At 33.2% G+C, this 288358-nt stretch overlaps 1 long non-coding RNA gene across 3 annotated transcripts; it reads left to right on the top strand.

The window, feature by feature from the left end:
- The first annotated feature begins 8905 nt into the window (after positions 1 to 8905).
- LOC116419819 lies at positions 8906 to 236563 on the top strand. Of its 3 annotated transcripts, none has more exons than XR_004230131.1 (6): positions 8906 to 9061; positions 36678 to 36770; positions 105487 to 105608; positions 206810 to 206939; positions 213261 to 213463; positions 235901 to 236563. It is a non-coding gene; the product is annotated as an uncharacterized LOC116419819 (long non-coding RNA). The 3 variants fall into 3 exon arrangements; XR_004230130.1 differs by lacking the exon at positions 213261 to 213463 and adding an exon at positions 207223 to 207256 and having other exon boundaries at positions 235901 to 236484; XR_004230129.1 differs by lacking the exon at positions 213261 to 213463 and having other exon boundaries at positions 235901 to 236483.
- The last annotated feature ends 51795 nt before the right edge of the window (positions 236564 to 288358 follow it).

Genomic DNA, 288358 nt, shown 5'->3' on the forward strand with positions numbered 1-288358 from the left:
CCTGGGCTTTTTAGGCCTGTACACACAGTGGTCTTTTGGTTGGCCAGCTGTACAGGCAGGACAGGCTGCTTGTGGTCCAGGGAGGGCATTGGCCACCACATCTGGGCTTATGCTCTTCTGGGTAGCTGAACAGCACAGACAAGTTGATATGGCATTCATGGGACACAGCCATATGAGCTTCTAGGTTCTAAATTTTTCCATACTTTGTAGGTACAGACTACCCTGGACTGATACATTGTGTAGAGTGCTCAGTCTATCCTTCATTCGAGTGTGCTAAGATCTTCCAGCCCTTCTCATGGGATCACTGGGGTAAGAAGGCCGCCTTCCCTTAGCAGCTTTTGATTCTCCTCAACATCCCTTTTTTAATTTTAAATTTTGAGTTCCAAATTCTCCCCCTTCCCTCTTCTTCCTTTTCAGTGAGAAGGCAAGCAATGTTCAGTCATACAAAACATTTCCATATCAGTCATGTTGTGAAAAAAAATGTAAATCAAAAAAAAAAAAGTAAAAAGAAAAGTATGCATCTAAGAAGAGTAGTTTTAAGTATTATCACCCACCTCCTTTATCCTCCCCTCCAATATAAGAATTATTTTGTTCCCCTTTTTCATGAGAAAGTTTACTTTGTTCTTCTCTCCCCTCCCCTGTCTCCCAATATATTCCTCTTTCTCATCCTTTTTTTTTTTTTAAGAGAGCTTCTCATCTTATTCAACTCACATACATGCCCTCTGTCTTTTTATTCTTCTTCTAACTGCCTTTGAATCTTATAAAATTTGAAAGTCAAATTTTCTATCTAGCTATATTCTTTTTATCAGGATTGGTTGAAAATGCTCTGTTTCACTGAATGCCTATTTTGTCTCTCCTGAAAATTATGCTCAGTTTTTTTGGGTAGGTGATGCTTGTTTATAATCCTAGCTCCTTTGCCCTCTGGAATATCATATTCCGTACTTTCTGGTCTTTTAAAGTAGGAGCTGTTAAATCTTGTGTTATCCTTGACTATGGTTCAGTGATATTTAAATTGTTTCTTTCTGCCTGCTGGTAAGATTTTCTCCTTGACCTGGAAGCTCTGAAATTTGGTGATAATATTCCTGGGAGTTTTCATTTTGTAATCCATTTCAGGAGGTGATCAGTGGATTCTTTCCATTTCTACTTTACCTTCTGGCTCTAGAATATTGGAATAATTTCCCTTGATAATTTCTTGAAAGATGATAGTTAGACTTTTATTGTGATCACAGCTTTCATGTAGCCCACCAATTCTTCAGTTATCTCTCTTGAGTTTATTTACCAGGTCAGTTGTTTTTCCAACGAGTATTTCACATTGTCTTCTTTTTTAAAAAAATCTTTTGATTTTGTCTTATTGTTTCTTGATGTCTCATGTAGCTTCCTCTTGTTCTGTTCTAAATTTTTAATATTTTTTCTTCAGTGCATATTCATGCCTTTTCCCCCCATTTGGCCAATTCTGCTTTTAAAGGCATTTTCCTCTTTGTTAAATTTTTGTGCCTCTTTTCCCATTTTGTCCTATTCAATTTTATATGGTGTTACTTTTTTCAGTATATTTTGGGGTCTCATTTACCCAGCTGTTGACACTTTTTCATAATTTATCTTGTATCACTGTTATTGCTTTTCTCATTTTTTCCTCTCTCTCTCTTAATTGATTTTTGCAAATCTTTTTGAGCTCTTTCAGGAATATTTTTTAGACCTAAAACCCATTCAACATTTCTTTGAGGCTTTGTAGTATCAGTTTTCATTTTGTTTTTTTCTGAGTTTGTGTTTTATCTTCTCTGTTGCTACAGTATCTTTTGTTGTTTTCTTTATTTTCCAACCACTTTTCTCCCTTAACTTTTAAAGCTTTTGGGTTTTGCTCTTGGATCAGTGAGGTTACTGTCCCAAGCTTCAGATTTTTTGGCAGATCTTTTTGGAGCTAATTCTGGGTATTTGCAAGCTTCTAGATCTTCTGAGGTAGAATGATCTAAGAGAAATATGTTTTCTATTCTCGTGGTCTGTGCTCTGATCTGTGAATAATCACAATAATTCTTTTTAATCCTGGAACTATGATCAAGATCCCTACTCTTCTGTGGCCACCAGTTCTGTTGTGTTATTTCTCCCCCTTATCTTACAACTATGACTTAGGAAGGTGACCTGAATCCACTTATGGGCACCACCATAGTGTTTATATCCAGGACCAGCAAAGGGATGCCTAAAATCACCTTTGGATTAATTGTCCAGACCTTTTACAATCTGTGGGCTAATAGTTCTGGAACCAGCATTTGCCTTTTCTGATTTGGTTGCTCCCAAGTTCATCTGTTGGTTTACTGTGGGAAAGTTTATACTGGTGAGTCAGTCACTCTCACTCTCATGTAATCGATCTTTTCTAAGAATCTTCTAAGTTGTCTTGGCCTGGAATATTGTGTTACTTCATTCTTTTGTGGGTTTTGCCACTCCATTATGTCTTTTGAGGTATTATTTAAAATTATTTGGATATGGATTTTGGAGAGCTCAGATAAGTCTGTGTCTTTTCTCTTCTGTCTTTCAGATATTTCTAAAATATACACCCAGGGTACTTTTTTTGGGTTGCTGGATTTAAAAGTAGAAAAAGAACACAACTTTGTTAACTAAAATTGTGGAAAGAGGGCCGAATTTGAAATCCAAAGATCTGTGTTTACATTTACACCCTGCCTCTTTTTATAGCCTAGATTTGTTACTTAATCCCTCTAGGCCTCAGTTTCCTTGTCTAGAAAATAAATAAGAACAAGATGATAACCTTTTATATTTTAAATATATTTTCAAGTGGATTTTTTGAGGCACTTTAGCCATAGGATTCTGTGAGATTTGGAGAAAGCTGTATACTTCCAGAAGAGGGATTCTTACATTAGGATCAATGGAAGAGTTTCAAGGATAGCTATTTGGAAATCTGTAAAATTGGACTGAAAAAAAGTTACTTCTTTATTTCAATAAAATTGTTTTCTTTTTTAATTCAATGTTTATTTAATTTTAATTTTATGCATTTCAAAACATCATTCTAAGAACTCAACATACTACCAAAGGGATACATGATACAAAAAAAGGTTATAATCTAGCATAAACATTTGATCAGAAGGTCTTTTGCATGGGAATTCTTGGGAAATTTCCCAAAATTCTTGGGAATTTTGGGAACATGGAGCACTTGTTTCATGTAGAACTGAGAAAAAGAAATACTGATCCCTGTAACTGATAAACCCCTTATGCTCTTTCAATTATTTCATTATGGTCAGGGATTTAAAAAAAATACTTTTAGTCTCTAGTACCAAATAGGGGAATATAGAGGTAAGACCTTATTTTCCATGTATAGCTATAGAAGTTTGTTCAAATCTCAGGCTAACAGCAGGCTAGAGCTCCACTTTTGAGTACCATCTGTTCTTTTGATTTGGGAAATGATTTAAGGGATTTGAAATGTTCAGTTTTTATTGTGAGTAAAAAGCAAAATTGATGGTTCATTTTTTTTTTTTTTAACCTATGGGCAATATGTTCCTAGAAGACATGTAGCTTCAGCTTAAACTCATAACAGTAAGACTTAAAGAACAAATTCAACTCTGGCAGGAAAAGGAATCATATTTTTAAGACATAAATACATTTACCAATGCAGAGTTTTTCTAATATTTTATTTTTATTTTCACTGAATATGTCTGCATTCAGTAAGAAAGAATGTTAAAAAAATTCTTCCCAAGAATTGATTTAAATTTTTATTACCCACAACAAGAAGAAAGATGTTACTTTCATAGCACATATTTAACATGAAAATTTCTCTTTGAGAAATCTCTTTTGTGAAATCTATGAGTTTTGGCTCAGGATGAAAGATAAATAAAAGTATCTTTCTCTATTTCTCAGAGACATAAGGACCTGGAGATTCTGAATGTTTTATTTATTTAAGAGGCATTTTTTTTTTTTTACTCTTGTCAATGGTTTTGCTTAACAGTTAATATTTATTTCAAAGAAAGGTGCAGTGGGATTATAGGTGAAGTATATGTGCAAATGGTTGTACTGAAGGTTTAAAAGACCCGAGATTTAGAAGTGGAAAGGACTTTTATTTCAACCTATTAATTTTGCATGTAAGGCAACTGATGCCTATACAAGTTAAATGACTTGTCATGAAAAGAAAAGTATCAATAAGACCCAAAGTTAAAAAGAAATGTATAGTGTATCTTATGCTACATTCTTTCTATCAAAAGTAAGTCTGATCTGCACAGAATAATTTTAGTCATTTTAGGTAATTTCTAAAAAAGTACAGAAAGAAATGGAATATGAGAAATTAACAATGAATTTAAATAATTAATGCTAAAATCTTCTTTCTCCCTCATGTTGCCTGCTCCCTCCCCAATTATTTGGATAGTTCTTACAATGTCTCTTTTTACAATATTCAAAAAATAACCTCTAAACAGACTTGACATTATTTGCCAATCGCCCAGAAAAAAAAAGAATACTGGAGACAGATAATTTAAATTAGTAATGCAAAAAAAAAAAATTCTTCTTAAGTTCTGGTAAAGTTATTATAGTCTTTTTAATCCTAAATTTAATGAAAAATTAAAAAAAGTTTTATTATTATAAATATCAAGTAGAACTTTTATGACTTAAATTGGAAGTTTCATAGCAACTTTTATGACTTAAATCTGAGTTTTGGCCCAAATAAGTAATATCTAATTTTAAAAATTACTTTTCTTGCTTGCATAGTGGAAGAAGTAATCTACAAATGTATTACAAATTATATTTTCTAAATACAAAATTACTCTAAGTAGTTAATCTATAGAGGGATAGGTGACGTTTATTTTTCCAAAGAGTTACAAAATGAAATATTGTGAATATCATGTTTAAAGTCACTGACTAAACAACTTTCTAAATACTCATTCCTTCCAAATTGCACATTTTAGTTAAAAATACTAAAGTTTGATCTTTTCATATTTATTACAATTAAATAAGTAGAGTCCTATTCATCCCATAAAAAAAAAATGCCTTTTCAAGAAAGATTATTCTCATTCTATACATGGTCTTTTTGTTCCCTTGTGGGTATTTAAAAAATTTGATTGTTATTTTTTGCTTCTTTTAAAAGCTCTATCAATGGTCATCTATTATATAAATAAGCAAAAGTTTATGGATGAAGACTAGTGTAAATGTAATGCACTGCAGAAATAGGAAATTACAGAGAGGATTGCTACCTTGGCTTATATGGCTATAAATATAAACAAATATAAAGATTTCTTCTTCATATCCTTATACTTGTATTTTAATTATCTTAAGGGAAAATCCATTGTAGTCCAGTGGATATATGTACTAATTCTGAATATAAAAGAACAGGGCTAATCATATTTTCTGCCAAATCACTTTGCAATTTTCCCAGCAACTTTTGTCTTGCCTCCAAAGGTCAGATCTTGGGTTTTATAAAAGACTAAATTACCTTGGTCCTTTACTACTGTGCATTGCTTATTTAACCTAGTTTACTGATCCACCACTTTATTTTTTAACCTGTATTGGATTGTTTTGATGATTGGTGCTTTGTAATATAGCTTGAAATCTGGTATAGCTAGGCTGTTTTTATTTACCTTTTTTTCATTGATTCCCTTGATATTCTTGATCTTTTGTTTTTCCCAATTAGTTAACTTTTTTTCTAGCTTTATAAAATAATCCTTTTGTAGTTTGTTTGAAATGATGCTGAATAAGTAAATTAACAGGAAAATGTATTATATTGGCTTAGCTTACCCATGAGCAATTAATATTTATCCAATTAGTTAGATGTCTTTGTGTGAAAAATGTTTTGTTTTGTCTTTTAAATTGTGCTCATCAGGGTCCTTGGGTGTGTCTTGTCAGGTAGAAAGATGATTTTTTAAATTGCATTTTGTTTATTTCTCCTTTGATTTTTAGGATCCCCATGTTGGTGTTTATTTGAAATTTTAAAAATTATTTTTCTAAGTGTTTTTTTTTCTCTATATACACACACATATGTTTTAGTTATTTTTGGTTATATATGATTATGTATATTTTGAATATATATGGTTATATGGTTTTAGATCATTGATCTGCTCTTTCTCTTTTGTGCTGATACATGTATTTAAAGATATAAATAGTCTTCTTAGTACTGCTTTGATTGCATCCCACAAATTTTGGTATGTTGTCTCATTGTTATTCTCTTTAATTAAATTATTGATTGCTTCTATGATTTGTTCTTTGAGCCCTTCATTCTTTAGGATTAGGTTATTTAGTTCCCAATTAGTTATCTCTCTTCAGGCTTTTTTCCAGATCAGTTATTTTTCTGATGAAATATTTTACATTTTCTTTTTTTTTTTTTCATTCTTTTGGCTTTGTTTTATTGTCACTCCATGTCTCATGGAGTAATCAACTTTCAAATGTTCAATTCTAATTTTTAAGGAAGGATTTTTTTTCAGTGACTTTTTGTATCTGTCTTTCCATTGGACTATTTTTGCTTAAGGAGTTATTTTCTCAATGTACTTTTGTGTCTCTTTTATCACTTAGTCAGTTCTGTTTTTAAGATTATTTTGTTAAGAATTTTTTTATTTTTGGTGTTTCTCTTTTACCAAACTGTTGTCTTTTCAAAATTTTCTTCCCATTTTTCTCATTTACTTTACCATTCTGTTTTTGAAAATCAATTTTTTGCTCTTTCAGCATTCTTATTAGGCTTAAGTGTAATTCATACTTCCCTACCTTTGAGGTTTTTTTTTTTTTTAACATTATTGTCTTCTTCTAAGTTAGAATTTTGATATTCTCTGTCATCATAGAAATTTTTATGGTCAAATTCTTTTTTTGTTGTTGTTTGCTCATTTTTTTCAGCCATTTCATTAATTTGACTGTTTCATATGTGTGTGTGTGTGTGTGTGTGTGTGTGTATACTATGGTCACTATCCCAAGCTTCAGTATATTTTGCAAAAGCAATAGGGAAGTTAGGAAGAAGGGAAGGTCTGGAGAATGGGGGTAGGCATATTAAATTTAAGATGTCTAGGAGATATCCAGTTTCAAATGTTTGCTAGTACAAGATAGTAAAAGAGGTTGAGTTTTAGGGATAGATAAATAGCTCTCAGAATAATTTTCATCCATAGTCATGGTAATTAAATGCATGGGGGCTTTTGAGATAACTAAATGGAAAATTATAGAAGGAGAAGAGAAGGGGGACTAGGAGAGAACCTTGAGGGTTACCCACTGTTGTCAGCACAATTAGTAAATTTAGAAAAGAAGAAAAAGGGGTGATTAGATATGTAGAAGAATCAGATAACAATGCCACAAAAAACTATACAAAAAGAGATTATTCAAGAAAAACAAGTGATTGACAATGTCAAAGTCTACAGAGAGGTTAAGCCGGGTGAGAAATGAGAAAAGGATATTAGATTTGACATTTAAAAATATGGCTAATATTGGAAAAAGCATTTTCAGTTGAAAAATGTGCTCAGAAAATATAAAGAGTTACAAAGAATGAAAGGAAAGAAAGTTGAGGCACTGATTATAGACAGCCTTGTCAAGGTCCAAAAAGGATGACAGCTATTAGGGATGATAAAATCATGTGAAGATTTTCATTTTATTAATTTTTTATCTTTTTAGGAAAGAGGAGAAATGGGTAAGTTTGTTGCCAGTAAGAAAGCAGTCAGCAAATAGGAAGATAAAGAAGGTCAGTGAGAGTGGAAATGATGAAGGGGTAATGAGCTAGTGTAAGCAAGATGGAATGGCATCATTTGTGTACATAGTAGGTTTTGTTTTGGCAAGAAGAAAGGTCACCATTTCATGATATATTTGAAGGAGATTTCAGCAAAACATCTAACTGATATATCATGAGGAGAAGGGGAGAAAAAGGAGCTTTTAGTGAATGGTCTCAATTTTTTCAGTGAAATATGAGACAGTTCTTAGCTGAGAAGGTAGGAAGAGGAACATTTATGGGATGCTTGAGGAAGGATGAGAAAGTTTGTGATACAGCAATGGGGATTAACATACTGAATTCATTAATGGAGTTTAAAAGGATTCCCTTGCACCATTGAGGCTTAGTAGAAATTATGTAATATAAATTTGGACATACACGAAAAAAAGAATGTAGCATGGTTTCATGATTTTCTAAAGTGTAATTTATGAACACAAGGATAGGAGTAAAGGAAATGGGAAGAGTTATCCAACTCTGAGGCTTGACAGAGAAAGATCTTGGGGAAGGCACAGGCATAGACAAGATGGCAGAGTAAGGATAGGAACTTATCAAACTCTTCCCCAAACCTCTCCAAATTCCTTTACATAATTATTCTAATAAAATTATAGAGCATCAGAACACACAAAAAGATGGAGTGGAAGGTTTTTCAGCTGAAGACAACTTAGAAGTTCGGCAGGAAAGGTCTGTGGTACCAGTGAGACCAAAGGAAATTTGTGCTCTATAGATCAGGGATTCCAGTCCTGGCCTTGAAATTGCGTCTGAATCAGCGGCAGTATGGTGATTTCTAAACCTCTCAGTCCAGAGACACCGAAAACAACTTGGAACATCAGCAGGACAGTTTTATCAGTAGGATGAGAAGGCCTTGGGAAACCAATGAACCTGGAGTGGGCATGGATGATGGCAATGGAAGTGGCACCTTTTGGAGGCTCAACTCACAGGAAGTCTCTTCACTAGCATTAAGGAAGGATCTTGTTTTAACACACCAGATCTTACCAGCTACAGTGGGGCGGGAATATTTTTTCATAATTCCTGGGCAGAAAATAGGGCTTATGGTCAGGACCCTAAGAAGAATCTCTGAAAACGGCTGCACAAAATCCCTGAAGCTAGCAAGAGTGCAACCTCCACCCAGGAAACAAGGGTCCTACAAAGACTTCAAAGACTAGGAAAAGACTGGGAAAGTGAGCAAACAATAGAAAAAGATTCTGATCATAAAAAGTTACTATGGTAACAAGGAAGCTAAAAGCACACACTCAGAAGATGACAACAAAGTCAAAGCTCCTACTTCCAAAGCCTCCAAGAAAAAAAGAGTTGGTCTCAGGCCATGGAAGAGCTCAACAAGGACTTTGAAAAGAGATAGAAGGAAAATTGGGAACAGAGAAAGATCTTTGATGGACTACAGGGGTAAGGACTTGAGAGAAAGGGGACAGTATGTAGTTAAATTGGATAATTAAGGAATTGGAATGGGAAAGGGAGGAGAATTAGAAAATATAGGAGTAATGGTCTAGAAAAGTATTGAGGGAAGGAAGAATTGGATATTGCAATGGTGATAAAGAATAGATTGGATTTACAAGGCAGACAAAGAGATCAAATGACATCAGTTTGGGGTCAGATAAAAGAATTTCAGAATTCATGAATATAGAGGTGAGAAACTTGTGGATGATAACAAGATCAAGGTAATGATTATCTCATTATGAAGTTGATGTTGACAAGGGGAGGAGTAGATCATGGGAAATTAGTAAATAGAAGAAGTTAAGATATTTGTGGGAGTATTGATATGTTTTAGTCCCCTAGAAAGCTGCAGAAGTTGAATAGGAGGGAAACAGCAATCCAGACATTGAAATAATTGAGAGTGTTCTGGAATCATGAGGACAACAACTCCCACCATAATCTTGATTGGGGAATAAATAAGGACTGAATAAACCTTAGAAGAGAAGAGGATACTTGGTGATAATGATAGGAGATCCTGCAAGTGGCAAAAGGGAGCAATGAATAGTCTAATTACCTTATCAAATCTGATAAAACAAAAGGATGAATAAAAATAAAATCAATGCTTGATAGGGGGATTGAGAAAGGTATTAGGAGAGATCTAGGTCTGAATAAGAAGAAAATGGAGAAAATAAAAAAGGAAAAGGTTTAAGATGAAAGACAATTTGTTATCTATGGATCAAACATTCCAGAAAACACAGTAGAAGGGATGGGTAGTTTTAAAATGGGTGAGATTAAACAGTACTCAAGAAAAATTAAGGATAAGTAAGAATTTAAAAAAAATAGCTATTTATTGATGTATTGAGTTACTATTATATGCAAAATATTATTGAAGGTGTCAAGATGTATAAAATGTGACCCTTTCTCTTAAGTACTATAGAGACTAATTGATAACGAATGACACCTTCTGAAAAACCCCACAATATAACATTTCAATAATAGTTGAACTAAATAGAAGAGATATGAAACACATGATTAATCTAAAAAAAAAATCAATTCATGGAATATAATGGAATCCATTAATCTTTTTTTAATCAAAGGTAAATTACTTTCATTTATACTTTCCCTCATTGCTTGAAATTATTAGTTTACTTGGTGATCTCTTTGCCTCTAATTCCTGTACAGTTTATTAAAGGGCCCAGAAACAAAAGGCAATAGTATCTCAAGAAATTTTCTTGTTTAGGCAGCGCTTCAGTCATTACTTAGCTTTAGAAGCTCACCATCATTATCTGAGATACATATTTATTTGATAAAGAATTGAAAATTCTTTATCAGATCAGAACAACAAATAAAATGTACCTTTATTCATCAGTATATTGCTAAAATTGTACTTTAATATGTCTTAATTTCCTCACTTAGTGTGGTAAAGTAAGAGTTAGCAGGGATAGGAATTAAGAGATATACACAAATATAATAATAGTGATCAGGAGTAGAGTTTATTAGGAAAAAAAGTAGGGGGAGTAATCACTGATATTAGACAAAAGCAAATTTTAAAAAGATTCAATTAATAGAAATCTTCATTATATCGCAATATTAATATTGTTTTAGATATATGTATGTGTACATGTGTATATACATACAAGTATATGTGTATGTCTGTATCTATATGTATGTGTGTATTTGTATGTATATACATATACACATAAATATATACTTGCTTAGTTATAGCTTGCTTGGGGGAGGTGGGAAGGAAAAGAAGAGAAAAAAAGGATAAAGTAGAAAATGTACAGCAGACCACAAAAAAACCTACAAGGAAGCAAAGAAAAGATGGACAGTTATATAATGTCTTCTATTATTTATACATTCTTGAAATGGAAATTTATTGTTACATATTTTGAATCCTCCAAGATTTTCTACTGGACACATGACTATTTTTTTCCCTTTTCCTGTTCTTTTCTCTTTTCTTTTTTCTTATTTTGCATTTAAGTTTCAAATAAATAAATAATTTTCAGAGTTATTTGAAGGAGAATTTGGGAGGACTCAGTTGAGTTTCTGCCTTTTCTCTGCCATGTCTGGATGATTATCTTCACTTCCCATCTTATTGCTCTCCCATCATCTCATCCATATTTCTCACTTGTGAATGAAGTTTTTTCTTCTTCTAATATTACCAAGTTTTTCTGTTCTATTAAGAATAAGCTACTTTTTTTTTTCTTAACAAAAACAGTTATTTGTTGAAGGGATTCTATTTGTCATGAGAGATTCAAATGTATTCTTTTAGGGCTTTATTATGTCTGGACTCAGTATATCAAATAAGAAATGGGAGGAAATCCTCTAGAATGTTGATGATCAGTCATTTCTAATTCTTTGTGAACCCATTTGGGGTTTTCTTGTCAAATGTACAAAACCAATTTGCCATTTTCTTCTCTAGCTCATTTTATAGATGAGAAAACTGAGACAAACAGAGTTATGTGACTTCTCCAGGGTCACATAGCAAAGTGTCACTTTGAACCCATAAAGATGAGTCTTTCTGACTTCAGGACAAACACTCTATCCATTATACCATCTAGCTCCTCCAGATTACTGGATAACTAATTATTCTTATAGAGACCAAGTATAGTCATTAAAGTATAGTCATTAACTTATTGCTCTAATAGCAATAATAGCTCTAATAGCATAAATTCATATTTAATTATTATCAAGTCATATTTGCAAAGAAAGAAATATTCTTTCCATTTGATGCTACATTATATTGAATTTACTTTTGTTCAAACGACACAAATCACTTTAATGGAACCAACAATCAGGAGACTATTTATTCTTATGACTTTAACCATAATACCATGAATGTTGGAATAAAATATGGTCTTCCTCTTAAATCACTTCCAACCCTTGGGATATCATCAGGCAGTGAATTGTGAATTCATTTTGCATAGCCAAGAGGACTAAAAACTGTGTGAAGGTGTCTGCCATCTGGAAAATGCTGCATATCATTAAGAAGAATTAGAGTTTCCATTTATTTCTACACAAATATCAAAAGGTTGTTTTGTTTCTTGCTACTAATGTTTGCCAAAATTTTTATTAAATATAGTTGTAGTTGTCAAAACAATTGTATACTTGCTTTTAAGAAGTATAGGAGAAATAATTGTAAACTGAAGTCACAAAATTTTTTCATCGTGTCTCAGAGACCTAGTAAGTTGTGTGGCCAAGTGATTTAATGTTTTTAAGTCTCAGTTTTCTTTTCTGTAGAACGGACATCATCATATCCTTACAGATGCTTACCTTACAGAGATGCCATAAGTTATAAATGAGATAATGTATGCAGCATATTTGAAAAATTTTATAAAAGTATTTGTTAGCTGTTATTTGAAACTTGTAAGTCTTTTCCAAGAATAAGGGCATCAAGCAAAAGGAAATTACAACCCTTGATGAGGTGCTCCCATGAGAAGATACCCTCCTACTTTAACTTTGAGGGAGGAACTCTGAGAATATGGTTCCAGAATGATGGTGCTGGTCATCAAGGCACATGATTTCTATATCAAATAGGCAGAGATTGTACTTTTGATCCTTAGGTAAAGAAATTGAACTTTGTCATAAGGGTAAAGTTAGCCTTAAAAATCGGTATAACTTTTGTCTCAGTAAGTAAACAAGGACATAGTGGTGGGTTTTGGGTGAGATCTGACTTGATGGAACCATCAAGATCTCCATGGATTTTAAAAGCATAGACTGTGCACAGGATAGATGAAGATCATAAGAAAAATCTGTGGATATTAAAGAATCAAGTATATATAGGTACCATCTGGAGAAAACACTAAGCATCAAGACCTAGAAATAAACTTTAAAGCACCTATCATCTAGATGTGTCTCTAGGAAGCATCATTAGAAAATCATGAATCTATATTCATATACTGGGGAAGAGTTAATTTTTGAATGACATTCTGGCTGGACACTAAAAAAATTCCACTTTTAATGAAATTTAATTCATATTTAGTTTTATAAGAAATTAGTCCCCACTTTATGGCTCTCAAAATCTATAGTAAATGATGTGTAACAGATAACTCATATGTATACATATTAAAATATATATAGACTTGAGAAATCTGATCAAATATGTCCAGCAAATTTTAAGATTAAAGGAGTAAGTGAAAAATAAAGAAAAAAAATTATAAAGCTTTATTGACGTGTAAAAAACCCCTAGAAAATGACTTTTAAATATTTTGAAATGGAAAGTGTACTGAATTTGGAGTCTAAAGAACTGAGTTCAAATGTCAACTCTGATGTGTTAATGCCTATATAATCATGGAAAAAAATCTTTAACCTTTTTGGTTAAATGACCTTTTGGTTTGGATGTTTTTAGATGTTATCTAGGGAAGCTGGGTTTCATAATAGATAGATCACAGGACTCAGAGTCAGAGAGAGAAATCTGAATTCTTTCCTAATCTGGAAAGTCATCATTTAACTGCTCTGTCTTAATTTCCTCATCTATAAGATGGAGAAAATAGTAATATTTTCCTTACATTATAGGCTTGCTATGAAATTACACATACCCAGACACATTTATATTGATACACTCATTTATGTACACAAGTATATCTATCTTCCTCCCTTCCCTTCCCTTTCCCTTTCCCTTTCCTTTTCTCCTTCCTTTTTCCCTTTCCCTTTCCTTTTCCCTTTCCTTCCCTTCCCTTTCCTTTCCTTTCCTTTCCTTTTCCTTTCCTTTCTTTTCCTTTTTCTTTCTTTATCATTTACCTATCTATTTATCTATCCAAACCTCAAGTTGTTATAAAAAGGCGATTGTTGTTATCTTCTGTAAAAGAATCAGTATAGTGTAGTGGATAAAGAGTCATCTTTGGAACCAGGTAGACCTACATTCCACTTTTGTCTTAGCAAAATACTGGGTATGCGATCCTGGGCAAGTCATTAAACGATATATGATTCTAAACAACTATCTAACACTAAGCTGCAGAGAAGGTGCCCATCTGCCCTGGTAGAGGGAGTTCCTTTTTAGTAATGAAGTTCCAGGTTCAGCTCCCATCCCTGAATGAAGGGATTTCTGAGGTTTCTTCAAGTTCTAAGTCATATGAAATAGAATAGTTAAAATCATTCTATGTTCAAGATAAATTTCTTAGTTTATCCTGATGGTTCTTAGTTAATTATGCCTGAATGTAGAAGTGGACCCATCTGATAGACAAACCACCTTGTGGTGCTTTATTTTGCAATGAAACATTTAACCAAGCCTAACTGGCTATTTCATTTAATAAGAAAAAAGGCTCCATTGGGAAGCAATCTCTCTGTGAGCACAAGTGCTGAGCATAAACTTTATTTGCTTGTTGTTTTAATTGCTTTATGTATCACCTTGTCAAGTACTCAAGGGACCCGGCTGCTAAAATGTTCTATGTGGTATTTAATCCATTGTTGGTAGTTGGTGGTTAACTTTTCTTTCCAGGTCTCTTTAAACTTTACTGATCGTTATGGCAATCTGAGGTAAGGTGATATTTTACATTCAAAAGTCTCTCTTTTAAGGTATCTACCCTAAACTCGTTTTAGGTCTTTGAGGAACAAAATGATGATCAAATCTTCCAGAGTGAATTTTTTATGACTTAGAGATAGAGTTTAATATAATTATTCTTTCATTCAGAAGCCTATTTTAAAACCAGCTTAAGAAACAAACACCATTATTTGTCTGGGTACATTTTGCAGTTATTCTTTTTCATTATAAATGTCTTCTCATCTTATGTTTCCATTAAAAGTTTTGAAATATAAATTATTTTGCCCCGGGTTCATTTTCAATCTTTTCTTTGCATAGATGAGTGTATTTTTTTCTGTTTCTCATTTACTAGAGATCTAAATTTTATGGAAATATTTTGCATAGTTTTCTGCTTTGTTTAATCATTATAGTTGATGATACAAACAGCTGAAAATTTTATAGATTGTGGAGATAAAATAAGATTAAAAAGTGACTGAGCATCAAAGTTTTCTATTACTTAAAATAAAAGGATAACACGAATGTGAATGAAACATTATGAAAAATCTATTTATCCTTCAGTAGATATTGCTCTATAAATCTGATTTTGGGTTTATTTGAAGGGAAAATTGTTTTGTTAGTAGTTTCATTTATGAAATAAATTGGTGGATAAAATTTAGGAGATACTGGATTTCAGGTATTTTTTGGCAATCACATTTGTATAAATTCTTTATGTCTGGTTACTGAGAAAGCTTCTTAGAACAAAGTATTCAGTCTCAGAAAACATTATTCTAAATAATTGTCTTAAAAATTAGTCCTAAATTTAACTGTTCTTTCTAGTCCAGCCAGGTGGTCAAAACATCTTGGATTCTTTTCTCTTTTTCATCAAAATGAACACTTAAGCTATGAGAGATTCCTTGAAATACAGGGAACTTCAGCTTGTTTCAGAGATTATCTTTAGTGTCCTATTCCTTTTCTTTTCTGTTATGATTACTATACTTCATGGAAAAAGAGAGGGTAATTCTCTCTCCTCCAGAGAAATGGTTTGGTTGGTTGACTGCCTATCATTCTAAGTAAAGCTGAAAAGTAGAAGGCCCATATGATGGACAATTGGATACTCAGTTTTCTTATCTATAAACCCGTTCTGAGATGATCTCTCCCAGCACAAAGGATCAAGTGATTTGAAAATGTTGGGGTTCAAAAAGGGATCCCAGAAGTCTGGGGTCCCAGACCAGTGTCTTGAGGTGTCTCAAAAGAATTTGCAGGCATGAACCTATCTCAAAATCAAGGGCCAAAGTTTATTGTAATTGTAATGGCAATTGAGATGGGCTAAGTTCCAAAAGCATTTAGCAAAAAAACAGGAGCGAGAAGACAAATTTATAGGAAAAGATAGAGAAATCTAGTTCTTCACGTCACTGTATATTAATTTTATAGGGCAGAGGTAGGACTGAGGAGTGGTTTGGTATGTACCTCACCATTTGTCTCAGAAACCCTTTTTACATTGACCAACAGATTATGTGGTCAACAAAATTTCTAGGACTATATACTATAGTTTTCCTAAAACCAGGAGACCTTAGGATCATTGACAGATTGTTAGAACAACAGCACTCTTAAGGTCAGGGGACCTCAGGATTACTGCTATATTTCTCCTAGAAGCTGTACTCCCTTCAAGAAGATTTTTATTTCTCCAATTCATTTTCCCTATACAAAAGATCTTGAAAATTCTAATCTATTTCTCTCCTCTTTCCCTGTCTCTATTTTTGTCTCTGTGTCTCTGTCTCTATCTGTCCATCTGCTTCTGTCTTTCTCCGTTTCTCTTTCTTTTTCTCTCTCCCTCTCTTTGTCTCTGTCTTGCTGTATCTTTCTTTCTTTCTCTGTCTCTTTCTCTATCTCTCAGCCACTATCCTCTTCTAAGTACATACCCATACTTATGGCTCATAACACGAACAACTTTATTTCCAAGTTAAAGAAAACAGAACTCAGAGCCCTCATCAGAGGGTGACAGTAAACAGGGAGCAGCCCTCTGCCAGCTGTCTCTATCATTTTGGTGATTTGATTTGCAGTGATGCCTTGATTACAACTCCAGCAAGAGGCAGGTAAGGTCTGCTCCTTTGTATCTGTGTGTTCCCTTAGGCAACCCTTTCCTTTAATTGCACAGTTTTTGCCTCTAGCTGGTGTCAGCAAGCGTCCCTGGGTACCTCTCCCCGTTGTAATCCTCTGCATCAAGTATTCTCCTCAAGTCCCAGCAGGTGACTGCCATTTCTTGTAGATCCCCTTCTTTTTGTCCTCCACAGTTATTTTTCGTAATGTTGCCCCCAGCCACCAACAGATGATGTACAATTGCTTTCCAAGGGAATCATCCTGTTAGTAAGTAGTAAAATTCTTAGAATCTCTGAGTCAGCTGAGTATACAGAGAGCTTTAAAAAATTGCATCTTTTGTCCAGATTGTCACCATTTTTGTTTTTGTGTTTTATCTTGCGTAGGATGCTGTTTTAACATGTAAGAGGTTGCCCCAGGGCCTGGAAGAACCACTATCCATGGTTTTTTTAAACTTAGGTTCCTTTTCCAAATTTCTTGTACATTCAGTGTTGAAATACATTGAATTCTTTCCTTCTAATATCCAGAATGTGTCTCATCCACTTATGGTAGCTCTTCCTACAGGGTTCATGTGGAAAAGGAGATCTACCTCACTTTCTCCAGTTGGCTCTCTGTTCTTGGGGCATCCTCTTGCTATCTGGATGAGGTTGTTCAAATCACTTAGGACCACTTCCCAAATCATCTTCAGAGGGAGGGAGAGAAAACTTTATAAATCATTTTTATAATTATAATCACACTGTTTGGTAACAGAAAAAGTACCATGTCTCTTCTAATAGACTATTAAGATTCCAAGTATACTAAGTTCTCATTAATTTATTTGTTCATTCTACAAACATTTATTTAAGCATTCAATGTGTCATCCTGGGCTAGGAGTGATATTTGCAACAATGAGTCTATCATCTGGTAGGAGAGGTTATAACATAGGTAAGAACAATTATACAGCATAGCTTATGATAAACTCTTAAATGAGATGCATACCAGTTGCAGATAATATAGAAAAGGAAATAAGCATCTACTATGTGCCAGGTACTATGCTAAATATTTCACAAACATCTCATTCGACCCTTACAACACTCCCTGACAGGTGAATGCTATTATGATTCCCATTTTATAGTTAAAGAAAACTGAAATAATCAGGGTTAAGTGACTTGCCTAGTAAGTTTAGTAAGCATCTGAAGCCAGATTTGAACCCAGGAAGTTGAGTCTCCCTAACTCCAGATCTGGCACTCTATTCAACATGCCACTTTTATGCCATTGCTAATAATAACATTTAGTACTGGATTCTGAAGATTCAAGAAAAGCTTCATAGAAGAGAAAGCATTTAGCTTAGATCTTGAAGAACAGAGCTTACTATAGTTTCCCCAAACTCATTCCTCTTTTGAAATTTTATAATATTGCCAAGGGCAACACTATCCTTCTAGTAACCAAGGTCTGGGACTTTTGACATTATCCTCAGCTTTTCACACTTCCTCATTGCCTATATTTATTCCATTGCCAAATGTTGCTGTTATTATTATTATATATTTGTTCAATTTCATCACCTCTCCATCAACAAAACCAACACAGGAGATCAGAAACTTAGTACTTTTTACCTAGGCTGTTGTCCTAGATATGCAATGACTTTTCTTGCCACTAAACTATATGATATTAAACTATACTATACTATGGTATACTATAGTGTGATATACTACAGTATTTTACAGTATACTAAACTATACTATATTATGGTATTCTATATTGTAGCATACTACAGTATACCATATTATATTAAACTATAAGTATTCTATACTATACTATATTATACTAAACTATACTGTACTATAGTATACTATATTATACTAAATTGTACTATACTATAAGTATGGTATACTATAGTATTCTAAACAATACTATACTATACTATACCATACTAAACTAAATTATACTATACTATACTAATATGCTGTGTCAAGACAGTAGTATCTCTCCTAAATTTGTTCCCAACAATTTAGTTCTCCTCCTACTCCTGTGGCTCCATTTTCCCATAGTCAGTTCTTACAGGAATCTTTATTTTGAGTTTGATCCTAGACTAGCAGTCCTCTGGACTTCACCACTATGGTACCACATGGATCCCTTCCCCTCTTATTCCCCCTTTTGAGCTCCATTTTTTATAGTTTTTCCCCATTAGAAGGTAAGCTCTTTTGAGGACAGTTTCTGTCTATTTTGCTTGTATTTGTTTGCCTAGCTCTTAGCATGGTACCTGAAGTAAATGCTTAATAAATGCTTATTGACTTGTCTTGAGTATTTTAGAAGTGTTCTCCACCCTGAGGGAATATCTATTTAACTGCAAAAATAGTATTAGGGAAGGAATTGTAAGTTCATAAAGCAGTGAGGTTTGAGAGACTGTTACAATATTCTATCCATACATAACCATTTAGGAAAAAATAAACCTTTTTTCATATATGATTGTATTAAGAAGTTTTTGCCTAAAACATTTGGTTACCGTCACTGACTTTAATAGTTGTCATCTTCCATGTCTTAGTGAGCAGCCAACAGCCCCCTCTGGGACTCTCTGAGAGACCACTGCTCTTAATTGTTTTCTGAGTCAAATCTTAGTTGTAAAAACTTTTAATTCTTTCACCAGAAAAATGGTTGATTTTATTCTGATGTTTCAGAAGTGTCTCATTGAGGGTGACACATTTCTTGCCCAGTTTTTAATTAACTCTAGCCTAAACCTTTTTTCTAATTTTCTTTTTATGGGTCATTGATGTTGATGATCTGGAACATTCTAGCTTCTCCCTGCTAGAAAGATCATTTTTCCTCTACATCTCTTAATGTTTTACCATTGGTTAAGTAATTGATTTTACACAGGTAGCTAGAAAAAGTAGCTACAACAAGAATTGATGTTTTGCTAGAATGCAGAGTGCATGAAAGAGAGAAACATGAGTTTAGAAAGTTAGGTAGCTGGCAGATTTTACACAACTTGAAATGCTAGTCTAAGCAATTTGAATTTTTTTTTTTTTTGCTAGTGACAAAATAGGATGGTACTAATGATTTTTCATACATTTTTCTTTTAAAAAATCTATTAAAAATCCATAAACTTGAGAAATATCAACAACCATGAACACTTTCATATACCAAGAACACATAGAGGATTGTAAATGAAGCCATGTTTCTCTTTCATATAGCTTGCGGGGACATTTGAGCAATGCATTTGTGTGTTTGACATGATCCAGGTGAAGCATGATTACTTCTGAGGGTTAAGCATTAATATGATTTTAAAAGTACTTTTTGAGCCACTTTTTGGGCAGAGAGATAGGGCACAGAGATAGCTAACTTTTTGTTTATGTACAATGAAGATATTGTTTTGTCTATAAGCGGCATAAATTCCATGAGTTTCAAATAACTTACATTTATTTAGAGCTTCTGGGGTTTTACATTTTCTTTCTTTACAGCACCTATAATGGGTAGGCGATACCAATATAATCTCTCTTATGATAATTATGAAAACAATAATAGATAATACTCACATAGTTGGTTAAGGACTTTCTATCTCTTATCTCATATGTTTTATTTTATGGATGTGACAATTGAGTCTCCCCATAGAACTAGATGTACAACGAAAAAGAAATGGAAATGAGATCAAACTTTTGACTCTAAGTTCAATGCCTGAACCACCACTGTACAATGACTCCAACATTTATTGATGAATGGCTATGAATACTTATGTATGCTCTTATGTTTTAAGTATATAATTTATGCTCTAAAGGATAAATGAAAAGTGATTAAAGAGTAAACAGGCAGACTATTGATAATTACTCCACTTGGTTTTGAACTAGTGATAAAGAGAGAATTGGAATCTGTATTAGAGTCCAGTTATGTCTGATCTTTGGTATGATGGTTCATTCTTTTATTTGATGATTTCAGATTAAAATAAAAGAACTAATGAGCAGAGCAGATTAAATGAATTAATTATAGTAGAAAAGTCATACCTTTCTAAATGAAATTAGCATAAATCACTTTCAAAGAAATGAAGAAAAATCTACATAAAAGTGCCTGCTCAAAAATCTTTAAATTGGCCTTTGTCTAAAAAGATAGGAAAGTATGTCAAAGAGGCCACTAAAATTGAAATTAGGATGATTAGAGTTAAATCTCAACTAAGACATTAGGTGAGTCATTTAACTCCTCTCAGATGCAATTTTAAAATCTACAAAATGGGGACAAAAACAACAACCTTCTTGAGGTGTTGTGAAGATCAAATGATATAGTAATATATGTATTTTCAAATGTTAAAGTTCAATATAAAAATCAGCTCTTATTATTAGAAGATAAAATTCAATTGCTTAGCCTGGCCTTCAACATCATCTCTCTAAGGTTACCCATCATTGTTCATTTATTTGTATTCTCTGAAACAACTAGTCTGTTTTACTCATTCCTTCCCCACTCCACCCTGGCCCCAAATGTTTTTCATGGGTATTCCTGCTTTCATGTCTTTGTTGATCCTATTCTACCTGCCTTCTCTCCTTTTTCTTAATCTTCAAGTCTCAGTTTCTTTCCTGAACCTTTCTTTCTCTTGCTCTAGACATTATTAATCTCTTCCCCTTTTGAACACATAATGGGCATTATCTGAATTATCTACTTTCCAATTCATTGCATTTTGTGCTTTAAACTCCTTTGTCTATCTTTGCTGAACTATGGACTCCTTCTCAATCAATCTATTAACATTTATTAAGCATCTGTATATGACAAGTACTATGCTAAAGTCTGAGGAGGAAAAATACAGTTCCTGCCCTCAAGGAGTTGACAGTCTAAAGGGGGAAGACAACAAATAAGAAAATATATTAAAACAAAATATATACAAAAAGGTAAATAGAAAATAATCAACTGAGGGAAGACACTCAAATTAAGAGGGGTTGGGCATGGGATTTTAGATGGGACTTGTTTGCCTTTCATTTTTGAAGAAGACTTGGGCGTGAATTATATTTAAGTGAGGCAGAGTTGTACAGTGTTGTCACCTTCACTCTCTCTTCCAAAGTCCCCAAAGTCCAATGGCAAGACAAAAGTCAAGGTGATTGGTGATGGTCCCAGTTACAGTAGATGACCTTGAAATCTGATATCTGTCCAAGGTGGAAGGGTTCCACAATGTCTATTTTTACCCACCCATTCTATTAGAGTAGTTTTCACATAATAATCCCTAATTCACCAAAGGGTTTGAGTCCTGTCAATTACTCACAACCTGGTTTAGCCCATCTGCCCAGCTTTATTGAGCTATAAGAGAGAGTGGGGTAACTGGTTGGACATCAAAGGTAGATGAAAATGACTTGGCAAGTCCTCCCACCAGAGATGTTAGTTCTCCCTTTACTCCCATACAGATGGGACTTGAAGGAAGCCAGAGAACCCAATAGACAAAGACAAGGGATTTTTCTGATGTGGGAGATATAGAAAATGCCCTGAGCTGAAAAATGGATTGTTTTGTTCAAGGAAGCTAGTGTGCAGGGGAGTAATGTAGTAGAAGGCAGAGAGCTAGAAAGGGTTTTGATCAGCAAAAAGGACATTTTTTCATTGTTCATTCATTTCATTGTTTCATTAAAAGGACTCATTTAATTCATTGTTTTTTTTTCATTTTTTCATAATAGGGAGCCACTGGAGTTTAATGAGCAGAGAATTGTGATTTAATCAGACATATTTTAGAAAAATCACTTTGGCAACTGAATGGAAGATGGCTTGGAATACTTGGAGACTTGAGACTAGCCGACCCACTAGCAGATTACTGAAATCATATAGATGTGAAGTGATGAAGATCTATATCATGGGGATGGCAATGTCAAAGGACAAAGGGGGGTGCATTTGAGAGATGTTTCAAAGGTGAAATCAAAAAGCCTTGGAAACAGATCAGATATAAATGATAGGAGACAATAAATTGAGGATGGCAGCTAGGTTATGAGCCCAAGAGAATGGGAGGATTATAGGATCTCTTAATAGGAGGAAAAGTAGGAGACAGGAAATTTTTAGGGGGAAAGATAAGTTTCATTTTGGACTTGTTGAACTTAAGATATATATTGGCCATCCAGCTTGAGTTTTCTGAAAAGTACTTGGAGACATGAGATTGGAAATCAGGAGAGGAATTGGGGCCAAATAGATAGATTTCAGAATTATCAGCCTGGAGATGATAATTAAATCCACAGGAACTGATAAGATCACCAAGTGAAGTAACAGAGAAGGAAGGGAAGAGGAACTTCCCTCTGAGGAACATTTAAGGCTAGAGTATATGATCTGGATGTACATACAGCAAAGGAGACACAGAATAATGTTTTAAAATGCATAAAACAAAATATGTAGAATTACAAAGGAAACCAATTGTACTGAAAATATACGTAGTATATTTTCTATATAGTATATATATATACGATATAGTAGTATATATATTCTATATAGTAGTAAATACGTAGAATATTTACAATAAAACAAATTTGGCATCCCAGGTTAAGAATCCTTGACTTTAATGATACCTTTCATTGCTATCTTAAATCAATAAATTAAACTTTTCATATGTAGAGATAGTAATTCTTCAACTAAACTATAAGCTATTTGAGTATATGGCTCAAGGTACTAGTTGTTGGGGATTTTGAATGGCATATTCTCAATTAGGTTTATATGGTTTCTGAGGTACCTTCCAACCCAGAGATTGAATAGCTCTTTTAAAGTATCTTTAAAGAAGTATCTTCTTTATATCCACTCAGATTGCCTAGAACAGTGTTATATATAATATAGGGTTTAATAAAAACTTGTTTAATGAATCAATGAAAGTTGAGCAGCACTTTTTCCTAAACTTATAATGGTCTTTATTTCATTAGCTTTTACTGATGATGAAAGGACCTTTGGGTCAGCTTAGTTCTACTAAATAGTTATAAAATCATTTATATGTTAATTCAATTTTTTGGACTTTATCTGGCCTTTGAGTGAAGGAATGGATGGATAAAAGAGCAGGGTTAAAAATGACTGAAATGGAAATACTTTAAAAATGCAAACAAGCATTTGATTTTCACTGTTAATCTGTTCTGGCTATGAATGTACAATTTCCTGGGAAGTACTTTATTCCTAATTTATGTGCATGAGCAGAGACAGGCAGTCAAAGTCTCCAGAAAGCCATAGGCTACTTACTAGATGTTCTTTGTTGAGTCTTACAGTTATGGGGACTTTGATCATTATTTTTATTGAATTTTTATTTTTGGTACTTCCCTGACCACCCACTGCTTTATTTGCTAAATTCTAATCTTGATTGAATATCATGTATTAAAACATATCGCTGAAACTCAATGGAATTAAAACAGGGAAAGAATAGGAAAAAAAGGAATGAAAGAATTCAAGGCATCTTAATTTGATTTCATATTTAACTTTAAAAATTTATTTGCTACTTGTTTGCCACCAAAAAAAAACCATTACCTACAGCCAAGTAGGGATAATCTTTTACTTTTAAAAATGAATAAAAACAGGTCAAAATTTAAAAGTTAAAATCTCTCAGGACTGCTAAACTGTAAGTTTTGGATTTGCCAGACCTTTGCTAGATTTTCATCTTGACAGAATATCCTCCCATAACCACTTTTTGAGTTTCTACACATAGTAGAAAATGAATGACTATAGATTTACTAGATATATACACTTACATAAAGGAAGGATGGCCTAGTGGATAGGCCCTGGAGTAGGGAAGAACTGGTTTCAAATGCTGTCTCATTTATTTATTAATTGTATGACTTTGGATATTTTACTTAGCTTCCAGGGCTTTCATTTTCTTCATCTGCAAAATGGGAGGGTTGGATTCTTTGGCTTCTAAAGTCTCTCAGTTCCAAATCTCTGTTCTCAGACTTTCTCAGTTTTTTCAGCTTTCAGGAAGAAATGAGGGATTTTTTCTCTTTCATATCACTTAATTTTGATCAGGTTGCTATTGTTAGTAGCTAAACTTTGACCATCAGAAGATTTGACAAGATGAATTGTAACAACAAGAACACCTATTACTGGAAGGCTGGTTTTTAAGGATTTTAATGTAATTTTGGCCATTGGATCATTTGAATTCTATGTTGGTTTATTATTGCTCTTGCTCTTTGCAGGCAGAGTGTCACAGTATGGTCTCAGGTTCAGAAAAGTACCATATTTCAACACTAGTCAGAATGGAGAGCCAATATTTTGGGGGGCTCTTTTTATGGAGTTTGAATTCATTGTTATATTCCATTTGAAGCAGTCCTTTAAGTTTCTCTTTTGCTGTGTCATTTGAAAAAGGTCAAATAGAAATAAGAGTATAGATGGAAGATTTGAATCAATAGATATTTATTGACTACTCTATGACCCCTAAGGTAGGGGGGCATATAATGGGTAGAAATCTATCCCCAAAGTCACAGAAACCTAGATTCAGATTCTTTCTATGACTCATATAGGCATTAGGTAAATAACTCTATTCTTAATGCTCTGTACAATTCACGATAAGACTTTTAAGTTGAAGAAAACGTGCTAACCTGCATTAGTAGAAGTTGCCTGGGAATTCCATATACTAAAGAAACACAGGTATCATCCCTAGCCTCTGTATTCCGAATTAAACTAAAACAGGGATTAAAAAAAGAAAGTTTAAAACAGAATATACTCTGTTCCAAAGAGCTACTAATCCAATTTTTTATGCTCAAAGTTCTATTTGGAAAGATTTTTTTTTCTTTTTTTGAAAAGAATGAAAATATCCAGGTTTTGAGTATCTCTACACAAAAAAAATCAGGGTCAAATGTTATATGAGCAAGCTACCCGTATGCTTTAGTTGAAGTTGAAGGAATCTTTTCTCTGGCCAACTGAAAGTGTAATCTTATCACTATGACATGGTTATGAATGCCCTTAAGTTCTGATTAATCACTATGCCTCTTTTTGAAGGAGACTCCTGGGGCTGATAGCCATTCAGCTTGCCAGAAGGTAAATGATGCTCCACTTGGAGCAGTTGCCAGGCCTGAGAGTTGTCAGAGCAACATCACAGTAGAGTCCCACCCATGTCTTGTTTCTGTGATGAAATATCTGTGAAAAGGTCATGCAGGAAATTAGGTCTTCAGTTATGGGACCCAAAAGGATTCTATCATTCTTTGTTATTTCTCCAATTGAACTGTCATCCCCAGCATCTCATTTCCCTTCTCTCACTTTAAGAATTCTATGTAGTCTTAATATTTAATACTAAGTCATAATTTACTAACTGAAATTTTCTATTATAGTTATGTGGGTGAATCACCATTCACTTACATTTTAAAGTCATCGTATTTTCTGTGTTTTAAAAAGTTCAGAAGGAGGAAAAGGCAGAGCCCTTTCAGAGACTTTGAAGGACCTGGGATTTGCTTAAGTAAATTAAAGGGTTATCTTTAGTATTTGGTGCAAAGTCATTTTTATATGCATGATGAGCTTCAAAGGAAAGTAAAAAAGAATAATATAGAAGCATGGTTGCTAGGGGAACTCTCTCCAGATTGGAACAACAAGAAAAAGGACAGTCCTGGAGATTGAATATGTATGGGTACATATGATATAGCCTCCTCGTGATTTTTTTTCTTTTGAGCTTAAAAGGTAAAGAAAGAAAAAATGGAGAATATAGTCAATTTTCTCCCTTGAGGTATAAGGTAGATATAGTAAGACTGAGCAGAGAAGCTAAGGAAGTAAACTTCTGCTTCCTTTGACTATAAATATAAACAAATAATAGGTTTTGTGCCAGAGCTACCTTTAAGTGCCAGAGTGATGGAAACAGTCAGAAGCAATGAGCCATGGACATAAGCTGGGTTGAGGCATTTTGATGCTTGAAGCTTAGGGGAAAGCTAATGTTTCCTTATTAAAATAAAAAAGGAAAGTCTATATTAAATATGTATTGATGAATAGGAGTTGAAATTATGTGTGAAAATAGACTCTCATGAAAAACAGCAAGTATTTATATAGTAGTTTAAGATTTACCAAGGTATTCCATCTATAATGTTATCATCTGATCTCCACAATAACCCTGTGGGGAAGCAGCTATTATTAATTCTCTCCTTATAAAGGAGAAAAGTGACAGAGGTTTAGTGATTTACTCAGGATGCTAGAGATGGTAAATGTCTGAACTAGGATTTTTAACTCAAATTTTAACTCAGCCTGCCTCCAGCCTCAGCATTTTATCCACAGTACTACCTAACTGCCTATTCCATTGGCTAGATATTTTATTCTTTGTTCTTATTTTATTCATATTATTTAGCAGTTGGAAATTAAACTTTTTAATAAAGAATTTTTATGTTTTCAGAAGAAAAAAGAGAAAAGACTGAATTGTATGATTCAATTTTTTTTTCTCTTCCCCTTTCTGTTGAGTGTGTTTGAGATGAGGCTTATCATTTGTTCTCTGTACCTAACCAGTTGTAGATGGCAGGCCATAAAACAGCAGAATTGAAAGGGACCTCAGTGACTATCGAATTTGAATAATCCCTGACAAAAGTAGCCCCTCTATGACGCACAAGTGTTCCATCAGCTTTTGCTTGAAAATTTCCAAAGGGGATCCTTTATCTTGCAAGGCAGTCTATTGCTACATGGTGGTTCTAATTGCTCAGATATTTTCCTTTGAATCAATCTTGAACTTGTTTCTTTGAGACTTCCACATAATATTCCAACTTCTGTCTTCTGGGCTCAAAGAGAACAAATCTAATTCATCTTCTGCATGACAGCCTTTCAAATCCCTGAGGACAACTTTAATTTCCTCCCCCTTTCCTATAAAGCCGTTTCTTCTTCAGGCTAAAAGTCTTCAGTTCTTTCAAAAGGTTACAGGTGAGGACTTTTACCTCCTCTGAACCCCCTCCAGTTTATCAATATTCTTTCTAAAAAGTGGTTCCCAGACCTATATATATATCACTCTGGATGAGATCTGATTCTAGTACAATACTACCATTATTTCTTTAGTTCTGGAAGCAATCAATTCTTTCTTATGCAGCCCAAAATTAAATTACCTTTTTTGGGGGGTGGGAAGGGAGGAAGAAGCTGCTATAGCATACTCAATTATCATTCTGAATTTTCAGTTCACTAAATTAGCCTTTAATTCTATGACAGGGGAAAAGAAAACCATCCCCAAAACTTGCTTTTTAGCTATGTCGCCTCAATCTTGTCCTTGTGAAACTGATCTTTTAAATGCAAGTATAAGACTAAGTTCATCCTTATATAAAGCCATCATATCAGATATAGCCCGATGTTCTGAACTGAACTGAAAGAGCTGAGTAGTACTGAAAGAGCTTTAGATCATGATTCTAAAATTTAGTGTATTAGTCATCTTTTAGCTTTCTATCACCATTTATTCCTTTAACCTGTTTCAATCACTCTTGTGCTCTGGATGTTCTCAATCCTTAGGGACTCAAATTGCACAATTTTAATTTGTATTAGTTGATATATAGCTATAGTTATACCTCTGTGAATGTACCCTTTAGTCAAAATGTTTGTGTACTATATCTTTCTACCTTCTTTCTACTAGGAGGTAGAGAGATACACAATGGCTATAGATACACAAATGCAAAATGTATTCCTGATAAGTACAAAGTGATTTTGGAGTAGAGTGGATTGGAAGAAGGAGTTGATAACCAAGAAAACTAAGAAAGATAATGTAAAAATATTGGCATCTAAGTAGAGTCTGGAAGTAAGTTAGGGTTCTAAAAAGAAGAGTTAAAAAAAAAAGAACATTGTGGACTGCAGGAAAATCATGGAGATGAGTGATGAAATGTCCTTTATGGGAATCAGCAGTAGGCCGGCTTAACTTGATTACAGAGTTTTGTAAGGGGAAAGTACAACATGGAAATAATTCTGGATGGTAAAGGGAATGGGCATTTTTACTGGAGAAGATAAAGAGAACTCAGGTAGATTCTTGAGGAGGGGAGTGACATGATCGAACCTGTGTTTTGGGAAATTTATTTTGGTAGCTCTAGAATCTGTAATTAGAGGGATTAGAAGCAAAGAAACCATTTAGAAGCCTCTTGCACATAGCTCAGGTGAGATGCTCATGTGCATAGATATTTATAAAATTCAGTCCTGTTTTTTATTGTAACTGAAGAAGGGACCCCGAAACTCTAAAAGTCCTTGAAGGAGAAAACCTTCAACTCTGCCTCAATGAGAGACCCCACCCGAGGGAAACAAGACACACAGTTTCATTCTGTAATCTAGGTGGGGCTGATTCAGTCCTGAGCTAAAAGAATTCCAACCCTATTCAATTAAAGGAATTCATTCAATTCTACTCAAATTCCAGCTCAAGCTAAAACCCAGTTTGTAGATAGAGCTAACCTGGGACTCCACCCACTAGCCCCCTTCAGTTTATAGCCAAAGCTCCTATCATAAAAGAGCCAATCTAAAATCCTCTCTTTACAGAGGTTCTAAACATGCCATGCTATGCCATGCTAGGCTATGCCAAGGAAGCCTCTGCCCACTGGAATAATATTTTTTTCCAGTGTCACCCTCTCTTTAACCCTCACCTATTTCCCTAACAAGACTTTATGCCTCTCTGTCAGGATTTCTAACCATACTTTCCAATCCCCATAATAAACCTCTTTTATCAATCTAGGTTTTTGGGTTTGTAAATTCCTTTACAGGGAATCTCTGCACCACCAGAAGTGGGGTTCCCCAATATTCCCTACCCTTGTGCAGAATCCCAAGAGGATGCAGGGGAGCAAAACCTCTCCATTTGGTTCCCTGAACCCCTACCTGCCACTAGACCTTAACATTTAACTCCCTGACCACCAGAAACCTAATCTCATTTTGGTTCTCTAAATCTAGACCTTATCATTTGATTCCCTATGAAAGGGAACCCCCAAACATAAACTTCATCATGTTGTGGTTCCCTGACAGGGAATCCCAAAACTAGATCACCTCCTCATATTTTTGGTTCCCATACTGGGAACCCCCAACACTAGACTTTACCTCATCATAACTACAGGGTGGTAGAGAAGAGGAAGTCTAAGAATAATCTGATATATACTCCAGATTTGGAGAGAACAGATTTCAAAGACTCAGAGAAAGGATAGGTAGCATCTCCTAGAGTAAAGTTCTACAGGACTTTTGAAAGTCTTAAAAATAAAATTCTTCAACATATTTTTAAAAACTTAGAAAGAGGCTTTTAGTTCATTGGGTAGATTCTCTATGGAAGATTTGTAAAAACAAATCACAGATAAGATTCACGTAGCATTAGAAGACATCAGTGATTTGTAATCTTTCCTAGGGAAAAGAGTATCTCTTCCAAAGAAATCACACATTCATTAAAATACCTTTTTATATTATAATACCTTTTGAGAAAAAGACAATATTTATAAAAAAGTTCTCACAAAAACATTCTCATTAAAACACAATTAAAATTATTATTATTTTGATTTTTATACAAGTGTGAATATCATTTCATAGAATAAGGGATATATAAGGCATCCTTTTTTAGGAGTTTAAAATAAAAAGTTGTGTACATGGATTAAGAAGCCACTTTGAGTTTTTTAATGTAGACATTTGAATCTCTCTTTATCAGCCATTCAGTTTGTCATTTTACTAGTTTAAACAATGACAACAATCCTTTGGCATCTAGTCTTCAACCAGTGACTATTGCATCACCCAGTGGACTTAATTGCATCCTTTTCTCTAGTATGCATATGCATGAACTATAATTGTATTAGCATATTGAGTCATCAGTAATTTCATCCTTAATCCTATCTCCCCACTGTGTTATGAGAATCATTTTGTCATTGAAAAGTTTTCTTGTCATTTAATTCTTAATCTCTTTTAAAAGAAGTTTGTAGGTTTGTTCTCTTCTGTCCCCTCAAATAATTGTGAGGGAGTGAATGAAGGAAGAGGAAGAAGAGAAAAAGAAACACACAGAGAGAACGAGCTAAATCCTGGTGCTATGTAGTAGGCTCTATTCCAAGGATTCAGGATCCCAATACAAAAAATACAAAGAGTCACAATACCTAACCTTGAGAAACTTTTTAGTGGAAGTAAAAAACAAGCACACATAATATATGTATCTACATGTATATGCATATACATGTATAGAGAATAAATAAAAATACAGATTAGTTAAATACAAGGAAGTTCAGAAGAGGGCATCAGTAGTTGGGACCAGGAAATGCTTCAGGAGGAAGGTAGGGCTTATGAAATAGTAATAAGAAAGGGATGCAATCTAATCACAGGAAGTGGTCGATGTAAAGACATGAAAATTGGAGATTGAATCCTAGGTTTCCCGAATTATTCCGTTCTAAAATTAAAATACTGATGGGGTATAAATGACAATTCAAAAGATTTTGACTGATTTGTTGATGGTTTCTTAGAAATAAAACCTAGATCATCTCTTCACAAAGAAATGGACTGATCTTCCAAAATACCATACAAATATAGGAAAAGTATTATATTAGACTATATATTAGTCTCTCAAATAGTGAAATTTTGCATACCTCTAATATAGCGATTTCATCTTATTGCTTGGGTATACATAAAACTGTTATGTCACTGGGAATCCTGATGTTTGAGTCATATCAGATATTTGGTACCATAATTTGATCCCTTGCATATCCCCTCAACTATGCCTTTTTGTTCAGTGTGACTCCCATTCTTGCCATTTCAGTAAATCTTTAAAAGAGGTGTTTCCCATGTCCTGAGGGCCTTTGTCTAGTTCTCTGGATATAAATAAATGGAGGATGTGAGTGATCCATTGATTGTTCTCCACTCTTAATACATAACCAGTCTAACATTTTCTCCCAATTCATCTCTTCTTTTATAGTTCCTCTTTTATACATTTCAAAACTGAAAAAGATCTTAGTGTTATTTCTTCACTGTGTATACTTCCTTCACTGTTACACATCATCTCTCCATATCTCTGTAGATTCTTTTTATGAGTTACTGAAGCAACGATAATCTTTCATGTTGTTTAGCCTCCAGTAAGAAGCTTCTTTATACTTAGTTAGAATGGCCGCTATAAAGCACTCATTGTCCATTGCTAAGCCACCATTGGGAGATTTCATTTGACCAAAGATCACACTCTACTGGTATTGCTTTCAAGAGTCAGGTATCACCTCCATACCAAAATCTGACATCACGACATGCCTTTACATACTATCTGTTTACATATTATGCATATATGTAAATGCAAACACATTTAAACATGTCTTATGGACAATATTTATAATTATTACTAATAATTTCTGAAAGCACAGTCTTATTGTATCATGGATGTTATACTTGGTTTTCAAAGGCTGTAATGGTAAAACATAAATTCAGGTAGGATTGTTCTAGTAGATTTGCTCTCTGAAGACCTGATTTTTTTGCTGTAAGCTTGGTTTTCGAAGGTTAGCTACCAAGAGATGTCCATAGTAATCTTTGAAGCCATAGAAAGTTTGGGATTCATCCACAGCAATGAAATTACACAGGTTTTTGCTTGTTTTTTTTTAAATATATATTTTAGTGAATCATTGTAAATAGCAAACTGCTGGTCCCTAATTTAATCATAATAGCCAACCTATGAAGGTTTGCTAAGGACATTATTTTTATTATTTCATTCAATTATTCTGAGGTAGATACCATAGATATTATTATCCCCATTAAGAAATAGAGAGGATACATGGTATGGCCAGTGAGTATCAGAGCTTGAATTCAAACTGAAATTCTGAAAAACTTCAAATACCAAACTTCTTCCACCATATAATACTACTGTGAATCACTTTATAATCTTTAAACTCTTAACTTTCATAATAACCCCATGATGTAGGTAATGGAAATACTTTTGCCAATTTACAGATGAAGATATTGAATCTGAGACAGTTTTCTCACATTGCATAGCTAGTTAGTGGCAGATTTGAGAGTGAAATCTAGCTCTCCTCAATTCATTATTTCTCAAAAGAAACTTCACAATTCATCCTTCTTTCAGTATATTATGAAAAGAATATAATTTTCATATAATATTGCCTCTACATTTTAAAATTCCTCTTCTTGGAAATAACAACTTCTGTAGTCACTGATAATTTCTCTAAACAAAATGAAAGAGGAGAAAAAGAGTTTTTTTAGGAGACACGAGATTAAGAGAAAAGCATATTCTTCTATCTTCTTTCCTAACCCTAACCCTTACTATCTTCCAAACCAAAAAACCAAACCAAACCAAACCAAAAACAAAAACCTTGGTTTTTGCCTCGATCACAGGTTTTTTCCTATTATTCCTTGACTAGACTATTGCAATAGCCTTCAAATTGACTGCCCTGTCTTTTGTGTTTCCCTACTCTAATCCATCTTTCTCTAACCTGGAAAAAAATGATTTCCATATATAAAGTCCTTTGGCAGTTATAAATCTTCATAACTTGGTCCCTTTCTCCCTTCTAATTCTCTTCCCTTCTGGGCATACCATCATCTGGTCATGTTGTTCCTTGGACAAAGATACCCATTTCCCAAATCTGAGCCTTTGTATTGACTTCCCCATGCCTAGAATCTTATTCCTTCCAATGTTAGTTTCTTACAAGCCCTATATTGCTTTAACACTCAATTTGAGTGTGACCTCCTCCATAAGGCCTTTCTTGGTGCCAGCCCCTCTGAGCTATATTTATCTTGTATGCTATGATTTATTTATGTTGCCTCCCTCAAGGAAAGTAAGCTTTATCAATGCAAGAACTGCTTTTTCTTTTTTCTTTTCAACTCAATCATTTTGCATAGTGCTTGACATAAAGTAATTGCTTATTGATCAATTGATCAATGATTTGTTACTCATCATACCTCTAATCACTGGGGATACTTGAGTAAGTAAGTTTCAGCAACAACCGTAAACTTGATCTTTTTTCCTTTCAAGAAAAGAGTTCCAGCTCAAATCTGACACAATGATATTAATAGCTCACATTTACATAACTTTACATAGAATTTCTTCATAATAATGATGTGTGGCTGATAATATAAGTATTTTGCCAAAGTTAATTCAGCTAGTAAGTGGTAGAGTGGGCACTTGTACATAAATATTCTGGGTCTGATTGAGACCAATCCTCTGATAGTTCATGTATGACATTGATATGAAATGAGGAACCTATAGCTTAGTCAACAGTCAGCAAAAGGAGAGTCACTTATCCAAAGAAAGAGAAGGATATTCAGCGTAAAAACACATCCAGGATACCTAATCTGAGCAAAACTCCTCTGTCTCTAAGTTACTCATCAGGATTCAACAGTCAAGCATTAGAGAATAGTGACTAATCCAATTAAATATTGAGGATAACTTTAATACCTATTTAAAAATTAGTCCAATTTTCATGATAATGAAGGATTAGGATACTGTCTGTCAAAATCATGCCCAATATGTTTTTGACATGTAAAAGGAAAAAAATAAATTGGTTATTGGATTTAAGACCATCTTTGCATCAGTATAGGGAATTTTGGATATAGCTCTAGGTGGTACAGTAGATAAAATGCTAAGACTGGAGTCAGGAAAACCTCTGTTCCGGAATTCAAATCTGGTATCATACTCTTACTAGCTCTGTGATTCTGGGCATGTCACTCAGTCCAATTTGCCTTAGTTTCCCTATCTGTATAATAAGCTGGAAAAGGAAATGGCAAAATACTTCAGTATCTTTGCCAAGAAAACTCCAAATGGAGTCACAAAGAATTGTATATGACTGAAATAAATGAAACATAACAAAAAATAGGGAATTATTAGGCTAGAAATAATTTCCATTCGCACACACACATATACAAATTGGTAAGTGAAGGTGTTAAACAGTTGACTATGACCTGAGAGATTGTCATATGCTTATTGCAGCCTCTATTTGTTGCAAGCTGGTCTTTTTTTGGTGTAAGGGGAGCTATATCTCTGCTTCTCTAAATAAAAATGTCACTTTTCACTTGTAAGTTACATGCCTATCCTTACCTCTCTCTTTTCCTCCTTTTGAATTTTTTAAAACCAGTAAGTAATTTCTGAGATGGAAGACATTTTAACAGATAGATATCAGTTACTGAAATCACCTTTATACAATGATATTGTGATGTTTTGGTGAGTAAGACAATTAATTGATTAATTAGAAGATTAATAAGATTAGTTAATTAATTAATAAGAAAGAACAATTTTTTATAGACTACTGAAGGTGAATATAGATCATTGTTGAAAGAGCCAAGATGATCAAATAATTCTTCTATAGCTTTACATAGCAACAAAAAAGGAGGAAATTATCTGTCAATATACTGGTCATCTCAACAAATATTGCATTTACACATTGTCAAAGGAAGTAATTTGAGAAAGAATATTTTGTAGTTTATTTGCAGGCCCACAAACTCATTTGATAGTTGTATTTTTCACTGGAGTGACCATGGTTTGGACTGGGATGATTGATTTGCCTAATTGTTTTGTTTTTATGCAGATATAGCCAAAAGGAAATGAATAGCAATTTTCACTTATTTTGTTCATTATTTGATTTTCCTCTTGAGACTCAGGTGATAGGAAATATGATTAAAATTCTTTTTCGTTGCAATAATGGCATTAAATAAATCAACTTTATGTGACGTAATCTATAAGAAATTTTAAAGATTGTTAAATACAGATATATTCCTTTATAAAATATTATTATTGTTCATTTGTGTTTGACTTTATGTGACTAGATGGAGGTCAGATTTGAATTCAGATCTTCCCGATTTCGGGCCCAGCATTCTATCCCATGCAACCTCTAGCTGCCTCCTATAAAATAAACATTGCATTAAAATTTTGTTTCAAAATAAGCTTAAAACATTAAAGAATAATGATAATAGAGGTTTTTCCTTAACCTATTGCCCAAGAAAGTTTATTTTGAAGAGAAAGTGAAGACCATTGCTGTTGCTCACTTGTTTTTCAGTCTGGCCTGAGTCTTTATGAGCATATTTGGGATTTTCTTGGCCAAGATACAGGCTTAAGAATAAATATTATTCCTTCTCCAGCTAGCTTTATAGAGAAGGAAATTAAATGACTTGGCTAAAGTCACACAGATGGTAAATGTCAGAGGTCAGATTTAAAATCATGAAAATGATTCTTTGTGATTCCAGGCTCTGTACTATGAAAGCTGTGGCACTGAAAGAGAATCTGGGTCAGGAAAACACTGTCCTATCATAGAGGGACTTATGAATTACTCACTTCTCTTTTCTCTTTCCTTTTAAAAGAAATGATAATTATTTATTTTTTCTGTTTTTGGCATAATAATTTCTGAATATTATCCCTATTACTTTTTTCTTATAACAAAGAAAAATTGTTATACAAAAATGAATATTTCAAAGACTATACCTGACAAATAAATGTATGTAGCATTCTGCTTCTGGGATTTCCATCTCTACTGAGAGGCAGAAGTGGATTTCATTATTTGTTCTCTGGTTGTTAAAATTACTTGGAACTCATCTTCCTAATATTATTTATTCTGTATGCATTATGCATTATTGAAATCATTATGCTTATTGTTTCTCTGGCTCTTCTCATTTTCCTGATCATAGAAGTCTTCCAATATTTTTCATGTTACATATATATATATATATTTTTTTTTTGCATAATAATATTCCATTGTATATACTTATACATGTATATGTTTGTGTACACATGCCTACGAACATCACATTTTCTTCAGCTATTTCCCGAAAGATTTTATTTTTTCTATTTCTATTTCTGTTTCTGTGCTGCTATAAAGTGCCACAATTAATATTTTGACACACATTAGACCTTTGTGCTTTTGATCTGCTTAAAGTAGAACAAAAACCTCAGTAGAGGTTTCTGGGTCAAAGGGTGTGATCATTTGAGTCACCTGTTCTCATTGTTTTCCAGAATGGTTGGGCCAGTTCTCAGCTCCACCAACAGGGCTTTTCCTCTTTTCCCCAAAGTTGTTCTTTAATATTAGTGCAGACATAATTGTAAAGATAGTTGACATAGGAAGGTCAAATTTTCTCTTACTTTTATTATTTGAGTTTCATTACCTTATCACGATTATAACAGGGTTTTAATTTCCTTTTCTGTCTTACAATAAAGCAAGGAAGGAAGGGAAGCCAAGAGTCAGACAAGGAGCAGAAGCTATCTTTCATCTCCTCTATTTAATCCTTTCTTTTCAGTTTCCATTGGAGAGGGTCTCATTATGCACAGCTACACTGGGAAGGGGCTCAAACTTCGAATGCACCCTGCTGCACTTTGCTAACAAGGAAAAGGTAAGCCAGACCCATGACACTGTGTAATCGACTGTAATGTCTACAGAATATAGTATGAAACTGTGGTGATTAGAGGGCTAATAAATTCATTTTGTAGGATAGAAAAAAAGGATACCTTGTTTGAGCAAACATGAATCTCTGACACGATATATTGATAAAATCATATTCGAGGGATCTATCATTGATTATTTTGATAATCAAGCCATATACCAAAGTCAAATAATAAAGGTTCATTGAATGCTTTTTCTTTAGTTAACTAAGACAGAGTAGATTCAGACATGACCCTTAGAATAATGTTTAAATAGGCTTAGTTTAACTAGCACATAGAAAGTCTCAGTGTCCTCCCAGTGCCTTTTATCTCTAATAATGTTACTCTTCTCAGGCTTCTCCATTTCCCCTATTTCATCACACCATCAGAATATATTTATTTCATATTCCATTCCCTAAAGATCCTGCTCTTTGTTTTTTACAGGATAACACCTATACTGATTAAATAATCCATGTTTCTCTATTGTAACAGTGACTTGCTAATGGCTTAGGTGTTATTTTTCCTAAAATATAACTAATTTTCTGCTAAACATAGATCTTTGGAGTTACAATTCCTTAGTTCAAAAGAACTGAAAAAGGGGCTTTTCAGGAACAAGGATAGAACTATGAAGATAATTATTTGAGTCGACAATGCTGTTGAGAGAGAAATTTTAGGTGTTTTTCAAATAACATTAATTATTACAATAGCTACACATAGAGTTAGCTTTTGGACACTTTGTCTAGCTACTGTTTTACAAATAGTAAAACCATAAAATTTTTCAAATAATTTCTCTTTTTAATAGATTTTCTTTTAATACTGTCAAGCTATACAGCAGATTTCACTATATTTCTAAATGGAGGACAATTAACAATTGCATTAATTAGAATCACATATTCACAGGTATATATATTTAATATGAAATATATATCAGAATTAGGAGATATCCTATATAACTTAATTACAAGTATCACTTTGTTAAATATTGACTGTGGCTGGTTCTCTGACATAAAATGCAAGATATGGAAAATAACTAATTAAAATAGAAGATCTTAATATAAATCTACATGCTATAGAATTGACAATGTGGTTGAAAATAGGAATTAAAAATGAATTTGCTAATTTTCTTTTGCACTCCTGACAGTCCCTATTAAGTGTTTAATTTCTTTGATACATATAACAGTTCATTTCAATAGAATGCTGTTGTGTTAGAAAAAATTATGGTATGCGAAAGCCAATCTTGATAGAATAGATCAAAGTTCAGTAAACATGCAGAGAAGCAGAGCAGCTTTGAAAAGAACATGTTGAATTTATTATATACATAGAAAGAAAGTGAGCTGTTAATAATACAGATTAGTGGCTTCATGTGAAATTCTCTTTCTATTTTTACGTTGACTATGACCATGCTTAAGCTATCTGGTGTTTATTAAATTCAGATAAAAAAAAGACATTGTTCAGAGATTTTGAATTTTTATTAAGAATTCTAGCCTTTGGTTAAAGCATGAATCATAGAAAAGGTACACACAGTTTTCTGACTAAAGTCTGACTCGATAAAGACACTGACAAGGCAAAGAATGTGGATCTCCATTGTTACCTAATTTAGTGTGGTAGGTCTCACAGTGGATAGAGTACTGGACTTGAATTTGAATTTGACCTCAGACACTACCTGTGTGATGTTTGGCAAGTCACTTTAACCTGGATTTGTCTCAGTTTCTTCAACTTCAAAGTCGGGAAAATGATGGCACTTCCTTCACATCGCTTTTTGTTAGGAGAAAATAGGACAATATTTGTTAAGAACTTTGAAAACCTTAAAGGACTAGATAAATGTTAATTATTATTATTGATGATGATGATGATGCAAAAAAAGTACCATAATGATGATTGGATCTATCAGGAACTGATTTGAAGGGAATACAGTTCTGTCCATTTAGCCAACATCTATCCACATTTGTAGATGAAACAGATACCTTAAACTAAGAGAGTACATGTATAAGATTTTAGGACTTGCTATTGATTGAGCCTACAAATTTAGTGTTAATGATTGCTTTAATTGGAACACAGTTCCATTTTAACTTTGAAGTTTTATGAGCCCATGTTTAAATGATTGATCTTGGGTTTATATTTTATCTCCTGAGCTTCAAATTTTGTGACTATTCTAAGGCTTTTTTACTCACTCTCATAAAAAATGTGCTTCTTTAACAGAATATTTATGCCAAAATGTGGAGGATGGAAAGTTCTGGCTTTTGTAAGCCATCATTATTTGTTACTATAGGATGTGGAATGCTTTGGAGACAATGGGAGGATGTGTGTCAGGACCTCATTTTCTTACCTTTTGGCTCTGGTTAGATATAAGAGGGTAGATATGGATATGTGTCAGCTTAACAAAAAGAGATTAAAGATGAAAAAATTACTTAACAATGTCTAGCTTTTCAGTAGTGTCTGTCTACATCTTCTTTTCAGCTTGAAATTTTCCTTGAATATTCTGCTGTGGTCAAATAGGTTTGTGTTGGGCTTCCATTTGTGCTTGCTCACTTGAATCTGATATTTTGACTCTGTTTATTCAATCACCTCAAATCTAATTTCCTCCAGGGACTCTAGGTGCCCCAGACTCAGATACTTTCCTGGCTAAACAATGTTTTGGATCGAAAACTCAAATAATGATCCCCATTAACTCTAAACAATAAAGGGAATCTCCAAATGTCTATGTCTGGCAATCTACTGATAGTCAACATCTAGGTATGAGAGTGTAGGTAGAAAACAATTGCTTGATCAGTAATTCTTTTCACAGTTATTGGTATAGTCCACTATTCTATCCCACAGATTTAGGATATGCTCTCTAGCTATATTTGAAAAAAAGTTATTCACTTCCTATTTCTACTTAACAATTTTTATGTTTATCTTTGTAGTTTCCCAGAGTTCCAGTTATAGCAAAGAACAGTTTAGTATGATATGAAAGTATTTACTTATCTCTGTCCCAATGGTTGGCTGGAATTCCTGCTGTAACCATTCATGCTATATTTCTTTCATTCAATAAAATCATAAAATACAGGCTTTTAACGTTTATATTCTAGGCTTTGTTGCCATTCAATGTTAAATATGGTTTGTAGACATTACTGTTAGCCTATTCAAAAAAGTAGGGGCGGATACACAAATGACTTTTGAAGTAAACAACAATAATAACACCATCTGTACAGAAGGCTGTTTTACAGAGTACTTTGGTTTGTATTGTTTCATTTGATTTTTCCAATGAAAATATGATATAGGACAAATTATATTATTATCCTTTACATGAGGAGGAAACTGAGTCCTGAAGAGGTTAAGTGACTTGTCTAACTCACTAAATTAGGGAGTATCAGAGGCAGTACTGAAACTGATATCATTTTATTTTTATTCTGAATTTAAACACTATAAATATTAGTATTTCCTTATATACAGTAGAACATAAAAATAACACTGCATTTGAAACCCAGAATGTCTATGTCACACAAATAATTAATACATATATACCCACAATTATATCTATATCTAAATATATATCCATAAGAATATATGCATATATATAGACCTTCTGAAACTTTTTATACTCACAACTATTTTTTACTCAAGAAATGTTTACATGATCACAGATATACAGGGATATAAAATAGGTATACAGATACAATAATAAATCATAATTTCATGACCCTCACATATGGTTACCAGACCCCTTGTGTGACACACAATTGAAGAAGTTGGACTATACACATAGGGTAGTCCCCAAAATATTAAGATAGCTATAAGCTTTAATAGCTTAAAATTGCACTAAGTATATTTCTATATGCATTCATGTATGTTCATACTCACACACATCTCCATACGAATATGCATGCACATATAATGTTGTGATGCAGACATATTACAATTATGTTGAAACATGTACATATGCATACATATTCCATGTGCTACTTTCAAAACCATCTTGCTTGTTTGTCCTTTCTGTTCTCTTTTATATATTCAAAAATGTTTTGATGATTGATTCCTTTTGTAACTATTCCCTCCTTCTCTATTTCATCTGTAACCTCATCTATTTCCCTGTGTATTTTTTTTAACCAATTTTTTCTTGTGTCCAACTCTCATTTATCCATTTTAGGTAAGAGTGAGGTTCACAAGGTGCAAATTATCCTCATTTTTTTCTCCTCCTCTCTTCTTTCACTCACTAATTATAAGAAATAACAAATTCCAGTCTCTTTCTACTTCCTTTTTACACTATTGTATTCCTGTATTTATTGATTACTTTTTTAACTACTTGGGTACCCTTTGAAGAAATTGAGATGCTAGAGGGACACTTGTTTCTTCCCCCCTCATGTAAATATTATCAATTGTTTAAATACATTTATATTTATAAAGTTCTCGACTCTTGTGTCTGCATTTTAAAATTCCTACTAGGTCTATTTTTTTCATCAGAAATTCTTAAAAGCCTTGTTATCCATTGGTATCAAACTTGGGCCTTATGGGCAGGAACAAGATTAAAATGTAATTGGGAAATATTCAATAAAGTACATTACAGGGGAAAAATTGGAACAAAAGGTTTGACAATTGTCAATGCTGTAAAATTACCCATGCATATAACTTCTAAATAAAAAGCTATTAAAATAAAAAAAATTTAAAAAATACAATACAACATAGATAATGCTAATTTATGATGTTCTAAATCAACATTTAACTGGTTGTTTTTTAAATTTGACAACACTTAAAAAGATTAACCGCCCCACCCCCTCCTTTTAAGATTATACTAAGTTTTGAATGGTAAATTTTTCAGATTGTAAAGATGTATCTCTTGTCTTTCGAATATTCCAAGATCTCCATTCTTTTATAGGAAAAGCTGTGAGGTCTTATGTAATGTTAACTGTTGCTCCCTTGGTACTACTTCTTGACTGATAATTTCTGTTTGCATGTAGCATTTTTTTTTTTTTTTTTTTTTTTTGGTGTAGGAATTCTGGACTTTGTGATATTCCCAGAATTTTTTCTTTTGGGTTCTTTTAGTATATGCATGGTAGATTTTCTGTATAATTCTTTTTCCTCTAGCTCTACTATATCTAGGCAATTTTCATTTCTAATTTCATGGAATATAGTGACCGGAATTTTTTTAAAAAAATCACAGTTTTTAGGAAATTTAATTATTTTTAAATTATCTCTCCATCTGTCTTCCACATCAGTTGAAAAAAATACTGGGTATTCCATCTATTATCTTTTCTTTTCTTCTTTTGTCAATTTTCTGAAATTTTTAAAAATATATTTCTTATCATTTATTTCTGTTTGTTTCATTCTAGTTTTCCTGGGATCAGTTTCTTGGGTAAGGTTTACCACTTTGCTTTTGAAGCTATTTCTTCTTTCAGATTTATTTTACCCCTTCTGCCATATAAAATATACATGACTGCTTATATATGCATATTCATACATATATGTGTGTATATATATATATTTTTTTTTTTTCTTCATGGTCAGTTATTTACATGTAGTCTCTCTAATTAGGACATAATGACCACTTGGGGATTTAGGGGAGGGATACCTTTTTTTTCTATCCTCATTGCTTAGTTCAGTATCTGTCTTATAGCAAATGCTTAATGTTTGTTGATTGACTATCTTCCTAGTTTTTTCTCTAAATGTTTTCTTTCATCATTTATTTATTTATTTATTAAACATACTTATAAAACATACTTAGAAAAAGATAAACTTTCTGTATATTAACTCCTACTACAATCTATGATAAAAGAGCAATATCCACAAATAATGTTGGGGTACATTTGTGCGTGAATGCATGTGTGTGTGTGTGTATGTGTGTGTGTGTGCATGTGTGTGTGTGAGTGTGTAGAATTATGTTTAAATAGCTATAAGTGTAAACACTTTATTTAAGTTGCCTCCACTTGATGGCAGCATAATACCAGGCAGGAGATTTTAAGCCTCATTTGGTGTATTATTGACAATTTTGTAAGTTCTATTTTTTTTAAAACCCTTCTGTAAATTGTTAATTACATTTATAGGATGTGCTTTAGATTTTTAGGGTCTCTGGGGCCATTTACAAAGACTTTAGAATACATACGCACATATAAAGTAGTGGTTATACCGGTTTATGAACCAAAATAGTTTTTAAAGACATCTTCATATCATTTTGATCTAAGTAATTCTAAAAATCATATCTTCATATTTTTCTAAAAGGAAAAAAAGTTCTCTTTGACCCAAGTAGGTAAATACTTTCTGTAATTGTGAGCAAGATATTAATTCACAGTTTAGTGTTTTTAATCAACCATTGAATGAGTTTGTATTACTTATTAAATTTCAAGGCTATAATGAAAGTTATAAATACTAAATTCTTGCAATCATAGAACCAGATTCTCCCTAATACCCCAAATTAGTTGTTCCTAATCATTAGGGTGCTTATGCTATTATTACATGAACATTTCATTTCATACTCCTGGGGTCCCATTTTATTCAAGGCAATAGTGATTTCTGGAATCCTCCATCACTGATTTGAAATGGTGGTGAGTAAAACACTTCCATTGACCATATCTAACCGAATGCTAAATAACTGAAAGACTGGAGAGACTAGACGTTGTGATGTATTAGCCCTGGAAAGGTGGTCTGTCTCTCATTTCTTCTTATCAAGTACCACAATATTTGACCAATTGAAACAGAAATAGAAAATTATTTTTAAATTATAAAAAATTTCCTGTCAAACACAAATATCCATGAAAATCTAGCCCCCAAACCCCCCAAAACAATCAATGCTCTTTTCATATTTCTTTTAGTCTCACAGCCTAGTTTCCTTGAGGTTGATCCTTATTTCTTTTGGCCACTTGCTAAGGGTTAGTTCATATCAATAATAACATTTACTTCCTTATTTTTTTGTGGGAACAATCTACTCCTTATCTAGGGGCCTGGGAATTAATTTTATCTTTCATTTGATTATGATTACCATAATTATTATTAGCTACTAAGATAATCAAGGCATTCCAAAAGCACAAAGGATAATTCAGGGAAGAAAGTGAAGATTTAAAAATAGCCAGTCTCAGTGGAATACAAAGACTCTGAATTCCATTTTTCTTCTGTGGACTTCAGCTATATTTACTGAAGCTCTTCCATTTTCACTGTCAGGTAAAAACCAATACTAGTTGAACAAATTCATCTTCACTGTAATAAGAAAGCTATCAGGAGACTTCCAGGGATGCCTTCAGCTTTGACTTGTGAATAGATAGCTTTATATAATATCCTAAATTTTAGAGAATGTTTATTTTAGATGTATAAAATATTTATAGATTAGAGTCTTACAGTTCCCTAAAAACTATATGGAGAACCTTTATAACATTAGCATCAAACACATTAAAACCACAAATGGTTAAGATGACTCAGTGGGGGAGATGATTGTTAAGATGGAGAAAAATTTGAGAAGAATTTAAGAGCAAATATTATAGATAGACCTTGATTCATACAAATAATGAATTTTATGAAATTGTTTTTGATGATATAAATAACTATATGTAAAATACAGCAATTGGTTTCCAACTCATTGAAACTATGTAATAAAATTATAATAATATAACTGTGTCAAGGTTATAGCCATTTTTATGTTCTTAAGTCATAGTTAATATAATTGGGATGTAGTTGTAGCTAGCATTGATTAGTATGTATATATATATGTATATATATATATATATATATATAATGTGTGTGTGTGCACAAATATATACATATATATATATTATATATATATATATATCACTTTAATATTTTCAAAGTACTTTACATAGTCTGTCTCATTTGATTGTCATAGCAACCCTGTGAGGTAAGTGCTATTATTATTATTAATATTACCATCTCCATTTTATAGAGGAGACTGAGGTACAGGGAGTTTAAGTACATTGTCTAGGAACACACAGCTATTAAGCATCTGAGGTGGAATTTGAATTCTGGCTTTCCTGATCCCATGTATTATACTCTACCCATTATGTCAACTAGCTGTCTCATAGGAAAAACAAAAATGACATCTTCCTTTAAGGTCCTATAGGACAACTTTAGAACTTTGTTTTCTAAGTCTAGGGAGGCAATATGGTATTATAGAAAGTAGAGCTGAATCTAGAAACAGCAGGTTTCAGTTTGCCTTTGCAAATTATTTCATTTCTAATTTCTCTAGGTCTTTACCTCCATACTTTCCTCTTCTGTAGAATAAATCTGGACTAGGTGATTTTAAAGGTTCCTTCTGATTCTCAATCCTATAATCTTAGGTGAAGATTTATTTTTCTATTTAAGAAAGAATGTCTACCAACTCTGACTCCAATATACCATTGAGTTATGGAAGTGTTCATTTAATTTCATTGGCAATACCATCAGAGAGCAAGATCTGAAGGTTATGGTTAAGAAAGCCCTGAGGACAGAGCAGATGATGATTGCTCTCTAAAGTCCAGCCGGGTTCAGCAATAGAGAAACTCATCACCTTTGTGCACTTGAAGACAAATTATTTGGTAGTGGCAACCCATGAAACAAAAATACAGAATTGCTGTCAGTCTCCCCATTCTTCTCCTTTTTCAGGGAGAGTAAGAAAATGGTAGAAGGAGCAGATGGATTACACGGTTTTTAAATCTTTTAAAAATATTGGCTCAGTTGTTAGTATTCTAAATGTGAAACCCTTACCTAGTGATCAACAAACAAAGCTAAATATTGTAGCAGAGAGATTAATGGACTGGGAAACAGAAAGATTTGGATTTGAATCCCTCACAATAAGTATGTGACTGGTGTTAGGGTTGGATGAATTACACTGCTTCTGGTTAGCTTAAATTCCATGTTGAAAACAAATGAAGCATTTAGAAGTCATCCATTAGTCAACAAAGAGAGGTCTTTACTTATTCAGAGAACAGAAAGGATACCCTTTCTGTTCAATGCTAGTATTTTAGAATTAGGCTTGGATAGAGATGTGGCTCCCTTAGTCTGCAAACATATCTGTATGTCTGCCAAGTCTTAAGAGCCTGGAATCCAACTGGATAGCCACTTTTATGTCCTTAGGAGGATCGGGAAGTCATGGTCAGTATAGATGGAAGCTACCAGAAAGTTGTCAAAGAAGATACAGCTTGAACCTTAATTCCTTGGGCCAATAAAATCCTGTAGAAAGTCTTTTAGACTTTCAAGGAAAAGCTAACCCAACTTGTATGGAGAAAAGGGTTAATACCTTATATCTGAACATTTCATTTAACTTCTGAGTCTCAGTTTCCTCATCTTTAAAATGGGAGTGGTATCCCTACCCACAGAGTTGTAATGAAGATCAAGAAAGATAATATAAGCAGATCATTCAATGAACCTAAATGTGAGCCACTACTCTCCCAAGAGGAATTGAATCACAACAATTTTTGCTATTCTTACTAGAAAGAAATTGTAAGATGAAGGAACATTGTAGTCAAATGGAAAGATGGTTGACAGATGTACCCTGGTGAGGGAAATAAAGAGGTTAGCAGAGTTGGTTTTATTATGCATCCAAGAGCAACAAGAAATATCATTTCCCAGAATATATTGTTAGTGCTCATCCATTTTCAAAATGACCATCATGAAAATAACCATGACCTATGAAGCAACATTTATTATAGAAGATGATGAGGTAAGTATGCTTGTGGAAGTATTACTTAAAATAAAAGTAATACTATGCAGTGAATTTAATAAAAAAAAAGGACATTGAGAACATATGGTTTTAAAACTACTGGAAAACTCAGGATCATTAGGAATGAGAAGCCAAAGGCCTTTAGATTTTATAAAACCTATGATTCTAATATTTTCTTTGTCATTAGAGTCTGGCAGTGCTGGATATGACAAGTACTAACTGATCTATCCACCATGTTACTGAGCTTTCTCTAGTAATAGCAATCGGCAAACACTTGATCTCCTTACCTCTAAGAGCAAAGATATGGCAACATGGGATTACAGGTTTAAAGTGGAAATATATTTATACAGTCTTATAAAGGAAAAAAATGGAAAAATTATTATTAGTGGTATGTTATAAAATAGGAGAAGTAGAAGGGAAAACCAAAAGAGAAAGCTTGTTGAGAGACTTGAGTAAAATTATTCTAAGGATAAAGCTAGAAGGATGAAAATGAATTTACAAAAAAGGGAACGTTTAATGAATCTATTATAAACTGTTTTATTTACCATTGGCAGTGCAAGTATAACATTTAGAACCTAACATCATCATTTCTTATAACCCTGACAAACAACTAGAAATGACATTAAAGGAAGCAATTGTGAATAAAGGAAATAGAATAAGTAATGTATACAGAAAAGTTTGTATAGAAGGTAACAGTTTTGATGATGTTAAGGAATCAGGTCTCCAGCTAAGGGAAATAGAACTATACTTAGAAAGAGTGGTGGACATTATGCTTGTTAAAAAATGACAGAAAAATATAAGAAATTAAAGAATTTTATGACTATTTTTACAAATCTTCATATTAATGCTTGATAAAAGTTTGTAAAGGCTTGCTTAAAGGCTATTCTATAGTAAACTATATTTTTTCAATCACTAAATTGACTGAAAAGTTTAAAGGATACAATGGGAACATGGAATGCTCCCATTTTGCTTATTGGATTATTAAAAGGCATTTGACTTGGTAGAGTAAAATGCTTCCTTGCTTTCTCTCTTCCAACAAGGCATCTCTTATACACACACAGGTCAATAATTGTAGAAGATTGTTTAAAAACTGTAACTTTTGTTATTGTATTTAAGATAGTTCTGTTTATTAATTTTAAGGCAAGATGAAGCAGGGAAATTCATTCTCACCAAAGGTATTTACCAATGTCATAAATTATGTATAGTGCAAAGTACATAGAAAGAGGGATTCTCTATAGGTATTGAGGTCCGTTAGATAAGATTATCCTGTGTGCAGATTTCATTGTACTGATTGTATCAAATCTTGGAATATGGAAGCAATTCCTTAACAAGAAATAGAAAACATTTCATAAAGCATCAGAGTATGTTTGAACAAATTCTAAGTATGAAATCAAAACACAAGTTCAAATCCATTTTTTCTGCTTCTTATTACTCATAAACCTTGGACAAAGTACTTACTCTCTGTATCTGAGTCTATTCATTTATAAAATGGAGTTGGGATATATGATTTCTAAATATAAGTTTGTTTTATCCACACAAAGAAAAATAAAAAGACATATGATTATCATGTATTCCATGGATTCTTTACTTGTGGCCCATGACCTTCCATAGGATCCATGAATATATTTCACAGGTCTGAAAACTTGGATAGGAAAATTTGCATTTTTATTTCAATATAACATTTTTCCTTTTTTAATCCCATGTATTTTTATTTTATGTTCTTAAAAACATCATGCCAAGAAAAGGTCTATAGGCTTTGCCAGGCTGCTAAAAGCATCCACAACACAAAAAAAGTGCTAACAACTCTTGATTTAGGCTATTTTAGTTGGACAAACCATCCAAGTGATTTGGCAGTGCATGTTCCTTGGAAAAATAATATGTATTGACCATGGCTTACCATTAAGTAGGAGGAGAGAGAGGGATTTTGACGAACCCCAGCTTCTACCTGAAACAAAGAATGAACTTTTAAAATTCCATTATTCTTTCCACAGTGTTTATATGTATATACACATATATATATATGTATATGTATATATATATATATATATATATATATATGAATAATGCAATTTCATGGCTTTCAAAGAGACATTAAGTTGCAGTTGTAGTTCATTCAAAGTTAAGTGGAATCTTGGGCATAAACAGAATATGGCATATTACCAAGGAATAGTTGTATAGCAGAAGCTACTGAAGCTACAGAAAGGCTGTTATCAGAGATATATGACACACACGGTTAGAGTGAGGGATACCCAATGGGCAGTTTTTGTGTTCCACTGGTGTTCATACAATGTACAATGTATAGGAAAGCATCCCTTTCATGAGTTTTTGAGAAGATGTGAACAAGACAAATTAATTGAGAATTTGTGATTTGCAAGATTGCAGAAAATATAAACATTAATGAACTCCTAAATCTATCAAAATTTTGAAATGATAAAAAAGTAGGTTACTATATCCTTGGAGTACTGAACCAAAATGCTATGACTTATGCCTTCTTACTGTTTTAAGTAGCATATTTGACAGAGATAAAATAACTCCATAATAGATGCACAAGAATAACCATGGAATTGAGAAAAAAATAACAACAAAGATCAAGTGGCAATCAGTTTGCTTCACTACTCATTCCAATACTAATGGATTATTTTAGTTAAAAAAGGTTGCATTTATCTATCCCTCGAAAACTGTTAAAGGCAGATACTTGCCGGGCAGTCCATGATCAAGTCAACTGTCAAATGAACCTCTCTAAAGCATAAATCTGATTATTTCTTTCCTCACTCCCATTTTCTAAACTCCAGTGACTCCTTATGACATTCAGGAATGAATATAACATTCTCTGATGGTACTTAATAGTTTTCACAAGCAAGTCCCCTCCCACCTTTTCAGTCTTCTTATACCCTTCTCTTACCATATATTCTGTTATCCAATGACATTATTATTTTCTGTTCTTCATAGAAGATACACAATCTCTAGATTCCAGACATTTTGATCCAGAGTTTGACTGTTCACTATTCCTGGAATATACTCCTCAGTTCTCCCTATCTTTCCTAGCTTTCTTCAAATTCTAGTTCAAATCTCATTTACTAGGAGAAGCCTTTCCTGATCACTCAGATTTTGCTCCAAGTGAAAAAAAATTGCTAGTCATGCTTTTACTGAAATGCCCAACTGCACAGAGTGGGAGGTTAGTAGGTGTTCTGGAATGAGCGATGCAATGTTTGTTTCAGAGCTAATATTGAAGTGTCAGCACCAGGCTAACACTGTTTTAGGCCAAGCAACATTTGGATAACTTTAAGTAAAGATTAACCTTAAGCAATGCCCAATCTTTGCCAGATCAACCCTTTTACTTGTACTTTCACCTTCTCAAATCCTACTCTCTGTTTTCACATACCACTCTTGTTTCTTACAAATAAACCCTAGAAAAAGAGCTTTTTCTTTTGCTTTGAAGTAATGGCAGAGCTAAGAAAAAATGCTTGAACTTGCTATCAAGATACTGTGTTTGATAGTAATAATAATAGGTAATATTAATATAATAATATATAATTTATATAAATTTATATATTAATATAATAATATAAGAACTTTACAAATATCTCATTTGACCTTTATGACAAATCTGCAAGATTGATGCTATTATTATCCTTATGTTACAGCTAAGAAAACTGAAGCAATCACAGCTTAAGTGACTTGCCCAGGATCACATAGTGTCTGAGGTCATATTTGAATTCAGATCTTACTGATTGCACACTTAGCATTCTTATCTTCTGTGCCTCCTAATATGCCTAGATGGTGTTACAAGGAGAAAAGTAGTTAGGGGTAGGGTGTAGAATCCTTAGCTAAGGAAGAAGAAAGCAACCAAATCTTAGCAATCAGAAATGGCAAAAGTTGTGTATTCTTTGAGCTAGCCTTTAGAGTCAATAAATTTTCATAGACAATTGGTAAAGTTTGAAGCCCAGACATACATGGCACATAATTGATTTCATACTATCTATTCCATCCTATTGTGAGCTCCTTGAGAAAAAGGACTTTCTTTTGTCCTCCTTTTCATCACCAGTGCGATAAATACTGAATGTTTATTCACTGATTCATTATTCCTCTAGAGCAAACTAATGTACAGTTAAATGAGGTCAGCATTGTGTCTCTTTGTTTTAGAAGATTTTATTCTTATTTTCATTATAACTTCTTTCTATGATATCATCTTTGAAATCCCCAAGTTCCTAGTGACTGATGCTATTTTTGAAATACCTCATCCGAGCACTGTAGAAACTGTATCTTTCCCTCATATACCAATATTATATGTCATGAAAGAAATTTGCTTGTAGTTTTATTTCTAAATATCATTACCTGGCTATGTTTAATTAATCAACATTTCCTTCTGTAGCTGCTCAGCAGATGCATTGACATAGCATGATAGTCATTGCTAGCTAGTTTGGATAAGAGTGTTTAAAAAGTCCCTAGTAAACAACCCTGAATGCACACCTCCTTGTGAAGAGTCTGTAGATTCGGATCCCATTAATAAAGGATTCTCTCTGACTGATGATGAAATAACTTTTTTGGAAAGAAAATTTCTAAATGTGGAGACAGGAAGAGCTATGAATGCTGAATGTTGGTTCAGACTAACTGTGGGACTTCAGAAAATAATTCATATTACTTCTTTATTCTCAATGAAATTCCTTAAGATAAATATTTGAGGAGCTAATCTGCTTTGATAGAGTTTCTTCACTGAAAGTTTCCCTTGTCAATAAAATATATGACATGGGGGCAATAGCTCTAGAATCATGTCATTTTTTTTTCTGGGATATTTCTTGCTTCTTCTTACCATTGTAGTGGACATTAGTTTTCACATGCATTATCTCATGACTCCCACAGAAACCTCAAAGGAAAGATGTTATACTCTATTTTAATTAGATCTATAATAGGTAGGTAATTTATCTGAGATCTTATAGCTTGATATTGATAGAAAGGCAGGGGTATTTGGGGAAATGTTTAACAACTTGTTTTCCAAGCATGCAGCACACTCTTTTGAGTTTAATTTATATTATCAACCCTTTCTCCATCATTTTCTTAAGTTTAAACAATCAAAAAACCCAATAAAATAAAGGCCTGATTTGAGTGAGTTTGATTTCTGAAGTGGAAATACTCACAAACTGAAAATTTCATTACTGACTCTTTTGAGCCTGTTCCAGCTGACAACAACATGCTTCCACAGAGGAAATTAAAACCCAAATCCAGATTCCTAGACTAGTGCTTCTTACCCTATTCCATATTTCTTCAAAACTTATCCTTATCTCAGCAATTATTCTCATTACAAAGGAATGATACTAATAAGTGATGAGCATGATGAAAACAGAGAAACATGGAAAGACTAAAATGAACTGATACACAGTGAAGTAAGCAGAGCCAAGGAAACAATATACACAACAATAATACAATATGTCAAAGAAAGAACAAAAACTACGAAATTAAAAAAAAAGAGAATGCTGTGAAATTATAAAGAACAAATTTGTTCCCAAACAGGATATGCAAGAAGACATGACTCTTCTTTCCCCTGCTCCTTTGCAGAGACGAGGATGTATGTGAAATGCATGTGTACTGGGGAAAGTGAGTAGGGACATATTCTAGTTTGAATTCTTTTGTTTATCCTGGTTTCTTGACCTGAGACAGGCAATATAATTAAAATACATATTATGCTTAGGAGTAAGTCTAGAAATTTTCAAAAATGTATATTGAAAAATATTAGTGTAATATTAAGATGGATTACATACATTTAGTTATATATATATATAACATATAGTTATATATGCTTTCTTTTTCAGAGGTAGCAATTTAAAATAATCTACTAGAGTTTACATTAATAATAAATATGATAAATTTATTAAATAAGTTTTGATCATGTGTTCAGTAGTACAAAATATTTTTTAAAATGGGACTGGTGTCATAGTTATAAGACCAATTAAAACTTTCCTGTTTTCCTTCTCATTGTTATTAAATTACTAAATTAAATTATTAAAATTTTCCTAATTTCTCATTTATATTTACCTTTTCATGCTTCTCTTGATTTTTGTATTTGAAAGTCAGATTTTCTACTTAGTTCTGGTCTTTCCATCAATGATGTTTAAAAGTGCTTTCTTTTGTTAAATGCACAACCTCTTGAAAGGTTGCATACAGTTTTTCTGAGTGGATTTGTCTTAGCTGTTTCTTGAAGTTTTATTTCCTTGACCTAAGAACTCTGGAATTTGGCTATAATATTTCTGAGGGCTTTTATTAAGGGATTAGTTTCAGGAGATGATGGGTTCCTACTTTGTCCTCCACATATAAAATATCTGGGTAGTTTCTCTTGATAGTTTCTTCAAATATGTCTAGGCTCTTTTCTGATGAGTTTCCATGTAAACCAAAACTTCCTAAACTATATCCCCTCAACCTATTTTTTATATTAGTTCTTTTTACTATGATATATTTCAAGTTTTCTTCTATTTTTGGTCTTTTGACTTTGTTTTATTGTTTCTTGATGTCTCGTGGACTTGACCAATTCTAATTTTAATGAGTCATTTTCTTCAGTATATACCTGTGTGTGCGTGTGTATGTGTGTGTGTGTGTGTGTCTTTTACCAAGCTGGTAAACATATTTTCTTAATTGCTTTTCTTTTCCCAATTTTCATCTTCTTTGATGTTTAAAATAACCTTTTTGCTCTTTTTATTCCTTTCTTTAGCTCTTCTAAGAATTCTCCTCATAAAGGTAATATTTTTGCTTCCCCCCAACCACAACTTCTCCTTTCCATCTTGGAACTCTGACCTGGAACTGGGTAACAGAATTTGCCAGAATTGGGAAATGGAACTTGATTCTTTAGTCAGTCCTAGCATAAGAGTTCCTCCAAATCTTATCCTGACTAGGTTTTTAGTTCCCTTATGGATCCTCTGTACTTATTGTTGCTTTCATTGTTGCTATGGCTTTTGTGGCCCACAGCAAGTGCTGCTTTCATCAGGGTTACTCCTAACCAGCTCCTAACCCAGCATCTGTATACCTTTCTTTCTCTTTGCCTAAACTGCCTTCGGTTGGAAAAAAAAAAGTATTGAATATGACTTTTAGTTAGTTATAAACCTCTAAATTTTATTTCATGTGCTTCTAAAAGTCATTTTGAAAGTTGTGTTGGGAGAGTTCAGCCAGGAAAAAATATGCTCACTTCACCCTGTCATTTTGGTTCAACCTCTAGTAATTAGTTTTTTAAATGAGAAATGAGCAACAGAAAAGACATTGAAACCAACTATAGCAATTTTTATTCACTTTAGCCAATGGAAATGAAATTAATTGCCTTAACATAAAAGAAATCAAAATCAGTTATAATAATTTTATTCAATTTAGCCAATAGAAATAAAATTAATTGCCTCAATCTGAAGAACAAAAAAGCCCATAAAGCACCATAGTTCCTGTTTAACTTAGTTGCTAATGCAGGACTGTGGTTGATAAATAAAACAATGGGTTAGATTATAAACTTCCTTATGAAACCTTAAAAAGAAGTACAATAAACAATTAGGAATAGTTACATTTCATAAAACAGAGAGAATCAATGAAGGGAAAATCTGGTCTAAAGGAAGCTTGTTAAAATATCCAAGTAACAAAATGATCACAAGAGCTTTCATGTAGGAAGCAAGTAAGTTTACAAACAGAGAAAAATAATAGAAAAGTTTTATGATAGCTATTTAAATGAAAAAAAAATTATATCATGATAGTGTATCCATCATACTTGGCGCCTAACATTACAGTTCTTTCTATGCTTCTAAGGGAAGTAAAATGGCACTAAATAGTAGATGGAATATGTGTACATAAAGGAGATATATACATGAGATCATACAATTGCCAGGGCACTAAGTTCCTGATACACAAACTCTTTGAAGGTAAGACCAAAAACATGAGAAAAAATATCCCAGGCTATATTAGAACAAAAAAGAATGACAAAAGAAATATTAGTAGTAATCCATATACCAAGTCTACTATCTGTACAAAAAGCTTATAAAGTTATCTACATACAAATTAAGAACATTCTCAATAAAGTTTTTTTTTTTTATGGAACTAGCAGCTTTTCTCAATAGAATAGCAATAGTCCAGGTCTTTATTATTTCCTAACTAAAAATATATATAGAATTTGAGAAAGCATTCTGCTTTTTATTTGTTGATTTACAAATTATATATATATATATTTGATTCAGGAAAATATTGCCTTTTACATATCAAAAAAATAACTTTTCCCAATGATCCTCTGATAGTCAACATCAGGAGAAACATAGAACATGGAGATGTAGGCTTGAAAAAGGTATTTGCTACTGTGGAAAAAGAGATTCAACAAGTCCACTTTAAAGCAGATTAGTGAGGTCTTCCACGTTCCCTTTTCCATTGATTACATTGTGCCCAATTACATTAATCTTCAAACATTGTAGGAATTCCTGGAAAAGATTTGTAATAATTCAAAGTTTGGTTTGTCCATCCACACAAGAAAAGTCAAGTGGTTGAAAAACATGTTTCGTTCAAATTGCAACAAAAATTTGAATGAACACTGTAAAACTCAACCAGCAGATGTGTATATGGAACAAACTGAGCAGAAGGACAAAGAGCTGGTTCAGAGTTGAACATTATGAGAACAGGAAAGTTTGCTTTTGAGAAATTGCAAAGTTCCTTCATTGAGTTTAAAATTCTCAAGAAAGTAAAAGCCAATTTTTAAAATACTAATATTCTCCTTTTGCTGTAAGGCAGTCAAGCACAGAATAAAACGGTATCAGAGTAATCACAAGTATCTATCACATAGAAGGCAACAGAGAGACACATATTGGGTGTGAAGAAGACACATCATATAACCAACAAGGAGTCAAAGAACAAGAACAGAATAAGACACACTGAATTGTGTGATAGGAATATAAAATCTCCTAGTTACAGGGCAAGAATGAGGGATTGTACATAAATAGTCATTGTTCCACTGGTACCGTCACCCTGTCAAGAGAAGGCAATGAAAGCTTCCAGAATATTGGGCAGATCTAGATCTCCATGATAAAATTTTGCAAGGATATATATGCATATATATGTATATATATATTTATTTAAGAATTGCATAGAATTGGTGGACAAGGATTGATGGGATCCTAGATCCATTTGAGCATTCCTTTGCACTTAGCAAGATTCTTGACATATAACAGGTTGTTATTAACTGTTGGTTGGTTGGCTGATTAGTTACTATGTTTTTGACACTTTCATAGGTAATATTTATAAAAATGATCATATTTTAGTCCATTATCATGCTGCTTGGATAAACTACTAGTATTTGCCGATATTATAAGAGCAGTGAATAATCAGACTGTCAGAATAAACCAACCTGACAATTTCTCCATGTCATTGTGTCTATTTGGAAAATTTCTGAAATGAATTATTCAGAACTTTATTTATTCTTGTATTGAGTTTTCCACAATAGTATAAAAAATTGCCAATGCTGATAATGTTGAGTTTGTAGTATCTCTGCAATTCTTTGTTTTCTACCAGAATCAGTAATATCCAAAAAAGAACTTCACTTTATCTGCATAGAAAAGACCTATATCACAGACTACAGAACTTTAGTGCAGAATTTATTGTCATGTTGTCTTTTGTTTCTAAACAGAATATTTAATTCATCATATGTATATATATCTATTTCTAGCCCAGAATAAATTACTTCTAAGTTTTGTTTGTTTGTTTTGGTTAAGCAAAGTGACTTGCCCAGGGTCTTATAGCTAATAAAAATTAAGAGGTTGTATTTGAGCTCAGGGCCTCCTGATTCCAGGGCTAGTGGTCTATCTACTGCACCATTTAGCTGTTCCAATTATTAGTTCTTCTGAGGTGGCTTTGCAGCTTACTTTCAAATAACCAAATATCTAGGTATGGAGCAACACATATTTCAAATTAAAAGTTATAATGATATTAATTAAACTGCAGAAATTGTTATGTTGGCATCCATCTTGAGTTCTACATTTTTGGTTAAAGAATTTAATTTTATTGAACTCTGTAATTAATTTCACTTGTACAAGTAGAAGATTAAATAGAATTTTATTGCTAGGAGATACTCCTACCTTCTGGCTTGTGTGTAGGAAGTGGTTATAGCATTCTTATGAGAACATGCTGAAAAGCACAACAGTCTTGTCTCAGCATCGGTATTTTTCTATTCTGCATTTCTCCCCTACCAGAAGCAGAGAGCACGCTGGACAGGATATGTAGAGATGGGATTAAATATATGCCTTAGGAAGATGAATGAATGGAAATGCATTTAAAATGTGTAAAGCACTGGGCATACAAATATAAAACCAACATCGTTCTGACTTTCAGGAGCCCGTATTCTAATTTGGGGAAGCAATCTGTAAGAGATTTTAGCTAGAAATGAGATGGATGGACTCCATGGTGATTAGGATTCAGTGGTAAAGCAGATTCAAGTAAAGGATCTTTGATGTACTTCCACTGATAGACAAAATCACTTCAATATATGAAGAACCATTTGTAAATGCCAAGAACTTTGGAAGCAGGAATTTTGTTTTCTTCTTCCTCAGTAACTATATATATGTAATATATAAACATATATATAATAATATATATATAACATATATAATATAAACATGTATTATATATAAAACACATATCATTATATTATAAGTAAAACAAAGTTTATATTCCCACAGACATTGATTACTTGAATGATGATTTTGGGGTCTGATTGAAAGCAGGTCTAGTGATCAAGAAAGTACTGCTATTCCTGGAGTTGGGTTATCTTCCTTGGGACTGAAGAGAGGTGTTGATCAGAGGTTTGGTGGTATAATTTGTCTTCTACATACCATTGACTTTCTCTGCCTCAAGGTTACTTGCTACTTTAGAGCAAGGATAAACAACATGATTTAGGTGGTATAAAGATAAATAGAAATAATGGAGTAGATATGAGCTATGTCATCAAAGCAGAAGGGATAGAATTTGCTGTCTCCTTGAATGAGTTGCAAGAAAAAGAAGTAAAAATTACTGATATTTAAAGCTTTAGTGAATGGACAGATAGTGATACTATTTTCAAAAATTTCTGAAGTCAGGAGAAAGAACAGGGTTTCTTGGAAAGATAAACTGAAATTTTGATGTATTGAATTTCAGAAATCCCTTTGAAATTTGGTACATTTGGAAATGACCACCTGGAGTTTGGGAGCTAATCCCAAACTGTTGGAGTTAGAAATTTTGGAGTTTTGAATGTAGAGGTGATAATTAATATCATGAAAATAAATGAGATTTCCAAGAAAAAATAATCTAGGGAAAGAAAAGAAGGTCTAGAGAAAGAAAAGAAGGTCTAGGAAAGAACCTATTTATCTTTATTGATATTTAGTGACATTTATCTTTAGAGAGCAAAAGCAGGAAAATGAATTGGGAAAGAGAATAGAGAAAATGTAGATGGACAGGTAGAAAAACCAAGAGAATATGTGCTCCTGCAACTAAAAAAAATAGGCTACTAGGTGGTATAATGAATAGAATCTGGGCTTGGAGTCAGGAGGGCTTGTCTCAGATAATTCTTGCTATATGACCCTGGACAAGTTACTTAACCCCTCTTTTACTCAGTTTCTTCATATGTAACAAGAGGGGATCACACTCCAAAGTTTCTTAGGTCCCTTCTAGATCTAAATTGATGATCTTATGGTCCTATAAAACATGAACAAGTGGGCAGAAAAGATAATCAGCAATGATAGATGATGCAGAACATAAAAGCAAGATGAAAATGTGGCATAACCTATTGACTGTGATGATTAGGAGGTCAACCTTGAGGAGGCAGTTTTAGAAAAAGAGAAATCAGCTTGCAAGGGATTATGAGTAAAGAAGGGAGATGATTCAGAGAGTCGATTCTTTCTGGAAATTAAACAGTGAAAAAGAAGGATGGAGATAGAATAATAGCTTGAGACATTTCCCATGACTTGAAGAGAATGTGATATTTGAAATCAACTGAAATTAGTACTTGGTCTCAGTTTACCATCGAACAACTATGTGATTTTTGAACAGATCACTTAGCATCCTTGCACATCTCAGTTTCCTCATTTGTCAAATTGCGAGGAAGAGGTAGATTATTTCAGTAATCCCTTCAAATTGTAAAATGCTAGGTAGTAGAATGGAGGAAAAAACTTCCAGTTGAAGTCATCCAATATTTATCGAACATTAGTGATTTTTAAGTAAGACATAGTGTAGTGCTAGGCTTTGAATATTGAGTAGGAGATATAGACAGAGAGAGAAAGGAGAGAAAAAGAAGAGAGAGAGAGAGAGAGAGAGAGAGAGAGAGAGAGGGGAGAGAGAAGAGAGAAGAAAAAGGAGTAGTAGAAAGGGAAGAGAGTAAAAAAGTTAAGAAATAAATACATATATATGTGTATGTATATATATGTTTATATGCTATAAGTGTAAATGTGTGTATGTATATTATGTGCATATGTATATAGATATATAACAACAAAGTTGATACAAAATAATGAAGAAAGGAACGGAAGGCCTGGAAGAAAGGAGGGAAGGGAGATTATGTTTCCTTCAATACTTACTGTGTGGGTGGATCTTATTAAGTAAAGGCTGATCCTTTCTGAAGCAGTTTTCTGGCTCAAACAAGGAACAAAATCTATATTCCCTTCAGTTCAGTGCAAAGTATTTGGGACTTAACTGTCCAAATATTCACTTCCTCTTTAAAATTGTTATACCTGTGTCTGCAGACTAAGTATGGGCAATCAGCAGATGATTCCAATAATAATTCTCCAGAGCAGCTTTCTGCACTGAGAACCAGATAGCTGCTGAATGCACTATTTCATTGCCTTCAATATGCAGCCTAAAATCATATGTGTTACTTTGTCTTTAATAATTATGGATAGCATTCTGAAGATGACCAGCATTTTCCTGGTTTTCATTATCAGTGAGTCTCTCTCTATATATTTTTAGTGTGTCAAGAGGAGTTGGGAAAGTTTCTTTCTTTAGGATATGGGATATGGGGAATGATCACCCTAAGATACATGCCAAAGAAAGACCATAAAATGAGTGAAATAAAGAGAAAGGTAAGGAGAAGGTGTATGAGAAGGGGAAGAGAAAAGGAAAGGAAAGGGAAGCAGAAGGAGGAGAAGCAGAAGCAGAAGCTATAGAAGAACAAACAACAACAACAAGAAAAAGAAGACTACAAATAGTGTGCTGTGCTTGGAATTGAGAAGAGATGAATTCAAATCTTGCTGCTTCCATTTGTCATATGTATCAGTTTATCAATAGCATTTATTAAGTATTTACTGTGTGTCACCACTGTGTTAGGTGCTAGGAAAAATAAAGACAAAGAAGGAAACAATTCCTACTGTCAAGGAGCTTACATTCTATTGAGAAAGACAAACATATATGTAGAAATACATTTGTTGTACTACAACAACATTAGTTAATGATAAGAATAATTTACACAATGCTTACTATGTGTCAGGCATTTTGCAAAATTATCTGATTTGATTCTCATCATAAACTTGTGAGGTAGGTACTACCATTATATATATTCTGCATTCAAGGGAACTGGAAGCAAATAAAGGTTAAATTATTTGCACAGCTTTATATAACTAGTGAATATCTGAGCTCACATTTGAACACAGATCTGTCTTCCTGATTCCAGACCCAGTACCAGACAAGACTGTTTTGTCTATAGTAGGAAACTTCCCCTTCCTCTTCCCTTCCCCTTCTCATACACCTTCTCCTTACCTTTCCTCTTATTTCACTCACAGCTAGACCTTATTTTATGGTCTATTTTAGGCATGAATCCTGGAGTGATCATTCCCCATATCCCATACAATAAAGGCAGAAACTGTGCCAACTCCTTTTGGCACACTAAAAAAAAGATATTTAAGAAGGGAGGGCATTAGAAGTTGGGTAGATCAGAAGACAAAAAGTGGTATCTGAGCCTCATTCTGAAGGAAAAGAGAAAGTCTGTGAGGGTGATGAGGGAGTGAGTGCATTTCAGGCATAGCCAGAACAAAGGTCTGAAGCTGAGAGATGGATAGATCTGAATGAGAAAGACCCTCAACAAGATGATCACCAGTTTGGGGCTCAAGTTACTTCCTAGACTTTATGGACTAAGTTGCAGAAGGTTTGTTGGGTAAAATTCTGCTCATGTTAAAATGACAACCCCTTTGCTTCTTCTCCTTTCTGAGTATTTTAAGTCATTGGAGTCTACGTACAGAATTATTTCAGTCTTAGTGGAAAAGAATGATGTTTTCTCTCACATTTCTTTGATGTAATTTTCATGTATTAATTATTATTTGTGCATATCTCTTCTCCATCTCCTCAACCAAAAGATCAAAGTATGTGCTTTATCTGAGCTTCATATCTTTTTTTATTAGGCAGCTGGGTAGCATAACTGATAGAATGTTGATCTTGGAGTCAGGAAGATCTGAGTTGGAATCCTTAGACTTAGATACTTACTGGCTGTGACCCAGGCAAATAAATTAATCTGTTTCAGTTTCTTCATTTATAAAGTGAATTCAGTAATAACATGTATCTCCCAGGGTTGTTGAGGGACATTCTCTCCTACTCAGGTTATGCCCAATTCAATACCAATTTCATCTATACAAATATGGCTTTGAACTGATTTTGGATATATACTCTAATGACTTAATATAGAAAGGGGAACACACAAGGATTTCTCATTTCAACAGTGTGCAGATAATGTATGTAAAGTGCTTCATACTCCTTAAATAACTATCAGTTCTCACTGTTATTATCATAATTTTGGTGACTGTTGAATCAATGAATTAAAACTTGCCTTATTAATTTTATTTTCTGAAATTTGCTATAATTAATGTTAGTTGTGTCGAATGGAGCTGTCAAACGACATAAATAGATTTGAAAATTACAAATATCTCCCCAAATATAAAGTTGTTAAGTGAACTTTAAGTGGTAGTTGAAATAAAGCATTTAAAATCTGATCAATGAAAATTGTTTGGGCTTGGCCCAGATGTTCTGATCATTTTAGAGATTGTGCCACTAATTAAATTTATAGTCTGGTGCCAATTTGAAGAAACTTTGTTTTATTACAGAAAGCTCAATTATATAGTCAGAAAGAATGTTCATGCTCTAGTGGAACTGAAAGGCATGAGGAGAAAATGTTCTGCTCTCAACTGAGACTCCTCACTAAAATATGGTTACTACAGCATATTAGAGGCACACAGTTTTGTTCCTGTTAATATTGAAGAAATGTAAATAATCATGGAGACAAGTAAGAGGCCTTGCTAATCAAATGCTTTCTTTGGAAACTGGATGGATTGAATTTATTACACAATTCTCAACTAAATCTATCATCCCATGAAATGAATTACTTCAGTAATGTTAGCCCATGCTTGGTGAAAACAAAGCATGAGATTATAAAATGCATTATGTATTTTTTTCTCTAGAGATTAACTGGAAACTCCAAATCTAATTTTGAAAATATGTGTGTGCATGTGTGTCACTCCCTGCTGGGTTAATAAAAGAAGACCCTTCTTGAATTTATACTTTTAGTAGCACAGCAAGTCTCATCACTTGTATTTTAACCATTTGCTCTTATAAATCAAATAGCCTAGGGCTCATGGGAAGGATCAAACAGACTGAAGAGCAAGAATCATTTTTATTACTTTGATCTAGGAATAATACTCTGAATAGACAGAGAAAATTAGAATATTTATTTGAAGTAATGAGAACAAAACAGTTGAACACACTGTCTATTATTCCATTATCAATGATGTCTGTCAAATTCATTAAATCCAACTACCTATCTGGTTAGGCCCAAGGATGTGAAAAGTAAAACCCTACGATTAAAGTCTCAAATTCTTCCCAAGGATGGAGATTAAGAAATGTAGGAATTACTTCTGTCACTCAAATGAATTTAATTGAAGAGCTGCTAATGCCTTGTCAATGGTAAGCTGTGACTTCAGATACCTAATCTTTTCTACAATAATTTTATTAATTTATTTTATATATGAAATATAACATATTTGTTATATGATACATAATAATGTATATTATACATTATAAACTATAATATTTATTCCCATTCAATTACAAAAATAAAAAAATATTTATTTTTCATATGAAAAAACATATGCCCCTCCCATAAAAAATCACAAACAAATCAACAAATCTAAATACATAATTTACTTAACAAATATTTTAAAGGAATGATAGTATAGAAAGATCCATGTATTCTATGGCTTTCTAACTCGTTTTTAGGAGGATATAGTAGAAAAATCAAATCAGAATTGTTAGGGTATAACACTTGAGACATGTCTGCATCTAAGAAAGTCAGAAAAGAAAATTAATAGAGTAGGAAGCTTTGATTGATTTCAGCTGGACATTTTCAATATCTGTACATGTGTGTGTTCTAATTTCTAATTTAACATTTTTTTCTATTTCTTAAATGAAGTCTAAATTTGGGGAAAATTGTAGGAAAAGATAAATAAATGAAAAAGTTTAAATCTTGGCAGGAAAAATCTTTAGTTGTCTCTATACCCTCCCCCTCCCCAGTTTCCTGTTTTGCCACAATTCTACGGGTTCATCTAGAGTTCTGAAATGATCTGGCTATTCACTAGGGGATTACTGGTCCCTTATCTCTATTGGCTTAGATGTAGAAATACTTCTTCCCCTTGAGAGATACTAAAATTGCTTAAGGGTGCAAGAGAATAATTTTTACCAAGAAACATAATAAAAAACAAATGCCAAAAGACTTACTTGTAAAAGATACAATTTTGTAGAACCATCAAACCACAGAGTTGTGATGGACCTTTTCCATCTGTGCTTTGGAATATATATATTTTTCCCTCCCAATTTTTATCAGTATCTTTCATTTTTGCAAGTTAATGAAATACTCTAGAAGTTAACCAAATTCAGATGTGCCCAGAGAAATGGACTCTCTTGTAGGGGGCAAATTTGAGCGCGATCACTTATTAGAGAATGGTCCAAAAAGACATGTTTCTAAGATTGAATCTGTTTGGTCTTTCAAGCACACTGGTTTAGGAGCTTAATTTAACACCCAACTGAGATAAATGTTTTTGAAGTAAATTTGGAAGCCTCAGAGTTTAGGAGACTTCCAATAGTTAATAGGATTGGCTGTTGTTTAATGTTCCGGTGGTTCTAGAAATATTAGCCAGGCTTAATACAGTGAACAAATACCATATTCTCTTCAAAGGGGCTACTAAATGCCTTAAAATCTCTAGAATCTTTTAACAATATGGTTCTAGATTAGTCAAATCTTAAAACGGAGATACACACTATTTATTGGCTTGATCCTCCTGAGTTCCTTTGAATTTTAGTCCTTTTCGTTGATTATTTTTTTCCTCTGCTTCTTTTTAGATTTTCTTTTCTTTTTTTTTTAACACTTCATTTTTGCTACCTTCCTTTTTGCTCTCTTTTTTCTTACTCTTTCCTTTCAGACTTTTTTTGATTTGGTGAGAATGTTTATGAAATAAGTATTCGACTTACCTCATTTTAGTTTTTGTTTAATTGATACTACTTCACTTTTTCAATGTACTACCTAAATTATCTGTCTTTACAATTTGGTATCAGCATATTACCTTAATGTCTACTTCAGATTAAGCCTATATTATTCTTGAATAAGCAACTGAAAATTATTTTATAATTTGTATTTGCTGCAAAGAATACAGGTTTGTTTTTTTAAAGTGCTGGTAGAAAGCTGTCCACTGTCTTTAGTAGATGTCCTCAGAGTATTTAATAGTTGAAAATGGCTGTGATTAAAAGACACCTCAAATAATTAGCTAATTGACCTGCATTGTTTGAGTCAGATTAATATTTGGCTAAGACTTTAATCTTAAATAAGAAGATGTAAATCCACTGAGAGAAGGGGTTTATACTGATATTTAAGGTCATTGAGACTCTTGTCTCTGTCTTCTTAAAAAGAGTGGGAGAGTAGTTTTTCTGTCAATATAAAATTTATATTTTCTGATTTAAAATTTATATAAATATATATATAGATCTATGTATTTATATTTGTTTATATACATGGATATCTCTTCTATACAGATACATGTATATATTTTTGTGTATTGTATATTTGTATGATGTGCATAATACACAGATCTATATACACATGCATATATACACGTATATACATACTATATATATATACGCATGCATACATAAATATATCTACACATATATACAGATACATACACACATAAATGAATATATATTCATATATAATGTATATATGTTTTTTTCTAATCCTGACAAAAATAATTCTTTCACACTTTATTGAAGAGGAAAAGACTACATAGTAGTTAATGAGAAGTACTTGACTGAGGTAAAAATAGCTTCTGATGGGCTTCAAAGAGAACCTACCGGTGACAAAGCAGAATTACCTACTGGCTTATAATTAAGAAGGATTCTGTAAACTAACTTCCAATTTTCTTCGAAGATCCTATGTCAATGCAAAGCAGTTTTATTATAATTATTAAGCAATGGTCCTTGACTTAAATGGAAAAGCTGGAAGCAGTCACCTATCATACCAATGTTGGAATAACATTATCATGATTTATGCCAACTCCTAATTAATTGGTCTACAGAGAAATTTGTAGGTGGTTATCATTAATTAAGCTTAAAGACAAAGAATAGAGGCAGCCTATGGCTATTTTAAATGGGTGGATATGAATGAAGCACACTTGATAAACCCTGTTTTTAGTCATACCCATTTCTTTGCCTATTCTTTAATTACTTTGCACATTTTGGAAGGACCTATGATCATGTGAACAAGAGGATAGAAGGGGAAAAGGCTGGACAGGTCATTTGCTGTCAGATTTGAAATACCAAGCTAAGGTACATGGAATTTTCCCCCTCAATGAGGGGGAAATCCCCTGGAATGAGATCCATTAAAGATTTTGAATGCAGAACTATAACAATAACATTCATATAGTGATTACTCCATGGCAGACACTGTGCTAAATGCTTTACAATTATTATCTCCTGTGAGATTCACAGATAGGCAGGTGCTATTATTAGTCCTATCTTACAAATGAGATAACACAAACACAAGTTACATGACTTGCCTAGGGTCACACAGTGACTATCTTGAACTGGATTTGAACTTAAATCTTCTTGACTCCATTCCAGGTGCTCTATCCAATCCATAATCTAACTACCCCTAAGGATAACAAAACAAAACTATGTTTTCCAAAGAATATTTGGGCAGAAGAACATGGATATATTTCTGGGGAAGAAACAGAGTAAGAAGACTGTGTAGGAAGTTATTTCAGTGACAGAAATAATAACATGAATAGCTACCATTGAACATTAATAGCTACCATTCATATAGCACTTTAAAGTTTGTAAAGCACTTTGTATATATTATCTCATTTGATCTAAACAGATCTAACATAGAAGGTCAATTTCTATCTAATTGCAATGTATTTTTGCCAAATATATCTCAAGTTATGAAATACCCTAAAGACAACAATCAAAGATAAAGGACAACTTTCTATTAATATGGGTTTTAAAAATTCACCTATGTCCCTTTTGTAGTAATTGCAAAGGTGAGTAAATTAAAGTAAGGGTGGTAGGAATGGAAAGCACCAGGATTGTTGAAGAGCAATAAATAACATGAGGTAACTAGGAGACAAATTTAAGGGTGAAAGCAATGATGATGTGGAAATTTCAAGCCTCAGTATCTAATGCTGGTGTGATAGCATCAAATGAAGACAGGAATGAGGGCTGAAATTTGAAGAAAGGACATAATATATGTTTTAGACACACTGCGTACAAGACATCAGCAACGGAAATGTCTAGGGGACAACTGGACATAGGTAAGGACTGGAATTGTAGATTGGGGAGATCACTCACACCCAAGTGTTAGTGGAAGCTATGGGAATAGATGAGTTCTCTGGAAGAAAATATGTATAGAAAGAGCAGAGTTACAGACAATTTTAAGGAATAACCACATTTAGGAACCAGTGATCAGGAGAAGAGCTGCTGAAGGATAGAGAAAAGGAACCATTATCTCAAGTTAAAAAGCATTAATTAAGCACTTACTAAATAAAAGGAAAAGCATCATAGAAAAAAAAGAAATAGTGTTATAAGAAGGAAATAGTTATGAATGTCAACTGCTGAAAAAAATGGAAAATAAATAAGAAATAAGGAAAGATTATTTGCCACATAAAATGGACATATTAACATTTTTTTCATAAATTTTTTGCCAAGATGAAAAAGTAAAGCTAGGGGTTTTTATCAGCTGAAACTACACTGGGGAAGATGCACCATTTGTGACTTACTTCCCTACACATTGCTTAAAAACATAGCTCTGCATTGTCATTTAGCTTGTGGATACAAAGATATCATAAGACTCTTGACAATTGCACAGAATAACTTCCAGTGAATCTCATTTGGATTTTGTGTAAGGTTTTACCTTAGACTGTTAGTCTCCTCCTGCTATATTGATTTTCTCTAGTTTATCCTGTTTTCATCTTTCCCCATTAAACTGTGAACTTCTTGAAAAAGGGACTTTCTTTTGACTTTTTTTTTTTTTATTTTCCCATCAGTCAGGGCATGGGTAAGTGCTTTATAAATTCTTATTAACTGACTGCATAGTATGAATATGTATTTATCACAGTATCTTTTATTTAGAGAGGATTTTGTAGCCAAAAGCAGGAATTAAGCATGAAGGATTAATTCATTTTCATGATTAATTATTTTCATTTTAAGAAAAATCCTAGCAACTCAAAGAAATACAACAGCACTAATTTATCTAATAGAGATGTAGGTACAATAGCTTTAGCATCTTGCCTAGAAAAATATCATTATGATTTCTTTTGGTTGACACCAAATTTTCCTTTAATTGACTGAGATCAAGTAGGTATTGTACTTTTAACTAATTCTTTCGATCTAAATACCTAAACACTAAGAGATGTATTCCAAGTATCAGTAGAAGTATACAGTGACAAATTTTAATGAAGTTAACAAAAGTGTTACTAAAGACATAACACATTTTGCACAGCCTTCTAAAATTAAACATGTATAATTAAAAGGGCATAGTTTTTGTACATGTATGTGTATATATATGTGTTTTTGCACTACCTATAACTGATTAGTGAAAAATTGAGAGTTTTAAAATAGTTGTGACAATTTCTAAATTGTCAGAATAATCCAGCCTGAATGGAGATATCCTTTCCTTTCAATTCCCAGCAAAGAATTACACATATGAACATGTATCAGTTCTTTGAACTATTGCCATAGCCAGAAGTTATGAGTGTGAATATAAATAAGCATCTCTGTTGCCTCAATACTGGGCAAATCTGAAGCGATATTCCCTGAAGGATATAATATTACTATCTTATCACAGTAGATAAGATAAGATATTTAAGAAATAAAAGGCAGCTGAAGTGTAGACAGGGCAGTACCCTCTTCTCCAACAAATTCCACCACAAACTCTTAGTCTTTGTTGCCCCAGTTATATCATTACTTGAAAAACCAGTTCATATCCTGCTGGATGTATAGATAACTGAAATGCTACATATTTACTGAGAGGCAACAATCACTTTAATGAAGGCTACTTCACTTAATTCACAAATCTTGTTTGGCTTTGTAGTACATATAGTCTTTAGAACTACTTTCCCAATCCATTCACATTGATATATTGAATCCTCAGAACTTGTCTCCTGTTCCCCTTAAGATTTTAGCAGTATCCTTGAAGAATAGGAGGGTCTCTAATATTATCTCTCATAAATTTTCTGTCTCTCTTTCTCTTTTTAATAGCCTTTTATTTATAGGTTATATGTATGGGTAACTTTACAGCATTGACAATTGCCAAACCTCTTGTTCCAATTTTTCCCCTCCTTCCCTCCACCCCCTCCCCGAGATGGCAGGATGACCAGTAGATGTTAAATATATTAAAATATAAATTAGATACACAATAAGTATGCATGACCAAACCATTATTTTGTTGTACAAAAAGAATTAGACTCTGAAATATTGTACAATTAGCCTGTGAAGGAAATCCAAAATGCAGGTGGGCAAAAACATAGGGATTGGGAATTCAATGTAATGGTTTTTAGTCATCTCCTAGAATTCTTTCGCTGGGCGTAGCTGGTTCAGTTCATTACTGCTTTATTGGAACTGATTTGGTCCATCAGAATTGGTCATCATATAGTATTGTTGAAGTATGTAATGATCTCTTGGCCCTGCTCGTTTCACTCGGCATCAGTTCGTGTAAGTCTCTCTAGGCCTTTCTGAAATCATCCTGTTGGTCATTTCTTACAAAACAATAATATTCCATAATATTCATATACCACAATTTATTCAGCCATTCTCCAATTGATGGGCATCCACTCAGTTTCCAGTATGAACTCTCATTCAATATATTTCTTCCAATATCACCAGTTAATATTGTTCCAATCATCTACCCAGTGATGATTGCCTCAATATCAACTTATCAGTTATTGTCTCTAAACTTACATTTATTAGCTTTTATAAAGGGATACTAAAAAGCAACAGCAAGATCTGAGCACAAAAGCCTCAAAAAACTGAGAGCACATTCTCTTCTACTGTCTTCACCTCCATATAATGACCAAATTGTATTGAGCTCTGGAATATTATCAAACTTCCTCAGTAAAAACCATAGTAATTTGGAAAAGATCATTTTCACCATCACATTGTATGACCAACACATAAGGTAAGAAAATACTTTTTGCCAACTGCAGTAATACATGAATATACTTATCTTGAATAGGCATCAAAGATGATAATGAGCTGAATCCAAAACTGAGTCATAGGAATAAATTTGATTCAGTAAAATTTGAGACATTGAACAGAAATTTCAATGACCCCCAATTGTTAACTGCCACAAAAGACCACTGCTATTCCCTTGGTGATGTTATATGGCTGTGAATCATGGAGCAGGATGGTCCTAAAATACTGAAGTCAAGAATAATTCAAATGATAATAGAAATATGGCATTAGTAGTTTGATATGACAGGTATTCATAGTTCACAGTAATTTATCAGTGATGATTTGAATGTTAGAAATAGAAAAAGTTAGGCTATTCAGTTAGATACAATCAATCTGAGTATAATGTGGTTGAAACAATTCAATACAATAGATGTTCAGTCATTTTTAGTCAACTCTTCATGGGCCTATTTTTTTTTTCTTGGCAAATTTCCTTCTTCAGTTCACTTTACAAACTGAGGAAAACATGGTTAAGTGACTTGCCTTGGCTAACACAGCTCATATGAGGCTACATTTGAACGTAGGATGATGTTGTCCCATTTCTAGGATCAGCTTGTTGTCCACTGAGCTACCAGTAGGTACTCATCAACAGGTATAGGTATATTTTATCCTTTCTTTATCTCTATCTATCTATATTTCCCTGTGTATTTTGATATTTCTGTATTATCTCCATCTCAAGTTCTATTATATATATATCTTTATTGTTATATTTCTTTTACTTTTAATTTATGGAATAAAATGAGCATTTTTATTAATAAAAAAGATGATTATACATGAAATTGCAAATCTATTATATGACTTGCTACTCCTTTTAAATATATAATAGTTAAAATGTAAATTTCTTTTTTTTTTCTTTATTTTTTTTCTCCTCCCCACTGAGTATATTGGCTACCACAAGAGAAAAATATACATGTGTGTACATGTATGTAACATCATTTTATACATCTTCTATTTATCAGGTTTTTTCCCCCTCTGCATACAGATAGTGTCCTTCTTCATATGTTCTTTATAGTATTTTGGGTATTAGTGAAAATGAGGTAGTTACTCAAAGTTGTTCTTGGAGCAGTATTATTGTTTCTACATACAGTATTGTCTTGATTCTGCTTATTTTGCTCTTCATTATTTTGTGTAAGTCTATCCATGTATTTCAAAGATTATTGAGCTTATCATTTCTTATAGTCTATTAGTATTCCATTATAATCACATAGTAAGTTGCTCAGCTATTCTACAATCGACAGATATCTCCCAAATTTCCACTTCTTTGCCACCACAGAAAAAATCATTATGAATGTTTTAGAATATATAGATTCTTTTCCTTTCCCTCAATTTTCTGTGGAAATAGACCTAGTACTTGTCACCAAGTACTAACAGAAATGATGAAAATAATAACCTCTCTTAATAGTGTCCCATATGACTTTTTGAGTGATAGCTTCTTTGTTTTGTTTGGTTAATTTCTCCTGTTTGTTGTTTGTCCTTCATTCTTGAAGAGGACCATGACATCAGGAGGTGATGCCATGACATGCAAATGAATTTTATTTAAGTGAAGGAAGGTTGTCCAAGGTCATCTCACTTTCCCTCCAAAGTCATCTGGGTCCAGTGCAATGATATAGATCAAAACAACTGGAGATGTCCTGGATGTGGTGGGAGACCTTAGCTTTTTAAAAATTCTTCAATTGGTCTCAGTTTGACTGAGGCTACACCCATTCAGTGATTAAGGCTTGGTAGGTTCCTTCAAACCTTCCCAGCATGTTTGCCCTTTCCCAGCTCTTTCTTCACCTGCAAATGAAGTCTTACTGTTTAAATATTACTTTAACTCTACTTTGCTCCTTACTAATGGTAGCAGCTTCTTTGTTGTTGACCTCAAGTTCAAGTTCCGTTGTTCTTTCTTAGCCTTTAGAGCAATCTGCCAGACTATGGCCATTTACTTTTTTCCTTTACCCTTTCTCTTCAGTTTCTGACACACAATTGAACATGCAATTGTATAGAATCTTCCATCTTAATGTCTAAAAAAATCTCCGTCCTTTCTTTCTCTCACATTGAAGACACATGATAGCTTGATGTTTGACCCAACAATTCCCTTTAAAAGTTAGTGGGTTACAGTAGAAAGAGGATTAAATTTAGAACCTAGTTTAGAATTTTGGTTCTTCTACTTTCTACTCATGTGACCTCTGGATAGACATTTAATCTCTCTAGGACTTAGTTTCCTCATCTTTTAAATGAAGGGAGGGTGGACTAGATGGCCTATAATAACATTTTCTTTTCTAAATCTTGTATTATCTTTTTGACTTTCGGTAAATTTTCTAGCAATTTACTTTTTTTTCTTTTTAAAGGGGATAGTCATTGTTTTGGTATATTGTTTACCTCTACATAATCAAATATACATTGAGGAAATTCATGCTTATTTCCCCCTTCTCAAATAGTAAAAAACCATTTCACATTTGCCCTTTTCCTATATACTTTATTTCTTTTTCCATTCTCAATGTCTTAAGTGTTTGGTCCTTTCCATAGCTATTGCAGTTACCCTGGAATCTGTGAGTCCCTAATCATATATGATCTCTAAAAAAGCTGAAATTCTTAATCCTTCACTAAACATTTTTCTCCCCTAGTACCCCAAACTCAACAAATTCCATTATTGTATTTTGTACTTGATCATTAGTCTATTCCTTTCTACATTGCTTCTCTCCTTTTCAACCAATATGTCACAAAAGAAGAATTGGTTTCAAAGAGTACATGAAGCAAATGTTAACAAAATGATTGGAATATTTCAGAGAGGGGATACAATGTAATTTACAGGTAATTTTTATTACATATATTATTATTCATTATATTAATATATAATATTGCAAATTCCATGATAAAACAGGTTAGAATTGTCTGACAACACTGCTCATTTCCAAAGCTAAGGGTAAGTAGGAAGAGAGGACAATCAACTGTTTGTGAAGGTTTATTTTTGTTCCTGTGAATGTTAGATGGAACACTTTCTAGATTTGCAGAAGCTGTGTTCTCACCCCGAATGTGTAAAGTTATGTCAGTATCAATGGCAAGTACATGAAGAAACACAGAAGGGAAGATGAGAGGAAGAGCACATGCAGAAATACAAACTTGTTAATTCCTCCCCCTCCTTCCAAATGTGGTTCAAATAGTAATATGATAATCATTTCTTAACACCCAAACTTAAGCATTTGTTGTTTTAGATGCATGTTAACATTAGTCCACTAGTACTCACATCCTCCCATTTCTTGTCACTTCCTTAACCCAAGCTTTCTGAGTTGAAAGTCTCTGATGAACTGGGCACGCACAGGGGGAAGAATCTCATCCCACTGAAGTTGTCTGCCTTGGAAATCTGAAAGATTTACTAATGTTCCTGGTCATGGTGTTGACAGTATCTTTCACTTAAATTCTATTTCTTTTTTTTTCCCTTGGGGAGAACAATTGGGACTTTTTTGGATAATGAAACATCTGAATCAAGGAGAAGACATGTATGTTTTCACCTAATTCCCCTATAAGGTCCTTGGTTCACACTTCTTCAAGTCAATCAGAGAAAAGCATTATCTTTGTCACTATACAATATCTCTTCTATCTTTAATTACTTCTTGATATTATCTAAATAAAGGTATGATACTCATTCTGTCAATCATGGGAATTCAGGATAGGACATGAACTTGGGGAATGAAACAGGGTATCTTGGGTTAATTGTCCAATATGTAATAATCCTAGCTCACAGACTATAGGATTTAGAGCTGGGAATGATCCTTGAGGCTGATGTGTTCACATCTCCCCTCCCCATTTTCCATCTTAGAAGCATGAAGTACCCAATTTAAGGTCAAAGAAATAGTATATGATAGAGCCTGAGTTTAAATCTAGACCTTTTATTCTAATTCCATTACTTTCTGTATTTCCCCATCCTTCTAGGGGACACTGTGGGTAGAACACTGACTCGGATTCAGGACTCAGAAATTAGCTGTATGGTCGTGGGAAGTCATTTAACTTCTTCACCTCATTTTCCTCATTTGTAAACTGAGCATAATGGCACTCACTTTCCAGGGATACTGTGATGACCAAATGAAATATTTGGAAAGTATTTTAGAAATCTTAAAATGTTTTATAAATGCTAGCTATTATGATGATTATTGATGATGATGAAGATGATGATGATGATGATGACTGTTAAGTTACAAGAACTCTCTGTGATTTCAATAATGTGCTATACTCTTGATGTGGGAATTCTTTTCAATGATCACTTGCAACCCATCTTTTTAATCCCTTTTTTAAGATAAGAGGATACTGATCTACAATTTCAGCATAACAATAGAGCTTTACTTAATACAACTTATTTAATTGTTATTTATGTATTGTTTATGTTATTATATTATTTACCTAATTATAATTTATAATTCACTTGATAAAACAAGAATTATGATATCCAAGGATGACATCAGTGGAAAAAATCTACCAAAATTTTGTGGCAAAAGCAAGACGCCTTGTCTCTTCCCAAACCCCTATGGAAGAAAAGTTATGAGTGGGGTTTCCCCTTGCTTGTTAACCCGGTCTTAACCCATGAGTCATCTGAAAGAAGTTGCAGTTGTCTAGATTACAATTTGTCTATTGACTCAGAAAACTTATAGTTTAGGAATTCTTTTCTTGAGTAAAAATTCTCTTCTACTCAGTGTCTAGAAGAGGGCAAAGCTCCAGGCAACAGGTGAAGGAGCATTTGAGTCATCCATACTACCAAGTCCAATCTCTGCAAGAGAAGGCATATACGTGTTGAAAAGTTAGCCTTTCATCCCCAACCCTTTTTTATTTACCAAGTATTATTTTCAATAATAGCATTTTAATTGATTCACCTGTTTTATCAGGCCCTAAGTATCTCAGTAGAAAAGGGCAAATGGAGTTGTATAAAGTAGGGCAGTTTCTCTCCCACTAATTTTAATGATTTGAGAAACCCAGTACAGAAAGCTCTGTATGGTATATTCTGCCCAGCTCTCTATTATATTTCTTTGCTTCTCTATAAAAAGTTATCATCATGATTATATTTGTATAGTTGGAGATGTCACTTTACCGAAGTCTGCAAATTTTTGTGTGTTCTTTTCTTTATTTCTTATGGTATAATAATGGTATAATAATAATTTTAGTTTTCATAGGCTATGATTTGTTTAGTCAATTGTTGACTTTGAAGTCACTTCTAGAAATTTGCCATTGTAAGTGATAATTCTGTATTTTTGTACATATAGATAATATTTTTCTTTAAACAATATCCTTCTATTCATAAAACATAATATGTTCAATCAATTCCCAATCATCAAGTATATTTTCTATTTGTAATATTTTGCCAATACAAAAAAAAACTATTTTGAATGTCTTTTTGGGTATAGATTGATCTATTCCTCTCCTTCTTGTATTGATATTGCATACTAGGTATGAATATTTTTGTAGATTTCATTTTATATTGTCACGTTGTTCTCCAAAAATCATAGCAATTCATAGCTCTACTAGGACTTTTTTTCTACAGCCCTTCTAAGAACTTGTCATTTATAAATATTTGTCAATTTAATGGATATAAAGTGGTGGTAGATTAGTTATTGTAAATTTATTTCTCTGATACCAGAATTTGACTAATTCTCAATTTTAGACGGCAAATTTTTGTAAGAAATATTTATTCTAAAAGCATTTTTTACTAAGCTTTTCCCCCTTTTTATTTTATATACATGACATGTGAAAAATAGAGAATAACATTTTTATAGAATGAAATTAATTTTATCTCTTGAAATTTGTTTTTTAAATAGATTAAAATTATCTTTTCTATACTTGTGATATATTTATCTTTTTATTTTCTTCTTTTTCATGAAGTAATTTTAAAAAAATTTAAATTTAAAAAAGCATGGCTTACAAGATTCTGAGATACAATCACCATAGTCATGATATTATCTGAAACCCCAAACCAACTCACTGTCATGTCTGCTACCCTTAACTACCTGTCTACTTCTTATTCCATGCCTGATATTTCAAGACGGAAGCTTTTAATTTGCTCTAGCTCTCCAATCTGGAATGGAGTCAGGTTCTTCCACTATCATGATTCCCATTTGTACAAACTTTCTATGTCTCCTATGGAGCATTCTTTAGTTAGCTAAAATCTTTTTATTCAATTATTACTTGGTCCTCCTCTACTTCCCAGTCATTTCAATTTGCTCATGTGTTGGACAATTCACTTTTTCCTTCTCCATTCCTGGACTTTACCTTTCCTCTAGTCCAGAAATACCTTATTTAGGTCACCTTTGTTTCTAAAGACATCAACCCCTTGTTATTAATGTTATTAATGATAATGATGTTATTAATCATAACTGGTTAATTATTATCTATACTGTTGGGCTTAATAGTAAAGGATACTTCAAGAGAAACAAAAATAAGTTGCTCCAAATACTCCTGAAATCTTCAATACTGCAGACTACTATTTGTTCCCAGGTACATACATTCAAGTGTTTTTTCCTAAATAATTCCTTTAATATTTCCTTGATCCAAATATACCATGCTTCATTTTATCGGCAGTTAAAGGGCAGATGTTTAGGAACCATTTGCCCTCCTTTTTTTTTTTTTGCTTAGGATTTCTCAAGAAAACCTTATCTCCACAGACTTGCCTAAAACTTAAAGCCCATTCTCCAACCAATGGAGGGGCATCAGACATTAAAGTGTCATATAAAATATTCCTAAGTATTTCCACTAACTTGTCTTTTTCTGTCCCAGAAGCATTCAACTGTCCAAAATATATTCATACAGGCAACTGGCAACTTGCTGTTTGGTTTAATTCATAACTTCATGATTTATAAATCATTTTCCCTATGGGTAAGGGTTCTTAACTTGGCTTTTGTGAACTTTTTAAATCTTTTGATAACTATATTTCAATATAACTGGTTTCCTTTATAACCCAATGGGTTTTATTTTATATATTTAAAACATTAATCAGAGAAGGGAACCATAGGCTTCACCAGGCTGCCAAATACCTTTCCTCCTTCCCTTCCTCTTCCCTCTCTCTGTCTCTCTGCCTCTCTGTGTCTCTGTCTCTCTGTATTTCTGTTTGTCTGTCTCTGTCTGTGTGTTTCTCTCTCTCTGTATTTCTATCTCTTTCTGTGTGTGTGTGTCTCTCTCCCCTGTCTCTGTTTCTGTGACACACACACACACACACACACACACACACACACACACACATATTGCCATGGGAGTACCTGAACACTGTTAAGAAGATGACTTTAAAGTAGCTTATCTCAATAGGAGGCTCACTTTTCCCACAAGAATAACTATCCTATTGAGAGCATCTTCTGATTTTCCTAGCTCAAAACCCTGCTCTTTGGGGAGTGCTTGAAGCTGTTCTAACTACAATTTCACTTTGCCCAAGAGAAACCGGTGTTTCCTCCTGCTGCTACTTGGATATATATGGTGATGCAGAACAGCCTTAAGAAGAGTGGAGAAGCCTATAACTACCTGTAGTACCAGAGCCAGGGTGCCCCAGTTGGACCATTCTTTTTACGCAGCCTTGAGGTAATCACCCATGGTGTATACAGGTGTTCCACAGTCTTATGTAAAAATCTTTTCAGATCTCTAGTTAGGGTAACAAAAAGGACCAACAGTGCTCTTGTATCTGAGGCTTTGAAGTATGACTTAATGTATATAGAGGCACCTATTTTCAGGCACCTATTATATTAAAGATTTAGCCCTGTGTCTGTTATCTTGGATTCTCTAATTGTGGATGGCTCACTCCCCAACCAAGAGAAAGCATCAAAGAGAAACCTCAACATTCAAAACAACCAGAGGGAGGAAAAACATTCATAGAACCATGGCTCTGCAGAACTCCTTTATAAGAGAGACAGATCCACATCATAGAAATCTTGTGGAAAGGTATGATGTGGCCACATCCTTTTTCAACTGTTAGAGTCTCTCTGGATTTCTCTGTAAGCCACTACAAATTCAGCAATGACTGATATCTCTCTTTCTTCCTCTTTCAATCCTTAGATGCATATTGTTCCCAACACATAAACTTCTATGGATTTACAAACTTCTCAGCTTTTAGTGGCTTGGCACTATCTTTGGCTATAGTTCTGACATCCCATTTCTCTCAACCTCATCAATAACCCTCACCATGTTGCTTGCTTGGACATATGTATGAAAATCTATATGATGCTTTTGAATCCATTTCCAGCTGAAAGATGTCCTCACAGGCTATTCCCACACAAAGTAACCCCCACACTCCCCAATATTTTCTTCTTCCTTATTCTATTCCATTACACACACACACACACACACACACACACACACACACACACACCATAATGAGCTTCTACTGAACACAGGATTCTGAGGGAGATGTTGAAAGTTCAAACTGATGTGGATTCTTGCCCCAGAGTATGCAACCTGGTTGTGCAAACATAGCAATAAATAAATAATCAAAGGCAACCTGGCCCCTCCCTTCCCCCCAGAAAAACGACAATGGTGATAGTCTCTGTGCAATGTGCCAAGTGAGTGGTGGTATGAATTGGACCAGAGGCAGGGAGCTCTCATTGAGAGTAATGATTAGGAAATGAATGCTTCATTCTTCCCAAACTCTTGATTTTTTGCTGACCTTGATTTTTACTTTATCTCCTCACAGTATCCATTGCATTTTTCTTTGAATTGCTACATCTATTTACATATTTTTTGCCTGTTTAGCATAGAAATCTCTTCTACCATCACCACCTCCTCGATGTTTTATATTCAAATTTATCTTTTAGTTAAGTATAATAAATAACATAAAGTAGACTCTTGAGAGATACAAAAATATTGGCCCAGGAGTTGAAAAGTCTAACGGCATAATAAGAAAAAATATTAATGGCTGAAGATCTGTGCTTGAAAAGTGGTTACAGAGAATGTGATAACTATCTGTTTATATAGCAAATGTTGATAAATTTCTGAAAATCAGGCAGCTTAGTAAGTGTACTGATGGTAACCTGGGAGAGGGAACCAAAAAAGTGATATTCTGCATGATAATCCCTGGACCAATGTTGTTTAAAAATTTTAATCAGTGATTTGATTGTATGCATAGAAAGCATGCTCATTAAATCTGCAGCTGATATCAAGCTAGATTTGAGATGGGGTTTTGACAGTAAGAAGGGGAGACAGTATATGAAAGATAGGTTTGGAATACAAAATAAGCAGAATAAATTGGAAAGAAATGAGGAGTAAAGAGAAAAAAGTGAGACTTGACAGTTTTGCAGGAAAATTATCTTGAGGTTAGGATTGTTAATTTACCATAAGCCAATCATGTAGCCATAGCAAAATATCAAATTCATAAGTGAAAATTTAGAATATTCTCAGACAAACCATCTATACTATGGTTCTACTACTGGGTAATTGTGAGCTTCAAAATTCAAAAGTGAAATTTAGAACCTGAGTTTAGAAAATGAACTTTAAGATTATTAAAGGTCTAGAATCTAAACCATGAATAAACATCAAGGATCTGAGTTATCAGACTGGAAGAAGGGAACATGAAAAGCAAATGACACGCCAATTGGATGAAAGGCTTTTTCTAACAATACAGCTAAGGGAAAATAAGAGGAAAGTGGGCTTAAACCAAATCAAGTGGAAGAAATGTAGTTAAAAATATGAATCCAATTCCTTCTCTCCTGTAAAGGGCTGAAATTCTGAATAGGTGCACTGAAATCAGCAACTGAACACTTAAGTCTAATTACCTATTGGACAATAACTCTATTAACATATGCTTGGAAAAATGGCCCTTCTCACTATTCCGTGCTGGTTTGATTTTTTTTGGTGTATACAGATAATCATAGGAGGGATTAGGGGGTGGAATGAGACAAGTCAGAGTCACTTTGGAGGAGGATGAGGAGAAGGGAGGTTGGTGGAGAGCTTGTGGCAGTTTTGTCCATCCCCTTCACTTCTCCTTCTAAAGACCAAAGACTTTTGCTTATCCTGACTCAGGCTGATTCTGAGGCCTCCAGGGAGCTAACCTGGACTTCACACTCTCCCCTCATTTTTGCTATGCTCTCTATCCATTTTTTTCTTGTATTATTCCTTTTCTTTCAGTCTCCAATTTTTATACATTCTTTTTTTTTCATCTTTGGCTTATAGGCTGCTGTGGTATAGATCAGGGATAGGGCATGGGGAGAAGAAACTATCTTGTGTAGACCAAATGCATGTATGTATGTGTAATTACTGTTGAATTTTTTCCCCCAACCATGACAAGACAGTCCTGCTGGCTAATAAAATGTTTCATTTGCATGCTGAAAAAAGGCAGTCTATTTTCTATTTGGTTTTGCAAAGGATCCTGCTGCTTTCATCTTATACAAAAATAGAAGCAGTTGAATGTACTAGCTGCTAAAGCCAATAGATAACTGCATTTTTCTTATTTATGTTATCTATTTCTCATATAATCCTACTGTTCCAGCTTTTGATCTGGAAACCATTAATATTTACTTGGAAAGTTTGAAAATTTGTCCTTAAAAAGAGAAATTGTTTTTACAAAATCCTATGAGTAGTTATAGAAAAGCATTGCTGAAATTTAACTTGAGGTTTTTTTAAAAAATATTTTACCACACGTATGAGCATGTATGTGTATGTGCACATACACATACACATTTTTGTAACTGACTTTATGTAACCTTGGTAAATTACTTAGTCCCTCTATCTCATTTTCCTGTCTGAAAATCAAAAACCTCATATTACATGCATTGTAAACTCCCTTCCAGCCTGACATTCTATGATTCTAGTCCTGTGATTTTACTGCATTTTTTTTCTCTTCTGTTTTTCAAGAAACCAGTCACACACTTTTCCTTGTTTCTTTTTGCATCTATGAATGAAAACCCTACTTCTCTTTCTCAGTCACAAATTTTTGGATTTTAAGTAATTTCTCTTTCCATCAGCAGCAAGAATACATTGATACATGGTTATGTTTCTCTCTACTGTTACTTAATTTCAATTATAATTTAATTTTGGAAAGTTAACAGGTGCTTCTGAACTAGAAATTTTTTACTAAAAGTAAGGTAGATCGTATCATAGGAAATTTCATATATTTGTTTCGATTCTTTAATTTTGTAGCATTTCATATTTTATTAATATGAATAGTTCTGTTACTAGAAAAGGATTCCCAAACTATCAAATATAGTTTTAACCACTTGGTGCTGAATTAGTAATTGTTGCAAAAGGGCTGGCTATAAATTTTCTATTTAAATACAATGACTTGGAGCATAAAGTCATAAACTGTCTATCTGAATGTCTGTGCCTTTCATTGTAAGAGTTTAAATGAGAAAGTACTAAAGCCTAGCAGAAAGAGCAGTGTGTATGAAATTAAATAATCTGTGCTTACGTCTCAATTCTGTTATCTACTTAGTATGTAACTTTGAGAAAATCACTCTGACCTTCATCTTCCTCATCTGTGAAATAGAAATGAAAAAGAATACATGGTTGATCTAATTAGCAAATTTTCTTTAAGATTCCAATGAGGTGAATGTGAAAACATTATGTGACTAATTACTAGACACTCTGAATGTGTGTGCTGTGTATCAAATTGTCATCATCCACCTAATGTATGCAAAGTATATTGGGATTTATGTGACTCCTGGTCCCTTCCCACATGGATCCTACAGTTTGATAGGGGATTAAGATAGAAACTCTCAGTGTAATAAGAACACTAGAGTTGTAAATGTTATACCAGCTTCAAGAAAAAGACCAAGATCCAGTGGGGTGTTATTTTTAGATTGCAGAGACAGATGTGATTAGAGATCTAGTTTCAAATCTTCTATGTTCTAAGAAGTAGGACCAAGGACAAGTTGTGTTTTCTGTTTTCTCATTAGGCAAATAGGGATGGTAATAATAGTCTGTAGTAGCCCTCTCACAGTGTTGTTGTAGGACTCAAGTGAGATAATGTATCTAAAACACCTGGCAACCTTAAAGGACTATATAATGAATAAACAAATGAAAAACATCAAGAGCTTATTATGTACCAGTCATTGTACTAAGTATTAAGAATACACATAACAAACTGATATAGTCCTTACTCTCAAGTGGGGTATCCCAAGTGGGGGAGAGAACAAGTAGGGACAATGAAAGCCTGGTGAGAGTACTTTGGTCAGCAAAGTCAGAAGCACAAAGAGTATAGAAAGTTGGTGGTAAATTTACTGTTTTAAGAAACAATGAAGTATTGATTTGATTAATGTTTCCAGAGCAAGATGTGGAAAATAAGCCAGAATGCCAAGTGGGTAGCAGGTAGCAAGAAGATGCTGAGGTGAAGCATGATGGAGAATCTGAGACTAGTTAGGTGGAGTCAACTCTCACCAATTGGTAAAGAACTGCTCCAGGAAAAGAGGTACTAATTACTATTTTTCATCAAAAATAAGTCAAAATTTATTATATATCTTAGATTCAGCTACAAAGAAAACAATCCAGAAGGGTAAATCTATCATTAAAAAGTGGAATGTCTTGTGTCAGGCAGGATTTAAGACCTGTCTGGAATAGATGAGAAATTTGAATCAGATGGGACAGGTGGAATAGTCCTAGATAGGCTCATTTTTTTTTTTTGACAAAGGCTTTAACCATATGTTAGAAATACATTCTTGACACTGAATATCAGAAATCAAGGGATATTTATTAAAGAAGAATCTTAAGGAACTATCTTAACGTTTCTCATCAGAAATTCCACTCATCTTCGGGAAGAAGGAGCACTGAACCCAGAAGTGGGAACAGCTTTATAGTTGTTAGCTTGGAGCTTCAAAGCTTCCCTTCAAAGAATGGGTTGGTCTGTTTCTTCCAGGTTACAATCTTTCTGATGCTCCCGCTATATGTTTTCCCTTAAGTATGTATAATCATGTTCCCTCCTCCCGCATTTTACACTTCATGTTCAAAAATGGTGGAAAACTTCTCCTATGCAGTGGTTTTTTAATATTCAGTTAGCTTATTAAGTAGGTGTAATGGTGATTTGGTCAAGTCAGCTCATTGACCCCAACTAGTTTGGGTTGGATTGGCTATTATCTTAAGTTAGTGAGTTTTCTCAAAAACACGATTATTTCTCATCGACTGAATCCACCTTGGCCTTCTTAACTCCCCAGTTCCTTGTTTGCTCAAGGTTTCTATTGGCCATTTAATTGTTCTCTTGAATCTTAACCTTCCTTAACCTCTCACATTCGGAAATCTTTTGGTCAGTGGTACCCACTATCCTAAACTACCTCGAAGCTTGCAACACTCTGTGGAAACCCAACTTTTCAGCATTTCTCATTCCTCATCCTTCTCCTTTTAGTGCATCAGCCTCTACATTCATTTCTTCTTGGTTATCATGGTGAAAATAGATTTTTATTATTATTACTGGGAATAATTATTGGAGTCAAGGAAGGCTTCACAAAGAAAATAAAATTTGAATTTGACTTTAAAGAGAGGGACTTATTTCATCAGGGAAAAAGGAAGAGGGAGGTTTTTTCATTAGAAGAACAATGTGATTCAAGGTCTTTATACAAGAGATCACAAACTGTCTTTTTTTAAGCATTAGGGCCACTTAAAAATACATATACTATTAATTTATGAAATAAAAAGTATTTTCATAACATAGTATAGTAAAAAAGATGATTGCATATGAAGCTGTAAATCTGCTATGTACAACTTGCTATTTCTTTTTTTCTAGTTGTATTAAAAAATTTATTAATATCTTTATGTCATCCACATTTGTTAATGTATACCTTTCTACTCCCACTCCCAGAAAGTCCTCCTCAATAAAAAGGGGAAAGGATGGGAAAAACCCATTTTTTGTTTTTTTCTTTCAAATCATATATTTAAGAATAGAGGACAGTCCAGTTTGGATGGAGCAAAGTAAACAGAGGGGAATAGAATGAGAATTCTGAACAGCTGAATTTCTCATAGCACTAGACTGTCAAGGGTGTGGAATTCTAGGCAAAGGAGTTTGAGCACTTTATTATAAACATAAAATATGAGGCATTATATTTTAAGAGGCCCTTGTGTGGTATAGATAGGAAGTGATTATATATGGGTTAAGATCTGAGCTGTCTGATCAATCTCATATAGTATAATTGGACTAATCTTCCTAAGCATTTAGTCATAGTTATAGATTTCAGGTGGGAGGAAAATCAGAGGGAATATAGGCTACTCCCCTCATTTTATAGGTGAGAAAGTGAGGCTTTTAAGGTTAAATGATTTGTAGAAGTAAAGTAGTAAAGTAGTAAAGCTGAAATTTTAACTCAGATTGGTTTTTATCAAATCCAGCATTTCAAACAATGTAATCAATTTATTAAAAAAGAAGATTTGGCATCTGCAACAGTCACTTAAAAGTTTATACCTGGTTTAGTGTTGGTTGGAATGACTAGGTAGGTAGTGCCCTGGTAAGTGCTGAATTTTAAGTATATAGCCTCAGATACTTACTAATTATGTGATTCTGGGTCACCTACTTAATCTTAGTTTGCCTCAGTTTTCTCTTTCATAAAATGAGGATGTTAATAGTCAATATGTCACAGGATTGATGTGAGGATCAAATGAAACAATAATTGTAAAGCACTTAGTCCAGGATCTGGCACATAGTAAGCAATATAATAAATGTTGGCTATTATTATATGATTTATTTAATAATATCAGAAAGCCTGTATAAATCAATGGAATATTTGTGGATTCTCTTCTGGAAGAAATTCTATGTCTTTGAACTTTTACCACAAAGTATACGCCACCCACAGTGTCATAGTGGATTTATGCCAGCTCCTTTCACTTTCAAGTTTTTTTCTTTGTCTCAAATCAGCACACTTAATCATCACTTTCTTCTCAAATAACCATCACCATCAATACACTATCTTCTGAATAATCTAATCTCTTGTCTAGGTCTGAAGTTCTTTTACAATTTATAACCTACCCTATATTTCCAAGCATTATTTCCCATCATCTATACGCTTAAGCGTGAACCCCATGCTCCAACTAAATAGAATTAATTTCAATTATCCAATTATTCTTTGTGTTTATGGTTACTTATGCTGTTCCCTCTGTCTTGAATACCAAAATCTTCACTCATATTCATACTCTTTGTTAGAGACTATCAGATACTGTGGTGGATAGAATGGTAGAACAAGTCAAGAAGATTTGAGTTTAAATCTATCCACAAATACTCAATAGCTGTGTGCCCAAGCAAGCCACCTAATATCTATCTGCTGCAGATTCTTCAATTATAATAATAAGACTCACCTCACAGGATTGTGATAAGGATCAAATTAAATATTTGTAAAATGCTTAGCACAGTGTGTGGCATATAGTCGGTCCTTAATAAATGTTTGTCCCTTTTCTTCTTCTTTATTGAATCCTTATTATCCTAAGACACTCAGCTCAAGGACACCCTTTTTTGAAGCCTTTCTTAATCACCAGAGACAAAACTGATCTTGTCCTCATGTGAGCTCCTGTAGTATTTTACTGGTACCACTGCTTTTTATTACCTTTATATATATTTTCTTTGCTAAGCTCTTTGAGAGCCCTAACAGTATATATTCTGTCTTTGAATTACTTTAAGCTCTGAGCACAAAGTCATATATTGTAGGTGCTTAATAAATATTTGCTAAGTGGCTGGATGAATGAATGACTCCAAAGTGGACCACAAGAATATCAGGGCATTGTTCCCAGAAAGTATTAGTCTGATGTGCCTCTATGATTTGTATTTTTGTACCAATAATGAGAATGCAATATGCCATTCTGATCACTGCAGCTCAAAAATAGAGGTAATGAAGTTGGACATTATACAGAGAAAAACAATATAATCACAGAGACAGAGAGGTTTTAATACGAGGCCAGACTAAAAACATTAGGACTCTTTGGTCTGAGAAGATAAAAATTAAAAGGAGGAGAAATGAAGAAATTCTATCAGTTATTGGAGGATATGGATAATGCCTTCATGGACTTATTTTCCAAATTCATTAAATTTCAGTATAATAGAACTGAGCCAAAATTCTAGAAGTTTTGGGGACGTATTACTGGAAGCAGTGTTGTAGAATGGAGATAGAAAGACCTAACAACAAAGTCCCTAGGTGACTAAATTATAAACTCCTTGGAGACAGCTGCATTTTCACAGTCTTTTTATCTTCTATAGTCTTTTATGCGGTAGATATTGAAGAAATGCATATTGAATGAATAAATGAATACATTTCTTTCATCTTTGAAGCTCCTCAACACCATATAGTGGAAAGCATGTTAAAATTTTAGAATCAGTAGATCTGAGTTCATATTCTATCTTTGAAGATTGCTAGATTGCAGACAAATTATTCACATTGTCTCAGTTTTCTCGTCAGAAATGGGAGTAACACTATTATCTGAAATGGTAGTAACAGTTACAATGTTATAGAATGCTTGTTAAGATCAAGTAAGGCAATCTATATAAAGTACAAATCCCAAATTGTCATATCAACTTGAACTATTATTATTTCTCTTTCCTAAATATAGAATGGATCATTATTATTGAAACAATATTACGACCAAGCATGGTCATTTGGGCTGGACCAGATTTATATTTGATCCACTATGGAAAGCCTTATGTTCTTACTACTCTGTGTAGGAGAAATCAGGATTGTGGATCTCTTTTTAAAGAGGAATGATAAGAAAATATGATCTTATCTTCTATTAGCTCCATGCTCTTTCCGCATCCCTCTGCTATTATAAAAAATAACTCCTGGTTATCTCCTTACTCCTTCTCCCATTGGACAATTGATCTGTCCAAAAATAGATGATTCTGCTGGAGCTGTTGCTAAATTTGAGGTCTTTTCCTTCACCTGAAGGGAAATGACTTCCCTGGAGTGTATTTCTAAGAAGATTTAAACAAGATGTTCTCAGCCTGAGAATCTCATGTCCAATATCATTGACTATTTCTGGCTGAAATCAATGACTTAAAAATTATGGCTGCTGCTTACTAGCCTTTTTGACAAAGCAGTAAAAAACAGTCTGAAGTAATCTTAGCCATCAACAACAACCCAAAGAATTTGGTTCATTCATATAATATATTCTGTATTTTCTATTGGTTTCGGGGGAAAATGCATTGGTTTCATGAATTATTTATTGAGAAGTCATAAAATTATGAAACTGAGATGCTATGAGCTTTTGAGAGCTTAATATAAGAATTATAATAAAATCTTACCTAATCATTTTCCTTAGATGTAACCCCCCCCCATTTCCATCACTGTATATCCCTGAATTCATTAACAGTTGGTGTTGCCATTACAACTTACCAATAGATGAAGCAATATTTTTAATAAATTGATTTAGTGTAAAAGGAGTTTTTTTAAAAAACATCATTATACTTTGGTAATTCCTGAACCATTTCAGCAGCCAGCAACCCTATAGAATCAAGATCATTAGCAGTAACCAAACTTTCATTTCCCTTAATACCTTTTGCTCTTTGTGACCTTAGACCTCCCCTGGACTGAAAGAACTACAACCTTGGTCCTTTCATTAAAAGGATGAAAAATCTATTTTTTAACTGTCATATTCTAACAGATGACTAAAATATTGCTCTAATACGTGGATAGTTTTAAAGTTTATGGTATGTAACCTTTTCCTGTGTTTGGCCAGCTTCTTTAAATGAAATAAATTAATGATTAAAAAATAGCTTTTATGCCTTCTGAGATCCTAAAGATTTCTAGTTTTTTTTTCCTATAAAACTACTGAGCACATTTATAGATGCTAAAAAGTTAATCTTTTTTTCTTGTATAATTTCATTTTATGTTGTATCCATTTTACATAAATAATTATCCTTTTTGCTTATTTTTTTTTTGTGCTTGCTTCTGGGTTTAATAGTACAGAAACTGAAATACTGATGCTAAGATTTCTTCAATAATTTAAGAATCCATTATTTTTCCCAATATGATATTCTAAGAATAACAATGGATTGGATATTAGTTAATTCGCAGTTGAATTTTGATTCTGACATTTCCTTGTTGTACCAACTTTGGAAAGTCATTTATTTTTTGCAGACCTCAGGGTTCCCATGTATAAAATAAGGGGATCGAACTAGATCCCCTTCTAGTTCTAAATCCATGATTCTCTGAACCAGTGACTCTTCTGATGGTAAAGATCAGAATCCTTCCATGCCTTGGGAGACTTTTCTGAATTGGTATGTTTCCCCAAATTTTTGGTGGTGAGCCTTTTTATACTTAATTAGGATAATTTTGAATTAAAAGACACATAGTAATTTTTAGGTTCATACTCAAAATGCTTGTCTGGAGAGAAACATCTACAGTATTATATTGGAAGAGGTTTTGAGATCTAAGATAATCTCTAAGTTATTTTATAAATATACATATGCACACATATAGACATACATATTATAATTTATACCGCTTAATAGTTTATGAATCAGTTTTCTCATGTGAATATAGTGGGATAAGAGGGATAAGTATTATTATCATACTTTACCAATAAGGAAGCTAATGTCCACTGAGGAGAACGTGTAAGGCCATAGAGCCATCAAGCTTTGAGGACCTGACTACAGCCTGGATCTCCAGTGTGCTTTCCACTGTACCAAAGATGTCTAATAAACTGTCTATGATAATTTCTAGAGCACCCACAGACCAGATTAAAATATCATTGGAAAATATTTAACAAAATAAATATATACAATAGGATAGAGATAATATTATGTGATTTTCTAAGTTGATATGCAGCCCAGAGTCATCCTTATGCAGGAGGCAGTAGCCTTTGAGCTTGACACTACTACATTATACCATATATCATAATATATACCATATATCATATTGTGTAATACATTAGTATTAGAATAGTAGAACAGTAACCTTGCTTTTGGCTTTAAGTTTACCATGCCAGGAGCTTCCTTCTTTGCAAACCTTAAAAAAACATATTTGTCAACCTACATATTGTTGCCTTATATCTTCTTGGGATGGTGTGTGTGTGTGTGTGTGTGTGTTGTGCCTGTAATTCAACCTTTCATACTTAGTCCTTAAGAAAATGAATCAAAATGAGTCAAAAGAATCCTGCTACAATGCATGCAACAAGTCTGTATTCAGCCCTTTCTTGAAGGCACTATCTTTTGCGGTACTCCAATCCATTTTTAGATGCTCTAGTTTTTTGAAATTTCTCTTGACATTAAATCTAACATTTGTTTCTTTCCAATTTCCTATAATTGCTCTTAGTTGTGGACAAATAGAAGTGATTCCTTCCATCTTCTCCAAACCAATTGAAGACAACAATCATGTCCACTGGAATCTTTGCATTTCCAGACTAAAAATTCCCAGTTTCTTCAAATAATCCTCATATGTTTGGAAGCTCTTCACCATTTCTATTTGCCTTCTTTAAATACCTCTTATATAAATATGATGCTCAGAACTGAATATATTATGCTAGATGTGCTATGGCTAATCCCGGAGAACATTGCCTTTCTTTTCTTAAGAGTTGTACTTCTCTAACATAGCTTGAGTTTGCATTAGCCTTTTTGGTTTTCATATCATACTAATGATCCATATTGAGTATGCTAAAAAGGCCAGATTTAAAAAAAAAATTACTGTTTTCCCTATATTTATGAGGATGATTAAATGGTCTTAAGAGTAAGATTTTCCAGTTATAACATTTAAATTTTACCCAAATTCTAGCTTGTCCATAACATTTTAGATCCTGAATCAGCTTAACCATGTGTTGTTAGCTGTTCTTCTTTTCTCTGTGCCATCTGAAAATATGATAGATGTTTTTTGTTGTTAATGAAGCTGCACTTGTTTCTAGATTCATTATCTATTACCACTTTTCATGTTCTTCAAATTCCAGCCAATCTGACCTTTTATCTCTTGCCCAGAGTTGACCTTTGAGTTCTCATTCTGATGCTTTTGCATAGGTTGTCTTACATGCACTTCTTTCTAACCTTTATCAAAATCTTTTGCTTCCTTATCTTTCTTTGGAAACGTTTCCCTGTTAATGCTTTTGTATCCCTCCAATTACTTTGCACTTATTTAAATGTTTACAAAATAAATTCCATGAAAACAACATAAATTCCTTAAAGTTTACAACTACTTTTTATCTGTGTCTTTGCATCTTCAGGAAAATTACTTGTTTCCTAAGGGCTCTTCCAAACCTTGAAACTGGAAAGGCAGAAGATTTCGGGCAACTGGACAATGGTTAAAAGATCTCAAACTTTCTTTGGGTCCTTGAAATTAGTAGGCACTTCTAGCAGGTTTGTTAAGTTGAACTAAATTGATCCAAAACTGACTTGCCTCTTGAAAGGAAAGTACCTTCACAGGACTTTCTGGAATACAGCTTGGAATACAGAAAATGTGTAATCTTCAACTCTTAGGAGATGCCGATTAGCTGTCATGGAGATGTTACTGAAAAAAAAAAAAAAACTAATAACAAGTTATCTATCTGATTGGATAGGAAGAGGGTCTAAGGATATACATCTTCTGAGGGCTCTCTAAGTTTTTCTGCCAATCAATAAATAGCTCTGTTTTTAACTATCTCGACTCTTTCTTGAATAGAAGCTGAAAATAAAAGCTTAATGAGCCCAGAAGAGATCATCTAACGTTATTGGTAGGAATGTTGAACATTTTATATTTTTACAATTATTAATAATAAAATATAACGTTATTTTATAGAAGTCATTTTTGATAGATTTGTTGGATTAAGGGAACTAGGTATTATAATAAATAAAGTACAGAACCTGGAATCAGGAAAAATGGAGTTTAAATCTTGCTTCAGAATTTTCCTACTTTGTGATTCTGAGCAAATCATTTCACTTCTTTATGCTTCTATTTCTTTACCTACAGGGGTCAAAAACACCTATTTCACAAGATCATTGTGAGAATCAAATAAGATAATTTATGGAAAGCACTTTGTAGACCTTACAGCACTATAGAAATACTATCATCATTATGATAATTATTAATTATATATTTCTATATTTCCCTAATTAATTGGAAAATGGCTGAAATTCTTATAAATTTGAGTCAATTCTCTACATATTTTAGAAATGAGGCCTTTATCAGAACTTTGAATATAAAAATGTTTTCCCAGTTTATCAATTTGCTTCTAATCTTATCTGTGTTAGTTGTGTTTGTACAAAAACTTTTTAACTTAATATAATCAAAATGACCTAATTTGTGTTCAATAATGAGCTTCAGTTCTTTGGCCACAAATTCCTTCCTTTCCTATAGATCTGAGAGGTAAATTATCCTTTGTTCTTCTATTTGCTTATAATATTACTCTTTATGTCTAAATCTAACTATCTTGTCTTGGTATACAGTGTTAGGTGTGGGTCAATGCCTATGAACTCAGGTTCTTAAATTCCATTATAGTCAGTCTCAAGTTCTGGAATGCCTACTTATCTTGAAAAGATTTAGGCTAAGGGAGCAAAAGATCTGTGTTCCAAGGATAAGGCAATCTGAGTTAGGAGATTTCAGAGAATCTATAGTCCAGGACTTCTTAAGTTAGGTCCACTACCCAAACTTGGTCTTCTGGGATTTTCATTTATGTCAAAACAAAAGTCATTTAAATGGCTATAATAGAATTTAACTTTATTCACTGTTAAACAGACTTGTTTTATTTTAATTTGTTACATATTTAAATCACTTTAATTTTCAGTCTTTCTTAATTTTTTGCATTTAAAACCATTATTGAAAAAGAGGCATAACATACCTATATTATCAAAGGTGTTCATGACACTAAAAAAGATTAAACACCTCAATGGTATATTAAAAGGTTTGGCCATGGACAAATCACAAATCATAGAAAGTTTGTCATCTATATTGGTAGAAGAGTAGCACACTAAAAAAACAATACAAATACAAATTCTGTATTGTTACATGTTATTTGACAAGTTGAATCTTAATTGATCTTTACCATTTATTTGTATATAAACTATGTTTTATTAGTTAACAATAGAAATAATCTAGGTGATTTTTGAGGTCACTTTCCCTGCTCTCAAAATAAAATTCTTCTTCTTACACCTAATAAAAGTTTCTCTTAAGTGTTATTTGTGCAAAAATGACCTAAGTCAAAGTAAGTCTATATCCAAAGAGAATGAGTACTTACACAGATAGATAGCATGGGAATAGTGTAGTGTAGTGGAAGAAACTGGATTAGTAATAAAAAAATAAAAACTATAGGTGAAGCTACATCTTCATTTGCTTCATCACTCATAAGTATTATAAAATGCAGAGTGATCGATATCTGAACACTGAAACTTTACTATATATAATCTCAGTCTTACAGAGAAGAATTAAATGTAAATCATATCTCTCTTGGGAATTAGGGTTAACATTTTTCCTTAAGGAAATCTCATGGCTTAGACTTCGAGGAGAAGATGAGAGCAAGATTATGGTGTAACAAGAAACAATTATAGCATTTTAGACTTGAAAAAAAGGCAATTATTTAGCCTAACTTCCTCATTTTGTGAGTGCAATTACTGAGACTCAAAGAGATTAAATAATTTGCTCTGTTACCCAGCTAGTTATTGTTAGACCTAAAATTATAATCTAGTTCTTTAATAGCTAGCCATTGTTTCTACCACTGTACCGAGCTTTCTTTCATGATGATGAGTAGGGAAAAACATTTATTAAATGCTTCCTGAATGTAAAGCATTGTAATAGGTTCTGAACATAAAAATATTTAAGGTAAAAATCCAAAACTTAAAAATACTACATCTGTACTCATAAAACAATAACAATAATAGTCAATATTTGTATTTCTATGTTGATAAGTATCTAGAAAACAGAGATGAAATACGTGATTTTTTGATTCAATGAATTTAGAGAATTAATTCAGTGAATACAATTATAATCACTGTCATGTGTAGGGACAAAAGCTTAGTCACACAATGAAGGGAATTTGGGATTGTGCATGAGTGTGCATGAGTGTGTGTGTGTGTGTGTGTGTGTGTGTGTGTGTTTCTGCCCTTTTTGTGTCTTCAAGAAGAGGTTATATCCTCTTTTTGAAGACACAAAAAAGGAAATGTCAGAAAGAAAATTAGGGGAGCCACATATGGAACTTATATCTTCAAAGTTGTTTTAAATTTCAAATCTCAGAAAACTGTGGGAAATAATATTGTGGAGCTGGAGTCTTACTCTTTTAGTCATTCTCTGGTAGTAAACCAGATGTTCAGTAAGTAAGTGCATGGAATGGTCCAGAGCCATTTAATTTACGGTTTCTCTTTCATTGCCAAGAGCTGAAACTGTTAATGAACTGACCATCAAGACCTCACTTCTTACCAAAGATGTCATTATTTTAAATAGACAAAGGAGACTAAAGTTGAAAAAAAGAGCATAGGATCATCTGCAAATATGGAAACAAATTGTTAGACATCCATGTGAAGGAGCTATTGCTCCTGGGAGGCTTAGAATTAGCCTAAGACACAATCCCAAAGAAACTTATTTGGAAATTTTCACTCCCTGGCTAAGGAAAGTTGGGATTGAAGAATTTTGTTGTGGAACTAAGATAAATAGACAAACATAAGTCAGTCAGAAAAAAACTTGCAGAGCTAGAGATGGCAATGTTTTCTTAAGAGTAGAGATGTTTTCTTGCTTGTATTCGAGGAGGCTGAGGCATTCTTCCTATATCCTTAACCTCTTTTGTCTTTATCCTTCATGTTATTTGAAGGTAGTGGTTAGGTCACATTCCCCTAGGAGAGGAAGAAAAAAAAAACTTTATAGCTTGTCACATTTACTTTTCAGATACTCTGCTTCTCTGAAGGGTTGGCAAAAGAGTAGCAAAGGAAAAGAAAAAAAAAAACCTAAGCAAAGTGATTTTAACAGAGCTCTCTGTGCATTCTACCCACCTTCCCCCACTTAAATCTTGCAGCTATTCTTGGATTACCTGGCAAAATTAACCACAGGGCAGTGTGGCTTCTACTTTGTCATTTATGCTGTGGCTTCCTATAGTGTATGATTTCTTTCTGACCCCCGGAACAATTGTTTATTTTATTTCTTACTGTGAAGAGCCGAACACCATGTGGAGGTAATAATTAGGAAAAGCAATTCAACCACTTCAAAAAGTAGCTCAACATCACATGTCACTCTGTGCCCCTCCCCCCTTTTTTCAGTGAATTGGAAATATTCTCTCAGGCAACTCTTCTCAAAAGCAAAGTTTCAGACATTGTCCAATCTTTTGTTTTTGATCTTAATGGGTTTGAGGACATTCTGAAGTATTGTGTTGATGGATTTTCCTTTTTCCTGACTATATAACAACTCTTTTCAAACTTGGGATAAGAAATCTACCACAGAATTAAAGATATTTTTTTCCCCTTGGGAGCTGTCCTAGGTGCTGGGAACTTGTGGAACCACATACTTTGCACTGCAAAGAGCAAGATTCATAGAATAGGACCTCACTATCTCAAAGTCCTATAGTATAGGACTATACTATACTAGTAGTATAGTATACTACTAGTATACTAGTACTAGTATAAAAAACAAGATTTTCTACTCATTACCACATTCATTGGTTTTCAGTTGGGAATCCATAGAGTAATAGAAGGAGTAACACAGAATTTTTGTTTAAAAGAAAGAGAACTGATTAAAATGCTTTGTAGGTAATATATTCAAAGACGGTGTTATATATTTACATTTAAATAAGAAGAGAAATAAAAATAATAGAAAAATGACAATATGCTTAAGTACTCAAAAAAGAAAAAAAGAGAAATAAGAGGATATACAAGAAATCTTTTTGTATCAATTGAAGCAAAATGATTAGTGAGCAATGATATCATTACTTACATATAATGTAATTTATAATGTGACAAGCACTTTAAAGCCCTGAGTATATAGGAACAAGTTTCAATAAATTACAAATCCTTCCCTTTGGATTCTGTCCCCACTCAAGGTTTCCTTTGAGAACATATGAATTTAGCTTATGTATTTGTGTGTGTGTATGAATATATAAAAAGAGTAGGAGGTATCTCAGAGAATATTCAAGCAATATTCAATATCCCCCAAACACAGAAGCACAAAGATTGGGTCCTTCTTCAGTGCCAGTTTTTGCTCCTATTCCTGTTTCTGTTTTGAATAAAGGCTCTGAATTCCTCCACTTGGTCTAGGTAATAGACTAGTTCATTTTGTCTTGAAATTCTTCTTTTTCCTGTCTACTACTGTGATCTATATTTGTCCAATATTTTCTTTTCTGTGTTTAGGAGGTTGGTTCTATGATTCCTCCTCTTATCTAGGAAATCCTCTCTATTCCAAAATGGCCTCTTTCTATTATAAACTTTATGGTCACATTATCTCTTCTCTTTGGAAGCAATTATGTGTGATCCACATTCAGTCTCCACAGTCCTCTCTCTGGGTGCAGATGGCTTTCTTTATCAGAAATCTATTGTAATTGGCCTGAATCACCTCATTGTTAAAAAGAGCCAAGTCCATCACAGTTGATCATCACATAAGTTTGTTGCTGTGTGCAATACTCCTTTGGTTCTATTCACTCCACTTAGCATCAATTTATGTAAGTCTCTCCCGGCCTTTCTGAAATTAGTCTGCTGATTGTTTCCTATTACTGAATTTCATCTCCCCTTCTTAAAGTTCTTTTAGTAGGGTGAAGCCCTATCCCTAATGTCACATCAGTGGGTTAACTGTCTTTCAAGGAGATATCATGAGTACCAAAACAAAACTTAAATTGTGGTATCAATGAGGCCCTTGTAGAAAGAGACATAGTCACTATTTGAACAAAGGTCTTTTAAGCCTTATTAACTTTATATGAGTTTCTCCTGAGAATATCCTCTACACAGCAAACAGAAAATCAGTATTTAATATGAAGATGATGTTTTAAGGACTATGGAAAATAATAATTAATTAACAATTAATAATTAGAATAATCTATCCTGATTATCCAGGAGACAAAACATCCAGAGCATTGTTATCGTTTGAAGAAGGAAGCATAGTAACTCTTGTGTATGTGTTAGATTCTTACTTGATATATAGAAAGCATCAGTTAATTTTCTGCCCTATCCACATGCCTTTTAAGAAGACACAATTATGGTGGAAAGGATAAATTATTTGGAATCAGAAAATATGGATTAAAATTATAGCCTGAGAAGGATGGCTTATGGCTTATGCAGGGGTCGGGTTTTTAAGCATGAAAACCACAAAAAGGTAGGACTCAACACAGCCATTCTTAAGTCTTGAGTAAACTGTTCCCATGACAGTCTTTCACATGTAGGCATTTGGGGAACAATGCCAGTGTTCTTGGGCCCTATGGGAACAGTCTCCAAGTTATTAGTTTCAAGTCTTAAGATTAATTGAGCTTTGTGATCATTCAATGGGGCACAAACCCAGAGTTAATGTGGTGGGAACAGGAGTGCATCACCTGGTTCTGTTCACTTAGCAGTTCAAGTACAGGGTTTTAGTTATGGTTGCTCGTTTTCTCTTATGGTACATCAGCTGCATTTCCAGCTCTCAGATAAAGATCTCCCAGGAAATACATGTAAATAGTCAAAACTATGAATCCCAATTCTGGGGTTTTGCTAGGCCTAAGATCATCCAGATGGTGAGTGCAAAGGATTGTTGTTATGCAAAACTCAAGACATAGCTTGCTTGCTGGGACTTACCTCTGGAAAACAGGGTGTCAACTAATATCTTGACATTTTTATATATCAAAATCCTTAATGACTCTTTCCATTATGACAAAAACAATGACTCAACCTGTCACTTAGTGTAATAGAAAAATTTGGCTTCATTTTCCCTTTGACATATTCTAAAAGCTAAATAGTGACTTTTGGCAGCAAGATTTAGACAAAAGATGACTGGACTTGGAGTTGGAATACCTGAATTTGAATATGATTTTGCCATCTTCTAGCTGTGTGATCATAAATGAATTTAATTTTCCTCATCTATAAATTGGAGATTTATTTACAGCATGTATTTCACATAGTTCTTAAGAGGAAGTAATGTCTTAAACCTTTGAGCTTTAAATGATTAATATTACTATTAGTTTGAAGGTAGAAGAGGCCAATTTGAATTTAGGACAAATTTCTTAAAAAATTAGAGTTGTTAAAACATGAAAAGAGAAACTTCAGTTACTGGTGAGTTTCTTCTACCAGAGATCTTGAAACAGAAATTGTATGATACTTATAAGTTTTGTTTTAGTGCGAGTTTATTTTTGTAGATGGATTAGACCAGCTGGTCAAATAGGTCATCAAATGTTGTGATTATGTGTTAGCTTTATTGATATCCTATAAGAAATGCCAGAATCCTCAGTTGTAGATTTAATACATATATTTTATACATAACAGAAACAATTCTCTTTAAAATCTGTTGAAATCATCTCTATCACTGAAGTGATGATTTTAGAGATATGGTTCAAGAGAGATGAAACCATTATGAGAGAGACATTTACCAGAGGATCAAATATTGCCATTTATTATGTGAATTATTATGTGAAATGTGAAATAGCTGGAGGTTCAATGAAATATGATTAAACAATGTGTTCTGAGTGAAACCTTTAAAGTTGGAGAGGAGAGAAGGGCAAAGTCTAGGGAATAAAGAAAGAGATTGCGAGGGATTTTGGAAGGTGCCAGGGAGAGGTCTGGTGGGGTCTACTTGACTCTGAACAGGTACTGGACTGTTTAAACTTATGCTAATCAAGACAGTCTCCAAGTTGGTTTATCTCTATGTAACAATGGAGACAGGATGAATGGATTAAAGTTACTGATTAAAAGTTCTTATTCCACATCATCACTATTTCCCAGTTCATTGGTTTGAAAACAATAAATAGAATGGTATTGTAAAATCATTTTTACCTTGTAGTACACTTTGATCTCAAATATAATATTTTTCTTATCTTCTAAGTTATTTAGTTCTATATATTTCACTTGGTTTTTCATTTTCTTTGTGAATAAACCTTTACTAGTTCATAGCTTGTGGTTTGTTTAAGGAATTCCATGCATTTTAATTTGAAAATGCCAAATGCATTTTCAATGCTCCAGACAAGTGGAATTTTCATGTCTAAACATATTTAAACATGACATTCCCAAACCTCTAATAATTCCACTAAGTACAAAAAATTGGCTTGGTTGTTAGCAAAATTGATTAGGTACAAGGTAGACCTTGGTGAGGAAAGAGAGGAGGTATTAAATACAGTAATGAAATGCATCAGCTTTTCTGTAGCAATACCTTCTTTGAAAGGCTGCACATGTTTTCATTGAAAGAAGAGATTTTTTTTGGTCTTCAATGCTTCAGATGTTATACTTGTGGAAGGAACATAAATTTAGAAAAATGTTCAACTTGGAAAGGACTTTGGAGGTTAAAATTTCTCTGAAGAAGCTAAACTTAAGTAATCTGACCAATAAAACAGTTTGTTACTATAAGAGTCAGATATAGATTCTGTCAAGCCTCCAGACAGTGGTTTTTTTTTTCTAGTTTTTTTTTCATTTATATTAATGGTTTTTAAGCTTGAACATTTTGATAGAAGTGCTTTGAACAAAATAAGATCTATATTTTTTGATATTTTAAAAGAGATGAACAAACATTATTTGACTCTAAATATCCAAATTTAGCAGAATGGCTTTTCTTCCAGCAAATTGTTTTTATGTAGGTAGAATCCCATCTTTGATTAGAGTTCAAACTTTGATGCATAAGACAAAGACGATTTGGAAAATGTAGCCATCGATGTCAAGTAATAAGGGAGAAAAACAAGCTGGCAAATAGAATCATAGTGACTGAGAGGGAGACTTTCATTTTGTGAAAATACACATAGGCTTACATGTCCTTGCTTGTAACATTGTCACAAAAAGAATGAATTTCATGGATTACACTAGGAAATTATATTATGTGTCCCAAACTCACATGATGCCCAGAGGAAGGGAAAATAGGACTTTCATTGGCAAAGCTCCCTCCCCACAGCAGGAAGACTCTTGCAAAGGTAGAGATGACACAATTTCCTTCTCCCCCATAGATACTGAGCTTGTTTCTTCCATAGTGCATTCATTCACCTCTGCATGGTGCTTTTGAAACTCACACTGACTTTCAAACCTTAGCCTGTCAAAATAAAAAAAAATCTTTTAGAAATATTTTCTTTCTCCCCACCCCCAACCTTCAGAAAATCTCTAGGCAGCTAACTCTGAATTTAAAAGTGAGTCACTGTCATTGTAACAGCTTACTACTCCTTTCATCTAGGAGTGATCATCTTGGATTTTTTTAAACAACTGTTCATTTGAGGCAAAGTAATAGTTTTTTCCCCTGTTTATCTCTTTAATCACTTAGGTCCAAAATTTTCTGAAATACATTTTTCCCTGAACATTTTGTACTGAGAACTTAGTTAATCTGTTGAATTGATAATGAACTTGTTGATCCTCAAGTTCATATCTAGTAAATATTGTTTATGGGGACTGTTTCTGTTAGATGTGATAAGGTAGGAATTTTTATTTGTCTCCTTGCTTCTTTTCTTTATTTAAAATTTCAGCATAAGTGATTGCAAAACTTAATTTTGTTAGACATGATGACATGATGGAAATCAAACAGCTAGCTGCAACCTTGATGAGTATATTTACTGAGGATAGAGCCATTCTCCTTTATAGTACATAGGAAGTATTCTAATCTTTTGTAAAAGCTCCAGCAATTTCAATTTTAACCTAAACGATTACATTTTTAATTTTGGAAAGACTAAATATCATCATGATTCCTCTTCTAAAAATCATGGAAGCTATAGTGAGATGGCAGGTTCACCTAGGTATTTTAGCCCACACATGAATGTCAGAGACAGGCTATGGTTACTAGACTGTACAATAGAAAGGAGTACTAATGAAACATGACTAGGCAGGGATAAAATAAGTGCCAAAATATTTTTTAAATTCACAGGATCAGGTCATTTTGTTCATGCCTACCCAGCTGGCATAGCTTTTCTCACACTGCTACTTTCTTTCCCTTGTGCCAAGGATTTGGTGATATGGGAAGAATATAATTATACCTTAGAAAACTCTGATATCAAACTACTTATTTGGGACAGTGTGAACTAGGTATCTACTTTTTAGTGTTGTAGAAGCAAACCAGTCTGGTTCCCTTGATTTTTTTGCCACCTCCAGCAAAGTAGACTGTTAGAAGTTACTTCATTAACTAGCTTGCTTATATTGTTAATTTGACCACCCCTCAAAGATAAATACATTTTATAGGGGGAATTAGTGAATTTTGGATCGACTTTCCTACTACAGTATCTCCACTCTTTACCAGGAAGCACTCAATTTACAAATTCTTATACCATTCTTTTTGCCATGACCCCACGGTTTTGACATTGGCTAGCCCCAATTCAATATTGATCTACCAGTGCAAAAAAAGAAAATGCAACATTTTCCTGACATATTAAAATTATGGAAATTTCAATTTGGTTCTTCTGTGGCTTGGTTCCCACTCTGTATGTAATAAATTCACATTAAATTGGCCTATCCCACTCAAAAATCTTAGATGATTGTTTAGTGACTATGTGATATAGTAAAATATAGTAACATAACCAAATAAAACTGTAAAGAAAACATCTTTCCCTCTGATCTCTCATTATCCAGGACACAGAGAGAACAAATTAGAATTCAATACCTGCAACTCATCATGACCAATTTTATTTACAGCTGAAGAAAAAAGGAGGGAAGCATCAGAATTCAGGATCAGCCTTGTACTTGACTATACCATATGAGAGGTTTCATGATAGGTACCCTTCATAGAATTATACAAATTTATATTTGGGGTTAGAAGGGAATTGAGGTCGTCTAGTCCTACCCATTAATTTTCTGGCTAGAAACTGAGACCCAGAGACATTATTTACTTATGGTCACACATTATTAGAGGAACTCAACTTTTTCCTCTCGTAGCTATATAAATGCAACCAGAAAATAAATAAGAAACAAGTTAAACAGATAAATAGAATATTAGAATTATTTCTCTCCCGAATTTAATTAGGCAGGAAAATGGCAGCTTTGGTTAAGTAGTGTCATTTAGTTTTAGTTATATAGGCCAAATGGAAATGATTTCTCTTACTTTGTGCTTATTGGATCAAAACCAGACTAAGTACTTATGCTCCAAAATGGGGAGTGGGACACTTCCATTGCAGATCTCTATCCCTTTTTTGAAGAAGGTTCCACAGCTTCTTCCATTACATAAGTCTTACATAAATCTTTCTTCACCATCACCCCTTGCCCTTTCCATGTATAAAATTAATTTGCAATTATTCTGTAGATTTCATTTCCAAGGTAGTCCCAATATTCTAAGGTCTTCTGAGGATTTCTTCCTTCCTTTCCTTTTAACCATCTTCATATTAAGTACCAATAGCTTCAAGTAAAATAGCATAAGAATAACATATATCTATCTCTCTTACTTATAACTAGGTATAACTAGGGCCAGTGGAGGCAGAATTGTGAAGTGTGTGTGTATATGTGTGGGTGTGACAGAGACAGAAAGGTAGACACACATAACAGTTTCCTTCTCTTTGTTTTTTTTTTTTTTTTTTTTTTCCCTTGCAGGCAAAGATTCTGTGCTCTTTTTCCTGTTTTGCTCTATCAAAGTCTTTCTTCAGGAAAGGTTTTGATGTCAATCTTTTAAAGTCAGTTATCTGAAAGGTTAATGAAAGAGTGCTCTCATTAAAGAGATTTCAGGCAAAGGAAAAAAAGCAGAGGTTGAAATTTCTTAATACTCCATGAATCTTAGTTTTCAAAAGTCTTAGATTTCCAGATCTCTCCTATTTGGTTATGTATAGGAGGATTATGGAAACTTTCCAAACACTGTTGAATCTATATTGCATTCATTGCTCCATTTGTCTCTATGGTTGCCTTGGAGAGCAAAGCTTTTTAAACTTTGGGTTATGATCCCACATGGAGTCATGTAACTGAATGTGGGGGTCATGAAATCATGATGTATTATCAGTAAATGTTTGATTTCTATACCTACTTTATATGCCTATCTTCCTGGGGTGGGTTAAAATTTCCCTGGGGAAAAGTGTTAGGGAGTTAAAAAAAAGTTACCTGTGAGGATTAATCAAATGAAAAGTGGAGTTTTTAAGGAAAGTTAAAAATATTATATAAGTAGAACACATTATTGTTCCAAAGGTGATTGTTATTGCTATGGGGGAAAGTAAAAATTTTTAAAAGCATCATTTGAATATAAAATTTGCCTTGTATAGTATTCATTTGCTATTAGTGATAGTTTAGGTTTGACTAGCCTTTGTTCAAATTAAATTGTTAAGAATTAGAACTCGTACATGGATTTGTAATGCATAATTTTGGATAACTTTCTTACTCAAAATCTTACATAAAATAAGATTTTGGTAACAATTAAGTTTGACTTAGTTCACCTTGTGACACTTGAATAAAGACATTTGGAGGGGGCATTCTGAACACCCTAAACTGGACCAAGAAAATCTCTACTACTGGAGATAATTCCAAATGATTATTTGTGTTATCAAGTAAAAACTGAGGAAGGTGAAACACAGTTACTTTTACAAATTGAAGATATAAAGAATATAAAAAGTATTGAAAATCAATTAAAATTATGAGGTTCCAAAAAGACAAGAATAATAAATGAAAACTAAAACTTACATGTAGTTTAGTGCATGTTGAAAAACTTAATGGTAGCATTTGTTAGTGGAAAGAACAGTGACTTAGGTAATATGATCCAGTTTTTGTTTCCATCCTCCTGTTGGATTATTGGTAGCCTGCTTGATCTTTCTGACCTGAGTTATATTGCAGTGTAATTATACAAATCAACAACCCAACCAGAAGGTCAAATGATGAAATAGTCAGTCAACAAAGTTGACTTAAGAACTTTATTATTTCATATTAAGAACACACTATATACCAGGCATTATAATAGATTATATACTTGATACATAATAGTAGGAGACTTCATCTATCTTGACGTCTATCAGAGTTCTCCCAATAGTAAAAGCAGAATTGGGAATATCTTTATAGCTTAGTTTAATAATCCAAAGGAATAAAAACAATGCATGCTTTAAAAGTTTTTTTTCCCCTAAAGTTAAATGACTTAGTTTGGGACTATATAAACTGTGGTCCAAGGGCTAAAATTGGCTCACCACCTATTTTAAAATGGGTAGAAAACTAATAATAAAGTTTCATTGCATTTAAAAGCACAAAAGAAGCATGGCTTGCTAACCATTCAGAAACAGACAACAGACTAGATTTGGGAAAGGCATAATTTGAGGTATGCCTGACATAATTTTTCTATATTGAAGAACTTTGAAAATATGTAATCATGCATATACAAAAGGCTGAATATTTGTATTATTATAAGTAAGAGACTTGGAGGATAATATATAATAAATATCTCAAATCATCTAAATTGTTTTTGTCATGAGATAAAAATCAATATTCAAGGCTATTTTAACTTTAAAATAATTTAAAAATCTAATAAAAAGTATATATTTTTTAAAACCAAGATTCTTATACTATGCAAATTTATTGAACAACAGTTTATAAAGGAAAAAGGAGTTTTCTAATGAAGGAAAAATTACATGAGCTTCTTTCCAGTTCTAGATCTGTGAATCTTTGATCTAGTGTCTCTTGAGTAGCCTATCTAATGTGATTTCAAAAATTTCTGAACCCAAATTTTTCCTCATCAGTTTGATATAGTTAATACCATTTTAATAATTTCTTCTGTATCATCATGCTGTCCTCATCAGGTCCATATTAAAATATATTTATGTTGACAGGATGAGGGGCTGATTTTATCCCATTAATCTAAATATATGCCTATATTTCTCAGATTATTCAGGTATAATCTTCAACATCCAATAGAAGGATCTGAAGGACATTAGATGCAGAGATTAAAAATAAGAAAAATGTCCAGTGAGCATGGAGTAGATTTTTGACCAAAATGGTTTTCTGCTCAGCATGAACATAGTAAGATTATCATGAAGATACATGAACCATTCATTCAGCCAGAAGGATAAGTGATGATTCTTGGAAACATTAAATCAAATAATCACCAAACATATATTCAACATTTACTATATGCCAGGTGCTATTAGATCATAAACCTGGAGCACATGTTACTATTCAGGGACTAAAACTCTTCTGACATCTATAGATGCTCTTTCTGTGGCAAAAACAAAAAAATATCTATTGTGGAAATATCTTAATATTTAAATATCTTATTATTATTCTTCAAATAGTGGAAATGACAAGGGGAAAAGCTATTCTAAACCTGATTCAGACCAATAAAGAAAAACTGGTTTCTAAAAATAGAATAAATCACATATCAGGAGAAATGTTTACTCCTTTGTGTAATTCATAACAGAGAAAGCAAAGAAAACAAGCATTTACTCAATATTTATGATATACCAAGCACTGTGCAAAGCACTTTACTAATATAGTCTTATTTGATCCCCACAATAACTGTGGGAAGTGCTATTATTATATTCATTTTCTAGTTGAGGAAACTGAGCCAGACAGATTAAATAACTTTTTCAAGAATCACATAACTAGTAGATGCAGTAAGGAATGCACTATAGAATGTTTTGGGGGAAGCTATTTAAAAAATTTCAAAGAAGGAAAATATAAGATTCTATGACTTTAATACATATTATAGGAGTTATGCCAATAGGTATGATGGTTCTCAAGAAATAAATTATTTTTCTCCTTCTCTTTTATAATCTTTATTTTTATTGCAAATAGTGACCTCAAAACTAAGATTCTGTCATGAATAGTATCATACATAGGAGATTGGAGGCCATGCAAATGTCAGAGAAGATGTTATGAAAGATTTTCTAACCATTTAATAACCCTCCATAATAACCCTCTATAATATCACAGAAGTGACAAAATAATGACCCTAGGTTATCAAAGGCTTTACCAATAGAGAATATGTGCCAACAGGTTCAAAAATATACTAATAAAAGAAATAACCCATGAATCTGCTAAATGGAACAAAAGTGAGGAGATCTCAGCTGCAGCTTATCTTGAAGCAGGAAGTGCATATTAAGGAAAGGAAATGATTTTTTTTTTAGGAAAAATATTCAAGATAGGAGACTAAAGGAAATGGATAAGACTGTCCAGAGGATGAGGAACTGAAATTGGCGTGATGGGAAGGAAGGCAAATCTATCCAATTCTTATTTTGCTCTTATATTCTCTAGCATAAATAATAGTATACATAGTAGACAGGAAAGAATGTAAATGGTTAACTGTTAACTTCCTTAGTGAATTGCTGTCATAAATAATCTCATCATTTTAATAGACAATAAACTTAATATGACTGTTATGCTTGTAAAAAGCCAATGAGTTCTTAGGATGCATTATAAGAAACACGGTAAGAGTAATTATAGCTACCCTGTAATCTACCCTGATCAAATGATAAATACAGTATTGTGTTCAATTCATGGGCATATTATTGATAAACTATAGTCTAGAAAAGGGGAACTGGGATAATAAGAAGATTGGTGCTAAGGGGAAGTTTAAACTGAGAGAAAATAAGCAAGGGCATAATGATTCCTTAGGTATTTAAAAGGGTAGCAGGTAAAATAATTATTGCACTTGGTTTCAGCAGCAGCTGGTTGTAGTTACACAGAACAGATTTGGTTTTACTATAAGTAAATTCTTTCTAGATTCTAGTGCAAAATTATAATTAGCCCAAAGTGGAATGGTCTACTCCAGGTGATGATGGGTTTCTTCTTTTAAGATTTCATTAAACAGAGTCTGGAAGACCAGTTGTCACCAGTATCATAGAGGTGATCTTATTTAGGTCCAGGCTGCACTTAGCAGTTTCCGAAGTTTCTTCTAATTCTGAGTCACTATGATTTCAACTCAGTTTATATACTCAGTTTATTTAAACTCAAGTTTAAGACTTTATACCTGCTAACTTTCATTCTATTAGTCATTTCTATCAATCTAGTCTGTTGAGAATTTTCTGAGTACTAATATAACCATTCATATTGATCATATTATTTATATAATCACCAAAATAATAATGATAATAATATTTGCATATTGCTTTGCAAAGAACTTTACATATATCACTGTTTGGTTCTCACGAAGAATAACATGTTTCTCATTTTAGATTATATTTTTTGTTTTTAATGTATTTTTATAAGTACTATATAACAACCCTTTTGATTTGAGAGTATAGGTAGTTGTGGCTTTCCAGAATCCAGTAATTCAGCTTGTTGAAACAGCTACTGCATGTTTATTTATTAAGTTGTCCATTAGCAAAATGTAATGTTATATTTTGAGGACTGATTTTATACTGCTGTGCACCCAGTAATTAACACAATTCTAAACAAACATGCTCTGTTGGCTTAATCCTCAATTCTTACACTGCACTATGAGAGAGATGATTACATGGTACCCCAGTTGAATGATCTGCCCATCCTATTTTTTTTTTGTGTGTGTGTGGCACTTGAGTTTTATGTCTTTGGAAACAGTTTTCTGATTTAAAAAATATATTTTTAGGTTTCTCAAACAGCCCCTCGCTGGAAGAACTGTCAAAGAGAATCTTTCTTCTTCATTCTGGCTGAACTCTTGGGAATCTTAGCTCAGTCCAGATGGTGAACCTCAGCTGCTCTATGAAACAGGTAAAAAAATATACCATTTCAAATTTGGCTGCCAGCTCTGTGCTTTCACAACAGGTGTTAATGCCTTTTAAAAAACCATCCTCATAAATTGTGATGCTTGTTGTATTTTGTTTGATTTGGAGACAGAGAAAGTTGTACTTCCTAGAGAAAGAAGTAGTTTTTGTCATCTTATTAGTGCTCAGTCTTTAAATCTTATATATTAAAGGAAGAATATGATTGGAATTATCTTTCCATAGATAGAACCACATGCAGTTCTTATGATGAGCCAGCAGAGATGATGTTTATTAATTTTGCCATCTAAATCTTCAAAGGTGGGCCGGTCATTGGCAGAATCTATGAGGTGTCATTATTGTGATCATTTTTAGGGTAAATTGTTTGAGCTTGGTTGTCAACACAGTCACACCCTGCGCAATCTGTTCCTTTTGAGCTGTCCAACTATATTGGCCATCTTCATAACTAAAATAATTCAGCATGCTTCAGTTATTTTTTGGCATTAAAATGACTGGATTCAATCCATGGTCCTCCATCTGATTGATTAGTTGGCAATTGTTACATTCAATCCAGACAATTGCAAAAGCCCAATCATTGATTGGCCCTAGTACTTCACATGGTTGTTTTGAGGATTATAAGATTAGTGTATGCGAAGAGTCCTCCTGTTTATACCAATAATTATAATAATAGTTAATAATTCAGGCCACCCTTCTCTATAGTAGGCTTATACCCTCAGTTTATTTAAATGCAAGTTTTAAACTTTATATTTATACCTATTAAATTTTATTCTATTAGTAATTCTAGCATCCTAGTCTATTGAGAACTTTTTAAATACTAATACTAATTTAGCCATTTATTTAGCTTATATTCTTTATGTGACCATCAAAATGAAGATAAAAGTATTTATATTCTACTTTGTGAAGCACTTTACATATATCACTGCATTTAATTCTTACAAATAAACTAAGGACATATATGTCTTCATTTCATTCTCACAAAGAAACTAAGGATAATATAATAGTATTTATATCCCACTTTCCAAGGCACTTTACATATATCACTTCATTTGATTCTTAAAAGCAGTCTCAGGATAATAAAAGCATATGCTATTTTAGATTATATATTGAGAGAAAACAGAGGATCCAAGAAAATCAGTGTCTTATGTGAACAAGATGATAATCACTTATTATAGAAAGAAAATCTAGCTCTGACCATTTCTTGTTTTATTTGTTTTATCTGCCAAAGAGAATGACTTTTGTGCTAGAAATGGCAAAAATAATAATTAATAGGTAACTGGTCACAGATGAACTTTATATTTAGGTACCACAAGATGTGGTTAGTGTGACCATTAAGTCACTATCAATGATATTAAATAGGATACACAGATTTCGACCTAGAAGTAACCTAAGAGATTATTGAATTCGATGGTTTCATTTAAAAAAAAGTGAAATACAAGTAGATTAAACAGATTGAGTATCTTTCCAAAAATCACCTAAAAATGTCTAAAGCAGGATTTAAACCCATAATTTCCTGACCCCATGACCTACACTCTAGCTATTATTTCAGACTTTTTAATGTGAGAAATAGAAGACAAATCATGAACTATAGAACTAAGGAAGAACAAATGTTTCTCCAGTTTTTTTTAAAGGAAGAGAGCAGAATACACTACAAATTATGGACCTTTGGTCAGATTCAGCCGGATTTCCCCTTTGTCATCAAAAAATGAAAAAAAGTTTAAATGTCCATGTGCTGTATTATAAACTGTATTTTGTGTACTATAACAAATTGTGAATTTTTCAATTCTAAAATACAACCCCTTCTTCTGATACAGCAATTGATTAAATGAACCCTAATATTAAAAAATATTATTGTTAACATTATTATAAAAACCTAATATTTTAAAAGGACACATGGAAAATATATTCCACACATCAAGAAAATCTGAATATATGTCCATATGTAAAATTAAAAACTTAAAGCACAGATAAATTAAAAAAATAAAAGCCCCTCAATTACTTACTTTTACTCTCTCCAGCAGCACTAGCTTGTCTAAGGATATTAGCCACTGATGAAGTTTTATTCAAGTAGGATCAAATGACCTAACAGTTCCAACACTTCTACCTCACCAAATCTCCTCTGACAGCAAGAAATCCTACTTGTAAAGTAATTTCTTTGACATTGTGTCTCTTAAAGACCTTGTTAAAATTAAATGTTACCTCAGTTCATTATCATATTAGCTGAGATTGGGGTCCCCAAGGAATAGTGATAGGAACTTCTCAAACACACTTTAATGGTATAGCTCTGGGTTTATTTGCATTCCCCTAGGCAATATTTACTACTATGAGATTATTAGAGGCTCAGAATTGTGTCATTCAGGTATCTAACATCTGTTCTGTTGGGGTTTTTCATCACTATTGCCAGATGCTCAAACTGCTCCATGGGGAACGGTTCTAGGACATATTATATACTCAGGTTATTGGCAGAACAGTAGGTAGATGGGTACCTTTCTCAATTAGTTGCCTTAATTCTCAACTACCCACACAATCTTACAAATCAGATTTAATCTAGGGGCAAAATATATTCTTCTGGAGAATCACATGTAGACAAATCATCTACATTCTCAAATTGCCCAAGTTCTGCACCAAACAAGTAAAAACAAGCACACTGGCTCACAGCAACACTTTCCTGGCTTTCACAAAATTACTTCATTCTCTAATTATATTCTCTCTGTTCCAAACACTAGAATTCTATTCCCTTTCTCCATAAGAACTTAACAACTGCTACATATACAAAAACTCCCTGGAGTCTAACATGCTCCTCTTCCATTAGTGAGGGGCAATTAGAAAGATATCTTGATGTTTTTTTGGAATCCAGATATCAGACTCGGTAAGCAAATCCTGTTCCCAAAATCTGGCTCAAATATCTTTTTAAAATCTCTCTCAAATGGAAGTTGGAACAGGTGTGTTCAATTAATTTAAGTGAACATTTATTAAGATTTTCTGTTTTAGGATCTATGTGAGCTTCTGGAGACACAAAGACAAAAAGAAAACAGTCTCTGTCTTCAAAGAGGTTATAGTCTAATTTGAGACTCTACTCTTCTTTCAAAATATTAGATCACATTAGCCCTGGCACCATACCTCCTTAAGATGCTCTGGGAGCCCTCTGAATGGAGAGAGCTTCTTTCAAATTCTCACCTGATGACTGGGCCCAGGTCAAATATCTCTTCATTTCCTACCTTGCTGAACTCTTTTGGACTTCATAGAGCTCCTCCCCACCAGGCATCTTCCCTTCTAGGCCTTAGATTGCTTCCCTCTTTAGATTATAAACTCCTTTCTTTTTTTGTTCCTACTACTTATCTGAGTCTTTGGCACAAAATAGGCACTTGATCATTATTTTCTGAATGACTCATTGAATGAATGAATGAAATCTCTGGGAAATCACTAGCCTCTGCATTTCAGGTACCTCATTCTATTTGTTTTTAAAAGACGATTTGTCCAGATAGTCTTCACAACCTTTAACTAGTGTAGTGAATAGGACATTTAATTTGGAATAAAACCAACTAAATAAATGTGAGTTTAAATACCAATGCAAGATTTACTAACTGTGTGATTCAGGGCTAGTGCTTTATTTTTCTCTGCCTCACATTTCTACTCTGTAAAAAAGAAAAGTTGGGATCATTAACTTTTAGGATACCTTTCACCTCTCAATTTATGATCCTATGAATACATATATATATGTGAATATATATATATATATATTCATATATATTTACATATATACATGGTATACTTTGATATAGTAATTTATTTGTCTAAATCAAGAGAAATGTAAAGTTTTGGGATGATCTCTGGGGGAAGAAAACTTCAGTGAGGGGCTTCTGAATAACTAGGATGTGAAGTAATTGGTTTTTGAGGAGAGAACGAGTGGGAAGTGAGGAATGGAAGACACGAGTGGTGGTACTGAGGACAAATTATACCTTTTCCACAACTTTGCTCAATTATTACTATCAGTAACCAAACATCCTTTCACTTCATACAAAGCTTTAATTATTGCAAAATGCCAATGGAAAAAATATTCAGAAATCATTCATTGCATTTATTCTTTCCCCCAGCTTCTCCCACTACTGCAATTACCCACACTAAGTGCCTGCTTAAAGCTCCTTTAACTAATCATCACTGATAAGCTCAGCTAGAGCAAGGATCAGCTTCAGAGGCTTTATGTAGGTGCTTTGCAATTAAAAAAAAAAAAGCAACAAGTTAAAATTCAAAAGGACAAGAAGTTCTTTTGTGGCAAAGATTCAAATGAAACAGTAGAGAGACAGTAGAGCAGGAGTTAGCAGCTTGAAGTCATAAACTCATTATGCAAAGTTTGTCAAATCACATCATTTCTGATCCCTCCTTTCCTCTATGATGAAATGAGAAATTTGGCCAAAATCTGCTATAGCTTTGGATCTTTTTGTGGTTAAAAGACCTTAAAACTTCTTCTGATTCTAAAACTGAAAAAAAATTAATTTGAATGTCAATTTAGAAACCTATAAACTCTTTGATATTTGTATAAAAGGAGATATAGCCATGTGACACCTAATAAAAAGGAACTTTATTAATTAGTTGAGAACAGGTAGGATGAAACAAAGAATAGGAGGCTCAGAATCATCCTGTGGGTGTAAATAATGGGATGTGTCAGCTAATGTAGTGGGTGACATGGGCCATTTGAGAATCAGAGGAATTAAAATGGCAACTGGGGGAAAAAAGAAACCATTCATCATCATTCACTAAATTTCCTTTATATGATTGTTCCTCACTTTGGCTAGAAACCAGATAAAAAAGTGAAAGGAGACCCAAGAAAAGTCAAACTTGTACTACATAACTCAATGGGTTATTGTGAGGAAAGTGTTTTTTGATACTGAATTATGTTATTTGAATATGTTGTTATATTAATGATGACCTCATGTACCAGAAAAAAAAAATACAAAATGGCTTTGAGCTCTTTCAGCCCTCTACTGAGCTTCTTCTGTTTCCACAATGATGACAATGGTGTGATGAAAAAAAGCGTATGTGATGTCAATAATTATAGTTTTAGACAACCTAACATTGTAACTATTAGACCTATAAATAACTTAACTTTTATTCCTCTTAATATAAGATCTAAAACCTCATGTTAAAGTTTTGATGTTACTTTATTGGAGGAATTGATTCCAAAAGATACATTAATTATATTCCTTATAAATGGAAGCACAAATAATTGTGACTTACTCAAATTTATAATATTAAAATAATACAAAGTACTAATTAGTGTCTGACCCTAGACTTTGTGTCAAATTTTGGTTGTGCAAAGACTACAAACAACTACAAAACTATTATCTGAATCCTTCATTTTGAATGAAGAAATTGAAACCTTACAGTTTATATTAATTGAATAAAATATTAAAGTCATGAAAATGCTAAGAAAATTTGAAGAAAATGTTAATGAATCTACAGAGTTATTATGACAATCTACTGGGGGAAATCCATTTTTCTCATGTTTTTAATGAACTAGCACTGTTCATTTTAACCACCATTTTTCTATTAAATTATTTTTAATATAAAATTATGAAAAAATTTTTAAAAAGTTGTAAATGTTCTACTTTTCATCAGCTTATCAAATATTGTATGCTGATCTAGGATTTAACTCATGGAGAATGATAATTTATCTTCCCATTTGGGAATTCACATTCATTTTATCAGTTATTTTTTTTCTTAGGAATCCTCCACCTCAATCACACTGTCAGAAAGAAAATTAATTTCAAATAACAGCATTTGCTTAACAAGGCAAGTTATGTTTACAATATAAATTGATAAGTCAAGTTAGCAAATATCTAGTAAGTCTATGTCAGAAGCCCAGCGATATGCCAGATGTTATGAGGGAACAAGAAACCTTAGACATTACCTGCCCTCTAGAAACTTATAATTTTGTTTAGAACATGGGACTTGCAAGAATTCATCAGAAAACAATGGAGTAAAATTGATGGAATTTTTTTTTTCAGAGTCTGTTTATTTCTTCATTCTCATTATTTCTAAGTTCAAGTAACTATTTGGCAGAAAGCTCACTCCCATTAGTTATCAAACAGTAAAATGGGTTGTTTGTTTAATTTCAAAATCAGATTTCAATTTGGATAAGTAAGATCCTTCACAATATGATATTGCAAATATGTAAAAGAAACAAGATATGAAAGAGAATAGAGTATCCAGTTTCCTCTGAAATATTATGATTAATACCTAATATATTCTAGTTGTTTGGTTGTTGAAAGTGCAGCAAGAGAATCTGCCCTTCTATCCTCTAGATCACTCTTTCAGGAATGTACCTAAATTGGTATTTTGGAACTTCCTAAATGTTCCTAAATTAATATTTGGAAATTTATTTATTTATTTATTTATTTTTGGATAATTATTCACTTCTCTTTTTTTTTTATTTAATAGCCTTTTATTTACAGGATATATACATGGGTAACTTTACAGCATTAACAATTGCCAAACCTCTTGTTCCAATATTTGGAAATTTAGAAGAAAATGGCAGCTATATCCTGAGTTTTGACAGCACGCCAGACCTTAATGATATCAATAGAAAACTCAATTTTGCATTTCAATAATGATTTAGACCCCATGTACAAAAGTCATTGTTCCTAGCTTACAATACAATGATAGGAAAAAGCTGCACCTTTTCTTAGAATTTATCTATAAGATTTATATATTCCCTCCCTGAAGGATATAAGAATCAGAATGATTAATGGGAAAATGAAACTTCATGGGGATTATGTATGGAGTTGATGAACATTTGGGAATGGGTGCTGAGCACATTTAATAGCTACTTTAATTAATTACCTGTTATTTTATTTTATTATTATTATTATTATTTTTTTTTTTTGCTACTCTGATTCATCATGATTACCTGGTTTGCTAAGATTAAAGAATCATCAATAGGTCTTTATCATTTGATGATTTGAAAAGACAAATACTTCAAAAGTTATGTGGACATGCTTAATGGTAGATAACAATAAACAGATTCTGTTTTCTCCATTTCTCTCCTCAGGGAGGAAAAGGGAATCCAAGTGCCCTGGTGTCTAATCCCATGGGCTTTCAATTTTAACACATTGTGGATCAAATATTTTAAAAACATTGAGCAAGAATTCCAGGTTACTCTGTTTTTTAAAAAAGATCCTTTTAAAAGGGTTTTTGTTAATATCTCTAGCCTCGCTGCCACACAGGTTAATTACTTTGCCTTCCTAATTGTGGTAACATTCAGATTCTGAGATTGTACAAGGGAAGTCAGATTAAGAATTGTGGGAGGCTCTCAAGCATTAAATACTGATGATGGAAACAACTAATTCTGATTAGGAAAAAAATGAAGAGTCTCTAAAGGGACAAACATGGCTTCACTAAAAACAAACTCAGATTTTAAAGAAGATGTGTGCAAGAAATAAAAGCAGAGACAAGTAGCGGAGGATGAATACAAAACAATGTCATGGTCCAATAAGTGTCAGAAAGACTTATACTCAGAGTGAACTAAACCTTGAAATAAATGGTAAGGCAACAAGAATTTTGTAGTTATATTGGGATCGAAAGGAAGAATAAGGAGGGAGTTAGGAGGCTTGTGCAAGTATAGAATGATAGATGCTAGTGCGTCATAGCAACAAGACATAACAATTCTATTCAACAACTTCTGTTTTCCTTTTGTTTCCTCTACCAAAAGAGATAAGAATGGACAAGACATAATAAAAAAAAGTTAATATGAAATCAAGATACAACATAGGCAAAAGGATGGTAAGTGCATAATTGACTGTCTCAAATAATTGAAAGTCATATATCCCAAATGAATTATATCACAGGTAAACGGAACAATACAATTCAAATGCTAAAACACTGATGGTGAGCATTTAATAATTATCAGTAAATTCTGAAAGGTTGAAGACAGGCAAATTTTTGCTGATTTTCAAAAGGAGAAGATGAAAACTTCAAAGTGAACATAAGTGAAATTTTTATCTATTCTTGGTAATATTCTAGAAGGCTTAATTAATGACTTTTTTTTTTAAAGTATAGAGACAAGGAAACAGTGGTTACTAAGTCCAACATAAGTTCCTTAAGAATAAGCCATGGCATTGGTACTTAATGTATTTTTAGATCATGTTCCTAGATGAGTAAGTCAACAGAGTGCTTTAAATATAGTATACTCTATTTTATATAGTCTCTCAGCAAGTTGAAGAAATAGATTACAGAAGTCATTTGGATTTGGAATTGGTTGAATGATCACATGCACAGAATTGTGAAAAATGAAAGTTATATAAATCTACAAGTCTTAGTGGAATGACAGAGTTGACTTGGTATTATTCTTTTTTTTTTCTTTTGAATTTTATGTTCTAAATTCTCTTCTTTCTTCCCCTTCTTTTGCTTGATTTGGAAAATCAAGGAAAAGATATAATACAATGATATCCATTTTATGTATGTATTCATGCAATACATATTTCCATACTAGCTGTGTTATGAGGAAAAAGTTAAGAAAATAAAGAAAATAATGTTTCAGTCTGTATTGAATTCATTAGTTTTCTCTTGGGAGGTGGATAGAATTTTATATCATAGGTTCTTTGGGATTGTAAAAAATCACTAAATAGATTAGAATTGCTAAATTTTCCACAGTTTATTATTGTTACAATTTTGCTATCATTGTTCATTTCATCTTGCATCAGTTATATAATCTTTCCTATATGCCCTCCAACATTTGTCAATTTCCTTTTCTGTCATTACAGTCGACTTACTGGGTGTGAGAGGGTATCTTAGGGTTGTTTTCTTAATTTATCTAAATATTAATGATTTAGGTAATTTTCATATGACTATTCATAGTTTTGATTTCTGAAAACCACCTGTTCATATCATTTGTTTTAAAATGATAAATACTTAAATCTAAATTTAATTTTGAAAGGTTAAGGACTAAATTGGCAGATTAAATCTCAAATAAAATTTAATAGTGATAAATATAAAGTTCTATACCTATTTAAAATAATCAAATATCGAGTATATTTTATAAGATGATAACAACAGCCATGGCTAATATCTGTGTTGCACTTTGTTCCAGGAACTCTGCTAAGCATTTTACAATTATGTCATTTTGATCTTTATAATAACCCTGAGAGATAGGTACTATTATTATTCCCATTTTACAGTTGAGGAAACTGAGGCAAACAGAGGTTAAGGAACTTGTTTAGGGTCACACCACTAGTAGATTCTGAGACCAGTGCCAGTTTATATGAAAACAAAAATAAAACCCTGATATTTTTAGTGGAGTGTAAGCTAAATATGAGTCAATCATTAGATATGTAGTCAAATAACTGCACCATCTTTTTGGCTCTGAAGAGAATGTTTAGAATAAGGAAGAGATGATACTGTTGTATTGCATCATGGTCAGATCACATTTGAAGTACTATGGTCAATTCTGGGTGATCCATAGTAGGAAGTCCATTGATAGACAGAAGTACATCCAGAAGAAGGCAATTAAGATGCATGTAATCCACTAATAAATGTAAGAAACTGAAGATTTTTTGTCTAGGAAAAAAGACTTAAGAGATCTATGAGAACTATTCAAATATAGGAACCATGAAAGGGGAATTAGAATTATTATATTTTTTTTCTGAATAGCATAACTAGGACAGTAATTTGAAAAGAAATTTTAGCTCAATATAAAGAAAAATTTAAAAGTTTAACAATTATATTTCTTTAGAAATATAAAACTTTGTATAGAAAAGAATAAGTTTTCTTCTGCAGAACTGACTGACCATTCATGGGACTTGATGAAAGTAAGAATTCTCTAAGGTATCTCTGAGTTCTTTTATTCCTCTAGGCTCCTACAGCTCTATCTTATCTTGGCTTCTCAGCTTTCCTTTGTTGAAGTAATGGTGTAATATTATTCCTATAAGAGAAAAAACTTGTTCATGACTTGTTCATGATCACACAGGGAGTAAGTGTCTAAACTTGGATTTGAACTCTCATTTTCCTGATTCTAGATGTGCTCTCTCCACTGTGATAATTGGTGGTACATTTAAGGACTGGAATTCACATCATCAATTCTTCTTAGTTCCATTTTTCCTTTTATTCCACTAGTCTGATTATCTCAGGAAAAATTGAGTTTGAATTCAACCAGGATGCATTAGGAACAATCATGCTTTTCACAAACCTATCAGCTAGCAGGGAAAAAAACAACAACCACCAACTGAGAGATAAGTGCAAATGCAACTGGACTTGGTCAAATTACAATGCAAGTTTGTATTCTAAGAACTTGTCCTAGTTTGGGAATTATGATTGCTCCCAGTATTATGCTATAAGGTATTTACATCTCAATGAAAGGATGTGTATATGACTCACTAACATGCTAGAAGGCATGATCAGCGTCTGGACTAAAATCCAAGTAAATGAGTCAGTTTTTCCTCTATTCTATAGTTATCTAAGTATGATAGGGTTATCCTGGGAAATAGAGTTTGTTCTTAAGGACTCATATCTTGTCTAGAGTGGTTTCTAAAACAAGGTACTTAAACTGATGCTCCATTCCAGATAAGCTTGGGTACAAAACAGAGTTCTCTGGGTCATCTAGGAAAGTGATTCCTTTGGATCTTTTTGAGTACAAAACTCTGAGTATCCAAGATTGAATGAGCTTTGCATGCTATAACATAAATAAATCAAATAATAACTATTATTTGGCATTTTCATTTATGCAATTTGTAGCTTCTTCAGTATATACTCCAGCAATATAGTTGATGAGCTTTAATACATGCATTGGGGAATGAGTTATATGAGAATTGTGCTCATATCTTCCTAGCAAAGCTTGTTCCTCTACTTTATCTTCATTACAGCCTTTTGAAAACTTGAAAACAGATATCATGGTAACCCCAAGTCTGCCCCTTTCCAAGATAAATATGACTGCTTCTGTTAACTAATTCTAGGAGGAGTCTCTTCTTCATAGAATTAAGTATTAAAATTTCAATATGAATTGAAAATTCACCCTCCACACACACACAACAGCCAGTTATTAAACATTTATCAGCACACTCCCATAAACTTCATGTAATCTGTATATATCATCTCTGGATGCTTCCTCTTTTTATTATCCTTCATAAACCACGGTGCTCAGAATTGAATACAGCACTCCTGAAGAGGTCAGAGTACAGTAGATTATCATCTCTCCATGGCTAGAAACCATTGCTTTTAATGTGGTGCCTGATTACATTAGCTTTCATTGACTACAACTTCACTCTTGACTCATATTGAGACGGAAGTGACTATTTCAGATCACCTCTCATCTAAACATTACTACCCAATCTTGTGAAAGTGATTTTAGTAACTCAATGTAAGATTTTACATTTATTTCTCATGAAGTGTATTTTATTAGATTCAGTTCAAATGTTGTAGACTATCAAGATCTTTTTGAATATTGATTGTGTCATCTAGTGTGTTAGCAATCCCTCCCAGATCTGTCATTTGAAAGTTAGATGAACATACCCTTTTCATATAGGCTACTTTATCCAGTCACAGATAAAGAAAAATGTCAGCCTAGAGTCAAGTAGTCCTCTGGAAATCTCATGTCAAGTTGACAGTAACCACTAACATCCACTCTCTGAATAATAACCAGAAGAAATAAACAGTAATTATTTGTGCATTAAGGTCTGAAAATTACACATGTGATCATGTTTGAACTTTAAATGATAAAGAAATTGAGACTAAGTGAGGTCAGGTGATTTGCCCAAGATCCATTGTTACTAAGAGTCTGAGGTAGAATTTGAAGTCTTCCTGACTTCAAGTCTAGCTCTTGATCCACTGTGCTATGTATTTGCCTTTGAATCTGGCTAACTAGTATCCTAAATCCATCTGATTCCATTGTCATCTATTTATATTCTTTCATCTCCTCCATAAAATGGGATACTTTGTCAAAAGTTTTGCTAAAGGCTAGACAAATTATGCCCATAGTGTTCCCATCTATTTCACTCTTACTCATACTCCTCCTTCTAACATCCATAGTCAGATAGAAACAGTCATACATGTCAAACCTTCACCTAGGAGGAGGTGGAGAGCAATTACATATTTTAATTTTCAAGTTTCCTAGTCTCAAAAGCCCCAGTTACTTCATCTATCCTCATAGGAAATAGTTTTAATGTCCTTCAAGCTTTTCTAGATTTTTGTAGCTTCCATATATTCTTTAGAGCGAGATAATATTTCATTATATCCAAATGCCTCAATTATCTTAGCCAATCCCCAATCACTGGGCAAATAGTCTTCAAGAAACATCTATTAAGTGTCTAGCCCTTTTACTCCTCCTTTTGTATTCATGAACTAAAAAAAAAAAATTATAGCAAACAACTAGAGGGAAGAAGTGTTTTGGATAGGGCTATAGTATAACAATAGTTTATACAGCAGTTTGAAGTTTATAAGATACTATATACTCCTCTTATATTATCTTCAGAACTACATTGTGAAAGTAGTTATTTGTTATCTTGAAAAGCCCAAAGTGACTTTCTGCATCCCCATAGCTTAACTGTTATCCTGAACACAGAAATGATTGATTTTTAGGTAAAATGATAAGTAGAGTTAACTCAGATCCTAGGAATTATTACTCAATTTATGCTCAAGAGACATGTATTCTTATAGGCTTTCCACTTTATAGCTGCCTAGAGAGCTGAGCATTTAGGAGAAGAGCGCTTAATGGGCACAGAGAGTGGTCATTCTAATTCCTGCTCTCTTATGCACAAAACCATTCCTCAATCAGGGAGTGATTCAGGCAGGTATATGGCCATGAAATACATTATGGTTATCAAAATACATTAGGGCCATTCTTTACTGACTAGCTCCAGATTCCTTTCCAGGGAGTTGCAGTTCTTGGGGGAATGGGGAAAAATTATCTTCCCTCAAATATTTTCATCCCGGTGAAATCAGGTTAAATTGAGGAGGAATGACTGCTTGGAGTTCTTCAAATCGCAGCCTTATCATGGCTCTAATCATATCCTCTTGACCTCTGCAGCTTCCAGCTATAAAGGGAGTAGGATATAGGCAATTTATAACAGGCAATTAATGAAGGTACAGTTATTCGGTTGATTATATGTGGAATCTGCTAGATAGAATACACCTTTTCTGACCTTGTCATTCTCCTATTTTAAATGCTTCAGTGATTTTCTGTTGCCTCTAAGACAAAATACAAAATTCTTTATTTGACATATAAAGCCCATGGTTCCAACCTATATTTCTAATCTTATTTTCTTTCATTTTCTCTTACATCTTTCATTTTTGAAGGAAATGGACATATTTGTTATTTCCCACAAAAAACATTTAATTTCCCAAATTCTTCCCTTGTAAAGTCTGGAATGCTACTCTTCTGTACTTCCATTCTTTAGAATTTCTAGTGTCTTTCAAGACCAAATTCAAGGGCCACCTCTTTTTCATGATGCCCCAATTGCTGGTTCCTACTCAATCTGTTATTTATAATGGATGTCTTTTATATTTACTTCCTGTATCTTTGTTTATATGGCTTATCCTTGGTAGAATGTAAATTCCTGGAAGGCAAAGACTAGTCATGTATGGCTTTGTTTCACTACCATCGAGCAGTGTCTCTGAGAATCAGTAAGTCTCTTTTTAAAATGTATTTTTATTTGTTTTTATTAAATATTTTCCAATTATGTATAAACTTTTAAACTTTTATTTTAAAAAAATTGAGTTCCAATTTTTTTCTCTTTCTGGTGACCCTCCTTCCTTGAAAATTCAAGCAATTTGATATTGATTATGCATATGAAGTCATGCAAAACATTTCCATTTTAGACATTTTGCAAAATAAAATATAGAGAACCTCTTAAAAGTTTTATATACATATGTATATCTATATACACATACATTATGTATTACATATACATATATTACATTGTATATGTACACTTACATTACATAAACATATTTGCTGTGTGTATGTGCATATAAACTCACACATCTGTTTACAAACACACATATATTTCACTCTGTCTTTAGAGTCTGTCACTTCTCTCTCTGAAGATAGATAGCATTTTATCATGGGGCATTTGGAACTGTCTTGAATCATTGTCTTGTTCAGAGTAACTAAGTTTTTCACATCTGATCATCCTTAAAATGATGTTATTATTGTGTACAATGTTCTCCTGGTTCTCCTCCCTTCACTTTGGATGAGTTCATGTAAGTCTTCCTAATTTATTCTGAAATCATCTTGCTCATCACTTTTTTATAGTACAATAGTATTTCATTACAATCATATGCAACAGCTTGCTCAGCCAATCCCCAATTGACAAGCACCTTCTTGATTTTTGATTCTTTGCCATCACAAAAAACTGCTATGTTTGTACAAATTATTCCTTTCCACTTTTCTTTACTCTCTTTGGGATGCAGACCTAATAGTCACATGACTGAATCAAAGATTATGCATAATTTTATAGCCCCATAAGCTTTTATTAAATTCTCATTAAGTTGAATCAAATTACCCATGACTCAGTTTGCCTGGCCAAACAATGGGGACATATGGTGGGAGACAGTTCTTTTGAAAGAGTTAACTAAATTTTTGTTTGGCTTCTGTTGTCTATTTGATCACATTGAAGGTTGCTGATGGATATTCCCATAACTTCTTCTTTGTTCTTTTGCCTCCACGTAGTGCTTTGTCTTCTGCTTTCTGATTCATTTTCTATTGAATCGAATGCACCATTTCTCTTTCTCCTCTGTTCCTTTTCCCTTTTACATTGAAATTCTTATTGGGCATGCTCCATAGCAGGTAAAGGTTTTGCTCACTGCACTCTACAAGTCTATAAAGAAATGCAAATCTACATCCTAAGCTCTTGGTCTGCCAAATTCTGTAGAATAGAGGGCACACTCAGAGAGATCCAAATCCATTTTAGCTGCAGTGCTTTACTTCAAGCTGTCAAACAGATCCAGCCAAGAAGCTCTAGATGGAAAGTGCTGGTTTTGAATATTGGGTTGTGAAGGGAGGAAAAGGAAAAAAAAAAACAATAACATCCATTTAAAAAGAGAAAATGTGAAATTTCTTATTTTATCCTGGGAATCCATGAATGCACTTAAACAACAGATTCAAAACCTTGGGAGAATGGGTAAATCCCGTACTCTTTGTATAGTATTGCATATCCAATGTATTTATTGCTTTCCACTCATTCGTTTCCCTATTTTCTCTGAAAGATTACCCTTCCCCCTTTTCTACTTCTACTTATTAAATTTATAATTGAACAGTTGACCTCTTCATCTCACACTCTGGAATATGGCCCTGGATAATAAGTATCTGCCTTTGTGCTCTTCATTACTTCCTCAAAGTGATTTAAATGCATCCTGCTTATGTTGAAATAAAAATGTGTCACTCACAATTGAGTTTGTCATTCTGCAAATGCAGTCTGAGTGGTATTCAATTTCAATTGGGGAAAAAAACACACCAAACATCCCTAGCTATTCTGGGTACAGAGATGCAGCTCACGCTCCCTTGTAACCATGGAGACCTACAGTAGCTTTAGGACGTTAACTCCTGTGCACCAGCCCAGAAGATATTAGGCTGTAGCACATCATAGAAATGGCCTCCAGGTTTGGCCTCCAGAGGGGGAAGTGTTAGATGTCACACACTAGAGATCTTACAAATTCACACCCATCAAATTCAGACTTCAGCCTTGGAACCCAGTGTGTGCATTTCCTTGGGTTCAAAATTATATATTAACTAGAGGAGGAGGAAGGCTGGTCTGGCATAACTAACCATTCCTGAAATACTTGAAATATGTAAATGAGAAAGCAAAAGCATTTCACACCCCACCTGCCTCACCACCCCCGGAATTAAGATGTGCTTCAGTAAAATCATTATCTACAAAAAACAGACAAGCCTGCAATCTGCTGCCACGACTCTGAAGCACCCGGCCTGATCCTAACGTCCATTTTCTCCGATCTCCCAATCCCTTCAATGTCTGTTGTAAGCACATCCTTCAGTCTGCTGGACCGGATGCTCAGAATGGGGTGAGCCAATGTTTGCCAAGGCTAGTCTACATTAAATAGGAAAAAATAAATGAGTGAAATTATGCCCCTGCTTCAGACCAATTTCTTCCCCTTCTGAATGAAGGGGCAATTGGATTGTAGGAGAGTAGTCACTTTTAGGCCTACCAGGCAAATGTCTGATGTTTGATAATTTCCATAAGATGGGCTGCTCTGTGTAATAAACAGCACTTTCTGTTCCTTTCTTTTACCACTTTTCTGTATTTTTAATCATTCTCATTTTGGAAACTTACAATTATAGTATTGGCTCATTTGTACAAGACAGATAAGGGGCATAATGGATAAAGTACTAAGTTTGGAATCAGGAAGGCCCCAGTTTAAATATCAAGTACTTCTTAGCTGTGTGATTGGACATATCACTTAATTTTTTGTCTGCCTCTATTTCCTCATCTATTATAGATAATCTTAATACTGACCTCAAAGCATTATTTTGAAGATCAAATGATCTAACATTTGCACTTAGTAACAGGCCAGGCATATTAGTGGGTGTTACATAAATGCTAGATATTCTTGTTCTGATGTTTACCTGACAGATAAACATTAAACTAATATTATTTGTGTTCCTTTCTTTGCTTTGTTTGTCAACAGGAATAATTAGCTATTTGTGTCATTTGCATTTTTTCCATTTAAGATACATTTTCATCAGTATTACAATTCAGTTCACCTAATGTTTACTAAACCTACTAACTGCAAAGCCTTCTTCAGAGTCCTATTCTCACAAATGGCAGAAAAAAAAATAAATCATCAAAGAATCCATCATTGTGGGAATAGTTCTGAGGATGAGCCCAGCAATAGACTCTGAATTTCAGAGGATCAAACCTGCTTGGTTCTGGCAGACTCCCCAGCAAAATGTTGGCCATTAATGGATTAACTTTTTTCATAAACACCACCTGTCTCCACTATCTAGAATCTTCCTCTCCATTTCTTGGAATCTTATTTGATTTCCCTCAAGACTTAGCACAAGTAACACCCAAGGTTCCTGGTTCTCCAAGATTTAGTGAACTATTTCCCATTGAAGTGAAGTTTTATTAACTTTGCAAACATATATTATGTATACTTAATAGATCCTTATTTTCTCCTCTGTTAGAATATAAGCATCATAAGGACAGGGATTGTTTTGTTTTTGTATTTCTGTTACTTGGACTTAGCATAGTGTCCAGCATAGTGAAACCTGTTTGATGATTGTTTGATTGCTTGAGATTTAGGCAGGGAGAGTTTGCTCTCCATGTCAGTGGAAGGAGTGAACATCTCAAGGATGTTATACAACCTTGAAGTTTGAAGCCAATATGTTGTGACCCCCATGAAAAATGCCATGCAATCAAATCCCATTATTTCAAGATAATATTTGCTAACATTTCCTATTTATTTGTTTCTGGTGAAGAGGAAAGGGCAAACTGAGAGAGGGAATTGTCTGATTGAAAGGCAGAGATGAATGAGATATGGAACTTTTGCAAAGATGATATAATAGATCCAGAGTATTCCTGATTCACTGACCCAGAAATGAAAAAAAAAAACCCTTTCCATTGGCTATGAAAAAGCAGTCTCATAGCTCTTCTACTCATTAGATTAGGAATTTCTTTCTCTAATCTCAATTAGTTCTCTTCTTTTATCTTCACTCCCTACTTCTTAATGGGTCTCAGATGGGATAGGGAATGGTAATATAACTACTGATCTAATAGTCAAAATTCACATCATCTGATTGAATAATTGCACATTCATATGCTTGTTAGAGTTCATCTGTAAATAATGTGTCCTGGTTTCTTTCCAGTTCATGCATGCCGAAATAAATTTTTGAGTTTAAATTTTCTTTTCTAGTACAAATGTATGAATGCACATTGCAGAATAAAATGACTAACTCTTCTGTTCAATAAGGTTATGGTAGCATCAAGTTAAACTTGAAAGACTCTAATGACAATCCATTTATAGAACTGACAATGCAATACCAATCATTTTTGAAAAAGTCATTATGCTCTGTATAAAGTTGTGCATCTGCCCACTCATGTACTATTTATGAGGAGGAGACGTTTTCTTTCTTTTGTAGCAGAGTCCAAATTTATTTTCAATATATATGGATAATAGGAGCCCAGTCATTACCACCACCAAAATGAAGCTTTCTTTTGTTAAATACTGATATCCTGTAGCTTTTCAGACTTCTTATTGTTCAGCGTGAAGCGATTGATGCTGTCCAAATAATGAAAAAATTCAAATGAAGAAAAAAAAAGAAAACACTGAATTTGGTCAATGTGTTCATAATAATCTTCTATTTATGAGAGACAGGAAAACTTTTTCAAGATGAACTTGGCAGGGAAATCTGAAAAAAAAAATCCAAGGCCTTAAAAAAGCATGAACTCATGGATGTTTCTATAAACTTGTATTAAAAATTAGATAGGATTTATCTTGAATCCAATGATCTGTTCAATGGCTCACATAGAGACCAAAGTCCATCAATGAATTCCTGATATGGGTGAGGTGGAGTCAAAAATATGAATAATGCCTGTTAGTTCTGGGGTGAACTTTTGTCATGACTGCCTACTGCTTCTCCTATGTGGATGGGAGCAAGATTTTTGTGTGATTTGCACAAACAAAGGCTAAGCTAGTCAAGAACAAGGATCTTTGTAGAAACTACCATTTGAAATTGAGAATTGTAATTAGAAATTTTAGGAATCATAAAGGATTTTGAACTATCTTTCAGAATTTAAGGGAAAAGAATTTAGGTCTATTGAAATTACCATCGGTCCTCTTTTTGCTGATCATGGCAGAGTATGAGAATGATTGGAACAGATTTGGTGCTGTTCCCCTATAAGTCTTTTTCTGGGGTTCTTATTCCTGATAAAATCTTTGTTCTATTTTGGAGTCTTTTGGGGGGGAAGAGACTACACATACTATCAGCTGTTATGACCTTATTCAAAATTTTTTTTTGCAAAAGCCAAAAAACAGAAAACAGAGTATGGATGAGTGTATTTAAGGTATGTTATATATTTTTCTTAGTTATCTATTAATCAAGCAAGATTTTCTTAAGCACTTGCTAAGTGCTAATTGCTGAAGACACAAAGAAAAAACAAAAGCTGTTCTTCTTTTTAAGGATCTCACAATCTATGTTTGGGGTGTCAGACCCTTATCAGAGATACTTGTCAAAAACTTTCCCCCCAACTAGCAATTTCATTTCTTAACCTAGTTGCATTAATATTATTTATGGAAATTTTTTCAGTTTCAAATTATCTCTTTTTCTTTAATAAATGGATCCTTTTTTTGTATTTTTGCAATGAACTTAATCTAGACATAGAATCTTTATCACCCTTATAAATTATCATATTTTGAGCTAGTACATAGATTTGTTAGTGATTTGTATCAATCTAACTAGTCTAGGGTTGGTAAAATAAATCTTCTTTTTGAAAATTGGAATATTTGTTCCAATCTTGTGGTCTTTCCTTCATGTTCTATACTTCTTCAAAGACTAAAAAGAGATTTAGGTCATACACTTTTTTTTTCAATACTTCAAAGTAATTTATCAACAGTAGGTTACTTGGATTGGGCGGATTTAGGTTTTCTGGATGCACTTCTACCATCTTTCCTTTTTATATCAATTGAGTTTATTAAATTATATCATACAATGGAAGGTGACCAGATATTCTTTTCTAAGCATAATATGATCTAAAGATGGTGCATAAAGATTGTTTTTTTCTTCCCTCAAATTCCAGTGTCTCTACACATAAATTCTGACTTAATTTATTTATACTTCATTTTCATCACATCATTCCCCTGCTCAAGAAACTTTTGCCTTCTCAAAAACTTATTGCTTTAGAATGTAAACTCATTATCGTAGCATCCGAGGTTATCCAGTGACTGAATTAATTCTGTTTCATTACACAATGAAACTGATTTCCATGTGGCTATCCCCCTCTCCCTGGTGTATCTTTCATTGGTTTTCCTACCATTGTACCTGTGCTTGCACTAATCCTCTGTCTGTAATGTTTTTATAATCTTTCTTCATCAATCTGTTCATATGCATTTTCCAAAAGGTTGTCATTCATCATGATGTCAATTAAGTATCTGTGACTCCAGTAGCTATTGCCATTTCAAATTGATTGGAATATGGAGATAAGGAAAGAAACAAGCAAAGGGGAAGCTTTCCTATATAATATATATATATCTTCTATACACACACATACACACACACCTATATATATTCCCTATATATTTATATACATATATATATATATATATATATATATATATATATATATATATATTCCTATTTATTTTCCTTAACAAGTATGGGGAATGACAAGCCCTTTAGCCCTGCTTCCAACTATATTCTTCAATCCTGGCACAGAAATGCATCTTTAGAAACCACAATCATGAGTTTCATGGGATCTATTCTGGTCTCCTCATTTTATAAAGTATGAAAAAAGGAATAAAGGATAAGTAATTGCTCAAAGTCATATAACTAGTAAAGAGCAGGACTGGAATTCAAACCCAAAGCCAGGTTATTATTACCATTTCCAGACCAATTTTTTTCAGGAATCCTTTCCCGCACTCCTTTCAATTTTAGTGCCCTTCCTCTGCTGATAATTGTCATCTTTGGGCCATCACCAATCATGGCCTTTTTTGCCACTAGACTTTCATGACTTTGGAGAGGAGAGTAAATCTGATTATTTAATGCAACTCTGACTCACTTAAATCATACTCATCATCCTCATGATGTCATTGGTACTTTTTGAGGACTGAGCACAAACAAGTACTACAGTTTCCATTTGCCCATCACCTTTCCTGTCTCATTTTCATCACCTTTCATCTGGATTTTAGTTGATAGCCTCCTAAATGGTTTTTTTCCAGTCTCTTCTCTGCAGATTTGCCGAGCTGATGTTTTCTAAAACACAAATCTGACTGCTTCATGTTTCTATCCAAAAGTTAAAATTATTCCCATGCCTTTGAAAGCCTCCAGGTGGAACACTAATGGGTGATCACATCAATAAGAATACAGATCCTTTGAAGTAAAATTTTTACTCATGATTCATGAAAAAATAATGCATACTTACTATGTAGATATATACATGCACACACACACACACATATATATACATACATAGACACATACATATCATTAATGGATTATAAATTTTAAAAGAATTGTGATGCAATAAAATATACATTAACCAAATCTTTATTTTAGTAATATAACATTTTTGAGGGAATTGAGTATCAACAACATGCTTTGTGTCCTTCCCCTTGAAGGAGTACTCAGAACAGAATGTGAGCACACACAAAGTACTGAATACTTTTAAAATTAAACTGAAGAGATTGGGGAATCTTGTAGTTCCCTTATGAGAATCACTCTTAACATCAGTTCCAAGCCTAACAATTTACCTGTCTACATGAATGTAGGTGATGGGATTGAACCTGTATTGCTTCCAGTTTCATTTCTCAGAGTTCCTTTAAAAACATCGTCTAAACTCAAAAATGATTTTTTTGTTAGGTGTTGTAGGAAAGGGCAGAAATTCTACTAATTTGAACATTATCTGAATGACAACTTATTTGTATACCTGGTACCAAAGTAACTTCATCCCAAAATGAATTGTTCCTTGTAAATAATATATGAGTCTTTGTCAGATTAGCATGTATTAAACATAAATTTTTACTTCCTCTTACACTGTATGTAGATGTCATTGGGACTTCTGGAACTAATATGTAGCATGGAATCTTCCTAGCAGGCAGGGTGAAGGAAATTTTGCCTAAAATGAATTGGAATACAAACACATCATGTCTGAAGTCAAGAGTGCTCAGGATTGCTGCCTAATGATCATGCTGTCATAATTTCAAGCAGCGCTTCCTGAAATGGCATTTCCAGGAATCACAGGACAAGCTCAGCCAGTGAGGCTGATTAGCTTAAGGAGCTTTTGCAGGTGCTCATACCAAAGCAAACAAAATATTGCACAGTGCAGGTGGCAACCATAACTAATGAAGATCCTGAACAAGACAGGTTTCTGGGTCTCCAAACTGGGAAAGCTTCTGTAGAAAAAAGACAGATTTGGGAATTATGACCATTTGACCTCACACATTCCCAGTGCAGATAGTACTGAATATCAAAGTGTTGTGTTGTGGCAAAAGGAAAGAAACTCGGCATCAGAATACCTGAGTTTGATCTTTATTAGCTGTGTGATCTTGAGCAAGTACTTACTTCTCTAAACCTGCTCTGCTATTTATCCATTAAACACAATATTCCTTATTTGATAATCATGCTCATGTGCTAAACAAGATAAGTAGGAACTTAGAATCAGAGTAAGAATTCTCTTCTTAAAGCCCAATAATGCAAATGGCCTTCACAGACCATCAGTGATGAGAAGTTGGAGTATGGATGTTAAGGTATAGAATCTCTAAGACATTAAATTGAAGCTATAGCAACTAACTTTTGGGGGGAACAAAATACAGTGTTAAGATGGCCTGATATCTGGTGCCTTCCTGTTCCTGTGAATTAGGTGCTCAATTATTGTTTTTATTGTCCCTAATGACTGAAAGAACAATCAAAGTTTCCTTCAAATTTAGCAATATAGTACCCTCTATGCAAAGTGAAGTGAGCAGAACCAGGAGAACACAGAATACGACTGCAACAGTCGTATGATGATTGATTATGAATAATAAGTTATTCTCAGCAACAAAATGATCCAAGACAATTTCCAAGGTCTCATGAGGAAAATTGCAATCCGTGACAGAGAAAGAACTGATGGAGTCTGAATGTTGATCGAGGCATACTATTTTCACTTTTTTCATTTTTTTTCTTTTGGTCTTTTTTTCTTTCATAATATGACTAATATGGAAATATGTTTTATATGTTTGCAAATGTATAACCTATATCAAATTGCTTATTGCTTAAGGAAGGATGGAGTGAGGAAGGAAGGAAAAAAATTGAAACTGAAAAATTTTAAATTGACATTAATATGTCTTTATCTGTAATTAGAAAAATAAAATACTACTAAAACACAGTGCCCTCTAAACTTGATACCTTGTACAAAGCTTTCCGGTCATGCTAGTTATAATTCTGGGTTACAGAAAAGGAAAAAATACATAGTGCTTATTTCTTGAAAGTTTTCTTTTGGTAGCTAATATTCTCTTTAAGATATAGAGAGGATTCATATTTTATTTGAGAGACGTACTAAACACTGTGTTAGAATCCATCAAATATCTGGGTGTTTATGACACTATTGTGTTAAATATAGAACAAATCAACTAAATAATGATGGATTTTACCCCTCTGGGTACTTATAATTGTACCTAGCCATTTTCAACCTCTTATACTACTTTTTTTTTCTTTAAGGAGACCTAGTCCCTTGTCCGGCAGTGCAGTTATTTTATTGAATAGAATAGAACTGAACTGAACTGAATTGGGTTATAAATACCTTTCCTTGTGGAAGATATATGATTTCCTTTCTGTGTCTAGTAGAAAAGTATGAAATAGAAAACCTTTTCAATTTATTTAGGGCCTAGTGGATCACAGGTTATCAATGTTTTGTGTTTTATGGAGAAAAAATGTTCATGGTCCAAAATGACTCTCCCTCTGTTTACCATTTTCGCTTCTCTTTACCATACCTGATATTCTATCAATATCTAGATTGAAATATAGATAAAATTAGTTTGTGAACTGAATAGAGGAAGTATTAAACTGAAGAAACACTTGAGGAATAGAGAATACTCAGAAGCTATTAAATAATCTGGGAGGGTGGTGATGAAAAGGGGGACATATGGAAGATTTTGTGAAGGAACAATGACAAAGTATGAAAATAGGTGAGGTATATGGTATAAATAAGGGAGAGTAGAGAATGATACCAAGATTGGGAATCTGGTCTATTGGGAGGACAATGGGGCTCATGACATCAATAAGAAAGTTGGAAGAGAGTCATCTGTACCCAGAGAGAGCACTGTGGGCACTGAGTATGGATCACAACATAATATTTTTCATTCTTTTTTGTTGTTGTAGTTTGCTTGAATTTTGTTTTCTTTCCCATTTTTCCCTTTTTGATCTGATTTTTTCTTGTGCAGCATGATAAATGTAGAAATATATATAGAAGAATTGCACATTTAACATATATTGGATTACTTACCATCTAGGGGAAAGAGTAGGAGGAAGGGAGAGAGAAAAAAATTGGAATACAGGGTTTTGCAAAGGTGAATGTTGAAAACTATCTATGCATATGTTTTAAAAATAAAAATCTGTAAAAAAAAGAAAGTTGGCAATAGAGAAGATTTGGATGGGAAGAGGAAGAAAAAAGTTTTGTCATATAGGATAGGTTTGAAATGCCTATGGAATAACTAATTCAATATGTCAAAAACAACTTGGCAATGCACAATTGTAGTTTAGGCAAGAGAGTAAGACTGTATATAATCAATAATCATTCATAGAGATGATAGTTGAATTTCCAGGAGACACATAAGACTCTGTGTGTGAGTGTGTGTGTGAGAGAGAGAGAAAGAGAGAGAGAAAGAGAGAGAGAGAGAGAGAGAGAGAGAGAGAGAGAATACAGACTGAGAGAGAGAGAGAGAGAATACAGAGTTAGAGAGAGAGTGAGAATACAGAGTGAGAGAGCAAGAATACAGAGACAGAGAGAGAGAAAGAGAGAGAGAGATCTGGATGATTCAGCAACGAAAACTGAGAACAAACACAGCCAGGCAAGTAGAAGCAGAATCAAGAGAGAATAATACCATGAAAATCTGCATGACTTGTATACTGAATTATTGTTGAACAACTTAAGATAACTGTAATGGTCACATGAAATCATTTATAATGTGGGATAGTTTTTAGCTGCTGAATAAGTGTCTTTCCCAGATACACAAGATGATAAGTCAATGTGTATCAGTCTACCAACTTTCAAAGAGTTTGGACAATATCTCTATGATCTTGAATATATAATCACAAAAGATACAATTAAGATACTTGTTATGAAATAAATTCTTTTGTATACAAGTAAAATACTATCTATTTAGTCCAGGGATGTATCATTTAACCTATTAGTCAACAGGCTATAAAATTTGATAGTTTGAGACTTTGCTTTACACAATGTTTTGATAATGAGCCTAAATATGTGTTTGATTAATTTTTGGAGATTTAGGTGTGCACCTGCAGCAGATGGCATGGACTTTTCAGCTGCTCTTATGATTTACATGAAAGTATTTTAAATCCCAGCTGCTAGACCATAAGCATTGACCGTGAATGTTAAGACACATATGCAGCATTGCCAGTGGCAGAACCTCACTTCCCAGTGCAGTCCTAGAGCAAGAAATGCCAGCTGAGCTCTTTGCTCTAGGTTATTCACAAATACTGTAATTAATTGGAAAACAGAAGCAATTTGTTCAAGAACTGGTTAATATTAGGACAATATAAGATTCATCCTTTCTTACTGAACTTCTATGAACTGGATTTCACAATTGCAGAACTGGGAGCTTACACAGAGGAAGACTCAGTATTCCTGAAAACACAAAGGTGGTAAAGGCCCCATGTTCCTAGGAAGTCATGTACAAGAAGCCAACTATCTGTTTTCTTTATTCCATCATATCTTCTGGCTGTGCTCATTCCCTGCCACCTTGGGGCCACAAAGCTGATAACAAATGTAAATTTTGTTGACTTTTGAGACCCAAACTCTAGACGTTAGTAGACCTCAGACCTTAGGTTGAAATCCCTGATGGCTCTACCTATTACCTCCATTCCAACACTTGAAGTTTTGGGGATGATAGGTTGTAGAAACTGATACTACAATCTTTGCTTCTGATGTCATCATCACCAGACATCCTAGAATTCGGGAAGATTGTGAGGACCTGGAAGGGGGAACCTTAATCATCTGTGTTGTAGTTGACAAACATCCTATTCTTCCTCTTCTTGTAATTCATTGTTACTCTAGATGGCCATTGATGTTTCTCCCAGGTATAAATTTGTAATGCCATGATACTAGCTGCCTTAAACCTTCTCTCTAGACCATATTGTTCTCTGTTCTTAGCTTACAATTGGATGTGTGAAATTGTCCTCTCCTCTTCCCAACTATTGTTAAAAAAAACTCTATTTTATTCATGTCACTCTCTATCTTCTATCACACAAGGACCTGTCTTCTCCAGAGATCCTGAATCCATGTCTACTCTCTCCAGAAGAGCATTTTCATTCATTTCCCATTTTGGGGGGAAGGAGAAAATGACATATGCTTTACTTTTTACTGTCACTTCTAGTCACCCAGCCAATCAATAGCCATTTATTCATCACTTACTATGTTCTACAAATTGTGTTAAGCACTAACATGGTCCTTGCTTTCAAGGAACTCCATTATAATGGTCAAGATAACATGTTAACAACTATGTGCCATATATATTTCATGTAAGTGAAAGAAAAATCTCAGAGGAAAGGCAAGATGTTGGAGGTGGTGGTGAGAATTTGAGCTGAGTCTTTTAAGGATCCAGGGAACAGAAAAGGTATAAATGAGAATGAAGAGTATTTCAGGTATTGGGAAAGGATACTCAGTGAAAAAGGGACACATAATATGAAGTTTTATATGTGAGGAACAATGATCAGACCACAGTTGATATATCATGGTAGGAGTAGAAGGGAAAGAAGACAAAAAAAATTCATAAGGAGCCAGGATATGAAAGACTTTAAATGCAAAATAGAGGATTTTACACTTGAATCTTGAGGTAATAGGGAACTATTGAGGTTATTGAGCTGTGTAGCGTGTGAGGTGGTAAAATGAGGGAGGTCATATAGGCAGATCTCTGCTTGAGGAAGATCACTGGCAAATAAGTGGAAAATAGATTGGAATGAGGATAGATAAATAGATAGACAAACCTGAAACCTATTTCAATAGTCCAGAAATGAAGTGAGGAAGGCCTGTACTAGGGTTGTAGCAGTGGAACTCGTAGTTAAATAAAAGAGATATTTTTAAAGTAGAAATAATATTTGACAACAGATTAGATATGGGGAAGTAAGAAAGTATGAAAAATTAAGGTTGATACCAGGACTGGGTACTTGCGTGGTCTTTTACACTTGGAAAATTTGGAAGAAAGGATAATTTTAGGGGAAAAACTTGATCTTGAGATGCTGATGGAGCATCCAGTTCAAGAAAAAAAAGGTAGTTAATGACATGGAGCTTGAATTTAGAAGGGACACTAAGGATGGATATTTAGACCTGTAAATCATCTGAATAGAATGATAATAAAAGCCAAGCAAGCTGATGAGATCATCAACTGAAATAGTATAGAAGGAAAAAAGAAGGCTAAGCATAGCACTTAGGGGAGGAGACAGAGACACCGTTATTATTGAAGAAATTGAAGAAAATAAAGATCCTTCAACAATGAAAGCTGAGAGGGTTGTCAAGCAAAGGGGAAGTCTAGTTGAAAATAGTATCCTGAAAACTTAAGAGTAAAGAGTATCCAATATGAGACAATGATCAACAGTGTTACATGCTATAGGCAAGCCAAGAAAGTTTGAGAAAAGGCCATTAGATTGATAATTAAGAGATCATTGATAATGTGAGAGAATTGGCTCAGTTGACAGATCAATTTCTTTGTACCACTGTAACTCAGTAACTTTTCCTCCTTTCTCAATCTATCATTTTTACCTGATATTTATAACAATCTTAATTAATTTCATGATATTATAGCTGGCTAAACTATCTAATCTATTAACAACTTTTTGGATCCTAATTCTTTTGTCCAATGATTAGCTATACTTCCTATTAGCTATGTTAGATTTATAAATTTCTTTATAAATTCAATAAACATGCTATCTATATCTTCATCTAAATAATCAACAAAAATTGTTGAATGGAACATAGCCAACAGATGTGTCTCTAAGGGATTATACTCAGTTTTGCTTGCAAGCTCATTCTTGGTCCTCTAGAACATCATATTCCAAGCCTTCTAATCATTTAATGGAGAGGCTACTAAATTTTGTATTATCCTGACATGACTTTACAACACTTGATTTTTTTTTTTTTTTAGATGACTGCTTGCAATATTTTCTCCTTGATCTGGGTGAGAGCGCTAGAATTTGGCTGTAATATTCCTAAGAGTTTTCGTTCTGGAATATCTTTCAGGAGATGATCAATAAATTCTTTCAATTTGTATTTTACCTGCTTGTTCTATCAGAAAAGTTTTCCTTGACAATTTATCATAAACTGATATCTGGGCTCATTTTTTTATTGTGGCTTTCAAGAAATACAATGATTCTTAAATTCTCTCTCCTGGATCTATTTTTCAGGTCAGTTTTTTTCCCCAATGAGGTATTTCACATTATTTTCTTTTTTTTATTGTTTTGTTTTTGTTTTATTGTTTATCAATTTCTCATGAGGTCATTAGCTTCATTTTGTTCAATTCTATTTTTTATGGAATTATTTTTTGAGTTTTTGTACTTTCTTTCCATTTTGCCAATTCTACTCGTAGGTAGTTTTTTTCTTAAGTTTATTTTTTGACTTTGCTTTTTAAAGCTCTTCTTCTCCACATTGGCTATTCATACCTCTTTTACCATTTGGCCTAGTCTATTTTTAAGGTGTTATTTTCATTTTTTCTTAATTTTCTTGCATCAATCTCATTTCTATTCCCATCTTCTTTTTCATCTACCATTCTTTACTTGATTTTTGAAATTCTTTTTGAACTCTTCCATGCCTTGAAACCAATTCATATTTATCTTGGAATCTTTTGATGTAGGAGCTTTGACTTTGTTATTTTCTTCTGAGTGCATACTTTGATCTTTCTTATCACCATAGTAACTTTCTATGATCATACTTTTTCTCTACAAATTGCCTATTTCCACCGATTGTTTATTGACTTTTAAATCTTTGTTAAAATGAGGCTATGTAGCCCTGGAAGAGTGGTAGGCACATTGTTCCAAGATTCACAGGATTTTATGAAGCTATTTTCAGATATTTTTTGGACTTATAAGTTTTCAGTTCTTTCAAGATAATTTGATCTAAGGAGAGGTGTAATTTCTACTCTTCTGGTCTGTGAGAGACCACAAACGCTCTCTTTTGCCCTGGAACTGGGGGGGTGGTGGTGCTGGTGTTACTCTTAACACTGGAACTGCTGTCCAGAACTGCAATCCTGATCAGACTCTGCACAGAGCAAGAGAACCTTGCCTCAGTGCTAGCAAGAATACCCGTGTAATCATCTTCTGACCAATTGTTCAGCTCCCTTTCTCTCTGTAGACTGAGAGCTCCTGAAGCATCAGCTGCTGCTGTAGTCTCAGTGGTTCTCAAAGCCCATTTCTGGTTTGCTGGGGCTGAGTCTGTGTTAGACTCCGTTCCACTCTCATTTATACATCACAGATCTTTCCTACTGAGTTGTCCCTGGTTAGAAAGTCATTTCATCCCATCCCTCTGTGGGTTCTGCTGCTTTAAGAATTGTTTTATGATGTTACCAAAGGCAGAGGGGTTTTGTGGGAGAGCTCAGATGATTTACTGGCTTTTCTCTGTTGTCTTTACTGTGTCCTCCAAGATATACCCTTCTCTATTCTTTATGTCCTCAGAAGATTACAAGATTCTTTATATATCTAGAGGTAGAAGGAAACTCAGTGGTCATCTCGTTTTCTCCCCACCTTTCCCATTTTATGTCAGGAAAGTTTGAGGGAAGCTAAATGTTTCATTTAAGGTAAAACAGGTAGTAAGAAATTTAGGTGATACTTGAACAGGGAGTTATCTAGAGCCAATGTTATTACTACTGTACTATCTAGATTTCTGAGGTCCTTCCTGAGTTATGGTACCCAGATTGATATCAACACAAAGTTATATAGGGCAGGGCAGAATATGGAGGGAGTAGGTCACCTATATCATGGGAAGCTATATCTCACTTAATGCAGACTACAAATATATTAACTTTTGGGGGAGCAGGGTACTGCTGCTAAATCCCACAGCTGTATCATGACTAACTTGAAGTCTACTCAAACTGCCAAATCTTTTTTAGACAAACTGCTGTCTAATCATATTCCAAGAAAGCTTTTGGCACCAGTCTATGCCACAGGCTACATGAAAGTGCTGGAAAGTAACTCTACATTTCAGTGATAGCTCAGTATTCTGTGACTATAGGTTCCCTTTCATCCTTTCCTCTTTCTTTCATGTACTCGCCCTTCCTATTCTCTACTTTCTCTTTGCTTTCTTTTTGTTTTGCTGAAAGCTAATTTCAAAAATCTCACAATCTTGAAACTATATGAATCATATGAATATAGACTGTAAGGTATGAAAGGGAAAGTGTTTTAGAGATTATATCATCCCTTCATTTTTTTACAAATGATGAAACTAAATCCTCAAAACATTTTGGGCCTTGTCCAGAGTCATAGCTATTTAGTCAGAGAGTCCAAATTAAAATGCACATCTTCTGATTTTCCTTCCCTGGACATTTGCACCCTGAAATAATGAACAAAGACATATTTTTAAAGGGTTTTCTGTATGCTAAGGGCCTTGAACATAGAAAAACATTTTGGGAATACAAATGTAAACAAGTAAAATAGTTCACACAGCAAGGAGCTTATATTCTAATAAGAGAATGTGGGAAAATAAGATTTAAAGGAAAGCTAAAAATGGGAACAAGAAAGAAAGCTATGAGCCAGGTAGCATGGGTCTGTAGTAGATATGGAGTCACTTGATTCTGACAAGATAAAGTGAAAGGATTTAACTGACAGATCTTATGTGTCCTGTGGACTTCCCTTTCTAGACATAACAAGAATGGCTAGAATGAAGTATTAAACAATTTTGAAAAAATTGAAAAAAATTTGAAAAACTACATCTAATTAAAATAATGTTAATAAATTCTGTAAACTACTTGCATTTTTTGCCTTTGTAGTTCTAAATCAATGTTATATATAAAGAACCCATCACCATTATTAGCACTATCATCATCATCGTCAACAAGGGTTATTTATTCACCAATCTTGTTATCCTTCATAATACACATCTTATCAATTATCAGGTTTTTTTGATTCTTCCTTTACAACATTTTTGATATCCATACCTTTTCTATTCCAATGATGCCATAATTGGTAATCCATGCTTCACCTAGTTGCCATAGAGTTTTTCTTAAAGCATAACTCTTCCCTATTTGTTCCTTTGCTTAATAAACTTCAGTGGTTCCTTAGTATCTCTAGAATCAAACACACTCACACCTCTGTTTGGAATTTAAATTTAATTTGGCTCTTGTATATATGCTAGCCATCTTATATATTGGTCTCTTTCAAGTAAGCATCCTATTCTACAATTTTATCAAACTGGTGTTCTTACTGCTATTCACACACAACATGATGTCTGGAATGGAAAAATAGTCTCAATTTTCTTTCAAAGCTCAAATTAAATGTTCTCTCCTAAATGACAGGCTTTTCTTATCTACCAGAGACTCCTTACCAAAATTACTTAAAATTCATTGTTATTATTTACTTTTCCTATGATAATAATTGTATATGATGTCTTCCCTTAAATAGTACAGTGTAAAGTATTTCTGGACAGGGAAAGTTTAAGTTTAACTGCATTCCTGGGACCTAGCATGCAGTTGGGACTTAAAAATGCTTATTAGTTGATTCAGCTTCATCTCCATAAGTTAAGGACCAGGCTGAAGAACTTTTAGCTAATGTTTTGGTAGACTTTTTTGATTAAGAGCATTTGTGGCAAGGATTCATAATAACAAAGATTGTTCTACTTCCAATTCATTATAATAATATAACCTGCTTGATAATCAATGCTTTGATTAGGAGAGAAAATGGACTTTTTTTCAATTGAAAAATGTCTGATTTTTTGTAATGTATTAAGACTAGAAATTGAGGGCATTCTAATTTTAGAAATATTGTTCCCAAGATTATAAACAAAAAGATAAATAAAAAAACATGGATTGTCTCATTTGTATCTCTTCTGGAAGTGAATTTTTTGATCCTTTCTTGCCAAGAGAAAACATAATATCTAAAATTCACCCAAATCTAAAGGTGTTTTTGGGAAGATTGTGGGTTTGGATGTGCTGCGAAAGATCACAAGGGCTCAAAAGATCATGCATCAGGCAAGCAGTTCAATATAGACAAGATCTCCTGAATCTCCTCATTTATATGTGATGCATGGTGTTAGGCAGGTTCAGAGGAACTGAATGGAAAGGAGACCTATGGTCACTCACTCATTAGGTGGTATGGTCTGTGACTGCTCTCTTCCTTTATTTCCCACAGGGACATTGTAATTAGGAAAGTTGCTAACATTGTATAAAGGGATTATATGAAATTTTTTAAGTTAATAGTTGGCTCACTTTTTTTTCCCCCAAGCCTAATTGTAGCTGTACAAACCAGTTATTAGGTCCACAAGAAGTGATAGAAAACTTCTCAAACAAGTAAGTATTTCCCACATGGCGAATGGATTGTGGAAGCAGGGAAAATTGATGACAAACAAAGATCTGAGGTAAAATTCAACCAACATTAATAAGTATCTATCATGTATATTTACTATGTAGTAAGAAATTAGAGAAATTTGATAGAAAATATTAAGAATCCAGATGCAAGGCTTACCCCTCTCTTTACCCCCCATTCACTGAAGATAAAGAAAATAGAAGAATCCTACTTAATGCCTTCTTGTCATATTTAACTTCCTTTATATTCCTTGAAGACATTTGTGTTCTGAGGAGACACCTTTTTCTTCATGTTATATTGAAATGTAAATAGTTTCTTATAGAAAATATTTTCCAATTGCTCCAATGTATTAACTTTTTAACTCTCTCAACAACTGTATTTGTTTTTGAAAGAATTAATTTAACTTTCAAAATGTCCACTCCAGAACACATTTATAGTTTCCATCATTATGCAATGAAAGGGAAAGTATAATTTCATCAGTTATCTAAGATTAATATTGCTAATTATTGTTCATTATTTTTATCATGTTTATATTATTATATTCATATTTATTATATTTTATTATCCTATTTATCACATTTATGTGTAATTTATATATAATTTATCATATTTATACTATCATACTCATTTTTATATTGTTTTCTTGGTTAGGCTTCCTTCATGCTGCATCCCTTTAAAAATTCTGCCAAATTGCATTCTATTTTAACCTGTAGTTCTTTTGGAAGTGAATATCTTTTTCCAAGTAGTTTGTTTTATAGAACACTTTGCTTGGTATAATGGAAAAGATATTGTCTCTTTAATTAGAGGACCTGGATTTAAGTTTCAACTTTGGTACTAACTTATGTGACCTTAAGGAAGTCAATAATATTCCCTTGAGCTTCCATTTTTTCTACTGTAAAATGAAGGAGTTGAATTAAATGGCCTCTAAGGCCCCTTCTAGATCAATATCCATGATTCAGTATTCACTCTATTAATTTATTTCTGATTCTAGTTTACCTGGTCTAGTTCACTGATCTTTTAAAAATTTTAAGGAGTGTCAAAAATTCTGATAATCATTATTTTAAAATATAGTTAAATTTAATAATTCTATGACTCATTCAGTCTTTGTTTCTATTATTTTTTTCAACATTTCAGACATTTTGTTCCTTGAATAAATTTTATTATTAATTTGTATTGATTGAATACCCCTTTGGTAGTTTTATTAGAATAGAATTAATTTGTGAATTAATTGAGGTCAGTTTTTTATATTGTCAAAATTTAACTATAAGTGATGAATCTTTATCCAGTGGTTTAATCTTTCTTTATGTAAAATATGTTTTGTAGTTGTATTTATATAGGTTTTGAATGTTTTATGGTATGTTGATTCATAGTTTTAAAAATTCATTTTTTAGACATTTTAACTATTTTTTCCTTTTCTTCTTCTTTATTATTATTATATAAAATGCTGAGTTTTTTAAAAGTAGGTTTATATTCAGTTACTTTATGTAGGCAATTTTATTAACTTTTTCATTGATTTTCTATGATTTTTTTTCCCCTAAGGAATAAATCATATCAACCACAGATAGGGATTTTTCTTTGCCCTTGCCTTATAGCTTTAATTTTGCTCTCTTGCCTTATTACTGTAACTAATATTTCTATGTCTACAGTGTTTTATAAGTATATTTAGCTTATATTAACTTAACTCTACCTGTCCAAAGAGCAATTTATAGAGTACAGATGATATTACTGAACATTTTACTAAAGAGTATATGGCTAAGGAATAACAAAAGATGGGAGATATATAAATCTTCTGTTTTCTTGGTTGGTCTCAGCTGCCATGCTCATGATATGAGTATTTGGATTTGTTGAATGTGATTCTAAAATCTTTTCATCATAATCACGGGTAGTCTATTCATTGTACTTAAGTGGGTAGAAGTAATAAGGGGGACAGGTTTAACTGACCTTCCTAGCATTCTTAGTCAATTAACAGCCCTCTGCTTTGTTCTACTGTAGAGTGCTTTAGAGTGAAGGAGAAAAAAAGTTAGTTATGTGTTAATATAATGATATCCCACTATAATTACACTGCTATTTGCACTACATTCGAAATTACTTTCTATTCTATTAATCAGTTTGCCTCTTGGCTAAATCTCTCTGTTTTTGTTTTATTCTATTTGAGTAGATGTTCTGGTTCCTCCTACCATTTTGACCAAGAGTTTAGCTGGGTATTGTGAGAAATAAAACTTACATTAAATTGTCTCCATGGTAACTATATGAGATCCATCTGCTTTCTGATATAGTCTTCTTTTAAAGAGACCCATAACCATGTCTAGATACAAGTATTTAAAAATCTTATATTGGAATTTATAGGCATATGTGCATACACACACACACACACACACACACATATATATATATATAAAGAGAGAGAGAAAGAGAGAGAGAGAGAGAGATTTTCTTTTTTTTTCTTTTTTTTTATTTAATAGCCTTTTATTTACAGGTTATATGCATTGGTAACTTTACAGCATTAACAACTGCCAAACCTCTTGTTCCAATTTTTTACCTCTTACTCCCCACCCCCTCGCCTAGATGGCAGGATGACCAGTAGATGTTAAATACATTAAAATATAAATTAGATACACAATAAGTATACATGACCAAAACATTATTTTGCTGTATAAAAAGAATCAGACTCTGAAATCTTGTACAATTAGCTTGTGAAGGAAATCAAAAATGCAGGTGGACATAAATATAGGGATTGGAAATTCAATGTAATGGTTTTTAGTCATCTCTCAGAGTTCTTTCGCTGGGCGTAGCTAGTTCAGTTCATTACTGCTCCATTGGAAATGATTTGGTTGATCTCATTGCTGAGGATGGCCAGGTCCATCAGAACTGGTCATCATATAGTATTGTTGTTGAAGTATATAATGATCTCTTGGTCTTGAATATTCATATACCACAATTTATTCAGCCATTCTCCAACTGATGGACATCCATTCAGTTTCCAATTTCTAGCCACTACAAAAAGGGCTGCCACAAACATTCGTGCACATACAGGTCCTTTTCCCTTCTTTATAATCAAAGAGAGAGATTTTCAAGGAAAATGTGATTTTTGCATTACACATTGACTTAAATATCCAATCCTGCATGAGATGCACCTACAATTTGTGATAGATAGTAATAGGGAGAGAATGCATCTTTACTTTATACTTACTAGAAAAGATTCCAGTGTCTTTCTGTTGCAGTTAATACAAGTTTGGGGATTAAGATGCATAATTTTGATAATGTAGGACGTTTGTGTATGTGTATCTGTGTGAGTCTGTGGTGTATGCGTGTATATGTGTATGTCCATATATTATTCTACATAGGTTTTCCAAAAAAGTTGTATTGGAGGCATGGATAAATATCATTTGAGAATTGAATGATTCTCTGAGAAAAGGAAGTTAAATAGCCACAAAACTGGGTGGATGGGAAGCAAACCCCCAGGATACTACTCAGACTAGCATTCTTTTTCTAGGTTTTTAGGGAATATCAGACTAAAGTTATATCTGTCTTTCCATGATTTCTAAATATTGCTGGCAATATTTAAGGCAAGGAATATAATTGATTCAAAACATATCCTTTTCTTAATTTCTGTTAAAATGGGGAGACTTAACCCAAGATTACACCGGAAAACATAATCTTTTCCTACTCTGTTAGTGACACAAAAGACTATATAACCACAAAGAGTTAGTAAATCACCCATTTATCTAAACACATGAAAAAGAATTTGGAGTTCTATACATTAAAATATATCAGAAAACACAAGAGATATTTAAATGTTAATAAAATGAGTTCTCAGTTCAACCAAGTTCGTTCAAGGGCACAGGGTAAAATAAACAGAACCATAAAAAATATTCACAATAACTACACATTAATATAAATGACAATCACAAAGCAATAAAAATAAATGCAGCAACATTGAAAGAAAAAACATTGTTTTCAAAGAAGATATATATGCATATATACATATATATACAATGTATATATTTTCATAAATTGATTGCTTTTTATAATTTCTTTCTTCTCACTATTATCTTTTATAAATATTCTTTCTATGAAATGACTCTATGAGAGGACAATACTTGGAGAAATTCTAGTGAAAAAAAAATCATCAATGATACCTTTATATCAATATTCCTTTTCTTATAAAACAATAATATTCCATAACATTTATATACTATAATCTATTCAACCATTCTCTAACTGATGGGAATCCATTCAGCTTCCATTTCCTTGCTACTATAAAAAGGGTTGCTACAAACATTTTTAGAAATGTGGATCCTTTTCCCTTTTTTTTTTTATGATCTCTTTGGGATACACACCCAATAGATAGAATGCTGGATTAAAGAGTGTGCTCATTTTGATAGCACCTTGGGCATATTTGTGTACTATTCTCCAGAGTGGTTTGATCAGTTCTCAACTCCACCAACAATGTATTAGTGTCCCAGTTTTCTCACATCTTCTTCAACATTTATAATCATCTTTTCCTGACATCATGGATAATCTGAAAGGTGTGTAGTGGTACCTCAGAGTAGTTTAATTTGCATTTCTCTGATCAATAGTGATTTAGAGCATTTTTCATATTACTAGAAATTATTTTAATTTCTTAATCTGAAAATTGTCTGTTCATACCCTTTGGCCATTTATCAATTGGAGAGTGACTTCTATTCTTATAAATCTCTATATTTTAGAAATGAGAGCTTTATCAGAACACTTAGATGTATTTTTTTCTAATTTTGTTTGCATTGGTTTTGTTTTTACAAAAACTTTTAAACTTAATATAATCAAAATTATCCTTCTGCATTTCATAATATATTTAGTTCTTCATTGGCCACAAATTCCTTTCTTCTCCATGAATCTGAGTGGCAAACTATTCTTTGTTCTTCTAATTTGCTTATAATATCATTCTTTATGTCTAATCTTGAACCCTTTTCAACTTTATCTTGGTACAGTGTGTTAGATGTTAGTCAGTGCCTAGTTTCTGCCATTTATTTTCCAATTTTTCCAGCAATTTTTGATAAATAGTGAGTTCTTGTCCCAGAAGCTTGGATCTTTGCATTTATCAAACACTAGGTAGCTATAATCATTGACTATTGTGTTTTGTTAATCTAACTCCATTGATGAATTCCTCTTATTTCTCAGCCAGTACCAAATGGTTTTGATGACTATTACTTTATAATATAGTTTTAAATCTGGTACAGCTAAGCCACCTTCATTCATAATTTTTTCATTAATTTCTTTGAACTTCTTGACCATTCGTTCTTCTAATGAACTTTGTTATTATTATTTTTTTTAGCTTTGTAAAGTAATTTCTTGGCATTTTGATTGGCATAGCACTGACTAAGTAGATTAATTTAAGTAGAATTGTCCTTTTATAATATTGGCTAAAATTACCCATGAGCACTTCATATGATTCCATTTGTTTAGATATGATTTTATTTGTGTGGAAAGTGTTTTGTAATTGTGTTCAGATAGGTCCTGACTATATTGGCAGGTAGACTCCCAAGTATTTTATATTATTCACAGTGATTTTTAAATGGAATTTCTCTTTGTATCTCTTGCTGCCAGACTTTGTTGGTAACATATAGAAATGCTGATATTTAAGTAGATTTATTTTATATCCTGAAACATAGCAAAAGTTATTAATTGTTTCTAGTAGTTTTTTAATTGATTCTCTAGGATTCTCCAAGTATGCCATCATATTATTTGCAAAGAATGATAATTTTGTTCCCTTATTACCTATTTTAAATCCTTTAATTTTTTTCTTCTCTTATAGCTAAAGCTAACATTTTTAATACACTATTGAATAGTAATGGTAACAGTGGGCAACCTGGTTTCACTATCTCTATTACATAAGATGCTTGATGATGGATTAAATAGATGCTACTAATCATTTAGAGAAAAACTCCATTTATTCCTATGTTCTCTAGTGTTTTTAATAGGAATGGTGTGTTGGCTTTTGTTAGCTGCTTTTTCTGCATCTATTGAGATAATTATATGACTTCTATTAGTTTGGTTATTGATTAGTCAATTATGCCAATATTTTTCCTAATAGTGAAACAGCTCTGCATTCTGGTATAAATCCTATTACATGGTGTAGTATCCTGGGGGAATAACTTGTAATCTCTTTGCTAATATTTTATTTAATATTTTTGCATCAATATTTATTGGGGAAATTGGTCTGTAATTTTCTTTCTCTGTTTTGACCCTACTTGGTTTAGGTATCAGCTCCATATCTGTGTCACAAAAGCAATTTGGTAGGACTCCCTCTTTCCCTATTTTCCTAGCTACTTTGCATAATATTGAATTTAATTGTTTTTTAAATGTTTAGTCGAATTTACTTGTTTTTTTATTTTTTATTTTATTTATTTTATTTTTTAAAATAACTTTTTATTGACAGAATTTACTTGTAAATCCATCTGAATCTGGAGATTTTTTTTTCCTTAGGTAATTGATTAATAGCTTAGTCAATGTTTTTCTAAAATGGGACTTTTAAAACAATTTATTTACTCCTCTGCTAATCTGGCCAATTTATTTTTGTAAATAGTCATCTATTTCACTTAGATCATCAAATTTATTGGAATACAGGTGGACAAAATAGCTCCTAATCATTGCTATAATTTCCTCTTCATTGATGGAAAATTCATCTTTTTGATTTTTGATACCAACAATTTGATTTTCTTCCTTAATTTTTCTAATCAAATTGACTAAAAGCTTTATCTATTTTATGGTTTTCATTCATAAAATGAATTCTTAATTTTGTTTATTATTTAAATAGTTTTCTTATTTCAATTTTATTAATTTCTGCTTTTATTTTCAGAATTTTAAATTTGGTATTTAATTGGGGATTTTTTATTTGTTTATTTAATTTTTATAGTTATTTTAGTTGCAAATCTAATTAATTGATCTTTTCTTTCTCTATTTTATGTAGGTAAGCATCTAGAGATATAAAATTTCCCCTAAAAACTGCTTTCACTGTGTCTCATAAATTTTGGTATGCTGTCTCATTATTTTCTTTCTCTTGGATGAAATTATACATTGCATCTATAATTTGTTGTTTCACCCACTCATTTTTTAGGATTAGTTTTTTTTTTTAATTCCCAATTAATTTTTGGTCTATTTTTCCCTGGCCCTTTATTACATGCAATTTTAATTGCATCATCATCTAAAATGATGAATTTACTATTTCTGCCTTTATGCATTTGATTTGGAGGTTCTTATATCCCAATACTTGGTCTATTCACGTACCACCAAGAAAACATATATTCTTTTCTGCCCCCCATTCAGTTTTCTTCAAAGATCTATCATACCTAACTTTTCTAAAATTCTGTTTACTTCCTTAACTTCTTTCCTATTTATTTTGTGGTTCTATTTATCTAATTCTGATAGGAAAAGTTTGAGAGCCCCCACTAGTATAGTTTTATTGTCTATATCTTCTTCTACTTCTCTTAACTTCTCTTCTAGGAATTTGGATTCTATACCACTTAGTGCCTATATGTTTAGTATTAATATTACTTCATTTCTATCGTATCCTTTAGCAAGATGTACTTTCCTTCCTTATCTCTTTTAGATCTATTTTTGCTTTTACTTGTTCTGAGATCAGTATTGCTATCCCTGCCTTTTTTTTTTTTTTTTTTACTTTAGCTGAAGTATAATATATTCTGATCCAGCCTTTTACTTTTATTCTGTATGTATCACTATGCTTTAAATGTGTTTTTTTTTGGGGGGGTAAACAACATATTGTAGGATTCTGACATTTAATCAGTCTGCTATTTGCTTCCATTTTATGGGAGAATTCATCCCATTCACATTGTTAAAATTATTACCTCTGTATTTCCTATCATTTTATTTTCCCCAAGTTATTCTTTTCTCTTTGTTTTCCCTCTTTTCCTTTTCACCAGTGTTTTGCTTTTGACTATCACCTCCCCCAATCAGTCCTCTCCTTTCACATCCCCTGCCCCTTTTTTATTCTTTTTCCCTTCTGCTTCTGTTCTCCCTTCTGTAAGTCTTCCTCTTTCCTTTCCCCTTTCCTCTCTTAAATGTAATGTATGCATACATATTTATACAATAACATTCTAAACAAGAAAAATCAAATCAAACCAGTAAAAAAGAAGCAAAATAAAAACAAGAAACAACAAAAAGAGTAATCAAATCTATTTTTCTTCAGAAAATTTCTGTTTCCTTTCCCAAACTGTCCTGCAAAGCTCTCGTTTTCTTTCCCTATTTTTCTTCTAACTCTCTTTTTAAGGTCCCTTTTGAATTCTACTAAGAGAGCCTTTTGAATTGGAGACAAAATAAAACACCCTTTTAGGCTTCATGTGGAGATATTTTGCTTTTAGTGTCTTCAGCATTTGAGATCTGTTCTTCCCTGTCTCCATAATAGTCATCTATTGTCAGAGCTCTTTTTGTCTTTTTGTTTGTTTTAAAAGGTTGAGGTCTGCTCTTAGGGTAAAGGGGAGAGTGTCCCAATCTTCCTCTGCAAGTGACAGTGACTTCATGCTATCCCGGGGATGGTGTTGCAGGCTTTCTTTTCATGTTGGATGGGTCTCACTTGGATTGTTGGAGTTCAGAGGCTCACTATTTGCCTTCTATAGTTGTGTTGGAAGTCTCACAGCTAGTCTACTAATGCACTGGCTTCTGCATATCAATATCCCTCAATAGAATTGATCTGTATAAATCTCTTTGATCTATTCACACCAGATCTGTATATCAAATCACATTTATCTTATAAAAGTAGTTGGTAGGGTGCCTTCTTTTTCAATTAATATTTTTTCTAATGTAAGCATTATTAATTCCTTGAGTGTTAGACACAAATTCTAAATCCATTTATACCAAAGCTTTTTTTTGTTGGCAGTTCTTTTATAGATTGCTGGTTTTTTTCCTTTTGAAGAATGGGAAGTATAATCTATGCTTCTTATATTTAATTGATATTTCTTTTCCCTAAATTCTCACAAATGTATATGGTGATTTTAAATAATTTTAATTCCTCTTTGCTCATACAAGAATTAATTAATATTAATCCACCTTATTAATTTTAAAAATTACCAATTGACTTCTTGTTAGGATTCTTACAAGTAAGTAGAATTGAGGAGACAGTGGTTAAATCTAGTTTAGCATTGATTTAATCCTACAACGAATAATAGTTTTCTAGTGATATAATGACTGGAGTATATTCAGTATACTCAGATGGTGAGGCATACAAGGAGGAGGTCTCAGGGCCAGAAAGGACAAGTGCACTAGAAGCTTTCTGAGACTGAGACAGATCCATTCCATCGTCCACCTTTGTTGTGACTGGAGGCTCAAGCACAAATCTTTGGATTTGGAGACATTTGGAGGAAGCTAGAGGCAGAAGCTGGAAGAAGCAAAGGACTAGCAGCAGGAACTCTTGAAACCAAGATTACAGAAGGCCTCTAAGAAAAACTAGTCGAGCCCCAAGTGAAGGAGATAAGACTTTGAAGGAGCCAATAAAGGATTTTGACTTTAATGCCTGGCTGCAAGGCTGTTCCCAAAAGCCCCCCAAGAAATCTGCTCCCAGAGAACATTATAATTTAGAGAAGAATATTATATTTTGGCACCCAGCGTGGGGCAGACACAATCCTGATTTCAGTGGAAAAGTCTCCTCAACCCAGAAATTAGGGTAAGTACAAAAAAAGATAAGGAAACTTTGTTAAAGGACTAAAAATATTATTTCAGCTAAAATGGGACAGATGTTTAGAAAACAGCCTTCTTTTCCAATTCAAGGAAAATGTTTAGAGAGCATTGTCAGACTTATGAAAAGTTAAGGTTTGATTATAATTTGTGAGCAGATCACTGAACTTTTAGAAACTGTACAGTTTACATCTCCTTGGTTCTCTATGGAAAAAAGAATTGGATCTAGAGGAGTGGAAATTAGTAGGAGAGCAACTATGTCAATTCTACAATGAAAATGGATCTGACTCAATTTCCAAAGACACACAAAGAAAAAGAGAAAAATTTTGAAACAAAGGAGAAAACCTAAGAATAAAATCTGCAGGAATCATTGAATTCCCTAACACAAGATGAGACTATTGCAGGACTTCAAAACTTGTAGGAATTAATGGATTCTTGGCACATGAACTTATGGACAATAGATTCCTCTTGGACTATTTCTAGGACTTATGGACATATATAATTCCTCATGTTGATTTGTGGTATTTATCACATCACTACTAGCTTGTGTTACTATGTGCTTATGTAATTATGTGTAATACCACCCATATTGATGGATTTATGTATACCTGTTTCAAGTGAACCCCTTCAGAAACCCACTAATCTGATTTGATTTCCCATTTCCTTTGGTGTTTTCATCTTCCTTCCTAAGATGTCATGGAAGGCATGATCACCTCTTTTTATGTTGTTTTTACCTCTTTTTTGAGTAGTCAGGGAAGGCGTGATCATCTTCTTTTTTGGGGTTCTTGCCTCGTTGAGAAGTCAGGGAGGTCAAAACCACCTATGTTCTAAAAACAAAAGGAAGCAAAAGAATCTTAACAATTTCTCTCGATATAGCTGTTACTATGTATAATATTTGCCTGGTGCTTTTCCCTTCATTTTGCAACAATTCTTATAAGATTCTCAAAGTTTTCCTGAAAGCATCCTGCTTGTCATTTCTTATAGCACAGGAGTATTCCATCAAAATCATATACCACAGCTTGTTCAGTCCATTCTCATTTGATTGGTATCGTCTGAGTTTCCAATTCTCTAACACCAGGAAAAAAGACTGCTATAAAAATTTGTGTATGAGTAGTATTCTTTTTTTAAAATCACTTTGACATATAGATCTAGTAGTCATGTTTATCACTCAAAGGATCTATTTAGTATTATAGCACTTTCAATATAGTTCCAAATTGCTCTCTGGAATTGCTGGATCAGTTCACAACTCTACCAACAATGCATGGATATCTTAATTTTTCCACACTCCCTCCAATATATGCCATTTAATTTTTCTGTAATATTAGACAATCTGATAAGTGTTGAGATACTACATTTGAATTCTTTTAATTAATTATTAATCAGTACTGATTTAGAACATTCTAAAATGTTGCAATGGATATCTTTAATTTCTTTGTCTGAAAATTGTCTGTTCATATCCTTTGACCATTTATTGGAGAATGTCTTGTATTCTCATTTTTACTCAGTTCTCTGTATATTTGAAACATGAGACCTTGATTCAAAGAAACTTGGTATAACTTTTTTTCTCCCTGATTTACTTCTTTTCATTTTTATGGAATGCCTCATATAAAAGATTCATAATTATTTTACAGTGAATGCTTCATAATTTTGTATTTAGTTATAATTTTATGTAGAAATGAATTTTATATATTATAAAGTATATATATATATCACATAATTAGAACCACAATTATAAATTATAATTTATAAATTATATATATAATGCAATTATATAAAATTAAATAAATAGTGTAAATCTTAAAGTGCTGTATAAATGCTATTATTATTTTCATCATCGATTTCTGTTGTCACCTTTGGAGTTGAACTCTCCCTTTCCTTTGGTAAAAATATTCCTGGGAAGCTTGATCCTTGCCGAGAGAATGGGATACCCTGGAGTTTCCTCCAAAAATACATGCTGCATGGCACCCTGGTTTTTGTGAACAACATTGTATAGAGACCATTCTCATTGACTTTTATTACCAGTGAAATGTTAATATTTTCATAGCTAGTACATTAATTGTTGCCCTAGGATGTTGTAGTCTGGGAGTTCTGGAGGTCTAACTCATTTTACTATCTTCTGTCACATGATCCGGACTTTTAAATAGCAAAGAAGTTTCTGAACATTACATACCATATTAAAAAAAACACACACACAAAAACAAAATACAAAATCTAAAACTGAAACAGAAACTTTCTTTCTCTGAATAATGGATAAATTCATGTCTTTAACCTTTAACCTTACCAAATATATTTCACTGACACCAGGAAATCCCAATCATCCTTTTTATATTTCCTTTTTTTTTTATCATGGTTGGATAGTTCCTAGAATTACCTGACTTTATTTTGTGACATTGTCTGTTGTGATCAATGTGTAAGGATTAAACCTTCTTTTGATGATAATAACAAATATCATCCTTTTGGTCAAAAAGTACTCTCCATTCCCTTCTTCCACAACCATTCTGAATGGAACCCTATTTGTCTTGCCGCAAAGCACTATATAGGTTATTCAGGTGATAACTATGACTATGAAGATATCCTATTTTGGTATCTGTGGAAACCATTCCCACATAAAAAATCTTTATCAGTTAGGCAGGTTTTGGTCACAATTATGGTCAAAGGGAGATTTAATCTTTATACTGTGAAGAGAGCTGACAGTATCAAAAGCCAGAGCTAGATCATACAAAGGACCATTTAAGAACAGACAGTAAAATAGAAATGCAGATTTCTCTATATAAATAAATACAGAGATTGATAAAACTTATTCCTCCAGGCTTAGGAATAGGAACTTGAGGAAAAGAGATCCATAGGGAGAATGTGTTTATGTAGGGGATCATTATTAATAAGAATGAGACAAGGGTGTACTGAAGCCAGTTCAAATCAATTGTTTGTGTTAATATTTATACCTTGGAAATTGATGCTATTGACATTTTGATACCTATTAAGTAGAAGAAGAACTTTGGTTTAATATAAAATATTGAAACACACATTAATGTGTCTATATTGAGAAACAACTTTTGGATGGGATTTAGAGATTTGGGGGAAGAAATGATCTGTAGTATATAAGTGAGGACTTAGAACTTAACATTGTATAATGATTCTTAACTTATATGGGGACAGTTAAAGATTATTAAAAGGCTAATTAGGAAAGAACTTTTATTTATTTAAAAAGTATAAAAATGTGAATGTGAAAGAACAAAGTTTCAAGGGCATCAAAACAAGAAGCAACTATATTGAGAATTTCAGAATGCTGCAAAGCATGATGGTATGTCACCTAAATGGCATAGGTATGTTTGTTACCTAAAAAAAAGTTAACAGTAATAAAATATGAAATAATATAAACACTTGACTGAGGAATACTTTTGAAAAGAATTATAGATTTGATAGGAGAAATTTAAGGAGACCTAACATTTTAAGTAAAATATGACTCAGAGCCAGGAGGTTCTCAATTAAGCCATTGAACACAGCAAGAAAAAAAGAAATAAATCACTGAAGCAGCAGCAGCAACAGGCTAAGAAGAACTGGAGAAGAATTGGAGGCACAGCAGGAAACCTGAAAAAGTGTTTAAAGTGGAGTTGGAGTAGTTAAGCTGAGAGATGGCTTTATATGAGCGATTCCTCATTGGGTATGGAGTGAAGGGAACTGATTTACTTGACCAGAAGTGACAGCGACAGCTATTGCCTTTCAACAGCTGGATTTGGCGAAAGGTAAAACTTTTTATAAGGGCTTGTTGCCCTCTGCTGCCATAGCTGACTAGAAAAGTGAAAATAGAAGGGGATTTTTAATGGCTACATGATCATGATGAGCTGGCTTAAAGAATTATACTATTTTTGTGTGATTCATTCTGATTGGACACAGCAGAATCCAGGTGAGTTAATTAGAGGATGGTTTGATCTGAATAGATCAGCCATAGTCTCTTTTGTGAGCCTGGAAGGTGTCTAAGTCAAATAGAATTGCAATTCACATTTAATGCTAACACTTTTTAAATGCCCTTTAAAAGATAATAGTTAATTGAGAGAGCTTATAAAAGCTATGTTTAAGTAGGGGAAAGAAGAGAGTTTCTGTAGGTGAATACCATGAAAATCAATACTCAGGCAATAAGCAGAAAAACAGTTTTGTACTGTCCAGATATTCATGAAAGGAATGACAATGTCAAAACTCACAGTTGAAAGGAGTATTTCCCACACAATACAAATTTCTCTTCCTCATGGCTTTCCTTGTTAGCTCTCTATAAATCTGGGCTCACTACACCACTATTTTTTTTATTATAGCTTTTTATTTACAAGTTATATGCATGGGTAATTTTACAGCATTGACAATTGCCAAACCTTTTGTTCCAATTTTTCCTCTCCTCCTCCCCATCCTCTCCCCCACAATGGCAGGTTTACCAATACATGTTAAATATGTTAAAATATAAATTAAATACAATATAAGTATACATGTCCTAACAGTTATTTTGCTGTACAAAAAGAATCGGATTTTGAAATAGTGTACTATTAGCCTGTGAAGGAAATCAAAAATGCAGGCGGACAAAAATAGAGGGATTGAGAATTCTACGTAATGGTTCATAGTCATCTCCCAGAGTTTTTTTGCTGGGGTGTAGCTGGTTCAATTCATTACTGCTCTATTGGAACTGATTTGGTTCATCTCATTGCTGGAGATGGCCACATCCATCAGAATTGATCATCGTATAGTATTGTTTTTGAATTATATAATGATCTCCTGGTCCTGCTCATTTCACTCAGCATCAGTTCATGTAAATCTATCCAGGCCTTTTTGACATCATCCTGCTGGTCATTTCTTACTGAACAATAATATTCCATAATATTCATATACCACAATTTATTCAGCCATTCTCCAATTGATGGGCATCCACTCAGTTTCCAGTTTCTGGACACTACAAAGAGACCTGCCACAAACATTCATGCACATAGAGGTCCCTTTCCCTTCTTTAAGATTTCTTTAGAATATAAGCCCAGTAGAAACACTGATGGATCAAAGGGTATGTACAGGTTAATAACTTCTTGAGCATAATTCCAAATTACTCTCCAGAATGGCTGGATGTATTTACAATTCCACCAACAATGCATTAGTGTTTGTTTTCCCACATCCCCTCCAACATTCCACATTATCTTTCCCTGTCATTCTAGCTAGTCTGACAGGTGTGTAGTGGTATCTCTGAGTTGTCTTAATTTGCATTTCTCTGATTAATAATGACTTGGAGCATCTTTTCATATGGCTAGAAATAGTTTCAATTTCTTCATCTGAGAATTGTCTGTTCATATCCTTTGACCATTGGCATGGCCTGATTTCTTATAAATTAGAGTTAATTCTCTATTTGGAAATGAGGCCTTTATCAAAACCTTTGACTGCAAAAATGTTTTCCCAGTTTATTGCTTCACTTCTAATCTTGTCTGCATTAGTTTTGTTTGTACAAAAAACTTTTTAATTTGATATAATCAAACTTTCTATTTTGTGATAAATAATGATCTCTAGTTCTTCTTTGGTCATAAATTCTTTCCTCTTCCACAGGTCTGAGAGGTAAACTGTCTTATGCTCTTCCAATTTATTTATAATCTCATTCTTTATGCCTACGTCATGGACCCATTTTGACCTTATCTTGGTGTATGGTGTTAAGTGTGGGTCAATGCCTAGTTTCTACCATACTAATTTCCAATTTTGCCAGCAATTTTTGTCAAACATTGAGTTCTTATCCCAAAAGCTGGGGTCTTTGGGTTTGTCAAACACTAGATTATTAAAGTTATTGGCTGTTTTGTCCTTTGAACCTAACCTATTCCATTGATCAACTAGTCTATTTGTTAGCCAATACCGAATGGTTTTGGTAACTACTGCTTTATAATATAATTTTAGATCTGGTACAGCTAGGACACCTTCATTTGGTTTTTTTTTTTTCATTAGTTCCCTTGAAATTCTTGACCTTTTGTTTTTCCATATGACCTTTGTTGTTATTTTTTCTAGGTCATTAAAATAGTTTTTTGGGAGTCTGATTGGTATAGCAATAAATAAATAGATTCATTTAGGTAGTACTGTCAGCTTTATTATATTTGCTTGCCCAATCTAAGAGCATTTAATATTTTTCCAGTTGGTTAGATCAGACTTAATTTGTGTGGAAAGCGTTTTGTAGTTTTGCTCATAAAGTTTCTGATTTTCCCTTGGCAGATAGATTCCTAAATATTTTATACTATCAGTAGTTGCTTTAAATGGAATTTCTCTTTGTAACTCTAACTGTTGGATTTTGTTAGTGATATATAAGAATGCTGATGACTTATATGGGTTTATTTTGTATCCTGCAACTTTGCTAAAGGTGTGCATTATTTCTAATAACTTTTTAGTAGAATCTCTGGGTACACCACAATTAATGAGTGCATTGGTGGGAAAATGTGATCTGGGTTTTTATACATTGTTATGTCTATTATTATATTTGTATTGGCTTTAATATTAATTTTGTAATATAATTTCTTTTGTATTTTATGGTTATGTTTATAATCTAAAAGTGTCTTTTTTGTGAATGGCTGATTATATAAATAGGAAACACATTGCATAGACCTCAAGAGCTAGAATTTGGGGGGGGGAGTTTATTTTCCTTCAAGAAGGTTATGCCCTATGTTAGAAAATAGTTGGGTGATATAGATCTCTCACTGAGAACTCTGATCTACCAGTTTGAAGACAGGTTGAATTAGCTACAAATCCATAGAGAAGTGAGATGTCTCAGTTTTCGTGTGGGGGATCCTAAATGTGATATTGTGGAGGGATTTATATTCCACCGTGTTCATGGTACTATTTAGAGTCAACTATAACACACTTGTTTGGTAAATTGGGTAGACAATGAAATAGATCAGCCATAACATAACAGGGTTTAGACTATGCCTAATATTGTTCAATCTCATGTGGCACTATGTTTTAAAAAGAAAACAGCATCAATATATGCTTGGCACTGTATTATCTAATAATTTAAGTAATGACTTGGATGAAGACAAATATCAAAATCACATTTTTAGATAATGCAAAGAAGAAAATATAGTTAACATATTGGATAACAAAAAGTTCCTGAACAGGCTAGACCTTTGAGTTGATCTACCAAGATGAATTTAATAAGAATTAATATAAAGTTTTATTCTTGTATTAAAAAAAACTGACTTCACAAGTACCAGATTAAGAAGTTTATGGATAACAGAAATTGTTTAGTTCTAAGTGAAATGATTTAGGTGATTGTTGATTACCCGAAGAATGTACAGAGAATGGAACTCAGAATGGTGAATCACCTTTAGTCCAAGGCAGTGGATTGTAACTGAAGGGAGCAGGTATGATTATTTCAGAGAAAAGAAGATTCCATTGAGAACATCGTAGAGCTCTCTTCAGGCACTTGAAGAGTAGAGGAGCAATTAATCAAAGGGCAAAATTAGAAACCATGAATGTAGCAAAGAGTACATTTTTGGTTGGATATCAAGAAAAACATTTTTAACAATTTGAGTCATGCAGCAAAATGGACTATCATGTGATATGATTGGATTTTCTTCTTTGGAGCTCTTCAGAAAGAATAATCACAACAATCACTCATTATCTGTGTTATAGTGAGGATTCCTTTCTGCATGAATTTGACTAGATTTACTGAGTTCTCCATCTTTCTCCTAGATTTATGATTCTTGCATAGTACTCCTCACCACTCATACAATACTACCATAATTCAGAACCTTATCTCCTTCACCTGAATATTGTGATTGAGTCTTATTTGGTTCCATTCTCTAAACTTCTCCCCAACCTTAATTTTTCTCTGTACTCTACACATCCAGCAAAGTGATTTTCATGAAATGCAGGTTGTACCCTTCCAAATAAAGATCAGTGGCTCCCTATTACATAGAATCCTATACAAACTTCTCAATCTTACATTTAAAGCCTTTCATAACCTAGCTTCTTGCTATCATTCCAGCCTACTTTCATAATGTTTCCTTGATAAACTCTTCAATAGTCATCCTGGTGTTACTTACAAAGGATATTCCATTTCCCATCTCTTTGTCTTTGCATTAGTCACTTGCATAATGAGAATGCTTTCTGTCCTCACCTTAACTTCTTGAAATTCCTACTTCCCTTCAAAAGTCACCTCAAGTACCACCTTCAACATGAATTCTTCTTTATTACTCCCATGTTCAAGTGTTCTTTCTTCCCAATTAAGATAATTGTATGTATATGTATATATTACATATGTATATATTACAATTTTTGGTATTAATTTTTGGTATACTTATATTTTTGTTCAGTCAGTACATGTAATTGGATATGTAAAGTTTGTTTGGTACTCTTTATTTTTATTCTTTATACCAACAGGAAAAATAGTAGAACTGATTCTTTTTAAATCATGCCTTTCTTTTCCCACTTTGGTGGTCCAAGGCTATATCTGTCTCTACTATGTTCTTTCTTTTTCCCACCTGAAGCTATGGTTTTGCTTGAAGATCATACATTTAAACAACCTGGTCTGACTATATCAAAGAGGTCATATTTTAACCTTGATGTAAAGCTGAATCCACTTCTTCTAAATTACTTAGCTTTTTAGGAGCTTATCTAAGAAAAAAAATGGTACCAATAATCATAAATCATTTTACATATAGTTTACAGAATTTTTAGTTATAAAAATATCTAATATCCCTCATTCTACCTGTATGGAAGTGACTTGAGTATATATAAATTCCCAGTTAAATAATATTGTCCTCTCCTTGGAATATAAATTTTCTTATGGTAAGGACTTGAAGTTTTATCTTTAAAAGGGGGGCTTAGAACAATGTCTAGTGTAATGCCTAATTTAATGACTGATTATTTTATAAAGAATTTTATTTTTTAGAAAGTGATATTGAAATTCTTATTATGATGACAGTTCAGTTTTTTTTTTTAAGATATGTAGTTCTTGGAAACTGAATGGATGCCCATCAGTTGGAAAATGACTGAATAAATTGTGGTTTATGAATATTATGGAATATTATTGTTTTATAAGAAACAATCAGCAAGATGATTTCAGAAAGACCTGGAGAGACTTATATGAACTGGTGCTAAATGAAGTGAATAGAATCAAGAACATTATACATGGCAACAACAAGATTATACGATGATCAGTAGATGTGGCTCTTTTTAACAGCGAGGTGATTCAGGCCAGTTCAAATGGTCTTATGATGGAGACAGTCAGAAAGAGCACTCTGGAGACTGAGTGTAGATCACAACGTAGTATTTTCATATTTGTTGTTGTTGTTTGCTTGCATTTTATTTCCTTTTTTCACTTTTTTCCTTTTTGTTCTGATTTTTCTTGTGCAGCCTGATAATTATGGAAATATGTATAGAAGAGTTGCACATGTTTAACATATATTGGATTACTAGCTGTCTAAGGGAGGGGGAAGGGGAAATGGAAGGAAAAAATTGGAATACTAGGTTTTTCAAGGCATAGATAATTTTCAATGCATGAGTTTTGAAAATAAAAAGCTTTATAAAAAAGATATATTTAAAGCCTTCCATAACCTGCTGGTTATTGGGTCTTCTGAGGTATATAAAACAGCCCAATATTTAAAAAAACAAGTCACCTGTTGTTGTATAATGCATTTTTTATTGCATAACTGATTCAGTTAATTTGCCCTCAGAATATATGCATTAAGTAGGAGCCATAGGGAAAGTATTAAGCCATAGGAGTTAACAGTATTCTTTTCATTTTTGTTTTTCAAAAAAGTAAATCTTTTCCATGGTGTCTGGTTCTATAAAAAGACAGCAGACTGTATTGCATTATATACCATGAACTACTTGGTCTGCCCCAGCTCATCTTCACAATGAAGGCACCCAGCTGGAACCAGGGGCACATGTTCAGTACTGCCCACAGAATTAGAATTGGGTCCAGAAGGCACCAGATAACCACATGAAAAGTAAAGACTTCAATCAGTCATCTGTATTTTGGCAAATACCCAAATTCATGGTGTTGTGTAAATGCAGCTTAAAAAAAGAGCTATGGGATATGGAGTATATCTCAAATATTGTTAATGTTCACCACATAGACAAAGTCAGTGTTGGTTGTATTTATCATGTTTTATTCTGTTAGTTTTCCTTCTTAGAGTTTCTGACTGGCATTGTGCAGAGTTGAACACAACATTCAATCATTACTCTAAATTAACTAGGAAGCTAGAAAAAAGTAACTTGGTAAAAAAAAAAAAAAAAAAACACAAACCAGAGACAAAAGCAGAGACATATAGAAGAAACAAAATGAAATGCAAAAGCAATAGTTTATACTAGTACAAACTTTATATTACAGAAATAACCACAATGATGTCAAGAATATGGATGAATCATATTTCCTTTGTTTATTTACATGCTTTCAAAAGGAACTGACCACTTTTGGTACCAATTCCACTTTAAACAATAAGAATCCTTCATGGTCGATGGGCATTTTTTTCAAAGAACAGAAAAGAGAGAAAGGAGGCAAGTTGGTTAGAGGAAATAAGGAAGCCCACTCTGGTTCAGGAGCAATGTCACTTGTGACTGTGCTTCCGATCAGAAGTGAGTTCATTAGACTCTCAGTGAGGCAGAAAGGGGAGGAGTAGGTGGCCAGAGCAGAGCAGCAGGGAAGAAAAAAAGAAAATCTGCTGGAGGAACTTGGTTATAGATTCAGGGCCTGTTCTCCACGAGTTCTCCAAGACATGAGTAGAAATTGCAGAGTACTGAGCTCCTCGCTCACCCCCACATATTTTGCTATGACTTCTTTTGAGACTGTGAACAGGAATCCCAATGTGAGAGACCTGTGTCATTTCTTATCACAGATTCATTTTTTCTCTCCCAAACTCATAGCATGCAGGTCCACAGAATGATTACATTTGGGAAACTGAAATTCCTCTAATTACCTTAAGTTTCCTCTGAAAATAGAAGCCTATCTTTTTAAAGCCAATATTGTACCATTGCTGCTTTACAGCAGTGAAGCATGAAATACAACATTCTCCAAAGAATTAAAAACAAGTAGCACAGAGGGCAATGTAGTGCTACATTTTGCCAATGAGCAAACTATGAGATAAAACCAGAGGTCTTGTGAAGCTCAAATAAGATAATGTATGGAAGTCACTTTGCAAACCTTAAAGCATTATATAAATACCTATTGTTGTTGATGATGAAGATAATAATGTTGATGATGATGACGAATTTTTGATCACCAGGCCTCCAATCTGATAATGACAATTTCCCGAGACTTCTCTTTCATTCCTCCTGATCACAAGCAATGTTTATTGAGCAATATAAGTGTGTGCTGGTGGATACTTAACATTCAGGTTCTCTGAAAAAATATGATAGTACTCTTTCAAGTTTTGTTTGTATTATCAACCCTTTATTAAATCAAAGAGGTCAATAAAACAATTAATTTAATGATAATTTATAGCATCGATTATTTCTGAGTTGGAAATCCTCATAAGTGAAAATTTAACAAAGGGTTTTCACAAAGTCAGGATGGCTCTAGGATACCCCTGCATGTAATCAATGAGAACTTTGAAATAACAAGAATAAAATATATCATCAGGAAAATATGTTAATGGAACAAAAACAATCTGGTGAAGAGAAAATACAATCAATAGGGACAAAAGTGGATAGTCAGGGAGTTCCAGAGGGGTCCTCAAAATGTAAGAAAATGAGAGAAGCCTTCATCACATTGGGTAAACCTTTGTTTTGAAGTGCTATTAGGATATGGGCTAGAGTTGTACAGAGTAGGAAGACAATATTGGTTTACAGGGAATATCCCAAAATGATATCACATATATATTTGAATCCTTGGGGATACTCTAAAACTCAATTCATGATTTTATGAAAGTAAATACTCCAAGTGAAGATCTCACCAAAGCTTTATGTTCTTATCCTCATCTATCCTTCCATGTGCTGATGACTTTAGGATTTGTAATTTAGGGATCAAGTTGTAGCAGATTCTGAAAGTACAGATAAAATGTTTTTAATAGGCCATTGGTTGCTATCCAAGCATTGTTTTTTATAGCTAATCTCTCGGTTTTTTCCCTGGTATATATACATTATTTAATCCTGATGCAATTTTCAAAGATTCTGCTTTTATATATACATTTGTATGACTTCTTAGAGAACCTATCCAGTCATTTTATAATGCCATTTGTGCCATACCATAAAATGACATAAAAGATTTGCAATAGGTATAAAGTAGATTTTCACTTTTCTTCCCCACTTATTCCTCCCAAAGCTAAAGCCCAGTGTTTTTTAAAGTCCTGAGACTTTAAAAACTTTAAAAACACAACTAGGATTGTGTAGTAATGTCTGTTTCCTGTCCCTATGTTTGTGTTTATCATTTCTAGACCTTATTTTCCTCAATGTAAAAGAGGCTATTTAAGGTTCATTCCAGCTTTGAATCCTATGTTCTATGATCTTCATAAAACAGTTAATCTGTTTTTTTTTTTTTTATTGTTGAGGTTACTGTTCAACTGAGATCCCTAAAGGCTTGACTGAGTAGCCAGACTATACATCAATAATATGTATTGAGAATACCCATCTGTTGTCCTTGATTCTAGCCACAGGGTTGCTACTCACAATTTAGCTATGTCTCATTTATCTTGAGCTTTTCTATCTTAATGTTTATTAGCTATTCATGATAAACAATTTGCACCTATAAAGCTGGCCCGCTTTTCAGCCATCTCATGAATTTTCAGTCATAAAAGATTGACTAATTTTTGTTTCCACCCTGTCCTGACCTAGCTTGCTAGTCAGTGCACTTTCATTCTGAAAGAGTCAAACAGTTGACCAAGCAGTTGTTAGTCTGTTTGGAACATCAATTACCCATTTTGTTAAAGACCAGAGTGTGATTAGTCTTGTGTCTGTTAATGAAAATGTTGCACATTAATGCCAACCATGACATGAATAGTAAGATTGGCATTAGGGAATTTTTGAAATGAGAACAACATTTGTGATTACCCTACAGAATGTAAAAATTGGGAAATCATCAAGTAACTTCATGTGGCTACATTGCATTGTAATTTAGTTTTCATTAGTGATGAGATTGCTGCAGAATAATAAGTGGTCCTCAGTTCTAATAAGCTAGCCAAGTAAACATGAGTAAGGGCACCAGGGACTTATAGCTCTAAGTCACTCAGACACTAGCAATTTTCCTTGCATTTCTAAACTAAAAACAGATGGGAATTTGTTAAGAGGGAATATTATTTGCTTTTCTGTGCTACAAGTGTGAGCTAAAAATATCAAAACAGGTTTTCCACCCACTTTCTACCTATCTTTAGGTAGAAGGAACTGAAATGTTATAGGAATGAATGAATGGATGGATGGATTTAAAGTGCATACTTTGTACCAAGGAAATGCTGGATTAAGTTCTAGGGATATGAAGAGAAAAATATAGCCACATTTTGATCTCAAGAAGTTCACACTCTGGTTGTGAAAGATAATATATGAAAGAAACTTAGGGGTAGATCATATAGAAAGACCCAGAAATCTTAAAGGAACCAATGGCAAGGTTCAAAAGATTCAAGTTAGCCCAATGGATCTGATGAAAGTATCAGGGTATAGAGGCAGAGTATTGGATGACAATAGATGCTTCTTCTCTCTGAAAAGAATTTATCTTCCATTCAAGTTCTATGGGCAGTCAAAAAGCCTAGATGTTTGTGGCCAATAGAAGGGGAAGAGGATCTATTAAATAGGAAGTTTTTCTTAAAAAATGCATATTCAGTCCTATAGGAATCTTTCTTTCAAAGAAGGAATAAAAAGTATTCTTTATGGGTATTTGATGAGAGAAAAAAGTTTCTTTTTTCTTTTCTTCCTTTCTTCTTCCCTTCCTTCTTTATTTCTTTTTTCCATTCTTCCTTCTTCCTTCATTGCTTGCTTTGGCTTGCCTTAGTTTCCCTTCCTTTTTCTTTCCTTTTTTTCCATTCCTCTGTTGCTACATATGATATTTTTGGCCACAGGCCTAATTCTTTCTATTATCATTATATATGATTCCAGGAACTGCAGTCTTTTATTGTGGCTGCTACCAAGTCCTGTACATTTCTAATCATAACTCCAAATGGATTTAATTGCTTTTTTCTTGTTTCTTGGAAAATTTTCTCTTTGATCTGAGAATTTTGAAATTTGGCAATAATATTCCTATGTATTTTCCTTCCACAAAGGATCTCTTTGACGTGGTGATTGGTGGATTTTTTTCTATTTCTTCTTTTCCCCTCATGTTTTGTCATTTCAAGACAATTTTCTTTGATTATTTCTTGCATTACTGAATGGAACTTCTTTTTTAATTTGGACACAAATTTCAGATAGTCCAATTATTCTTATATTTTCTCTTCTTTTTATATTTTTTATTATTAAAAGCTTTTTTATTTTACAAAGCACATGCATGGGTAATTTTTTCTAAAATTGACCTTTGCATAACCTTTTGTTCCAAATTTTCCCCTCTTTCCCTCCACCCCCTCATCTAGATTGCTACCTCTGCTTTTTTAAATCACCTGAAGCATAATAGATTCTGCTCCAACTTTTTACCTTTACTTATTTTGTGGCTTGATTTATCTAGTTCTGAGAGAGTTACGTTGAAATCTCCCACTATTATAGTTTTGCTGTCTATTTCTTCTTGCAACTCTCTTAACTTCTCCTTTAGGAATTTAGATGCTATACCACTTGGTGCATATATGTTTAATATTGATTTTGCTTCATTATCTATGGTACCCTTCCTTATCTCTTTTAATTAGATCAATTTTTGCTTTTGCTTGACCTGAGATAAGGATGGCTACCCCTGCTTTTCTTTTTCACTTCACCTGAAGTATAATGGATTCTGCTCCAGCCTTTTATCTTTATTCTGTATATATCACTCTGCTTTAAATGTGTTTCTTGTAAAAACATATTGTAGGATTCTGGCTTTTAATTTAGTCTGCTATCCACTTACGTTTTATGGGAGATTCACCCCATTCACATTTACAGTTAAAAGTACTAATTCTGTATTTCTTGACATTTTATCAACTCCAAATTATGCTTTTCTCTTTCCTTTTCCCCTTTTCCTCCTTCCCCAGTATTTTACTTATGAGCACTACTTGCCTCAAGCAGTCCTTCCCCTTTAGAGACCCTCTCCCTTTCTTATGCTTTCCCCCTAGTATTTCTCTTTTCCCTTCTATTTAGCCTACTCCTCCCCCTTTCTCCTTTCCTCTCCCACTTTTCTATAAGATGAGAGATGTGTCTTGGTGAAACCAAATATATCTAACATTCTTTCTTTGGACCAAATATGAGAGATCAAATGTCACACAATATTTGTCACCCTTCCTTCTTTCCCTCAATTATACTATGTTTTCTTTTGCCTCTTCCTGAGATGTAATTTCTCTCTTTTTACCTCCACTTTCCCATTTGTTTACCTGTTGTAATCCCCTTTCCATTGCTAGTTTCTTTTTTATATTATAACAGTAAAATCAGATTATACATGTACTCTCAACCATAACAGAAATACAGTTCTCCAGAGTTTTTTTTCTTTTTACCTTTTTATGTTTCTCAAGTTCTATATTTGGAAGTAAATTTTTTTTTGTTTAGCTCTGTTTTTTTTTTTTTTCATCAGAAATACATGGAATTCATGAATGTCCATCTTCTTCCCAGAAAAGAAATTATTAGTTTAGCAGGGTAATTTATTTTTGGCTGCATTCCAAGTTCTTTTGCCTTTTAGAATATCACATACCAGGCCCCTGGATTCTTTAAAGTGGAAGCTGCTAAATCCTGAGTAATCCTTATTGTGGCTCCTTGGTATTTAAATTGTTTCTTTTCTGGCTGATTGTAATATTTTTTCCTTGGTCTGATAGTTCTCAAATTTAGCCACGATATTCCTTGGGTCTTTAATTTTGGGGTCTCTTTCAGGAGGCATTTGGTGAATTCTTTCAATGGTCATTTTACTTTCTGATTCTATAATATCTGGGCAGATCTCTTTAATGATTTCCCAAAAGATAGTGTCTCAGATCTTTTTTTCATCATTTATTTCAGGGAGTCCAATAATCCTTAAATTGTCTCTCCTAGAGCTATTTTCCAGGTTGGTTGTTTTCCCATTTAGGTATTTTACTTTTTTTTTCCCATTTTTTCATTTTTTTTTTTTTTTGGTTTGTTTGATTCTTGTATCATTGAGTCATTTGTTTCCATTTGTTCAATTCTGAATTTTAGTGAATTATTTTCATTTACTTTTTTTTTACTTCTTTTTGTATTCGTCCAATTGAATTTTTAAATGAGTTGTTTTGTTCTATGGAATTTTTTTTCCATTTTACAAATTCTGTTTTTAAGGAGTTGTTTTCTTTTTTCATTTCACAAATTCTGTTTTTTAAGGAGTTGTTTTCTCTTTCTGTTTCACAAATTCTTTTTTGGGGGGAGTTGCTTTCTTTATCAAATCTATCTTTTAATGAATTATATGCTTTTTCCATTTCACTATGCCTATTTTGTAGTGAATTTTCTCTTCTTAATCTGTTCTCCAGCTTTGTTGTTTTTCTTACAAGAGATTTTATATTATGTCTATTTTTTCATTCTTTATATTCTGTTTTGTTATTTCTTGCTCTCATATAGTTTTATTGACTTCCTGTTGTCCAAAACTATTTTTCAAAGATTTATTTTCATCTTTTACTGTATCTACTTTTCTAGTTGGACAACTTTTTTCATAATAGTCTTGTTTTCCTTGGATAGTTTTTTATTTTTATTTTTCCTTAATTTCTCTCATTTGATTTTGAATTCTCTTTTGAGTTTTTGTATAAATTCTCTCTGGGCCGTAATTTACCCTTACTCTTTGGGATAGAAAAAGCTCTTTTTACTTCAGTACCCTCTGCTGACAATGAACCCCAGTCTTTCCTATTCCCATAATAAATTTCTATGGTTTCTTTCTTTTCTGGTTCATTATTTTTTTTTTAAATTAGAAGTATTAATGTAAGCACCTCTAATATGGGGTGGAGGGATAGTGCATCTGGATTCCCAACAGCTCTCCCCTCTGAACTGGAACACCAAACCAAAACATCCCTCCTCCTGCAAATGCTTGCAGTCAGCAGCATCCCTGCCCCATTGCCTCTACACTCCCAGTGTGCTGGTTCCTTTTTGCCCGAGGCTGTGTCTCAGTAGCACAGTTGGTTGTTCCTAATTAGCTGAGGTTCTTTCAGTCTTCTGGGACTCAGACCTGATTCCCCACATTGTCCAGGAGAGGAAATTCTCTGTGGTTACTGCTGAGGCTCCAGTTAAACCCAGCTAGCCCCAGGAGCCCCAACTTGGTGTTTGTAGAGTTAGCCCAAAGGTGTTTGCACTTTACATGGATTAATCAGGATTTGAGGTCTTTTGCATGTTCTTGAATTGTATCAGGTCTTCCAAATTTTCTTGATTTTTCATCAATCTATGTTCTCTCCCTAAGAAGCAAATTTGCTCTGTGGGGGAAATTTAGAGAGCTTGAAATTTACCAACTAACTCTGTCATCTTCTCAGAATCGGTCCCCTCTAAAATACCTTTATCAAATTAAATTTAAATCAAAAAGATTTAGTGAAAAATAAATCCTAAGTAATTTGCAATCAATCACTCTCAATAAGTTTTCACCGTTCTACTATAACTTGGAGCCCTTAGTAAAGATGAGCTATCAATCATTCCTCTCCTACCCCCCCATACCAATATCATAGCAACCAAATGATATAGCTTGCTGGTTTATTTTGGAATCACATTGAAATCACAGGTCATACTCCAATTCCTACTTGAGCCTCCTTGTTCCAATACCAGGTGTACTCTGACACAAGGGTTAGTGATACATTGCTCTTTAGGGAAATATCCCATCCCACTGAAATACCACTGACTCTATATATATCAGCTGGTTTCCTACACATCCTTATATGTAAGTATGCTCTCCCTGGTAGCTTCTCCGTTGCTGACCAGAAGTCTTGAGAGAAAAGGCTGTCACAGGCAGAGTGTATTCCAGAGGATATTTCCAAAAGACCAATTAATGGCTATATATAAAATGCTCCTTTGACCCAGCTGCAAAGGAAAATATAGAGTCTTGCCATTTAACTCTCATGCCACAAGTTCAGGTATCTGTTTTAAAACCACTTTATCACATATAAAAAATCCTTGCACAGCCAACCCTATGCCTCTATTGTAGGGGGACCAAGTGGTTGGGGCAATTGCTCCTACTTCTATATCCTTCAGCCAAAAGCAGCTCCCAAAGATTTTATCATTGTTACATCTAGGAAAAAATGTGCATGCTCTATTAAATAAACACATGCACACACACACACACACACATACACACACACACACACACACACACACACAAAGCTGGTTTCTTTGGATCAATCTACCTTAATACAAATTCACCCATTGGATTACATAAATTACAAAATCTTCTTTCTTTTATGCCTTTTAACTTCCAGGTGATGAAAAAAATGCCTTATTTGGGAAAACTTTAGAAAAGACATAATTGGCCAGGAGATGTTTATAACTAGGAAAGGTTATAGACTGTCTCTTATTCTAAACACTTATCTAGGCAAAAGCTTTACAATACCAGTGGAAATCTTTTGCTTTGTGAGGAAAAAGATCAGATAAGAAATTGGAAACATTCTTTTTACAATGTTTGATCATTGTTGAAAACATCCATGTCTGTGAACACAACTATATATTTTTATATTTATTTCATATTTAAACATATATATCTATATATATGTTTTTATACTTACAGATGGCATATCTATACTTTTAATCTGAGTCCCTCCATTTGTAAGATTTCTCTTACCAGTCATTCATATTTTCTTCCACAAAGTTCATTAACTCTTTATTTTACTTTTACTTTTAATTTATGGAATAAAACAAGCATTTCCATTAATTATTGCAGAGTCCAGATCAATGGGCTAAGCAGTAGTAAGTCTAAGCAATACCTTAAGGTTTTGAAAAAAAAACTCATTCCCTTTGAAAATACCTGCCCGTACTCCCTAGAAGTAGTTCCCTTGGTGGCCAGATCATGTCTAATGAGTTCAACTCTCTCTTTCCTGTCTAAAGAGTAATACTAATGCTTTTTCCTCATCCAAAGGTCAGGAATTCCAATTCTCTCCCAGGGAACAGTCCCCTAGGTATAGGCAACTGATTCAGCAACATGATATTGACTTCAGTTTTTAAGAGCAGGAAAACTTTACTTTAGGCAATATATGCCATAGGCTGATGTTATTTGCTTCCTTTAAACCCTGTAGATACTTTGAGGCTCTTCTGAGTACATGGAGTTCCATAACTCTAGGACTGGGTCGATGCTGTAGCCTCTATGGTAGCCCTGAGGGTATGATTTCTCTTCTTCCTCTTCAAACAGGTCCCACTCTAATTCAAATGTGGTCCAAACAGGAATCACAGTTATTCCATTCCGCCAGAGTGTCTGGATAGTGTTTTAGTGATTTATCACAATACACTCTTTTTCTAAGACCTGTTAGGAAAATGATAAAATAAAATAACTCCTCCATTTCTTATTCACTTTTTCTTTTGGTTCACTTTGTTCTAAGGTGCTCAATAGCTTTGCTATCTCTCCCCTTTCCCAATTAAAATTTCTGATAAATAAAGAACCTCTTTGGAAAGTATTTTGACAAATTTTCCCTCATTAAGGAGAATAACATGGATCTTGAACTGTAAGGGATTTTAAAAGTTGTTGAGTCCAATCCACTGATTTAGTTAATATGGCATTTGAAGTCTAGAACTGCTAAAAGTGATTTGTCCAAGATCATAGGGTATGAAGGGTAGGCCTAAGGCCAGAAACCCCTTAATTTAGGTTTGATATTAAAATTAATTGAGCCACTCACAGGTAATTTAACAGTGTACAGAAGAAAGTTTATTTAGCCTTAGCAAGGGATAGGCTGACTACTTTAGTTATGAAACATTAACCAAGTCTGAAGCGATCCTGATTTCAAATGAGTAGACCTTTTTTTATGCCCTTTAATGATCAGGAAGCTAAATTAATATGGTAAAAGGCCATCAGAAAGCTGAATTAAGGGAAGCACAAATCAAACCATCAATTTCTGGGTTGATCAAGTGCCAGGAATAACTGTTAACTTTCAGCAAAAAAAAATCTAGTTTAACTTGCCTGCTAGAACAGGTAAAGATATTGCTCTTGTCACACATGAGTAACAAGTTACAGAGTTGTAACTGAAATGAAGGTTCTCTGATTCCAAATTTATGACATCTTTAGTTCTTGGGACATAAATGTTAATAAATGCTTTTGATTTCCACTTGGCTGATTGCCAATTGAGGAGGCTTAATTTCAGGACTTTCTAAGTGGCATTTGCCTTTTGACAGATCCTAATGAGATTTGAATTTCTGAAGATGAATGTTAAGAAAGGTGGCCTTTTCTTAACATTATATCTATAGATCTGTATATTTCTAGCTCCCCTTATCTACTACCCATTTCCTAGTTCTTTCTCTCTTCTACCAAAATTCTTTGAGAGTTTGTCAAACACTTAAACTCTTCTCTCACATCTGATTTATACCTTATGTCAATTATTTTATGAATTCAAGAAAAGTAAAAGTCACAGAAGCAGGAAAAATAAATCCTACATGTTGACATTGTTTACTAAAAAGGAGATTCCACATGTAGTGTCAGGACATAGTTATAGTCATACCAGGGCACAGCATAGTCTAAAAATAGGTAGTTTTTAAGTCAGGTTCTTTCCTGATGCTTTGCTGTACTTGGGTTTTTAAAGACAGTTAATGTTGGCTCACAGGCAAAGCAAACCAGTACAGATATGCTAAGATTACACATTGGTGGAAAATTCTATTAGATTTCTAATGAGCCTTGACATACCCATAGTCTCAAAGTACAAAGGGTGGTCATGACATTTTTTAGTTCTGTACCTTGCTGTAAAAATGTATTTTGAAACCTGTCAGGTATGATCTGGCATAATTCAGGACCAGAGCGTCAACAGATGTGGCAGCTTCCAATATTTTTGTTAAATTTTATTTTAAGCTATCCTGAATTTGTCATTATATAACCTGACACTTTCTTAGTTCTTTTGGGGAGGCAGTGTAGTGATGGAAAGAGCAGTAGATTGGTAGACAGAAAATCTGGATTGAACATCCCAGTTTCACTATGTACTAAATATACGCCTGTGAAATTGACTCTTAGGTTCTTGGCAAAATTCTAGACCATATTATTAAAGGGATGGTTTGTGAACATTTCAAAAGGGAAATAGTGATTACAATCTGGTTGCAGCCTATCCTGCCAGGCTTATTATACATGAATCCCCTTCTCACACTCTATATTTCAGCCAAAATAATTTATTTAATAGCCCTTATATGTGATATTCCCATTTTTGTCTCTCTTCTCTTACTCAAGCTATCTCTCACACCTGGCAAATTCTCCCCCTTCACTATTAACTCCTAAAATCCCTAGATACGCATAAAGTATATAGCTCATTTGCTACCTTTATATGAGGACTTTCCTGATTCCCCTAATTGTTAATGGCATATATCTTCCCAATATGTATCATGTCTTGATTTATGTGTATATATATTCATGTGCAATAGAATGAAAAGATAATGTTAGGCCTGGAGTCAGAAAGTAAGTTCAAATCTGTCTTCAGTTTAAGCTGGATGACCCTGGGCAAGTGACAACCATTGTCAGCCTTAATATCCTCCACTATAAAATGAGTATAATAATAGTTTTCATCTCCCAGTGTAGTAAAAATCAGATGAGATAACGTTTTCAAAGCATTTAGCACATTCTAGTCATTTAGTCATTTCTGTTATGTATAAATCTTCATGACTTCATTTAGGATTTCTCTTGGGAAAGACATTGGAGTGGTTTCCCTTTTCCTTCTCTGTTTTACAAATGAGGAATCCAGGCAAATGGAATAAATGTCTTTGAATTCAGGAAAATGAATCTTTCTGACTATAGGAGCAGGTAAATCAGGGAAATTTAGAGACAATGCTTATATTTCTCCAAAACATTTGCAAACTCATGCAATTCCAGTAAACGAACACAAAGACACGGATTAGGTCATGGTAAAACTAGATGGATTGAGCATTGATTAAATGAACAGAGCCAAAGAGTGGTCATTCACAGGACAACGGTAACATGATAAATGTTTTCTAATGGAGTGTATTAAGGATCCGTATTTATTTGGTCCTGTGCTGGTGGGCATATTTATCAATGTTAGATAAAAATACAGGTAGCAGGGTTATACAATTTTGAAATGTCACCAAATTGGTGAAATAAAGTATAATACGAAGGATAAAAAATGAGGATCTAATTAAGAATAATTAATAAATTGGCCATCTATAGGATGCCTATCAATTGGGGAATAGCTAAATGAACTGTAGTATATGATTTTAATGGAATATTATTGTGCTATAGGAAATTATAAGCAGGATGATTTCAGCAAAAAAAAAAATCTGGAAAGACTTACATGAACTGATAAAAAGTGAAGTGAACAAAACAGGAAAATGTTATACACAGTGACAATACAGAGTATTGTATGGTGAAGAACCAAGAATGACAGCTATTCTCAACAATACAATGATTCAACACAATGGCAAAGGAATAATGATGAAGCATACTTTCTGCCTCCATAGAAAGATCAGATGTTTGAAAACATCCTTAAACAGGCTTAAAAAGAATAGTTAGCCCAATTTAATATGATGAAATTTAATGCAAAGAGGTACAAAATTATGGATGTGAGATCAAACCTTTCTTGTATAGAACTGGTTAAAAATAATTGTACAAATTTTGGAAATTTGGAATTTTGGAAAATACCTAGCAGTTTAGGGTCTCACAAACTATATAAAATAGTGTGACATGGAAGCATAAAAAATTTATTGCTGACTCGAGGTAGTACTAATAGTGCTAGAATATCCAAAATAAAGGAGGTGATGGATGATTGTATTTATTTGGATGACCACTTTTAATTTTTGGTGTCACATTCCATGAAGAACACAGACAAGCTAGAATATCCTCAGTAGAGAGCAGGATGATAAAATAGAAGTCTGTCCCATTAGACTTCTAGGATTAATCAGCTAAAGAAAACTGGTGAAATGAAGAGAAAAGGGGAGAGAAGGACTGAATTTTTAGTATTTAAAGAGTTTTCAGTGTTGAAGTGGGATTAAATTTGTTTCAAGAAATCATGGATAATGTGTCAAATTAGCAGATTTAGGCTTAATATAAAGGAAAAAAAAATCAGTCACTAGAGATATTCCAAAAGAGAATGGATAGCCTTAGGAGTTAATAAATCATTCCTTGTTTAGCAAGCTGATGCCTAGATAATAACAAGTGTTGTTAAGGTGTCATTTGGAACAGATAGTTTCCAAAGTCCCTTCCAAATCCGAGACTCCATTATTCTTCCTTATTACTTATTGTTTTTGAGTTCTGTTTTCCTTAGCTGTAAAAATATATACCTACTGGATAGGCATGAAGATAAGTTGTTATAATGGTTATGAAAATACTTTGACAACCCGTGTAAATAAAAGATCACTGGTTTTGAGATGAAAGGACCTTTGATAACACCTACTCCAATTCTTCTTTTTAAAAGAAGCATAAAATTATATATTTTTCTTTTCCCAAATTCATAACTATTCTCTGTCTCTTTGTCTCTGTCTCTGTCGCTCTCTGTCTCTGTCTCTCTCCCTCTGTCTTTGTCTCTGTTTCTTTGCTTGATGATGTTTATGGAACGTTACTTGACAGATTAGTAGATTTAAAAAAAATATTTATTTTGTTTTTAATTTATGGAATAAAACAATAGTTTCTGTAACATAGTATAAAATATGATTGCAAAGGAAACTGCAAATTGATTATGTACTCTTGCTATTCCTTTTAATTATATAATAAAATTAATGGGCATCCTTCTTTCACTCCAATCTTATTGGAGATGTCTGCAGCTTCCCCCTATTATAAATAATGCATGCTGTTGGTTTTAGATAGATGCTGCTCATTATTTTAAGAAAAACTCCCTTTATCCCTATGCTCTCTGGAGCTTTTAATAGAAATGGGTGCTGTATTAATTATGTAATAAAAATATCATATATATATATATTTTTCCCTTCCCTTCCACTCCCCAATCTTGAGATGGCTATATAGATGTGTGTGTGTGTGTGTGTGTGTGTATAAAATCATCCTATACATACTTTTATTTATAAATTCTTTCTCTGGATTCAGATAGCATCTTTCTTCATAGGTCCTTTGCAGTTAAGTTTTTATATTAGTCAATATGACTTATTCATTCCAAGTTGTCCTTAAAATGTTATTTCTATTGCCATATGCATCATCTCTTGGTTCTGCTCATTTGGATTTTCAATATTTCCTGTAATTTTATCTATGTTTTTTTTGAGGTCATTGAATTAATCATTTATTAGAGCACAGTAATTTTATATCACAGTCATATAGCACAAGTTGTAGAGCCATTTCCCAATTTTATAAGTTTTCCAATTCTTTGCTATCACAAAGAAAGCTGCTATAAATATTTTAGAACATATAGAATGTAACATCTCATTTTGTGCTGTTGGAATGGTTTCTTTAGACTTGTGTCTTTCCATTATTTTTTAGTAATTGTTTCTTTGCTTCTTTAAAATATAAAATTGTTCACATAAAACTGAGGCACCATTCAATAATGTTCACAAAGTAATATGGGTCGTTATATTTATGCCAGAGTTCATTTTCTGTCCAAAACTGCTTATCTTATTTGAAACATTTCTTTATATATACTTTTTCAGTTTTTATTGAAACAATCATTTTTCCTAATCAACGAAATCCTTTAATTATTGATGGAACTCTTTTTCCCCCTTGTAAAAATACTAATTTTTTTCATCTCTCTTCCTTCTAAATTGCTCTATATAAGTGGATTACTATTTTAACCAGATAATATGCTATACAGTAATCTTGTCTGAGGCAGATTTGTGACACAAATAGGAAATTTTTTATCTACCCTGAGCCTCTAATCTCACATTATTCTATCTCAACAAATTTCCTTCATGCATTTCATGCTCCAAAATTACATATATTATTTACACACCTCAATTACATTTACACTTGCCAAAATGGAATGGTTGGGGTACATGGTATGTGGAGGTGGGGGTAAAACCAATGTGATTATTTTTTTAAAACAAAGTTTATGTTTACAGAAGAACTTGTTAAGTCAAATAAAACACTTTTTGGCAAAACCTTTAAAGCTATAATCTTTCAGTAGAAGGATCTCCTAGCCTTTTTTGATCTTTTACCCTTCTTTCCTAGGCTTCAATAAGACCAGAAGAATAAATGTCAATGTCCTACTTCTGACAAGTTTTCATTCTGTGGCCTGGAGAATCTCTGAAAAGTTTATTTAACCTTTTTGAGATTTTCCCCCTGTATTAACAAGTGGAAAGAATGAATATTCCAAGGTCTTCTTGACTATAATCCTAAATTACTGGAAAGCATTTTGGGGAAGAAAAAGAAACACTTCCTGATTACCTATATATAATAGTCCTAAGCTCCCTTACACAGTCTTAAATACCTCACCCAAGGTTCTAAGCTTCTGTAACACAAGTCTAGTCACTCCATTCATAATCCTAGCACTTTAAAGAAAGGATGTTCTGGAGTGGTCTGCTCTTTCATCTGATAAATGCTACTTGTAGTATATTTTTCATATTGAAATAGTATATGACTTTGTTTGCCAAAGGAATTCTGGGACTATAATTTAATTATGATAGTCCATTTTATTTCTTATGAATGTGATATTTCTATTTGGTTATATATATTAACATGCCACTTTTCCCTCTCTTCTTGAGAAAATACTGATTATACAAAAATGACAGTAGCAATAAGAATGGGAATTAATATGCTTTGTAGATCTCATGAATAAGTACCACAGTAGGCATGGATTTTTTGGTGGCAGGAACATGTTGATCTAGATCAGTCTATTTTAAAAGATTGGACTACCTGTGTGTCTATAAGTAAGCCCACAGTCTTGATAGGCCTTGATTCACTAACCAATAAAATAAGGATGGCCAATGTAATTTCTTAGAACACTGACATGTCTGAAGTTATGATCTCAAATATGGGTGGTCTGACTCATCATCTATTGGCAGAAAAATCCTCCTTTCACAACAGAGAGAGATGGCTATATTAGTTTTAATCCATCACAGATTGATTTGCATTCAGAAATTTCTTAACAACTAATATATAAAATGCACTCAGAATAAAAAAATAAAAATGAATATGATCACAGCCCTAGAGGGGCTTACAGTTTTAGTGTGTGAGGGTGTGGAAAAAAGCACAATATAAATAAGATACAGAATTAGGAATGCCTGGGAATGGGAAGAAAATGCAGAGGAAATTGCAGATGTTGTGCCTTCCTTTAAAAGCTTTATTAGTTTCAAAGACAAAGCATATGCTTATGAGATAACTGCAAAGCAAAACTTTTGTACATTGAAAATATCTACCTGTAATGTGCTGAAGTTAGCAGCAGTGTTAGTATTACATGACACATTTATCAGTTCAAAATTAGGGAAAATTGATTGTGCCTGTTTCAAAACCTTTACCATCTGGATGCTTTTGTTTCTTCAATAAGAATAACAAATACTCTTAGGCAATCAGAGTAGCTATCAAACAATTCCGATTTTAATTCTTCTCTCTTTTTTCCCCTACAAGGAAGCCATATGTTTGGAATCTTGGTAGCAAAACATTTCTGTGAAAGAGAGGGAGAAGTATTTTTATGGGAAAAATGCAAGCAAAGGAATATATATCATCTACTTCAGTAACTATGTATTGTATTTAGTAACTATTCTATTTAGTTGTGGTCATTTTGTTGCTTCCATGAGGACAACATGATTTTGAAAAATATTGAAGGAATGGTGTATAGTATAGCTGAAGGAATATAGATATATTGTAGACATAGAAAAAATCTAAGTGACCTATAGGAGAATTATATATATATATGTATATATATATATATATATATATATATATATATGGGTTTTTAGCAGGAAATAGAAAAACTTATATTTGATATTCAACAATGGACTAGAGAGCTTATTGTTTCATCAGTAACTTATTAATTAAATAATTATTTGATCCTAAACATTTAAGCCTTTAAAACAAGGCTCTATTTTTTTCCCAAAAGTGTGATGGAGTTATATATATATATATATATATATATATGTACACACATTTATATATACACACATATATGTGTGTATACACACACACACATATATAGTTATATAGGAATTTCCTGTGGATGTTGAGGTCCTCTTGGTTGTGAACGACATTATACTGATTGCATTAAGCCCCAGAATGTTTCTGAGCTTTTTGGAAGACTTCTGTAGTCACATAAAGGATTTTGCCATGAATATCCATATAGCAAAATTCAAGCAGATTAAGAATGCCTGTTGCCACATTGTCAGCAAAATTTATACAGAAAATCTAATAAGCTTGTCCATTAGTATGTGTATATTCTCATGTATATGTGTATACATGTGTACATATGTATATGTGTATATATAAAGATGGGAGGGAGGAAGGGAGAGAGGGAGAGAGAGAGAGAGAGAGAGAGAGAGAGAGAGAGCGAAAGAGAGAGAGAGAGAACACACAGATAATTCAGATGAGTTGATCCCAGAGTTAAATAGGAAGACAATAGACTGGATTGCCTTTGAGAACGTTTAATAATTTCAAGTTTCCTATCAAAGTAAAGGCTATATTTTTAATTCCAACACTCTATTGATATTATTATAAGGCATAGTATATAAAAACCTCTAAAGCATTAAAAACCACTATTTCTGCATGTGCATGGAGAAGCACATAGTAGATATGAGTATGTTGCAACATATAGTCAATAAAGAATTTTTTTTAAAAAGACTAAATGATTTTAAGGGAATTTATTATCAAACATAAGAAATGTGGCATGGCAAGGGAAGGTAGTTGGATAATTGAAAAGCCAAATGTGATTCCCTTATGTCATACTTTAATACATACATTGACAAGAGATGCCTAGGATGAGAAAACATTGATAAGTTTCAAATGGTAATATTAGAGGAAATTGGCCAAATCATACATATTTCTGATTAATTTAGTATTGAATAATTGAGTTATTTAAAAGAGAATAAAAGCTATTCTTTTTACTCCTGGAGGTCAGAATTAGGAAGCATGGGTGAGATTATGGAAAAGGCCAATTTAGGTTTGATGCAACGAAGAATAAGGCTAACATGAAAAGTGTACAAGAGAGGAGGAAGATACCTCAAGAGTTAACGAGTTTTCCCTTTTTGCAGGTCTTTCATAAGAAGCCAATTGACCACCTGTCAAGTAGGCTTTACTAGAGGTATATTTTTGAGTAACAATTAAATTAGTTGACTGCTAAGATCCTTTCTAATTCTGAAAATTCTGGGCTCCTATGGATAAGGATCAGACAAGATTTCTCAGTACTACATGACATACTGATTTTTTGCTCTTTCTTTTTTTTTTTTCTGTTTGGAAGATCATAAAAGGAAGCTTACCAATCATTTAAGGCTAAGCTTGTGGACATGAAAAGTAAGTCACAGGAGAGACTATTCAAAAAAAAAGAGAAATTTGTTAGATTTCATCTCTTAAGTATTCTTTAAAAATAATGGTTTGTGAGGAGAGTATAATAGTGTGAAGTATATTGAATTTGTAATCAAAAGCATGGGCTCAAATTGCAGTACAATTTACTATTTCTGTAATTGGGCTAATTACTTAGCTCTATAGACCTCAGTTTCATCAGCAATAACATGAAATGATTGGACTAATATGGCTTCAAAAGTCCCTTCCAGTTTTAAGCGTATGCAACTCTCAATGTGACTTCTATCGGCATAACATGTGAAAGGGTTGGCAAATACCCTGGATTAAAAGATATATGAAATCTTCTCAACAAGTTTTGTCAATGAGAATTCCCACTGACTGCATAGGGATAGGCAATCAAATTCCCCAAATTGCCCTTATTCGTTCAACCTCATTAAGTTGACCAACCCTCTCCTTCATCAATATTTTTAGACAATAAAATAACCACAAATTGCTGTAATTCTAAAGACCAATTTCTTTTTGAAAATAAATAATGACATCAAGAAGAATAAGCTATATTACCTAGAAACTAGCCTGATTTTCGTAATAGAGGGAGTTTAGAAACTCCATTTAAATTAAGGAAAAAATGCTTTCCCTCGCTTGATTTAGAGCGGAATCTCCAACCTTTATTAAATTAAGTCAACGTGCATGTGGGAAAATATTTGCAATTACATTGAAATAATGGTTTTAAACAAAGATTCAAGCTCTACTAATTAAGTTCAGAGTAAACCGGAGCTCAACCTTCTTCATTGTTTGCTAATCATTAGGTTTGGGTAGCATACTCAATAGGCTTATACAACATTAAATATATATTAACTATTTTCCAGAAAGTGGGCACAAAACTGGGGAAAAACAATTTCAACATGCTTTTGTCTATGAAGAATTTAAAGTTGTGCAATGCTTCATTAGAGAAAAGCATATAATGTTTATTATAAGATTTTTGCCTTGAGATAAAATTCTCAAATTCTTTCTTGTTGAATTCTTTTCTAACCCCCATCCCCATCCTAATCTCTCATTTGGTTCTTTCTTATTGTACCTTATATAAATATGTTATCTTTTTGTAATAATATCTGAATGGATGATGGATTATTATAACTCAGAAAATACCTTCCAGAATTTGGAACTGAAATAATTTAGATCCAAAATATACATATTCATTTATGTATATATGATAGGTGTATATGTCATAACTCTTGTTCATAGGTCAGAATCCTCTTCAAATTATGGTTTGTTAGGGAGCACCAAATATGCCCCAAGACTAAATTCATAAAAGATAATTAAAATAATAATACAAAGAGAGTCATAATAAGATTATTTCCCCTAAAATTGCAGCACTCTCTTCCCCATAAACACATAATTACTAGAAAAATAGTATACTATTATTTATTTATATTGTCTGCAGCTTTTTATTTTTAAAAGTTAATATATTTTTCAATTTCATGAAAATAATTTTAACATTCACTTTTTAAAGTTGGGTTTTGAATTCTCTCCCTCCCTCTGTCTCTTTTTCCCTCTCTGTAAAGACAAGTGATTTGATACAGATTAAACTTGTGCAGTCATGCAAAACATATTTCCATACTAGATATGTTACAAATATGTTACACAGACCAAAAAAGGATGAAGTTTGTTTTAAAGTATGATTTGATTGGCATTCAGATTCCATCTATTACTTTTCTAGATATAGATAGTATTTTTCATAAGTGCTATGGGATTTGTCCCAGATCATTGTATTTCTGAGAATAGCCCAGTCATTCAGAGTTGATCATCATGTAATACTGTTATTATCATGTACAATGTTCCCCTCATTCTGTTCACTTCATTTTGCATCACCTCATATGAATGTTTCTAGGTGTTTTTGAACACATCCTGCTTAATCTTTTCTTATAACTGATATTATTATTTCAAAATTATTTAATGGGAAAATCCTCATTTTCTAATTCTTTGTCACCACAAAAAGTCGTTGTAAACATTTCTGTATATATAAATGCTTTTTTTTCCTTTTAAAAATGTCTTTAGCATATAGACTTAGTAGTGATATTTATGAGTCAAAGGATATATGTACAGATTTATAGTCACTTGGGCATAGTTCCAAATTCCTCTCCAGAATGGTTGGATCAGTTCACAACTCCACCAAAAGCTCATTAGTTCCCTATTTTTCCACATTCCCCTGTAATATTTGTCGATTTATTTTTTTCTGTCATATTAGCCAATCTGATAAATGCAAGGTGGTATCACAGAGTTGTTTTAATGTTCATTTTTTAATCAACAATGATTTAAAGCACTTTTTTCATATGATCGTAGAAAACTTTGATTTCTTCATCTGAAAATTGCCCATTCATGTCCTTTGGCCATTCATCAACTGGGGATGAAAGAGTATATCTCTATGAAAGTATGTGTTCTTTGAAGGAAAAATGCTGGATTTAAGAGATCCTGTTTATAGTCCCAACTCTCTTAGAAGATCTAAACATGGACAAGTCAAAGAATGTTATTGAACCAAGATTTTCTGATCTTCAAGATGAAACTAGGATAATTGATTTATAAGCTCAATTAAAGTCCTTAATTTTGATATTTTAACCTTTAAACCAAAACTATAGTATTTTAAAAAACAGAATGCCAAGACATTTTATAATGTCAATCTAGTATCCTTATTCCTAAGAGGAAGTGTGGTAGTATGGAGAATATCAGATCTTCTTCATTTATGTCTTACTTGATTTGCTTTTTCTTTGACAGGGTGAATCCCTTGGTCATATATTATTAAATCTCATCCACTCCTTTACTATCCAGCAGAATTCTCCTTTTGTTACCCTCAATATTTTGCTAATATTGAACCTCTTCCTATCTGCCAGATGTTTCCTTGTGGCCCACAAATATCTCAATATCTTCTACATTCATAAAAATGATCTTACTTTCTCATGTCATTCCCGCTACCTCTCATCCTACCTATCTCCTTTCTTTCTTGGCTAAATTCATTGAGAAGACCCTTTACAATTGATCCTCCCCATGCCTCTCATCTCTTTTCTAAACCCGTAGTGGCTTCCAATTTTGTTATTCAACTGAAACTGTTTTTTTCCAAAGTTTCTAATCACTTTTTAATACTCCATTCTGATGATCTTCTCAAGTTCTTTATGCTTCTTGATCCATCTGCAGATTTTGAGACCATGACTCTTTTCTTTCTCAATTTATATGACATTACTTTCTCTTGATTCTCACCCAACCTTTCTGACCACTCCTTTCTCAATTTCCCTTGCTGAATCTTCATCCAGAGCAAAACTACTGATGATTGGCATCTTCCAAGATTCTGGCTCTTTTTCCATTCTCTGACTCTTATCTCTTCTCTATATTATTTTATTTAATGATCCCATCATTTCCTATGCATTCAATGATGATTCTAATATAGAGTTATCCAACCCTAACCTCTCACTCAACCTTCAGTCAAAGCACAACTAAATTCCATTTTCCCCACAAAAAGATCTCTCCTTTTCTCTATTTCTCTGCTACTGGCTAGGATGCTACCATTCTGTCGATCACTTGGGTTTGCAACCACAGATTCATCCTCGACATTTAAATATGATCATTACATTAGAATATTAGAATATGAGTTCCTTGAGGGGACAGTCCATATATTTGCCTTTTTATGTAATCCCAGTATTTAGCACATTGCCTGGAATATTTGAACTCTTTAATTGATACTTACTGTCTAAATTACTGACTTTGAAAACTTGTAATCCATATATGTTACTTCTCCTTTAGCTAAACTATACTATTCCCCATCTAGCCACTGTACTTGAAATAATTTACTCTGAATAATTTGGGTGGCTTTTTTATGACTAGGTGTAACATTTTAGTGTACCACTGGGAGATGATAGTACTCAAGATTTTTCATTTTAGAAACAAGTAAAACTAAAAATACTGAAACCATTATACACAACCCAATTCTGAGAGTTGTATTTGTCCTTAAGTATAGTCTATGGACTCATGCTGTTAGGAGCCCTTCAGTGTGCTGTGATTTCACTCAAAAACCTAAATGATCTTACAGGCTACTTAGACTGAAGCAGATCTTTAGATTTCAGTTCCTTTTGATATCTGAATTAGCTTGATCTTGTAGAGTGTACCTATTTTTCTTTAAGTATTTGTCTTTGTATATATTAAAGCAATTGCTTTCAGATATGGTCTATTTTCCCATATCCTTCAACCTCCCCACCACTACCAAGCAAAATTATCTTATATTTTTGTCAGCTGGTATATAATGATATGAAAGGGTTCTTTGGAGATAGAGAGACATTTTCTAATTTAAATTTAACAAGTGAAGTTAATTTTACTTTAGCTAATTCTATCAGATTTGTTTTGTAAACAACATAGGCAAAATTTGGAATTTGAAACATGGAATTGTAACTTACCTTTGGTAAATTTGAAAAGCACAAAAGACTGACTTTTTAAAGTAATTTCAAAATCAGATTATAGATAATAGTTTGAATGTACTCATCCACCAAAGCTTTTACCAGAAATGCTAAAAAAAAGAAAGTACTACACATGTAAATTTCTTTTCCTTTTTCTATTATCCTTTGAACACTCCATTAAGGAGAAAATAATAGTTCACTGGTCAAAAAGCAAACACAGGGACAATGAGCAAGTGTGACAAATGATAAACTATATAGTGAGATAAAAAATGTCCTATGCTTATCACACATGACACCAATTGACTCAAATATCAAGATATGTAATCTTGGGAAAGTTATAAAGCTTAACCCACAGTTGTCTCTACTACAAAATAATATTTGTATTTTCAGCCTCACAGAGTAATCAGTAGAGTACTTTATGAACCTTAAAACATTTTTGTTGTTGCTCAGTGATTTTTCAGTCATGTCCAACTTCATGATCCCATTTAGGATTTTGTAGGCAAAGATGTTGGAGTAATTTGCTATTTCTTTCTTTAGTTCATTTTATAGATGAGGAAACTGAAGGAAACAGAGCTAAGTGATTTTCCAGGCATCATACAGTCTTCAAGTGTCTGAGGCCAGTTTTGAACTTACAAAGATGAGTCTTTATTTCTGACTCTAGGTACAGCACTTTATACATTGTACTATCTAGCTTCCATAGCAGCTTTGTATTAATATGAATAATTCAGTAATTACCTGTCAGGAATGTTGTAAATGATTTGAATATAGTTCTCAGAAAAGAGGGCAAAAGAAAAAGTGGCTTATGTGTTCTTGGAAATGAACTCTGGAGAACTTTTTTTGGACTTCTGAGCAATAGCAGTAGCAGGATAAAGAATTATATGGTGCTTTACAGTGTATAAAATTCTTTGCATAATGCATCTAATTTGATGTACCACCTGCCTCAAAGGATTTTTGTTTTATCCTATTGTACAGATGAGTAAACAGAGGCTCAAAGGATTTGAGTAATTTTAACACAATGCATTTCTAATTCCTCTTCCCTATATGATTTCATCATTTTATTTACATATAATTTAAACTTAAAATAAATATTTGTTATTACCCATTTCACTTTTCAATGATCTCTATGGCCTTTTCACATTCATCTCTGTTAGTACTGGTTATAATTATAAATTCTAAGAGAACAAGGGCTACTTGTTTTATGCTTGAACTTAAGAATTTCAAAATAGAAGCATACTCTTGGATGATGAGAAATGTATTTAAGAGCATTTTGAATTAGTTGGATGAAAACTATCATTTTGATATGTAAGCTATAATAGACATTCAATACATAAGTTCAAAAGAGGGAACAATTGTTTTCATATTGTTCTCAGGATTAAGAACTTAAAGTTCCAGTCAGCCCCATTAAGGAATACAAGTGACCTTGTTTCTAATTATCAGATAATTTACCTTTTGTGATTGCTGACTTTCATAAAAACGTATAAAGTCCATTTAGAGGATAACAAAATCATATAATTGGGAGCACCCAGGAATTCATGGGAAGACAAAAATAAAGAAAAGGAAATAACAACAAAACTGATGGATCATAGATGTAGATTTGGAGTGGAACATTGCGGTTGAATCGTTTTAGTCCTGTCCAACTTTCTGGCATCCCATTTACATTAACTAATCCAAATCCTTCATTTTATAGTTTAGGGAATTCAGGCCCAGAGAAGTGACAAGAGTATTCCAAGATCCTCTTGTGAAAGTAAAATAAAAATCTACACTATGTAAGATGAAGCTACTTTCTACCATCAAAAAGAGAGAAATGTTAAAGAAGTAGAGCTTTTGGATTTATCTTGCTTTGTGGTAAATGTGAAGCATCTTTCTTCTCCTTTTCACATTGGAAGATATGAATTGCTAACGATCCCTTTACCAGCCTAATAAGATTGGTAGTGCCCATACCTGGTTAGTAATCTGAAAGCTGAACTGCATCCTTGCATCACCAACAGATGGTGCACAAAATTAATGATCTGTTGGCAAAGGCTGATGATTTGGAAACTGAACTTTTCTATTCCAGTAGATGTAATTGATTCTCTTTAAGATCTCAGTTCCCATCAGGAAGTGGTTGTTTATTTTAATATGGAGTCCTTTCTTTCCACTGTCTGCTGGTTTTCAAGATAGTGCTTTTCATCCAGCATTGCGAGCAAAGGCTGCAGCATGTGGCAGGAAAATTTGTAAACTGCTGGTGTGAGTCATATTGGTTAGATGCTATGTTAGCTGCTGGAAACCCCTCATTGGTGCCTGCTACGCTGAGATAGTTGAATAGTGTGATGCAAGCTTTCTCTGGAGCGATTGCTTTTTTATTTAGGTTACGACAGCTAAGTTGGGATTTCCAAGTTTAGTAGAGAGAAAGCCATCTGGTGTCTGAGAATATGACTAGTCTGAAAGGTTTGGGGCTCCTAGGTGAAGACACTAGACCATTGGGAAATTCTGTTTCTTTAGCAATGTTCAGCCTTGTAGGGAAAATTTTCAATCTGGATATTATCTAACAGCATGAACACTAATAAGAATTTATCCCAGGCTTCATTTTGTAAAGAATTATTTCTATCCTTTTGATAAAAGACAAGACATAAACTTCAGATCAGTATCCATATCCATACTAATTGAGACTTCATGCACAAATAAGAAATAAACCAAACAGCTATTAATGCATTTTTGGTGGGGTTTTAATGAACTCTAGAATGCTCAATATCATCTCATCTAATTACATGTTTCATAAAAGCTTTTACAGTTGCAGGATCAATTACTTTTAATCTCTACATCTATCATTCCAGTTGGTTCTCATTATATAGGAAAGATAACTGTAAATTGAAAATTTTGGACCTATAATGCACATCATGCTTTTCTTGATATAGACAAGTCTTTCTGAAAAATAATCAACAGCAATGAGAAAGGTATACTAATTCATTTTTTACTCTGAATGTCACACAAGCCTTGAAAAGAATTTTTTGAAATATTTTAACGAGGTGAGTATTGCAAAATAGTTTCAAAAATTCTAAAGTTTTATTTTTAATGTAGGATAGTGTTTAGTTGCCAATTGTAGTTCGAATATTGACACAGAAGTAAAGAATTCATCAATTTTACATTTTTGAGAAAAGCATAGAATTTATTTGTCAGTAGTTTCTTGTTGTGATGAAAAAAAATACGAGTTTCATTTATTGTACTTGTTACCATTAAATAGGACACAGTCATGGCAAAAGTAAGTCCATTTTTTCAGTTATTCCTTGTCAACTAATAAATTTCCTAAGATTTTAAAATTTTAAATACCTTTTAATTTGTAGTTTGTCAGTTTATTGGGCATATGAATTTCATCTTCAGTTTTTATTTTAATTCCTGAAAACCCTGCAAATTTTTCTGATTGTTATTTTATTAATTTATTTTTTTAAATTGGAAGATGGGATTTAATATGAGAATAATCTCCATGTAACATGACTAATTTTAAGTTTTACTGAAGTTAAATATTTCTTTCATTCCTTTTTTCTCCTCTCCTGTTCTTTCTTTCTCTCTTATTGCTTTCTTCAAAAGAGACACAAAATATCATAGTATCTGCACTGAAAGGCAAGAACCAAACTAAGGTAATAAACCTATGAAACACTGCATAATAAGAATGAGTTTAATAATAATATATTAATATGGAAAAATCACAAAACATTGTCACAGTACATCTTTGCTATCAGATTGAAAGTGGAAGAGATAAGTGAAAATGCCAGTGGAGAGAATATCATATAAAAAAAGAGTTTGACTTAGATTTTCGGTAACTGGTAGGATTTTGATATATGGCAAAGTAATAAGTTATTGAAGATAAGAATAGTAAGAGCAGGACTGTGTTGTGCAAAGAAGGTTTGAGAGATAGTGAGTATCCTAGATGTAGTAGAAATCAAATATTAAGGAAGACTGGGAAATAAAGTAGGATAGTAGAAGTCTTTGAATATAAATTATTTGAGTTTCAAATCATGATTTTTTAATTGCAATATTTTTAACTAGAAAATTATTGAAGCCATAGATTCAAAACTTTTAAAATATTAAAAGCACCTTTTAATCATAAACATTCACATACCCTTTTAGTATCTATTGATTCAGAAAGTTTATGATAAGAACCATCATAAATTTAGTAATGATTTTAAATGAATATTTATTTCATTAGTCACAATATCAGTTTATATCTGAAAAGTGGTTAAGACATGCACAGATATGTATATGTACACATATTTGTGGGAAGTTATTTAGTCCATTAGTAAGAAGCTATGTTGGCTTGCACATTATATTGTTACAAATTTTTTTATCACAGAATAAAAATAAAAAGTACAATGATTGACACAATATAAATTTGAGGATCTCTTTCAATATCGATCTTGGGGTTCTTGGCTCATAGGTTGTGAACCATATTTACAGACACTGGGCAGGAAAGGGGAAAAACGATAATTTTGTAAGGGAGTTGTATGATGAAAGAAATATTTTGGAATACTGATCTAAATAAGAGGTGTATAATGCTTCAGAAGATTAGAGATTAAAGGCAATGACCTTTGCCCTTGCCAAGACTATTGGGTTTATTCCCAGTTTATGGCTGAGGTTTAAACATACTCTGGATATCACAGAAATCATTTTTTGAGTTGAACACCATATAAAAAAGCACCTTTTTACTATATCCTGACTTTGAGATATAGAAAAACTGAATGAGGAAATGTTAAGACCAGTGTAAAATATATGTCTTTATAAAAAATATTTTAGAGTGCCTGAATGTAAAAATACTTATCTTATTTGATTCTAACAATCTTATTAGTAAAGAAGTACAAATTTTTTTAGGATATGTAATTTTATCAATGTAGGGAACTCTTGGTATATAAATTTCTACTGTAAAACAGTAGAAATTGCTTCTATAACAAATCACTATGTCTTATACAGAACATTATACAATTTTCTAAATTTTTTGAGCATTCAAGTGACATGTCCAAGGTTAGACAGCTTATATGTTTCATAGTGAAGAAAGGAATCTATGTCTTCTTGGTAGCCTTGTAGTCCCTAACTATAGTGCCTTATAATTTTTAATATCCATATTTTATAGATGAGAAAAATGAGTTCACCTCAGTAGTGATTTGTGCAAAGAACATGGAATAGCAGGGAAAGGGAATAAGCAATAACAATATCAGCTGTTGTAACCAGAACATATAATCAGAACATAGTGAGTACCTCTCAGGTCTTAAAAAAATGATAATTACTGAGTTCTTTTGGTGCTTCATATGGACACAAAGGAGAGTGAAAGCAAATTCCAATGTTTTCTATAATAGTTCTTCAACAAAGCTTCTAAGAAGAGGAAGAAAAGGAAGAGGAGGAAGAGAAAGAAGAGGAAGAGGAAGAGGAGGAAATTGAAGCAGATGATAAAGATGAAGACAATGACAGTGATGACTGTAATGACCGCACTAGCACCCAGGACACCCCAGAATCAGTTGGAGTCAGGATAAGCAAAAGTCCTTAATCTTTATTCTTGGTCTTAGATGCAGGACTGAACAGGATGGAAGCAGATTCTCCACAACTGCCTTCTCCCTCATCTACCGCCAAGAGTGTGACCCTGGCTAGTCTTATTCAACCCCCCTAGTCCCTCCTACAATCCTCTATACACCAATCATTGAGCCAGTATGGATAGTGGAAAGGACCATTTTCCAAGGATATGCCCATAGAGTATTGTCTAATCAGTAGTTAGCCTCAAGTGCCCAGCAGTCCTGACCTCAGTGCATTGATTCAATAGTTTCAGCCTTTACAGATGACCAATAATTGCAACAAGAATTCTATCAAGCATGGAGTGTAGAGGAATTTTTAATGACCTGTATAAAGGTGCATTATTATGTGACTCCAAATATTCACTAGTCTGTTCCTTAAAGATAAATTAAATTTACTTTGAAAATATCTCTATACTTTTGTGGTTTTGAATGAAAATGAAGAGTTATTTTAAAAAAATACAGAAGAAGGAAATGAAAAAAAGGAAAAAAAAATGAAAAAGGCAAATGGGAAGCCAGGCCATTGCCAATGAGTTGGGTGAGTGAAGAATACAAACATGAGATAAAGAGAAGACTGACCAGTTATCAATTCTTTCTATGAAACAAATTCCTACAAAATAAATTTAAAGAAGAGACCTCTGGACTCTGTGTAAGAAACAATCACTTGCCCAACATGATAAAAAACAATAATATTTTTAATCAAGGCTTAAAATGTAAGAATGATCAATTCTTTATCAAGATTGGTAATACAATATCTGGAAAATATGTTTTTGCTTGGAGCCTTGCAAATCTAAATTAATAAGTAGAGCAAAAGCAGTCTGTTTATCAAGCCCCCAAATCCTACACAGTAATTTGGATCTGCCATATATTTGACCTTGTCCAGCAATTTAACTATAGCTCATGTGCAAAAAAATGAGGTTAAACTAGATGCCCTACTTTTTATAGGTCTTTTCTTGTTTTAACTCTATGATTTAATTAGGCAAAATAAAAATGAAGACACTCAGAAATTCATAGAAAAACCTCCCCCTACCCCAGCAATAAAACTTATGGGAAATTGTTCTACTGATGGAATGGATCATAAAGATTCAACTTTCTCATTTTTCAGATAAGAAAACTGAGGCCAAGAAATATATTGTGACTTGCTCAAAGACATTCAAATAGAAGAAGAACTGGGATTAGATTTCAGGTCCCATGATTCCAATTTCAGTTTCTTTTACAATGCACTCTTCAAAGATCCATATGAAAAATACATAATGAAGATAACAAATGTAAAAAACTAGAGATTTTGATAATTAAAAAATATTTTTGAGATGTTAAGGCCATAAGTTCAATGGTTGGAAAATTACTCTGGAAAAGTAAATCTTAATTTATCTTTATTTATTTATTTATTTTTTATTTAATAGCCTTTTATTTACAGGTTATATGTATGAGTAACTTTACAGCATTAACAATTGCCAAACCTCTTGTTCCAATTTTTCACCTCTTACCCCCCACCCTCTCCCCCAGATGGCAGGATGACCAGTAGATGTTAAATATATTAAAATATAAATTAGATACACAATAAATATACATGACCAAACTGTTATTTTGCTGTACAAAAAGAATCAGACTCTGAAATATTGTACAATTAGCTTGTGAAGGAAATCAAAAATGCAGGTGGGCATAAATATAGGGATTGGGAATTCAATGTAATGGTTTTTAGTCATCACCCAGAGTTCTTTCTCTGGGCGTAGCTGGTTCAGTTCATTACTGCTCCATTGGAAATGATTTGGTTGATCTCATTGCTGAGGATGGCCAGATCCATCAGAACTGGTCATCATATAGTATTGTTGTTGAAGCATATAATGATCTCCTGGTCCTGCTCATTTCACTCAGCATCAGTTCGTGTAAGTCTCTCCAGGCCTTTCTGAAATCATCTTGTTGGTCATTTCTTACAGAACAATAATATTCCATAATATTCATATACCACAATTTATTCAGCCATTCTCCAACTGATGGGCATCCACTCAGTTTCCAGTTTCCAGTTTCCAGCCACTACAAAGAGGGCTGCCACAAACATTCGTGCACATACAGGTCCCTTTCCCTACTTTATAAGTAAATCTTAATGTAAAGGAACAGGACAGTTATGAGGGGAGAGGGATGAGAGCCAAAATAGTATTGTTGGGGTAGGGTAGAGAATGGAAAAGATAATTCTATTGAAAATCTTAGTGGGAAGAAAGAGAAGCTATCTTAACACTTCAGTACTATTGACCAGAAAGAGAAAATGGTGAAAAGTTTGGGAAATAAATCACAAACTTGGCATAATGATACAATATAGTCATGGGAGACTAGATACTCACTAGAGCTCTTTCTCGGTAATGTCTGGACTAGCTCTCTGGAGGACCTCAGGATCAGCCCGAGTCCTTGATCTTAATGGAGGAGTGAAGGAGGCAGGAGATGCAAGAATATGGTCAAAGAAGTTCAGAGTCTTCTTTGTGTCTGTGTCTTTGTGTGAGAGAGTCCTCTGTCTCTGTGGCTGAGAGGGTTATTCCCAATCTTCCCAGCCCATAAATACTTCAGTACAATTACATTACTACAGCAACTGAGCATGTGCAACCATTACATCAACATATCACATTAAGTATATGTTTAGAGAACCATTATCTCACACTGATTAGGTGCTTAATTATAAGCACCCTGCTATCCTTGATTCAAGTATACCTTTCAGAGTTCTACCCTGGGCAGCAGCAGTTACAGCTGACCATCCTATGCTATCTATATAAATAGCATACCATTAAAAGGATTGGTAGATACAGGTACAGATTGTACCTGTGTGCCCACCCAGTCACTGGCCAAAGATTAAGACAGACACCTACATGTCTGACGTAGGAGGATCAATAGCAGCTGAAGTTAGTGCTACCCCTTTGAGATGTACTTTTGCAGGTGAAACAGGAGTTTTTACTCCTTTTATAGTAGAAAAAATTTCCATCAATCTATGGGGAAGAGACAGTCTATAGCAGTTAAGATTACAATCGAGTACTTTGGCTTTTTAGGCAGGGCTGCTATTGAAGGCCTGCCAACACTCACACCTGTTCCTATTCAATGGAAAACTAAATCACTTTTGTGGATAGAACAGCGGGTCTTAGCCAAAAATAAAATTCTGACCTTATTAGATATAGTACAGGAGCAACTTGACCAAGGACACTTACAACTTTCTCTAAGTCCTTGGAATTCCCCTTTATTTGTTGTAAGAAAGAAATCCGGAAAATGGAGGATGTTGACTGATTTAAGAAAAGTAAATGAACAGATGGAAATTATAGGAACTCTTCAGCCTGGACTTTCATCTCCTACTCAGTTGGCTACAGAATGGCCTTTTGGGATTGATTCTATTGTATCCTTCTAGATAAGGAAGATATGAAAAGATTTGCCTTTTCAGTGCCCATCGTTAATTTAGCTGAGCCTTATAAATGATATGAATGGACAGTTTTGCCACAGGAAATGAAAAATAGTCCTACTATGTGCCAAATGTATGCTGCTGCTGTTCTTATTCCAGTAAGAAAGTCATTTCCAAAAGTTATGTTATTACATTTCATGCATGATATATTGGGATGTGCAGCTGAGGAGCAAATGTTAGAAGCATGTCTACAAAAGACTATAGAAACGCTAACTACAAATTGCATATAGTTCCAGAAAAAAAATTCAAAGACATGTTCCTTTTCAATATTTAGGATATAAAGTATACCCTAAGGTGTTTATAGTACAAAAACTTTCTTTAAGAACAAAGATGTTGAACACCTTAAATGACTTTCAAAAATTGATAGGAAATATCCAATGGTTGCATCTAGTGTTAGTCTTAACTACCTATCAATTGCAACCGTTATATGACATTTTAAGGGGAGACACTGCTTTAAACTCACCACTCAAGCTTACAAAAGAAGCTCGAGATGCTTTGAGAGAACTTGAACTGGCTTTAACCAATGTGGTTGAAAGAGTCACTCAAAAAGCCTTGGAAATATTGTTTTTTTGCTATACAAGAGGCACCCACAGCAGTCTTTCATCAAGGACACAGTGTGATAGAGTGGGTGAACCTCCTGGCACAACCAGAACAAAGCCTTACTCCTTACCCAGTGCTTGTGGCTAGAATTTTATTAAAGGCCATTAAGCGAGTAGTAAAATTATCTGGGATAAGACCTGACAAGATATAGACCTTTTATATGAATAAAAATTAAAGTATGCTATGAAACCATCCCAGAGAGCCAAATTTTATTAGCCATGGCTCCAAATTTTACACATGGGTCTCCATTAAAGATAACCAAACTATTACATAATTGGCAATGGATTCTTAAAGAAAAAGTTTCTAAAGTTCCTCTTGAAGGACTAATTATCTTTACAGATGCATCCAAACATAACATTTGTGCTGTACACTCTCATGACTTAAGAATAAAAAGGGTAGTTAGAACTCCCTTTCAGTCCACTCACCAGAATAAATTGTATGCAATTATTCTAGCTCTTATTATCCAGGAGATATAAATACAATATCTGATTCGGCCTATTCAGTAGGTGTGGTACAAAGAATTGCAACAGCCCAAATAAAATTCATAGCTTCGTAATATTCAATTTGATCACCAATTATTTCCTATATAGCTGGCTCTAATTTTTCTTCCTTAGATAGTCAAGGAGACATGCACTCTAATATATTTAGGAGTACAGTGATCTGCTTCCAAGTTACCAACAAACCTTGCTTCTTTATTAACTAACTATGCATTCTACACACTTCACTTGGGGTGGGGGAGGCTCTTGTCTTAGTATTTGCCCCATTTCAGCTGAAAAACGAATGTGACTAGTTTAGCCCTTACCAAATGTTCCTGCTTGTCTATTTTTATACTCACACTATTTCTGGGTCACAGGAACTTCTCCACTGAACTCGGCTGATCGAATCAGTTGAACTGCTGAGTGTAAGTCCTTACATCCAGAGCCTCAAAATGTAGTGTGCTTTCTTTCGTGCCACATGTTGGGTGCCAAAATGTAATGTCTGGACTAGCTCTCTGGAGAACCTTGGAATCAACCCAAGTCCTTGGTCTTAGTGGAGCAGTGAAACAGATAGGAGACTCACGAGGATGGATGGTCAAAAATGAAGTCTGGAGTCTTCTTTGTGTCTGTGTCTGTGTCTGAGAGAGTCCTCTGTATCTGTGGTTGAGAGAGTCCTTTGTGTCAGTGGCTGAGAGAGTCATTCCCAGTCTTCCCAGCCCTTAAATAACTTCAGTACGATTACATCACTACAGCAACTGAGCATGTGTAACCATTACATCTCACATTAAGTATATGTTTAGAGAACCATTATCTCACACTGATTAGGTACTTAACTATAAGCACCCTGCTGTCCTTGATTCTAGTACATTTTTTCAGAGTTCTGACCTTCTTCATTTCTCTGTCAAAGACAGAGAAATAATGTTTTGATTAAATAATAATTTTATCCTTAAAAGGTTTTTCAATCTGTGAATGAAACTGGATTGTGTTTACCATGGAAAGATTATTTTCAGTGGTTGAAATGATTGCAAGTTTGGAGGAATGGGAAGTGGTGCATAAATTATATAATAGAGGAGCAAACAAGGAACAACATGACCTGTGATCTAGACATAGTTAGAATCCATTTCAGAGGGGTAAAAATTAAAATAGTCAAATATTCATGAATTAAAACCCTACAAAGAAAACTGCCCAAAAGAGGATTGGAAAGGTTTCTTTATCTTTTTTCCCCTTTATCCCCTTCCCCCTTCTTCTTATAAAATCAGTAAAAAGCAAAACAAGAAGCATCTTTCTCTCTCTTTTTTTCTCTGTGTATATCTCTGTCTCTGTCTTTCTGTCTTTGTCTCTTTGTCTCTGTTTCTCTCTTTCTCTCTCTAACTTCCTTCCAATAATTGAATAAAAAATAGGAAAAAATAAGATCCTCATAAAATATATAGTCAAGCAAAGGAAAATTTCAAGATAATCATGTTCAAAAATATACATCTCATCCAGCATTTTGAATCTATCAAGGAGTAGATATCCTTCATTCTCCAAAAATGTGCTTTGTAATTGCACTTGATAAGACTTCTCAAATCTTTCAAAGTTGCTTTTTAATAATGCTATAATCATATATTTCCTGATTCTGCCGACTTCTCTCTATATTAATTTAGACAGGTTTTCTCAGTTTTTTTTTAATGACATTGTCCACCTTTTCATTGCTTATAGCATACTAATATTCAATTATATTAACATAGCATAATTTATGTAGTAACTCCCCTATATGGGAAAGATTTCAAAGAAAGTCGGAATTTATGAAGGGAATCAATTCTGAGGAGTCAGAAAAGTGGGAATTATCTAAAATTTTTTTGAATGATATAGAAGTTATCAGCCAATTTATAGTTTTAAAAATATAGAAGAATTAGCAGGCAGTGGAAGATAAATACAAATAGGGCACAATTCTATAAGATTAGTGCTAATACTAATGCTTAGAAAAAGAGAAGAGACTGAAAAGGTAAGCTTAACAAGAATTAGAGAGTTAAAGACATAAAGAATATTGGAGAAATATAAGAGCACTGGAATTTATACTGAAAAGGTCAGAAAATAAATGAATAATAGTCAACTAATGCTCACAATAAATATAACATGAGCAGAGATTGTGATTAGCCCTAATAGAGTTCTACATCCTGACTTCTAGTGACCAGAATGGAGAGACAGGCCACCTGATATTTATTTGAGGGAAATTTATCTTTTAGAAGTAGGCAGATTAGGAAATTTTTTGGAAAAGAGGGAAGGCTGGGAAAGACCTGATCTGGAGTAATGAGATATTATGATGAGATCAATGTGAGATGCTGTTGCTGTAGCTCATGTGTGGTCCTTTTTGCTCCAGACACTTTAAAACAGGACTCTAGGATATTCAGTAAATATTTATGGAATTACAGGCAAGAATAAGAGCACAATTGAATCCAGCCCCAGTGGACTATAGTAGATCTCCCTGTTGATTTAAAAGAGCATGCTGATAGAAGATGAGAGAAGATAGGGTGAAATGTTTTTCCTACTCCCTAGATAGATTTACCCTAGAAGTGTTTTCTCCTATCTAATTCTTCTAAAGGCATAGGAGATTATGTCTATGTGTGTGTGGTATATGAGCAAGTGTGTGCCCTGGGGTGGGGGATAATAATGGGAAAGGGACTGACCTAGCAGTATTTAGAAAGATGCTGCTGCTGGGTTATTTCATTTTTCTGGATGAGTTGTCTTGCAATTTTGTCTTAAACAAATACTTTGTTATTTGCTTATTTTGCATAATCTGTGTACAAAGAATGTTAAGACTCACTCCATGATTTGCTTAATTGATTATCTCACGTAACCCAAATAGACTGTGCAGAGATGGAGAGAAGTAGCAAGGAAGCTGTACAGTCATGCTGTACATAAATACAGGTTCTCTATAACTCTTCCCTCTAAGTTAGTAGTTAGGAAGAGAGCACTTGCATGCTGAGTTCAAATCACTAGTCCCAGGAGTCTAATTTATTATAAAACCATTGATCTAATTGTGGAAGAACAAATCATGTCATCTGACCCAATCCTTTTACTTTACAGATCAGAAAAGGTCATGCCTTCTAAGTTAAGTGATTTATTTAAAATCATATCTATATGTCACAAGGTACTGAAGAATAACAGAGAGCAAACACAGTATTGGAGAAGTTTCAAGTTTATAATTTTTAAAAAAGGGAAGAAGAAATAACCTGTTTCTTTGATTTTGATTTTTTGAAAAATTCTAGAAATTGTTATTAAAAAGACAGTGAATTTCAAGAAAAAGAAGAAAGATTGATCACAGAGTATCTTAATTGCTTCATCTAGAATCAGTTGTGACCTTACCTCTTGTTTCTTATTCCATTCTCGTGAAAATATGGTGACGTGGTCCAGTGGTAACAAAATCAAGTTGAAATGGGGGCAACTAACCTGTATGTAAGGATTTCTGTTAGCCTCATATTGAAAGTGGTTGAATACCTGGGCAGAGCCATTGTTATGCTCAATGTTATCTTGGAAGTGGTTGAGTTCCAAGGAGAGTCCCAGATTTCTCCCTGACCCACATCTACTTCTTGTTTTTATCAATAACTAGACTAATACCATAGATATCATGACTATCAAATATGCAGATGACCAAAGCCAGGGAAGTATTAATGATGCATCGTGTGCTAAAATTAGGATACAAAATGACTTTGATAAGCCAGCATATTGAATTAAATCTACCAAAATACACTTTTATAAGTTCAAATATAAATAACATTTTATATGGCTCCAAAAGTCTGAGATAACTACAGTGTGACTAAAAAGTGCTTCATGTGGAAAAAGATTTATTTATTTTATTTTTGGTGGTTTGTCAATTTGTTGTGAATCAATAGGATTATATGGCAGTTAAGGAGGCAAATACAACTTTAAGATGAGTGGGGAGTCATGGTGTTTGTGGGACTCAAGAAATGAGAATTTCTCTGGACTTTGGGCAACTAAAAGCACAGAGGATAGAGCCCCCATGCCTGGAGTCAAATATGGTTTTAGACATTTGCTAGCTGTGTAACCCCAGTCAATTCACTTAAGCCTGTTGTACCTCAGTTTCCTTATCTGTAAAATGAGCTGGAAGAGGAAATTGCAAATCACTCTAATAGCTTTGCCAAGAAAACCCTAAATGGACTCACAAAGAGTCAGATACGATTGAAAAACAATTGAAGAATAATAAGTAGACTTTGGATGGTTGCTTTAGAAGGACCAACCATATCTGTAATATAATGCTCTGCTTTTTGCAGTACTTTTTAGGAAGAACTTTGATAATCTTAAAGATATCCAGTGGAGAGTGACCAGAATAGAGAAGGGTCTTAAGATTAGGTCATATAAAAATAATTTTAAAATAAACTAGAACTGTTTGGCTTGGACATGAGAAAACATGGAAGTAATGGAACTGGGGCAGAGGATGGGGAGAACTTAACAACATGTTTATCTTTAATTATTTGGAAATTGATCATGTCAAAGGGGAACTGCACTTCTGAATGATCCTTGGAGAAGGCAGAGGAGAAGTAATCCTTGTCAGTTTTAGAAAAGTCAGGTTATGAAAGAAAACTTCGTAAAGATGATATCTGTTCCTAAATGAAATAAAATGACTATTTTTTTCTCTCTCACTGAAGATGGATACTGGAGAAGTTGTTCATATTCAATTATTGGTTGGACTTGATGAGCTCAGAGACATTCTTTCTCACTCTGGCCAACAGAGCATGATTCCTAATCTTCTGGCTTCAAAGCTGGTCTTCACTACAAAATCAATTTCCTTTCTCTTGAGGATGGTGGAAGTAGAAGAGATATTACAGATCAATCCCTTCATTTTAAGAATGAGACAAGACCTACATAGTATCAGTGACTTTTTAAAAGTCACAAAGCTTTAACAAAACTGAGGGTGGTATCCAAGTCTCTGGGTTAAGAATCTTTCCTTTATATCATTCTACTTTCCTTAGAAAAGCAACTTAGGCTTCTATTAAGCCCCTGCATTTCCATCTATATATGTTGATCTCTCTAGATCTGGTTCTAGTTTTAGTTCTAGTTACAAAAGTGTCATTGAAAGAAAAGATGATTTTCATGTAGATTGATCAGGAAATAGGGGAGGAGGGCATATTTAAAACCTTTCAGAAAGCAAAATTTTCTCCATAAATAGTATGGTGTTTGAAATCATTGTTAGCCTATGGTTCTGAATGGTTTTGTAAACCATGCTTTATAGATTGAATGGCCAATCCTTCCATTTAATTTATATAGCAAATTTAATACTGGAACTTCACTGAACAATTTTGTTTTTTCCTTATTATAGGTTTTTTCCCTCCCTTCCTCTCCCCTTTTCTCCTTTCCTCCTTTTCATTTTCCTCCTTTCCTCTCCCTTTCTTTCCTGTTATTTTTCTCCTCTCCTCTCTTTTCCTTTTGCTCCTCTCTTCTTTTTTCCTCCCTTCTCCTCTTTTTCTCTTCTCTTTCCAACTTATTACCCCCTACTCTCTTTTCCTTTCCCCCTTTGGCTCCTTATATGCTATTTCACTAAATTTCCTATCAGGTGCTAAGATGTCTATTATCTAGGAGCACTCCAACTATTTCCTAAATACTCCTTCCACTTAGAAGGCATGTGGATGTTTTGAATATATCTATAATATTTTTTCATTGAGCTCAAATGCTAAAAAAACATCCTAAGTTCGTATGATTTGTAGACAAGAGATTCCTCTTGTTTTAACTCCATCAGCCATATTCTATCTCAATCAATACTGCTTTAAAGGAAAAAATAAATGTATATTTCAAAGTCCTCCATGAGTATGAATTATTATTTTTTCTTAATATGAATGATAATAAATAAGTAATGAAATAAAAAGAATATGTAATAAATAAGAAAATAAATAACTTTCCTTTCTTCCTCTCCTCACTAATACCTCAGAGGAAATCTTTAACTTTCCTTCTTTTTCTTCTTCTACTCTTTCAGTTTATTCAAATGACTTTTGTTAGAGACTATGGAGACAGGAGCCCAGATTTTAATTTCCCTTCTGCTTCTTATGTATGTCCTTGAATCAGTCCCATAACTTTTATACTTTTGTTTCCTTGTCTGGAAGTGATAATGCAATACTTGGACTGCTAAATTTGTGAAAATGTTAGGAAGGAGTACTTTATAATCTATAAAAACACCAGGCCAATGTGAACTAGTACTATAATTCTACTGCTTCTTCTGCTAATTATTACTATTACTACTTCTCCTACTAAATGGAACTGGACCTTCATTATTCTATGGTCAAAGGAAATAAATCTTTTCAAATCCATAACAAACAATAGAAAAATATTGATCTATTAAATTATTTGCTTAATAATTGATTCATAGATTTGTGGTATAAATGACTTTCAATTTAAAAAAAAATAGGTTATTTTCAGCTATAGTTGAGTTCAGTGGAGCTTATCTCCTGTAGCTGAATGCTATGTCTTGGGGCCTTCCTTTCTGTTTAATTGGTGGTGGGCATGGTGAATTGCCCCCATGACATGTGCATAAATGTGGGACCTTTTAAAATAGTTTCACACTCCGGTTATTTTAGTCACTTTATTGAGCTGACAGGTGGAGGGTTATGTTGGAAAGCACATTGTACTGGGAGCAAGGTTATTGAGGCTCAAAAACTAGCTCTGACAGAAACCAGCTGTTTAGGGCTGGGCAAATTACTTCTCTGGCTCTCAAATTCTTCTCTTTAAAAATGAGGAGTTGTAGCAAAGCAAGATGAAAGACACCTCTCAAGCTAAAAGCCTGTGATTCTGATGCTTAAAACAAATCAATTCTTTGATGATCCACTGAGGCTAGGTTTGACTTAGAGTTAATTCTATGGTAGAGTAGCAATCAAATGGGGAATCAAATAGTTAATCTCAAAAATATCCCTTGATTGATCATAAAGTAGAAGACAATTATCTATTCCTTTCCTCCCTCCCCAAAAAGAACAAAAAAAATCTTTGAAAGGATTGTTTCATTTTTATCTTTTTACTCCCAGCTCCAAATACAGTCCCTGGCAAGTAGATTATTAATAAATGGTTGTTGATTGAGTTATTGATTTTCCCACAGTTTATGGACATTTCAATATTTCTCTTTCTCTGCTTATTTAGTGAATTTATGGTTACTATTCCCCATGAACCTCACTTAAAAATATCATTATTATTTTCAAACTATTTTCTACTCATTGAGCCTATCTTTCCCTACACTTTTACAATAAAGTTTAAGATAACAGTTTGGGCAATCCTACTGTAGGCATTTATTAATTGTTCTTTTTCAGTTATTTTTCATTCACGTCTGACTTTTTGTGACCCCATTTTGGAGTTTTCTTGACAAAGATACTAGACTGACTTGCCATTTCTTTCTCCAACTTATTTTACAGATGAGGAAACATGAACAAACAGGATTAAGTGATTTGCCCAGGGTCTCATACTTAGGACACATATTTGAACTCAGGAAGTCTTTCTGATTCCAGACATGGCTCTCTACCACTGTGCCACATAGCTTATCCTGGCTATCTATACTTAATGCTAGCTATGGATTATGTTTCTGAGGACACTTAATTTGATGCTGTTTTGCTCCTGAAAAAAAAAGATTTTGCCAAACTGGAGGTGTTTAAATTTTTAGTTACTTCATTTCCATGGAAAGGAACGTGAGATGTCTAAACGTTTTTATAATCTCACTTATCACTAAATAATGCTAGCACTACCATACCTGAAAATGAAGAGTTCAACAATAATGATATCCCATGGTCTGTTTCAGTGAATAGAAATGAGATAGTGAAGTGACATTCTAATGAATGAGTAATCTGTTCCCTTCTGTGTTTGAAAGTTGCTGTCCTTGTGAATATAGAAAAGGTATTTTGATTCTGAATCTGTTTGAAATTCAATTCCAGACTATGGGAGAACTCATAAATCTAAGACCTGAGAAACCAATACCTTGAACTGTTTTAAATTCATATCTTACAAGGGAATTCCATTGCTTAAAATATCCAAATGACACTAAACAAGGAAGATCTACCTCTGTAAATATCATTTCTAGGAAAATCAAGGTAGGTCCAAATGTTTGTTTTTTCTGACATTTTTTAATTGTGTCCAATTTTTTATGATTCCATTTGTGATTTTTTTTGTCAAAGATACTGAAGTGATCTGCCATTTCCTTCTCCAGCTCATTTTTATAGATGAGGAATCTGAAGCAGAGTTAAGTTACTTGCACAGGATCATAAATCTAGGAAGTTTATGAGGACAGATATTTTAAATAAAGTTTTCTATTTTCAAAACACATGCATAAATATTTTCAACATTCACCCTTTCAAAACCTTGTGTTTCAAGTTTTTTCTCCCTCCTTTATCTCCATCCCCTCCCCTATAAATCAAATAATCCAATATATATTAAAAAAAAAAAACTTCTATACATATTTCTACAATTACCCTGCTGCACAAGAAAAATCAGATCAAAAAAATGAGAAAGAAAACAAAATGCAAGCAAACAACAATAACAAAAAAGTGAAAATGCTATGTTGTGAACCACGTTCATTTCCACAGTCCTCTCTCTGGATGAAGATGGCTCTCTCCATCACAAGACCATTGGAACTGGACTGAATCATCTCATTGTAGAAAAGATCCATGATTGATCATTGTATAACCTTATTCTTTCTGTGTTCAATGTTCTCTTGATTCAGCTCATTTCACTCAGCATCAGCTCATGTAAGTTGCTCCAGGCCTCTCTGAAATCATCCTGTTGGTTATAGAGCAATTGATTCCATAACATTCATATGTCATAACTTATTCAGCCATTCTCCAATTGCTGGGTATCCACTCAGTTTCCAGTTCCTTGCCATTACAAAAAGAGCTGCTACAAACATTTTTTTTTTGCACACATGGGTCCTTTTCCTTTTTCAGATGATCTCTTTGGGATACCGATTCAATGGATAAATTGCTAGAATAAAGGGTATTTATAGTTTGATAGCCCTTTGTGCATACTTCCCTATTGCATTCTGGTATGGTTGAATCAGTTCACAACTTCACCAACAAAGTATTAGTGTTGCAGTTTTCCCATATCTCCTCTAACATTTATCATTATCTTTTCCTGTCATGAAGCCAGATTTGAACTTATGAAAATGAGTCTTATTGAATTCAGGTCTGGAATTCTATAGCCCACTAAAGCTAAATATTGTAATGGGCTGAGGTTTGAGTTGATGCACTGAGGTCCCAAGTACGTGAGGCTAAATAGTAATTGGGCTATACTCTATTAATATACATGATTGGATAAAGAATGGTCCCTGCCCACTCTCTGTGCAAGTCCTGATGTGTTGTATAGGAAATGACGATTTTGGTGGGTGGAGGCAGAGAGAGAGAGAGGAAGAGAAGCTGGGGGAGATGGGCCTGGGTTCGAGACTCCGAGCTGCTGGTTGTGTGGCTGCTGGTCGAGCTAGCTTCTTGACTCAGCTGCACACATTGCTATCGCCGATTCTCTTCCACCTCCGATCCTTCTTCACTGAGAATAAAGACTGACGATTTTCCCCTAACCTGAATTCCTGACTCCTGTTGATTTAAAAATACACGATCTTCACAAAATATAATTAGTGAGAAAATGGTATTTTAGTCTTTAGGATTGTTACAATATTTGCTGCCAGTTCTAACACTCTCTGAAAGCTATTATATCTGCCCTAAATATTTTCTTACCACTGATATTTATGGAACCATCTTGGATCATGATTTTTCATATATTTTCTTGGTGCCTTGTACCTTTTCCAACTTGACTGAATCAACTTTGTAGAGTGGTAGAATACTGGCTCATAGTAAGAATGCTGGCTTTTGGTATAAACATACTTTTTAAGAGGCTGAACATCTTCTTAAAATAGGGGCATTTCTACTTTCTTAGTTTCTTAGCTATTATTTATGGTCTAACTTTCATGTCCTAGAGTTCCATTTATATTTATGAATTTCCTATAAGCAGATGGTGAACTTTGAACATTTAGAAAAGTGCATAAACCACAAACACTGAGCCTGTCAGCATGTATCTGATAATTTGTTGTAAAAAGTAAAATAATTTAAGTCATATAGATACAAGGGACTTTCTTAAATGTCAAGGTAAATCCCAATAAAATTTTAAAGATGATATATTATAAAAATCCCCAAACTAGTATAGTAGAATAACATACTGATTGTTTGAAGACTCATGTTCCACAAAACAAATTAAACTCTTCCTTTTCCATCTCTCCTATTGTGACCCTTCTTAGTCACAGTAAGTAGAACCAAAGATTTTTCAGGGCATCTTTCCAGAGTTTCATCTATTGACTCATTGAAATATTATTTTTCTTTCTTTCTCTATATTCTTTCTCAGGAGATTGAGGACTATTGTTCTCTGCTTACAGCTGTCAGAAATTCACATGCTTTAATCTGAACTGATGTTGCTGTTTTGTCTACATCTTATAGGGTATGACCAGGATGTTGATTCACTTCTGATATATTTCCTTTATATCTAGTCAAAATCATTACATTGATTCAGTAGAGAAGACTTGGACAGCTAGATGGTGCAGTGGATAGTGCAAGGGCTGGAGTCATAGATATCTTTCTTAGTTCAAAGCTGGTATCAGACATTTATCTAGCTGTGGAACCCTGGGCAAGACATTTAACCCCCTCTTGCCATAGTATCTTCATCTGTAAAATGAACTGGAGAAAGAATTGGCCAATCATTCCAGTATTTTTTGTCAAAAAAAAAAAACAACAAATGTGATCAGAGTTGGATATAATTGAAAATGACAAAACAACAACAAGGGGACTTAGCCTTAATTTAATCAAAAAGTCTTCTATGTCAACCATTACGCACATTTGTGGAAAAGAGGAAACTATAAGATGTGAATTGCTCAAAATCTTATAGTTTGACAATGACAGAACCATGATTAGAACTCAGATTTTATGATTTCAAGCTTAGAATTCTTTTCACACATCCATTCTCAACAGAGGGCTGGCGCTCTCTCTCTCTCTCTCTCTCTCTCTCTCTCTCTCTCTCTCTCTCTCCCTCCCTCCCTCCCTCCCTCCCGTCTTTGTCTTTATCTTTGTCTTTCTATCTGTCTTTCTCTATCTCTCTTTTTTCTCTCTCTCCATTTTTATCTTTCTCTGTGTCTCTGTCTGTCTCTGACTCTGAGTCACTCTCTCTGTCTCTTGTCTCTCTTCCCCCCCCCCCCCGTCTGACTGATTCTGTTTCTCTCTGTCTCTGTGTCTGTCTGTCTCTGTCTCTGTTTGTCTTTTTCCTTCTCTCTGTATCTCTTGGCAATCAGGATTAAATGACTTGCCCAAGTTCACCTTGCTAATAAATATCTGAGGTTGGATATGCACTTAGGTTCTCTTGTCTCCAGGGCTGGTGTTCTATCCACTCCTTACCTGGGTTCTCTGCTAACAGGACTTTTGGGGATATTTGAAAAACGTCAAAACAGAAGGAAAACAAGTCTCATATTATCAGACATAATAATCTTGATTTTGTCCATTTTCACACTTAGGTAAGCCTCAAATCAAGCTGCTTCCTAAGGATAGTGTATCCTTCCATAGATATAGTATAGGGGATCAGTTGAACTGTTCTTGCCAAGGATCATTATTGAAATTTACTTTTTGACAAAAGGGTCTTAATTCACTTCTTTTGCTCCTTTCTCCCTTCTCTTCCTTTTGCTCAAGATTAGTGCAGGATCTTCCAACCCAGAAGGCATCATTGGGTATCATCTAGTTTAACCCTTCCAGATGATCTCCAAGATAATCCAGTAAGTTACATATGCATGTGTAGAATGGACAGTCACAGAACTCAGTAGATGAGGAAATTGAGATTCAGTGAGATGGAAAGAGATTTCTGCCATTACAGAGCTAATCAATGGAAAAGTCAGAATTGGAGTCATGCCTCCCAACTGCCTGCACTTTCCTCCCTTCCCTCTGTCTGCTTTGAATGATGTTTTCTGTTTTTTCCTTTCCCTTCTACATTATAAGGCATCCTTGATAGAAGAGAGGAGAATGAAGACTTTTTCAAGTAGTCACAGAGATGTTTTAACACTAATAGTATGGAGTTCAATCTCAGTACACCGCTCTGAAAATATCCTCCTTAGGTATTACTTAAAAGTACATTGCATGTAATCAGCATAACATAACAGCTGCTTAGATTGCATTTCAAAATGTGCTTCTTAGTTTTAAGCTGACTATTTAACAGCTTTTTCTAATATGGGATGAATACCAGAGTCTTGAGATTCAGGCAAACTACTCATGCATTGAAATCAAACGTTGAAATTTGGAAATGATTGTATAACCCTGCTCACTGGTGGATTTTTTTTAAGGGCCTGAAGGTAACTTGTTTAATTACTATTTATTATTTTAACTAAATATTCATCCCACCCCTCATCAAGATCATGTCACAAGAGAAATAATCATTTTGTATGTTCTCACAATAAAATATTTACTTGATAATATTCTTATGGGTAGTGACAATATAATATGGATACTTTTCTTAGAAGTGCTCATTTGTATTAATTTAATTCAGGTCTGAATATTTCTCCTTTACAGGAAAATTACTAGGAATAATAATGAATATATAGGAAAATAATTTATTTTAAAACATTCATCAGCGATTTGGAATTCATATCATATTAATGTATGCAAAACCTTTACTTAGATGCAAGTGGAACTCTCATGTGGATAGAAGGCTTTTAAATTAAGATCTTGGTTTATGACTTGCCTCTGACATTTAATAGGTGTGTGCATGTGACCCTTCTGCCTGGCATTGAACCTCGCAGAAGTGAAGGTTCTATCCTAAGAAACATACATATCACAAGTTTCCTCCTTCCCCTCCAAGAAGTTATATATATTTATATCTGTATACTTTGGGATGTGGTGTAGTGCACTGTGAACTGACCTGGGAATCATGAAGAATTGAATTGAAGCCCCTCTTCTTATAAATGTGGTCTCTGTGACCAAGGACAAATCATGTAAAATGCCAGTGTCCCAGGTAACTCTCCAAGACTTTAAGTGGCAAAGAAATTGTTGACTCGTATTGAAGAAGGGTTTTCCTCCTGCTGGAGTTTCCTATGGCCATGTAATAACCAATACGGTCCCCATATTCTAACCACATCCTTATCCCTATTCCCTCCCCCCACACCCCCTCTCTGTCCTTCACTCTTGCTCCATCTCTATCTTTAATAGAGGGATACTCTTAGAGTCAGAAAATCCAGATTTCATATCCTTTTCTCATATACTGTCTATGTAACCAGGGGCAAGTCATTTAATGGGACCTCTAAGCAACTCTCTTATAAGTTATTGACAAGCTGACATTGGTGGAAGGAATTTTTCAACTTAGATTTTCCCACAGGAATAAAACCAAGATTTAGAGCCCCAGCCCACCAACAATGCTCTCCTAAGTACAAACAGACAACATTCAGAGAATGGAGCTTGATACACATGGGAAAATGTTCAAACTACAAACTATGAATCATGTTCTTAGAAACTGGGTCCCACCTTTATCCTCATCTGTAGAATTCTGCCTGTGATGGTTTGAGGGATTCATGGAAAGAAGCTTTTGATCAAAAATACTTCCTTTGATTCTTTCTTTCATGTTACCAAAGACTATCTAATAAATAAGTTAATAAACATTTAAGTGCCACTATGTGCTAGACATTGTGCTAAATGTTGTGGAGATTAAAGACAATTTCTGTCCTCAATGCATTTCATGGAGCATTTGTTAAATGCCCACATTGTATGATGTCTGATGTCTAGCACTCTGAACACCAAGACAAAACAAAACAGACTCCTTGCCATTAGGGTTTTTACATTCTATTGGGCAATGTAACATATAAATATGCAAATATTCACATAATAACCAGAGGAAGAGAGCACCAATATAGATGGGGATTAGGAAATGATTCTCAGGGAGGAGTGGAAAATTCTCACTCTATCCACTTCTTTAGGTTAAGGAATTGAAAGTAGTTTTGAAAATTAGCATGTTATTTCAAGAGGTGAGCATTGGAAGCCATTATGAGCCATTTACTCCTTAGTTCTAATTAACTTAATGATATTAGCCTCAATGGAAAATAGAGCCAAGACAGAATTAGCATAGAAGATGGGTTTCAGGGAGAGAAGTGAAACAAAAAGAAGACCAAAGGCAAATTTATTTTCCAGTTTAAATTAGTGTACTGTTCTGCAGACATAGCCAAGCACTTCATAAACTGATCTCTTTCAATCATCTTTCAATCTCAAAATGTAGGCAATTATCATGAGTCATAATCTTTATTTCCCATTTAATCTCATTGATTTCTAAAGACCTAAACTCCCCAAAGACCTTATTGCTACCAATGTCTCAATTTGGCAACTGAAGTGATCAATTTTGTCCTTAATCATTGCTAAACCCATGATATAATTTGATAAAAGTACTTTTTCCCCACCAAAGCAAAACTCTTCCTTCATTTGCTTAATGAATCCTTCAGGTGAATATTCTTTGCTTTTGGTAAGGTTCCTTGTTTTCTTAAAAGAAAAAGATGAAAATCTTTCTGAGAAAGTTAAAAATATTTTAAGTATTCTCGGGCTTTCCAACCTTACTTTGAGTAAATTTGATAAGATACTTTCTTCACGACCTGATGGGATCCAGGAAGATGATGGAAAGAACACAAATGGCTTGGACCTTTGGGAAGAAGAGAAGCTTAAGAGAAAAAATGATTTTGGCCACTCAAGAATACAGTATTATTTATGTCATAATTTTGCTAAGATCTAGCCCTCATCATACTCTTCTGTAACTTCTACTAATTATATTATCTAATAATTCATGACTTCAACCTATTTATACATGTATTGATATTATTTCAATGTATTATTAAGGATTGTATAAAGGGTATTGTGTTATTATTCATTAATATGGTGACAAAATAGATATGGATCAAGAAGAACAGTTTGGGATATAGGACTAGTCTTTATTGTAAAAGGCTTGACAGATGTTTGCAACATCAATGGGCAAGAAATATCTAATCACATCCTTCTAATAGATGTGTCCCTGACACTATTTTTAAAGACCTCATAAGTATAAATGGTCTGATTTCTATAAAGGCCACCTAAGTGAAGGAAAACATGAAAGAAAGACTCACTTTCTAAAGCAAACAAAAACAACATAAAAATAAAACCATTCTATTTTTAAGGTACAGTAAATGCTATAGCTAGCTTGCTGAGTTACCTGTTTCAGAGGTCAGTAGGGGTAGAGGAGACTGTAAACATTGGTGATAATCTCTTTTATCCAGTTCTTTGTGAAAAATTGTCCTATAACGTGAAATCATGGGAAAAAGTCCATTTTAAGGATATTCTGATCCCTCCATCTGAGCCTGACCTTATATAATTTCCTGTTTTAAAGGAGAACAGATTATTTTTTTCTTTACCCTTTTGTTAATTCTAGTTCAGAAAACATGGTTTATTTTCATTGACCACGTTTCTTCCTTTCTGTCCTGAAATGTTGCTGGATGCTTCTCAGCATTCATTGGGATTTATACAAATTCTTGGTTTAAAGAACACAACCTCTTCATAGTTTATTCATGTCAACTGAGGCAAGGAGGTGGACCCAGACAAGCTGTGGCTGAGTCAGACAAACCCAGCACTCACGCCTGCACATTTGCAATCTCTCTTTTAAAATTGTTCTGACTAGCTCCTGGAGCTGCCATGATTTCACCGCAGGAACAACTTATCTAGTGCAGAGGGATGACTGGCTTACATAAGAGTAAACAAACATTGTAGAATGCAGATATCCTCATTCTCCAGTGGGATCAGATTTCAGCCTCAGCATTACAAAGCCCAAACTAGAGAAGTTTGAACATGGAAGAATATATTTAGTAGAATAAATATGCACATTTATCTTTTATGCATGGAATGAATGATCTTTGATATTTTTTCTGTCTTAATAAATCTAGATCTTGGATAAATGATATATAATGTAATACTGCAAGTCTACCTGAATACTATATATTTAATAGACACTGATAATGTAATACTGCAAGTCTACCTGAATACTATATATTTAATAGACACTGAATTTGATATATAATTGATGATTAGGAATTACAATACTTCTATCAGAGAAAATGTACATTTAGAAGTATAGAAATATAAGAACTTAAAAGTAATCTACTTTACTGTATTCATTTTATAGATAAAAAAAACATGTTCAGAAGTATATGAAATGATTTCCCCAAGAAGTTGTTTTGCATAATTGATAGAACTTTGAACTTATGGACAAGAAAAACTGCTGTCCCTGATACTTATTAGTTTTACACATCTGGGTAAGTATCTTGATCTTTTTCAACCTGTTTCTATATTTATAAAGTGGAGATAATAATTGGACCAATCCTATGAGGTTGTAATGAGGCTCATATGATATAAAATATGTAAAGCTATTTTGTAACCTTAAAGATCAATAGAAAAGTTATTACTTTTATTGCTCATGGTATTAAAATGAGTAGAAGAAGGGCTCTTAGTCATTTAACATTTGACACAGTCACAAATAGAAGATTTGATCATAAATATCAACATTTTTTGAATTATATTCTCCTTCTTCACAAACAGATTAATTTTACCTAAAGCCTTAACCTGAAAATGGGTAAGTGTTAATTTTTCCTGTAGGGAAATAGATGTAGGAATCCTGTAGGAAAATCCTGTAGGAAATTCGATTAGAATTATGATTTAGTCTAAGAAGAAAACGTAAGATATTTGATATAATTCAGTTCCAATCTGTTCTACCAATATTAAGCTGTTTTACATATGTGCATAAGAATCAGATATTGAAATGACATAGAAGGTTAACTGGAATCTATCACATTACAACAGAAATTCAGTTGAAAGGGAAATCACCAACTTGTCCAACTTCTCTACTAAAGAAATCCTTGAAATTATGTACTAAATGAATGATTGTCTAGCCTCTGCTTCAAGGCATTCACGAAAGGAAAAATCTATCATCTCCTGAGGCAGCCCATTCCACTCTTTGACAGCTTTAATTATTAGGAGGTTTTCCTAACTTAAAGCCTAAGTATACCTCTTGTCAGCTTTCATATGTTCTTGGTTTTTGCTTCCTGGTGCTAAACAGAACAAGCCCAATCCTGCTTCCACATAAAGATTATGAAAATCATTAAACCACTGAAAACAATTATTATATACCTCTTCATGTGTTCCCTTCTGCAGGTATAACTCTCACTTTCCTTACACCAATCTCTGTATTGATTGCTATCCTTGGGAAAACCTGAATGAGGTCTGATAAGAATAGCGTAGTATGACTCTTCTCAATATAACCCAAGATTGAGCTAACTTTTTCATATCACACGGCTGCCTTATATTGAGTTTGTAGTCTAATATATATTTGAGATTTTTTTCAGAATCACACTGTATTAATTAACCATGCTTTCCTCATTTTTATATTTATGAAATTGATTTCTTTGTAAATGAGTAAAAATTTTACATTTGCTCCTATTGTATTTCATCTTACTACATCCAGCTCAATGATCTAGATTGTCATGATTGTTTTTTATTCCAACTCTGACATGTATGTTTGCCATTTCTCCAAGTTTTATTACATGTAAATTTGATCACCCACCATCCCAATGTCCCAATAATGGACAAAAATGTTAAATAGCACACACCCCTGTGAAACTCAATCAGAGACCCATTGTCATGTTGGCTTTTAGCATAATTTGAGTTTGACCATGGAGTTAGACATGAATCCTTCCAATTAGATTATGATCTAATACACATCTCCATCTTGTGCATGAGAAGCATATGAGACACTATCAAAAGCTTTGATTAAAATCTCAGTAGAATTTATCCAAAGCATTCCCCTTACCTACCAGTTTAGTAATCCTATTAAAAAAGCAAACGAAATTAGTTACGCATGGCTTATTCTGGATGAAGCCATGCTGTCTCTTTGTAATTGATGCTTCCCTTTGCCAAATATCTTTTTTCATGATTCTTCTAGAATTTTCACAGGAAGCACATCTAAGATCATTTATAGATAATTTTCAGGTTCTCTTCCTTTAATGTTTTAGATTGAAAATGGAAACATTTCCCTTTCTTCAACCTTTTGGTACCTCTTTCATATTTTTTAATCTTCCATGTATCTGTGACATTGGTGATCATATCTCCCAGTTATTTTAGCATCTAACATATATTTCTTCTACTTCAGGAAACTTGAATTAATTAAGGACATTTAGGTATCTTCCTGTATATCAACTTCCTGTTAATGATTATAGTCCTGCTGTTTCCAAAGAAAAGATCATTCTCCTTGCTAGAGAAAACAGAACATAGCCTACCTCTCTTGTCAATTATTATGTCACCCCCATAAAAGTCCTATCTCATCTTTGATCTACTTTTTCTCTCTCACAATAACTAACACCCCCTCCAAAAAAAAAACACTTTTTGTCCTTCATTTTCCTCACCAGCCTGAACTCATTTTGAACTCATTTTATCCCCCTTCAAAATATTTTTTATGATTGTACCATGTTGTTGTTTTTATTGTTAGCTAACCTTCCATATTGCATTTTTTCAAATATAAGTTGGTTGATAATTACCTCTGAGTTCACACTGATCTTCTTAGACAAATCCTATTTTTCTTCTTCACTGGAATTCTCTCCCATTTTGTCTTCAGAATTGCATTGTGGATGTTTTCCCATCTCTTATTGGTTGATTTTTCCTGTAGCTTTTGGTTTATGAGATTCTACATATTAAACAAATATTTTAAAATTTGTTTTTCTAAAATTTAGAGTACACACTGAATTCTGGCTGGCCTTCTTCTTCTGCGTCATGGAATCCTTTCTTTTCAGAATTCCTATTATTTCAAATTCAGCAACATGTCCTCTACTGTTAGTTCAATTAAACCCTGAGTAGAATTCATCTTTCTTAATTCCTTTAAGGAATTCTGTAGGATTGAAATCACTGCTAAGACAAGTAAAATTATTAGATGTTATAGTTTTGACACAGAAAGAACTCTGGTAAATTGTTTGATAATTGAAGTTCTCTATCACTATTATCATGCTTCCATTTCACGTTTACAATTTATTCCTCAAACTCATTTATTTCCTCTTTCTGTCCAAATCATCTATGGTATTTTCCTTTGTCCAAATAATGTCTGTTTCGTCTCCCTTTACCCAGATACTCTATCATTTCTCTCTCTTCCAGTTTCAGAATTTCCTATGGGAGTGTAAATAAGTTTTTATTGTACCATGCTTCTCACTTTCCCTTTACTAATTCTGTTTCTTTATATTAAGTTATAGCCATTCATAGCCATAATCAAGTCTTGGTTTCCATCCCATGAAATCTTAGTGATATGTATATGAAGCTACATTTATCTCTTTGCCCTAAAACTTCTTCATTTCCCTTAAAAATCCAAAGATAAGTTAAAATAAATATAAAGCAAGCAAAAAACTAGTACTTTACCATGTTATTATACAAAGAGATGAACTAGCCATGTTATTAGAGAAAATATAGAAGGACAAAAAACTGAGTGTTCTCTAGTTCAGTGGCTCATGCAAGTGAATAATTGTATATATACATAAATGTCAATCGTTCAGCTCTTGGCAATCCTCCCATTATGCTGAGAAACAGTAAGGTATATTTTGGGTACTCTTCCATAAATTAGGATGAATGTGGGTCAGACAAATTGACGAGCTATCTTGCTATTTCTGATTCATATTAACAATAAGAAACAAAATACTTGAAGTTCTCATTTTTTAAGAGTTTGTGGATCAGTGGTGAAATTCAATGAATTTCAGGCTCTGTTTATCTTTGTTTTGTAAAGGGAGAATCACACATGCTTATTTGCAATTGGGTCTTTTGTAAATTTTTAGGGGGGAGAGTGGACGCATGTATGATGAAAAGTAGTGAGGCCGTCCTCCTGTCTTCCCACAAGGTTATGGGATCCAAGAATTACAAAGAATTATCTGCACATGGAAGGGATGTATAACCATTCCTGGTCTCCAAGGGTATGATTCCACCTTTATCTCCCTCTACCAGTGATAAGGTTGATTGACCAACAATCTCTGCCATGGTAGTGTAGTGTAAGGGGCACAGGAATATTGGATGGAATAATCTTGAGAGGCAATCTTCTTTTGTCTCCCACTACCAGTAGGATCAAATTATCCCAATGAGACATATTTTTACAATTCTGCAAAAGGGGAAAGTCATTTTGAAACACAGCTGGATATCTTGATATCTAGAATATCACCTACCCTTTTCCAAGTTTGTATGGAGCACATCACCAATCATCACTAGAGTAATAGGGTCTTGATTGCTATATTACAATTAAGTAGAGTACAACAATAGTGAGTTAAGTTTTATCTGTCAGGTACTGACTGATAACATCTAAGTGGTAAGAAGTATCTAATTGAAATTGCTATTTTAGTAATTTCCAAAGGAGTTAGGTTGCCCTGTTCTGAGCTCTCTTCTTCCTGCTCTGAGTCATCAGTTCCTTATTATCCTTTCTGTTTGTTTTCTTCCTTTTTCCCATCACCTTCTTCACTATAATTTTCTTCATTTTTTGTTACTCACATATTCCCATTGATCCTCATCCTCATACATAGCAGGTTAGGTTATATTTGGGGTTCAGGGTTTTATTACAGGAACTAGCCCAGATTCTAGAACTTCACTTTAATAACATGACCTCTTTATTTCTGCAGAAAATTGAAGTAAAAATTGTTAATAAAAAAGCATCTGCTTGTGACTTAACAATATTTCAAAATAATACAAGCACCTGAAAAGATCAATGAAGAATACCATACAACTGGCCATGTTTTGATGATTAGGGCTGTTTATGAAGAAGATTAAAAATAGTTCAAAGGTTTTATGGTTCATTTTTTAAAGGGCTTTAGCTATGTTAGGATTCCTAAAATATAATTTCTTCCAGTAAGATAATTAAACAGAATATTTTGTGGTTATTTGTAGAAATTAAATAAGCATGCTACAATTGAAGGGCATCTGAACACATAGTAGACAAGCAGATATATTTTCCTTTTAGGAATAGGGGATATAATCCCAGTAGTAACACTGCTGGATCAAAGGGTATGCACAGTTTGATAACTTTTTGAGCATAGTTCCAAACTACTCTCCAAAATGGTTGGATTCGTTCATAAGTCCACCAACAATGATCAATGTCCCAGTTTTCCCCTCCCCTCAACAATATTTTTTTTCCTGTCATCTTAGCCAATCTGAAGGTGTGGTGGCATCTTTAGAGTTGTCTTAATTTGCATTTCTCTGATTCATAATGACTTGGGATCTTTTCATATGATAGAAATAGTTTCAATTTCTTCATCTGAGAATTGTCTTTCATATCCTTTACCATTTTCAATTGGAGAATGGCGATTTTTATAAATTAGAGTTAATTCTTATAATTTTGGAAATGAGGCCTTTATCAGAACCTTTGACTGTAAAAATATTTTTCCCAGTTTATTCTTCCTTCTAATCTTGTTCATTAGTTTTGTTTGTACAAAAACTTTTCAGTTTGGTATAATCGAAATTTTCTATTTTGTGATCAGTAATGATCTCTAGTTCTTCTTTGGTCATAAAGACCTTCCCCTTCCACAGGTCTGAGAGGTTTTTGTACTTTTTGTAGTAGCTAGAAACTGGAAACTGAAAGGATGTCCATCAGTTGGAGAATGGCTGAATAAATTGTGGTATATGAATATTATGGAATATTACTGTTCTGTAAGAAATGACCAACAGGATAATTTCAGAAAGGCCTGGAGAGACTTACACAAACTGATGCTAAGTGAAATGAGCAGGACCAGGAGATCATTATATACTTCAACAACAATACTATATGATAAACAGTTCTGATGGACCTGGCCATCCTCAGCAATGAGATCAACCAAATCATTTCCAATGGAGCAGTAATGAACTGAACCAGCTATGCCCAGAGAAAGAACTCTGGGAGATGACTAAAAACCATTACATTGAATTCCCAATCCCTATATTTATGCCCACCTGCATTTTTTATTTCCTTCACAAGCTAATTGTACAATATTTCAGAGTCTGATTCTTTTTGTACAGCAAAATAACGTTTTGGTCATGTATACTTATTGTGTATCTAATTTATATTTTAATGTACTTAACATCTACTGGTCATCCTGCCATCTGGGGGAAGGGGTGGGGGTAAGAGGTGAAAAACTGGAACAAGAGGTTTGGCAATTGTTAATGCTGTAAAGTTACCCATGCATATATCCTATAAATAAAAAGCTATTAAATAAAAAAAAAGGAATAGGGGAAATACTGTGATCCATATTTTTGCCTGAATTAAATCAAGTATTGGGTTGATATAAATATCTCTTTGGCTGAGTTTCTTACTTTTTATCATTGAACTATGAAATTCATGCTTAAGAAGGGAGCTTTCCAGAAATTTTCAGCTCTCCAGAATAACTGCTCCAGGGGTTCCATCAATCTAAAGTTTTACTTTAGAGAATCATCACTTGGTTCAGTTGAAGGAATTTATTTTTGTTTCAAATCTTAAGTATATATTTTTGAGTTAGAACAATACAGTTCCTTTTTATGTAATATTTATGACAAGTTATTTTGCTTTTCCTTTTAAAGTGGGAAAATATGTTACAATGAATTTCTTTTCCCTTTAGTTCCTTAAGGGAGCATAAGTTAGACAAGGTATTATTATTCGATCAATAGCGATGAAGGAGCCTGAGGTAGTCACTATATTTCACATGGAAAAATGAACTCATGGCTATCCAAAGGATTAGAGCAGAAACAAAGAAGAAATCTTGAACCAATTTCAAGAAAGTTTATCCTGATATTTGAATCTCCTGCAAGACCTGGGTTGCAGGTAATTTTCCATGAGTAGTTTAACTTTTACTGATTTGTTTGCTATAATTTAGTAAGAATCCTAGTTTTCCTAGCTTCAGTCATATTGAGAGTAAAACAACAATGTTTGGGAGAGGTGGCAAATACTTTGGACTATGTTATTTTTTTCTATAAAAAGTCTTTCATAGTAAAGGGAGAATTTCTACATAAAATAGTGAAGTGAATTCCAGTGGAGAGAATTCTAACTTTTAACAAAATGCATTCAGCCTTCACTTTGCCTGTGTTTTATTATTTGTGAATAATTAGAGCAAATCTTGTTGAACAGACATCTATCAGGAGTCTTAGGGTACAAGTAAAAGTTAACTCAAAAACAGAAAATCATTGAGATGAATGATTACTTAATGCAAAAGATCTCTCATATCACTCTAAAATTTAAACCCCTGTATCTTTTAGATCATTTTCACAGTATTATAATTAATTTACAATATAATTTTAAAGAGAGAGTACCTGGGTGTATCTGCTTAACGTCAAATCATATTTTGATCTAAAACCAATTCTGAGGTTTTAATTTCTTCACAGAGGTATCTCATTTCATTGGCAGAAGCAGGGTTACAGAATCACAGAATTTCAGGATCTGAAAGGTCTTGAGAGGCAATCTAGTCAAAGGTGAATGGGAAAATAAATTTCTTCTAGGCCAGGAGTTCTTAACAATTTTAAATATCATGGATTCCTTTGGCAATCTGGCAAAACCGATGACTCCTTCGCCAAAAAGTTTTTAGGTACATAAGACAAAATATGTTAGATTATAAAAATCAATGAAATTGAAATGATACTAAAATATAAAAAACAATAAATTCTCAGACCTCAGGTTAAGAACCCCTACCTGGGACATCTCCAACTCATGGTCCAGTCCTTTATTGAGGGGAAATTTATCACATCCTGGTGCAGCCCATTCCATTTTTGGACAGCTTTAATCATTTGGATATTCTTTAATAGTGAGACAGAACATGTGTACTTATTGTGTATCTAATTTATATTTTAATGTACTTAACATCTACTGGTCATCCTGCCATCTGGGGGAGGGGGAAGGGGGTAAGAGGTGAAAAATTGGAACAAGAGGTTTGGCAATTGTTAATGCTGTAAAGTTACCCATGCATATATCCTGTAAATAAAAGGCTATTAAATTAAAAAAAAAATAGTGAGACAGAAAGCTGACTCTTTTCAACTGCTCTCATTGGTCCAAGGCCAAGCAAAGTAAGCCTAATTACTTTTCATATGAAATCCCTTAAAATTCTCTCCTCTTCTTTTCTGATGATCAAGCATCTCAAGTCTCTTTCAATTTGTACTTACTTATCATGGGTTTGACAATAAAGTAATTTTCCTCTGCATTCTCCAGCTTCACATTGCCTTTGGAAAATATGGTGCCCGTTACTGAATATAGTATTTTAAATGGAGCCATATCATGGAATACGATTTTTCCATCTTATTTCCAGTGTATATCTCATTCTGCATATTATACTTAAAAATGCAGCCAAAGAACCTAAGTTTTTTTTCCCCATTGCCACAACATACTGTTGACTTCTAGTGAACTTACACAGTAAAATCCCCAATTTCACCTCTCCCTGAAACAAAAGCTCTGGATCTTCTCATCTTGTACTTTTGATTTGGGGGAGTAAGAGAAAACATAGGATTTTTTATTTATCCCTATTAAATTTTGTATTGAGTCCTGGAACACTCTCCCAATCTGTTGCTGATCTTTTTCTGACTCTTTCATCCAATGTGTTGGTTATCTTAATTAATTTGGTGTTAATTGTTAATATGATAAACATGCCATCGTTCAGCTAAGTGACATCCATATAAAACTGCACAGAAACAAATACAGATTCCTCAGGCATTTAACAAGAGATGTTCTACAAGTCAACATTGACCCATTAAAGACAACTTTTCAATTATCTTACACACTTAGCCCCATGTTGTCCAGCCATTTAGCTGTGGAAATTTGGCCAAACAATTTTGTTAAATCTATGTAAACTATCTCTTTAGTAGTCTGTCCTCTGATCTTTTAGCATAGTAAACCTTTCAAAAATGAAAATGAAGTTAGTGTGACATGGATATTAAAAATAAAGCCACATTGACTTTTAATGTTTTTGTTTAGCTTTTGAAATATTTAACCACCCATTTTATCTAGTATTCTAGCACAAATAGAGGACTGCTATTTAAGTTTCTTGGTTTGAACATTTCAGACTTCTTTCTTCTGTTTTGTTGTTGTTGTTGTTGTTGTTTTGTTTTGATTTTTTGAAAATTAGAACTGGTACTTCTGGAGGTTGAAACAAGATGGAAGAATAGAGGAAGCAACTGAGCTTTATCAACACTCACTTTCAAACAAATTAATGATAATTCCTCAAATTAAATTCTGCAATAACAGAGACACCAAAAGTTGGGCGAGACCATTTTCTAGTCCACAATAACTTAGGAAGTCAGAAGGAGAGATCAGGGACACCAAGATGGGGGGAAGGAAGAATGCAAACTCCATTGCACCTATATACACACTCAGGCGGGAATAAAAATCTATCTTACCTACAGGAAAGTAGGAAGGAAAACAGATAAAGGAGGTGCTGATAGGAGGGATGGTAGACTGGGGGAAGAAAAAGTCAGGAATGAAACATTTTTGAGAATGGAGAAGAGAGACAGAAAGAGAGGAGACAGAGAGACAGAGACAAAGACAGAGAGAGAGGAAAGAGAGAGAAATAGTATAGAGGGAAATATATAGTTAATAATATTATTGTGAAAAAAATCAGACAGGTTTCTCTGATAAAGATTTCATTTCTGAAACATAAAAAATGGAGTCAACTATATAGAAATAAAAGCCCTTCCTCAATTGATAGTCAAATGATATAAACAAGCAGTTTTCATATAAAGTAATCAAAACTATCTAAGGTCATATGAAAAAATGCTCTAAGTCACTATTGATTAGAGATATATGAATTAAAACAATTTTGAATTACCACTATAAACTTATCAGATTGGCTAATATTTAAGAAAATTAAAATGAAAAATGTTGCTGGTGATGTGGGAAAATTAAAACAGTAATGCATTGTGGTTGCAGTGGTAGGTACACTGATTCAACATTTCTGAAAAGAAGTTTGAAACTATGCCCAATAGGCTATAAAATCAAGCATACCATTTAACGAAGCAGTACCACTAGTAGTTCTGTATCCCAAGAAGATAGAAAGAAAGAGGCAAATGATTTATGTATACAAAAATATTTACAGCAGTTTTTAGTGGTTGCAAAGAATTGGAAATTGAGGGGATGGCCATCAACTGGAGAATAAATTATGATATGTGATTATGATTGAATATTGTTGTCCTATGGAAAATGGTGAGGATGCTCTCAGAAAAACCTGGAAACATTTACATGAACTGATGCAAAGTAAAATAAGCAGCATTAAGAGAACATTATAGATGGGAGAATAATATTGTATGATGACCTACTATGAATATCTTAGCTATTCTCTACAATACAATGATTCAAGACAATTCTGAAAGACTTATGATGAAAGGTGCTATCCATTTCCAGATTTCTAGAAAAAGATCTAGTGGGGCCTGAATATAGATCAAGGATACTTTTTCTTTTCTTTCTTTCTTTCTTTCTTTTTTTGGTTGCTTTTATCTGTTTTATTCACAACATGACTTACTTGGAAGTGTGTTTTTTATGCTTATACATGTCTAACTTTGATCAAATTGTTGACTTTCTCAAGAAGGGGGATGGAAGGAGAAAGTTTGGAACTCAAAACTTAATAAAAGAATGTTAAAATTGTTTTTCATGTAAGTGGTAAAAATAAAATATTAAAAAGAAAAAAATTAATTATCAACTAAATCCCCACCCCTGTTTTTAATTCAGAGGAAGGCTGATTTTCTAGGGTCAAACAAAAATGATTCAGTGCTCAGAATGGTTATAATGGGATAAATATATCTTGGGCATATGTTTGAGCAATGAATACATTGCAGAAAAATCCATTACTATATTATAAAAAGGGATTATGCATTGTTTTAAAGAATCCAAAATTAAATTGAATTTTAGTAGGAAAAGTCTTAAAGTAGGAACTATAGGCTCTTAGGTTAGAAAAGACCTTGAAAAGTCATTTAGTTCATGAGAGGTCTGGATAGCCAGTCCATTCTTGAGTTTAACAAACCCTAACCTTTATTGTTTCTGGGAGCTATTCTAACCATGCTTTTCAATCAAAACAAGCAGTGTGGTATTTCTTTGTAGTTGTCTGCTCAGCAGGGACCTGAAAGTATCAGTCATTTTGATCACATTGCTATGATGGGCAGCACTGACCCTGGATCGATTGTACTGAATGTACTGCAGTCCAAATTGCCTCTGGAGACTGAAAACAATATATACATTATTTTGTGGTGTTTTCTTGTATGGATTTTTTTGGGGGGCAGGCAGATATGGGGCAGGGGAGGATAAGATACGATAGCTAATCTGGGACTGTGATTTCATTGGCACAGGGATCTCCTGATGGATAAACGAATTATACAGATCAGCAGCTTATGTGTAACCTAATATTTGAGATTTGCCTAAGTCATGGAGAACTCCATAGTCATAGATTTAGAACTGAAAAGGATCCTGTTATTTTTCATATAAGTAATTATAAAACTCAGAGATTAAGTGATTTGCAAAAATCATGTGTGTAACAAGGAAGCCAATTTAAATTGAGATTCCCTGCCTCTGAATCCAAACTCTCTTCCGTACCACATAGTTAAGTGACTTTCCTATGGTCATCCAGCTAGGAAATGTCATTTGGGATTTGGTCTCAGTTCTTTCTTACTTCATCTCTAGCATGCCTTCTCTACCCAAGCCATCATCTCTACATTTCCATGGAAACATTGGATCCTGACCTTGAAATTACTCTGGACTCAAAATAGAAATGTTTTCTCCTCATCTTGCCTACTTTCAAACCTCTATATCACTTCCTAGCCATTGCCATGCCATGGCATAAATCACATATTCCTTAACATCTATTCCCTTCTAAATGCTTCTTTAGGTGGTCTTTTCCCTCCAGTAAAATGCAAGAATTCTCAAATAAAGAGACTGTCTTTCTGGCATGTACTTGTGTACTTTGATTCTTTATGCAATACCTGGAACATAGTGAAAGTTGGCTAAATTATCTGTCTGTATCTATCTTAAATTATCTCTTTTTTGGTTTCCTCCCTACCTTCCTGATTGACCCTTCTTTCATCCCACCCTTTTCCTCTTCATTTCCCATCTCTTTTTCCCTTCTTTCATCCCTCATTTCATTCCATTCTTCCTATCATCATCATCAATCGTTAATAGGTAATATTCATAGAGCACTTACATTATGACAGACTCCTTCCTTCCTTTCTCCCTTCTTTCCTCCCTCTCTCCTTTTCTCCTTCTTTCCTCCCTCCCTCCCTCTCTCCCTCCTCCTCCCATTGTTTCCTTCCCTTCCCCTCCCTTTTTTCTTTTCTTCCTTCTTTCCATAGCAGTATATATTGCCTTTTATCACATAGTGATAGCTAAAGAAAGAGTGTTTTAATATTAATAAGCTTTGGGGAGTCTAAAAATAAAGGACTTTATTAACATGTTGAAGGTAAAATAATTAACATACTATAGAAGCTGACCTTTTGGCAAGATGTAAGTGATTTATTTATGACTTGAAAGTATTGAGTGAGGTAGTATTTTACATTTTTTTAATTAATTATTTTAAAGGGACCGTTTCCTACAATTTAGGCTACATAGTCAACCTTGATAAGGATTTTTTTTTGCATTTATTTTTATCTTTGATATAGAGAACGACCTTATTTCCTTTTTTAGAATGTCAACTTTTTATTCTCTAAATTCAGACCTAATATTCTACTTGTTACTTCCCTTTCAAATTCCCATGGTTAGAGTATCTTAAGCCACTGGTAGATCAGGTAGCCTGAGTGGGTGAAGTTATAGTCACCTAGAGTATGGTATAAAGACATGTGCCATGAAGAGCACTTTTTAATATTACTTTTTAATGATTCACATATTTTCAACGTACTCTATAGCACTTAGGCACTGATTTGTGATAAATCAAGTGCTCTTTGTTATGGTGAAGTTTCAAAACCCCCAGTGGACAGGTTCACAAAAGTCCCAATTTCAAATCTTGCCTATGGCATATATGTTACCTGTCTCAGCTTTGCCAGCTGACCATTACAGTTGACAGGAGACATAATCTATATTTTATGAATTAAGAGATTTCCCTTTAAGAGAAGTTCCCTTGGAATTTTTTCATATATTGCTGATAATTAAGTTAATAAAACACAGTAGACACTGCTCCTAGATTACTAAGTTTATCCCTTGCTTCCTTCTACTTCTCCCTCCCAAAAAAAGGGAAAAGAAAAGGAAAAAAGACAAATAGCCTTCAGGGTAAGTGAAATCTAGCACAGACAGACTTCTGGCAGGAGTGTTATTTTATTAGAAGCATGAAATGAGCTGATTATACCTTGATTTCCATAATTATGACATGACATGGGTGTCTCTTTTATGTTTGTCAACAGTGGTGTTGAGTGATATGTTACCCTTTGTAGCACTTCCTAAGTGACAGACTTCCAGACGAGCTAGATAATATAGTAGGATTAAGGTCAGAATTGTATTTGGAAAATTTGGGTTTAAATTCTTTGTCAATCTGAAATCTTGGGCTAGTCATATCACTACTTCAACACTCAGTTTCCAATCTTGTACAAAAAGATTATTGGACTAAATGAACTTTAGGTTACCTTTCAGCCTGAATTTTGTTCATTTATGAAACCCAAGTTCAAGTGTGTAGTTTTTGTTTACCATTCTCTTTTCATTGGACCATTCTCTTATCATTGGTGGACGCCTTGGCTGTCCATTATAACTTGACTTTTTGTACCTGAGTGAGGGATGATGGTTGGATGGAGAGCTTGGTAGAGAAGAGAACTTTCTTTTTCTTCCTGTTTAGAGAGAAGACAGGTGGAGTTCCAGACTTCTTCAGGATGAACTTCAGGGAGAGAGAAAAAAAAGTCTTTAGAAGATATATATAGGAGAAAGCAGGCAACTCATCATGTCTCTGATTTCCATTTTATATCTTTTAGAGTCTTCAGAGAAATTCTCTTTGAGTGAGATTGGCTGAGGTCATTCTGTCTCTGTTTCTTTTATTTGTTTCTGCCTATTTCTTCCTCTCTATCTTTATCTGTCTTTGTCTCACCCTCTCTTTATGTCTGTGTCTCTGTCTCTGTCTCTGTAACTTTCTCTCTCTCTGTCTCTACCTTACTGTATTTGTTTCTAAGAATTCTTAGAATTTTTAGGTATTCTGTCTCTTTCTCCTGTCTTTTTGTCTCTTTCCCCCACAGGTTTTCAGTAGGAAAATTCATTTCTCTTGTGTATTATTTCATATAATTTAATTTATAAAATTACTCTTATTTCTGTGTGCTTAGATAAACTTGGATAAATTAAATTGGATAAACAATTTTATTTGCTATTTTCTATTTGTGATTTTTTAAAATCCATGGGTTTGTTTAACTTGTAATGAATGGGAAAGAGTCTAGCCTCAAGATATGTTTGGGAAAATTAATCTTCCTTTAAAATTTTTTAAATTTAGTACTGTAGTTTCCCTCAGGTACTATAAAATAATTTTTAACATTCACTTTTAAAACTCTGAGTTCCAAATTCTTTCCTTCTTTCCCTATCCACTTGAGAAGGCAAGCAATTTCATATGTAGTCATTTAAAACATTTTTATGTCATGTTGTAAAACAAAAGATTGAGGTTAAAAAAAAAGAAAAAACCTCAAAAATTAAAATTAAAAAAGAATGCTTCAATCTGTATTTAAACGCCAGCATTTTTTTTCTCTGGGTATGGATAGTATTTTTTATCACAAGATCTTCACAGTTGTCTTGGATCTTTGTATTAGTGAAAAGAGCTAAGTCATTTGCAGCTGATCATCATATAGTATTGCTGTTACTGTGTAATACAGGGTATTTCAGTTTACATCAGCTCAAGAAAGTTTTTTTCATATCTTGTGAGAAATTTCTGTTAATTTCTTATAGCACAATAGTATTCCATCATATCTTACAATTTGTTCAATCATTTCTCAATTGATAAGGATCTTCTCAATTTCTAATATTTTGCCTCCAGAAAAAAGTTGTTTAAATATTTTTGTGCATGTAGTTCCTTTTTATTTTTTAATCCTTTTTGTGAGTTATAGGTCTAGTATTGATATTGCTAGGACAAAGATTTTACATGATTTTATAGTCCTCTGGGCATATTTTCAAACTATGCTTGTAGAATGGTTGGATTAGTTTACAACCCAAATTTAAAGAATCTTCCAATGAACTTTTAAAAATTTTTTATTATAACTTTAATTAAAAGTTCATTGGAAGATTCTTTAAATTTTTATTTTACCCTATATTTCTAGAATATCAGTGCAGTTTTGATTGATAATTTCTTGAAAGATCATGTCTAAGCTTTTTTATTGATCATGACTTTCAGGTAGCCCGATAATTTTTAAATTATCTTTCCTGTGTCTATTCTCCAGATCATTTGTTTTATTCCAATGAATTATTTCAAAATGTCTTCTGTATTTTTTCTTGTTATTTTGGATTTATTTTGTTGTTTCTTAATTTCTCATAAATCCATTAGCATCTACTTGCTCACTTCTAATTTTTAAGGAAGTATTTTATTCACTGAGTTTTTATAACTCCTTTTCTATTTGACCAGTTCTAATTTTCAATGAATGTTTTTAGTGAAATTTTTGGCTTTTCTTTCCATTTGGGCAATTATGCTTTCTAAGATTTTAGTTCACATTGAATTTTTGTACTTCTTTCATCATTTGGCTTAGTCTATTTTTAAGGTATTGATTCCTTCAGTAATTCTGTGTGTGTGTGTGTGTGTGTGTGTGTGTGTGTGTGTCCTTTATCTACCTGTTGACTTGTTTTTCATGTATCAGTCTCATTTCTTTCTCCAGTTTTTTCTCTGCATCTCTTTCTTGATTTTCGACATCCCATTTTTGTCCATGACTTATGACAAATTCATACTATTTTTTCTCTCTTGGAGGTCTTAAATGTAGGAGTTTTGACTTTGTTATCATCTTCTGAATGTGTGTTTAGATCTTGTCAACATAGCAACTGTCTATTGTTTGTTCATATTTCTGGCCAATTGCTTGATTTTTAACTCTTTGTTAAATTTGTTAATCTGAAAGCTGTCTGTTCACATGCTTTGATCATTCATCAACTGGGGAATAACTTGTTTTCTTATAAATTTTACTCAGTGCTCCATATAGTTTAGAAAAGAGCCCTTTATCAAAAACAATAATTGTAAAAAATATTTACTAGTTTTTTGCCTCCCTTCTAATTTGGGCTGTATTGGTTTTGTTTGTGCAAAAGCTTTTAATTTAATTTAATAAAATTATCCATTTTGTATTTCATAATTTTATCTAGTTCTTCTTCGACCATAATTTCCTCCTTTCTCCAATGATATGACATGAAAACTATCCCTTGCTCGCCTAATTTGCTTATGATATCATTCTATACACCTAAATCATGAGCCCACTTAGACCTTATCTTGGTAAATGGTGTGAAATGTTGTTTATGCCTAATTTCTGATACTATTTTCTAGGTTTCATAGCAATTTTTGTTAAATAGTAGGTTCTTATCCTAGAAGCTGGAGACTACAGGTTTATCAAACAGTAGATTACAATAGTCATTGAATATTGTGTGTTGTGTAACTAATGTATTCTGCTGATCCACCACTCTATTTTTTAGCCAATATAAAATAGTTTTGATTTCTGCCACTTTATAATACAGTTTTAGGTCTGGTAGTGCTAGGCTAACTTCCTTTGCATTTTTTCCCCATTAGTCTGATTGATATATTAGACTTTTTGTTCTTCCATATAAACTTTGTTTTTAGTTTTTCTAGCTCTATAAAATAGTGTTTTGGCAGTTTGATTTGTATATTATGATACATTAATTTAGGTAGGATTTTCATTTTTATTATATTAGCTTGGTCTACCCATGAGCAATTGATTTTCCAATTTTTTTGATTTGACTTTATTTCTGTAAAAAAAGTGTTTTATAATTGTGTTTAGTTCCTGGCTTTGTGTTGGCAGGTAGATTCTCAGATAAGTTATATTTTATATTGTCTACAGTTACTTTAATTGGGATTTTTCTTTTTATCTCTTGTGGATTGTCTGTTGGAAATATATAGAAATGCTAATGACTTAGATGGGTTTAATTTATAGCCTGCAAATTTGATACAGTTGTTAATTGTTTCAAGCAGTATTTTCATTGATTCTTCAGTATTCTCTAAATATACCACCAAATCATCTGTGAAGTGATAGTTATATTTCCTCATTTCCCCATTTTCCCTCATTTCCCTAAACAGTTTAATCTTTACATAACATTTTTTATTTCATATTTCCTTTTTATGCTTCTTTTGAATCTTGTATTTGAAGATCAAATTTTCTTTTGAACTCTAGTTTTTTCATTAAAAATGATAATATAAATTATATTTTAATATAAAATATAATAATACTTTATTAAAATTTTTCGCATCAATATTCATTAAGGAAATTAGTCTATAATTTTTAACTTTTGTCTCTTTCTGGCTTAGAAACCAGCACCATATCTGTGTCATAAAAGAAATTTGGTAGAACTACTTCTTTGCTTATTTTTCCAAATAGTTTTTTGTGGTATTGGAATTAATTATTCTTTAAATGTTTAGCAGAATTCACTTATAAATACATTTAGCCCTGGAAAATTTTTCCTAGTGAGTTCATTGATGGCTTGTTTAATTTTTTTTCTAAAATGGAGTTATTTAAGTAATATTAAGTATTACATAAGTTATTAAGTATTTAAATATTAAGTAAATAATTTTAAAATAATTATTTAAGTAATAAATACTTAAGCATTTAAGTATTTATTAAGAAGAGAAGTAACTTATATTAATATGGAAAATCTATAATCTTTTTTGATAAATATCCATCAATTTCACTTAGACTGTATGATTTATTGGCATACAATTGAGCAAAGTAGCTCCTAATTAATTTTTAAATTTCTTCTTCATTGGGGGTATACTTTTTATTTTAATAATGGTAATTTTTTTTCTTTTTTTTTTTTGCTCAAATTGACCAAGTCTTTGTTTTATTAGTTCATTTTATTTGTTGAATAGTTTTCTTATTTTAAACTTTCTCATTTGACTTTCACAATTTCTAATTTGGTATTTAATGGGAGGTTAATTTATTATTTTCTCTAGGTTTTTCAGTTGCATGCTCAATTCATTTGTTTCTCTCACTTTTATTTATGAAAGCATCTAGAGACTTAAAATTTTCACCAAGAACTGATTTGACTGCATTTTATAAGTTTTGTTATGTAGTCTAATTCTTTTAGATCTTTTAGATGAGGTTACTGATGATTTATTGTTTTAGCCACCCATTTTTAGGATAAAATTATTGTTTCCATTTACTTTTGTGTATCATACTTCATTTTTTTATCATTTCATAATCTGAAAGGACATATTGATTATTTCTGATTTTCTGCATTTGATTCTGAGGTTCATATGTCCTAATATATGGTCAAATATTTTTTACATAAGTGCCATATACTGCTGAGAAAAAGAAATATTCTTTCCTGATCCTTATTCAGTTTTCTCCAAAGTCTATCATACTTTTTCTAAAATTTTATTCATCTCCTCAACTTCTTTCTTGTTTATTTTGTGGTTATATTTATCTAATTCTGAAAGGGAGAGATTGAGATCCCCTTCTAGTAGTTAAAGTGTCTATTTCTTTCTTCAACTAACTTAATTTTTCTTCTAAGAATTTGATGATATACCTCGATACATTTTAGTTTAGTTTAAGTTAAGTTTAGCATTGCTATTAGTTTTGATAGTATTTCATTATTTATTGTATCCTTTATCAAGATGTAGTTTCCTACTTTATTTCTTTTAAATTAGATCTATTTTTGCTTTTGCTTGATCTGAGATCAGGATTGCTATCCCTGCTTTTTTTTCCTTCTGTTCTCCCCTTCTATCAACCTTTCCTTTTCTTTCTCCTTTCCCTTCCTACTTCCCTTTAGGGTAAGACCAATGTCTATACCCAACTAAGTGCATATGTTATTTCTTCTTTGAGCCAAATTTAATGAGATTGTTTCAAACAATGCTTGTCCCCTTCCTTCTTTTCCTTTAAAATAGTAGGTTCTTTTGTGCCTCTTCATGTGATATAATTTGCCCCATTTAATCTCATCTTTCCTCTTCTCCCAGTACAATTTTTTTCCATTTCTTAATTTCTTTTTATATCATCACATCCAAGTCAAATTATACCTACTCCCTCTGCTCATGGATAGCCTTTCTAATTGCCCTATCAAGGATACAGTTCTCAAGAATTACAATATTATTTCCACATGTAAACAGTTTAATCTTAAAATAACATTTTATTTCATATTTCCTTTTAATGCTTCTCTTGAATCTTATATTTGAAGATTAAATTTTCTGTTGAACTCTGTCTTTTCATTAAAAATGATTGAAAATCCTCTATTTCATTGAACGTCCATCTTTTTTCCTGAAAGATAATGTTCAATTTTGCTGGGTAGCTTATTCTTGGATGTAGTTCACATTTTTTTGTGTTCTGGAATATCATATTCCTTGCCCTTTGATCCTTTAATGTAGAAGCTGCTAAGTTCTGAGTAATCCTGATTGTGCCTCCTTGCTATTTGAATTGCTTCTTTCTGGCTACTTGCAGTATTTTCTCTTTGACATCATCTTGGCTTTACCCATCAATTTAAAGCCTTTTTGTTAATTTTTCCTAAACTAGAAAAATTTGAGATTCTGAATGGGCAATTGACGTGTTTCCCTTATCATTTACCAGCTAAAGAAAAATGAGACAAAAATGGCAATCCCCTTTCTATGAATATTACTCTTGGCTAGTCCCATTGTAGGAATTATTATAAGATACAACTATGGATCTCAAAAGAATTTAAAAACAACTCATATGTGAAGCCCCTGTGATCCCATCAATATGAAAACTCTCTCACCGATGTATCTCATAGTCCATTTTAGGCTTATAGTAATTGATGTGTATGATTCTGAAATGTTAAGTGGCTTTCTCTTGGTTCCAGAATTGGTGAAATTTCAGAGGCAAGTTTTGAACCTGAATTTTTCTGACTCCAAGACCAACACTATTTGCTTCCTCTTGACAGAGATTCATGATGGATAAATATATAATCCACAATATCATTCCATATAACAAAGTCACACTACCACATTGCTATTGCTACTATTCCTTGTTAGTTGTGTAGACATGGGGCAAGTAGTTTAACATCTCTGTGCCTAAATTTTCTTTCCTGTGAACTGGGAATCATAATGTTCATTTCCTGTGTTTTACTGTGAAAAAGAGCTTTTTAAACTTTAAAATGGTATTTAACTGTAAGGTATTATATAAATGATTTAATATGGAAGAGAACAGAGAACACACACATAATAAAAATAGTGTATATATATACATGCATATATACATGTGAATTAAAATGGAAAATAAAACATACATGTATATATATTTTTTGTGTATATTATATCTATATGTATATGTATATAACAGACATGCCCTGTTATTTTCCATTTTAAATGACATAATAAAAATCTTAAAAGTATCACTTTAAAATTTACAAAGCATTCTAGCAGTGAAGCACAATATGTGTGTGTATACACACACATACATTCACACATATAGATCTGTCTCTTTGATTCTTTATATCTCTTTCTCTCTGTACATACACATATACACATACAAACACAATACACACACACACAGTTTTATATTCTTAGGAACATAGGCATATGAATATGTTAAGCCATCCTTTATTTTCTACATGGATTGTTAGGACTTTTTCTAATGAATTAGAAATATGCATTTCCTGTTGGAGTCTAACCTTTTCCTACATTAGGTTTTAAAAATATCCAGAAGCCTTTTTAAAATCTTCTTCCACTGAGGGTTTCTTTCCCGTCTTCCCCCAAAACCCTTTACTTCTATTTCAACAGTTTTTCTGCATAATAATACTTTTCAATCTCAATAATTCTCTCTACTCAAGGCAATCAATTTTCTGTTCCATTTATTCCCCAACATCAGTAAGCTTTTGACCTGCTCTATCCAGTCCACATTTCCTTATGCTTCACCTTCTATTCTTTTCTCCCTTCCACCTGCCTTACAGATTCCTCACTTGATAGATTTTTCCCTCAGGGTCTGTTTCTTATATTGAATTCCAGGTGAGTCAGCCTCCCCCAGCAAGTTTGGAAGCTTCTTGCCAGGCCAGCTTGTCTGAAAATCTTAAAACTCAAGTTTCCCAGAATTCATTATTCAGGTCTGTTTCTGGGGAAACTTGAGAAAATTCAATGTACTGAAAGACTTAAGGGAAATACGAGTACTCTGGTTTGTTTATGAGGACAGTAACTAAGATGAACTCCTTGAAGGAAAGGATTGATCTGTTGTTGTCACTCTCATTCCAAGTTCATAAGATTGGGAGCTCTCACATGGGAAAGGATCTTAGAAATTGTCCAGTCCAACTGCCTCACTTTTTAGATAGAAAAAAATCTGGCCCAGAGAAGCTAATTTCGCAAGGTGGATAGTGTGCTGGGCTTGGAGTTAGCAAGAATTAAGTTCCAATATTCTCTTAGATACTTACTAGTTGTGTGATTCTGGACAAATCACTTCACCTATATGCCTTGTGTCTTTAATTGCAAAATGAAGATAATAACATCTCATATCTTCAAGGGTTGTGTGATGATCAAATGAGATTATATTATAAAGTGATTACCATATATAATGCTTAATAAAAGCTTGTTTCCTTCCCCATCCAAAGTTTCACACACAGCATAAGTATTACCTTTAATTTTCACTCAATATTTTAAGAAAGATGGAAGGAATCAAATGAAAGCTGAGCATGATTGAAAGAGACATCAAAATCATTCACTTTAGGAATCAATAACATGGATTGGGGATGTTCAATCTAGAGAAGAGAATGTGTGGGGATCTTTGGGGAAATTCTAATAAAACATAATAATTATTGTCAAATATTTGGAGGACTATTGCCATAAAGAGGGATTTGTCTTTTTCTGTTACAAAGCTACAAAGGGAAAAAGTAGGAGAAACAAACATAGAATGAAACGTAACTGAATTTGGAGGGTGAGCCAAGATGGCAGAGAAAAAGGCAAAGATGTGACTGAGCTCTCCCAAAATTCCCTTTCAAATAATTTTAAGTAGCACCTCCATACAAATTCTGGAACACAGAACTCATCAAAAGGATAGTTTTCCAGTCCAAGACAACTTAGAAGCTCAGCAGGAAAGGTCTGCCAAACCATTATTATAGTGGAGCTCAATCTAGCATAGGTTTTATCAGCACAAAAATGAGCCCCAGCAAAACAGTAGCAGACCTATTGGCTGATTAAATTAGTGGCAGCAGTGGTGATTTTCTTAGGTCACAGCCTGGATGGTAAGCGGATTGGACAATTGATCAAAAGATTATTGAAGTCCTATTGATGGTACAAAGGACAGGACTCTGTTGCATTATATATTCTCATATCCATTCACTCATATATATGTATATATTGCTGAGGCAATTGGGGTTTATGACTTACCCAAGGTCACACAGCTAGGAATTGTTAAGTGTCTGAATCCAGATTTGAACTCAGTTCCTCCTGACTTCAGGGCTGGTACTCTATCCAGTGCACCACCTAGGTGCCTCTCTATGTATATATTTTGAAAATAAAAAGCTATAATTAAAAAGATTCATTTATGCTTTAAGAGGTTGTTGTTTTTCCATATAGCATTTCCATATTGTATTTTGTCAAAAAAGCTTTTATACATATCTATTGATAGATTTTTAAAAATTTGTTAATATCATCTATTAATTTTGCAATCCTCCTAATATTGAACCAACTTTGAATTCATAATATAAATCCAACCTGGTCATGGTGTATTAAAAAAAAGTCTCCAGCTTTTGTTTGTAATGTAATCACCAATTATAAGCACCCGAGGATCAGAAAATCAGGGCTTTAGAGCTGAATTAAGAGTTTCTTAATCTCAAGTGCCTGAATTTTCTTAAAAAATATGTTTTGATAACATTTCAATATAACTGGTTTCCTGTGTAATTAAACTTACTTCATTTCATGCATTGAAAAACATTATTTTGAGAAGTATTCATAGACTTTGCCAGATTTCCAAAAGGATGCATCAAATACACAAATACAGACACATTAAGAGTCACTGCCTCTTGAAAACAATGATTGTCTTTTGTTTCTTTTCATATCCCCAGCACTTAATACTGTATCTGACACGTAATAGGTGCTTAATAAATGTCGATTGATTGTCTAGAAGCAGTCTTCTTTTGTAGATTATGTTATGAACATAAATATACCTTCAAAAAATTTCTGACCTTATAAAATATGAGCTCTGAGAAGACAGAGATTGTTTCATTTTTGCCTTTGTATCCTTAGGAACAAGCTCAGTGCATGGCACACAGTAGATGCATAATAAATATTTGTTGAATTGAAATTTGAATTAGAATTTTCTTCTCCAAACATATCATGGCTAAAGTGTTCTTTTGGATCCACCTGTATATACTAGAGTTGGAGACACTATAAATACTCTTGTCCCATCTCTATTCTCTGCTTATTTTCTTATGTCTGACTGGAGTTCTAGATTCTGATTTTGACCTTGCCTTGTATACTTGCTTCATGCCAGTTGGCCAGTTTCTGCTGATTTAGCCTGATTCCCTCTATTCTATTCTTTCATACCTCCCTATTTCTTGTCTCCTTCAGCCTTCCATAACATCTTCAACTTTAACCATTTCAGCTGAGAACCTTTCTTCATGGTTTACTGAAAAAAGTGATCATTCATCAAGCCCTTCATTTTCATTTCTCCTTTCCTTATATCCCTTAGACATCTTTATAGGCTATTTCTTCCTTTCCCTCTGTCTGACACAAAGAGGAGACCATATCTCTTGCCAAAGAAACACCTGAGAATAAACCTTTGATCTCATTCTTACACACTCCCTTCTCTAGCCTTTTATCTCCAGTGTCATAGTCATTCTCTAATGTTTAATCTCTTCCTTTCTCTGGGGTGCTTCCCTGATACCTACAAAAATGCTCATGTCTTCTCCATCCTTAAAACATTTTGACTTGTTAGAATCATTCCCAATGACTATTGCACAATTCTCTCTCTTCCAATATCAGATATTTCCTATTTAAAAAAATACTTTTTTTTAATTTATGGAACCCCCCAAATTTCTATAACAGTATAATAAAAAGTGATTACACTTGAAACTGTACATATTTTATGTACAACTTGCTATTCCTTTAAAATATATAATAAAGTCATCATATGAATTTATTGCTATTTTTATTTCTCTCCCCTTTTCCCTTGTTTTTCCCCAAACTGGAAATGGCTACTATTAGATACAAATAGTTATGTGTATGTAAAATTATTCTGTATATACTTTTATTTATCAGTTCTTTTTCTGAATGAAGATAGTTTTTTTTTTTTTCATTATATATCTTTATAGATCATTTGAGTAGAAATTTTAGGCATTTTCTCTGGCTAGTTCTTATGTCTGGGTTGCTTTATTTCCTCATCTCTGCCTTGTGGATTTCCTGCATTCTTTAAAGTCCAACTAATAATCAACCTCCCACAAGCTTTTTCTAACACTCTTAATTCTAGTGACTTTCTTCTGCTTACCTCCAGTTTATCATATGTGTATATTTATCTTATATGTTTGCCATAGTTGTTTGCATTTACCTTCCTCATTAGGTTATTTGATCTTTGAGGATAGGGCTGTCCTTTGCTTTTCTTTGTATTTTTAGGGCTGAATACAGTACCTGGCAAATAGTAGGCATTTAATAAATGCTTACTGTCTGTGATTGGCAATATACTTACTCTTTAAGACATTAGAGTGTGATAAAGGTTTTTATGCTTCCCACTCCTCTGCTTTTTTATTGAAACAAGAACTTTCTTGATCTATCTTTTTTTCCCCTTACTGCTGCCCCTCACGTCGTTACTCAGGATTATCAGATTTTTCCTCTGAGATAGTTGAGACTAGATACCAGTGTCATATTTTATAGGAATGGAGACCAATAAAATGAACTAACTCAAATGAGTTCAGTATAGAAGCAAAATCCCTTGCATTCTTAGTATGCTTTCAAGCTCCTAGGTTGATCAAAGTGATAGTAATAAAAATAAAAATAGTAGGAAGCAAAAGCAATATAAAGAATGATATAAAAATGAGCTCTGTGGGGATGAATAATTTTCATATAGATTCAAAGTCATTGAATGGGCTCTTTGAATATTATTGTTGTCTTATAGGAAAAAGCAAGTATTTCCTCCTTGTCTATTCCCAGTTTAGCCTGTAATAATCATTATTACCTTCTCAATGAATAGACCCTCTTCCTGTACGGGTCTCTTTCTTGGAGTTGTGTCAGTAGGAGGTGTGGACTGGTGAAATGAGCAATGCTATTTGAATTGGGTACCTAGAATTACACTGTTGGGTCCATCTGGAATCCCTTGTAATGTTATCGTCAAAAATATCCCTTTCCCTGCTCAGATTGAACTTTTTAGAAGATAAATTGACATTCATGTGTCAGAACCTGAGAGACAAAAGATTTCTTCTCGCTGGATTTTGAAAAAGAAACAAGGATCTCTTTGCTTCTGAAATTAGTTTTCACATTTTCCTGCCACTCAATTTGCCCTGCTACCATTACAGACTCTATAAACATATAGGAATGTTCCTTATGCAATGAAGTCACACATATTTCTAAAATATGATTTCTTTAATACATGATAATCAAATCATGTAGTAATATAAGTATTTTTATTTAATTCAATAATTACTTGCTTATTCATTATTATGTCCTTTGCACTAATGATGGCTGTAACCCAAGGCTCTACCATGAGCCCTTCTAATATCTACTTTTGTTGATCTTGTGGGAAACATTAGACATAGCATTGTTTAGTAGCTAAGGAATTGGCTTCAAAGTTAGGAAGTTCTGAGCTGGTGTCGACTCTGATACACATTGATTGTATGACTTTGGGGAAATCACTTAAATTTTAAATGTCCTATGCAAATATCTAAGGCAATAAATTGCAAAAGGGGGACTGAATTGCACTGGTAGAGTGGGTGTTCTCCTTATTGGGCAGGGCACATATCTATATACCTACTATATGACAGAATCTATGTTAAGCAATTTTACAAATTTCAACTCTCAACTCTGCTAAGTAGTTGTTCTTATTTCCATCTTGCAATCGAAGAAACTGAGGCAAACAGATATTAAATGGCTTACCCAAGGTCACACTGCTAGTAAGTAGAGTTTACTCAAATCTTCTTAACTCCAAACCCAATGCTTTATGCACTGTGCAACCTAGCTATCTATGATTATTTAATTTACATGTCTGGCTCCTACCTCTATGGAAAACATTAAGGTGTATTAAACTCTTACAATGTAGAAGAGGGAAAGAGGATTTTGTGAACAATCAGTATAAGCTACAATCAGAGAAAAATGAAACAAGGAACTCTGTGGTATTAGTACACTCTGAGATGGCAGGGGGTTTCAAAGGCTGAATTAGTCAGGTAAACCTCACTTAGGAGTCTTAATCCAAAGAAGTGGTTAAGTTTTTGTCTGTATTCCAGCATAAAAATATTGATTCAAATGTAAGGCAATGGGAAAAGAACTTATCTCTTTGGTTAACCTTGTCTAGCAAGGTTTAAGTATAGAGCCATTAACTCATGCAAGTATTTGGCTAAAAACAACCCCCATAAAACAAATGATTTCACTAAACCATTGCATTTAGATTCTTAGGAAACTTCAGGATAAGATTCTGAGAGACAATCTATTTGATTCCTCTTCATTATGCTGACTTGAAAAGGGAATCCCAGGAGAATCTGTCAGTACAGAAGACTTGTTTCCTAGGATGAAAAGGAAATTAATGATTAATTGACCAGTTGAAATTCTAAAGTTGCCATACACTATTCACCACTACTGATTTATCCTTTCAGAATGTTCCCTTCATTCTCCTACGAAAAATAATGCACTAGCATCCCATAATTACTTAGGTTACAGATCAGGAGCTCTGATCTGCATTGTTTTACTCCTATTAAGAAATATTGACTATGAAGAGGATTTTTATTTTTTTTTTGGCTTTTATCATTTGGTTTGAAAGAAGGAGAAACAGAATATTTTGCTGTGGTAGGAAAGGCTACAGTTGGGCAAGGAGGAAGGTCCCAAGGAACCCAATGAACCCAGTGGCATTGTAAATGCATTTTTTTCTCTTAAAGAATAAATAAAATCATGTTATGAAAATATCTTCTAATTTATCTGATGGTGAGTAATGGGAAGATGCAATTTTGTTGTCTCAAATTTGCTTATTATTCAGAGGAAAAAATGATCAAAACTACACTTAGAAGTAATACACTGAAAAGAACACTAAATCTGGAGTTCATTAACAGAGTTTGGATCCCAACATTAAGGTGATCTTAGCCAAATCACTTAGCTTCTTTGGACACTAATTACTCATCTGTAAAATGAGGGTTGATCTAGATGTTCTTTCAGATCCCATCATATTATAATTATATGAAAATTATGGCATATAAAATTCTCAAATTTCTACTCTGGGACTTAGAAAAGAAAAAATTTCAGGATTTCCATATTTTCACTTTACAGTGGCAAACCACATCACACCTATTTTTATTTGCAAAGTGATTATATTTCCTTTGAATTTTTACCATATTTTAAAAATGTAAGGGGGTAAAGACTGAAAATAAGCCTGTTTCTTAATTGATATGAGATCAATTCACGTTTTTCAAAATTACTGAGATAATAAGAATTCACATTTACTCAATGCTTGAAGTATGCAAAGCACTTTAGAGATAATAACCATAAAAGGGAGTGTAATTTGGTAGATGAGGATATGGAAGCTTAGAGTACTGAAAAGTCATGCCTAAAATAATTTGAAAGTATCAGAGTCAGGATTTGAATCTAGGTTTTCTGACTGTGTGTGTAGCAGTTTTCCTACTTATACTAATAGAAGAAAAAAATGAAATTAGGAAATAGCAATTGGAGAAATCTACTTTCTCCTTTCAATGTGAGGGTATATATTATCAAATGCCTTGCCCAAACCAAAGCAAGAATGGATTCTCATTGATGTAAGACCTCTTAGAGAAGAAAGCTGTCATGCTGGACTCTGTTATCTGGATTGAAATGTATAGATTGACTTGTCAATCACCACAAGCTTTTACAGTGCTTTATTTTCAGTCAGGAGTGGTAGGCATAATTGTGCTTTAAAATTCTTTGAGTTCCCCAAATCACAGCAGTTCTTTCAGCTTGTATATCATGTAGACATACAAACAAAACCACAAAAATGCAATTGGATTTTGAATCCCCTCTAAATTTGCTTCTGAGATCAATATAAAAGGATGCAATTAGTGATAGTCATTTCCCATGCACCTGTCAACTCATTCTTTTTATGCTCACAAGATATACTTTGCTTCCCTCCAACATCATCTCAGGAAAAGATTTATAATGGTTCCAGACAATATTTCCTTTTTAAATCCATAAAATAGAATATAGCATAAATAAAGGGGAGAGCGTGACTTTTGAATCAAACCTATTTTAAAGTTCAAAGAAGTAAATAAGCTGACTTTTAAAATATAATCTTTCCATCTTTATATCTTGTTCTCAAAGAGTTAGAAATACACAAATCAAGTATGATTTAAAAGTGATTTGAGAGGCATGTTTATTGATTAATTGACAGATAAGTTAAATGGTGCTACATTTGGAATAGAAGAACCTGCATTTGATTGTTGACCCTCAACTTGTTAGCTGTGATACTCTGGGTCAGTCACTTAACTTGTTAAGTTAGTTTCCTATAATAATGCACTATCTGTCTCATGGAACTGTTGTAAAAGCTCAACAAGTTAATACATTTGAAACCATTTAGGAATTTTAATTACTTTGTGATTACCTTTTTCAATTTAATTTTATGGACTCCAATCTTGACATCAAATTCATGAAAGTACCTATATTCATCTGTCATTATAGAGACCATTAATTCGTTAGGATTTTTATCCTCTTAGAATGGAAGCTTCTAGAAAGCAAAGAACAGGAGTGTTGTTGCTTCAACTGAGACTATGAATGTAAAGCAATTGGCAGACCTTGAAGTCTCTAATTCTCTGCACAGTCTTTGCTGATATTAAATGATTTCTGGTTTATTTTAAGAAAATATTTATGTCTTATTAAGTGAATTAGCATTTGGGGTAACGCTATGTATTTTTATAGTTTCACTATATGTAATATATGTGTACATATATAAAACATTTAAAATATGATTAAAGATCAATTAGTATTTTTCACTTTAAAATACATCTTTGAAACATACTAAAATTGAGCTGATATTTGTTTTGCTTCTTTTCTTTTAGGTGAGTGAACTCAGGACAAGGTCTATAATGACATTTTTAGCTGAATTTCCAAATCTTGGTGATATGATTGTCCTCGAATGACAAGGCACAATTTGCAAATGTCCTGTGGTGGGAATGTGCTGTGTGGCTTCATCCTGGCAATTTGATTCAGCCAATTAAACAGCCCCTGATGAGAAACCCTAGGACAGGAAGCCCTGCCAGAACCATGCCCACCAATTCTATAGTTTGCAATATTTTCCCCCAAAGGCTCTGTGCAATTGCTTTTATATTGATCATTTGAGGCATGGCCACAGGAAACTGGTTTGAAAACTGAAATGTCAGATCATTTTCCTGAAAACATACCAGCTTTTTCCTGATTAAAACACTGTAAGAAAGTATTTCTTGTATTAGTACAAATCCCCCGAGGTATCTCTTATTCTAAATAATAGGCCTTTTTTAACTACTTGCCTAAAGATATCACACTGGTAATCGGTGGTAAGGAGTGAATGTACTAGCATAGCAAGCTATCAGCCCACCATCCCCAAACATGGTCAGCCTAATAAATAGGGATTTTGGTAATTCCTTCCATGACTCTCTTGAATTCTTCTTGGTCTAGTTTAATCTCTCTGTCTCTTGATTGGTTAATTAAGAAACTGAAGATAAACTTTTCCGGCACCAGAGTATGTTTCATATTTAAAGACAACTATGAAATTGCATCTCAACTTTCTTATCAGCTAAACATTTCTGATTCCTTTAAGTTTATTTTGTAGGTCTTGTTCACTGACTTTTTAAAAAAATATTTTTTATTTTGAAGTGAAACTTGGGCTTTTTGAAAACATCCAACTCATTCCATGGCATCCAGTATTCTCTGAAAAGGACTTGATAGCTAGAAGCATGTCCATAGTCCTAGCACATCTATGAAAACATGATTCTTTTTTGTTATGTTATTGAGAGTATTTACTAATGTATTCAACCACTGAGTCTTTATTTAAGAACCTTCCATTTGCTAGCCAGGTATAATGAACTGAAGGCTGGCCTTGGAGCTCATGGATTCAGGTTCTTCCTTTGGCACTTAGTGACCTTGTGATACTAAATGAGTAATCTGTAGGTCACTCCAAAAAAAGCAACAGCAACAACAATTAGAATGACTAACATAAATGCAACATCTCAAGGTTAACAAAGTATTATGCATTATTATCTTTTTTGATGATGACTCAGGTTAGACAAGATGGCAACAAAAATTGCTAGAGGGAATTTCCTATTCGGTATCTCCCTATACCTAAGTCCTATTGCCTACATGACAAACATTATGTGTTGTATTGGAGATATAAAGACAAAATATAAAACATCCCTTGCTTTCCAAACCTTACTTTCGATAAGAAGGAGATAATATATGCACAATCTATGTGAATTATCTACAAAATGAATGCAAAATAATTGGGGATGAGAGGTCTAGAAAAATTTGGTTTTTTGACTTTCTCATTTTTATATCCAGCCACCTTAAAGAAATCATCAGTGGAAATTGATTTTTCTTCTGAGGTCAGTAACAAGCACTGTTGTAACCTTTTAGAAACTTCAGATTTACTTTAATACATTTCTCAGGTACAGCCTGCTGATTCTTCCTCACACAATATTTAGCCATTATGGCAAAGACTTATATGGCACATAATACTAAAGGGGTTGAATGTCTTCTATTTTTACTCTCTTATGTTTCCAAAAAAAGAGTTGTTTACATGATTTTTCCAAGACTCATCAATAGATTCAATAAGCTTGCCTGCCTTTTACTTTTTAGATCAATTGTCATTATGGCAATTATCATTTGAAAATGTTGTGATATTTAAAGTCATTTGGTGATAGAAATGATTTGGAAATATGTTTGTTATTCTGTTCATTTTTTAAGGTTTTATAAGATTTCTTATTATATCAGAAAATTTAAACCTTAATATAGATGAATGAATAGAAATTCATTCATGAGTTTGAAATTTAAGACATGTAGAATGTATATATTTATATAGGTGTTTATATGTGTAAATATATGTATATGTGTTTATATACATGTACCTACATATATACACATGCATGTTTTCTTATTGGCAAAGAAATTTCATAGTTTTTCTCACTTGGACAATGATACTCAAGAATGACTAGAAGAGAAAATTGTATAAGACAGAAGAAATCAGGGGAACTTTGATGCTCCCAAAAAGGATTTGGATCCAGGTGTGGATACGTGACCAACCCCTGTGGTCAGTTGATTGAAAGTTAAGCATTAATTAGCAGAGTAATTCACTTAAGGAGCGATTTTTGGACCCAATTTTGCTATTTTTCTAATCATTGACATTAATAGGACCAGGTGCTTTTTATTTCTTTTTTTTTTCCCCTGATGCTTTGCTGTTTCATTCCATAACATTTGAAGCTTTCTGTTCTCTCTAAATCTTGAATGTTTGCCATCTATAATTTTATAATAAATTTTGTCATCAGAAAAAAGTAAGTTGATTTTTATCATATTTAAAAGGAGCATTTATGGTAAAGGAATTGATAACAGAATGGAGAACAAAAGGGAAAATCATGGATCAATCATCCTAGGCTTACCAGTAAATCATTATTGATGTTTTCTTACTTTTTCTAGAAACACAAAGGCAAGTCTTGTATAAATTGTTAAGTTTATTTTATGGTGTCATACCTCCAAATTTTAAGGTGATTTGTTACAACAAATGCTGTCATTTTATGTCACTTTTATCTTATAAATGATATCAATGCATTACTCAATTTCTCCCAGGGAAAATAGCAAATTTTGAACTTCCTGTATCTAAACATCACCATTTTGATGTACTCACAATAAACTAACAAAGGCCTCAACTATTATAAAAAGCTCAGTATTAGAGTGGGATGAAACAGAATGGTTATTACAGATCTAATACAATAACTTTCTAATTATTTTTAGTCATTAATAGAGATTGCCATTGATAAGTGTGCTGAAAATTGCATTTTTAATCTTAATATAATTTCCTTGTCTTCAAAAACACCAATTTGTCGAAGAGGTAAATGGAAAGAAATAAATTCATAGGATGTGGTATATTTACTTTGTTGAGCATTTTTTCCAATTGCATGTAAAAATTCTTAACATTCACTTAAAAATAAGTTGCAAATTCTCCCTCTTCTTTCCTTTAATACCTTCCAGAATGGTAATTGATTTGATATAGATTACACAAATGTAATACTGCAAAAATATATTCCTATATTAGACATGTTGTGAAAGAAAACAAAGATAAAAACATATAGACACACACAGAAAATGAAAAATAATATGCTTCAGTCTGCAATCAGTGACTCCATCAATTCTTTCTCTGGAGGTAGATAGTGATATTCATACAAATTAGCCTCACTTCTTTATATATCTGAAAAAGCTGGCCTTTATCACAAACACTTGTTGAAAAATATTTCCCCTCTGTTTTCTGTTTTGCTTCTGATAATGGTTGCATGGATTTTGTTTGCACAAAAGTTTTCTAATTTTGCATAATATGAATTACATATTTGGCATTTTATAATGCTCTCTATCTATTCTTTGATAATAAAGTGTTCTCTTCTCCATAGACCTTACAGGTAAACGATTCCTTGCTGTCCTAATACTGTTTCTTCTCTTTAGTCTGTATTTGAAAATCATATTTTCTGTTCATTATTGGTCTTTTCATCAGGAATAAATGAAAGTCCTTTATTTTACTTAGTGTTCACTTTCCTCTGAAAGATTATACTGTTTCATTTTATATTTGAATCCCTGTGATCCTTTAATATAGAAGCTGATAAATCCTATTAATCATGATTTGATTTTCACAATATTTAAATTTTTTTTTCTGTATGATTACAGTGTTTTCTCTATGACTTGGAAGCTCTAGATCTTTGCTATAACATTCCTGAAAGTTTTCATTTTGGAAATTCAAGAGTTGATTGGTGGATTCTTTTAATTTCTATTTTACTTACTGGCTCTTGGCTTTCTGGAAAGTTGTCCTTGATAGTTTCTTGAAATATGATGTTCAGACCCTTTAAAAAATTTTTGCTTTGAGCTAGTCCATTAGTTATTAAATTTTCTCTCCTGGATCTGTTTATCTGTTTTCCTGATCTGTTTTTTTCCAACAAAATATTCTACATTTTCATATATTTCTTTCATAAAGTCATTAGCTTCATTTTGCCCAATTCTATTTTAAGCAATTATTTTCTTCAGTGAATATTTATAAATCCTTTAGTCAATTCTAGTTTTCCAGTTTTCTGTTTTTTTCTCTACTGTTTTTTCCAGTGAACTTTTGCACATCTTTCTCAATTTTTTTTTGTTTTTTTGTTTTTGCTGAGCTGTTGACTCTTTCCCCATTATTCTCATTCATGGACTTTCATTTCTTTTCCTTATTTTTCTTCTGCTTCTCTTACTTGATTATTTTTTTTTTCTGAGCTTTTCCAGGAGTCTTCATTTTTGGTGTCTGAGACCTATTCACATGTTCCTTTTGAGTTTTCACATTTATATATTTTGATACTGTTGTCTTCTTCTGAGTTTGTTTTTTACTCTTTCTTGGCACTATAGTAACTTTTTATAATCAGGGTTGATTTTAAAAATTTTTTTCTAGTCTACATTGCGTCTTTTAATTTTGTGCTAAAATTAAGCTTTGCTCCTGAGGTACAGTGGTTGTATAAAGCTTTGCTACTGATATGTTGTTCTGAGGGTTGCAGGACCTGGACATGGGCCTGTTTTGCCTGGCCCTGGGTCCCTATCATTGGACTGCTGTGCCATAGGACACACAGCTGACTCATCCCAGGGCCTGAAGCTTTGACATCTGACTTATGTTGAATCTCAGGGTCTTGCTGCAGGATTGTTTGCTTGTGGTCCTGCTGCTATCTTATTTGGATGTTACCTGCATTGGATTGCACTGTGCCCTTCCCCTGAGTGAGGTAGATCTTTCCTTCCAATGACCTTTAAAGTTGTCTTGGGCCAGAAAATTTTTTATCACCTCCTTTTGCTAGTTATGTGAGTGCAGAATTCATACAGTGGTACTATCTTATAATTGTTTGGAGATGAATTTGGAAGAACTCCAATGAGTTCCTTCCTTCTTTGTTTTCTTTGCTTTGTTCTCCCTGAAAGTATTTTCTTAAATGCTAATAAAATTCAATAAAGTGATAGTAAGAAGAAACAGTTTGAGAAATGGGGAAAGCAGAACAATTCTAAAATTATACATTTCATTACCTTGATGGTGAGAAGTTAGGCCTTAGAAGTAGAGTAAGTAGATTTAGGGTGCTACACATGTTTACTTATCCAAAAAATATATCCATTGGTGTTTCACAGTGCATTTGATATTAGTCCAGTTGAGCTTCATACCTCTAATTATATTGAAACTATTTTTTTCAACAAATATTCAGTAAATAGATTGTATTGGAGGAATAAAGTTTAGATGGGAAATATTCCTACTAGAATGTAGCTAATAATCTAAGAATGTTATAAAACACAAATTCAGATACCTACAAGTCACTTTATTTATATGCTGATTTCATAAGGAAGGTACAGAACAATACTCTAAATGAAGTTTAAGGTAGAAGGTTAATCAATCATAGTTTCTTTGAAAATGTAGCATTTGAAATTGATTTTCATATAAAAAGGTTTTAGGAAGACATTGTATGTATAAGGAACAAATTGAAGCAAAACATAAAAACCAGAAGACACATTGTATTTGCAGACAGAAACAGCATTTTGCCTAAAACTATGTTTGGAGGGAAGTAACATGAGATGTGGATGGGGAATGGATTTATATGAGATACAAGGAAATAAATAACTGGATGAAAGGACATTGGTAATGGTTATAACAATTTCATACAGCAGTATAAATTATGCAAATCAATTACTGTTTTGAGGAGAACAGAAGTGCCTAAACATAGCCTTAATCAAGCAAACATTTAGCTGACAAGCAGAGAAATATGGCAACCTAGGGCAATGCCAGTTTTAAATAAAGGCTAATTTATAAAACATGTAAAGGGAAAAACTGAAGAGAAGAAGAAACTGAACAACACCATCATAAGGCCACTTAAGGATGAAAGAAGGCAAACAAGCATGAAGGATTGAAAAATTCAAAAGAGATTTTTATAAAAAACTCTATTTTCCAACTAGGACATTGCGACAATATAGGGTCTCAAATAACATCATAATCCTGAATATACTCATAGAGGCTCTGAAGACAACAAAGATAGGAAGAGAACAGACTAATCCACATACATAGGAAGACTGAACCAGAGGAAACACAATTTTAAAAAGTTGTATATATTTAATGACATATTCAGTTTGTAAATAACCTAAATTTCCTCCTGTGTCTCTCTTCCCTTTCATGGGAGAAATATATGTTAAATCCAATATATGCATACATATTTAAACAATTATCTTGCTGCACAAGAAAAATCAAATCAAGCAGGAAAAAAATGAAAAAAGAAAATAAAATGCAAGTAAACAATGAAAAGAGTGAAATTGCTATGTTGTGAACCACACGCAGTTCCCACGGTCCTGTATCTGGGTATAGATGACTCTCTTTATCACAAGATCATTGGCACTGGCCTGGATCATCTTATTATTGAAGAGAGCTGCATTCACCAGAATTAATCATCATATAATCTCGTTGTTGCTGTGTACAATGATCTCCTACTTCTGCTATATATAGCAGATTTTATATAGCATCCGTTCATGTAAGTCTGAGGTTTTTTTTTTTTTTTTTCCTAAAGAGAAAGTCAAGGAGTTAAAAAAAAGCCTGATCAATATATTGAAAAAAAAACAACCCTTAAATATGTATTCAATCCATACCAGTGAGTCTCCCATATCTGCAAAATAATGTGTGATGGTAATATGAAATCACTTCTTTGAGACATGCATGTTTGCAATATTCATTTTTCATTGTTTTGGGGGTTTCCCTCCTGATTTACATTGCTAGTTATGGAGCATTTTCTTGACTTTGCTTATTTCACTTTGTTATCACTTCATTTAAGTTTTTACATCCATCTGTATTTTCATCATATTAAAGTAAAACAATTTCAAGAAGACTCAAATGTTAATTATTAAAAACATGAAACAGAATATCACAAAACACTGATGCCTACTTTTCCAACTATATTAAATATTTATGAAAATGGTTCATATATAATAATATTTTTGATTATAGTATTAGGAGGGAAATAGAATTTTGAAAAGTGATATTCCATAATAAAGTATATTTTCCCAATAAAACAATACATTTTACATTGATTACTGCATTTTGAATATTAAAAAAAATTAACTTGGTGGGACAAAATGAAAGAAATAAATGATGAAACTAATGAAATGCTTGGCTGAAAAAGAAAATGGTACGGTATTGTGTCAAGACTGAGTGATAATCAATTGTCATTTTTGACAGCCTTATGATGTCAAGAGGAAATGAAATAGGGCTCCTTATATTTGTGAAAATCCATTTTTGCTTATGGGAGGATAAAAGTAAGATTTACATAGAATGTTTAGATATGAGGTAGTGGATTCACTTATATTTAGGGTAATACATCAGTTTGAGTATACAACGTGAAATAACACTCAAAGAATGCAATAAAATTTAATAGAATATGTGCCACACAAAGGAAGTTGAACTAAAAATAAGGAGACACAATATTTTACACCAGAGAAGAATAAACAAGTACCTTTAAGCAAGATTATTCTGAATGTTAAATAAAGGATATGTTGGAAGGGTATGGTATATAGATTTATATAATAAGAATGGCATTAAGAATATAGGGCAGGTAGGTGGCACAATGGATAGAGCATCAACCCTGAAGTCAGAGGACTGGAGTTCAAATCTGACCTCAGACACTTAACACTTTCTAGCTGTATGACTCTGGGAAGTCACTTAACCCCAATTGCCTCAGCAGAAAAAATATATAGAGAGAGCAGTAGACAAAATGAGACTTTACAGAAGGTGAGTAATGGGATTCCTTAGCTGATAGATCTAAGATAAAAAGGGATCCTACAATCTGTGTAGACCAACCTCTCATTTTACAGTTGAGAAAACTCATGGTCAGCGAATAATTTCAGCAGAATCATGGCAGTAATAGCTGGATTGTACAAGCTTGCGGCTTCCCATGTAATAGTCCAAAAGGAGAGTCATTCGTTGTGGACAATTTTGTAAAGTAAGTAGAGAAAGAAAGAAAATATGATTACATTAGCTAAATAAACTGCAATACATTTTTATTTGTTTGAGGGGTGAGAAACTTTGAGTGTTTGTGGGCAGAGAGGCAGAAACTAATAGAGAGGGTAGGACTGAAGACTCATGAGAGAGAAGCAGGAAAGAAGATTCTATGAGAAGTGAGAATAAATGGCGTCCAAGGACAAGGCAGAAGAATTAGCCTGATAAGGTCTATGGTATGCCCTGACATATGACAGGAGGAAAGGAGGAAAGAACAAAGTGCAGGTCCACAAACTGAGTAGCTACGTTCCATTGACATTGGTTGGGCTTTGGCAGAATGCAGCATAGGTTACTAGCTGTAGAAGGGGAATCCCAGGGATTAGGGTGGCTGTTGCCAAGACCTTCCCATTGGTGCTAGCTCCTGATAGCAATGCAAAGCAAATGCTAGCTGTGGGGCTTGGTCCCCCACCAGCTACAGTTTTGGGGTTGGGTGCTTTTTCAATATCCTAATGACTCTCAGATATGACTCACGCCTAGATCCAAAAAAAAAAAAAAAAAAAAAAAAACAAAAACAAAAAACTAAGGAAGTTTTCCATGAATTTCTCCTCCCCCATTATTATGATGATGTATGACATATAACCAAATCCCTCTTTTTCCTTTTATAGCAAACTTATATAAATAAAAAGTTTTGTAAGTATAATACTAAATCTATTAAACAATAGATCAATCCCCAATCATCAAGGTTCTGATTTAAGCATGTATTGGCAATTTCTTGCTCTACATTCTTGACCTCTATCCCATCTGTTTTTTGCTTGCAAGCAAATAATTGCTAGCAAAGATATCTGGGACACAGTTCCCATAGATCCCCTCACGAAAATAACTCCTCATACATCATCTTGTCCAGACCCAATTGGCCTCTTGTGGCACCTTAGCTTTTTTATGTCTCTCTTTTATTGACCATAAGGTTAGGAATTCTTTCAGATCCCTCTCCTTTTGGCTAAAAGAGAAACTATCAAGATATTTCCTATTTTCCAGAGCTGTTTCTCCTGTCTCTAGTCTTCTCTGTTCATCTCTGGCCATCCTCGAGTTATAGGATATTTGATCCAAGTGACAGTAGCTAGAATTCACCTGGGAAACTTTTAATTTATTTGTGCCCAGGCAATTGGGGTTAAGTGACTTGCCCAGAGCCACACAGGTAGGAAATGTTAAGTTCAAATGAGGTCACATTTGAACTCAGGTCCTCCTGATTTTGGGGCTGGTTCTCTATCCACTGTACCACCTAGCTGCCCTGAAAATTTTAATTTACAACAAACTTTAGTAGTAGTATTTTAGTTAGTATACCATTTATTGTTTGTTCTCACCTAAATTCTGTTATTAATATGTGAAAAATTTTAAAGCTTATAAAGATCTATGAAATAAATTCTTCTGTCTTTTAAAATTATCAGATATTTTAATATTGTTTCATTAAGCAAGTATCATCTCTTTATATTTCTATATCTTGTGTTAGAAATGGTACAATACAGAAAGAATGGGTAATTAAAACAAGATGATATAAAATGAAAAGGGCAACAGATTTAGAGAGAGAGAACATTGTTTTTATCTCCTATACATTATATGATTCATCCACTTATATTTTCCAAGGCTGTCATTCTTTACCTGCATAGAAAAGAAATTGAATGAAATAATCTCTAAGATGCTTTCTAGCCCAAATCTACCCTAATTGGTGAATAACTGAAAAAAATCATGGTTTATCAGTATGTAGAGAATTGTTCATTCTTAGCACAGTGTCTAGCACACAGTAGGTGCTTCATACATGTTTATTGAGTGATTTAGTCAGTGATCACTCAACCCCATTTAAAGTAAGAAGATGATCTAGTATCTTGATTAGGTGAAAACAGTTACTCAAGTCCTTTATCACCTTTAGACTAAAGGTGACAAGTATTTGGAACTGGAATAATGTTGTATAATCAGTCACCTCATGCCTACAGTGTGCCAGGTGGGATTTGATAGGCTGAAGAAATTTGGTAAGATGCTAAACATTATCTATAAATTATAAAGCTATTTACAACCAGAGTCATTTAAGAGGGTGGAGCAAAAGTAGTCCTCAGATAATATCCTGAAAGAGGAATCATCATCTCAGGGAAGAAATATCACTTTTGTTCTTGGTCTAGATCTTCTTTTCCCTGTCACCTTTCCACCAGAAGAATACCTTGGACTTACAATACTCCTATCAGTGTCCTAGAAATTTCCCAGAATCAGCTGATGACTTTTTTGCATGGTAGCCAAGGGCATTAAAAAAAAGGAGATTGTAGCTTTACAAGGATCCCATGCAAGAAACTACATGTTTCAGGAGGACTTTGAAAATACTCCATGTAAAGAAGAAAAGTACTTCCTGAAACTAAAATCAATGAGTAACACATGTTATACTGCTTTCCCCTTATTGAATATGTACTAATGGGAAAACATGCTACAGATTTTGGAGGAGATATTGTGTACTCATTGTTCTTTCTACACCATCTTACTATCACCTTTTGCCGAAAGCTACTTGCTACTAGCTGAGCATTTGAGAAACAGTCCCAAGCTATCAATGCTAGCTCCAGAGCCCTAAAAGGAAATATGTGACTCATGAATAAGTATGGGAGCTGGGAGAAGGCCTTCAGAGTTTGTAAGGGTTAGAAATAGAATGGAAAAATATGTAATAAAAATGATAGCTATAAAAATTCACAAAAAATGGGATGATTTTTATAAAAGTCTACCTACTATAACTTCAACAATACAAATGAAAAGATCACCTCTAAAAAAAGTTAAACTTCATCAGTTTTCTTTATGATGAAGGAAAAGAGTATTCGATGTGCAAATGGATAGGAATAAAATTTATTGCAAAATTCCAATGATCCTATGATGTCAACAAGAGTTTCTTTGCTCTATAACTATACTTCCTAGCATGGATGATAAAGTTCTGTAAGACCGAAGAAAAGCAAAAGACACAAAATTTAGGATTGTAAAATTAATCATCAGACCAAGCAGTAGGTAGGAGAAAATGAGTTAGAGTCAGAGAATCATGTTCTATGGTTTCAGTTACTGAAATTTATATTTTACCTTGATTAAATAGGTAATTGCTTTTTTCTTTTTCTTTGCATGCTATGCTGCTAAATATTCTGAATCCAATTGAGATAGAATGCAGATGTGCCAACATAATACAAAGGAAATATGTAGCATAGTTCTGCTTTAAAAAGGGGAAAAAAAGCTAACATAGGAATGGGAGTGTTTTGAGTAGATGTTTTCAGGATATTTAAACCTGATCTTGGACCTTCTCAAAACCTTGTCGTGATTTAGACACAATAGGAATAAAAGCACTCAGATACCTAAACTGGGAAATTGTCAGAATACATTAGCCTGAATTGTTCATCTGAAGTCTATACTGAACACAGCCGCTCTGGCATTGCAAATGATTATGCTTGTCATAAATGGCAAGATGATTTTCTATATTTAGAATAGGAGTATGAACATTTTGAAATGTGTTTAATATAAAGATTACTGGGACATTATGTAAAAAGTTTGAATTGGAAATGTACCTTAAAATTTTAATACCAAATGGAAATCTAAGGCTTTTTCTACATTTTTATTTAGCAACAGGATCTAGTGACATTGACCTTGCCAATATATAAATAATAATCATCATTGATTTTTTTTTTTTTTTGGATCCTATGCTTGTGGCTTAATCATATAGAGAACTCTCTGAAAGTAAATTCCCTTCACTCAGTAATTGAACTGCACTAAGGTCTCAGAGCATTCCTTGGGGCACTGAGGAGAAAGCTTTTTGTCAGTGTATATAAAAGGGAGTTCCAGACTCTTAGACTGGTCCCCTAGGCACTATTGTGCCTTGCCTTTTTAGATTACTTGCATGGAGTGCATTTCCAGAATTTGTTTTGCTTTGAATATGTACTGATCCTATGACTCTCAAGAAGCCATTTAACCTCTCATTGCACTGATAATTTTTACACTGATTTCCACTTCAGGAATTTCTCATATGATGATATTATAGTTCTGGACCAAAAATAAAAATAAATCTTTGCAGTAACTGTTATCTAAGTGTTTTAATATTCATAACAACAATTCAAATATTACTAAACCCATTTTACAGAGTAAGAAATTGAAGATCAGAGATATTAAGTGATTTGCTAACTCCAGCCAGTATTGTACACTCTAAACCCAGTATTACTTCTATTATACCACCTGAAATAGCAGATAAGTTCCCTAAATTGTTCCCAGTTGGAATTCTATTTAAACTCATAGGAGATATTTCAGTTGAAAGTTAGAACTACATAAGGGTATGATCCACAGTACATGCCCCCAGAATCAGAGGTGGGGCTGAGCAGTGTCAGTGTGAGCACAATGTGACTGCCAATCAGAGAGCACTTTGCCAGTGTACCCTGGGGGCTTGAGATTTTTGCTTGAGAGTTCATTTATTTAACCACACTTTAGCACAAGCTCTTTATAAAGCAATTTCATGACCTTCAATTTTTGAGCAGGAGGAGATATAATACATACAGAAACATCACGGATTTAAACAACCAGAAAGGAGGAACATCTGCCACAGTACATAGCTATAAAGAGAAACCTTTTTAGGAAAAATACAGATGTTATTGGTTCTATACAAGTCAGTAACAGAGTAGACATTGTTCCTAATGCACTGTTTTTATAAGATACAAAATCAAGCATGGAGTTTTTTTGAACAGATAACACTATTTTCAATTTAATTGAAATAATTCAGAGGTTTTCAGAATAAATTTGAACAGTTTCCATAGAAACAGAGTGGGCAGGAAGCATTTCTAGTTGCTGCAAGCAATTAGTTTTCATTTTAATATGTCTAAATGTCAGGTAACAAGTAATCTCAAAAAATGGAAGAACAAAGATTAGGGTGGGGATACTCTCTGTCCATCTGGTATAATCCATACTGGAAAAATCACATATTTTTAATTAGCTACTTCATTTAAATACATGGGGGAATTGTGTATGTAATTATTAAGGGGTTTTGCTATGAGCTTTTCTCAGGGAATTTAGTTAAGGAGCTTTTTAGACATGTCAATCTTCTGTTTGCTATGTAACTGGTTACAGTTATTTTAGAAGTTATAACAGTGGTGAAGTATGTTTATAGTGACTTTTTGTCAGCCCTCCAATGTAAAATCTAAAAAAAAAACCTCCCACTCTTGCCCAAACTTTTATTGTATAGTTTTGATTCTAGATGAAGTAAATTACTGGATCTAATAGCTAAATCAATCATAATCGAATCCGGTAGATTTAGGTACATGTGAATTTACCCACTTAACACTTAACACTATCCTAATAAAACCAACACAAAAAATTATATAGTTTACTTAAATTCCTAATTTTTATAATTATGAAGGATAAATATTTAAGAAAGAATGGATGACAGATTTGAAGGTTTTGGGATTACAGTTTATCAATCTATTTTTAGTAGCTTTTATTCAAATAGTCAACAGCTTTAGTCAGGTCTCATAGTCCAGAAAATGGTGCTTTATCTTCAGGAAAAAATAATTTTTTAAAGCTTTTGATTCTTTTCTGCTAATCTTTGACATTGACAGATCTATATTAATTTTATTAAACATCCACTGAAGTTCTTCTCTGATGTTTCATGGAAGGAGTGAGGGCTGGGATGGATTTCCCTGATTTCTTGAAAACTATTTATATGGGTCACATTCTCTGAGAAGTCCTATTAGCCCTTCAAAGATTCATGTATAGCAGGCATTTGTTGCCTGAGAATCAGCCTATGTAATTATAGAAAGGCTCCTTGCCATATGGGTTGCTACTAGGTAATGGATACAGTGATTTCGGAAAATAGTTTAATAAATATAATTCTAGAAATGTTTAATAACCTCATATTATGTGTAAGGCTATCATGTATGAGGAACTGTGAAGATACAAAGATAAGGACTCAAATAGTTCCTTTCCCTTGATTAGTTGATGATGTGGGAATATGACTTAGAATGGTTGTGAATCATACAGCTATTGAGGATGGGGCATTACTAGTGATGAAATTATGCATTTTTAAAGTATTATATTAATATAATTGGGTCAGCTTCTGAATTTTTTGGTAAATCTAAGATAAATTATAGACCTCTTGGCAAATTTCATTTTATTTCCAGTGAATAGGGGTTGTATTTCTTGGAATTAATCTATTCCAGTGGAAAAGGTTCAAAACTTAGTTTCAAACTTTTGCCATATTAGTTTCTCATCTATAAAATGAAAGAATAAAACTTGATGCCTTCTAAAATCCCTTGTAGTTCTAAGTCTCTAATAATATAATTTCTTGTCATGAAACATGGGTTTTATCACCAAGTCTTTTTAGTTTAGCATTAATCTGTTTCTTAGTATATTAGATTCCATATAAATACTGAAACCCCCCAAAACATTTGAGTATTCATTATGTTTTTTCAGTTTTGGGAAATTCATTTTTAGGAAAAATTAGAGAATAGGGTTTTTTTAGTCATTGATGTAGAAAAATCCTGCATGATACAATTTTCTTTGAAATGATTAAATTAGAAAAGAATATTAATTATACCGAGTGAAAATATAACATTATAAAACCCTACACTAAGTATAAGCAAGACTTTTTTTTTATCATAGTAACATTATTTTAACTCATTTCCATTACTCTTCATTTCCCTTTAAATGTCTTACATATTTCTTCAAATAAAATGAAAAAGAATGTTCTCCTGATAAATACCTCATTTTCTTAATGGACAATATGAAAGTTGGAAAATAAGGAGTGAGAAAGTAACAAAAAAGAAAAATTTCACTTCCCCCCCATTTAAAAATCATATTTTGGCTACCACTTTTCCATACTCAATTGATCATAATTCCAATTGCAAATCTAGTCACCTGGTATCTAATTCAATGTAAAGGTGTGGCAGTAATGATGAGAAATGGTATTTTTCACCTTCTTATCAGAGAAGCAATTATGTTTTAGACAAAATATGGATGATAATTGTAAAGACATGGTTGGACTGAATTTTCATGATTTGAATGAATATTGACATCAACAATATCATAAAACCATTTGACTATTTAAATGCAGGATGAAAAATCTCTAGCTGGAAGACATCCCAAAGTCCATTTAGTTTAATACCCATGTTTTACAGATAAAGAGATTGAAGTTTGAGGGAAAGGAGTTAAGGAACTTATCTATGGTCACATATGTATTTAAATGTCAGAGATAACATTTGAACCTAGTTCATGACTCCAGAGCCCATATACTTCCTGATATAATATTAAATTTGCTAATATTTTTCCATCATTGAATGATTAATTTCTTTCCTGAATTAATGCCACTAGGTCACAAGAATAAAAAGATTTGTTATATTGCTGTACTATTCCTATATTTTAGCTTAACTTTTTTATGATAACATTTGTCAGTGATGTTAGTGCAAATTTTCTTTTTCTCTGATTTATCACTTTCTGATTTGGACACAGAATGATTAATTTTGCTGATTGTTTTCCCAATATTGAACCATCCCTGGTATAAATTCAACTTAAACAAAATAACTGAATTTTTAAAAAAAATCATTACTTTGTTTAAATATTTGAGTAAATATACACACACATATTTTTTCATTAATGATATTGGACTATAGTTTTATTTCTGTGCTTTAATCTTTAACCTGGTTTAGGTACTAGGATCATAATTAACTCACAAAAGTAATCTAACAGGGTTTTTTTTCCTTTCTCAATTTTTGAGAATAAAAGGAGAGTATTAGTACTAACTGTTTTTTATAAGTTTGATAGAATTCTCCTGTGAATTAATTAAGACCAGGAAAATTTTCATTATTAGTTCCTTTCTAGCTAAATTGTCTCCCTTTCTGAAATTGATTTAAATTTTTCATCTGCTTTTCAGAGAATTTTACTGATGATATACTTTTATTTTATTTTATTATTTGCAATCTTGTTTGGTTAACATATAACTGTACATAGTATGATCTGTGTGTCATAAATAATGGAAAAAGCTGAAGTTGCTTATCTCTCTTGCATAATTTATGTTTTGAACATATTTGAAAATCTGTGGGTATTAGATAAAAGTCTAATATTTCATCAGTTTATTGCTCATGTGTCTCAGAAGTATAACTGTGCATATTTTCTTTGTAAGAGATTAGGCAAAGTGGCAAAAAGCACATAAATACTTGCTAAAGTTTAAAAAAAATTAAAAAGAGCTCAAATTTGAGTTTTAGTGGTAACTAACTGAATAACATGAAATTTTATGTCATGAAGGATTAGTTGGATTTTTTTTATTTTTTTAAAAAATTAATTTTGAAATAATTGTCTTTTATAAATTTTGATATACTAATGAAAAATATATGTATTAAATTCAATTTGTGGTTCAATCTATGAACTGAAAATTAAAAAAAAAATATTGGGTATTTTTTTACATGATCACCCAGACTGAACATTCTGGTTCTTAGAACCATGGGCAGATAAAAATAGAGAGTTTTACAACATACATTCAGAGAGATGACCTTTGTGCTAAATGGATTTTCAATGCTGACATTGAGGTGACATTCAATGCTGTCTATGAAACTTTGATAGGAATGTACATTCTTTCATATGGAAGAACATGTATTTAAGTCCTTAAGACTTTTGGATGTTTTTGAAAAAGGTTACTTTCTAGAATGATGGAAAAGGATAATGATTTTTGTAAGTCTTGCTCAGATTCAGAATATATTTCCGCCTTGATTTTAGATTTGGACCTATTTCTTTTTATGAAAGCCCTTCTTTCACCTTATATGAGTATTATAATATCCAATGACTAGAAAAAAGTAAATTGTGAGAAAGAAGGATGACTATTATGAAATGATAGCTTTAAAAATAAAATTGAGGGATGAGAAAGAAGGATGCATTTGGGAAAATGGAAAGGGGGAGGTAGAATAGGGTATATTAACTCATATATAAGAGAGATAATAGCACTTTTACAGTTGAAGGGAAGAAAAGGGGTGGGCAGTGTTTGAATCTTACTTTCATTGAAATTGACTCAAAAGAATACCTTACACAGTCAGTTGGATATAGAAATCTTTCTTACCCTGAAGAGAACTTAGAGGGAAGGGATATTTGAAAAGAAAGATGAAAACTGATATAAAGGAGGTTAAATTAGTGTAGGTGACAGAAACCAAACACTTTTGAGCATGGACAGATAAAAGTAGAAAGAGCAAGAAATATAAACAAGAGGAAAATAGGCTGGGGGAAATAGTAATCATAATTGGAAGAATTATAACAAATTTATCTAATAAAGGCATTTCTAAAATATGTAGAGAATTGTATTGTAGGGATACAAGTCATCCCCTAATTGAAAAATGTCCAAAGCATATAAATAGGTAGTTTTCAAAGAAAGGTGAGCTATCTAGTATCATATGAAAAATGTCCTAAATCATTATTGAGTGGAGAAATGAAAATTAAAGCAACCCTGAAGTCCCAACTCACATCTGTAAGTTTGACTAATATGACACAAAAGTAACATGACAAATTGTGGAGGGGATTTGGGAAAATTTGAACCCCAAAACACTTTGGGTGGAACTGTGAATTGATCCAACCATTTGACATAGCAATTTGGAGATGTGTTGAAAGGGCTATGAAACTGTTCAATACCTTTTGTCCCAGTAATACCACTGGATTAAATCTACTGTAGGTCTATATCCCAAAGAGGTTTTCTTTTTTTAAAGAAAAATGACCTATATGTACAAAATATTCATACTATCCTTTTTTTGTGATAAAGAATTGGAAATTAAAGGGATCCCCATCAATTAGGTAACGACTAAAGTTGTGGTACATGATTGTGATGGCATACTTGTTGGCTTTAAGAAATGACAAAGATGTCGATTTAAGGAAAAAAAATAACAGGGAAAGACTTACATAGATTTCTTGGTTGCCCTTTCTTTTCAAAGAGGATAAAAGACATCAAAGGGATACCATTGACTTGTGTGTGATTTGGATTTAAATAAAGTGGAGTCGCACATACTTATCAGTCTTACTCTCTCTTTCTGAGTTATCAAAATCCTCAAGTCCAAAGGACAAAGGATGCAGTGGAAGACCTTTGCATCTTCAGTAACTAACCAAGTGCTAAGCACATTCTACAGCACTTTCTTTAATTTAATTTATAATCTTTGGAACAAATTGTTCTCATCTGACCATCCCACCAAAGACATCTTCATTTGCTTGTGGTGGACATCCTTCTAACTCAACAGCAAGCCTGAGGTTTGTTGGTTATCCTGGTCCTTCTTTAATCTGTCTGCTGAGATAAATTTGCCAGGGTGTTTTCATTCTGCATCCTACAGTGTTTTGGAGCCTAAGCTGAGAGTTGGATAAATCCAGTAAATGCCAAAGGTGGATGTGTAGTCCCGAAAAGAATTCAGGGAGGCTTCACACCAGATGTGCTAGTTGTCCTTAACATCCCATATGTCTCAAATATGGTCTGATACAAAGTGAAAGGGAACATTGTACATAGTAACCACACTATTGTATAATGATCATCTGTAAGTGACTTAACTTTGCTCAGTAGTGCAGAGATCCAAGAGTGCAGAGAACCAAGACAGATCTGAAGAATTTATGAAAAATGCTCTCCACTTCCAGAGAAAGAACTAATGGATTCTGAATGCAGATCAAAGCATAATGTTTTTTTGAAATTTTCCCTTTTTCTTTTATTTTGGTCTATTTTTTTTTCACAACATGACTAAGATGGAAACATACTTTGCCTAACTGCATATATATAACTTATATAAAATTGCTTGCCTTTTCAGTGAGAGGGAAGGTAATAGAGATAGAGAATTTTGAACTAAAAATTTTAAAACTGAATACAAAAAATTATTTTAATGTGTAATTGTGAAACATACAAATGTATACACCTATACCCACTGCTATTCCATATATGTTACATGCATACATCCCTTCAAGGATTACAAAGACCTTAATGTATCCTATATAATTTAATCCTCAGCATCTCAAGATTTCCCCCCATTAGTTGCTATTATCTCTATTTTACAGATGAGGATATTGAGACTTCTACATTTACTGAGTTCAACATTTATGTGATAATTCCCTGGCAAAAGAAGGCTACTATATTGTATATGGATGGGAGAACAAGCTTAAGGATAAACAGAACTGGTCAAAGCTCCCTGACTGACCAGAATGAGCAAGAACTAATGAGTAGCCCTTGTACTTCCAGTCTGGACAAGATAGAGGCATGTTGGTTTAAAAACAAATAAAAACTAATCAACTAGTTTGTGTGTGTGTGTGTGTGTGTGTGTGTGTGTGTGTGTGAGAGAGAGAGAGAGAGAGAGAGAGAGAGAGAGAGAGAGAGAGAGAGATAACATATGTGCATTCAGTGCTGACAGAGGAAACAGCTCATTTAGAATATCACTACAGCAAGTTATATAATTCTTTAAAATTTGGGAAGCACTAATTGTCTCACTTGAGTCTCATGATTATCTTCTTCCGTAGAGACTACAGTTGTTATTTTCCCCATTTCATAGATTAAAAAAACTGAGGTTCAAAGGATTAATGGATTGTACCTAGTGCCACACAGCTAATATAGGATCTGGACCCTGAACTCTAAGCCTAGTCTGCTGGCTGACCATGTTTTTACCTATCAAAAGGAGGTAATGAGGAAAAGGTGAGAGTCCTGCTTCAGAATTACTGGTGTCATTGCTAAGAAGATGAAGAAATTTGTGTTCCAAAAGATATATGCAAAAAATCGTTTTTTATGATTTTAAAGTCAATCAAATTACATGTATAGCAATATATCCAAAAGAATATCAATTGTGTGTTTTTCCCCTGATATTATGGACATCACCACATTTACAGTAGATTTAATCCAGTTTAAAAATGCTTATGATGGAGTTAGAAGATTGCTTGTGTCATACTATCCAAAAAGAGCCCTCTCCAGCAGGTACCTTCTTTTCAAAGATACACTTCCTAGTAAGTGGATTTAACTGTGCACCCCAAAAAAGTTGAAGGAAACAATAAAAACACAACCATAAGGAAACAAAAAGTATAAAGCAGAAGAACATTCTGAATGCCTAAACTACATTTCTGGAATTGGACATTAAATCCATACTGGTAAGAGAGTGTGTGAGTTAGAAAAAAACCACACTACTTAAATCTACATTGGCAGAAGAAAACCCTTGTGTACAACTTTTTTTTTAATTGCTTTTTATTTACAAGTTATACACATGGGTAATTTTAAAGCATTGACAATTGTCAAACAAAAATTGCCAATTTTCCCCCTCCTTTCCCCCATCCCCTCCCCTAGATGGCAGGATGACCAATACATGTTAAATATGTTAAAGTATAAATTAAATACAAAAAAAGTATATATGTCCAAACCATTATTTTGCTGTACAAAAAGAATCGGAATCTGAAATAGTATACAATTAGCCTGTGAAGGAAATCAAAAATGCAGGCGGACAAAAATATAGGGATTGGGAATTCTATGTAATGGTTCTTAGTCATCTCCCAGAGTTCTTTCACTGGGTATAGCTGGTTTAAGTTCATTACTGCTCCTTTGGAACTGATTGGAACTGATTCATTTCATTGCTGAAGATGGCCGAGTCCATCAGAATTGATCATCATATAATACTGTTGTTGAAGTATATAATGATTTCCTGGTCCTACTCGTTTCACTCAGCATCAGTTCATGTAAGTCTCTCCAAGCCTTTCTGAAATCATCCTGCTGGTCATTTCTTACAGAACAATAATATTCCACAATATTCATATACCACAGTTTATTCAGACCTTCTCCAATTGATGGCCATCTACTCAATTTCCAATTTCTGGCCACTACAAAGAGGGCTGCCACAAACATTCTTGCAGATACAGGTCCCTTTCTCTTCTTTAAAATCTCTTTGGGATATAAGCCCAGTAGTAACACTGCTGGATCAAAGGGTATGCATAGTTTGATAACTTTTTGAGCATAGTTCTAAATTGCTCTCCAGAATGGCTGGATGTATTCACAATTCCACCAACAATGTATTAATGTCCCTGTTTTCCCACATCCCCTCCAACATTCCACATTATCTTTCCCTGTCATTCTAGCTAGTCTGACAGGTTAAGTGGTATCTCAGAGTTGTCTTAATTTGCATTTCTCTAATTAATAATGACTTAGAGCATCTTATCGTATGGTTAGAAATAGTTTCAATTTCTTCATCTGAGAATATCTGTTCATATACTGTGACCATTTATCAATTGGAGAATAGCTTGATTTCTTATAGAGTCAATTCCCTATATAGTTTGGAAATGAGGCCTTTATGAGAACCTTTGACTGTAAAAATGTTTTCCCAGGTTATTGCTTCCCTTCTAATCTTGTCTGCATTAGTTTTGTTTGTACAAAAACTTTTCAATTTGATATAATCAAAATTTTCTATTTTGTGATCAGTAATGATCTCTAGTTCTTCTTTGGTCATACATTCCTTTTTGTTCCACAGGTCTGAGAGATAAACTATCCTGTGTTCCTCTAATTTATTTATAATCTCATTCTTTATGCCTAGGTCATGAACCCATTTTGACCTTATCTTGGTGTACGGTGTTAAGTGTGGGTCAATGCCTAGTTTCTGCCATACTAGTTTCCAATTTCCCCAGCAATTTTTGTCAAATTGTGAGTTTTTATCCAAAAAGCTGGGGTCTTTGGGTTTGTCAAAGACTAGAGTATTAAAGTTATTGACTGTTTTGTCCTTTGAACCTAACCTATTCCACTGATCAACTAATCTATTTCTTAGCCAATACCAAATGTTTTTGGTAACTGCTGCTTTAAAATATAATTTTAGATCTGGTACAGCTAGGCCACCTTCATTTGATTTTTTTTTCATTAATTCCCTTGAAATTCTTAACCTTTTGTTTTTCCATATGAACTTTGTTGTTATTTTTTCTAGGTCATTAAAATAGTTTTTTGGGAGTCTGATTGGTATAGCACTAAATAAATAGATTAGTTTAGATAGTATTGTCATCTTTATTATATTTGCTCGCCCTACCCAAGAGCATTTAATCTTTTACCAGTTGGTTAGATCAGACTTAATTTGTGTGGAAAGTGTTTTGTAGTTTTGCTCATAAAGTTTCTGATTTTCCCTTGGCAGGTAGATTCCTAATTTGGGAGTCCGGAGGGTTAGGGTTAGTTACTTTAAATGGAATTTCTCTTTGTAACTCTGACTGTTGGATTTTGTTATAGATATATAAGAATGCTGATGACTTATGTGGGTTTATTTTGTATCCTGCAATTTTGCTAAAGGTGTGGATTATTTCTAATAACTTTTTAGTAGAATCTCTGGGGTTCACTAAATATACCATCTTATCAGTAAAGAGTGATAATTTGGTTTCCTCATTCCTCTTCTAATTCCTTTAATCTCTTTCTCAACTCTTATTGCCAAAGCTAGTATTTCTAATACAATATGGAATAGTAATAGTGAGAGTGGGCAATCTTGTTTCAGGCCTGATCTTATTGGGAATGGTTGCAGCTTGACCCCATCACATATGATGCTTACTGATGGTTTTAAATAGATGCTATTGATTATTTTAAGGAAAATTCCATTTATTGCCATACTCTCAAATGTTTTTTAATAGGAATGGATGTTGGATTTTATCAAATGCTTTTTCTGAATCTATTGAAATAATCATATGGTTTTTGTTAATTTGGTTATTAATATGGCCAATTATGCTGATAGTTTTTCTAATATTGAACCAGCTGTGCATTCCTGATATAAATCTTACTTGATCATGGTGTATTATCCTGGGGATGATTTTCTGTAGTCTTTTTGCTAATATCTTATTTAAGATTTTAGCATCAATATTCATTAGAGAGATTGATCTATAATTTTCTTTCTGTATTTTCAACCTACCTGGTTTAGGTCTCAGTACCATGTCTGTGTCATAAAAGGAATTTGGTAGGACTCTTTCATTCCCTATTTTTTCAAATAGTTTATATAGCTTTGGGGCTAATTGTTCTTTGAATGTTTGGTAGAATTCACATGTAAATTCATCTGGTCCTGGGGATTTTTTTTAGGTAGTTGATTATTAGCTTGTTCTATTTCTTTTTCTGAAATGGGACTATTTAATCAATTTACTTCCTCCTCTGTTAATCTGGGAAGCTATATTTTTGGAGGTAGTCATTCATTTCACTTAGGTTATCAAATTTATTGGCATAAAGGTAGGCAAAGTAACTCTTTATTACTTCTCTAATTTCCTCTTCATTGATGGAAAGTTCTCCCTTTTCATTTTTAAGGCTATTAATTTGATTTTCCTCTCTCCTTTTTCTAATCAGATTTATCAAAGGCTTATCTATTTTATTGATTTTTTCATAAAACCAACTCTTAGTTTTATTTATTAGTTCAATCGTTTTTTTTTTTACTTTCAATATTATTTATTTCTCCTTTTAATTTTAGAATTTCAAGTTTAGTATTTGATTGGGGGTTTTTAATTTGGTCTTTTTCTAGCTTTTTAAATTGCAAGCCCAATTCATTGATCTTCTCTTTCTCTATTTTATTCAAGTAAGCCTCTAAAGATATAAAATTTCCCCTTATTACCGCTTTGGCTGCATCCCACAAATTTTGGTATGATGTCTCATCATTGTTATTATCTTGATTGAAATTATTAATTGTATCTATAATTTGCTGTTTCACCCAATCATTCTTTAAGATGAGATTATTTAGTTTCCAATTACTTTTTGGTCTATTTACCCCTAACTTTTTGATGAATGTAGTTTTTATTGCATCGTGATCTGAAAAGAAAGCATTTACTATTTCTGCCTTCCTGCATTTACTATTTCTGCCTTCCTGCATTTACTATTTCTGCCTTCCTGCATTTACTATTTCTGCCTTCCTGTATTTACCTTGTGTGCAACTTAGCATGCTAAGGAAATGGTATTTACCTCAAATGTAGCACTCAGTTATCTTCTCCCAGCCGTTTGCATTTAAAAAAAATCACTACTACTCCTTCTTGGCAAAAAGGTGGTAATACAATAAATGACATATAATGTCAGCCTTCATTGATCTATTGTATATTTTTGCTGAACTGTAATTTTTTTCAGTTCAATCACTATGTAATATTAAAATCAACTTTGATAAAATAGGAAGGTATAAGCTCACCAAAAGTATCTGTATCTCTGATGGAGGAGGTTGAGTATAGAATTCAGATCAAGGAACAAGTCCCTGTTAATGACAGTTTCCTAAGTGCTCCTTTCCTGAGACAACATTATTTTGATTGCACCAAATTTCTAGATATTATAGAATCTTCTTAAAAAAATCCACAATTACTCAAAGGGATTTGACCTGTCCATGCACCATGAAAAGAATATGATTGAATTATGTCAGTCAACAACATTTCAACATGTATTGAAGCAAATACTCTAGAGAGCTTATCTATAAGTAGATGTAACTGAGCAGATGGTATAAATTGACAAGGAGATATAGGTGATATTAAAATAAAGATATGAACATAATTAAAAATAAAAACCTTAATTCATTAATAATAATGGATTAACAGATTTTTTTTCTTTCTAAGTTCTCAAAGATCTTTGTCCTGCACTACAGGAAGAAAATCTAAATTGCTAGTTCACAGATTTAGAAGTGGAGAGGACCTTAGAAATCATTTATTCTAACCTTTTATTACAGAAGAAAACTGAGACCAATAGAAATTAAGTGACTTAGCCAATATTACCCACATAAAATAAACATCAGACCTGGGACATAAACCTGATTCATATGTTCCAGAGCTAATGTTCTTTCTACTCTTCCACAAGTAGGGCAACTTATTTCTGTATGTAAGACCATCCTTAAAGAACCTTCTTAAATATTTAAAGTGGTATTAGCCTTCTGGATAGTTTTATTGATTAAATATCTAAGAATGAACATATAGGTGCCTGCATAGACCAATTACTAGAAAAAAAACTATTTAAAAGCTCTTGAATTTAAATGCGATACTTATAAAGCCCATTCTATGACAAAAATGAATTACTGCTGTGATGAATTAAACTAATACATTAATATTTCAATATTTAATAGATCTATAAATCTGCTTTGGATCTTTCCTCTAATGTCATAGGCCATGATCTTCAATGATGATTAGAGGTTCATAGATGCAGAGCTTCAATGGACTTTAAAGGTCATTAAGTTTGATCCCTTCATTTTATGGAAAAAGAATCTTAAGAATAAAAAGATTCTGACTTTACCAAAGTCACATAGGCAATAATAACAAAATTAGTTTGCAAAGCCAGGTCCCCTAATTCCAAATTCCATTCCCTTCCCACTATACCTTACTTTTGAGAATTATTAAAAATAAGAAATTTTTCATTCTGGAGTGAATGTAGTGAGGATTTTTACTAAATCCAATGAAGCTACTTTTCAGGTGAAAACATGTTTCTCATCTAGCCTTTACCCAGGGTCTTTATAACTTAATAGTATCTGCTATTCTATGTATTCCACTGATAACTTGATAACCCAGAATCACCAAGAAAAGTAAAGTAGAAATAATTATGTGGCATTCATGTTTATAATTGCTAGTCAGAATGAAGTTGCATTATGTTACATATTTTTTTTGTAGAATATGGGCTGGATTTGCCAGCTCAACATGGGGTGAGAATTGCTATTGGTTCTTTCTCTTCTCATCAGGAGATCAAAAGTAATCTTCATCCCTCATTGAGCCAAATCTCTGGCCCACAATCAATCTACACTTATGGCTTAGTGGAACCATGAGAGCAGTATTAGAATGGAGATGAAGGAAAAGGAATAAGCATTTATTAGATGCTTACTATGTAATAGACATGATGTAAATGTTAAAAAAATCATCTACGCTATTCCTCATAATAACTTTGTGAGGTAGGTACTATTATTATCCCCACTTTGCTATTGAGGAAATTAAGAGAGAAAGAAGTTGTCTAAGGTCAGCATCAGAGCTATCAAGTAATTGAGATTGGGTTGGTATTCAGGTTTTCCTGACTTCAGATCTACTCTCGATCTACCATGGCACTTAGCTGCCCTTGATCAATTGAATGAGAGTCTTCAGTCAAGCCAGTTGATTTTAGTCTGTCAATGAGGGCAATGAAAAGGATAAAAAACTCCTTATATTGAACATTTTGACATTTCACCAATTTGTAAATATATTCTAGCTTAATGTTTTAACTGAAGCACATAGATGAGACAATTATTTAAAGAAGTGTCTGTTGATTTATTGATCTCTAGCATGCTAACAATATTTTTCACTAACACTTTAACATCTCAGAAACTGACAATTGTCTTTAACATTTTCATTCCTATTTATCTGAATGTTTTGAAGGGCATTTTCCCAATTTACTCCAAAAACATTATTCATCAATTCATCACATGCCATTTTAACTTAGTTTTTTATTCTATTTTATTTTCAAATATATTTTTCTCCTAGACTTTGTACATCAATGCATTGGGAATTACATAATTCTAATTAATTTACTCCCTGTGTTACTACTGAGGTGCTTTCTATCTAAAAATGGATTTCTTATTAAACAATGAAACACAAATTTAATTAACAGAGGGTATTTTCCTAGAATATTTTTCATATTACAATGAATGTTGAAATTGACCATGTGCTCAGAAATGGAAAGTTTTGACTATCTTATATTTTTATGCAATCTTCACTGGAAATCAGGGCACTTGTAAGCATTTTTGTTTAGTCAGCAAAATTTACGGCTTCCAAATAAAACAGAATAATGGTATTAATTGTTCTGAAAATTTCCTTATACTTAAATTTTATGTAGGTAATTGATGCAAGGTTTCTATTTTGTGATAACAAATATTTTGATCATTTGAAATTTTCTGCCTTTCCAATTTTATTATAAAATATTTATTACAGAATTTATTTAAGGTGTTTTGAACATCTTATCTTGTTTTATTTCTATAAGAATTTATTTTAGAAATGCTTTCAGAGTCAAATGATAGATTCGAGGCAGCAAGTCAGGCAAACTCTACAAATATTTCCCTCCAAACAACTTTAAAATGATAGTCTAACAAAAGGTAAAGGTTGAATTTTTTTGTCTAAGACAATTTAAGAGATTAGCTTGAGAGGTCTACAACAGTGAAGGGTCTAGAGCATGGGAGCCAAGAGCAGAGTATTTGTACAAATGGTATATCTTGGAGAGAGGTATGACAGTTTCAGTAATAAGTTCAGACACTCTCAAAACAGAGATGGTAAGAGAATTGTAAGAGAGGTCAGAAAGAGATCACAGGGACCCCTTTTTGGATAGCACTGTTGGCACTGACTTTCAATTTTATTGTCCATATGCAATTCTGGGTCTTAGTTCTGAAGCAGAGAAAACATTTGAGATTGCAGCTGTAGGAGAACTAGGGGCTTCCTTAATAAAGACTAGGGTGCAAACCAGAAGAGTAGTACACAAATCTCTCACAGATAACATATCCTTGAAATGACCAAAAACCATGTGACTTTCCCAGGGTCATGCAGCCAGGAAGCATTAAGTGTCTGAGGCCAGAGTTGAACTCAGATCCTCCTGACTTCAAGGCTGGTGCTCTACCCGCCACATCAACTAGCTGCTCCTGATTTCCTTTTTTTAATTAAAGGACAATGTTAGTAAAGAATAATGGAATGATTTGTTAGACATTTGGTACTTGTTTTTTGATTTTATCCTCTATAATGAAGCTGATGATATAGAAAATATGTTATCTTGATAATGTTCTATAAAGTATGAAATGGATATAAACCAAGTGCTGGACATGAATACAATATGTAGAGCTTGAAGTAGAAAAGGTTAGAGAAAGGGTGGCTGGAACGGAGTGAAAATGTAACTGAAAAGAATTGACAGCACATACTCTCAGAAAAATAGATTTGATCACTGATGTAATATGGACAAAAGCTATTTGTGCTAATGTGTAAGCAGATGATACAAAGTGGTTTCTCTGATTTGAGACATCCATATTCATTTGCAGACATAGCAGATGGTTGTTAATCTTCCAGCATCATTAATAGAGAAGCCCAGCACCGAGCCTAATCTATTTTCTGCTAGGGTGGTTATCAGGATTCCCCCCAAAACTAGTTGCATAAATCCTTGGCAAATATAAGTGATAACTACCACTTTGACTTCACTCTCCTGCCATGATATCTCCCCCTTGATGTGTCCATGTCCAAGTGGAGAATCAAGAAGTTTATATCAGCTAGGTGGGCTGCCTTATTTCTTCCTCTGCAAATTGGGAAGTAAATAGAATACTGCATTCCTTACATGTGAGTTTAACATCCTTGATTCCCCATGCTTCTAAGTAATTTAATTGTTTTAAACATTATGGTCTTGAAGATATGGAGAATTTTGGACAAAATCCACAATTCAATGAATATAATATTTTACTTTATGTTGTGATTCCTTCCACCAGTTATAAGTCTCTATCTGATAATCATAGGTCTATACTCCTGGTGCAATTTTGGGGAGCAAGCTATTATTTAGTTCATAATTTTTAAAATAACATATGTTGTTTAAAATTCTATTTTTGCAGACATATAACTAGCATGGGAAGAATAAAGCTTTTCTCAACAATATCTTTTGGGAACTCTTCAGCAAACCTTTCCTCATGGTCTTCTGCCTGTGATTAGTATGACCTTATCCCTCCCACACCCCACTAAAGGGCCCATGAGATCATTGTGCTACCCACCTCACTTGGATCTGGAAAGTCCAGATTTCCTGAGACATAAATTGTACTTTCTTTTTATATCACCATATTTCCCTTAAGACCCAGAGGCTCAACTGAATTTTGCCCAATTTTGTCCTGGTTTTTAGGACTACCAAACTAATCATTTTGACTGATTATTAAATTACTTTATTACTTTCATCAACATTTTAATATGAATCAACTACTTAGCAATCAAACATTATTGTGGCAAAACCTGAAAATGTCAAATCTATAGATATCTATAAGAATTTAAAGGACCTTACTCATCACTTAAATGTAAATATGAAATGAAGAAGGTGGAGGAAGAATATGTTGTTCTGTCACTCTGACTCTTCTTAACCATGTATGTTCTTTGTTTATATTTCTTTGTCTGTTTTTGACAAAGATTTTGGAGTGGTTTGCCATTAATTTCTCCAGTGGATTAAGGTAAACAGGAGTTAAATGACCTACCCATTAGCAAATGTCTGAATCTGGATTTTAACTCAACTCTTCCTGACTTCAGGCCTAGCATTCTACCACTGAGCCACCTACCTGCTTTCAATCCCAAGAGTCACTGAATCAAAAACTTCATTTTGGAAACATTGAAGAACGAATCAATTAAGTATGTAGTCTAATTAGCAAAGACAAAGATTGTTATACAGAGCTCAAATTAAATTTGAAAACTATTACAATTCTATAGAACTTTTCTATGTAAATATGTAATTACATAGCAATAGAGTTACCCCCAAAAATGGAAGAAGAAAAGTAAGAAAAGAGAGTCATTGAAGCCTATCTGGACCACAGAAGAGAATGAACAGCAATAAAAACCATAAACAAGCAAGAAAACTTTGAAAAGAAAATGTTGAACTTTTATATACTTAAAATGAACAACAAACTGGATGAAAAATAGATTTCCAGCTTCATAAATAAGTCAACTTTTATGTATACTTTATGTATGGAAATACTTAAAAGATTTGATTTTTATCAACTTTAGTATTTTTAAAAAGATGAAGAAAAAGAAATGAATTTTTCTAGACCCTCAGTACCTTGTATAAAATTGAATGGGATATTTTCTCACTTCTTACCAGAAAAGGTTTTCCACTCATGTAGGAAATCACTTCTGTTTTCATCAACAGCTGGTACTAGGGTTTTTAACATAAACCATAATTAGAAACAAATGAAAATTGGTGCACCTCCAAATCTTTCATCACTATCCTTTCACAAGGGTTCCATATGGCAATCATATGTTCCTTGAAATTGTACTTTCATATCACATAAACTGGTGATTTCATTAGAGCTTTATTAGTTAGCTTATACCAAAGCAGATTTCAAAATGTTTCCTTCAGTTTTTTGATACCATCTTTTAATGGTTAGTTAAGGAATGCTCGTGAATAGAATTTTTCCATTTCTATTATAAACCATAAACCTATTTTTCAGGCAGCTTAAATTGCTTTGAATTGAAAGCATGTAAGTTGTCAGCAGAGATAGAGATGCGTTTTTTCATTCTGGGACATGACTCAGCAATAGCTTATATAGAAAGCATTTCTGAAAAGGATTTTTATAATGCTTTGGATTTTTTATATAGCCTGACTTTTTAGGGACTCTGTAAATTATACACCATGTAAAAAATTTACCTTATGTGAAAACACTTAAAGGGAAAAATCTTTCTCCAAAACGTGGGTAGACATGAATATTTCCCAAAATAATCTGAATCGAGGTATTAAAAAGTTTAGACATTTTTAGCTAAATGCCCAACTTCATGCTAACCTTGATTAATCAGTGGAATCCACATTTTGTGGTTTATAGATTTAATGAGATAAACTCTAACTTAAAAATTGTACCCTGTTGACTTTACTTGTAATTCAGGAAGTTTTCAGAGATTTGAAAAATTTTCTATACCAAAATATTGGTAGTAGTGCTACCCCACTAAAGAAAGAAGATGAGAATCATTCTTTGGAATGAAATCTCTCTAGATTTATGGTTAAAATTTTTTGTCTTTCTAGACTTCAGAGATGCAGGAATTATTCTTTGATGGCAAAGTTTTCCTGTCCTCTCTGTTCATTAATGTATCTAGGACCAAAGTTAATATTAGTGAAGGAAAATATGCATCAAGGTTTTTGGGGTTGATTGACTGAATGCATCTCTTCTTTAATGTTCATGGTCTTGATTCTCAACTTTCATACTTCATACTTCATACCTATTGAATATTTTTTCTTCATTTTTTTCAGTCAATAAAACCTAGTCCGTAGGAGGAAAGATCAGGGAAATGGAAAAACAATATAATAAAAGAATACATGAGTCAAACAGTAGCTTTTGAGGTAGATAAAGACGTTCTTCTATCTCCTTTCTACTAACATTTCACAATGTGGAGCATGTGAATAGAACAGTTTTAAGGTCATAGAAAATTACATCTAAGAATATGCATAATTTATAAATTTGTAATAAATAATATAACAGAAGAAAGTAAATATTTCTAAGCTAAAAAATTTAAGGACTTCTATTAAATGTTTTCCCTTCTTTCTATGGATACATTTATAGATACATAATTTTATGGGAGTAAATAGTCTCTCCACTAATGCAGATTCCAAAGTTTTGATAGATTTTTTTTCTGTGTATTTCCATAAACTCTCCAATCCATCCAACATTACAGAGGCTTTCACTGGGGTTGGTTGATGTCTTGAAATTACTGGCAAAACATATTTTTGTCTATCTATTGATGCCTTTTCATGCCAGACTGAATCCATCCCCTTTTGCTATTGTAAATGTCCAAGAAGGTATCTTTATACAACATCTTACATGCATGCAAATTTTTGTAATATGCCATGACAACATATGTCTATTATGAGTCTTTCCATTTCCTGAGGTAATGGATGTAAAGGGGTTTTGTAAAAAAAAAAAGTCCCAAGAACTTTTAAAATTTTATGACTTTTGTACCATTATCTCTTACAGCTTTCTAATAAAGAACTTTTTCTTCAGTCCAACTCAACTCTTGGCCTTTTTGTCCACGTGGTTTCTTTTGCTCAGAAGACTTTTCCTCTTGATGTCTACAAATCGAACTGTAATGCTTCCTGTCAGATTTACTGCAAATCCTATGGTCTTTAAAGAATTTTTGAATTTCCTTAAAGTTTAGAGATTTCTCTACATAATACCTGGATATAAAGTTCATATCTCCTATTTATTTGTTTTCAAACTAGTTTCTAGTATATTAAAAAATTCTGTAAATGTGTTGAGAAGTTATTTTAAAATTAGAATATATATGCATCAAGAAATAACAAGTTATTTTAAATTTTATTTGTGATGCTATTCTATATATTTTGTTAATTAACATGGAGAGTCTTTTAGAGAAAAATTTAGCTAGATACACACATATACACATAAATATAGTATTAATTTAGGCTTTATGATTCATAATGGTCCTAGCCAGAAATTTACCTTTGTTTGATTATCTATGAAGGAGTATTTGCTAAGTAAATTACTAATGTAAACAGAATTTGAGGACAAGGTCATAAGCTATATATATATATATATGTATATAAACAGGAATTCCAATTTATTTTATGCTATATAAGTGTTAAATTACATTTAAAATATATACTAACTACAAATCCCATTTTTATTCATTTCTTTCATATGACCTTCAATTACAAAAGATTACACAATTGGGAGTACTAGAACCTGAAGATGCAGAGGTGGTGTTTCCCTCACTTCTCATAAAAGGCAAAGGATTTTAAAAAAATAATTCGATAATGTGTTAGTTAATTGATTAAGAAAATGGTGCCTGAGGAACAGTTTTGGTTTCTTGTAATATAATTTAAAATACAAGAGTGATTGTTTATTAGCAAGAGAAAATATATGATATATATTAAAATATATAGTAACTATATAATGAAATATAACATGTAAAAGCAGTGCTGGTGGGGAATAAGAATGTATTTTTTTAGAGTAGAGGTGTTAAACACACAGACTGTAAGCCACATGTAGCACATAAACAACATTCCTAAGTGCCCAAACCATATTAAAATGTAATCAGTGAGTCATTCCCCGATTGATAAATGGTCAATGGATATAAACTGGCAGTTTTCCGATGAAGAAATCAAAAATATATATAGTCATGTGAAAAAAATCCTGTAAATCATTATTGATTAGAGAAATATAAATTAAAACAACCTTGAGATAACAAAATTATAGAAGAGGAAAGTGACAAATCATGCAGTAGATGTTGAAAAATCAGGACACTAATTCTCTGTTGGTAGAACTGTGAAGTAATCTAGACATTTTATCCTTCCCTCCTACTCCCTGTAGTAAGATAGATTTCTCTATCCAGTCAGTAGTGTATATTATTCTTTCTTTGAGTCAATTTTACTGAGTTCAAACAATGCTCACTTCCCCTGTCTTCTTTCCCTTCACTGTAATTAGTCTTTTTTCCCTTCATGTGATATAATTTACTCTAGTCTACCTCTCCCTTCCCTTTTTTCCTACTACAATTCTATTTTTCATCCCTTGATTTTTTTTATTTCACCCAATAAAGTCAACTTATATCCATACTCTTTGTATATTTATACTTCTAACTACCCCAATAGAGATACAGTTCTTTAGAAATACAAGAGCCATTTTCCTGTGTAGGGATGTAAACAGTTTACCTAATTGAATAATTTGTTTTTTCTGTTTATGCTTCTCTTGCATATTTTATTTGAAAATGGAATTTTCAATTCATCTCTGGTCTTTTCATCAGGTATGTTTGAAAAGTCTCCAAATTTTATTGAATGCCCATTCCTGTCCCTCTGGAAAGATTGTGTTCAACTGTGTTGGGCAGTTGATTTCTTAGTTGTAATCCAAGTTTCTTTGCCTTCCAGAATATGATAACCCAAACCCTCTTATCCTTTAAAGTAGAAGTTGCTATATTATATGCCAATATTGACTGAATCCTCAGCATTTGAATTGTTTCTTTCTGATTCCTTGCAGTATTTTTTTTCTTAGACTTGAGAGTTTGGAAGTTGCATTTTATGTTTCTGAGAATTTTCTTTATGGCATCTCTTTCAGCAGGTAATTGTTGAATTTTTTTCAATTAATATTTTACCTTCTGATTTCTAGGATATTAGGGCAATTTTCCTTGATAATTTCTTGAAAGATACCTTCCTGGAACTAACCAAAATTCTTTCTTTTTTTCTTTCTATGGTCAGGTTATTTTTGGTTCTCATTGATGATCTGTTCTGGAACTAGGGGATATTTGATGACTTATTAGACAATGCTTTCCTTGATTTGTGCTCCCCCTTTACCCAAGTGAAATAAACCTATTGTGCAGTTCTTATAACTTGCCTTGGGTTAGAAATTTGTTTCATTCTGTCTTTTTGTGTATTCTGTCATTTCAGAATTTATTTTAAGGTTTGATTTAAATTTATTTTGTGGGAAACTGAGGAGCGCTCAGGCAACTTGCAGGCTATTCTCCATGATGATGGCTCCATGAATAATCCAAATTATTTTGAAGAGCAATTTATATTATGCTCAAAGTATGATTAAACTGCCTCTACCCTTTGACTTAGTAGTACCATTATTACCCAAGGTGATTTAAGGAAAAATTCAAAGAACTTATGTCTTCTAAAATATTTAGAGGATCTCTCTTTGTGGCTGCATAGAACTGGAACTTGCAGGTATGCCCATCAATTGGGGAATGGTCGAGCAAATTATGGCTTATGAACATGATAGAATACTATTGTTATAAAAAATTATGACCTACTTGGTTTAGAAAAAAATATGGAAAGATTTGTGTGAAATAATGAAGAGTAAGATGAATATAGAGAGTATTATATTCTCATTATTATTGTCTTAAGAATAACTTTGAGGGAATAAATCATTTGACTTATAAATAACCATATTAATTTCATAGAAACTATGAAGGAAAACACTATCTGCATGCAAAAAAGAAATTCATACATAGATGAATGTATAAAATTATTTTCCATAGGTGTGTGTTTGTATATGTACACACACTTTCTCATATATATATATATATATACACACACACACACACACACACACTTACACACACACAAACATATACACACTCACAGACATCTCTAGGGCAGGGAGGATGGAGAGAAAAATATTAAAAGTACGTGAAAAAGAATGAAAGAATATATAGAAGGAAACATGGACAACAGTGTAGTTTTGAGGGCAATAAGTAGTATTTGCTATATAGTTAAAATTAAGCAGTGTGAAATCTAAATTAATAGTTTTAGGTAATGCAGTGTATATGGAAATATTATTTTTATTTTTTATGTATTAAAGTTCAAAATGAGTTAAATGTAATCAGAAAATATGTAACATGATTACAATACAGATATTTTAATATGTGTTTTTCTAAGTCAATGTTGGCCTTAAGGGAACCTATAACATACTTTATTGGCCCCCATTTCTAATGTGAGTTTAAAACCACTTAGAGTCTTAAAAATTTTATCACAACATCTTGAAATTCATAGAGAGAAATAAGGAAACTATATTCATCAGGTTAAATGCTAAGAGAGATAGCTTGCTATAGAGCAAATCTTTACATCAGGAAAAATAGGGTTCAAATCTTGATTCAGACATATACTGATTGAGTGATCCTGGCTAAGTCACTTAACTGTTCAGTTATCTTGGCAACATAAGATGATAAATTATAAGGAAGTTCTGACCTGAAGAGTTAAAGTTCCTGCATCAGAAAATTCCCTCTACCAATGAAACCATCTGTAATTTCCTAGCCTTATCCCTGATTTAATGTCAGAAAGAAAACCCATAGTGAAGGAAGAAGATAATCAAGACACTTACAAAGGATGTAAACTTCAATAAAGGAATTGGCAATAAAGTCTATTACCTCAGATGTCTATACATAAATGCAGAAACTGTGGGAAATGAAGAAGAGACATTATAGAGGCCCTTAATCAAAAAGGCAGACTTAACTTCAGAAGAGAAGTTAAACAATAATGGGGGGTACTAAAATGTTATGAGCCAGAACTTGAAACAAGGTTTTAAGTCACTAGAACTGATAGAAACAATGCTTAAGTTTACACCTTTAAGAATTCACACATTAGCTCACACATTAGTTCACAAGTTTAGGAGATTCACAAGTCAGAAACCCACAATCCCACTCTCTCAGAGTAGGACTCAACTTTTGGGTTCAAACCTTTAAGAGATCATATATAGGAAGCTTTCAGTCTCAGGGAGGGGTCAGTTAAAGAGACTGAAAGCCAGAGGTCAGTCAGTTGAAGAGTAGAACCAAGATTCAGAGAGAGCTGGAGGCTGAAGCTGGCAGACAAGCTGTGAGAGCTCTTGGAACCAAGGAGGGAGATAGGACTCTAAGAAAACTAACCAGGCTATTTTGAAGGAGACAATAAAGAATTTAAACTTTTAACACTTGGCTGCATTTGAAGTAATTATTGATCTGAACTGAAACTAAGGCTGCCTCCAGAAGCCCCCTGAGAAACCTGCTTCTCAGAGAACCATCATATATTTTAGAAAAGAAGAGAACACCACATTTTGGTGCCCAACGTGGGGCAGACAAGACCCTGATTTCAGTGGAAAAGCTCCAATCCTGATCTCAGTGGAAAAGTCTCCTCAACCCAGAAAACAAAGTGTTAAAAGAGTTAAAGTAGTATTTCAGTTAAAATGGGACAGATGTTTAGAAAACAGCCTGCTTTTCCAGTTCAAGGAAAATGTTTAGAGAACATTGTCAAGGTTATGGAAAGCCAAGGCTTGATTATAATTTTGGAGCAGATCATTGAACTTTTAAAAACTGTACAGTACACATCCCCTTGGTTCTCTATGGAAAAAGAATTGGATACAAATGAGTGGAAATTAGTAGGAGAGCAACTAGGTAAATACTACAATTATAAACATTTTGAACACTTTTGTGCACAGTGTAAGATTTTACACACCACACTATAATCTATAAAAAGTATGTACTAATGAGAAAACAATAAATTTGGGTGAAAAATCAGTAGCCTTAGAAACAAAAATGGTCATATTACAAGGATCTACTATGTAACACTTAGAAGAAATAGATAAGTTCAGAAATCAGATTCTTGGAATTCGCAAGGAAGCATGATAAAATGGTGATGGAAGAAATGACTTGTTTATCTAGTGGAGCTTTTTGTCACATGTTGAGCATCTAACAATGTATGTATTATTGTTATCATTATTATTACCACTCTAACTTCCATTTTATCCTTCCAAATTGGAGTAACTATCTGGTTCTGTTATGTTCTGACATTGTTTCTTTCACACAAGAAAAAAAGGTGACTGGAGTAAAAATGGGAGTAAACTTTGGAAGCAGCAACTAGTTCTTCTTAAAGATTATGTTGGAAGATTGTTGGGTATAATCTAGTTAGCACTTTAAATACCCTTTAAAAGGTTTTTAGAGAAAAATGGCTAATCAAAAATTCTGCATGAAAAGTATTGGGTATAGGAAGTTCTCAACAATACTGTTCTGAAGATTTTGTTTGGTTCTGGGACTCACATTTTTCTATTGATATGATCAAGTTTTCCAAAGCCTAAAGAATGAAAATTAAGATGTAGAAGGATATTTTAAGTAACTTATCCAAAATAACATGCTCAAGTACTAATAAATGCAGGACCAGAACAAAAGTATGAAGACTACCAGTATTTTTTTTTCTTTGTTCCTTAGATGAAAGAGTCCTTGAAAATATAAGGATTTTGGACTTTTCAAAATATGCTATTTGTAAACAGTACTTTATTTCCATGTTAAGCAGGAAAGCCTGTCTTCTAAGAAGATGGGTTGAATGATATATTTCAGAGATCTTTTCTACTATCATGCCTTCAGTTTTATATGGATGGACTCCCCTAATTTCCATCTTCATTCATTGTCTTTTTGTTAAGAAAAAAAAAAACAATAAAATATTTCTCCTTGGACCTAATTTTATCACCTTTAATTCACTTTACCTAAAACACCTTTTTTCTTATCTTCAGTGTCCCTGTTAATAAAACAACCATTATACCACTCAAGAAACCTTACAGTCATGCTTGATTCCTTATGACAACCTCACATTGTGGTAGGGAATTCACACTGTGAATTTATCAGTTGCTGTTCTGAATGACAAGCAGTTAGATGGTACAGTAGAGAGAGCACTGGCCCTGGTGTCAAGAAAATCTGAGTTTTAGCACTGTGTGCTTTTAGGAAAACCACTTAACCTCAGTTTTATTAACTATTAAATGGAATAGATAAAGATAACCTGCATATCAATGGGTTATTATGAGGATCAAATGAAATAATATTTGTAAAGCTTTTAGCCCAGTGCTTGGGCTAAAGATAGTAGACCCTATATAAATGCTTATTCCTTCTCATTCTTTCTCTATCCCCATCCCTTATTAATGGAGTAATAGTGATCCTCTATGTTATTGAGATTATTTGTCAGGATGATAATAATTATTGTGTCTAAATAATAGCTTGGATTCCTCCTATCATCTCCAAATGTCATTCTCCAAAAATTTCATCATATACTGCCAAAATTGACAAATATGAATTTCAAATGCCACTATGTTCTCATAAATGAGAAATATCTAATCCTTATAATGTGATAGATTTCCAAAGAGCCAGCAAGGTCTTGAAAAGAACAGTAGAATTAGAAGCAGGAGCAAAATGGATTTGAATTCTACCTCTTATGAGTAATAACTATGTGACTATAAGTAAATCACATATTCTCTCTGATCTTCAGTTCCCTTATCTGTTAAATGGAGAGAAGATACCTTTTTTTAGATTGTTGTTAAAAGGATCAAATGAGATAATGACTGTAAAATTTATTTACAAAATGTAGAGTTATATAAAGCCTACTATTATATTTTAATCTGATATTTCTCAGCATTTAGTTAAACCTGTAGCTTCTAAATTTGTTCATATTCAATAGGTTGCTTTATTACCAGTTCCAGGTCAAGTTGAGCTTTTCTTTTCTCACTTCAGTTGGTTTATTAGTTCTTTGTGCGTAGGATTCTTGTTTCCAATTTCTTATTTCTGCTTATAACCTAGTCTAACACTGTCCATGTAGTGTGTGCTCAATTGATGCTGATTTGGAGCATCTAGGTGATGTAGTGCATAGTGTTGGTTTTGGAATCAAGAAGAATTAAGTTCAAATCCTACCATAGCCACTTACAATTTCTATAACTCTGATTAATATACTTTGTCACTGTCAACTTCAGTTTCTTTATTTTTAAAACTGTAAAAAACATTCCATCACAGGGAATCAAATGAGAAAACATACATAAAGAACTTTGGAAATCTTAAAATGCTTTTTAAACCCCAACTCTTATTATTGTTATTGAAGAATGATAGATTAAGATGTTGTTCTCTGCACACTGATTAGAAAGATTCTGTGACAGAGTATGTATATATTTGAATAAGCATATTTTCAGTAGAATTTGGGGAAAAGTCATATGCCTGATGAAGATACATAATTCAGTTGTAGATTACATTATCCAGTGCCCACATGCCTCAGAGCAGACTCTGATTGCACTGGCAATATTCCCACATCTGAACAGTAAAATAGGGTACCCAGATTCAGAGCTGACAGACTCTTTGAAGTTAGAATTTATCATATTGAGGAGGAAATGTGGGCCAATAGACCTGGGAATTCTGTCCTCTTTCCTAAAATGCCTTGGGATTTTTCTTTGCCATTTGGTATGTTTTGAGTCATCAGGGACAAGTTGATGTGAATCTCTCATCTTAGTAAAGGGCATTGTCTCCTTAGTGTTTTCTAGCATGGTCAGCTTTGCAGTTGTTGCTTCCCTGAGGGAGAGATTTATTACAAAATATTCTTTTGTTGTAGTTACAAAACAAGACATTTTTGCTTTTTTAAACAACATGTTCAGAAATGCTCAGAGCAAATCTGCTGCCATTTATCTTTAATTGATTTATTCTTCACAATGACTTATCAGTTAGCTATCAACAATTATGACAGTAGTAAAATATGTATGTACTTATTCATTATACATATGAATTCCAGTAGAATACAAACTCCTTGAGGGCAGGAACAGCCTCATTTATGTACTTATTTCCCTTGACTTTTGCATACTTTATGGAACAGTAATTACTTAATGCTTTTCATTTGTTCATTCTATAATAAAATTTATGACTCTATTAGTCATTTGTTATTCTTTCACATATAATTGAAAACTACATAGTTAATTGGGATGCAAGAATATCCTATACACATTTATTGATTGTCATGGTAATGCCATAGAAATAAAATATTGTATTCATGATTACTACTAGAGTCCTTTTAAGGCTATACATTGAATAATTTGACCCAAATAAAATGATGATAAATTCATTTATTTATTTTCAATAGTATTTTGTTTTTCCAAATATATATAAAATAGTTTTCAGCATTCATTTTTAAACTTTTGATTTTAAATTTTTCTTCTTCCTTCCTTTACCTCTCCCTTTCCCAAGCCAGCAAACAACCTGAAATAAGTTACATATGTGCAATTCTTTTAAACATATTTCCATATTGTCATGTTGTGCAAGAAAAATAAAATCAAAAAGGGGGAAAAAGAAAAATAATTTAAAAAATCTTACAAAATGATGAAAATACTATGGTTTGATCCACATTCTATTTCCATATTTATTTCTCTGGATGTGATTAACATTTTTCATCTCATATTTATTGGAATTGCCTTGAATCATCACATTGTTGAAAAGAGCCAAGTCCATCACACTTGATCTTTACATAATCTTGTTGTTACTATGTACAATGAATGTTCTCTTGGTTCTGCTCACTTCATTCAACATCAGTTCATATAGGTCTTTCTAGGCTTTTCTGAAATCAGCATGCTCATCATTTCTTATAGAACAATAATATTCCATTATCTTCACATTTCATAATTTATTCAGCCATTCCCCAAATGATGGAAATCCAGTCAATTTCCAGTTCCTTGTCACTACAAGAAGGGTTGCTACATATATTTTTGTACATGTGAGTACTTTATCACATTTTTATTATCTTTTGGGAATACAGACCTAGTAGTGAGACTGCTGGATCAAGATGAAATGATTTAGAATGGGAAGGAACATTCGAAACTATAAAATAACCAGTTATTTACTAGGTGTGTGATTTTTAAAAAAAATTAGTATTTTATTCCCCCAGTTATATGATTTAAAAATTCTAAACATTTGTTTATAAAACTTTAAGTTCTAGATTCTCTTCCTTCAGCCCCACTCATCTCTCTCATTGAGAATGTAAGCAATTCTATGTAAGCTACACCATTGTATTTATGCAAAACATATCAATAAAAGTCATGTTATGAAAGAAAATATGGATCCCTTTCTCAACCAAAAAATGCCCTCAAGAAAAATTTTGAAAGTTAAAAAAGCATGTATATTTCAATCTGTATTCAGACACCATGAGTTCTTTATCTGAGCATGGATGGCACTTTTCATCATGAATCTTTCAGAGTTGTCTTGCATCATTGTTTTGGTGAGAATAGTTAAATCATTCAAAGCTAATAATCTTACAATTTGCTATTACTTTTTTACACATTACATTTCACTTTCTAGAAACTAATGGAAATCTTTCTCTTTTTTTCTTCGAATATCTTGTTCATCATTTCTTACAACACAATAATATCACATCATAATCACATACTTAATTGTCCAATTCCCTATTTGATAGGTATCCTATCAATTTCCAATTCTTTGACTCCAGAAAAGACCTGGTGTAAATATTTTTGTCCCTATGGGTCCTTGTCCTTTTGATTTTTTTTTTTCTTTTGAGAATCTGACCTAGGTTAAGGGACATGCATAGATTTTTTTAGTCCTTTGGGCATAGTTTTAAATTGTTCTATAGAATGATTGAATAAAAGTTTGCAGCTCCATTAATAACAAAATGATGTCTTATTTTCCCTCCTACATTTGCCATTTTTCTCCTCTGCTCTATTACCCAATTCAATAAATATGAAGTAGAATTTTTTTTCCAATAATGGAGCATTTTTTAAAATATGGCTATAAATAGCTTCCTTTAAAAGACTGTTCATAAATTTTGATCATTTATCAATTGATTCAAATTTTTATAAATTTGACTCAGTTTCCTATATGTTTGAGAAACTTGTTTCATCATTTTGCAATAGTTTCTCCTTGACCTGGGAGCTTTCAAATTTGGTTATAATATTTGTGGGAGTTTTCATTTTGTGATCTCATCCAGGGGGTGATTAATAAATTATTTCATTTTCTATTTTACCATCTAGTTCTGAAATCTCAGGGCAATTTTCCTTGACGATTTTTTGGAAGTTGATGTCTAGGCTATTTTTTTGATTATGTCTTTTAGGTAGTCCAGTACCTTTTAAATTATCTCTCCTGAATGTATTTTCCAGGTCAGTTGTTTTTCCAGTGAAATATTTCACAATGTCTTCTATTTTTTGCATTCTTTTGCTACACTAATCATCCTCACATACATATTATGGTTAAATTGAAATAAAGCCAAATGTGTACTACAATCCAATTTCAATAAGACAACAGGATAATTCAATTCCCTTCCCTCCTATACTGTCAATCCCGGTGAGTGAAGGTATTCTGTTGGCTGCCATTATTGTTTCCAGCATAGTCTCATTAAGGTAAATGACTAATTGTAGTTGCTATTATACATGGTAGTTCCACAGGAGCTGAAGCTAGAAATTAAGGAAGTCATAAAGTTCCCTATTATTTTATCCTTATGTATATAAATTTCTGTTATTGACCTTTCTTTTTATACTTAGATCCTGACCTATATGCTGTCTTGTGATTGTTTTGCCAAATGGACAAACTTATCTGGCTTTTAGTGAAATATACCCTCACCTTCACACTTTATAACATTGGTGAACCAGAGAATCATGGAACTTTTCCATCTTCTTAATACTCTCTGGGTTTACTAACTTTGAATAAAGGTGTTAAGGGAATCAGCTGTCTTTTGAGTTGCTCTATTGAGTTGCAGCCACAAAGTAGAGGATACTACCCTCTCTGATCTCATACCCCACCATATCTAACAAATCAGAATTAAGAATTGAAAGAGGAAATAGTACAGTCAATAATTAAGCAAAAAATCTATCTAGTCTCCCTGATAAAAAGACATTCACTCTCCACCTGAAGACTTAGCCTTATTGTTAGGATTCTAAATCTATCTCTTTGCATCTTCTACTCATTTCTCTTTACTTTTCCATCTGCTATCTGGTAAACATGCCCAATCTGCCCTTTTCATTAAGTAGCCATTGTATTTTATAGTTATGATATAGTTATATATAGTCTTATAGTTTTCTGATAGTTATTATATCCCTTCTCCCTACCTTCTTTTTCCTACTTAGAGGTCATCTGGGCTATTTCTTTATCTTATATGGCAATCCTTGTCATTCACATAGAAGTTCTTAGCTCCCTATGGAATATTATGTTTGTGGGGAAATGTTAGTGAGCTTATTTATGTATTTTTAATCTAGTAAAAGAATAAAACAATAAAAGAGAAAGATAATTAGGTCTGCTGCATATCAATGAGATAGAACTGGAATATTCTTGTAATGGGCCTTGTGATGTCTTCAACATTGTTTTGAAGGCTGTAAAACACTAAGATTATTTTAAATATTGATTCATCAGCCATTTTCATTTATATCAAGTTGTTAATATTTAAATAATTAACAAACAAAAATTAATTCCATCCCCAATTCCTAAACCAGTCCTATTCTGATAAGAACGTGTTTATACCTAGGATGTATGACATGGTTGGTTAATTCCACTTGAGTTATCTGATTAGCTCATTGGGCCTTATCAAATTCCATGGTTCAGGATATTGTGTAGTGACAGAATCATTGATTTGTTTTTGTACTTGTTATTTCCAGATCCTGTCTAATATCAGCTTCGTTCCATATCTTCTGCATAAATGTAAAATTGTGTAGAACATTATTCAAACAGCATCTGGTAGTTTTTTTTTTTTTTTTCCCTGAGATTGTTTTTATTCCGTAAGATGAAATACATTGAATGGATTGAATTTGTGACTAAATTTTTCTAGTGAACCTCATCTAGTCTCTAATTATGTACCCAAATCAATCTTCTGAAACATGTTGCTCAAGGCTCTTGGGAAAATAATTTTAACACTGTGAACATTCTGAATATTTCTTCAGAATCACCATAATCTTTAATGTAATCTAGAGATGATGATTTTATATAATATATTATTGAAAGACTCTTTCAAAGCTTTCATGATCAAATAATTTTACTTTATTTTAATGTCTTAATAGGAAATATATGTCAGCTATTTAACTATTATTGACACTAATGTCAACCACATAGACCATATTGCTTCAAATTCCTCTTCTGATTACTCCCACACATACAGGTGCAGAATTGTCAGGAGAAATTGGTTTTAAGTACATACAAATGTAAATTACTTGTTCGATTCATTTTATCCAGTCTTGTTTCTAGCTGTAGTGATGGGGTAGGGATTCTGATCTAGGAGCTGAAAGTAAGCTTTATTTATAACTAGGAAAATTTAGCATCATTCATTGAGAATCTATTTGGTTTTGTCATCTTAACTTTGATTCAATATATTTGAAAATTCACTCCTTGTAGATTTAATAAATTATCAGTACATTAGAAGTCTACTTTTTTGTATGTGTAAGTTTCCTTAAAATAACCTAAAAGGACTGGCTAAATCCCAGTCTTGTGCCAAAAATATGTTGTTTCTTATGGTTGTACAAATTTCTCCAATATGAGGAAGTTGCTGAGATGTTATAAATTTATGTCCCTTTTTCTCTGACTCTAAGCAAATTCAGCACGGGATTTCTGGATAGAGCCCTGACCTTGGAATGAGGAAGAACTGAATTCACATGCAGATTGAGACATTTACCAGCTGTGTTATTCTGGGCAAGTCATTTAATCTTTACTCCATTTCTATGACAATAAAATAAAATTAATATCACCTGCCTCACACATTATTTTGAGATCAAATGAGAATATTCAGAAAAATACAAAGAGAAATGTTGATAGAATAAATAAGAACACAGAGAGTGTTCTAACCAGAGATGAAGAAAAGTACAATATAGACATGGAGGATGGACAATGCAAAGGCAAGAAGATAAAATAAAGAATGTCATTTGTAGATAATGGCAAGATAATTAGTTTGCACTGGAAATTCTTTAAATTATATAAAATGAGGGTGAAAATTAATTGGGTCAAAATATAAATGATTTTTAAAGTTGAACAAAACCATTTTATTCAAGAGACAATAGGAACCCATGGCCAAAGGATAGTGACATGGTCAGTTGTTGCTTTAAGAAAATCACTTTGGTAACTGTGGAAAATGAATTGGATTAGAGAGAGATATATGGCAGGAAGACTTGGTAGAAACTTAAAATTTACAAGACAAATGATGTTAATCTGAATGAGAACAGAAAAGGTATGAATAGAAGGAAAGGGATAAAAGTGGAAGATAATGTGGTAAGAAAAGCAACATATTTGGCAATGGATTTGGATATGTGGAGTGAGGGAGAATGAGTCAATAGTGAAGGCATTCTAGAACTAAGTAATTGAAATGACTGTTGAATCTCTCTGTATATATATGTATGTATATATACACACATGAACACAAACACATATACCTGCACATATACATATGTGCAATGTATGTGTACACATATGTACAAACACACATGTCTGTATAGTCATGCATATATAGACACACACATGTACATTTGCATGTATATATACTTCCCCTTGGAAATATCAAATTTCCATTTGGGAAAGAGTACTTGGAGTTCACAAAAGAGAATATGGGCAGGAAATGTAAATACTTGTGGCATTTGATGTCATGAAATATTGCATAAATAGTTCACTCATAATAAGAAACAAAAATTTAAATAAGCCTAGAGTTACTATATAATCCTAGAAAATTAACAAAAGATGTGAAAAATAATTATGAGTCAGAGGAGAGGCATATTAGTGCATTGTTGATGGACCAGCACATTCATTCAACCATTTTGAAAAGTAAATTTATAATTATGATAAGAAAGTGATGAAAATGACTATATCCTCTAACTGAGATCTCACAAGCAATGATAAAAATTGTTTCCATCTTGTAAGAAACAATTTATGTGGGGAACATAAGGGAAAATACATGGGAGCAAAACAAAATAAGGAAAACAATATATACAAAGACTACAACAATGTAAATAAAAGGAACAAAAATGTTAAAACTAAAGTGAAATTAAAATGACTAAATTTAATTTGTTCTGCCCCCCTTTATAGAATTCGAGTACCATAAATATCTAAGGCAGGTAAGTAGAACCATCTAAATAGTATAGGACCTGACTTCAGGAAGACTTGAATTCAAATGTTTTCAGTTGTTTTACTTGTTTTTTTGTTTTGTTTTGTTTTGTTTTTTACAGGATTTAATCTGTGATTTTGGGAAAGTCACTTAATGCTCTTTGCCTCAGTTTCCTCATCTATAAAATGAGCTGGAGAAGAAAATTTTAAACCATACAAATATTGTTGCTAAGAAAATCCCAAATAAGGTCATTAAGTCTTTCATGAGTGAAAAAATGACTCAAGGGCAGCAACTGTAAGTGTAGAATACTGAATATTATGTCAGACGTATTTGGTAGATTGGCTTTTTTTTTTTCTTTTTGCTAAACTACACCTCTACTTTTAAACTTTTTGATTAGCAGATATGTCTCTTTATGTGGAGTACTGGATGGAAGACTGAGAAAATATAGCTAACATAAACATAAAATACATGAATAAGAAAAAAACAAATGGAAACAAAGTAGAAAATTCTCCATAAATAATTTAGAATAATGCCTAAAAATGAAAATAATTTATCCCAGTAAAGTAGTTTTCCTGTCTAAGGCAACTTGAAAAGATGTTAGGAAAGAGTTAATGCTTAAAAGTGGTAGTTTGGCCTGATTTAAGTGCAGATACTTCTGAATTAGCAAATAATAAGACCCTGAGGCATCTGTGTGGGCCTCAGCTTTAGGAAATTTAGCCCCATGAATAGTGTGGTGGTGGAATATCTGATCAGGGAGGATTGCTGAATAAGGTACCTAAGAATCTGAGCAGACTAGTTTGTGGCTATGAACAAGGGTGAGTACATCACAGAGTGGTGAGGGGCAGAAAGCCCTGATAGCTGTGGTTTCTCATAGGAGGGCACAATACCTAATTTTGTTTCCAAGGCAACCCCCAAAAGATCTTGGAAGATTTTAAAAAGGACTTTAAAAATCAGAGGTAAGGAAAAATTATCGGGGAGGGGGAATATGAGTAATGAAAGAAAAGTGAGAGAATTGTGGGAAAAAATCAACATGAAAAACAGACCCAAATACTTATGGAAGAAAATAATTTTTTAAAAATTAGAATTGGTCAAGAGAAAATTAATGACTTCAAAAGATAGCAAAAATAATTAAACAAATTCAAAAGACTCAACATATAGAAGAGAATGTGAAATATTTCATTATAATGAACAACTAATCTATAAATAGAGTAAAGAGAGACAATATAAGAATTGGTAGACTACTTGAAGTTATGATCAACAAAGAGTCTAGACACTATATTTCAAGAAATTATAAGGAAAAAATTGCCCTAAAGTTTTACAACTTGAAGGTAAAGTAAGAAGGGAAAAACTCCATTGATTCCCACCTGAAAGAGAGTCCAAGATGAAAACTCACAGGATCTTTATAACTATATTAGAAACCTCCCAAATCAAGGAGGAAATACTGCAAACAACTAGAAAAACAATTTAAATATTGGAACTGCAATCAGGATAACACAAGATTTAGCAGCTTTAGCAGCTTCTATTTTTTTTTTCCTGAGGTAAGTCACTTGCCTAGGGTCCACAGCTAAGAAGTGTTAAGTATCTGAGGTCATATTTGAACTCAGGTCCTCCTGACTTCAGGGCTGGTGCTATATCCATTGCAACAGCTAGCTTCTCCAATTTAGAAGCTTCTACAAAAGAAAAACAAAACAAAGCAGAAAACAACAAAAAATTCAAACCAAAAATAAAAGGGTGCAGAACATGATATTCTGAAGAACAGAGAACATGCTTTTGCAACTAAGAATAACTTATCCAGAAAACTGAATGCAATCTTGCAAGGAAAAAAAGTATATTTAATAAACTAAACTTTTTGGTGTCATTTAGGAAATGACCAAGAAAATTTTACCCAAAAGAATTAGGAGAAACATAAGAAGGTAAATATGAAAAAAAAAAAACAATTAGAATGGATTTAATAATGTCAAACTGTTTACTTTTTATATGGGAAAATTTTATCTGGAACTCAAAAATGTTATCATTACTGGGGTAATTTGAAAGAACAAACTTAGATAAAAGGCTCAGGGTTGGATAGAATATATTCAGATGATTCTAAAAATAAAATAGGATAGGGGAAGCTGAAATGGAACAATCATTTCCTACAAATGGAAGAACATTTACAATGGAATGCAGTAAAGAGTGGAAGGCTAGCAGTACTAGAATATAATTGTCATCACAACTGGTTTAAAAAAAGAATAACATACATATAGAAAGATATTAAAATCTTTTTAACTTACATAGAAATATGGAAGGCAATGGTATGGGATAAAGGAGGGACTTTTACAAGGGTATACTGATTAAAAAATAGGAAGGTAAGTGGAAGAGTTAAGGGAAAGACTTCTAAAAGAATGGGTAAAATAAGGAATAGAACGGCAATGATAAATAATAAAGGAGGGATTCTTAGAAGAGTGCAGATTAAGAAGGCAATGGCCACAAGTAAATTAGAAATCTAAGGAAGAATAGGAGAAAATGAGAGTGACCAAAGAATAAACAGTGAGGAAAAATGGGATAGGAGGAAGTACACCACTAGTAATTATATCTTTGAATATGAATGTGATGAATTCATCCATAAAATGGAAATGGATGCCCCCAAACCAGAATCTTACTATTTTGTTTAGAAGAAACACATTTAAAAAGAGAGATACATAGAATAAAAATGAAGGGCTAGAATAGAATTTATTACACTTCGAATGATGCACAAAATTGGGGTACTAAATTATTTCCAACAATGTAAAAGCTAAAATAGCAGGTGTATAGCCAAGGTGGCAGAGAGGATGGATGCTTCATTCTGAGCTCCCTTTAACCCTCACTTACTAATTACCTAATTTGACCTCAGAAATAGTGTTTGACTGGTAAAACCCACGAAAATTGGGAGTATAACAAATTACCAGTTGAAGATAACTTGAAAGATCACCAGAAAAGGTCTGTGTTGATTGGGCAGGAGGAGGCCAGCACAGCTAGGGAGACAGAACATGGAGGCTAGCCCATGCTAAGTAGACTGGGGCAGGGGCGGTCTTTGAGGGTGGAGAATTTGTAGGGAGGACTATACCACAGGTTGGCTGCTCTGCTTTGGTTGCAAAACACTAGATCAGCAGAAAAGTTACACAAATGTCAAAGGTAGAGTATACTTGAAAACCCCCAGAGCTTAACAAGACCTGGTCACACCCACCAGCACCAGAAGTGACTCAGCACAATCACAGTGCAGCTGTGCAGCTGCAGTCTGCAGGTGGGCCTCTGCTCAGAGCAGTCACACTTCCACAGCTCAGCCAAGCTGATCCACACAGCAAGTTCAGCCAGGGGCAGTGACACTTTCACTGCTCAGCCACTAGTCCCAGAGCAGCCCCTGATCCACATAGTGGGGCTCTTCCCAGAGCAGTAGTACTTCCAGCACAGCAGATTTCCAACCCCGAGGAGACTAATAGCAGACAGTCTTCAGACAAAACCCCAAAGGTGTATGTAACCTGGTCCCCATCACACAAGGCTCTCCTAGAAGAAATTATAAAATATCTTAAAAGAGAGCTAGAAGAAAAATGGGAAAAGAAAAGAGAAGCTATGGAAGAGAGTACAGAAAAGGCTTATAACTTATTAATAGAAAGATTTGAAAAAGAAAACAAAAAAATGTGAAATGGAAAAGGTAAAGAACTCCCAGGGAAACAGAATTAGTAAATTGGAAAAGATAAAGAACTCCCAAGAAAGTAGAATTTATGAATTAGAAAATATAAAGAACTCCCAGAAAAGTAGGATTTGTGAGTTGGAAAAAGAAAATAACTCATTAAAAATTAGTGAAATGGAAAAAAAAAATTCCATAGAGCAAAACAACTCATTTAAAAACTCAATTGGACATATACAAAATGAAGAAAATAGCTCAATAAAAATCAGAACTGAACAAATAGAAATGAACAATTCATTGAAACATCAAAAATCAGTCAAGCAAAACCAAAAAAAAAAAAAAAAAAAAAGAAAGAAAAAATAGGAAAAAATGTTAAATATGTACTTGGAAAAACAACAGATCTGGAAAATAGATCTAGGAGAGATAATCTGAGGATTATTGACTTTCTGAAAATTATGATGAAAAAAAATCCTAGATACTATTTTACCGAAAATCATCAAACAAACTGAGCAGATGTAATAGAATCAGAAGGTAAATTTGGCATTGAAAGAATTCATCAAACACATTCTGAAAAAAAACCCAAAATAAAAACTCCAAGGAATATTGTGGATAAATTTCAGAATTATCAGACTAAGGAAAAAATATTACAAGCAGCCAGGAAAAAACAATTTAAATATCGACGAGCCACAATAAGGAACACTCAGGATCTAGCAGCTTCCACATTAAAGGATTGAAGGGCCTGGAATTTGATATTCTATAAGACAAAAGAACTTGGAATGCAACCAAGAATAAACTACCCAGAGAAGCTAAGCATTTTCTTCCAGGGAAGAAGATGGACATTCAATGAAACAGGTGAATTTCATTTATTCCTAATGAAAAAAACAGAGCTAAACAAAAAATTTGACCTCCAAATACTGGACTCAAGAGAAGCATAAAAGACAAAAAAACCTGAGAACTGTATTTCTGTTACAGGCATACATAAAGGTTGTGTGTATAAATTGATTTTACTATTATAATATAAAAAAGGGAAGTAGAAGTGGAAAGGGGATTGTATCAGAAAAAGGAAGAAGGGGAGCTAAAAAGACAGAAATTACATCCCACGAAGAGGCAAAGGAAACCTATCATATCTGAGGGAATTAAGGGATGGGGAGGAACATTGTGTGAATCTTACTGTCATCATATTTGGCTCAAAGAGAAAATATTAGACATATTTGGTTTACAGAGAAACTTCCCTCATTAAAAAGTGGTAGGAAAAGGGAAAAGGAAAAGAGTAGGCTAAGTAGAAGGGAATACAGAAAACAAGGGAAAGGTATAAAAAAGGGGGAGGGACTTAAAGGTGGTGGGAGAGATTCTAAAGGGGGAGAGCTGTTGAGGCAAGTGGTACCCATAAGTTTAATAATGGGGAGGGGGTGACAGGGGAAAGGAAAAGTATAATTTGAGGATAATAAGATGGCAGAAAATACAGAATTAGTAGTTTTAACCATAAATGTGAATGGGATGAGCTCTCCCATAAAGCAGAAGTAGATAGCAGACTGGATCAAAAACCACAATCCTACAATATGTTGTTTGCAGGAAACACATTTCAAGCAGAACAATACATACAGAGTAAAGGTAAGAAATAGATTTGTTGATCAGTGGAATAGGTTAGGTTCAAAGGACAAAATCATCAATAACTTTGATAATCTAGTGTTTGAGAAACCCAAAGACCCCAGCTTTTGGGATAAGAATTTACTGTTTGAGAAAACCTTCAGGGAAAATTGGTAATTAGTATGGCAGAAACTAGGCATTGATCCACACTTAACACTGTACACCAAAGTAAGGTCAAAATGGGTTTATGATCTAGGCATAAAGAATGAGATTATAAATAAATTAGAAGAACATAGGATAGTTTACCTCTCAGCCTGTGGAAGAGGAAGGAATTTGTGATCAAAGAAAAATTAGGGATCATTATTGATCACAAAATCGAAAATTTTGATTATTTCAAACTAAATAGCTTTTGTATAAACAAAACTAATGCAGACAAGATTAGAAGGGAAGCAATAAACTGTGAAAACATTAATTGAATATCAAATCGCAAATCCTAAAATTAAAAGTGAGACTTATAAGACTGAATATAATAAAATTATTAAATAAATAAAAATCAGAGTTGACTTATAAAAAAAAATCAACAAAACATATAACCATTTCTTGATATGCTTTTTGAAGAAAAAACAAATCACCAGTGTCAAAAATGCAAAGGGTTTATGTGTGAAATCAAAGCATTTCTTAGTCATATTTTGCTCAATTGTATGGTGATTATTTTAACTAAGTCAAATGAAAGAATATTGCAAAAATACAAACTAGATTAACAGAAGAGGAAATAGAATATATAAATAAATTGATTTTAGAAAAATAAATTGAACAGGCCATAAATGAGCTACTTAAGGAAAACATACAAACAAGCAAACCAAACCTCAGGACCCCATAGAATTGCAAGCAAATTCTAGCAAACACTTAAATATCAATTAATTTCAATGTTAAATAAATTATTTGGAATAATAAAAAAAAGCAATCCTACTAAACTTCTTTTATGAAACAAATGTCATGATAATATCTAAAGCAGGAAGAGTAAAACCAAAATAAAAGATGATTTGTATACTCATTTCACTAATGTATATGGATGCAAAAATCCTAAACAAAATAGCCTTTAGGCAATTACAATAATATATCATAAAAATTATACTTTGAGAGCCAGTGAAATG

Source organism: Sarcophilus harrisii, chromosome 6, assembly GCF_902635505.1.
Source record: "Sarcophilus harrisii chromosome 6, mSarHar1.11, whole genome shotgun sequence".
In the NCBI taxonomy this organism is placed as follows: Eukaryota; Metazoa; Chordata; class Mammalia; order Dasyuromorphia; family Dasyuridae; genus Sarcophilus; species Sarcophilus harrisii.